Genomic DNA, 269,310 nt, shown 5'->3' with positions numbered 1-269,310 from the left:
GAGTGGTTCGGGGCAGCTGCAGTCCCATGGGAGCTAGAGCATTTGTGGGCACCATATCCTTGGTGATCCTCCTAACTTACTCTTTGTCATATAAAATGCAACATCGATAACCCAAGTCTGATGATCCCACAGGCAATGTGGACTTACTGTTTTCCTCTTTTCAACACTTTTGTAGGGACCCAGATCCTTCTGCCGTATATTTTGTCTCTGGCTAGTGGGAAACAGAAGAAATTCAACACATCCTCACCAAAATATTCTTTATTATCAACCACTTCGCCAGAGAATTCAGCAGAAATCCAGGACAACACGCGTGTGTGGTGGGTCTCTAGGTCTTTTCCTAGTGCATTAGAGACAAAACAATTAGGCAGCTCTCCTGCCCAAGACAAGCCTCAGACAAATGGGATTCCATCTTGCTTTAAAGACCTTTCAGAAAAGGTTTCGATCACTCTCAGTGGTGCCTGATTCATCACTGTGTAATGAGAATTTTCAAAAAAACAAAACAAAACAAATCTAGTCTTCAGTAAAGAGAGATTTTAATCAAAACAATTACAGCAACAAAGAGAATGCTGGGAGCACAAGATCTGCAAGTGTCTCAAAAGTCAGGAGAAAAGAATTTGCCTTTATAGGGGGGAGGACAGAGCCTAGAAAAGTCAGAGGAGAGGGACGGGATGAGCAGGTGGGATCAGACAGGTGAGCCAGAAATGTGTCTCCTTATGGTCAGCTGATTCCAGGAAGAGCTTCAAGGAAGGTTGTTCTACTTTCCCAAGATTCCTAAGCTCTCAGGTCTCGGGCAAATGGAACCTGTGTAAAGGAGGGTAGGTCACCTAGATTAGGTAAAGTCAATTTACTGGCATTTCCTTCTGATTGATGTACAGGAGAAGCAGTTCCGCTAATCATTGATTAGAAGAAACTGAGATTTTGGAGGGAAAGTGTCTGATTTGTTTTAGGTTACATGTGTTATATTTGTATACATACAGATGTATATGGAGAATATATATAATATATAGCTTGTAGAGTGTAGAGTATGTTCACTACACATTTTGAATAAGTACACTAGAAAATACCAAGGAGATTATAAGAAGAATAATAAGAAGGAAAAGATGACAGGTGCATTTTTGAGAGATTCCCTATAGTGTCTCCCTAAGATCTTGGCATGCAGAAATGCTGGGATAGAATTTGTGTATGTTTCTGGGCAGCATCATTGGGTCACACTGCTTCCTCCTCACCCACTGACAATCCAGTAGCCTTTGGCCCAACCTTATTTCAACAGGCCACAAGCATCCTCATGCCCACCATGACACATAGCCAAGATTGGACTGGGGAAGAAACATCAGCACATTCCTTACCCAATTCTACTTACCACTGGGTCACCCTCGTAATATATGTCAAAGGGAGAACCCCCAAAGGGAGTTTCTTTTTCATATATTATCATTATGATGTTGGCTGAAGATTGAAAATGGAAATTTAAAGCTTCACACATCATCCCATATCTGATATTTCCTGGAAGCCCATCGGTTATTTCCAAAGTCTCTGAATAACAAGTGAGGCCGTTGGGACCGAAGGAAAGGCATACATCAGCTCTTGGAAGCACTGGCCCTCCAGCAAGCAGACTCAGCGGGGATGAGACCCCAACATGAGCTTTGCTCACGGGAGGTGCCAGACCTGACGGGGACAAGGGAAGGAAGGTCATTCATTCTTCTGAACTGAGGACAGCCCCCCAGGACGCTCCCAGCTCTACAAAAGAACCTCCCTGCCGCCTGAGCTGCAGGTGACTTCAAAATCACCTAGCAGACTTACTTGTGATCTGGGGTGCCAACATAAAAATTTGGGGTCAGGAGCCACTAGTCCATGGGGCCCCAGAAGCGTCAAAATACAGCCAACACTGTGGTATGTTTCCCTCAATAATGCCCACTGTGGCAGGCCACGGGGCCCAGACATGAGTGTATGCTCGCCATCCTGGTTTCTAGGTTTGACTGTTTGGCAGGTGGACCCAAGCACCACAAGCCGACCTCCACAAGAAGCAGAGGTGAGGGGCAGCCATCTCTGTCTCCCATGAGGCAACTTGGACTCCTGCTCACACTCCTGCTCAGTTCACCCGCCTCCATCTTCTCTTCAGGATCTGATTTCCCACCCGTCATCCTCACATGGCCACCAGCATACCTCACACAGGAGTGAGGCTAGAGCCTCTCTGGTCTAGAACAAGACAAGGAGGCATACTCTACCCCTTAGCTAGTTTGCTCTTGGTCAGCCTGAGTCCTTCTTTGGAGGCAGGAAAGTCAGATCCAAAATCAGTCTTTAAAAGGTTGAAAAGACGAGGCACCTGGGTGGCTCAGTCAGTTAAGCGTCTCCCTATGGCTCAGGTCATGATCCCGGGGTCCTGGGATGGAGCCCCGAGTCAGGCTCCCTGCTCAGTGGGGAGTCTGCTTGTTCTTCTCCCTCTACCTCTTCCACCCACTTGTGCTCTCTCTCACTCTCTCTCAAATAAATAAAAAAAATCTTTAAAAAGAAATAAATAATATAAAATAAAAGGATGAAAGGACGATAAGGGGGAAATTTAAAAATAATGCATCCCTCTGACCCTTAGAGAAATGCCTTCCGCCTTCATCCCTGGGACATGGTTCCGGTAGGTGGGCAAAACCCTAATTTTGAGGCAGCCATTGCTAAGTTATGCTTCATCCCATAGAACACATATATAACCTAGTGGGAGTCCTGACCCCACAGCAGGTCATGGGGGAAAGGGCCCTTAGTCACACAGAGTACATCATCGGTCTCAGCCACCAAGCAGCATCATGATACAATGTGAAGACCCTATGCAGCAGGCACAAGAGTCTGGAAGGAGTGGAAGATGCATCCAGGCAGAGGGGATTGGGTGAGCAAAGGCATGGAGGTGCTGAATGGTCTGTCGTGCCCAAACTCAGTGGGGGTGACTCTGCCAAACAGGGGACAAAGGGCAGAAGTGGGTAGAAGGGAAGAGGGACAGCGCAGTGATCAGGGGGCAGATGAAAGTCATGCCAGGACAGCAAACTTTATCCTGAAGGCAGAGGGCCATGGGAGGGTCTTTAGCCAGGGGTGAGAATGGAGTCAGAACATGTTTCAGATGTGTGGCACGAGGTGCAAGGTGCACTGGAAGAAGACAAGTCAGACTACTTCCCATGAAACTATATCAACATCAGCAAAGGAATCTCATATCCTGAGCACTCACTTGAGGACAGGAAATTCCAGAGAAATTCTGTAACCAGCTGGCAATTCCATGAACCAGGAATAGGAATTTTCCAACCAGAAAAAGTTGGAGATCCTGCTGGAGATACTGATGAAATTGCACAGTCAAGATAATCTACAAGAGAGGAAAAGGAACTGGGTCCCCAGAAGCAGCATCAGGCCAATGAAGGGCCAGACCCAGCAATGTTGTTGACCTTGATGATTTCCTGGTTCCCCCAACCACAGCCCAACAGGCATGACCCAAGTGGATGACCCCCAAACAAGGTGCCTTTTTGTTAACTCTGTTCGGTATTTATCTGGACCAGGGTCCATGACTACAGTTTGATTTGGAAGCCTGTAAAGAAGTCATTATATATCTCTTCACCAAAACAGTCTTTGTCAAAAACACCATGGCCAAGTTGCAGAGCAGAGAGGCAGCTCAAACACATCACTCATGCCTCCCTGAACCCCTCTTCCTGGTGCAGGCCCAGGGCAGCGCTCATGGGACAGACGGCCCAGTGCTCAGGTGCACGGGAACCCGCTCATTGTAAAGACCTGCAGGCAAGCGTTACAGGGCCTTGGACAGAGGTGCCTCAGGCTCGAAATCTGTGAGTGAGAAGAAAAATGTCACCTTCCCCTGGGGTGTTAGGATCAAAGGTGTTCATGGTGGTAATCCGTCCTGCCAGTACCTGGACCGGGAAATCATTAGGAAATGAGTCCATCCACAAGTAGCCTCCATCAGTAGGAAACGCTTCTTCCCTCTGACTTGCACCCCTCATGCTCCAGTCCTTCCCCTGCCAACAATGCCCTCATTTCTGACATGGAAGGTGGGGAAGCCCTCCAGGCTCCAGGCCTCTGGAAGAGGCTCCATTCTCCGGTGACAGGTGCTCAGAGAGGCAGCTCCTTCAGGAGCCCTGTGAGTCTGTGCAGAGGGCGGGCCAAGGAGGCTTCCTGGACTGTGAGGCACATGCCGCAGCTGGCGACAGGGACCATGGAGGGAGCCTGACAGGTCAGGGGAGGGGAAGTCAGGGATGGAGAAAACTGAAGCAGACTGGCAGGTTCAGCCGTGCCAGAGCTTTTGGACAAGAATGGGTTCCTGAAACAGAGACCCCAGCCCATCTTTGTGGGCGGAGGGAAAGGGGAAAAGCACGCTGTCTGCACTTACCTTCTGGCTGGGCAGCTGAATGCAGAGTGGCTGAGAGACACCAAAACAGAGAAACAGATGAAAACTGGAAGGTACCGGGAGTCAAGGCTCGAGAAGGGGAAATGTGCCCCCCTGGGAAGAGGAGCCAGGTGCCAAGGGACGGTGCTGAGCCCAGACAGGAGAGACGGTCACCTCCTTGTCCCTGGGGCGAGCCTGGCCCCACCCAGCAAGGGCAGAAAGAAGGACTGGCATTAGCATTCAACCCAGAGCGCATTCTGAAGATTTCTGCCCGATTGGCAATTCCACTCCATTCCAGTGAATGTTCCCACTGGGGCCACAAGAGAGAAGTGGGTCCTGAGGAGGGCAACCACCTCTGCTGGTTAATCCACGAGAGTCCGGGGCAACTGGGTGGCTCAGTCAGTTAAGCATCTGTCTCTGGCTCAGACACAATCCCAGAGTCCTCGGATCGAGTTCCGCGTCAGGATCCCTGCTCACAGGGGCGTCTAATTCTCCCTCTCCCTCTGCCCCTCCCCCCACTCATGTTCTCGCTCTCTCTCTCAAAAAAAAAAAAAAAATCTAAAAAAGAAAAAAATCCATGAGTTTCCAGCTTCAGACTGAAATCCCCTTCTCCTAGGAACCCCTCAGGCCTGGACAAAGCACGACAATTGGTCACCCTAGGGTGACCTATTTTCTGTTAATCCTGTAATGTGACCATGGTCACTTTGATGTTGGAGCAAACCAATTGAATAACATTTATGACCTAGAAGAAATGAACCATTTGACTGATGGGAGTTCCCCTGTATCAGGTGGCTGGGTTAGGTGCTTGGATCCAGGAGACCCAACAGCAATCACTTGGCCTCCCACGCGTGGCCTGCACCGGGGCTTCTCATCACGATGTGACATGGGGGGCCCAGCACAGCCTAGGAAGCAGACAGCCTGGGTGACAGTCCTGTGGGAACAAGACCTGATGGCGCTGGGCAACTTGGTTACTCTCCATCAGCCTCAGTCCACTCATCTGTAAAATGGGGATGTCCACAGGAACTGCCTAAAAGGGTCTGGAGGACAATCCACACATAGCATGGCTCAGGGCCCAGCACAGCCAAGCACTCCACAAAGGTACCTGTCACTCTCAACATTGTATGACATTCATTTCACTTCCTAAACTCCATTTTATTGCTTTCTTCTGTACACTGGATACCAAGACAATGCTCTAGAGCCTCTCACACACAGTACACTGTGAGTCCATCTCCAGCTGTCACTCCCGGGGGAGGCAACATTGCCAGTGGGGGTCCATGGGTCAGGGAGGACACAGGACACTAGGGTGCCCTCCAACTCTGCCTGGGAAGATCTAAGCCATGGTTTGCCAGAAAGCAGACCTCAAGTGCAGAACCCGAAAACCTCCCTGTCATTTCGAGTGACATCTCTGGACTGGACCCACATCTCCCATGAGCTTCTCTGCTCTAGATTCTTAGGTCCAGGCCTTGCAACACGCCCCTGTAAGAGTCCAGAACTTGTCACCCTAACGTTGCCAATTTGGCCTATTGATGAATCTGAGCTGAAGGCACTTGAGAAACAGCAGAGACAGGAAGGGCTCTGATCCACGCCCTTCTACCTAAAAACTGTCCATGGAATTTCCCATGGGAATGGCAGCCTCCCTGTCCCAGGGTCAGAGGCACCTACCTGCTCATCACCACTTGTGGGGGCCACAGATCCGTAACTGTGCACATGTGACTGAACTCAGCTCTTGCACCATTCCCTAGACAGCTCAGGCCCAGGGCCACTAATCCCCAACCCCTACCAATACCCTTTATCTGGTCATTTCTTGAGGCAGGTGTCCTTTTATGCCCAAACTACAGGAACATGCTGCTCTGGCCACTGCGTGGGGTCTTCATTTGTATGAGAAGGCCCTCATGGACAGGTACAAAGATTTAAGAAAAACGTCTATGCTTCTCTCCCACTAATGCCTTAGGTCAGGGTAGAGAGGGTAGAGAGGGTAGAGAAAATAAGTTTCTCCCCTATTCCTCAAACATACCTAATCAAATAACACCTCTGGCTCTAAGATGAATAATCACCAGAGTGGCTCTGTGTTTTCAGAAGGAGTTGCCTTTTACTGATAAAAGCTTTACTTTGAAAAGACCTGCATGATTCTGTCTCTTCAGGACAGCCCTGTTGAGTGCAACTCCTCTACAGCTGAGGATCAGACAGGTTGGACCCCTCAGGCAAGGTCTCACAGCACTGAGTAGTTTTTGCCTTTAAGCCTGGACACCTGCCTCTTTTCCTGGGAGCTGCCTTTTTGTGTGCTGCTGACACTGGGGAGGAAAAAAAAAAAAAAGCAAGGGTATCAGATCAACCCCTCAAGCCAGATTTACTAGTTTCTCATGATCTGTGTTGAAGGCCCTGTAGATAGTGTTGAAGGGCTGAGACTTTACCCGTTATCTCTGTATGGACCTGTGACAGGCCTCCCCAACTGGACCAATAATCTTTAGGCAGAAGAGGGCAGGCAGAGGTGCAGAGTGGTGTCTGCAGAAATCTTGGAAGGAGAGCAGAAGAGAGTGCCTCATGACAGGGCAGCCCTTCAAATGATATGGACTAGAGGCAGGGGAGCAGAGGGAGAACTAGCCCAGGTAGGAGTGGCTGGGTGAGGGCAAGGGAGAGCAGAAGGAACAGGCAGAGTATGGAAGGAGGAGCTGCAGAGAAAGGGGACAGACGGGGAGAGACAGAGAGAGACAGACAGAACCAGGGAGAGACAGGGGTTTCCCTGTGAAATGGATGCCCCTCTTCTTCTCCTGGCATCCAGAATCAGAGTAGGTCTCTCTGGGCGTGGAGTGCAGCCCATGGCCAGGCCTTTGTAGGGCTGGTGACCGTGCCCCCTCAGGGCTTGGGCCCCTGCTGGGAGCTGGTGTTTTCTGCCCTTTATTCATGAAGGTGCTGTTGCTGCCATGCCCGCCAATCTGGGGCAGATGCAGACACACCCACATGCTTGGGCCTCTCCAGGGCCCCCTGATAACCTGATGGATGCCCACTCTGACTCAGGTCAAGCCAGGGTCCCCCCTCCAGCACCCGCCCATAGTCACATACCTGAAAACACTATCAACCCAAGCCAGCTCTGAATCACTGCTGGTAAGTCCGGGGGGAGCTCACAGCTGGCCCCCAGAAGATCCCATGGTCAGTTTGCTTCAGATAGGAGAGGGGCAAGGAGGCCTGTCGGAGAGGGGCACAAGAGCCCAGAATTGTGTAAGAAGCAGGATGGCATCAAGCCAGGGTCATGGCCAGTTTTGCTTCCCTCCTCCTCCTCTAGCCTAAGGCCGAAGGCTGGCATTTTGTTGGAGAGCGTCTGGCAGACTGTCACCCATGGGGCTTCCAAGATGTCAACAAGAAAAGGGCTCAGAACCTCTCAGCTGAGAAGGAGAGCAAAGAGAGGCCCAGGGGAAAGGGGCTGCTTGGCCGTAGTTACCTGCGCTGAGCAGCAAGACCCAAGGGAAGAGCCTCATCTCAGCAGGCCTGGCAGCAACCTCAGGAGTGAGGGTGGCTCTGAAGGCCTGAGGTTATATAGACACAGCTCCTGAAATCCGATCCCCTGCCCTCCCTCTGCTGCCAAGGCCAGCAGTGCCCCAGGAGCCCAGGGGGCCCTGAGATTTCCTCGCTTCAGGGTTAAGCGTGGGGACCTGCTCACCACCCCTTATCTTCCTTAGCCAGGTTCACTGTCTATTGTCCACTGTCTATTGCTCTAGTTCCATAAAAATATTGCAACAAAGAACCACAATACCATTGGTGTACTAGGTATCGATGCATCCATACATTATGGAATAACCTGTCACTGCTTTGTAAGTTTAGGTCATGGTTTTACCCTGAAAATGTTTGGGGTTTCTTTTCTCAATATTACATAGTTTTTTAAATATTATCCAAGTTGATAGAAATAGCTTTAGGTCCTTCATTTGAACGCTGAAAGTATTTCGTTACACAACACATCTAAATTCACTTATCCACATTCCTGTTGAGGAACAATTATGTTGTCACTGATTATTTGTGAATGGTAGAAGGGAAGATACTAATTTCATTAGCTCTATGTGGACTTCCAGTTGTCTGTCCTTCTGCCACTGGTCTAGCTGTCTCTCCTTGTGCCAATAATTTGATAGGCTAATGACCACGCTGTGTAACTGTCCTTAAAGAGCAGCAGGTGCATTTTCCCTTCTGTTGTGTGATTTGTGTTCCTTCTCAAAATCGTCTTGGCTATTCTTGACCCTTTGTCCTTCCATATGAGCTTTGGATTATCTTGTCAAACTCTAGGAAATTTGGAATTGTTTGGAAGTGCATTAAGTCAGTAGATTTCTTGGAAAGAAGCTGACATGTTTATAGGATCAAAGCTGTTGACCCATTAACACTTATGTCTCCCCATTTCATCACATTTTCTTTTCTTTCAAGACTTCTTTCCATAGAAACCTGATACAGTAATTAGTTATTACAATCAGAAGCATTATTTCCTTTCACACATGGACCCATCAACCCTAATCTAAATATTCATATAATTTCTTAAATATTGTGACACAATTCTATACATGTCTCAGTGCTCATCAAGTTCAGTGTACTCTTAATTCCCTTTATCTATGTCCCCCGTCCCCTCGGGCAACCACCACTTTTTCTCTGTAGTTAAAAGTCTGGTTCTTTCTGTTTATCTCCTTTTTTGTTTGTCTGTAGTTTGATGTAGATGATCTTAGATTTTCCATGTTTACCATATTGGCTGAAAATAAGAATAGTTTCCATTCTTCCTTGTCAATTCCTCAAAGCCCTTTGTCTTTTTCTTGTGCGGAAAAAAAAACTACAGTGACTACAGCCTCCGATATAATGTTGACTAAAGGTCATGCAGGATATTCCATCCACTCTTAATTTTAATGGAATTGCTTCCATAGTTTCACCCATAAATTCGGTGTTTGCCGGAGGTTTTTTATAGTTGGACTTTGTGACACCGAGCTCATTCCTTTTAACGACTAGTCTCTAAGAAGTTTTTTTGTCACCATCAGAGCTATTGAATATTGTTGAATTATCTTTCTAATCCATTGAAGTGTCAATATGAGTTTTAGTGTTTATCCTGTTAACCTGAGAAATGACATTGGTCGATGTTCTGATTTGAAATATATTTGCATCCTTACGATAAATCCTCAGTTTTTAATGTTTTTTTTTACACTACAAAATTCAATTTCTGAAAATTCTCTCTAATCAATATTATTTATCCTATGTTTACATCTATGTTCATAAATTAGATTGCTTACAATTTCCTCCCCTGTACTGCCCTTGTCCTTTACTCACATGAGATTAGAATTGTATCAGATTGTTCTACATTTGTAAAATGAGTTGGGTAGCCTTTGGGTTGCGGTAAGAGATTTCAAATACGATGAAGATGATGAAACACTGTGATAGTTCCTTGTAAAACTATCTGGAACTACGGTTTTTTGGAGCAGAAAACTTTTGCTAACTAATTCCATTTTGTTAAGGCACTCAAGAAATACTTATTGAATCAAAGAATTGATGCATGGCTGAAAAAAGTGTTTTTAAGGAAACCTTTGGCATTACCTGTGTTTTCTTAAGAACATTTTCTTTTTTAAAAGATTTTATTTATTTATTTGTCAGCGCGCACAAGCAGCGGAGCGGCAGGCAGAGGGAGAAGAAGTTTCCCCACCAAGCAAGGAGCCCGTTGCAGGACTCGATCCCAGAACCCTGGGATCACGACCTGAGTCAAAGGCAGATGTTTAACCGACTGAGCCACTCCTGAGAACTTACCTGTTGTGACTTATTTCTCCCTTCTGACTTTGTGTTTCTTGTTACTCTTTCTCTTAAGGTCCTTATTGCAAGGGTGTCCCGTGAAGAGTATTTCCTTAAAGTAGTTTTAGGTTTACCCCCTGCTGCTTCACGAGCACCAACCCACCCCCTATATCATAATGACTCCACAGAGAGGCCCATTTGCCACAAATGCTGAATTTATGCAGAAACACTATAATCAGCTGAAGTCCATAGTTCACATTAGCCTTCACTCTGGGTGGTGTACATTCTATGGGTTTGGACAAAAGTACAATGACATATATCCATCATTAGAGCATCATACAGAGAGAGTATTTTCCTTGACCTAAATATTCTCTGTGCTCTATTCATCCCTCCTCCCCAACCCATGGCAACCACTGTCTCCATCATTTTACCCTTTCTAGAAAATCCCACAGCTGGAATTGTACAATCTGGGTAACCTTTTCCAATTGGCCTCTTTCACTTAGCAATGTGCACTGAGGTTTCCTCCATATGTCTTTTCATGGCTCGATAGCTCACTTCTTTTGAGCGCTGAATAATATTCCATTGTCCTGATGAGCACAGCCTATTTATCCATTCACCTGCCCAGGACATCTTGGTTCCTTCTGAGTTTTGACAGTTATGAATAATAGCTATTATACCATCTGTGTGCAGGTTTTGGTGTGAACTTAAGCTTTCAACTCCTTTGGGTGAGTATTGGTTATATTACCATGGCTTTCACGGAAACATCATAATTCAGAAATCATGGCCACACAGTTTTAGGAACTACAATGGTTGTTTTGGAGCTCATGCTTATAAAATCCTCATTGAAAACCCAGCTTGTTACTTGCTTTACTGGGTGAGTAAGAGAGGTTAGTTCCTGGTAAGATATCTGGGAGACCATAAAAAAGAGAAAAATCCACCCAAATCTATGGCTATGACAAGAGAAGTCTGATGGCAAATCCCTGGCTTGGCTTGGTTTTCCCTTTCGTGCTCTTAGTATTGACTTGGCACGTTGTGTCATTAGGTAGGCAATTTATGATAGTTAAACCTTTTTGATGTATTACTATTTTCATTATTTTAGTATTCTATATAATTTATTTGTGTATTAATACCATATTATTGATATTAATATTTCAAATTCATCACATTTCAGGGGCAGAGCGATGGGTTGTTATTTTCGTCACTTAAGTTTCAACCTTCTATGCTTTTGTTTTAGGCAAATAAGGAGGAGAGTAGAATGTAGCTAGGGTTTTACAAATTCCTATACAATAAATCATGCTTTAACCGTTTTTATTGCAGTAGAATGCACAGGCAAAAATGCATTAAAATGTGTAAATATCTTAAGTGAGCAGCTTATTTCCAGCATTCGAGAATTCGCATAATGACCACTTGCAGTCCCTGCACCACCTCCCCCGTGGGGAGCCATTATTCTGGCGATCAACAGAGTAGACTTGCCTGGTTTGTACTTTCTGTCCATGGGATGTGTCAGTAGGTACTCCTCTACGTCTGGTTTCTTTCATCCAGTATTATGTTTCTGAGATTCATTCATGCTCTTCCATTAGCTGTACACCATTTATTCTCCTTGGTGCACAGCATTTCATTGTGTGAACGTAACACAAGTTTTTCGCCATTTTCCTCTGCATAGCAATTTGCGTAGGTCCAGTATTCTGCAAAATAATGCTGTCGTAAATATTCTGACCCATATCTTGGTGTGACCAGAAGAAAGCATGTCATGGGGTAGATGGCTGGGGGTATTTAGGGGGTATGCCCTATTTCATGTGTACAGACACTGCCACACAGCTCCCAAGTCCCTATACCAGTTCCTGCTCTTAACAGCCTATATAATAATGTGTTTTTTAAGAGATTAATATAATCCACTGACTTTCACTAGGAGAACTTACCTGTTGTGACTCATTTCTCCCTTCTGACTTTGTGTTTCTTGTTACTCTTTCTCTTAAGGTCCTTACTGCACTGTTCTCTGCTGTCCTCTCTAAGCAGCAGCCCAGGGCTGAGCACTCCCATTGCCCGGGGACAGGGACACACACCCCCCCCAGGACTCCCTCACTCACTCTTGGACCTTCGGCCTCTGGAACATTCTGTGACTCAAATGTTTGTCTATTTAGCAGGCATGCTGGTCCTCATTTCAGAGCATGGACAGCATAGGATCCTGACCGCACAAAAACGTAGGGTCCCAGAGAAATGGAACCGTGACCTGGAGGTGGTCTCAGGCCAGAGAGCCTAAGCTGGGGCTAAGAGGCTTCAGACTTCCCCTTGGCAAAGAGGGGCAGGAGAGGGACTGGGGAGCGGGGCTCAGGCACGGGGACATGTGCTGTGACTCTCTGTCTTCTGGGCCACAACCCCCCACCTCCTGCCTCACTGTCCCTGACCTGTCCCGATCAGCATGTGGGCTCCTTCCCCATCCCAGGGGCCCAGAGCAGGCCTGGTCCCACCACCATGGCCCATCTGGGCTTCACGTGGGCCCTGTTTTCGTCAGAGCCTGTGCAAGCTCCGAGGGCTCTCCTCGCCCAGTAGCTTCCGATGCCAACCCTCCTGAAGTGCAGGTGCTTCTCCCAGGATGTGATGCTGATGGAGGAATCTCAACACAGTGGAGAACCCTGGAGGGGTTTCCAAGCTCCAGGAGTCCCTTTCCTGGTTAATGTGGGCATGGTGGGTTCGGAAATATTTACTCTCCGCCGATGGGCATAGTCCTGAAACGTAGCCTGATTTCTGCCTTAAGGCCTTTTGATGTCAGACCTCCCACTCTGGCCAATGTCCCCGATTAGCGTGACATCACTGAGCACCGAGTTGGGAAGGGACTTGCGGCCTCTCTCCTGTACGTACAATTTCCACCAGATACAATCATAGAAAACCCCTCAGGGAAAGATAACAATAGAATGGAGTCAAATAACTATGAAATGATGAGTTTGAGTATAATTACCTTTGTTTTGGATGCAACGGATTTAACTGTATTAATGTATTAAGTTCCTACCATTTAATTTTTCCTAATGGCTGTGATTGACTGCAGACTTGCAAATTTCTGAAAAGGCAGCACCCCACTGTAAGCCAGCTGCCCTGAGCTGACTGCCTCTCTCAGGGGGCATGCAGCAAGGCTACCTCTCCCCTGCACACACACCGGTAACCATGTCCCAGCAAACACAGTAATCAAGAGGAACCTCGGGTCCAACCCATGGTCCCCTGGAGCAACTATGAGCTGAGACTGTCCCTGGGTGGCACACACTGGAAGCTCCCCTGATCAAACCTGTCTGGAAGTGAGCCTCCACCTTGGGCAGAACCCTGTGCTGGTCATTCTGAGGAGCCTTGAGCCAGGGACAGGACTGAGGTGTGGACTCCAGGGGGCTGCTTGTTAGCAGGGAATCCGGGTAAATCGGGACATACCCACCGCTCTGTTGCTTGAGATCCAGATCGGATTCTGTTTTCTTACAGATAGGGAGAGGAGGCAGAGACAGCCCTTCCCTGGGGTATTTGTTAGAGCAAAAATATGGAAGCGCTTCCTCTAATGGACAACCACTGGCATCCAGAGGGAACAAAGTAACAAGGTCCCTAGAAGCAAAAGGCCTTAAGGCATCACTGTGTCACTGTGTCGCCCTCTCGTGTTCACAGGAGGAATGAATGGCAAGAGTGTGAGCCCGGAGAGGCGGCTCCTCTGGGAGGGGCTGGGAGGCAGGCTCTGTTCCCCGAAGGGGAAGGAGACAAACCCAGGACAGGTGACGTTGCCTTGCTGTTCTCATGGCCACTGGGGCCTAGAGGTCTGGGGTGTCAGCATTCTGCTGAGGATGGAGCTGAGGGTCAGTGAGTGGGCTCTGAGCAAGTCCTGAAGGTGCATGGAGCTTGGAGGAGCTGTACCCCCAGGTAGAGCGAGTGGTCCCAGGGGGCCCAGCCGGGGTGTTAATGGGGTGTGGACATCACAATAATCCATGAACGTGATGAAACATAATATCCCATCCCTCTCACACTGTGCTGAACTTGGTTATGTCCAGATATACGAAATAAAACTAAAAAATCTTCAATAATCTTTATTTCAAGTATCTTAGAGAAGGTGAAAGGCTACCCAATGCATTTTACCAACTTATAATAATATAATATCATTTGAGTAGTGGCAAGAACAGCACAGGCAGAAGACCTTATGCAATCTAATTTTTAGCATAGATGCAAACATAGGAAAAAGCAAAATAGAATAGAATTTCAGGAAATTGTTCCTAGCCATATATAAAATATCCATCAAAACCAGGATTTATTTCAGGATGCAAGGATAATCCAAAATCAGAAAACGTATTGAAGGAGAAGGGAATAATGCCATCCCAAAATATGCCTCCTTGGCATAAGCATTATTTTGAACTGATACATTTTTTAATTTTTTATTTAAATTCAATTTAGTTGACATATGGTGTATTATTAGTTTCACAGGTAGACTTTAATGGTTCATCAGTTGCATATAACACCCAGTGCTCATTCCATCACGTGCCCTCCTTAATGCCCATCACCCAGGGACCCCATTCCCCCACCTACCTCCAGTCCAGCAACCCTCTGTTTGTTTCCTAGAGTTAAGAGTCTCTTATGGTTTTCCATCCCTCTCTGTTTTTATCTTATTTTGAACTGATTATTTTTGAGAAAGTGCAGGTGCAGGAGAACCTCTGAAAACAGGAGTTACCTGCCTATAAGGGAAAATCTATATTCATAAAGGAAATGTCTATTAGAAAGGATACCTGTAACAGGAAGAGAACTACTCCCAGAGATCACTGTTTTTTTCCACTCGAGAGACTTATCTGCATGGTAAGGCAAACTTCATTTTCCGTAATTACCTCCTCTCACTTCCCCCTGAATTGCTTCCCCCTCATCCTGAAGCCCCAAACTCCTATCCCTTTCCTTGGCTAAGGACTGTATATAAGTCTCAATCATCTGGCTGTCTTTCAAGTCTCGTACATTTGTGGGCCTTCATAAGTATGTACATGATTAAATGTTTTCCCCTTGTTGATCTGTCTTATGTCAGTTTAATTCTTGGAGCAGCCATAGCACCTAGAAGAGGAAAGGGGCAAAGCTTCCTTCCCCCACGCTACGGGCACAGACAGCCGGGATGTTGGGGCAATGTGGAGAACAGGTTTGTGTTGCCGTTTCTTCCTGCAGCTATTGGAGGAATGGTTTCTAAGGTTATAATGTTTACCTTGGGCGGTTGTGAACCAGGTATTCATTAGGAGGAAAATAAAATCAGCCAACATTTTCTCCCCTCACATTATAGGTCCTTCAATGCTACCATGGTTTTGAAACCAGAACTGCTTTATAAATCATTAAAAGATTTGAATGTGTTTCACGTTTAAGTGGAAGAAATTCTCCTCTAAGCAGAAAAGAATGTCCTATACACTCCTTTTCAGAAAGGACTGGAACATCCCTGACATGGGGGATGAGTTGAGTTGTCAGAAGCTGTGATTGAACGGATCTCAGGGCAATGGCTGGCCTGAGATGTGAAAAGCTATACAAGTCACCAGACGGAGCGTTTGCCAAATGGTAAGTGATGAGTCTCACTGGAATGGAGTGACCACCCACTGATGCATTGGGGTACTTTTGTGGAAATTAAATCTTTTGTGCTTAATCTCTCAGGTGGCAATTAGCACAGAATACAAAAGAAAAAGAGACGCAGTCAGATAATTATTGAATCTATATAGGAATTTAGATATTTTCACCGAAAATGAAGTCTTTTGAATGGTCTGGATCTGTTTCACATGAAGAATTCTGAGGTTGTACCAAAGATGAGTGATACTTGCTCAAACTGAGGGTGAGGTTCTTTTTTGCAAAGTGAATACAAAGTAGCAGCTGGAAATAGCAAAGCACAGGCCGTCATTCTAGTGTGGGTCGGGGTTTCTATGATTCGATTTTTGAAAGTCCAGTCAATAAAGCTTAAGGTTACATAAGTCAGTAAGAATCATTTCATGTAAACCCTTAGGATCAGTGTTTTCCAAGAGTTGTATTTACCAGATGTTCCTCCGGTTGTTCTTGGTATTTATCAGGTTGTTTTTTTCTGAGAGCTTTGAGGGTCTTTGGAGACTCTGATGAAACAGAAAGTGAAAGCATCGATCATGCATGTTATAGGCAAGAAAATTTCTCCAACCCCCCCTAGGATACCTGGGTGGGTCTAAAAACTGAACTGACCGAGACAGGTTAACAGGAGAAAAGCAGACAAATTTTGCTAAATTTTTACATGTACCTGGGAGCTTTCACAAGAGGATGAAGACCCAGAGTTACCAGAAGTTACCAGAGCAGGAAGTTTTTATGCCTTTTAGACAGACCGTAAATTTGTGAAGATTTGACAAGACAAAGGGGTTTGTGTGAGGAGCGGTAAAAGGTGAAGAAGCAAGTAGGAAGATAAGGGTGAGTTTCATGAGTTCTGTTTATACAGATTCGTTGGCCCCAAGTTCCTTATCTCTGGTGATAAAGGTATTTCCTTTCTTCTGGTACAGGGAGGGTACCTTTCACGTGGGAGTTTGATGACCAGTTTCAGAGAAGGAGGGCAAGGAAAACACGTCATCAGGCGTTCTGGTGAACTCCCTGAGTGGTCCTCACAGAAAGAGATGTAAAATTTGTCTAAACACGAGCCACGGTGGCATTTCTCTGAAGTTTATGTCACGTCGTCGAGCTGTAGCTTGCGTGTCTTCAGAAAAAGAGCAGTTTTAGTTCTGAATGATTCCAAGTCAGAAGGGTCAGAGAATAATTGGAAACATCAATTTGGGGAGGTGTAGCAGATAGCAGAAGAAACTAAAAGAATTCAGGACTGAGTCCAGCTTACAGATACATAACAAAATCTTAAATGCAATGAATGAGACTGGGATCTACCACCTATATGGGTGTGCTACAGATTCCCATTAAAATATAATTTTCCCTCTATAGTTACCCCCATTTCTCTCAGAGATAATCAAAATACGATTTGCAAAATAAGTCTAGTCTCATTAAACATGGCCTGATTGGGCGCCTGGGTGGCTCAGCTGGTTAAGCGACTGCCTTCGGCTCAGGTCATGATCCTGGAGTCCCGGGATCGAGTCCCGCATCGGGCTCCCTGCTCAGCGGGGAGTCTGCTTCTCCCTCTGACCCTCTTCCCTCTCGTGCTCTCTCTCTATCTCATTCTCTCTCTCAAATAAATAAAATAAAATCATTAAAAAAAATAAAAAATAAAAAAATAAACGCGGCCTGATTATTTACATAAGTGCAGCAAGAATAGTGACGACCATATAAGCTCTTTTTAATCTGTTTTGCTGGAACTTTTTATGAAGAATCTCAGACTAGATTTTTTTTTAAGATTTTATTTATTTATTCGAGAGAGAGAGAATGAGAGATAGAGAGCACGAGAGGGAAGAGGGTCAGAGGGAGAAGCAGACTCCCTGCCAAGCAGGGAGCCCGATGTGGGACTCAATCCAGGGACTCCAGGATCATGACCTGAGCCGAAGGCCGTCGCTTAACCAACTGAGCCACCCAGGCGCCCTCAGACTAGATTTTTAAAGCCTCTCAAGGCTAAGAAGCCAAGCCAAGGACTCGTCATCAGATTTCGTCTATGATACCTATAGATTTGGGTTAACCCCTCTCTTCTTGAGATCCCCAAGATACGCCGAGGGTCTTGGGCCTGCCTGGAGGTGACCTTCCTTAGAACCCTGTAAACGAGGTATCAGGCCAATTTTTTTTTAAGGGGCTTTATTGGCTCCATAGAGTCAACCTTAGTTTTTAAAGCTGTCTGGTCATATCTGATTCATGCATATTCTCAAATACGACATTCCAGTCAAAGCCTTGATGATGTACCAGTGTTTCCAATTGTGATCTTAATAAGGAGAAGAGATTTTTATTGAACTTACACAAATAACTATATTGCCACAAAAACAAGAATGCTCACTAAGAATTCCCAAATGCTGGAGGGATTAGGTAGGGAGAAAAAGTAATTGTTTCATTTTCGTTCACAAAGGTAAATTTTACCAAACTGCTGTAAGTCATGAGTAGCTTAAGAGAAGAGAGTGGGGGGAAAAGTCTTCTTAAATCTGGAAAACAAAATATTAAGAAACTAGTGATATTTTAAAGCAAAAGTCATAATAATCACCCTCAGGGCTTTATGCAGTCCCACGTAATTAATTCTTGTTGGTCTTGCCCTTTTGTTATCAGTTTTATGAATCCAGATTTTCCCTTAGGGTTCTGGAAATTCTCACCCAGTTCAGTGGTATGATCTTAAAGTTATCAGAAGCCTCTACTTGTCAGAGCCCCTTCCATGAGTCTTTTTGAAAGTGGAGCACTTTTGCAAGAGCATCAGAGTAAACCAAGAATGGTAAAGGACAAGATTTAAATGACAAGATTTAAAAATAGCCACAGTTGAAGATCTGATGAGAACTCATCACAATGCAATTGACAAGGAAATTTGATCATTTTTGCGACATACAACATTTTAAGTTAATAACTAGAATTATGACTAATATCATTATCCCAGGACAGATTTCTAGGAATGCCGTATAATTTTCTAGAAAACTTGTATTAACCACATATCCCCATCCCAAAGTAACCTAAAAAGGTCAGACATCACTTCTTATTTGACAATGTTTCCATGCAATTTAACATGTCAAATAAACCTAACTAGTTCAATATCTTCCTTTTCATAAAGAGAGAGAACAAACGCTTTTAAGTTTTTTCCAGGAGCTCTCTAGAAAAGTCCAAGTCAGTTCAAGTTCAGAAAGACTTCCCCAGGAGGGGAACAAGGAAACTGGCCTAGTCCACCAGATATTTTGCCTTTGGGGGGCGCACTGTGCTGACAAAATCACTGTAACCATCTTTTGCCACTTCCCCCGCAACACGCCAACCAAGGGTGGGGGAAGCTTAGGGAGGACTATTTGCTTCATCTTATCAGTAAAGCCCAGATACATTAAGCACTTGGTGACCTTTGTTTGCCTCTGGGGAGGTGACCTTTAGGCTGAGACAAGGATCCCGAGTAGAGAGCACGATAGAGTCACTCCCATCAAGCAGTGATGTAAGCCGCCAACAGCAGTGAGCGGAGGGATATGGCTAAAACAGAGTGTGCTGGTGATAAACTGATCATCAGCAAGGCCAAGAGAGCCAGGAAGGACCAGGAGCTGAGAGTCACTAGAACCAGAAGAGGTCTGGAAGGACTAAATATGGATTAAACTTTGAGCTGGGAGGACTTTTGCAGCAAACTGTCAACCTCTCAAGACGCCGACCCCCCTCACTGCATCAGAAGCGCCACTGACCCCCAAGGTCCTGCCCCACTGATCTGTGGACATAGAGACCTTCCGCTGCTTGAACACAATAAGCAGAGAATGCCAAGAGCCAGCCCGAACCAGACCGAGTCCTCATACCCAGGGCCACGTAGCAGGTGCATTAACTTCCCACCCTTGTTGCTTACGGGCTGATGTATGACTTGCGTTTGTTTTGGGTGACACGTATGAAGCCAAGGTACATGCGTGCTGAGATGTCCTTGAGTTTGGAACGTTAGCCTTGCTTTATGATTGCCTGAGGCTAACATCATGAAAAGACGCAGCTCGTGTGTGCACCTTCCTAGCATGTGCGCCACACCCTGGAATGTGAGCCGTAGAGTCTCCCGGTGATGCCTTTCTCTTCACCTGCCCCTGTGGCCGATGGAGTTATCCTGGAAAATGAGAGAGGGAGGAGCCTCCCGCCCAGGGCTCTCTCTCTGCTGGGAGAGCGGCTGTGGCTCTGAAAGAGCTGACATAAGCATCCCACCCCCACCCCCACCCAAGAGGAGGGGCCAGAAAGAAAGCTGGCCTTGTGCCAGGAAGCCGTGGGCCCACATGGACAAGTTCAGTGTCTTTCCAGCTGTGTGCAGATCGCTGAGGACAGAGTGCAATGAACTAAGGGATCCTTCTGTGCTTCAGATGCAGACAAGAAATGAATGCGTCCCTGTTTCTCAGATGCTGAATGTGTGGCCCCGGCTGCTGTCTGCTGGATCTGCAACCCGGAGGCACAGGCAGGCCTTCATTGGAGCTGCTGTAGCTAACCTCAGAGACCCTGCACCCCCCTCCAGACATGCCTGAAGGAGCTGTGCCCGTGACAGCCCTGCGTGCCCTGTACCTGCACTTGGCTTGATAGGGAAGGTGTGGGTCACCTGGCTGGACTCAAGAGCAGGGCCGCAAAGAGAGGAGACCAGGAATGGGTGGGCTCCACCTTCTGAGGTAGAAGCTGCATAGCTCAGCAAGACGTGGGAAGCATGGAGCCGACCTCCAGACTTCAGGTCTGGGCAGCCTTCTCCTTGAGGAGCATTCTCTCCCCCATCTGGGCTATCGGCTGGTCCCAGCTCCAGGGACCCTGTGGGAGATGGATTGCGATCAGGGTCCCAACCATACCTGCTTCCCTGTGTCCATGCACTTTGCAGTGTGATTTTGCAACTCTTGCTATCCAGAGATGAAGTCCATATGCCCACCCTTGCATCTGGACCGGCCGTGTGTCTCGCATTGGCCCACACCACGTGACACAGTGACGGTGTGCCAATTCTGAGTCTTGGCTCCAAGGGCCTAGCAAACATCCACTTACTCTCCTGGGTTCTGCAGTGGCCTGGGAACCAGCCTGGGCCAGCCTGCTGCATGCAGGAAACATGTGGCCAGTCCCTCGCACGGACCCCGCTGATGCTTGTCCACCCCCGGGAGAGTCGCCTAACTGACCTGCAGGTAACTGCAGACACAAGAGGAAGCCGACTGAACCCAACCTAAATTGCTGAGCCACAGAATTACAAGCTAAATGAATGAATGAGTGTTGTTTTAAGCCAGTACATTTGAGGGTGGTCTGTTTCACCGGCAGGGGCAAAAGACACAGGTCCTGTGGCAGTGGGTGCAAAGGAGGGGTCTGCATCCCGGAAAAGCCCAGGCTGCGGGTGAGGGGGGCAGCCGAGAGCCAAGGGATGTCTGAAACCAGGAAGCCTCTGCCGGTAGGTCTTACCTGGAGGAGACCTGGAGATCCAGGGACCGGGGCAGAGCCATGGGAGTAATTAGGACCGGGACACTTGGTTACCATGGGAATAAGTAAGACTTTAATCCTGATGAGCGGCTCTGTGCGTGTACTCCTTCCAGACGCTCTCTTCCCCCGGGAGGCTGACGTTCGTCCCCTCAGTGGGATGGGCTCCCCGGGATATGAAATCCTGATTCATCAGCATTAGGTCGCCAGGGAACTCAGCTACGGGGAGGAGATTCCGGTTGGTTAAGCCCGTGATGGAGCGTTCCACTTTCTTGGTGGGCAAGAATGGTTTCCGGTCGTTTGGCTGGTGGGTGAAACACTTTTTTGGTTCCTCTGACTTGAAAATTACATTCATGTTTATTTCTTGTCTTTTTGTGGCTGCGTTCTCTGCGTTGCTTCTCTCCTCTTGCTTGGTGTCACCGTAGAAATCAGCGCCCTCGTCTTCCCTCGTCTTGTCTTTCGCCTTTGGGCACAGGCCACCTCCGGACAGAAAGGAAGAGCCCTGAAACCTCTCGATGTAGGGCAAGAGTTGCCTGTTTCTCAGGGCTCGAGCAAGCTGCATCCGTTCTATGTGCTTGATGATGGTGAGCTTCTCGCGCTGTGGCATTCTTAACTCCTCTGGGGGCACGATCACCTTTGCGGTCCATGTTTTTTCGAGGGGCCTACAGGTGGCACAGGGAGGGGAATGCTGTGTTCTATAGTCCATCGCCCGCTTGTAGTCTGAAGACAGTGATTGGAGCTCCTTGAGCATCTTCCACTCTTCCTCTTGCTTGTGAGTCAGAAGCCGTTTTGCCGCCACGGTGTGAACACCACCCAGACGCTGACAACGTGAAGGGGACTGTTAAAATCGCAACGGGACAGGAGCAGGGGCACCCACAGAAAGAATTGCCTTGTGGCACCTCTCCCCCTGTGGCTGAGAGTCTGAGCCCCTGTGCAGTGGGAAACAGGGAGGAGCTGTGGGGTCAGATCCTGTCTCTTCTTCTGGGTTGGGTTCACATCCTGTCTCTTCTTCTCTACGGTGAATTTGGAAGAATAGTACCGACTTACCGGGCATGGCGAGGCCTTACATATGAAAGCAGCTCGCACAAGGGAAGGGCTCCAGAGATGGCAGCTCCCGTCTCTCATCAGCACTCACAGCTCTGTTCCTGACCAGGACTTTGGAACAAGAGAGGATTTGCTATGCAGGTGTGGGAGCCTCCAGCAGATGCAGCCAACTCGAGGCTACTAGGAGACTTGTGTCTCTGTGGCTGGTGGGTTTTGAACCTCCTGCTCCACCCCCCAGCTTACTGCCTTGCTTCAGCGGGGCCTCCCTGTGAATAAGCTTTAGGACACTTACTAGGATCTCTTTTTCCAAGGGGGAGTATTTCCCAAGGGCAATGCGTGGATCTGATTTGTAGAATTTGGTCCATATCCTGAAAGGCAGAGAGGCAGGTAAAGTAGGACTCCAGGAAGGGTCTTTCTACTTATAGTTTTGGAGGAGGGGGAACTTAGGGCGACTCTGCATTTGTCAGGCTAGGACCACTGTGACTGGGGTGGGCTCCTCCCCTTGGCTCGTTCTGGGGGGCGAGGTGGGGTGGGGTGGGAGAAAGGACCAGAAGCACAGCTACACTCACTCCAATGGTGAAGCAGAACACAGACCCCGTTGGCAGCATAGGGAGTCTTTATCCCGAAAGGAATCGCTCATGGTACGTATTCTGACTGGTGTTCCGTTCTTATTCCACATTCTGTCTGCAGCCTTCCTTTCTTGGGTCCTCTGTTTTCCCCCCTTCTGACAGCCATTCTCCCATTCTCTGATCATAGTCCCTCACTAGGCTAGGATAGGAGGTGTCAATGCCTGGAGTTGCTTTCTAGGACAGTGTAATGGGAACCAAGGGACAGTCACAAACTTCTCTTGCATCATAACTGACCTGCTTGGGGGCTATTGTGAGGTCTGAGTTTAGGCATCACAGGATGCCCTGGGGTGAAATGGACACTCAGTACCATGTTCCTGCTGTGCTGGAGTCCAGGGCAATAGAGCGGGCAGAGCTCGTGGCTGGAGGGACGATCTGACCACATCACTGCCACCTACAAGCCCACAGAGACTGCTCAGTCCCTTTAGGACGAAGGCTCAGTCTCTCTCTGGTTTTCGCTTGCCTCTCCAATCTTGGTTCCTCATGCTCCATCAAAGTCCGCTATCCATGGCTCTTGGAACCAGCTGTTGTTCATGCTGCCCCCAGGTGTCAGGAACCTCCCCTCCCCTTGGCAACTCGCTTGTCTCTCAAGCTCACCTGCGCCTCCCCTGAAGTTTTCCTTGCGGAATAAATCACCCCTTTGTCTGTGTTCTCATAGTCTTGGTATCATTATGCTATAGTGCCCTGTCACAAATTGCCTTAGTTGTCCAATAAGTCTGTCTCTCCCTCTGCTCAAAAGGAAGTACCAACAGCGTCTTATTCTTGTGTTGCTGTGGTCTAGCACGGGGCCTCGCGTAGAGCAGATGCTCAGCTTGCTGACTCAATAAGCAATTGTCCTGGGCCTCTGGCCAAAGGTGGGATCAAGAGTGTTCCTGGTGAGAATGGACATTGGCCCAACCCCTACAAAAAGTAATGTGACTATATATATATTATATATATAAAACATTACAAATGCATTTACCCTTGACCCAGCAATTATGTGTGTAAAATACAGTATGCACAAGGTTAGTCAACACAGCCTGTTTGGGATGACAAACCTAATGACAAACTCAAATGTCCATTACTAGGGATTGGTTAGAGAGTTATGGCCAACCATACAATGGAATACTCTGCCGCAGTAATAAAGATCAAGGGAGGAAGATCTTTATTTGTATGGAAATATCTCCAAGAAATATGGTTAAATATGGCTTTTGCATAAACGTACAAAGCAAGGTGCAAAAGAATATAAGTTGTAGACTACCTTCTAGAGTGGGAAAGGAACAAATAAGCATATATATTTGTATTTTGCATAAAGAAAATCTAGGATAATACGCACACAAAAACTATTAGTTCTTATTAAGAATGGCTACTGGAGGTGGGTACCTGGCAGATGAGAAAGTGGTGGAAATGAGCCTTTTCACTGTATACATTATTCTGTCTTGAATTTAGAACCATGGGAGTGTATTACCCCCTGGAAAAAATGAAAAGGAAACAGCAGCTCACGGAAGAGGACTTCCGTGTTGTCTCTGACAAGTATGGGTCCTAAAGCTTGCCTTTGACTCCACCAGGAAATTCAAAGTGGGGATGTTTAGGACGTGGTCCAGTGCTCATAGCCATGTGAGCCAACTAAAACACAATGGTGATCCTCCCGTTCACACAAGCCAGTTCAGTTACCTGGAACAGCTCCAAACCCAGGAATCTGCAAAGAGCCCCTCTTAGCAGTAAAGAAAACGTCTCCAGCTCTGTGTTCAGTGACTCAGCCGCCTGTGCTAATGAAGGGTGACCTTGCATGAACCGCACAACACCTGACACATCATATGCACTCAACACATAGTTGTGAAACAACCAGTGAATGATATATGATGGAATATTATGTACCTATCAAAAAGCCAGTCTGGGACAAATTTCCATAACGTATTTGTGGTGTTATTTGATATTTTAAAAAGGCAGAACACAAAACTTATATAGAGGAGGGGGCGCCTGGGTGGCTCAGTCGGTTAAGCGACTGCCTTCAGCTCAGGTCATGATCCTGGAGTCCTGGGATCGAGGCCCACGTCGGGCTCCCTGCTCGGCGGGGAGTCTGCTTCTCCCTCTGACCCTTCTCCCCTCTCATGTGCTCTTTCTCTATCTCATTCTCTCTCTCAAATAAATAAATAAAATCTTTTAAAAAAAAGTTTAAAAAAAAAACTTATATAGAGGAGGATCTGGATGTTGTAAATACACAAGTATGCAAGAGGGAAACAGACAAGCAGGAAATACACAGAGACGTCAGCACTGGTTACTCTGGGCCGTGGGCTGATGGGGGATCCTCTAGGTCTGGCTGTATTTCAGCAGGCTGGTCACCTCCAGATATTTAGGAGGAGGAGCTATGGTCCCATCCCAAAATATACGGACAGGAAAGGATGCCATGGTCAGGACCCAGCTTCTCCAGACATCAAGGAAAGGGGGCAAGAAAGGGGGCACACTGCCACTCTGCCTGGGAGGGTGTCACCACGGCAACAGGTCTTCACACTGTGGGGAAACTGATGCTTCCTGCACTCAGCGCCACTAACCTGCTTGGAGCTCACTTCCTTCTCTAGCTGTCTCATTGCCATCCCCAACCTTTTTGTTGTTGTTGTTGTTTTTTAAGATATTTCTCCCCGATCATTTTTACTTCAGTTCTTATTCCTGATTGTTACGTGATTCTGTGCTCATATTTATTCACAGTCATCAACCCCATGGGCTGGCTTGTTTTCTACACTTCCTCTTCTACTGCCTGTCATTTTAATCCTCTGTGTTTTACTTTCATGTTCATTTTATGTCTCTGCCTTGTAGCCTTTAACTTTTATATACATTTCTTCTATTTTTACCTACTGTATTAGTCAGGGTTGTTCAGAGAGACAGAGAAGAGAGCTTAAGGAAATGGCTTATATGATTATGGAGCTGGAAGACTGGCAGCCTGGAGACCCAGGGAAAAGCCCTGTTGCAGGTCAGGCCTGCTGCCAGAACTTCTTCTTCCTTGAGGTACGTCAGTCTTTCTTCTGTTCAGGCCTTCAGCTGACTGGGTGAGGCCCACCCATGGTATGAAGGTCAGTTTGCTTTACCCAAAGTCCACTGATTTAAACGTTAATCTCATCCAAAAACATCCTCACAGAAACATCCGGAGCTATTCATGGCCCAGCCAAGTTGACACATAAAATTAATCATCAAATCTCCTTATATTTACTAGGTTTTTAAAGATTAGTTTAAATTTTTTTTTGTAGTCTTTAAACAGCAGAGTGTTTTGCTGTTCTCCCACTTTGGAACTTTGTGGTAATAGATTCATATAGTATATACTCCCTTGTGTCTGCTTTTTTCCCTGAACATTATGTTTCTCAGACTCTCTTACCAATATGTTTGACTTTGGCTCATTTCGTTGTTGCTTAGCGCGATTATACTATGATTTCTTAGTCATACGCTTTCATAATCATAATGATTTGGGGGGCATTCTTGTACATGTCTCCTTGGGTTATGTGCATGCTTTTCCAGTGGGTGCAAACCTAGGGGCAGAAGTCCTGGGTTCTAGGGTATGTGTAGCTTCGATTTCCGACAAAATTCTCAGCTCTATTCCAAAGTTTCTACCAGTTCACAATCCCACCAGTAATTCCCCCTTGTCAACACTGGTGGGTATGTTGTGGTATCTCACAGTGGCTTTAATTTGCATTTTTCTGGGTACAAATGAGACTGAACGCTTTTTCTGTTGGCCATTGAGTTGACCCTTTGTGAAATGCCTGTTCTAGTCTTTTGTCCATTTTTTCTAATAAACTTTTGTTTTCTTGTTGATATGTGGGACATCCTTACGTATTCTTGATGGAAGCTCTTCACCGGTTCAATACATGGCAAACACCTGCTCCTACTGTGGACTTGGCCCTCTCCTGTCTTGAAGGTGTCTCTTATGCCAGGTGCACTCCCAACTTACCAGCCTTTCCTTGATTGGTTAGTGCTTCCTGAGCCTTGTTTAAGAAATCATTTCCTACCCTAGGTAGGGACAATACTCTCCTAGATTATGTTATATATATTTATGATATTCTACAGTCTCTAAAAACTTGGGTTTTTTCTTTTGAACTTTCCTAACTTCCTACTCTCAGTTTTTCAGCTATAATGCTCAATTATTTCCCACCTTTTTTAAAGTATTTTCCAGCTTAATTTTATATGGCTACCAAGAAATGCGTGCGTGTGTGTGCACTATGCGCACTCGCAAATCACCCACAAAAACTGGGAGGACTTTCTTCCTCCCTGCAGCCGGCCCTGCAGTCAGAGCCTGGGCTCTGGCTCCCTCTGGTGGGACCTGCGGCTCATTGCAAGTTGTCTCTCCAAAGACCCATCAGCCATCTCCCCTCTCCAGCGGTAAGATTTTCTATGTAGTAGCCCCCTCATTTATGGAAATGGTGCTCCTTTTTAACACTGCATAGGATACAGTCTTTATATGAGAAGCTGCGTGCTTTAAAATCATAGTTTCCTCTACAAAACCATTGGCCTTAGGCAGATCAGAGCCCTGGGAAGTTCTTCCAGACCAGCACTTCTCCAAAGTTAACGTGCAAATAAATCTCCTGGACATTTCTTTAAAATGCCAAGTCTTATTTGGTAGATCTGGGGTGGGACTTAAAATTCTGCACTGCAACAAGTTCCCAGGTGATGCCAATGCTGCTGGTCCAAGAAAAACAAAGTGGCGACTCAGTGTAGGACCACTCAACATGGGATGCTAGTCCAAGTGTGGTCTGTGGACCAGTAGCAGTGGTATCGATCGCTTAGGAGCATGTTAGAAATGCAGAATCTCAGGCCCTGCTCCAGATTTGCTGAGTCCCGATCTGCATTTCAAAAGTTCTCCAGGTGATTCACATGCACAGGTAAGTGCAAAAGGCAGCTGGTGGGTGCCTGGGAGGAATCAGATGGTAGGGTCAGCCCAGAGGGCTCGTGGCCGGGACTCACACTGCTATACACCAACCTGCTTCTCAAATCCCGTTCCCAGCTTCTCCAGGCCCCTTCTTCTGGCAGAAGGACTGGGGAGACGGCAGCTCAAGCAGAGTTGTTACAAACAGTTACTTAGGCATGGGGTCAGCTGTGGCCCTTCTGGATCCTCCTTGGGAGGTCCACCGGGAATATGGAGCCTCAAGGTGAGGGGAGGCCCGTTTCACATCTCGACCTCTGGGAAGTGTTTTGGACACACTGAGGTGTCAGAAGCAGGGTTGTTGATTCTTTTCCTGTCTGAGGGGTAACAGGTGATTATCTGGGGAATTTCAAGTGCCCGAGAGATAACTTAGTCAAACTTGAGAATCTAAGCCGGGGTGATGGTATTCCCACCTGTGTGAGTTTTCTAGTTTTCTCCACCAGAATTTCTGCTGGGTTCTTTGCAGGCCCATCTGTAGTTATGTTATTCGTGTCTCACCTCTCTTATTAGGATGTAAGCTCCAAGAGCCCGAGAACTTTACTTATTAATTGCTATTTTCCAAGCCCCCATCATGGTCCCTGACACATAGAAGGCACTCAATAAATATTTGTAGAATGAAAAAAAAAAAACCCCAAAACTTAGCTTAGATGCCACTTTACAGTGAACCAGAGGCTCTATGCCAGTAGTTCAAGATCCACCTCTGCTGGCCAGGGAGTAAAGGGAGGGGTTGTGGATGGTGAGCACAAACAGCCCTCAGCTCTCGACAGCATGTATCTCTAGGGCCGGTTTCTGCTCTGGTTGACTGGTTGAATCACTTAGGTGAGGCCGCACCACTGTGGGTAGGAGATGGAGGGGGCTCCCTGAAGGCATAAGGGAGAGGCCAGTCCTCAGGCAAGAAAAGGGCCCATGGAAGAAGAACTTTAACAGGAAAGAAAATTACTGCCACTCTCTGGGTCTCACTCTCTTGCATCTTAGCTCTTAGAAGGTCTAGCTCTTCCTGTAGGTGCCCTGGTGGTGAGGGAAAGTGGCTTCTGTCACAGGGAGAAGGCTGCAAGCAAAGTCAAGAACCAGGAGCCAGACCGAGAGCCCCTGGGGTAGTTCATAGCCAGAGATGAGCTGAATCTTGTTATTCCATGCTCCTTACTGATTGTGTCTACTTCCCTGAACAGTGAGCCCAAGCTTTGACTGCTCCAGTCTGGTCTTGGCCATAAGGTTACATTTAGGCTGAAGGGAAGGACAGGGGCAGGGAAGGTGGGTAGTGGCACCAAGGCCAGGACCCTGGGGTCAGCAGCAGATAGTGAGACCTCATTCCCAAAGACCCCATTCCCAAAGGAAACATGAGTCCCAGGAAAAAGAGCTTGGATGAAGTCCATGAGACCCAGCACTCCTAAGCCTGGGGAGTCCCACCCCTTCCCACCTTGAGGGTGGGGCTCGATTTGATTACTCTATAGAGGAAGGGACATCTGCACTAATTCATGAAGGACAAATTAGGTGGACAGGAGGGGTTGCCACACCGAGGAAACAGAAAAGGGGAGAGAGCTGGGAGAGGCTGGTGAGTCCAGGGAACTGAAAGCACCAGGTTTGCAGGAGCAGAGGGAGTATGGGGTTGTGATGGGTAAAAGGCCAGAAGAGGAGGCAGCAAAGATCAGGAGAGCCTGTTAGGGCCACGCTGAAGAGTTAGCACTTTCCCTGCAGGAGAGTGAGACATGCATCACAACGTCCTTTGAAGAAGGTGGCATGCTCAACAGTTTAATCTTTTTTTTTTTTTTAAGTAAGCTCTTCGCCCAACATGAGGCTTGAACTCATGATCCTGAAGTCAAGAGTCACATGCTCTACTGACTGAGCCAGCCAGGTGTCCCAACAGTTTAAATTTTTTTTTTTAAACAACCTTATCGGGGCACCTGAGTGGCTCAGTCGTTAAGCGTCTGCCTTCGGCTCAGGTCATGATCCCAGGGTCCTGGGATCGAGCCCCGCGTCAGGCTCCCTGCTCCGCGGGAGGCCTGCTTCTCCCTCTCCCACTCTCTTGTGTTCCCTCTCTCGCTGTGTGTCTCTCTCTCTCTCAAATAAATAAATAAAATCTTTAAAAAGAAAAAAATTCAAAAAATAAAACAAATCGAGGTAAACTTTACCCACCATGAAATTCCCTTGTTTTAGACGTGTAATTCAATGATTTGTAGTAACTTTACCAAGTTGTGCAACTGTCTCTACAATTCAGTTTGGAACACTTCCATCAACCTAAAATGATCCCTTGTGCCCATTTACAATTAATCCTGTGTCAACTACCAGTTTCAAGTCTCCTTTCTGTCTCTACAGATTTGCCTTCAAATGTTTTCATTTTAAACAGCTCCTTCCTTTCTCGCTTTAAATGACCCTCTCTTCCTTGGCTCTCTGCTGTGGAGTGAGTGGGTATTTTGTTGTCCCTCTGTCACAGCGGAGGCACCACTAGGTTCATGCTCATGAAACCTGCCCTCTTCCCATGAAGCCGGAAGCTTGTAGCTTCCTGAGCTTGTAGCGGGATAATGGCTGAGTTCACTCGGCTTAATGGCTTCCCTGACAAGTGAGGCTGGAAATCCGCTTAATTTTCCATAGACTAACCCAGAAATGACTTTGCAGTTCTGAGACTCCATCAGATTATGGAGGGAGGGTGTTAACTGTGGTTTCCCTTATCTCTAAATAACAACTTCCTGTGTTAGTCTGGCATGAAGATGGCGCCAGGAAAACCCAACCGTGATTCTGCTGGTCCCACTACAACCAGACAGGGGGTGGGCAAACTTCCCATATTTGGAATGCTCCTTTCTGTCTATCAGTCCTTGTGACGCCTGAACACAAATAAAATAGGAGAAAAGTTGGTTCTCCCTGGAGCCATCTCAAGGTGAGGGGATGACTCTCTCTTGAGTCATCTCAAGTTAAGATAGTGAGGATTAAGCAGGGTCCAGATTCTATTCTTGTCTTGTTGTGCCCCATGCCCCACCGGCCTCTGATCCAACTCTGTCCCCTATATGGGTTGCTACATGACGCATCTGAGAAGTAAACTATCAAAAAGAGAATATGGGAAGTAGGGAGCTGGCCATCTCTGGGAGGTACATCCCAGCTAGCTCACCAGATGGAGGGCTTACCCAGTGGCTTATTCACTTGTGGAAAGTTAAAGAGAAAGGGCTGGGGAGGAGTCACTCAAGGTCATGTGGTCTGGTGGCAGAGCAATACGGAGCCACAAATACAGAGGCAAGAACCTGGCACATTTAGGGTTGGGATGTAGGGATGGGATGAGACTAGCCTTTGACTGGTGTGTGGACAAAATTTTCACTTTCTCTCAGCTACAGAAGCACCCTATGGGATGGACTAACCATTAAACATTTTTTTGCATGTTTTGCAAGTATTGACATTACTGGCAAAAGCTGCCAGTATAGACGTTTGTTATATGGGGATTAGAGTAGGATGTTTTAGTCAACTTAAGTGTAGGGAGAACTCTGTAAGGAAGAACACTTTTCACATATTCATATATACATTCACATGGGCAGGGCATGCCTGCCATGACCTCAACTCTTTGCTAGATGGTGAGGTTACAGAGATGAACAGACAGGGTCCCTCTCTTGTGGGAGGTCTAATGAAGTGAGGTGAGACAGGCATACAGAAGGGCAGTGTGTAATACAATGCACATTGTAACAAGTGCAAGAAAGGGGGACACTCTTGACAATGCTGGGCAGAGACTCTTAACAGCCAGGGGCTCAGAGAACTTCCCACATGGCAAAACTATGGGTGTTCAGAGATAAGGTGTATGAGAATGTGAGGAAAGAATGTACAAGTTTATCCATCTCCCTGATTTTCTGTTAACTTTTAGCATGGAATAGACTCAACAGACAGCTGCTTTAGAGGAGATGGGTGAAGAGAAGCAGGTTGAAGGCATTTTCCAAGTGGGATGCCACTCTGCTTGGACTGATTACACACATACCCCTCTTACAGTGGAACAAAGGCAAGAATGAGATTTGCCAACAGGAGGAAGAAAGTAAAATCTGCCATTGTTCCATGAAAGTTTCCTTCAGAGACATTTGAAAATTGTTTTTGGCTTAAAGGCAAGGGTCCAGCAGAGCTGGGATATTAGGCAATGAAGGTGGGACAAGCCGTCAGCTCCTCTGAATGCAAACATCTCTATCATCTCTTTCTGGCAGGACTTTGTCCTGTGTTCTTTGTCCATGGGGCTCAAGATGATGGGTGGGTCCCTTATGTGGACATCACTCAGATGGTATCTTTCAAGACAGCACAGAAACAATATGACATGTGCAGAGAAATGGCAAGAGGAAACAGGCTTTTTTTTTTAATTTAATTTAATTTTATTATGTTCTGTTAGTCACCATGCAGTACATCATTAGTTTTTGATGTAGTGTTCCATGATTCATTGTTTTCATATAACAACAGGCTATTTAAAAATGTATACACACACACACCAGGCACATAATTTATGTGAATTCAGATTTTGACACTCAGTGAAAAGAGATAACAGTCATTTAAGTAGAGCAAGAGATTCTGCCTGGGTCTATCCCTATTTTACTCTTGTTTTGATCCATGATCCACCTCAAGTTAATTTTGGATGTGGTGGGTAAGGGTTGAGGTGTTTTTGTTTCTGTTTTTGGCACTTTGATGTCCAATTGTTTTAGCACCAGGTTTGGAAAAGACTGTCTTTTTTCCCAGTGAATTACCTTGGCACCTTTATCTAAAGTTCAGTGGCTGTATGTGCATGGATCTTTTTGGGGATCCTGCTCTATTCCATTGATCTGTGGGTCTTGTTTATGTCCATATCACACTGCCATGACTATATAGCTCTATATTAAGTCTTGAAATCAGATAGTATTAGTCCTCCAACTTTGTTCTTTTTCAGAAATGCTTTGGCTATTCTAGGTCCTTTGTTTTTCCATATTCACTTAAAATCAAATTGTCAATTTTACAAAAAAGCCTGAAAGGATTTTTTAAGGCATTGCTTTGAAACTATAGATCACTTTTGGGAAGAACTGGTATCTTAATAACCTTGAGTTGTCTCTTTGGTGAACATGGCATATCTCTCCATTTATTTAGATCATCTTGAGTTTCTTTCAGCAATATTTCATAGTTTTTGATGTGTAGTAATTTAAAATTAAATGTTAAATTTACCCATATGATTTTTATGGGCTCTCTACAGTATTTTTTAAAATTTTTTTAAAGATTTTATTTATTCATTTGAGACACAGAGATACAGAGAGAGAGAGAGAGAACGCATGAGCAGGGAAAGAGGCAGAGGGAGAGGGAGAAGCAGGCTCCTCGCTGAGCCAGGAGCCCGATGTTGGGCTCAATCCCAGGACCCTGGGATCATGACCTGAGCCAAAGGCAGATGCTTAACCATCTGAGCCACCCAGGCACCCCTCTACAGTATTTTAAATGGTAATTGTGTTTCATTTTCCAATTATTATTACTAGTAAGTAGATATACAACTGATTTTTTAAAATTTCCCATATTTCTTGCAACCTTTAAAAAATTACTTAATTCTCTGGGCTTTTTTTCACCATTTACAAAAGCTTTTTTTTTTTTTTTTTTAATAATTTTAGGCCAACAGAAAAAAACTGCAAAAATAACACAGAGAATTCCCATATGCCCTTCACCCTGCTTCCCCTAATGTTAACATCTTACATAACCACAGTAAGGTCAAAATCAGGAAATTAACACTGGGGCAGGCAATGCTATTAACTAATCTATGGAACTTGTTCCAGTTTCACCACTTCTGCAATTGGTCTGTCTTTCTAGTCCAACCCAGGATCCCCCATCACATTTACTTGAGTTTCTTTAGTAGCCTTACGTAGCTTGCTTTTTTTTTTAAGATTTCATAAGTTTCCCTTATATGATCATGTCATCAAAAATATAGTTTCCATTTTTCCTTTCCAATCTACGTACTTTTTATTTCTTTTTCTTACCTTACTGCACTGGCTAACACCTCCAGTAAAATGTTGACGAGCAGTGGTGAGAGCAGACATACTTGTTTTATTACCCATTTCAGAGGGGCAAAAAGCATTTAGTGTTTTGCTTTTATTAACTTGAAGTTCCCTTTATGCTAAATATGTGTTGAATTTTGACAAGCGTTTTTTTTTTTTTTTTCTGTGTCTGTTGAAATGATCTAAAATTGTTCTATACTTTGTTAACATGATGAATCACACTGAATGATTTTCAAATGTTAGACCAACCTTCCATTTCTGGAAGAATCTGCCTTTGGTCATGATGCATTACCCTTTTTATTTATTGATTTCAATATGTTTGTTTTATAGCATTTACTGCTCTTAGATATTTTTGCTTTTGTTTTGTTTCAGTCTTAAAAAAAAAAAACTTGCTTATTTTCTCTTTCCCCTCCTATTAAAGGAGGTAAGTTCCAAGGAGATAGGAGCCTTTTCCTCACATGCAAGTTTGTGTTGTTGGCACCTAGACAGCACACTGGTCTCGATGAACAATTGAATAGCATAATTTCTGGGTGGGTTGACACCTCCAAAGTGCAAATAATTCTCCAACTTTTTAAAAATAATAATGAATTAGAAACCAACATAGATCAGGGTTAAATGTTCTTATTTGGGTTGTGATTTACACTGAAGTCTTCCTTATTCCATGACTGCATAGTTTGTCTTCCTTTCTTTCTACTCTCACATTCCAAGTCATCCTAAGTTTTGATGACCATCCTTTCAGGCTGAATATGGGCACTTCTTCCTATAAAGAATTTCCTTGTGGGTGACTGACTCCACATATCTGTTAAACATGCCAAAGCTCTAACCTCCAATCAAGTCTTTCTTGTCCTTTCCCCAGAATCATTTAGGTATTGGACTCTCACTACAAACTACTGTGTACACATGACATTTGCTTAGAAGAGAGGAGACATAATTTAGAGAAGACTCATTGAAAAATAACTATACTTGTAACCATAGACCATGGTTTTAGGATATCCTAAGCCTAGGCAACCAGTATAATGATTAGGTATGAAAAAATAAAGTAAAATAAAATCATATCTTAGATGTAAAAGCCACCAAAATGTTTCTAGGACGTTCCTCCCTTAAGGAAGTTTGTATTTACAGTATTTTTTTTACAGGTTCTTCCAAGAATTATATACTTATCTGAATAATGATCTTATGTAGCAATTATTGGGGGAAAACATTCAACTATTTTAAAAGATAAGGACACAGAAAAGAATGTTTGTTCTCCATATGCCAAGAAATATACATAAGTGGTGTTCTCCAAACTTTCACAATTTGTACAAATTTTTGTTTTGTGAAGTTTAGCAAATTCCTTCTCAGATACAGAAAAGATCAGTTGTAGTTTTAAGGATATTGGTTTTAGGCAAGTTAAAGCAATACAAGTTTTTTAGGTACATGGCAAAACTAAACAGTAGCTTTACCTGACTCTGTCTTTTCTAGCTAGACTTGAAATATTTAATGTATAAGTTTTTATTCAGGTTCTCACATGCAGAGAAGTAGCACTAATCACAGCACTTTCATGGTTCCTAGGGGACATTATGATGCCATCAACAAAGATTAAGAAGCTTATTCATTCCACAGTGTCAGTTGATCTGATTCTGCAATTCTTCAGAAAGAGTTTCTACAACTCCAAGTAGTCTTTTTAATTCTTGATTTTTGAATGAAACTTAAAACACCAATATTGTAAGGTGATATAGAACATGTTTGCCAAATCTGAATGGAGTCAGCAAAGATAGAGGTCAGTCTTAGGGTAAGCCAATGTAAATTGTCACAAAAACACTTGGGATATAGATTTTTGTCCTATTCTACCATGCCTTGATACATTATGCTTCAGAATAAAGCACTCTTCTAATTCTCAAGACCTATAAACATTTCTCTCTAATGTCTAGTTGAAAGATAGTATTCCAGGAAGTGAGAATAAAAGATTACCTGTTTTACAGACAAAACCCAAAGATACAAACAAACCAGCTTTAAAAATAAATAAATAAAGGTGATTAACTCTAAGTGCAAATAAGAAGAACAAGCATTTTAGTCCCTTAACTAGGTGCTGTGCATATCAGCGGTGGGAACTCTGTGTTGCTGATGTGACCGCGACCCCTAACAAGTCAGCTCGGAGCCTTGGTCACACCAACAGTGATCCATACAAATGACACACAGTGAAGAAGAAGGAAGAGAAAGAGCCCACCCAGTTGTTTTTTGTTTTGTTTTGTTTAATTTATTTGACAGAGAGAGAGCACAAGCAGGGGGAGCGACAGGCAGAGTGAGAGGAGAAGCAGGCTCCCTGCTGAGCAGGGAGCCCAATGTGGGGCTCAGTCGCAGGACCCTGGGATCAAGACCTGAGCTGAAGGCAGAGACTTCACCGACTGAACCACCAAGGTGCCCCCGTTTTTGTTTTGAGAAGAAATATATCTATCGACTCTCAGTGCAGGAGTTTGTCCTGGGTTGCAGTCTCAGCTCTGCCATTCCTGATCTGTGGGAGCTTAGCCAAGGTCAAAGCGAGAAGGTAACTAAGATGCAACAGGAAATCAATGATGGGGGAGATTGTCCTGGAATCAGATTATAGGGGAGAGACACTGCCCCAAAAAAGAACAACTCCCACAACCTCCTCACACAGACCTTGCAAATAAGGGAGATTTTGCATTTACAAGGTCTTTGCTTCCAGGAAGCTCCATGTGTGAATCGCCAAAAGAAGATTATAGGGAAGGACCCGCAGAAGCCACCTTTCCCGGGGGGAACCTGTGTGAAGGGTCACAGCGGAGCCTCCAGTGGAGCCAGGGCTGCCCCCTCCACTAGGACCCCCTGCTGCCAGGGCAGGGGTCTCTCTGGGCAACTCCCACTCATTCTCCCTCAGGAGGTCCGTTTACAGAAGTTTTGCAGACAGAGAAGCCAGTGTAGGGAAGGCAAGTTTCAATGATTTGCCCAAGGCCACACTAGTTAAAATTAGAAAAAACAAAACCAAAAACCACCAATCTCAACATAATCTGAAGTTAGATTTCCCCAGGAAATGGTGTGGTGACTGATGATGCAAATCGGTCTGATAAGGAGATTGAAACTGAATATGGGGCTGGGGAAATTCACTCGGGAGAACACTGAGAGGCCAGGGTTCAGCCCTGTCTGCCGCCACTACCCTCAAGCCACAGGTTTGGTCTGAAAGAAAGAATGCCACCAAAATTAACAATAAAAATGGATAATCATTGAACATTTATTACGAGCAGACAGCAGTCGAGGAGTGATCCATGCCTCAACTCATTTAAATAGACATATATATTTAAAACCATACTACTAAAAGTTCTAGAAGGCATCTGCTTCCAAAGCAAACCAGACTAACAGCCTTAGTAATCTGCTGTGATAGGCAGATGATATTTGAAATACGGAAGCCCTAGTGCTGGACACATCACGGGGAGCTGACCAGACTTGGTGCTGATTATGTTTTATGTTGGAGATGTCCGGGCTCAGGAAAGAGGCTTGAGGTGCCACGTAGTTATAGGGGGCACTCGGGGGCTCCCTGACCACGGGGAGGAAAGACCTGCAGTTTTCTACAATTATACAATTGCAACCATCGGTACTGGTACCTGCCCCGCTAGCAGGTCTCAATCCAGAATCACTGTCAATGTCTCAGGGAACTTCACCAGGTATTATGAAGGAATCTCCCACATGTTGCATAAAATGTAAGTGGTACCCCCCCCCAGCAGCGATCTTTTCCTATCTGGGAATGTGATGTGTTCTCTATCAGGAAGCACCCCTCTTCTTGGGTTTGAAAATATCTGTATGAAACCCCATTCTTTTCCACAAATTGAAGAGGAGCTTCAGAGTTGTTTTTGAGGACTTGGGCTGCTCTTCATATCTTGAGAGGATAATGTAGAGAGCTGGTCTCTCTCTGAACTTCCCCTTTAGATCCCTTGCCCCACTTGGGACTCACCGGGGAGGAGTTACATTCCTTGACGAAGGCTGAACCTAATTGAGCATGCATAAAAAGATCTTGGGAGTTACGGTACACAAACATGAAACCATCTTATCTTAAAACCCTAGTTGGCAAAACATTTCCTACAGGTACTAGAACTCCATGGGGTAAGAGGGAGGAAGTTACAGTATATCTTATTCAGAATCTAACCCCAAGGAGAGTGTATTTTCATGATCTTTCAACTATGTGCCTTGGAACAGAGTCCTGGGAACAGACTTGAGTGACCATTGCTGAGAAAAGTCAAAATGGCAGGCTAAGCATAACTTGGTTGTGCAATGCTTTGCCTCTTGTTTGTGTAAGAGTCCATTGATTCTCTAAATGGGGAATCAATTGCAATACTTTTAATAGAAGTGCTCAAAACAAAAACAGCAATCTGTGGAAACTTCCAGTGGCTTCCAGTGGCTTCAAGGACAAGACACTCCTCGTCTGTACTTCCCACCCTCTCAGTCACAAGCAAAGCTTGTGGTTTTGGTAGCTACGTGACCTCAGCCACAACGGCCCATTATGGTCCCCCCCAAAGGCAGCATCCACCATGACCACCACCCTCATCTCAGCTCCATCTCCTTCGTCAGTTGTGGTCCCCTCAGCAGCAGTCACTGTTATGTTCAGTGTCTTTGCTGTCTCACATCCCAACGGCAGCCACTGTGGGTAGACAATGGAGGCATCAGGCACTCCTTCAATATGTCTGATGTGGTGTCAAGGAAGTGGACACGTTTGTCCAAGGAGGCCCACTATTTGTGAAGCATGAAGGAAGAGGAGAATAAAGGGGAGCTTTAAGAGTGGTGGTGTAGGGACATGTGTCGGTGTCAAAGCAGTTGTTAAGTGCACTCGTGATGCGGGTGATCCCAAGGAGGCCAAACATGCCTCTGGAGGAGGGATGAGGGGATGAGGTGGCAGAAGTGGGGATGAAGAGTCAGAACACGGTGGTGAGAAAGAGCATGACTCGGAGCTCTCCCTTTTGCCTGCGATGGTTTTCACTCTGGAACCGAGGATTTTGAGTTTGCAATCGTGTATGCTGACTTTGTTGACAGAGAGAAAGATTTCAGCCTTGCCTATAGTGGCTGAGCATCCAGTTAATGCCATAGGTTATGGGCTGAATGTGTCTCCCCCAAATTCACATGTTGAAGTCCTAACCCATAGTACCTCAGAATGTGACCTTATTTGGAGATAGAGTCTTTATGGAGGTAATTGAGTTAAAATGAGGTTATGAGGGTGGGTCTTAATCCGTTATAACCAGTGTCCTTATGAAAAGGGGACATTTGGAGATGGCACAGAGGACAAACACCAAGTAAGGATGAAGGCAGAGATTGGGGTTGTGTTTCTACGTGCCAAGGAACAACAAAGATGGCCAGCGAACCACCAAAATCTAGGGCAGAGGCATGGAATAGATTCTTCCTTAAGGTCTTCAGAAAGAAACAACCCCACCAACAACTTCATCTCAGACGTCTAGCCTACAGAACTGTGAAAGAATAAATTTCTGTGTTTCTACCACTTGGTTATAGCAGCCCTAACAAAATAACATCATCAAAATTCTTCGAGGAGGATGGATCCAGGTAAAATCCACATTCTAAAAGGCAACTACTGGGGCCCCTGGGTGGTTCAGTCTGTGAAGCGTCTGCCTTCGGCTCAGGTCATGATCCCAGGGTCCTGGGATCGAGCCCCGCGTCGGGCTCCCTGCTCCGCAGGGAGTCTTCTTCTCCCTCTCCCTCTGCCCTGCCCCCCGCCCCCTGCTGGTGCTCTCTCTCACTCTGTCTGTCAAATAAAAGGAAACTATTGATCTTGACAAAAGAGCATCCTTGTCTCTATGAACCTCTGTTAGATAATTCTTCATTGTGGCAGAAGACATGTTAAAAAGAAACCAAGAGTTGAAGAGAGAACAGTGTGAGGGAGTGAAAGAGAAGGCAAAGGTTGAGCAGCAATAATCCCCCACCTAGAGCTACAGATCTGAAATTGAAATGAATCCCAGCAATCAGAATTCTTATGCACCTTGTAGACAGAGAGTACTCACCTGTCTCATGGGGCATTTTAGGAACATGAAGACAGAGAACCTAAGAAGCAGCCTGACTTCCCTTCCCGCAGCTTCATTCTCTCACCAGCTGACCTTGGGCACGAGAGCCCTTTCTCCGTGTCTCAGTCTCCTCGTCTATAAAAGGGACATAAGACGATTTGTTGTGCTCACTCGTGGAACTACTAGAAGAATTAAGGTGAAATGAACATGAAACAGAGCGATAAATAAGTACTAGACAAGGAGAAGGAGTTCCATGAGCAGAGTTTGACTTTATTCACATAGCACAAATGCCCTTTGCAAACTCAGTCAGATTTCTTTAGTCGATTTTCCTGCTTCTGACACTGCTCTTGGCTTTGGTTTGTTTTTCCTACTCCTATTTTTATTTTATCCCAGCTTCCTCACTCTGTTACTTTGCTTGTTTTAATTTTATCTTTTTAGATTGTATGCATTTTTATAACTGCCTTGACTTCTTTTTCTGGAAGGAGGTGACACAAACATGAAAAATTAATGGTATAATAAGCTCAGCCCCAGCTACTTTAGGTTAAAGACGTGTTTACTCCATGTACAAATGTGTTAGCCCTGACCAGTCTCTTTGGGGTGCATATTTTTTCCAGATACAGGCTGCAGCTTGTGCTATTGCGACCAAACAATTCAGGACTCCTGAATTAAAATCTCGTCTGCACCTCTAGCTGGTGGTGTGAACTTCTACAAATTCACTAGTTTTTTTTTTTTTTTTTTTTTTAAATAAGCTTTAACTAGAAGCACTGGGGTGCATGTGCCCCTTCGAATTACTATGTTTGTATCCTTTGGATAAATACCTAGTAGTGCAGTTGCTGGGTTGAAGTGTAGCTCTATTTTTAAATTTTTGAGGACCCTCCATACTGCAGCAATGTCCACAATAGCCAAAACTCTGGAAAGAGCCTAGATGTCCATCAACAGATGAATGGATAAAGAAGATGTGGTGTATATACATCAGTATTTACTCAGCCATCAAAAAGAATGAGATCTTGCCATTTGCAATGATGTGGTTGGAACTAGAGGGTATTATATAAGCTAAGCTAAATAAGTCAGTCAGAGATAGAAAAATACCATATCATTTCACTCATATGTGGAATTTAAGAAACAAAACAGAGGAACATAGAGGAAGGGAAGGAAAAATAAAATAAGATGAAAACAGAGAGGGTGGCAAACCATAAGAGATGCTGAACTCTAGGAAACAAACTGAGGGTTGCTGGAGGGGAGGTGGATGGAGGGATGGGGTAACTGGGTGAGGGGCCTTAAGGAGGGCACGTGATGGAATGAGCACTGAGAGTTATACGCAACTGATGAATCACTAAATTCTACCTCTGAAACTAATAAAAAATAAGTAAGAAAAGCCTTAAGTGAGTCTTACTGATCCAAGCATCAGGGAGACAGTAACAAAAGGGTGATCCATAACATGTGGACAATATTAAACGTCCACCTCCTAGTGGGCTCCGAGGGTTCAGTGGTGGATGCATAAAACAGCATGGCATGGGGATGCCGGGAGCATTCAGCACATGTCAGCTGTTCCAGGCGAGTCCCTCAGGAGACTCCGGCCTCATCAGGCAACCTGAGACCCAGGAACCAAGAGGCTGGCCGGTCTCTGCAAGACTTCATTCATGACTTCAGCCTTTCCTTGGGTCTAACTTCCTGAAAGTACAGTGATGTTTGCAAGGTGGGCGCAAACTTAGTGGGATAAATGAAACTTTAGTCTGAAAGAGGAATGAGTGAACTAACGTTTTCCTTTGAATACCTATGAAAAACAGGAAGTCTCAATTTCTTTGAATGTCCACATAATGCAACCTGGCTGCATTTTATTCCAGTGAAGGAGTTTATTGCTTCTGTACACGACGAACATATCAGAATAGGAGTTTCTGTTAATTCTTACCACTTTTCAGGAGCAGCTTCTCTCCCAGTGACCCTTCCCCCTTTCCCACATCAGTACCTGATGCAACCCACTCCTTGGAACTGCAGGCGCCAGGAAGGACAGGTGGAAAAGAATTGCAAGGTCCAGGGAGAGGCCAGAGTGAGATGGGGGTGGGCAGCTGTCCAGGGTCCAGTGCAGGCTTGGGAATGGGGCAGGAGCTATCCGGACACAACTTGCTGACCTGAGACAAACAGCCTTATGCTTCAAATGCTTTAAAATGTATCTAGTTTAGTCAAATATTGGAAATAATGCCAGATGCCAACAGTAAAAGATGAGTGGGATAAACTGTGGGGCATTCTCTGAGTGAAATATTATATAGCTATTCAGAATCATGTTTTCAAAGAACATCTAGACAAGAAATTTCTCATGCTATAATGGGAGGATTGTTTTTTTTAAAGCAGTAGATAAAACCATACCACCATTTATAAAATGTGAACCTAAAACTGGTGATGAGAGAATTAACAAAAACAACACAACAAAAAGCTTATTATGTGCCCTAAAAAGCTTAGGAGGAATGTTCTAACACACTGACAACGTGTAGCTCAGTATGATGATTTTGTTTTCTTCTGAAAACTTCCATGTTGCTTTACACACTTCTCCTTTAGAGAACATGTATTACCTTCATCATGCTAACAAATGAAAGTTATAACATACACATCAGCCTTTTGATTGAATTCAACCCTGACTCAGCTCCTGTGTGTTCTTGCATAGCCTTACACAGATTGACAAAAAAACACAAGGTCCGGGTTCAGTCCTGGAGAGGTTCTCCAGGGTCCTTTACTTGGACTGCCCCGCCCCCAACAGGAAGGTACAACAGGACTATCCCTAATCTACAAAAGGAGCAAATGATAAGTGAGATTAAGTCACCTGCCCAAGGTCATATGGGTTATTAGTAGCACAAGAGGAGATTATTCTTATTATGAGAATACTATTATGTCAGTACTTCCCACAACTTATTAAAGCTAAAATTTATGGGGCGCCTGGGTGGTTCGGTCGGTTGAGCATCCAGCTCCTGACTTTGGCTCAAGTCCTAATCTCCAGGTCGTGAGATGGAGTCCCTTGTGGGGCTCCTCACTCAGCAGGGAGTCTGCTTCTCTCCCTATCCCTCTGACCCTCTCCCCACCACGGGCCCAAGCTTGAGTGCATGTATGCACTCACCTCTCTCTCTCTCTCTCTCTCTCTCAAATAAATAAATAAATCTTAAAAAAAAAAGCTAAAATTTATGTTTTCCCTGGGATAATGCAGTATCTCAAAGGAGACAATTGAAGTCTTCCATCATTTCATTAATATATTGGCAATTTTGTGTATATCCTGTCATTGTCAATATTGCAAAGAACACTGGAACTCTGCCCTTTCAGGCCATGGAGTCCTCCTGGGGCTTCAGTCCTCCTTGCCCCTTGTCATGTCCTGACCCCTGATCCGTGAGCCCAGGCTGGTTCAGCAGTGTCCTAGGCACCAACCTGACCTGGCCCCATGGGTGCCTTCAGAGCAGGGGCACCATGGTGGTCCAGATTCAGTCTGCCTGGATGCAAGGTCTCCCCCAGCATCAAGAAGGCTAATCATCTGCCTCATCCAGCTGTCCCTGCTCACATGTTAGCTTCTCAACCAGGCCTACCTACTCTGACCATCCTGCTTTCAGTGGCTCCCTCTTACCCCCACACTGCCTCCCCCTGCCCTGCTTTATTGTTCCCAAAGCACTTACCCAATGACACACTTTGTATCTTACTTGGTCTGCATTGTCCATCTTGCCCTAGAACCTGGGGCTCACAGCACAGGGGGTGTTGTCTGTTTTGTTGGCTGATGGAGTCTGGTTGTAGTTCAGTAAGTAGGTGCTCAGTTGGTATTTATTGCGAGGAAGGTGGAAAGAGGCAAAGAAGAGAGGGAGAAAGGAAGAAGAGAGGAGGGGAAGGGGGAGAAGAGGGAAAGAGGGGAGGTGGGCTAGGATTTTCCCCGTTTCCATAGCAGTAAATAACAGCATGCCTCCCCAGTCACCTGAAGATGGCCACCCTCCTAGAGCTATTTCCAGACCCTGCAGAGCCTTCCCCCTTGGCCCTGAGGGTGTGTCTTCCCTGCACTTCACTCAGTTGGTGCTTTTCCAGGTTCATTGGGTTCTGAGAAACCAGGCCCACCCAGCATGCAACAACACAGTGGCCATGTGAACAGGCAGATTTTCAGGCAGATGGACACTGAGGCCCCTGAGAGTTTCTGAAGGGAAGGCTGCATGCTCTCTATGGCAGCTTGGATGGAACCAGATCTTAAGTGATCAGATGACTCATCACAGTATGTGAATATGCAGCATGGTAGAGCACCACCTCTGGTCAACTTTTTAAAAATTTCCCCAGCTTTGAGGTATAAATGACTTATAACAGTGTGTAAAGTGTACAATGTGATGATTTTATGTATCCGTGTGTGACATATATGATTACCACGATAAGTTAGTTAACATGTGCGTCACTTCACATAGCTACCTTTTGTGTGTCTGTGTGTGGTGAGAACATTTAAGACCTATTCTCTTAGCAACTCTCAAGTATACAGTACATACTGTGAACTTAGTCACCATGCTGTACACTAGATCCCCAGAACTAATTCTTCCTACAAGCAAAAGTTTGTCCTAATAAACTTTTTGCTTTGTCCAATTTATCCAAATTTCTGTATTCATGGTTCAAATGTCAAAGACTCAGATCAGGTTTGTTATTTGTAAACTCAACTTCTCAACACTTATTGTAATACAAAGAGCTCAAATATCTTCCCTTCATGTCATTTCATGTAGTTTTATATCAACTCCATGGGTAGCGAGGAGCAATTGTTCTTAACAATAATGATTAGAAACAACAGCTACCACTTGTGTTCCAGACATTCTACTGGTGTTCTTCATACATATTCCTGATTATCTACAATGACCCTGTAAGATACATGTCATTATTCCTATATGAGAGAACAAAGATGCAGAGAGCTAAACAGCAACAGCTGGGAGGGCTGTAAGCAGATCCGGACTCTGGCACTGAAGTCTCACTCTGTTTCACCAGCAGGATGGTTTTCAGGTAGAAGATCCACCTATTTCACTGTATGATGAGTGATATTGTGAAGTATTCATCTATAGTCTTTCTCACATCTCACTTTTCCCTCCATCCAAGGCAATGGCACTAGAAAGTAAAAACACGTTATTGACTTTTTGTTCAAAAGATGTAAGATAGGAAATATTTCGAAGAAGACCGTCTGGTTAAAAACCCTTTGAAGTGTTAAGGGTACAGAAGAGAAAGGGAGGTTGATGCTGGTGGGTCCCTGATGACCACAGGATGAGATCCCCCAGATAATCTTGGAGACTGTGGGGTCTAAGAGACACAAGACTTCTGTGTCTCCCACCATCTGGAAACCTGAGTGATAAGACCCTTGTTGAAGTTCCCCAAGGTCCTACGGTATGAGGACAAGAGGAGAGAGAGCTGGGTGGTTGGCCAATGGCAAAATGGTTGGGGTGAACCCTGAAGTGGTTCATATCCCTGAGAGATCTGCAGAAGTTAGAGGAGGGAGAGAGACCACGTGTGTGAACAAAGGAACTGGGCACCCTGACAGGGTCATGGTCATGACCAGGGATGCTGAGGAGAGCAGTGAGGACCCTACAACCTGGGACCAGATAGGACATGGATATCTTATTGACCACCATTGTGGAGGGGCACAGTAGATGGAAGTATGGACAACAACCAACATCCAGGAAACAGGGATGCCCCACTGAAGGCCTGACCTAATGTAGAACCCCCGAGACTTAGGAAGAGGAGAGGGAAAATCCTGGATTTACTGAAAATAAACCTGAAATGGCAGAGCTTATTTAGGCTTATTTTAACTAAATTCTGTAGTCTACCTGAGATAGAATGGGGGTTCCAAAGAGAGGTTGGGTTATAGGAAAACAAAAAGATATTCACTTTTGGCCTGTGAAATATTATACAACTCCAGTTGCTTTCATTTATGTAACACATGCTCTTTCTACACCTATATTTTCTCTACTTGGTCAAATAAATTTGACCAAATTTATTCTATGATTTCATGGCATTGAGACTATCAGAAAAACTCAGTCTCTGATATGAGGACGTCTATTGAGGAAGAGTAATCTTGCTTGTAAAATGTAAAAATCTCTTATATACGCCTAATTTTATTGAATCCTCCCAATCATCCTCCAAAGTAAACAGGGCAGATAATAGTATCTCAGTTTCAGAGATGAGGAAGCTAAGTTCCTTACCTAAAATCACAATGGAGGGAACAAGGCTCAGAGCAGAGGATTCTTTGTGATTATGGGACAATTTGCTCCTATAAGCCAATGATCTAAGTTGAGAAAAAGTATCCATTAGGGAAACAATCACTTGAAGGGCATCAGACATCAGCAAGTACTTCAAAGTTCAATTCAACAAATACTTAAGTACAAGGCGCCATGCTAAGCATATTATAAATAAGCAATATTATAAGCACGACTATAAGTGATACAAAGAGAAGCCCTTCCTTCCATAAAGGGTTTCAAGCCAATGGGGAAATAGGACTAAGACTCATAGTTACAACTACAGCAGAATGTATGGAGTGTTATAAGAGGGGTACCAAATGGGTGCTGGAGGAATTAGAGGATGTGGTTGGGGAATAAAGAAAAACTTCAAGGAGGGAGGAAGGCGGGTGTGGGCATTGAAGGATGGGTAGATTTCAGCAGCTTCTTCCTCTAGGAAGTGCCCACACGAAGGGGAATGATGCCTTCAGTGAAGTCTAGGACTCCCAGTGGCCTCTCTTTCTCCCTAAGGAACTAGGGAGTCCCACCTGCCTAGCCAGGTACCAGTACACAATTTGTCCCTTTTCTCTGATTTCACCTTCCAACTATTCCCTGGGATGCTTCTAACAAGTAGACTCACCCTTTCACAAATATACACAAAATGCTGTAAAGCAAACAAGTTGTCCGCTGCTCTGAATGCCTGCCAATCCAAGCCTGAAAAGAGTATCAGGTTGCAGGGGCCCGCCCCCACAGGGGAGCCTGGAGAGCGTATAAAGCGGGAACCCCATGTATCCCAGGAGCTTGAAGCCTTCCCACCATGGGCTGCTCAGCCCTCCTCCTTTGGCTGCTGCTCTTCCACACCACTATTCCACATGAAACAGGTACTGCAGCTGGTGCCCCAGCACCATTTTGCTTGTGCTTATTCCAAGCGTCAAAGGGGAAGATGAATATTTGCACATAGTCCACCGGCACACTTTTGGAAAACTTAAGATTAAATCCAGACAAATAGAGCTTTCACTGTGTTTAATGCAATCCAACCACTGCCGAGATGTTGCTCTGATAATCACCGAATGCATAATCATGATTAATTTAGGGAAGTTGAGTCAAATATTTTTCTGTAAGATTTACTATCTGTGAACAAGGCCTTAGCTAGTTTATTGCTCTTTCAAAACATGCCTCTGTTTTTAGGATTCTGGAAGAGATGGAAAAGAATTAACATTTGCCTGTAGGATAATTAGAGTTTTGGAAAATATTCTTGGCTCATATATTGTTATTTAGCACTGGAGGTATTGATGTACTGACCTGATTTTTTTTACTAAGGCTGAACAGAGTTGTAAAATATACAGTAAAAGAATATCTTGAGGTGCCTGGGTGGCTCAGTCGGTTGAGCGTCCAACTCTTGGTTTTGGCTCAGGTCATGATCTCATGGCTTGCAAGGTTGAGCCCTGAGTTGGGCTTCATGCTCAGCAGTGAGTCTGCTTGAAGATTCTCTTCCTCTGCCCCTCCTCCTGCTTGTGAGGGTTCTCTCTCTCTCTCTCTCTGTCTCTCAAATAAAGATATAAATAAATCTTTAAAAAAAGAGAGTATCTTAGCCTGAAATATTTGCCATGACATAAAGTTATTGGGACTTGATTTCATGAAGTCTTTTAACCTGAAAATCTGAACCTTTCTATAAAAAATTTTCATCAGTTTGATATTTAGTCTTAATCTGTATTCCATGTTTAGTCCTTTTAAGGAAATCTCAATTTAATTTGGAACTAAACTAATTGAAACTATCTACATAGTTTCAATTATTTTTGTCATGATTTTGTGGCTTTGGAGGAAACTAGTAAAGTCCTTCGTTACTTGGTTTTCCCACTTATACTGACAAATGAAAATTTGGGAATACTCTTGACCAACAAATAACTTGAATATAATTTTTATTAACAACCAAGAAAAATATAACTCACCAACCACAGAATTGTGTTTGATCATAAATTTTATACCCAAATTCTTTTTTCATTCTCCAAGTAAGTGTGTAGATATGTTTATGTCAGTTACTCAACCATTACTTATTAAAACATAGTGGGGTGTTAAGAAGGGTTTAAATGACTTTTTGAATCCTTTGGGGTCTGGGCCTTGTTTCCCATCTATATGTCCAATGAGGTATGAGTTTGGTCCTAACTTTCTGGCCATGTGGGCCTGGGCAAGTGTTTGAATCTCTGCATGCTGCTGCTTCCTCTCACATAAAAGGGGAAAATTCATCGGATTGTTGGGGAGATTTAATGAAATAATGTTTGTGAATTACTTGAAAGAGTGCCTCAGGCATAGAAAATACTCAGTGTCAACTGTTGTTATAAATGTTGTAAATTCTCAACCGTGTATTTTCAACTGAGAAGAAATGAAAATACAGTCATCAGATTCAGATAACATCTTACCACAATGTTTCCATTCCCCAAGAAACCAAGATATTTTTCAATATTTCAGTAATAGGTTTCAAATAATAGATTTAATATTTTTAAAATGTGAACAGGGAAGTTTTCTTCTTCCAGCCAATTGATATTATGCCTGGAGATTTATGAATTATACCAAATGGATGTGGGAAATTGATGGGGTTTTCTGAAATGTAACATTTTTGGAAATTACCGAGATTATTCAAAATTGAAGTTAGTCATATTTGTTCCAGTTGTGGCAGAGATGTTACTGACTCTGATGGTACTGCAAGCCACCAGTAGCAAATGGGGTTTAAGTGTGATTGAAAGTGACCCCTGAACAATCTGGAAGGAATCTTAATGAGCTCTGCCCCCAGGCTTTATTTGAAGTGTATTGCTACTCTTTCAAGGTAGAAATGGTCTATGATTTCATCTGTTTGGAATTAGGTGTAGATGTGAAGGGAGAAAATGGAGACAAACATCATGGGATAAGTGAGTTTAATGATTTCTGGGAACTGAGACAAAAAGCCACCCTAAATTTCAGTGATTCTCCGACGACTACACTGTAATAACTACTTGCTAATGTGTTGGGGACCCTGGGAACAAAGATCAGCCCCAATTCTGAACCTATCCCCTCTTCTCATCATACTGAAAAACCAAGTCCCAATGAAGAAAATCTGTCAAAATAAGGGCTATTTATTGCACTGCTTATCCAGTTACACCAATATTCAACCCTCTTCTTCCTCTGCCTTATCCTGCTTTCCTTGAAATTTACAAAATTACTGCCAAACACCAGCACTACTTGCCCACCAAAGGCACACCTGTTTACACCTATGGACCCATTTTCTCAGCATAGTTCCTGGACCATTAGAGGGCACTTCGTAAATAAATGATTTTGAATAAATGAGTGAAAAATCAATGAGCAGGAATACCATAGCCTTGAGTAATGAGTGCTCACTGGATCCTCTCAAAATAAAGACAGCAGGATCCTGGGGTCATTTCCTCTGATTGCTTAAATCTAAGGATATTTGAAAGGCTCAGTAGTTATTACAGACATAATTTTCAAATATCAGTTATCACTGGGACCATTTTCCCCCTAATTCTCTGGGAATCTAAATCTCCTTTCCTTTGCCCTCTCCTCCAATTCTTTTGTCCAGGCTTTATACTGTCACCTCCCCTGACGGCCAAGATGAGTACGTCACCCTACAGTTTTTCAGGGAGCGCTCCCAAGCTTCCAGGAGCGCATGGATTGGTGGTACGATCTGGCCTGTTGGCTTTGTTAGGCTCCTCCTGCTGATTGCACAACAGTCTTACAACAGGGCCAGTGAGACCTCCTGCGAAGAGGCACCCAGAAAAGCAGCCGTAGTTCAGTGCAGGTCTCATGGGCATCAGCAGGGATTTGGGGAACTTGCAGGCCACTGGAGCTTAGTTGATATTAGGACAACTCACATGGAAAATGTGAGGACAAAGGACAATTTGTTGACCACCAAAGAAAGGAGGATATTGCTAAAAACACGATTGTTCCCTGGCGTTGAATTTATCTGATCAACACAATCCAAGTCGAATAGTTAAGAGTCTCTAAAGCCCCATTATGATCAAGTTACCATCGGTTCCGCTGTGGCCCTGGGCCTGTTCTGCCTGCACGTCTGACACCCTGACCACAACCTCCTCACCTTCCCTCATGCCACAGCCCTGCCCCATTCACTTCGCTCTGCCTCTGCCATCCCCGGGCCCCAAACTTCATCCCTACCACCAGAGTGGGTTCAAAATCCATGGTATCCTATCTCAACAGAGCCGCGCAACTGCCACAGCTGCCCTGTTGTCTCATTCACCCCTGGTCAAACCTTCAGCAGATACACCACCTGATGACGCTCACAAGGCTGACAGCTCTGAGGGCCAGCCTCCCCCTCCCCCACATACACGTGTGCTCACACACATGCTCTTTCACTCACACACACTTTGGTGCACACACAAACTCTCACACACATAAAAACACTCTCACACTCATCCACACAAATGGTCTTACACAAACACACATACTCTCACAAACTCTCATACAGTCATGCACACAAACCTTCACACATACTCTCGCACACATACACACTCACACACACACTCATGAACACAAATTCTCACACACGCTCACACACACAAACTCTCACACTTACACACACTCACACACTCTCATGCACACACACCCTCATACACACAAACACACACGCTCACACACAAACTCTCACACTCACACACAAACACACCCTGACACATATGGGCACGTACACACACACACACACACACTCGTTCTCAGGACCAACCCATTTCTGTCATCTTTCCCTCCTTGTTTTCAGCTGACCCTGTCAGTCCTCGTTGCTTTTCCCCAGTGCCCTGCTCTCACTCACGAGGCTGTCTGCTATGTCCTTGCTCTAGTCTTAAGTCTTCCCCTCATCCTGGCTTCTTATCTCACAAATACTCCCCCAAACACTCAGGCAACTCTGATGAAGGCAGCTAGGAGACCAATCTTAAGAAACATCATCTAACATTTTATTTCCTCCCTGCTGTATGCCCAGAGCTGCCATCACAGGCCAAGCACAGGGCATCTTCTGGCTTGTTCCCTAGAGTCGCCTGCACCCCAATTTCCTCCCTACATTTGATTCTTACTTCCAGCTGTGCCTGCACTGTGCTGTCATGTCTGTTCTCTGAGCAAAAAGTCCAAATGGCACCTCCACTATCACTTGAAAAGTCTAGTGTTCTCTTCTTAGCATTCAAAACCCTACAAAACCAATCTTTCCTGCTGATTGATCCATCTTTATAAACTCTTTCTCCAACACAGAGTCATAGTTTACGTGGCTCTCTTACGGATTCCTCTGTTAAAGGGGTTCATTCATATTTGTCCACTTCCTCTAAATTTAGCCCACCCATTCTTCAAGGTCTATCTGACACCCCACACCCTTGATTCATTTTCCTGTCATTTAGTGAGTGCCCAGCAAATTCCAGGCACTGTGTGGGGAACATTGTCCCTTCCATTCAGATCTTCCGGTCTGATGGGGGGAGGACAAGACATGAACAGGTAGCCCCAAACCAGTAAATACCCAATGAGTTACCAAGATACTATCATTTGCCATAGGATTCCCAGTGCCCAGCACATGGTAGGTGCTCACTGATATTTGTTAAACTTGAATGGACTGAACATGAAAACTTTGGGAGGTCAGGCTTTCAGTTGTAGGGAAAACTTCATAAAGTTTCCAATTGGGAATTGGTCTTGCCTGGATGGCTAGGACACCATGTTGATGTAAGTGGTTATGACATTCCAGGGAATTTCAAGAAAAGCTGATGGAGTCATGGGTGAGTCTGAGGTTTCCTTCTGAGAGAGGGAGAACAAGCTGCCCATAGGAGAGGAGCTGGAAAGTGATGTAATGTGTTGGGGTTCAGGAGCAAATGGTCGAGAAAGAATTCTCGAGACATCTTTGGTGCAAAAATAGTTGTTTTTATTAAAGCGTGGGGACAGGACCTGGGGCAGAAGGAGCTGCACTGGAGTTGTGTGGAGTGACTGATTATATACTTTCAAGTTGGGAGGGCGTTAGGGATAGGGTAAGTCTCTAAGGAATTTGGAAGCAATGTTTCCAGGACTTTGCAGGGTTATTTATACCGTCTAACAAACCTTATGAGACCCTTCAGATGGATATCAGTGGGCCGTATGTTTGGAGGATGATTGCTAACATATATCTTGGGGCAGGGGGGTAGAGATAAAGGAAGTTTCCAAAGCGATTTTCATATGTTAAAAAAGACTTATAGGATCCTGGAGGTTGGGCTAATGTCAAGCTAAGGTTGTCTTTTGCCCTTAGCAAAGTATTCCCATTGAGGCAATTTTGTTCTGGAGGAAGGTCACTCTGCCTATCTTAAGTACTTGTCAACTGGCTGTAATTTACAAGGAAATTTAATTTTTTTCTATATTTCTTTTGCCTTTGTTCTCCACATCAGAAAAGAAGCTGTGGCTCTGATTAAAGAGGGTTTTGAAATTCAAGCTAAGAACTTTGGCCTTCACCCAGGAGATGATGAAGAACCATAGTAGGCATGGGAATGACACCAAAGGGGCTTTTTCAGATGAGTGGACAGGTGACGTGGACTGAAGTAAGGAAAGACTGAGTTAGGAAAACTGACTTAAAAAAAAAAAGATCATGGTGGACCACACACAAAGTAAACAAAACACACAAACCTAATTCAGGGTGGTCACGGTGGATCTGGATGTCAGCAGTAGATATTCTGCACGTTGGCCACCCAGGCCACCTTGCTGGGCCTGAGCAGCACACATCACAGGGCTTCTCTGATAATCTGAGGGGCTGACGTCTGTGAGTGTGCTTGGAAAAGTATAAAGCTGGGTGTAGGCATCAGAGTTGTTCATGCAAAGGAATGGGCAGAAGTGGCATTAAAAATGGAAGGGTTTGGCCATGGGTTGGAGGATGTGGGAGGTGTGGGACAAAAAAGAAAGAAGTGGGAGTGAATGACTAAATGTCCAGACTCTGGAACCAAATCCCAGCATTACCGCTTATGAACTGTGGGGTCTGGGAAAGTTACTTGGCTTCTTTGTGCCTTGACTTCCTAATCCGTTAAAATGTGCATGGAAGCAATAATATAATCTTTTCAAGTCAACTATAGTTTTTTCAAGACAGTTAGACTCATGACAAGCACACAGCAGGTGCCAAACAAAGGTCAGTTGTTATTATTAACAACACCAACTTTGTTGACTTCTAGAAGCCGCCCCTCCCCACAGGGGAACCTCTCCTGGGTCTTGCAGCCCAGACCACACATCTGATTGCTGGGTTCCATTCTGACTGGTCTAGTCCTCAATCCGTGTAGTGAGCATGGATTTTTTTCCCCAGCCACAAGTACCAGGCTCTGTGTTATCTGATATGTCCTCAGGGCCTTCTCCTTCTTCCCGATGAGGAACAGCAGGTCCTCCCCAACACACCCAGATGTAAATGGTCTATTATAAATCCACTCAAGAGCTTCACAGCCTATGTCCTTGGACAGTTTGTCCATGGAGCGTGGCGTCACTTCATAATGGCTGAAAGAAGCAGGGAGCTGAAGGGCACAGGGGCTCACAGTGCACAATCTACCAAAGGGGCTGCTCTGGAGGATAGCACTTATTTGTTTGCTCGAAGACAATGCTTAGATCAAAGTTATCAAGCCCAGCCAGAAAGACTTGGGAGCCAGGAAATAATGGACTGCTAGGTTTTGTTGAGCAGCACCCAAACATCTCATTTCTTAGCAAAGCTACTTTAAAAGACAAAGCCAGGGGTGCCTGGGTGGCTCAGTTGTTAAGCGTCTGCCTTTGGCTCAGATCATGATCTTGGGGTCCTGGGATCAAGCCCCGCATTGGGCTCCCTGCTCAGTGGGGAGACTCCCTCTCCCTCTCCCAACCCCCTGCTTGTGTTCCCTCTCTCGCTGTCTCTCTCTGTCAAATAAATAAATAAAATCTTAAAAAAAAAGACAAAGCCAAACACATAAAATAATTAACTAATATTAATTAAATACCCTTCCAAAGGAAAAAGAAGTAAAAAAAATAAAAATAGAAAAATAAGTAAAAAGCAAAAAAATGAGGGGGGAATTGTTTTAAAGAGATGAACTCAGGAGATACTGGAAAACATCAATTTAAAACTAAAAAGCAGGAGCACATGGGTGACTCAGTTAAGTGTCTGCCTTCGGTTCAGGTCATGATCCTAGGGTCCTGGGATCAAGCCCCGTGTCGGGCTCCCTACTCAGCGGGGAGCCTGCTTTTCCCTATGCCCCTCCCCCTGCTCGAGACTTCTCTCTCTCAAATAAATAAATAAAATATTTTTTTAAAAAACTAAAAAGCATTTATGTGTATTTGAATTTATGTGTAAACTGTAGCTGAATTAAAGAAAATGCTTCAGGGCACCTGGGTGGCTCAGTCAGTTAAGGGTCTGCCTTCAGCTCAGGTCATGATCTCAGGGTCTGAGACTGAGCCCCATGTCAGGCTCCCTGCTCAACAGGGAGTCTGCTTCTCCCTCTCCTTCTCCCTTTGCCCCTCCCCCCTGCTCAAGCTCACTATCTTGCCTGGTCTCAAATAAACAAATAAAATCTTAAAAAAAAAAGAAAAGAAAATGCTTCAAGATTAGCTACAATAGCTGAGGATGTCTGATAACATACACTGGCTGACAAAAACTTGGAATTACCAGTATAAATACTTATCTGATTAAAAGGAAGTTATGAAACCCAATATACCCCAAAACAGGAGCTTAAGGAAAGTGATTCCAGAACAAAACTCAGCACAACAGAATCAGTTGGATTGGTAAGCATTTGGATTCTCAGGTTCTCAGATTCTCTCTGCTGAGCCTGTGAGTCAGTGGGTTTGGAGTGGGGCTGGGGAAGCTGCTGTCTGATGCTAGGCCCTGTTGGGTCTTCCTACTGGGGAAGCTGTTTTCTCTCTCCCTGGGCTGAACATCTGGATTCTAACCTGGCTGTACTTCTCAGGTTGCTCCAGGAGGGACATCAGAGGACCCACAGGAAGGCCGTGGAAGGGACATTCTAAGAGAAACACTGGGCAAGGCTCACTGGCGGGACCGCTAGATGGTGAGTCAGAGCTGGACCTCCCCTTGGCCTAGAGGAGGCAGGGCCGAGGGCAGGTGGTACCTCCAGGGCTGCAGGGATGTGGAGAAGCTGTGAATGCCCCTTGGGATGGATGAGTCACTCATCCCTGGAAATAAAGACACCCCATTTTTATTTCTGTTTAACAAGACAGGGGTCTTTATTTAATTTCGTGGTTCTTACACTTTAAAGACTGACTTAAAGGTTCCTATTTCAGGTGCCCTTAAATGTTGGGGTAGACCATAATCAACCCCAAGAGCTGTGGAATGTGCAAAATCCCAGGTCCCCTCCCAGACATGGGGTACACTCCAGGAATCTGATCTTTAGCATACCTCCCCAGAGATTCGAACAATGCAGGCTGTGTGAGGGCCAGGCTTTGGGAGAAGCACTGCTCTGTGGCTGCTGGGACACAGGGAGTAAGCAGGGGGAGCAGCCCGCTGTCAACAGCCAGCCCTGGGAATTCCCATAAGCCTCCTCAGGCCTCTAATTACAGAGGGTGAAGTGTAGAAAATGACCATTGCCAGCTCCTTCGTGCTCCCTCTGCACAGGGCACTTCAGATGCATTTGGTTCATTGATATCCCTTGAGGTGAGTGCTTTATCATGGTCCCCACTTTGCAGATGAGGAATGAGAGGTGGGGGACCTACACACATCGTGTAGCTAGTGAGTGATGAGACCAGCAACAAAGCCGGAGCCAGCTGTGCACCTCCCTATTCCAGTAAGCTCTTCCTGCCCCAAGCATTGGGAGAGCCAGTGAGCGATGCCCAGCAAATGCTCAGAGAGCTGAAGTGTGGGTGCACGCTGGTAGGGCCACAGTTTCCTGGGGAGTTGGCACAGTGTGTGTATTTCTTGCACACTTGCTTTCCTCCACCAAGCCCAACTCACGACTGACAATGGCAATTGCATGGTGGAAATGATCCAAGAATACTGGAGATACTTCTTAAGCTAAACTATCAAGGAGCTGGAGAGTTCCTATCTTAGATGTAGATGTTCTTGCCAGAGCAGAAGGGAGGATTGGGAATGAAGTGCTTTTGAAAAGAGCAAAGCAAAGCCAGATATCCTGCTACACAGCCAATGTAAACTCCCCTCCCATGGATGACACCCACCCCCTAAACAGGTGAGCCCTACAGAGATGTGCAGAGGACCCCTGGGAGCGTTCGGAATGAGCTAGGGTTCCCCTTCTGTCCCTCACTGGTGGGACCCTCAGGAAGCTGTACCTGGTTTCCTCCCTGGTAAGGTGGGGAAAATAATACCCTACAAGGTAGTTGTGCACCTTAAAAAGATGTCTGTTGTAAAGCAGTTAAGTCAGTGCCTGGAGCGCAGGTGGCACTTCATGAATAGTGCTTACTGTCACGATGATGACGCCGGTGAGGAACGTGGTGACTCCACCAACACTTTTGGGAGGGGGGAACTGCCTTTCTCTCAAAGGCTGGCTCACTGTGCAGCTCGTGGAAGGTTCCGGCAGGTGTTCAGGCCGTGTCGAAGTGTACTTTGAAGGCGTGTGGTACACGGTGTGTGGCGACTTTGGGGACGAGAAGGAAGCACAGGTGGTGTGTCGGCAGCTGGGCTGCGGTACAGCCGTCTCCGCCCCAGGAGAGGCCCACTACGGCCAGGGCTCCGGCCCCATCCTTCTGGACGATGTGCAGTGTTCAGGGACTGAGGCCTATCTGGAGCAGTGCTCCCACGCCGGCTGATTCACCCACAGCTGCGGGCATGGGGAAGATGCTGGTGTCACCTGCTTGGGTAAATGCTTTTCTCTCTTCTCTGGGACTTGAGTTTCCATTTCTTCCAGTCGTGTCCTCAATATCTCCCCAACACAGCCAGACTCCCTAAATCTCTCTCTTTTTTTTAAAGATTTATTTATTTTTTTGAGAGAGAGAGAGAGAGAGCACACAGAGGGAGAGGGAGAGGAAGAAGCAAACACCCACTGAGCAGGGGAGCCTGACGTGGGGCTCAATCTCAGGACCCTGGGATCATGACCTGAGCCAAAGGCAGACATTTAACTGACTGAGCCACCCAGGAGCCCCGAGGACACCCTAAATCTAACCCCAAACTTTTTGTGTCTATTTGAGAAGCCAAAAGTCAGCATATTGCAAAGAAATCTCGGTTTGAAGCAAAAGGCTTAGTCCAGTTACAGGATGGGCTACATCACTGCGAGTCCCAGTGCAAAATGAAAATGTGGGTCTCCTTTATTAGAAATTATTTAAGAATTTCAAGACAGCAACAGCAGAGCATTAGAGCTCTGAGTGGAGGGCCCTGACTGACGACAGGTGCACCTGGCATCCTTAATGTTTGTGCGCCCCCCAATGCCTCCCCTTCCTCTTAATGTGGTTTTTTGCACATTATTTCCCCTATAACACAATGGGAATAATAATACTAATAATATTAGCAACCAAAACAATGGCTTTCCTCCCCCACCCCTTCCTGCTATTTGGGGAGACACCTGTTAATTCTGATCCTTCACGTGCCATTTCATAACCAATGAGGCTGTGCCTGATGTTTCTGCCTTTTGAGAACATCTGTCTCCTAGAGACCAAGTAGCCATGTCTCTAAGAACCCATCTCTGGATGATGGGGCAAGTTTGGAAGTCAGGAGCCAGAGGCAGCCCCCTCCTTGTTCCTCAGCTGCCAGATATGCAGAGTGGGAGGACACTGCTCCTCCATTCCCCTGATCATTCCTCCCAAATCTGACATGCCAGGAAGCAAGATCTAAGCCATTATCAGCTAACGAAGAGCCAAGCACTCATTCATTCAGAAAATATTTTTGCAGAAAGCTTGGAGATCCAGCAGTGAACACAATGTCCCTGTCCCATGGGATTGAATTCCAGACTATTCCACGTGCCAGTTTCTGTCACAAAGCAGCAGACTCCCCTCTCTTGGTGATGGTGGGGACCAGACCCTGCCTTGCTGGGACCTTTCCCACTGCAGGCGACTTTGTTCTAGAGCTGGTTAAATGGGTCAAGAAGAATTCCAGTCCATTAAATCGTCATTCCCAAGACATCTCTCTGGCTTGCAGGGAAAGGCAGCCCCAGCCCCTCTGACTTCCTGAACCCCTGGAACGCACTTTGTGAGCTTCCTGTGAGTCCTCAGGACAGACAGCATTGGGCAGATGTCATCTTTGTCTCATCTGGGCACTTCAGGCAGCGTAGGAAGTTGGGAGGAGGACTCTGCCAGTCTCTTAGGCAGCAGGTCCTTGGGCACGGGATCTTGAGGGGGGGACAGGGGCTGAGAAGAGTCTAGTTAGCAAATGATTATAAGAATCGGACCTCAAGGGGCACCTGGGTGGCTCAGTTGGTTAAGCCTTTGCCTTCAGCTCAGGTCATGATCTCAGGGTCCTGGTATCGAGCCCCACGTCAGGCTCCCCTGCTCAGCGGAGAGCCTGCTTCTCCCTCTCTCTCTGTCCCTCCCCCCTGCTTGTGTTCTCTCTGTCTCAAATAAATAAGTAAAATCTTTAAAAAAAAGAATCTGACTTCAGGGAAATTTAAAAACGCTTTTTTTTTTTTTTTTTTGAGGATTTCAGAGGGGAGGGGGGTAGGGGGATGGGTTAGCCCAGTGATGGGTATTAAGGAGGGCATGTATTGCAACGAGCACTGGGTGTTATACACAAACAATGAATCATGGATCACTACATCAAAAACTAATGAAGTACTGTATGGTGACTAACATAACATAATAAAAATAAATGAATAAATAAATAAATAAATAAATAAATAAATAATAAAATAAAAATGCTTTTTAAGTATAGTTTTAAACAGTTGTTCTCAACTGGGGATGATTTTATCCTCCAGGGGACATTTGTCAATGTCTGGAGACATTTTTGTCACAATTAGGGGGTGCTACTGGCATCTTAGACGTCAGGGACAATACCAAACATCCTACAACACACAGGACAGCCCTCCACCACAAAGAATTTTCTAGCCCAAAATATCAATAGTGCTGAGTTTAAGAAACCCTACTTTGGAATCAAGCATGTGCAATTGATTTTGTTTGTTTTAATAAGTGTGTATTAATCAATAATTAATTGATGGTTAATTTATTAATTATTGCTTTACTAACGAAAGCAAAGTAGTCTATAGCTCCTTCCTTAAGTGTCAGCCTCAGTCCAGATTTTTTCCAATAATTTCCTCTGATTGTCCTATCTACTGATTAAAGTTGATTAAGTTTACTCTCATTTGGAGGGAAAGAAAATCTAATTTCTTTCAAATATGATATTTTGACACATTTACTGAATCTTTATTATAATCTTAGCATGTAAGGTATTCCAAATCTGGGTATACTGAATCACTTGATGGTTTGCCTGAGAGACTGCCTCAAAGTGTGAATCCTGTCAGGTCATGGAGCAATTCCCAGTTTTCCAAGTACCTTCCATCCGTTATCCCATTCGATCCTTGCACAATTCAAGCAGGCTTGTTTTATGATCCTTGTTTCATAAATAAATAAACTGAGGTTCAGTGACAAGTTTAAGTCAAGGTCAGGTACCTCGACCAAAGTCCTATGGCAAATATCCAGGCCTCTGGACTTCACCTCTGGTGCTATCTCCTCCACTAAATGTGCCCACATGCTGGAAAATCACCCCGACTCTAGGCAAAATTTGCAAATGTTCAAGGTTGTCTTGCTGCTCTGTGAGCAGCCTCAGCCTGCCCTCATATTTTAGGCTCCTCACCCACTCATGTGCCCCAAGCCCTGGCACAGCCCCAGATGCACAGTACCTCTTGAGTTGAACCACCCTAATTTATTTAAACCAGACCCATCTTCCAACATCATCAAAACAGAATGTCAACTGGGGAAATGAGTGATGGACCATAGGACAAGAGAATGAATGTCCATGTGTTAATCAGCTCCCATGTTCCTCAAACAAATGCCCCAAACAGCACAGCCCAGGGTGACCTGCCCTGAGCACAGAGTCTCTTTGGAAGACATTTATCTTCAACAGTCACATAGAGTTTTATTTCCAAGTTACAGTACAATCATATTTATCACAATATGAAAACAGGTGTTTAAAATACTCCACATAAGGTAATGTTGGTTACCTGAGATGCACCTTGGAAGATGCACCCTTCTGGCCTGCAGATGTTCCCAGCCCCAGGGGAGGACATCTAAACAAACCAACCCTAGTTGAGTGTATTGGGCTATTCCTGAGCATAGAGTTTAGACTAAGATGTCTGCATTTCAACGAATGTTGAAAACAGTAAAAGGTCTTTCCTTCCAAGCCTCCTTTTTGGAATAACCACATAGAGCCCAAATTCCAGGCTAAACTTTTTTATTGGGTTCATAGAAGTGGGACAACAGGTGATCCTTCCAGAAAGTGCAGGGCCCTCCAGAATGTTTGTCATCTTTGATAGACTCCAGTTATATTCAACTTTCTTTTCTTTCTCATAGAATATGAACATGAAACTTCAGGAGCTTTTGGTAAGAATCACACCGCAGTATATCTTTAAGGGAACCTCCCCAAAATGTTCCCAATCCTCTGATTTTATAACACAACCCATTGTGGAAGTGGGGAGGGGCAGAAGACAAATAATGAATTTAATCAAAAGAACTCTACAAAGGAAAGGGAAAAAAAAGTAGCTTCTCTGCTTTGACTATGGTACAGAGGAAACATTTTCCCCCAAACTGTTTGTTCTCATTGCCTAAATGTATTTCAGAAAATTATGGAGTGAGGATATGAATATAATTTAATAAATTGCCATCCAAAGACATAATTGAACTAAAATTGTACTAAAGAAAATCCTAACTTCAGACTTCTGGCAAATTCAGAAATGAGTGGAGAAAAGCTCACCATTTCTGGTTAACTTGGACCCTACAACACCTTTCTACCTTAGAAGTCTCTTAATGAGCCAGAGGAACACACTTCTATAAGCACCTGACCCTTCTGCCTTTCTGGCAGAAGACATGTTCCCACAAAGGATCCAGTTTAAAAGAACAATGTGTGAGTGACTCTGAGCTGCCCAAATACATTATCACTTCTCACATGCACTGATCAGAACCAACCTGTCAGATCCAGTCCCCAAATCATGCTCTTGGCCCAATGTCTACTCCATGAGGCTGCCCTTAGCTCAGTGTCTGCCCTGTGAGCTCACCACATACATGCGATACTCCCCAGTAAATTTGGGTGGACTCTTTGGGATGGCAATGACACCTCACTTCTTCCTCTCTGCTCTTAGATGCTGAGATCCTAACACCATTCCCTGGTGGTGAGTCAAGGTTTTCTACCTCTTCATTTCATGTGGTTTTGTAGGTCATGTGCTACCAAGCAGAATGATTCCATCTGGGGATCTACATGCATTCACCTCACTCATAAACCTCTGCTGTTTTTTTAATGAACTGGGGAAGCCTCTGCCTTCTCCCATCCTTTGTCTACTTAGCTCCTTCCTACTCTTTGTCCAAGACTCGGGTCTGTAATCACTCTTTTGAAAAGATATCCTGGGACCCCCACCCCCATATGCACTCTCAAAACATTATAAACATCTCTCCCTTTGCTTCTGAGCATTTAGCATAGTTGTAAATCTAAACTTAATTTGGCATTAATGCGATTACTCCCTCCACTCTCCGCAAATCAGACTCTAAATTCTGTGACAGCAAAACCAGGTCTGTTCTATGAACCGTAATACCTGCAGTGACCCAGTGCATGCTTCCAGAAATACGTATTGAACAGTTTAACAAATGGGTTAATGCAGAATGTGTTCCTTCTCCTAACATGTACTATTTTTATGTCTTTGAAAGATTGGCCACAATTGCAACTAGTGAATGGGTCAGGCAGATGTTCCGGACGTGTGGAAGTTTTCTACCACGGCCAGTGGGGCAGGGTTTGTGATGACCACTGGGACATGAATGAAGCTGATGTGGTGTGCTGGCAGCTGAACTGTGGCCGTGCCCTCGCAGCCCCTATCAAGGCTCAGTTTGGTGAAGGAGAGGGCCAGTTTCTGCTGGATGATGTGGACTATACCGGAAGAGAGAGTTTCTTGGGACAGTGTCCTCATACTCACTGGTCCCTCCATAACTGTGGTCCTAGAGAAGATGCCAGTGTCATCTAAAGTCTTTATTTCCTTGTTGATCTTTTGCTTAGATGATCCGTCCATTTCAATCAGGGGGGTGTTAAAGTCCCCCACTATTATTGTATTGTTGTCAATGTGTTTCTTTGCTTTTGTTATTAATTGCCTTATATAATTGGCTGCTCCCATGTTAGGGGCATAGATATTTACAATTGTTAGATCTTCTTGTTGGATAGACCCTTTAAGTAGGATATAGTGTCCTTCCTCATCTCTTATTACAGTCTTTGGTTTAAAATCTAATTTTTCTGCTATAAGGATTGCCACCCCAGCTTTCTTTTGGTGTCCATTAGCATGGTAAATGGGTTTCCACCCCTTCACTTTCAATGTGGGGGTGTCTTTGGGTCTAAAATGAATCTCTTGCAGACAGCATACCGATGGGTCTTGTTTTTTAATCCAAGCTGATAGCCTGTGTCTTTTGATTGGGGCATTGAGCCCATTTACATTCAGGGTAACTATTGAATGATATGAATTTAGTGCCATTGTATTGCCTGTAAGGTGACTGTTACTGTATATTGTCTGTATTCCTTTCTGGTCTATGCTGCTTTTAGGCTCTCTCTTTGCTTAGAGGATCCCTTTCAATATTTCTTGTAGGGCTGGTTTCGTGTTTGCAAATTCCTTTAGTTTTTGTTTGTCCTGGAAGATTTTTATCTCTCCTTCTATTTTCAATGACAGCCTAGCTGGATATAGTATTCTTGGCTGCATATTTTTCTCGTTTAATGCTCTGAATATATCATGCTAGTCCTTTCTGGCCTGCCAGGTCTCTGTGGATAGGTCTGTTGCCAATCTAATGTTTCTACCATTATAGGTGACATATCTCTTCTCCCGAGCTGCTTTCAGGATTTTCTCTTTGTCTCTGAGACTCGTAAGTTTTACTATTAGATGTCGGGGTGTTGACCTATTTTTATTGATTTTGAGAGGGGTTCTCTGTGCCTCCTGGATTTTGATGGCTGTTTCCTTCTCCACATTAGGCAAGTTCTCTGCTATAATTTGCTCCAATATACCTTCTGCCCCTCTCTCTCTTTCTTCTTCTTCTGGGATCCCAATTATTCTAATGTTGTTTCGTCTTATCGTATCGCTTATCTCTCGAATTCTGCCCTCGTGATCCTGTAGTTGTTTATCTCTCTTTTTCTCAGCTTCTTTATTTTCTATGATTTGGTCTTCTATATTGCTGATTCTCTCTTCTGCCTCATTTATCCTAGCAGTTAGTGCCTCCATTTTTTATTGCACCTCATTAATATCCTTTTTGATTTCGAGTTGGTTAGATTTTAGTTCTTTTATTTCTCCAGAAAGGGTTTCTCTAATAACTTCCATGCTTTTTTCAAGCCCAGCCAGTATCTTTAGAGTCATGATTCTGAACTCTAGGTCCGACGTCGCACTAATGTCCGTATTGAGTAGGTCCCTGGCAGACGGTACTACCTCTTGTTCTTTTTGTTGAGGTGATTTTTTTGTTTTGTTTTGTCATTTTGTCCAGAGGAGAATAGATGAATGAGAGAACAAAATGCTAACAGGTCAAAAACGTCCCCAGAAAATATACTCTAATCAAATCAGAAACGACCTGAAAAGAAAGGGAAAGAAAGAAAAAAGAAAGAAAAAAAAGATAAAAACTAACAAAAACAGAACAAAACAAAACAAAAAAACAAAATATGATCAAATATGATCAGGCTGGTGCATAGATCAGTGCCAAACACTAGATTTTGGGTGTATTTTGGTCTGTTAGAAGAAAGTGCCTTCTAAAATTTTAAAGAAAGAAAGACATATATGTACAAAATAAGGGTTGATACAATGAAGGGATGGAATATGACTGTAAAGATGAATATTATAAAAAATTTTAAAAAAGGAATTGATAAGAAGATTTGAAAATAGAAAGAAGAGGATTTAAAAAAAAAGGAAAGAAAGAAAGAAAAGGGGGGAGAGAATGTGATCAGGCACGAGACTAGAACAAAGCCATACACTAGAGATTTAGGGTGTATTTTGATATGTTAGAAGAAACTGTATCTCAAAATTTTAAAGAGAGAACAACTCATATATATATATGCCAAAAATAAGGGTAACTACTATGAAGGGATAGAATATGACTCTAAAAATGAAAAATAAAAATGTTTTTTTATTTTTATTTATTTTTTTAAAGATTTTATTTATTTTTTTGAGAATGAGAGATAGAGAGCACGAGAGGGAAGAGGGTCAGAGGGAGAAGCAGACCCCCCTCCGAGCAGGGAGCCCAATGCGGGACTCGATCCCGGGACTCCAGGATCATGACCTGAGCCGAAGGCAGTCGCTTAACCGACTGAGCCACCCAGGCGCCCTAAAAAAAAGGGATTGATAAGATGTTCGTTGAAAAAGGGAAAAAGAAAAATTCAAAAAAAAAAAACAGTTAAAAAAATTAACTTTGAAAGTCTAATGAATCATCTAAAAAAGCCATGAATTCTATGTGCAGTATTCCCCTGGCGCTGGAGTTCTCCCGTTCTCCTTGATCGGTAAACTTGGTCTTGGCTTGCTGGCTGTTCATGCTGATCTTCTGGGGGAGGGGCCTGTTGCCGTGGTTCCCAGATGTCTTTGCCGGAGGCGGAATTGCCCCGCCCTTGTCGGTCCGGGCTAAGCAAGCTGCTCGGGTTTGCTCTCAGGAGTTTTTGTTCCCTGCAAGCTCTCCGTACAGACTTGGAGGACCAGGGCGAAAACGGTGGCCTCCCAATCTCCACCCGGAGGAGCTGAGAACTCGGGGCCCCACTCCTCAGTGCGCCCCCAGAGAAAGGCAATCACTCCCGTGTCCCCGGTCTCTGGCCGCACTCCGTGCTCACCCGGCCTGTGACCGAGCGTTTCTATCTCTGGTACCCGACCCCTTGTGGAGTCTCCAAACCCAGCAGACCCCTGCGGTGCGCTCCCGCGCCGCTCCTCCCGGGGGGAGGAAGGGGAGTCTCCCCGGATCTGCCGCTTGTTGGGTCCCTGCTGGAGGAGCCGTGGCCCGACTGGGCCGTGGATCACGGTTTATGGCCACCCCGAGCTGAGAGCCCACGCCTTGGCTCCGTCTCTGCAGCCGGCTTCCCGGCTCCGATACCTGGGAGCTCTGGCGCACTCAGGCACCCCCCATCTTTCTGTGACCCCGAGGGTCCTGAGACCACACTGTCCCGCAAGGGTCCCACCCCCAGCTTAGCCACTGGAGCAACGTCCCTCAGCGGAGCCGACTTCTAAAAGTTCCGATTTTGTGCTCCGCGGCTCTGTCACTTGCCAGAAGCGGCCGACGGAGGCCCCCTCCCCCACCGTCTATCCTCCCGAAGATCGCCTCGGATTCACTTCTCCGCACGTCCTACCTTCCAGTGAGTGGTCGCTTCTCTGTTCAGAGAGTTGTTCCTATTCTTTTCTTCGATCTCCTGTTGAGTTAGTAGGTGTTCAGAATGGTTTGATCCCTATCCAGCTGAATTCCTGGGACCAGACCAAAATGGATTTTTTTTTTAATAGAGAAAAATAGTGGAAGATCTTAGATGGATCTAGATCCATTACAAGGACTAGATTTCAAAAATGACCGGTAAAAGACAACGTAAGTCAACAGTGAGATTAATCACTCACTGAATGCAATCTACCTTTCTTCAAGACACTGTGAGACTAAAAGGTAATTTTTCCCACTAAAAGTTCGCAGTCTAATGAAAGTGAAGAAAATGGGGGTTTATAAATCAGAATAGCACTGAGTTTTGTCCTGTTGATTGTTGAGTCCAGGCTATGTATTTCTAATCATAAGCCTTCAACCGGTTAGTAATGACTGTGATCATTCTAGACCAGGGTTTCTCAATCTCAGTACTATTGATGTTTGTGGAAGCATAATTCTTTGTGGAAGGGGCTGTCCCATGCATATAAGCTATTTTGCATTATCCTTCACCTGAACCTACTGAATGACCACCCCCCAGCTATGGCCACCAAAAATGTCTTTAGACATGGTCAAATGTCCCTTGGAGGGTGGGGGATTGCTCCTGATTGAGAACCACTGGTCTAGACATACAGATGAATTTCCACCAAATACATGACTAGTATAATGGGTATTATACTACCAATGTTAAAGACATAAATGCATATGCCAGTGGGAAATAAAGAAAAAAATGTAGTGGGTCTAAAGCAGTGAACTTAGTCACTTGCTAAAAATTCCAATCGTATTCAAGTAGAAAGACTGTATTCGTATTACACTAAGGTAATTAGTAAGTTAATTCAAACAGCAAAAATATTGGGGGGCGGTGTTTTGTTTTGTTTTCATCTATTTTTTGTTTCTCTTTTTTTCCCTTTGATTTGCCTTTGTTTTATTTTGGTTGTTCAGTTGGATTTTTGGTTTAGAATTCCATCAAAGCGTGTCTATTCTGTAAAGCAACTGGGTCCCACCTGTCTCACGTGTGTGTGTGTGATGAGTGTTTGCCTCTTACTTGGAGGTGTTATACAGTGTGCAGGTAGCAAACAGCACAGGCGCAGCTGGGTGAAGATGTGTTGTTAGACACACTGTATTAGCAAACGTTTGTATGTTCCATGGTTAATTAAAGTCATCTGAACTAAGGCAGGGAGAATCAAAATTTTTATATCTGAGAATCACATTCTTTCATTTCAAAATTCATTTTGAATTGAAGTATCTCTAGAAACAACTTCCCTTTTCCAACATAAGTGTTTCTTTTCTCACACATTCACAGAGACTGAGTATTTCAAGCCTGGATTGTGTAAGTGCATGCTTTTGTTTTATTGACATGACATTTTTCATTCTATGTGCTACCTGGGCAGGTATAGGTAGATCATAAAGGGGAAAAAAAGGGAATAATGGTGGGGGAGGGTTTGGATTGACATATTTTGACAATCATTATTTGCCATGTGCACATTCCTGGGCTATTAAAGATGATCTTAAAGTTGAAAATGTGGTTGGGCCACTTTCTCCCTTCCACAAGAGTTAGCCTTATTTTCATTTCAGTCGTGAGAGTTTTAAATTTTTCTCTGGTATCGATCTTTTCATCCAGTGGAATTGCTGTTAAAAGCATTGTGAAGGAAATACCTTGTTAAACTATTTGTATAGCTTGCACAACTGTTCAGCATCTGTTCCTTCCTACTGTGTGTTCAGCATCTGTTCCTTCCTACTGGCTGTAGAACGGAATGAATACCAGCCCCTTACTTAGTATGACCTTGGGCAAGCCACTTACTCTCTTTGTTTTAAAAGGAGGTAAAAACACTTCACAGAGCTCCATTTGGGTTAAAATAAGTTCATGTACATGGAATGAAAATAAGAGCCAATTTTTATTGAGTGTTAAGGATATTCTAGGCATTTTTCTAGACCTTTGCCTGCACAGTTATTATTTGATTCTCTAATTCAGGGATCAACAAAATTTTCCATAAGGGTCAGACAGTAAATCTTCTAGGCTTTGTGGCTAGATGGTCACTGCTATATTTCAGCTCTGCTGCTGTAGCATGAAAGCGGCAGCCATCACAATTTCTAAGCTGCTGGGCACACCTGTGTTCCTAAAAAATGTACTTACAAAAATAGACACTGGGCTGGATTTGAACCACAGGCTTCATTGTCCTGACTCCTGCTTTAATGAATTAATTCGAAGCACTTTGTATGCATGACTTATTTAATTTTCACAACAACCTTATGAAGTAGGAATGGTTGTAATTCCTGCTTCATCTTGATGAGAAAACTGAAGCATAGAGAAGTTAATCAACTCGCCCAAGGCCATGAAGTTAGCAAGAGGCAGCAAGGTTGCTGGTCTGTTAGATTATGATACCTTGATAAGCTTGGCTTTTATGGAGGGTTGATGTTAAAAATAGACATATTCTTCCTATTCAGTTAGTTTCTTGAACCAGAGTCCATCCCACCTGCTTCCTTTCCTTCATTCCATACAACCAATGCATCTGAAAATCCTCAGGCTCTACTTCCGAAATGTATGCTAGACCCATTAGCATCTCCCAACTCCACTGTTACTCTGTTCTCCAAACCTTCAGCATCTCAAATTATTGGAACAGTTTTCTAAGTAGTCTTCTGCATTGTCTCTCCCCTCCATCACACGTGGAATCTGTTCCTGGCACAGAAACTAGACCTGGCTGGTAAATCATAAATCAGACCATTCCTTGACCCTCTGGAGGGTCCAGGTTCCAATATTTGGAACAATGCCCAGATCTTTTATAGTGACCTGCAAGACTCCATGATCTAATCCTTGTCTATGTTTCTGACTGGGAAAATGACTCATCTTGTGCTGTGCTCCCTATTGGATTTTTTTTTGCCATCCCTTGAAACTGACAAGGTAGTATTCACCTTAGGGCCTTTGCCCTGGCTCTTCCCTCTGTCTGGGATGCTCTTCTCCCAGATTTTTCCTCAGCTGACTCCTTGTAATCAAGTCTCAACTAAGACATCATTCCTTCAGAGAGAATTCCCCTGAATATACAATCCAAAATAGACCCCCTCTTAGTCATGTTCTATTTTATCAACCTCTTGTTTATCTCTTTGTAGTACTTAGACCATCTGATATTGTCTTCAGAGTTTTCTTTTATTCACCTGCTCATCATGTGCCCTTTCCACTCTACTTTCCAGAATGTAAGTTTTGTGAGAGCAGGAATTTTGGCAAGTTTATGTCAGAGCCAAGGACAATTCCTGGTACATAATAGGTTCTAAACAAATATCTTTTTTTTTTTAAGATTTTATTTATTTGTTTGACAGAGAGAGTCACAGCGAGAGAGGAAACACAAGCAGGGGGAGTGGGAGAGGGAGAAGCAGGCTTCCTGCTGAGCAGGGAGCCTGATGCAGGGCTCTATCCCAGGACCGTGGGATCGTAACCTGAGCCGAAGGCAGACGCTTAATGACTGAGACACCCAGGTGCCCCCTAAACAAATACCTATTGAATGAAAAAACAATAGACACATGCTAGCACTCTGCCTCTCCTATAAAACTGGTGTTGAAGACAATGTATTAGTCAATAACATGCTCAGTGGTCCCCAAACAAAAGCAATAACTCCCTTTAGGAAGATACCACTTATCAAATAATTCTGCCTCCTACAAATTATTTATTAAATATAATCCCATTGTGCACCATGATTTCCATCTCCCTTCAAATTCCAGAAAGTTCAGAGCTTAGCTGAATAATCAGTCCTAATAATTAGCTAAGAGTTTTGTTGGTCGGTTATTCGTTGTATTAGCTGATTGTTTTTCGACTAATTTCTCTTTCGTGCCTATTGTCATTAAACTTGTATTCCTATTTCTCTGGTTTTGCTATGCAGATACATATGTTTTACTATCAGTCATTGGAAATCTATGGCAGGGTATATTTAACTCAGATTAATAGAAATGTTCACCAAAGGTGCAGGAAGAACATATCATGCAACTAGGTCTTGTGGGAAGCATGAGCTGGAAAGGCAGGTCAGAAGCAGATAGGCCATGGGAGTCCTCCTGCTTACTCTTTGTTGGGACCACTTCTGTGAACAGGCAGGGGACCCCAAATTCCAGGAATGCTGGCTTGTTCTCAATGTATGGGCGTCCTGAAGAGCTAGAATCACATGTTAAAGCTATCGCCTCTAGAGTCTCTTTAAAACAAGCAAATCAGCAAATACTTCTGAGATTCTATCATGTCCAAAGAACTGTATTTTGCCAGGAGTTCACTATATTTTACATTTTATGCTTTGGACCTGTCACATTAAAGATTTGTTGAATATCAATAAATAGGTAAAGTAAAATCTATTCAATTTAGTTGAATAAAAAACATGTCCATTTGTTTGTACCAATAGGTGATGGAAATTCAGCAACCATATCATCAGGTAAGAGAACATTTTTGTGCTGTTTTCTCCTGGAATATTTCTGAGTACCCAACCAAATTCAGAAAAGAAATAAGTGAGTCACTGTTGAGTTGTTTTGCTGAGTGAATCATTATAACCTGCCCCTTACTTGTGAGTATATGTGGAGCTGATTTTCAGGGTGTTGTCACCAACAGATTCACTAACTTCTTTTAAAAAAAAATGAGTTTACAATGCCATTGTTTTGAATAAGTACTAGAAACCATTTTGAACATAGTGTTTTTCTAATTGTCTTTAAGTTTCATTTTGGCCACCTGCTCTGAGAATATACAAACCCTTCTAACTTTTATAAATGCTATGTCTCAAATTTTCTTTGGAGGAAGCATCACTTGATCACATGTAATATTTGCTTATTGTATGAGTTTCAAATAGCTGCTGTAACAAATTGCTACTTAGTGGCATAAACAACACAAATATATTATCTTGTAGTTCTAGAGGTCAGAAGTACAAAATCTCACTGAATTACAATCAGGGTGTCAGCCAAGCTATGTTCATTCTGGAGAGTCTAGAGGAGGATCCATTTTCTTGCTTTTCCCAGCTTCTAGAGGCTGTCTGCTTTCTTTGGCTCATGGCCCCATTCCTCTATCTTCAAAGACAACAGTGTAGTGGCTTAAGATTTCCCTCTGACTCTCTTCTTCTGCCTTTGTTTCCACTTTTAAGAATTCTTGTGATTACATGCGGCTCACCTGGATAATCAGGACAATGTCCCTTATCTTAAGACAGCTGATTAGCAACCTTAATTCCATCTGCAGCCTTAATTCCCCTTGCCCTGTACATGACATAGGCATAGGTTCCAGGGATTAGGATGTGGACATTTTTGGAGGCCCAGTATCCTCCCTCCCACACTTAAATACAATTCTGTAGTTGCCACACTCAGTGGCACAGAGATGGACACATCTCTCAGGAAGTACGCTGAAATACGGTGACCCAAAAAGCAAGCAGAGAAGAAGCGTGTGATAAAAAAGGGGTAACATCTACCTGAGTCAATACAAAACGAAAAGCAATATTGTCATCCACTGTTGTTTCTTCTGTGAGTGTTCCTAAGGGATATTGCAAGTAATTCCCAGGGCTATGTAGGGTGCAGAGTCAGGTCTGGGGAAAGGAGAGAATGTGGGGTTGTGTGAATTTATGGAGAGTTCTCATGCTAGGGCAATACCTATGACAGCCACAGAGCCACACGTCGGTAATGAAACAGGCTGAGGAAGGAAATAAGCAGAGCAAGTGAATGCAAGTACCAGGGGGTCTTGATGGTCCAGACCACTGACCAACTCTTAAGGAGAATATTCAGATCCAACTCACATCATTTGTGTCACAAAACACCAAACACCTGCACCTGGACATTGAGGCTGGGAGAGAGGGGATGCAGTTGATTGAGCTGAGGATCCACAGGGCTGAGGGTCAGCAGCTGAGAGGTGACCTAGGCTCTCTATCACTTACACAGCGGTCACTTCAGAGTTGAAGCAAAATGACCTTTTGTGAGACCACAGGGAGCCCTTGGCCAGCCATATCTCCAGTCATTGTGAGCAGTTAGTTAACTGCTAACAGATGTTTCTTTATTACAGTTCTACCCGCTGCCAGCTCAGCTCAGCTCTCTCCCATGACTGTGGCACCTTCAACACCACCAGGTAGGACTCCCAGCCCCACCCAGTACCACTGCAATTACTGGATTTATGGCCCCTCTGGTCATGATAGTCAGCTGTTCTGCCATGACTGCTAGACACTGCTGATGTTCTATTTGAGATTGAACAATTTGAGAAGAAAGAGACAAGAGGACCCTGAGAGAGTTGGGATTTCATGTTGTCCAGCTTCACTTTATGTTTCTTACCTATAAGGCTCCTCATTTCCCATGTTTCACAAATGTAAAAAGTAAGAGGAAAAGATGTAAGGGTGTTTGTGTGTGTGTGTCAGAGTAAGAGAGTGATATTACTAAAAGCGTCACCTTTTACCTTTTGAATTTAAGAAATAAATTACAGCATCTGGCCTTATGTCTGGAAAGTGTCCAACCTGGAAAGACCTCATTATTTTCTGTTATCAGTGAGTCACATACAAAAGGAACACCTCTTCTTAGTTGCGGGGAGTAGTGTTCACGATTATTTTATCATTGTGCTCCTTGATGCTGACTCATCTGTAACTATCGACATTTCAATTATACCATCAAATAATCCATATTATGACAATGATAACGATAACCCTGAATAAGCCCTTATACCTACACTGTCCATGTGGCTACTGACTCCTTGAAATGTGGCTCAGCAGAACTGACACAGGCTGTGTGTGTCCAATACACACTGGGTCTTTCAAACATGATATGATAAAAAGAATGTAGAATTGCTCTTATTAACATCTTTATATTGATTAGATGTTGAAATGATAATATTTTGGATAAATTGGATTAAATAAGATATATTGCTGGGGCGCATGGGTGGCTCAGTCAGTTAAGCATCCAACTCTTGATTTCAGCTCAGGTCGTGATCTCAAGGTCATGAGATCGAGCCCTGCATCAGGCTCTGCACTGAGTGTGGAGCCTGTTTGAGATTCTCTCTCCCTCTCCTTCTGCCCCTCCCCCACCTCTCTCTCTCCCAAAAAAAAGAATATATTGCTGAAATTAATTTCACCTGTTTCTTTTAACTTTTTAAAATGTGGCTATCAGGGGTGCCTGGGTGGCTCAGTCTATAAGTGTCTGCCTTCGGCTCAGGTCATGATCCCAGGGGCCTGGGATCGAGCCCCACATTGGGCTCCCTGCTCCGCGGGAAGCCTGCTGCTCCCTCTCCCACTCTCCCTCCTTGTGTTCTCTCTCTCGCTGTCTCTCTCTGTCAAATAAATAAATAAAATCTTTTAAAAATAATAATAAAATAAAATGTGGCTATCAGAAAATTTTAAATTACATATGTGGCTTGCATTTTATTTCTACTAGATAGCACTGTCTCATGCAATGTCAATCCCCATGACAGCCTGACATGAATTTTCTTATCTAATCTTCCCAAGACCTGGAGAGGGAACTTCTTCTTTTTTTATTTTTTATTGTTATGTTAATCACCATACATTACATCATTAGTTTTGGATGTAGTGTTCCATGATTCATTGTTTGTGCATAACACCCAGTGCTCCACGCAGAACGTGCCCTCCTTAATACCCATCACCGGGCTAACCCATCCCCTCACCCCCCTCCCCTCTAGAACCCTCAGTTTGTTTTTCAGAGTCCATCATCTCTCTTGGTTCGTCTCCCCCTCCGACTTCCTCCCCTTCATTCTTCCCCTCCTGCTATCTTCTTCTTTTTCTTTTTTCTTAACATATGTTGCATTATTTGTTTCAGAAGTACAGATCTGTGATTCAACAGTCTTGCACAATTCACAGCGCTCACCATAGCACATACCCTACCCAATGTCTATCACCCAACCACCCCATCCCTTCCACCCCCCACCACTCCAGCAACCCTCAGTTTGTTTCCTGAGATTAAGAATTCCTCATATCCGTGAGGTCATATGATACATGTCTTTCTCTGACTGACTTATTTCACTCAGCATAACACCCTCCAGTTCCATCCACGTCGTTGCAAATGGCAAGATCTCATTCCTTTTGATGGCTGCATAATATTCCATTGTGTATATATACCACCTCTTCTTTATCCATTCATCTGTCGATGGACATCTTGGCTCTTTCCACAGTTTGGCTCTTGTGGACATTGCTGCTATAAACATTGGAGTGCACGTACCCCTTCGGATCCCTACATTTGTATCTTTGTGGTAAATACCCAGTAGTGCAATTGCTGGATCGTATGGTAGCTCTATTTTCAACTGTTTGAGGAACCTCCATACTGTTTTCCAGAATGGCTGCACCAGCTTGCATTCCCACCAACAGTGTAGGAGGGTTCCCCTTTCTCCGCATCCCTGCCAACATCTGTCGTTTCCTGATTGTTAATTTTAGCCATTCTGACGGGTGCGAGGTGGTATCTCATTGAGGTTTTGATTTGGATTTCCCTGATGCCGAGCGATGTTGAGCACTTTTTCATGTGTCTGTTGGCCATTTGGATGTCTTCTTTGGAAAATGTCTGTTCATGTCTTCTGCCCGTTTCTTGATTGGATTATTTGTTCTTTGGGTGTTGAGTTTGATAAGTTCTTTATAGATTTTGGATACTAGCCCTTTATCTGATATGTCATTTGCAAATATTTTTCTCCCATTCTGTCAGTTGTCTTTTGGTTTTGTGGACTGTTTCTTTTGCTGTGCAAAAGCTTTTTATCTTGATGAAATCCCAATAGTTCATTTTTGTCCTTTCTTCCCTTGCCTTTGGCGATGTTTCTAGGAAGAAGTTGCTGCGGCTGAGTTTGAAGAGGTTTCTGCCTGTGTTCTCCTTTAGGATTTTGATGGACTCCTGTCCACGTTTAGGTCTTTCAACCATTTGGAGTCTATTTTTGTGTGTGGTGTAAGGAAATGGTCCAGTGTCATTCTTCTGCACGTGGCTGTCCAATTTTCCCAACACCATTTGTTGAAGAGACTGCCTTTTTTCCATTGGACATTCTTTCCTGCTTTGTCAAAGATGAGTTGACCATAGAGTTGAGGGTCCATTTCTGGGCTCTCGATTCTGTTCCATTGATCTATGTGTCTGTTTTTGTGTCAGTACCATACTGTCTTGATGATGACAGCTTTGTAATAGAGCCGGAAGTCCGGAATTGTGATGCCGCCAGCTTTGCTTTTCTTTTTCAATATTCCTCTGGCTATTCGGGGTCTCTTCTGGTTCCATACAAATTTTAGGATTATTTGTTCCATTTCTTTGAAAAAAGTGTATGGTATTTTGATGGGGATTGCACTGAATGTGTAGATTGCTCTAGGTAGCATTGACATCTTCACAATGTTTGTTCTTCCAATCCATGAGCATGGAACGTTTTTCCATTTCTTTGTGTCTTCCTCAATTTCTTTCATGAGTATTTTATAGTTTTCTGAGTACAGATCCTTTGCCTCTTTGGTTAAATTTATTCCTAGGTATCTTATGGTTTTGGGTACAATTGTAAATGGGATCGACTCCTTGATTTGTCTCTCTTCTGTCTTGTTGTTGGTGTATAGGAATGCCACTGATTTCTGTGCATTGATTTTATATCCTGCCACTTTACTGAATTCCTGTATGAGTTCTAGCAGTTTTCGGGGGGAGTCTTTTGGGTTTTCCACATAAAGTATCATATCATCTGCAAAGAGTGAGAGTTTGACTTCCTCCTTGCCAATTTGGATGCCTTTGATTTCTTTTTGTTGTCTGATTGCTGTGGCTAGGACTTCTAATACTATGTTGAATAGCAGTGGTGAGAGTGGACATCCCTGCCGCATTCCTGACCTTAGGGGGAGAGCTCTCAGCTTTTCCCCACTGAGAATGATATTTGCTGTAGGTTTTTCATAGATGGCTTTTATGATATTGAGGTATGTCTCCTCTATCCCTATACTCTGAAGAGTTTTGATCAAGAAAGAATGCTGTACTTTGTCAAATGCCTTTTCTGCATCTATTGAGAGGATCATATGATTCTTGTTCTTTCTTTTGTTAATGTATTGTATCGCGTTGATTGATTTGCGGATGTTGAACCAACCTTGCAGCCCAGGGATAAATCCCACTTGGTCATGGTACATGGGTTTATTTCTAAACTCCCTCTTGTTCCTCTGATTTATGTGACTTTTCTCAAGCCTGTATCACATTGTCTCAATTTTGGCAGCTTTAGAGTAAATCGTGAAATCAGGTAGTGTGGGTGCTTCAACTTTACTCCTTTTTCTTCTTTTTTAAAAACTATTTTGGCTAACCTAGGTTTTTGGCCTTTCATATAAAGTTTTAGAGTCAATTTGTCAATCTCTACGAAAAATATCTGCTGGGATTTTTAGTTTGGATTGTATTGAGTCTATATGTAAATTTGGAGAAAATTGACATCTTAATAACCCTGAGTTTTCTGACCATCAACACCATGTATATCTCTTCATTTATTGAGGTCTTTCATTTATCTCAATATGTATTTTTCCATGTACAAATTTTGCCCATCGTTATCAGACTTATCCATAATAATTTCATGGTTTCTGATGCTATTGTAAAACATATTTTGAAAACTTTCTATTTTGATATTTATCTTTGTGGCTAGGGAGTTAGTTTTTTCCCCAAAACAGTGAAGTATTTATCATTGGAGATATTATGATAATTCTTGAATGTATTCATTTCTTAGTTTATAAACCTCTTTCCTATCCATTATCAGATTTGATTCCCAGTTTTACAGGTCAGAAAACAGATGTTCATTTGTAATATGTGGTGGAGTAATAATTAGATTCCAGATTAGAACACTCCTGTCTTTGGACTGGAAATTCACTAAAGCCCTTTAGAATTGGCTTTTCTATTTCACCAAGAGATACTAGGAATTTGTTTGGTGTGCCAGATAACTTTCCCTTTTCTGAGCTTTAGTTGTGCATCTAAGAGGGGCTGTTCATCACTAATCCATGTTTTCTTTTCATTGTAGCTGCTGAAATGACAATGACACCCATTACCTCTGAAGAAGAGCAAACACCAATAGGTACTTAAAAATGCAGCTTTTTTGAGTTTATACGGAAATCTTTTATCTTATAATTTATTCAGGTTTACAAGTTATTTTGTATTTCTAGAAATAAGAAGAAAATAAAAATACAAAAATAAAAATAAAATTACAGATTAAAAAAAAAAGGAAATTTAATACCAAACATTGCTAGGAGTCTCCAGTCCCTACCAGAATCCTTGAGGTAGTTAAATAAAGATATTTCTGAGAATATGTTCCCAGAACTACTAGATCAACATGTTAAGATGAATTGTACACACACACACACACACACACACAAACACACACACAGGTTCAAAGATCTGATGAATTTAGGAAACATTGCATTAAACAAATTAAACAGGATTCTTTACTACAGGATGTCTAGGAGCCTTTAATATACAATTAATCCTATAAAATCCCCACTAGAAGTCATCGCAGGCCATGCTCATGAAATATACTTGACCCAAATCCCTTTTCTTTATGTATCATCTCTTAGGAAGTTTTCTGCATATTATCAGTAACTAAAATGTAAAATCCAAGTATCTGGGATTAACACATATGTTACCACAATATTCTAATCAAATTAAAATGCGGGGCACCTGGCTGGCTCAGTCAGTGGGGCATGCGACTCTTGATCTTGGGGTTGAGAGTTTGAGCCCCACGTTGGATGTAAAGATTACTTAAAAATAAAAACTTTAAAAAAATGCCTATTCTTTCATGTCCCTGAATGTCTGAATTCAAGGTCACTGTCCTCCAATACCTGGAATGCATGAAAGGAACTCTCCCCCTTCCCCTTCCAAGCATTTCTGAAGGTAGCTTCCCCTGGTCTCCACAAGAAGACATTTCCTGTATATTTGTGTCCTTTCTGTTGACATCCCTCATAATCCACCTCATATTACAGTTACATGTATACATATTCTAGCTCCTGAGTGAGTTATAAGCCTTTTAAATGCAGGTACTCTGTCTCAGTTTCTTTGCATTGAGTAAGTATTTGTTATGAATGGTGATACACAGAATTATTAATTTGCAAAGCTGATTTTATTGCCTTTAGATCTCCTTAAGTATGATGTTCTTAAGTTTATCTTGTTTCTTAAGGACTTATTTCTACTGAGCCAAGGATTCAAGGATAAGTTTACTATGAATATCTAACACATGTCTAAAGAGCTAAACAATCTTATTTGATGGTGATGATGGTGACTTACTTAGATGAATCAAAAGAAAACACAAAGTTCCAGAAGAGTCTTATAATGGATCCTTCCAGCAGTGTGTTTGCTTTTTTTCTTCCCCTCGACTGACTGATGGTGACCTAGCTTTGTGGTTCCTCCTAGTTGAAAGCTTCTCAGAGCCCTCACTGATCGCAGCCCCCGAGGACTTGATACCTCCACTTAGAGGTATGGGATGTAGTTGCTGAGAAATTAAAGTATGATGGAAAGCGTGGAGAGAGGCATTTCTCCAAGCTGGAGAGAAACCACAGGCACAGTTAAAGTGGGAGATGGCCCACTTACAAATCATAGCATTTAGAGCAATTTTCTTCACTATTTTTCACCTTTTCTTGTGCCTCAACTTCTCCATCTGTAAAATGGAAGCCATGCCCACCACATGGGGTTGTAAAGATTAAGAGAAAAAAGTTTAAGTTAATGGCTTTCTAAGGTTCTGGCACTTCACTTACCAAAAACAAATGATAGTTCCTGTCTCAGTTTCTTTTACATAGTAAAGCCATAAAGAAATGATGGGACAAAAGGCACCAAGTTGCTATAAGACTAATATAGTCTGGCTAACAAGGGGTCTACTTAGCTATGACCTGCATATGGATAGTCTAGTTTCCTATTTCATCAATATATTGACATCTCATATTTCTACCCTATTCATGGCAGAGGAATAACATATAGGTAAAATGATCAGGAGAACTTAGGAATTCTGAAAATTTCTTAAAGAGAGTTTCATTGTTGAAAGGGGAATTTAGTAAAGACTCATGGAAGGGATTTGAAATTGAAGACTGTTCTGGCTATTACTGTGTGGATACATGAGGACTGTGTGATCTTGCATATTTATAAAGCGGGTATATGACCACCTAGGGATTCAAAAGGATGAAGGAAACCTTCCAGAGATGGGAAGGCCAGTCCCCCAGTGTTCCTCCTCCTTGTGCCTCCCCAGGAGCCTGGATGGCCATAAGGCTGGTGAATGGCACAGGGAGGTGCTCAGGCCGAGTGGAGGTTCTCATCCAGAGCACATGGGGAACTGTGTGTGATGGCCTCTGGGACCTGGCCAAGGCCACAGTGCTGTGCCACCAGTTGCAGTGTGGCCAGGCTATGGCGGCCCCCACAGGGGTCCACTTTGGGGCAGGCTCTGGGAAGATCCTGCTGGACGATGTGCAGTGTGCTGGCATGGAGAGCCGCCTGGGGGAGTGTGTGCACAGGGGTGAGGCTGAGCTCAACTGCGGGCACCTGGAGGATGCCAGTGTCGTATGTGCAGGTGAGGAGTGAGGGGCTGTCACCTTCCGTGATGTCACTGCTTTTATACCCCTTCAGGCATTCTCAGCCTGCATTCACACCAGCCATTAAGCAATGTATTGAATAAGCCCCATATTGTAAGCCTTATTATTAACAGCCGTGTCTATGTCTTTCATTCTTCAGGTTCGAATGCTCTACCAGCCCCCAACCCCACCCCAGGGCCTGAGGCTTCTTCCTCATTGTACACACTCTCAGGTAGGTCATCTTTGTTTGCTGTATTTGCTTTTGGTTCTGCTTACCCTCTAGAAGACGCTTCCTCAATCTACACTGTGCTAGAGGTACTTAGAGAGGGCAGAGCTGCCCAATTCCTCTTTACTGTGCAAACACTGTAGATAAGAATAAAAAGAGGCAAGACTTTTACAAGATGGGATGCTTATCCAACATCAGGAATTCTCAAAACTTTCATTCTCTGTCTCTACTACTGGGAAATCCAAATTGTATTCCACTGTTTCAGGAGCTCAATCCATTGCTATGTAATCAATTTTAAGAGGTCCCAAAAAGGTTAAAAGCATTATAAAAAGTAGATGATGCCCAGTACATCTGACTACCTATCAGATGCTGGCAGTGGGGTGAACTCACTCAAATTGGTGCCTGTGGAGCCTACAAGAATGGGGAAGGCTGCGGAGCTCCCAAGCTGAGGCACCGGCGTGGGCACTGTCCCTCCAGCATCCAACCTGTGCTGGGTCTCCATCTCCTCTAGCAGCAGCACCTGTGAGTTATTACTGAAAGTTAAAGCCGGCTCCACCACCACCACTTTGCCAAGGAAAAAATGACACCACAAATCTGCTTTCTGCATTAAATATCCAGTTGGCTGGGTTAATTGCTACTTGACATTTTAAACTCTGATTTGACTCAACTGACCCAGTAATCCCAAGTGGTTGAGTCACTCCAGGATGGAATAGTTATCAGCCATTCTACATAGTACCACATCATACAGAAGGGCACAGAGCAGAAGGGGAATCAGGTTTCTCATTTCATCACCTAGACCTCTTAAATAATTCCTAACCTTGCTAAAATGAGGCCTGGATGTTGACAATGTTTAGTTGTCTCCAAAGGGTTCAGAGGTTCAGTCTATTAAAATAAAATCAGTTAAGATTGAATTAATTTGTCCCAAGTGATGTTTATGGTGATCAAGACATATTTCAAAAACTACTTAAAGATTCACATATCAGTAGATATTTGTGTGATCATTATGTAGCATCCTTTTAATATCAAGAATCTGAAAAATACAGGAATAAATAGTGGTTAGAAGAGGACACCCCATATAAAAATGAATAGTTCTTCTCTCTGTAGATATTTGATAGGAGAGCAGTGAAGCCTGTTTCCTTAAGTACATGATACATGGGTGTCATAATAAAATGGTTGCTAGTGAAATTCTCACTGGCAGTAGCCACACACTCACAGGGTCCCCTTCTTTACTCTGAATGGAAATGAGTCTCAGTTGCTTTAACATTAGGAGTAAAGTTTCTGGTGTTCTTGACATACTAAGACTGATTCTACTTTATACCATGTACAATGAACCATATGTCCAACTAAAAAAAATAAATAGGTTTTGTGATTATTTTCCCTTCTCTATTCCAGCCCATTTTAAATAACATGTTTGATGGCTTAAGAATTTCTAGATAGTCTAGTTCCAAATTATTTAAACAGATCACAATAATGAAGTGGCTAGTCGATTGTTTACATATATAAAATAATATTATGAAAAGTATCAAACTCACTGACAAATGCTAAGAACAGTATCATGAAATCCTTGGTACCCACTACTGAGCTTTATCAAATCCTAATATTTTCCTGTAATTGTTTGAGATCTTTTTTAAAAGAAAACAATACAACAGCACATTAAAGGGTCATACATCGTGATCAAGTGTGATTTTTCCCTGAGATGCAAGGATGATTCAACATATACAAATCAATAAATGTGAAAAGCCACATTAACACAAAGATTTTAAAAATGGGTGAAATCAATGAAGGGGATTAAGAATATACTTATTGTGATAAGCACTGAGTAACACATAGAATTGTTGAATCACAATGTTGTACACTTGAAACTAATATATCACTGTATGTTAATTATACTGGAATTACAATTTTAAAAAATAATTAAATAATTTTTTAAAAGATTTTATTTATTTATTTGAGAGGGAGAATGAGAGAGAGAAAGCACATGAGAGGAGGGAGTGTCAGAGGGAGAAGCAGACTTCCTGCTGAGCAGGGAGCCTGATGCGGGACTTGATCCTGGAACTCCAGGATCATGACCTGAGCCAAAGGCAGTCGCTTAACCAACTGAGCCACCCAGGCGCCCAATAATTAAATAATTTTTTAAAAAAGAAAAAGAAATCACATGATGCAGAAAAAGCGTTTGACAAAATTTACCACCCTTTCATGATAAAAATGCTTAACAGACTAGGTGTAGAAGGAATGTACCTCGACATAATAAAGGCCATATATGACAAGACCATAGCTAACATCATGCTTTTAATGCATTTTAAAGTTTTTCCTTAAAGATTAGAAGAAAAGACAAGGATGCTCACTCTTGCCACTTCTATTCAATATAGTACTAGAAATCCTAGCTAGAGCAATTAGGCAAGAAAAAGAAATAAAAGAAATGAAATGGGAATGGAAAAGGTAAAATTCTGTTTCCAGATGACATGATCCTATATGTAGAAAACTCTAAGCACTCCCCAGAGGAAAAAAAAAAAGTTAGAACTAAAAAACAAAATCAGTAAAGTTACAAGATACAGAATCAACATACAAAAATCAATTGTGTTTCTCTACACTAACAATGAGCCATCCAAAAATAAAATTAAGAAGACAATCCCATTTGCAATAGCATCAACAAGAATAAAATACATAGGAATAAACTTAACCAAAGTGGTGAAAGATCTGTACACTGAAAACTACAAAACATTGGTGAAAGAAATTAAAAGAAATACAAATAAATGTAAAGACATCCCATGCTCATGGATTGGAAGACTTAATATTGTTAAAATGTCCATACTACCCAAAGAGATCTACAGACTCAAAGTTATTTCCACCAAAATCCCAATGGCAATTTTTATAGAAATAGAAAAAAGCAACCCTAAAATTCATATGAAACTACAAAGACCCAGAATAGCCAAAGTGATCTTGAGAAAGAACAAATCTAAAGGCATCACATTTCCTGATTTCAAAATTTATTATAAACCTACACTATGGTACTGGCATAAAAATAGGCATATAGACCAATGGAAGAGAATAGAGAAATAAACCCACACATATATAGTCAACTGATCTTTAACAAGGGTGCCAAAAACACACAATGGAAAAAGGATGGTCTCTTTGACAAATGATATTGGGAAAACTGAATATTCATATGCAAAAAAAAATGAAATTGGACCCCTACCTTATACCATACACAAAAATTAACTCAAAATAGATTAAAGACTTAAATATAACACTTGAAATTATTAAATTCCTAGAAGAAAATAGGGGATGTCTTTTTCACACTGGTCTTGGCAATAGCTTCTTTGGATACCCAAAACGCAGGCAACTAAAACAAAAATAGGTAAATGGGACTGTACCAACCTGAAAAGCTTCTGCACAGCAGAAGTAACAATCAACAGAATTAAAAGGTAACCTATGGAATGGGAGAAGATATTTGCAAACCATATATCTGCTAAGGGGTTAATTTCCAAAATCTATATGAAGCTCCTAAAACTTATAGAAAAAAAATCAAATAACCAGATTTTTTTAAATGGACAAAAGACTTGAACAGACATTTCTCCAAAGAGGACATAAAAATGTCCAACAGGTATATGAAAAGATTCTCAACATCATTAATTATTAGGGAAATGCAAATCAAAACTACAGTAAGATATCACCTCACACCTGTTAGATGGTACTAGGTTTTTTTAGATTTATTTCTTTGAGAGAGAGAGAGAGAGCACGTGTGAGCATGCATGCGGGAAGGGGCAAAGGGAGGGGAAGAGAGAATCTCATGCAGACTCTGCACTGAGCAGAGAGCCCGATGTGAGGATCAATCTCATGACCCTGAGATCACGACCTGAGCTAAAATCAAGAGTCAGACACTTAACTGACTAAGCTACCCAGGCACCTCAGGATGGCTACTATTTTTAAAAAGAGAGATAACAAATATTGGTGAGGTTGTGGAGAAATTGGAACCCTTGTACACTGTTAATAGAAATGTAAAATGGTTCAGCTGCTGTGGAAAGCATTTCAAAGGTTCCTCAAAAAATTAACAATAGAACTGCCATATGATCCAGCAATCCCACTTCTGGATAATATGTCCAAAGAATTGAAATCAGGATCTCAAAGAAATATCTGCACTGCCATGTTCATTGTAGCACCATTCACAATAGCCAAGATATAGAAAAAAACTATGTGTCCATCAACAGATGACCGGATAAAGAACATGTGGTATAAACATACAATGAAATATTATTCAGCCTTAAAAAAGAAGGAAATTCTGCCATTTGTAACAACATAGGTGAATCTAGAGGACATAATACTAAGTGAAATGAACTAGTCACAGAAGAATAAATGCTGCATGATTTCACTTATATGAAAAACCTAAAATAGTCAAACTCACAGAAGCAGAGAATAGAATAGTGGTTGTCAGGGCTTGAGGGGAGGCGGAAACAGGGAATTTACTGGGGAAGAAGTTTCAGTTAGGCTAGATGAATAAATGCTAGAGATTCCCCCATATACCATAATGCCTATAGTTAACAATACAGTATTGTGCACTTCAAAATTTGTAAAGAGGATACACATCATGTTAAGAGTTCACACCAAAAAAAAAAAAAAAAAAAAAAAGGAGGGGGAAAACACAGAGAAATTCTGGGAGGTGCTGGATGTGTCTTATTACCATGGCTGTGGTGATAGTATCACAAGTGTTTGCATATGTTCCAACCCAACAAGCCATACACATTGAATATGTGCAGCTCTCTGGGTATGTAGGATACCTTGATAAAGCTGTTTTTAAAAGGAAACAAAACAACACTTTATTGCTGTTTTATGAGTTAATAAGATGAAAACAGGGCTGCCTTAATGCCCTATGGAAGCCTCACATGGCTTAGGCTATTCAGAGCCCAGATAAAGCCCCCACAAATAAATGGAAAACGTTCAGCCATTTAATTGGTGGTGTGTCCCTGTGGTAGAACGCATCTGGATTGCTCCTCAAAGGAAAAGAGGAAAAACTCCATAATTGGTTCTATGGGCACTGAGCAAAATGGCACACTGTCCAAGTATGAGCATTTTCATCCCACAGTGAGTGTGAGATCCAGGGTTGGATGAGCGTGGCAGGAAAGGAGGTGGGAATGCAGACCAAAAACTCTTAACAGGACAGATTTGTGCCAGCCTTCTCTTTGGTCAGAAGTTCACTCTCCCGGTGTGAGGACGTGGGGGTGGTATCTAGCAGTGAACAAGGCGTCTCTTTGCATTACACATACTGACAGCAGCCGTGCCCACCGCAGAGCCTGCTACACTTCCTGTGACAACTACTCTGACAGCTTGGTTGGCATTTCTTCTACGGGAAATAGAGGGATGGCTCTGTGGACAAAACACTGGGCTGGCCCCTTCCCAGACCTGACGCCATGCTGAGTGCTGACCACAGCCTTGGGAGGACTCCTTGCCTGCATAGAAGCAGAGCCAGGAACTGACATTTATGTTTGACTGTGACCTTCAAGCTGGGGTGGTGTTTGAATCTTGGTCTTTCTGAAGTTGAGATTAGGAGATGTCCCAATTACTGGAGATGCTTCTGTTTGTCCCCATTGACAGGTGATGGATTATTTGCCACCATAGTCACATCAGAGCCTGCAGCCCCGCTATCCACACCTACACCCCTGGCAGGTGAGTCCTTGGGAAAATGGGTGAAAGAGCTAATGTTTGTGGAACAATCAAAATGTGATAAAACAGGGCGCCTGGGTGGCTCAGATGGTTAAGCGTCTGCCTTCGGCTCAGGTCATGATCCCAGAGTCCTGGGATCGAGTCCCGCATCGGGCTCCCTGCTCCTTGGGAGCCTGCTTCTCCCTCTGCCTCTCTCTCTCTCTCTCTCTCTCATGAATAAATAAATAAAATCTTTAAAAAAAAATAAAAAAAATAAAAAATAAAATGTGATAAAACAGAGAATCAGATGCATTCATAGAACAGACAGTTCATTGAGCACTCACAACAACCTACCAGCGTTATTCTCCCCACAAGTCCATCATTGTTTCATAAAGTGAGACACAGAAAGGATCACTTTCTAGTATCACCACTTACAATATGATGAAGCCAAGATTTGGGCATATATCAGTCTGAGCTTGACCTACAACCTCTTGTCAGTCTTCCTTACCTTCTTTTCTGAGCATAATCTCCTTGTGATTATACTAATGATGCACATTTCCACCTGCGATTTTACTCACATGTGTATGCTAACTGATCTCAAAAGAACCTGTATCTTAGAGAAATATTACTACTTATTTTTTTTTTGCAATTTATCATATTATATTGTATTATACTGTAATATATTTCTACTCCTATTTTGTAAGCTAGAGAACTTCATACAAAGAGACACAGACTTTAAACTCTTTGTTTAACTAAGAAATCCAGTGAGGCAGTGAGTTCTGCTTCTTCTCTCTTCCATGTAGGGAACTGAGACATGCTGAAGATCACTGTTGACTTAACAGGGAAACCCACCAGGTTGTTTTTTTTTAGAACATTCTAGAATGCAGAATGTCAGTATCATGGCCAAGGCAACAAATAAACAACCACCAAGTTGCAGACCCTTTCACTAGACAGACATAATTTCACAGATTATTTCTTCTTTATCAAAAATTTCATCTGCAAAGACACCTTGATAACTTGATAAAGCAAAATAGTATCTGTTTTTCTGTATCTAACTGAAAAGAAAGAAGCTTCTTCCTTTTTACCTTGCTGAGATCTTTCTCCCAGGTAGCAGTGAGGAGCTGTTAGAATCTCTCTGGTTAGCAGTGAGGGAAAAGAGCAAGTCTGAGTACATCTGCACTTACAATAAGGATCAGAAAACAAAAGAAAAAATATTTTGATAAAAGGAATGTGAGCATTTATGTTTTGCATCTACAGAAACAGATCTTTACCTCTAATAAATTAAAATTTATCATAAAAATTCTGTAGGATGAAAATCCATTACTGCTTAATAAATTCCTACATTACATGGGCAGCAGCCCTCTCCAGAAAAAAGGAATATCTTTCATTTAAGTATGAGACATCATTTTCTTTCCTTTTGACTCAGTTGTTTTTTGTTTGGTGTCTTTGTATTCCCATTTTTACCTTAGCTACTGAATTATTAGCTCTAGATTACCCTATATGAAGATGTACAGTAATATAACTTTTAAAATATAAATTGGTACCTTATATCCTGCATATGTTATCATGTTTAAATATTTCCAAATAAAATGCATCTTATTACTAAAGACAAGAACAGGAAAAAAAAGAGCATTAGTCATTATTTCTTTTTTTTATTGTTATGTTAGTCACCATACAGTACATCATTAGTTTTTGATGTAGTGATCCATGATTCATTATTTGTGTGTAACACCCAGTGCTCATTACAACACGTGCCCTCCTTAATACCCATCACCGGACTAACCCATCCCCCTACCCCCATCCCCTCCGAATCCCTCAGATTGTCTCCTGGAGTCCATAGTCTCTCATGGTTCATCTCCCCCTCCGACTTCCCCCCCTTCATTTTTCTCTTCCTTCTCCTAATGTCCTCCCTGCTATTCCTTATGTTCCACAAATAAGTGAAACCATATGATAATTGACTTTCTCTGCTTGACTTATTTCACTTAGCATCATCTCCTCCAGTCCCGTCCATGTTGATGTAAAAGTTGGGTATTCACCCTTTCTGATGGCTGAGTAATATTCCATTGTCTATATGCACCACATCCTCTTTATCCATTCGTCTTTTGAAAGGCATCTCAGCTCCTTCCACAGTTTGGCTATTGTGGACATTGCTGATAATGAACATTGGGGTGCAGGGGCCCCTTCTTTTCTTTGGCCCCTCTATCTTTGGGGTAAATACCTAGTAGTGCAATTGCTGGGTCATAGAGTAGCTCTATTTTTAACTTTTTGAGGAACCTCCACACTGTTTTCCAAAGTGGCTGTACCAATTTGCATTCCTACCAACAGTATAAGAGGGTTCCCCTTTCTCCACATCCTTTCCAACATTTGTTTCCTGCCTTGTTAATTTTTGCCATCTAACTGGTGTAAGGTGGTATCTCATTGTGGTTTTGACTTGAATTTCCCTGATGGCTAATAATGTTGAACATTTTATCATGTGTCTACTAGCCATTTGTAAGTCTTCTTTGGAGAAGTGTCTGTTCATGTCTTTTGCCCATTTTTTGACTTGATGATTTGTTTTTTGGGTGCTGAGTTTGAGAAGTTCTTTATAGATCTTGGATACCAGCCCTTTATCTATAGTGTCATTTGCAAATATCTTCTCCCATTCTGTGGGTTGTCTCTTTGTCTTGTTGACTGTTTCCTTTGCTGTGCAGAAGCTTTTTATCTTGATGAAGTCCCAAAAGTTCATTTTTGCTTTTGTTTCACTAGCCTTTGGAGATGAATCTTAAAAGAAGTTGCTGTGGCCAATGTTGACGAGGTTATTGCCTATGTTCTCCTCTAGGGTTTTGATGGATTCCTGTCTCCCATTGAGGTCTTTCATCCATTTTGAGTTTATCTTTGTATATGGTGTTAGAGAATGGTCGAGTTTCATTCTTCTGTATATAGCTGTCCAATTTTCCCAGCACCATTTATTGAAGAGACAGTGTTTTTTCCATTGCATATTTTTTCCTGCTTTGTCAAAGATTATTTGACCATAGAGTTGAGGGTCCATATCTGGGCTCTCTATTCTGTTCCATTGGTCTATATATCTGTTTTTGTGCCAGTACCATGCTGTCTTGGTGATCACTGCTTTGTAATATAGCTTGAAATCGGACAACGTGATGCCCCCAGCTTTGTTTTTCTTTTTCAACATTTCCTTGGCGATCCGGGGTCTTTTCTGATTCCATACAAATTTTAGGATTGTTTGTTCCAGCACTTTGAAAAATGTCATTGGAATTTTGATCGGGATGGCACCGAAGGTACAGATTGCTCTGGGTAGCATAGACATTTTAACAATGTTTATTCTTCCATGAGCATGGAAGGTTTTTCCATCTTTTTGTGTCTTCTTCAATTTCTTTCATGAGTGTTCTGTAGTTCCTAGAGTATAGATCCTTTACCTCTTTGGTTAGGTTTATTCTGAGGTAACTTATGGTTTTTGGTGCTATTGTAAATGGAGTCATTTCTCTAATTTCTCTTTCTACAGTTGCATTGTTAGTGTATAAGAAAGCAACTGATTTCTGTGCATTGATTTTGTATCCTGCCACATTACTGAATTGCTGTATGGGTTCTAGTAATTTGGGGGTGGAGTCTTTTGGATTTTCCACATAAAATATCCTGTCATCTGTGAAGAGAGAGAGTTTGACTTCTTCTTTGCCAATTTGAATACATTTTATTTCTTTTTGTTGTCTGATTGCTGTTGCTAGGACTTCTAGTACTATGTTGAACAACAGTGGCAAGAGTGGGCATCCTTGTCGTGTTCCTGATCTTAAGGGAAAGGCTCTCAGCTTTTCCCCATTGGGGATGATATTCACTGTGGGTTTTTCATAGATGGATTTTATGAACTTGAGGAATATTCCCTCTATCCCTATACTCTGAAGAGTTTTAATCAGGAAAGGATGCTGTATTTTGTCAAATGCTTTTTCTGCATCAATTGAGAGGACCATATGGTTCTTCTCGCTCCTCTTATTAATGTGTTCTATCACATTGATTGATTTGCAAATGTTGAACCACTCTTGCATCCCAGGGATAAATCCTACTTGGTCGTGGTGGATGATCCTTTTAATGTATTGTTGGATCCTATTAGCTAGAATTTTGCTGAGGATTTTGGAATCCGTATTCATCAGGGATATTGGTCTGAAATTCTCCTTTTTGTTGGGGTCTTTGCCTGGTTTGGGGATTAAGGTAATGCTGGCCTCATAGAATGAGACTGGAAGCTTTCCTTCTGTTTCTATTTTTTGAAACAGCTTCAGGAGAATAGGCATTATTTCTTTTTTGAATGTTTGGCAGAATTCCCCAGGGAATCCATCAGGCCCTGGACTCTTGTTTTTTGGGAGGTTTTTAATCACTGCTTCAATTTCGTTACTGGTTATTGGCCTATTCAGGTTGTCAATTTCTTCCTGTTTCAGTCTTGGGAGTTTATAGGTTTCCAGAAAGGCATCCGTTTCATCCAGGTTGCTCAATTTGTTGGCATATAGTTGTTGATAATAATTTCTAATAATTGTTTCTATTTCCTTGGTGTTAGTTGTGATCTCTCCCCTTTCATTCATAATTTTATTAATTTGGGTCCTTTCTCTTTTCTTTTGGATAAGTCTGGCGAGTGGTTTATCAATCTTATTAATTCTTTCCAAAAACCAGCTTCTAGTTTTGTTGATCTGATCTACTATGTTTCTGGTTTCTATTTCATTGATCTCTGTACTAATCTTAATTATTTCTCTTCTAATGCATGGCTTAGGCATCACTTGTTGGTTTTTCTCTAGTTCTTTAAGGTGTAAAGTTAGTTGGTGAATTCGGGATTTTTCTTTTCTTTTTTTTTTTTTTTGAGTGAGGCTTGGATGGCTATGTATTTCCCCCTTAGGACCGCCTTTGCAGTATCCTATAGGTTTTTGACCGATGTGTTTTCATTCTCATTGGCTTCCATGAATTGTTTAAGTTCTCCTTTGATTTCCTGGTTGACCCAAACATTCTTGAGCAGAGTGGTCTTTAGCTTCCAAGTGTTTGAATTTCTTCCAATTTTTTTTTTTTTTTTTTGTGACTGAGTTCCAGTTTTAAAGCATTATGGTCTCAGAATATGCTGGGAATAATCTCAATCTTTTGGTATCAGTTGAGACCTGATTTGTGACCCAGTACAGTGGTCTATTCTGGAGAAAGTTCCATGTGCGCTTGAGAAGAATGAGTATTCTGTTGTTTTAGGGTAGAATGTTGTGTATATATCTATGAGGTCCATCTGGTCCAGTGTGTCACTCAAAGCTCTTGTTTCTTTGTTGATTTTCTGCTTAGATGATCTGTCTATCACTGAGAGTAGAGTACTGAGGTCTCCTACAATTAACGTATTGTTATCAGTATTATGCTTTATTTTGGTTAACAGTTGGCTTATGTAGAAGGCTGCTCCCATGTTGGGGGTGTAGATATTTACAATTGCTGGATCTTCTTGTTGGATAGACCCTTTAAGGATGACAATAGTGTCCAGGTCTCAACTGGTACCAAAAGATTGGGATTATTCCCTGCATATTTTCAGACCACAATGCTTTGAAACCAGAAGTGAATCACAAGAGGAAAGTCGGAAAGAACTCAAATACATGGAGGCTAAAGAGCATCCTACTAAAGAATGAATGGGTCAACCAGGAAATTAAAGAAGAATTTTAAAAAATCATGGAAACAAATGAAAGTGAAAACACAACTGTTCAAAATCTTTGGGATGCAGCAAAGGCAGTCCTAAGAGGAAAGTATATAGCAATACAAGCCTTTCTCAAGAAACAAGAAAGGTCACCTAAAGGAGCTAGAGAAAAAACAGCAAATAAAGCCTAAACCCAGCAGGAGAAGAGAAATAATAAAGATCAGAGCAGAAATCAATGAAATAGAAACCAAAAGAACAGTAGAACAGAGCAATGAAACTAGGAACTGGTTCTTTGAAAGAATTAACAAGATTGATAAACCCCTGGCCAGACTGATCAAAAAGAAAAGAGAAAGGACCCAAATCAACAAAATCGTGAATGAAAGAGGAGAGATCACAACCAACACCAAAGACATACAAACAATTATAAGAACATATTATGAGCAACTCTATGCCAGCAAATTAGATAATCTGGAAGAAATGGATGCATTCCTAGAGATGTATCAACTACCAAAACTGAACCAGGAAGAAATAGAAAACCTGAACAGACCTATGACCACTAAGGAAATTGAAGCAGTCATCAAAAATCTCCCAACAAACAAAAACCCAGGGCCAGATGGCTTCCCAGGGGAATTCTACCAAACATTTAAAGAAGAATTAATACCTATTCTCCTGAAACTGTTCCAAAAAATAGAAATGGAAGGAAAACTTCCAAACTCATTTTATGAGGCCACCATTACCTTGATCCCCAAACCCAACAAAGACCCCATCAAAAAGGAGAATTACAGACCAATATCCTTGATGAACATGGATGGATGCAAAAATTCTCACCAAAATACTAGCCAATAGGATCCAACAGTATATTAAAAGGATTATTCACCACAACCAAGTGGGATTTATCCCTGGGCTGCAAGGTTGGTTCAACATCCGCAAATCAATCAACGTGATACAATACATTAACAAAAGAAAGAACAAGAATCCTATGATCCTCTCAATAGATGCAGAAAAAGCATTTGACAAAGTACAGCATCCTTTCTTGATCAAAACTCTTCAGAGTATAGGGATAGAGGGTACATACCTCAATATCATAAAGCCATCTATGAAAAACCCACAGTGAATATCATTCTCAATGGGGGAAAACTGAGAGCTTTCCCCCTAAGGTCCAGAACGCGGCAGGGATGTCCACTATCACCACTGCTATTCAACATAGTAACACAGCTGTTCAACATAGTAACACAGCAATCAGACAACAAAAAGAAATCAAAGGCATCCAAATCAGTAAAGAGGAAGTCAAACTCTCACTCTTTGCAGATGATATGATACTTTATGTGGAAAACCCAAAAGACTCCACCCCAAAACTGCTAGAACTCATACAGGAATTCAGTAAAGTGGCAGGATATAAAATCAATGCACAGAAATCAGTGGCATTCCTATACACCAACAACAAGACAGAAGAGAGACAAATTAAGGAGTCGATCCCATTTACAACTGCACCCAAAACCATAAAATACCTAGGAATAAATCCAACCAAAGAGGCAAAGGATCTGTACTCAGAAAACTATAAAATACTCATGAAAGAAATTGAGGAAGACACAAAGAAATGGAAAAACGTTCCATGCTCATGGATTGGAAGAACAAACATTGTGAAGATGTCAATGCTACCTAGAGCAATCTACACATTCAGTGCAATCCCCATCAAAATACCATCCACTTTTTTCAATGAAATGGAACAAATAATCCTAAAATTTGTATGGAACCAGAAAAGACCCCGAGTAGCCAGAGGAATGTTGAAAAAGAAAAGCAAAGCTGGCGGCATCACAATTCCGGACTTCCAGCTCTATTACAAAGCTGTCATCATCAAGACAGTATGATACTGGCACAAAAACAGACACATAGATCAATGGAACAGAATCGAGAGCCCAGAAATGGACCCTCAACTCTATGGTCAACTAATCTTCGACAAAGTAGGAAAGAATGTCCAATGGCAAAAAGACAGTCTCTTCCACAAATGGTGTTGGGAAAATTGGACAGCCACGTGCAGGAGAATGAAACTGGACCATTTCCTTACACCACACACAAAAATAGACTCCAAATGGTTGAAAGACCTAAACGTGGACAGGAGTCCATCAAAATCCTAAAGGAGAACACAGGCAGAAACCTCTTCGACCTCAGCCACAGCAACTTCTTCCTAGACACATCGCCAAAGGCAAGGGAAGCAAGGACAAAAATGAACTATTGGGATTTCATCAAGATAAAAAGCTTTTGCACAGCAAAGAAAACAGTCCACAAAACCAAAAGACAACCGACAGAATGGGAGAAAAATATTTGCAAATGACATATCAGATAAAGGGCTAGTCTCCAAAATCTACAAAGAACTTATCAAACTCAACACCCAAAGAACAAATAATCCAATCAAGAAACGGGCAGAAGACATGAACAGACATTTTTCCAAAGAAGACATCCAAATGGCCAACAGACACATGAAAAAGTGCTCAACATTGCTCGGCATCAGGGAAATCCAAATCAAAACCTCAATGAGATACCACCTCACACCCGTCAGAATGGCTAAAATTAACAATCAGGAAACGACAGATGTTGGCAAGGATGCGGAGAAAGGGGAACCCTCCTACACTGTTGGTGGGAATGCAAGCTGGTGCAGCCATTCTGGAAAACAGTATGGAGGTTCCTCAAACAGTTGAAAATAGAGCTACCATACGATCCAGCAATTGCACTACTGGGTATTTACCCCAAAGATACAAATGTAGGGATCCGAAGGGGTACGTGCACTCCAATGTTTATAGCAGCAATGTCCACAAGAGCCAAACTGTGGAAAGAGCCAAGATGTCCATCGACAGATGAATGGATAAAGAAGAGGTGGTATATATACACAATGGAATATTATGCAGCCATCAAAAGGAATGAGATCTTGCCATTTGCAATGACGTGGATGGAACTGGAGGGGTGTTATGCTGAGTGAAATAAGTCAATCAGAGAAAGACATGTATCATATGACCTCACGGATATGAGGAATTCTTAATCTCAGGAAACAAACTGAGGGTTGCTGGAGTGGTTGGGGGTGGGAGGGATGGGGTGGCTGGGTGATGGACATTGGGGAGGGTATGGGCTATGGTGAGCGCTGTGAATTGTACAAGACTGATGAATCACAGATCTGTACCTCTGAAACAAATAATGCAACATATGTTAAGAAAAAAAAGAAGATAGCAGGAGGGGAAGAATGAAGGGGAGTAAGTCAGAGGGGGAGATGAACCATGAGAGACGATGGACTCTGAAAAACAAACTGAGGGTTCTAGAGGGGAGGGGGGTGGGGGGATGGGTTAGCCTGGTGATGGGTATTAAAGAGGGCATGTGTTGCATGGAGCACTGGGTATTATGGCCAAACAATGAATCATGGAACACTACATCACAAACTAAAAAAAAAAAAAAAATGACACAGTGTCCTTGTGTCTCCAACTACAGTCTTTAGTTTAAAATCTAATTTGTCTGATATAAGAATTGCTACCCCAGCTTTCTTTTGATGTCCGCTGGCATGGAAGATGGATCTCCATCCCTTCACTTTTAGTCTGGATGTACATTTAGGTTCAAAATTAGTCTTGTAGACAGCATATGGATGGGTCCTGTCTTTTTATCCAGTCTGCAACCCTGTGCTGTTTTATGGGAGGATTTAGGCCATTCTCATTGAGAGTGATTATTGAAAGATATGAATTTATTGTCATCATGTTGCCTGTGAAGACCCTGTTTTTATAGATTGTCCCTGTAAATTGTGAAGCTATCGTCTTCACAATTGCTAGCCTGAATTCCATCTCCGACATCTTGTTTATATCTGAATTCATTTGTAAATCTGCAGCATAAGTCATAGTCTCTGAGTCTTTCCTATATCGGGGTTTCCTCCTCCTAGTCATTCTGTTGAGAGGTGGTTGAAGGAATGTATAGAGTCCAAATTATTGACCACAACCCAAGCAAGATGCACCTGTTTTATAGGGACCTTAGGGTTGCTGACCTCTTGTTTTCCCAGCCTGTCTTCTGGGGGAGGGGCCTGCCACGCTGTTACTCCAGCAACCGTTTGGGGGGAGTTGCCCTGCCCCCTGTGGCAGGGGATGGGCTCAGTGGAAACCGGTTTTGGTGGGCTTTTGTCCCCTGGTGGCTTTCCATGTCTCTTCTGAGAGTCAGAGCAGAAGAGACCATTTCCAGGGCGCCTGGGTGGCTCAGTCGTTGAGTGTCTGCCTTCTGCTCAGGTCATTATCCCAGGGGCCTGGGATCGAGTCCCACATTGGGCTCTTTGCTCAGCGGGAAGCCTGCTTCTTCCTCTCCCACTCCCCCTCTCTTGCTGTCTCTCTCTGTCAAATAAATAAATAAATAAATAAGTAATTTTTAAAAAGAGAGACCATTTCCAACCCTCTGCCTCAGAGCACAGAGATCGCAGTCTCTTCTTCAGTGAGCTCTCCAGGCAACACTATCTCCATTTCTATCTGTGCTGCTATAAACTGTAGTCCTGGGTTGTGCGCCCCTCAGCCTCCCTCCCAGTCCTCGCCAGCAGGTCGGAGCCCGTCTCTGCCCTTTGTGCTTCTAAAACAGCCAGCTGCCACCACATTGCACACATGGCCCTGCCACTCCAGTTTCAGTCCGGGGGGCTGCCCTAAAGTCCTTTCCCTCCGCTACCAGTCTGCGAGTCTGTGCCCAGTCCCCAGCGTGGGAGGCTATCGCTCACCGGAGGTGCAGGATCCTGATGGTTCCCTCCCCCTTCCGTTTATCCTCCGATATCTGCCTGTGGACTCACAGCTCCCCACTTCATACCTGGAAACCAACCACCTGCGATATTCTGTCTGTAGAGATCCAGATCTATCTTCTTACATCTCAGGCTGATTTCGTGGGTGTTCAGAGTGGTCTTGTAGATACCCAGCTCAATTCCAGGGACTGGTTGGAATAGGGTCCCCTACTCCTCCGCCATCTTTTCCCTCTCCCACAGAGGCACATTTGTAAAATTAGGCCCAGTTAATGTTGCAGTATAAAGGGCTCTTCCCCCTTCCCTCCTTCCCTCCTTCCTTCCTTCCTCCCTCCCTCCCTTCCTTCCTTCCTTCCTTCCTTCCTTCCTTCCTGTCTCCCCTTCCCTCCCTCCTTCCTTCCTTCCTTCCTTCCTTCCTTCCTTCCTTCCTTCCTTCCTTCCTCCTTCCCTCCCTCCCTACCTCCCTTCCTGTCTCCCCCCTTCCTTCCCTCCTTCTTTCCTTCCTTCCTCTCTCCCTGCCTTCTCTCCCTCCCTCCTTCCTTCCTCCCTCCCTTCCTTCCTTCCATCACGGTGTTCTATGCACATGTGCTAACAATTACACAGTGCTAACAGGCTTACTGTCATGCAGGCTTCCTTCTCCAACTTCACCCACTACCTTGGTTCTATACCCACAAAATATTTACCTGATTCTTTTGGGATTGCTCTCCAGTTTTTGTTTATTTTGTTTTCTACTAAATAAATCTTACTAAGATTTCTTGCATGGACCGTGCAACCAAAATTCCTAATTTCAAATACTGGTTCCTCAGGACTGTGTGATCTTGGGCATATTACTCAACTGCTTTGTGCCTTAATTCTCCTGTCCACAATATGGGTATAATAATAGAATATATTTGTATCTAATACATCTGTGAGTGTGTGTATATGCATGTATACACACTATTATTTATATAAACACATCTACACAGACATATATATACATATATGTGGTTTGAGGACCATGGTGGACGTTAAAGGAGCTGATGGTGTCAGTTACTTAGTGCTGGACACTAGGAAGTCTATATAAATGTTAGCCTTATCATAATTGTCGTCATCATTGTTGTGATCAAATATTTGCTTTTTGCTGAAGCGAGAGTACTGGCCCAGAGAAATTTAAACACATTGAGAAATAGCTTTCAGATGTCAGCATGAGGCCTGGCCCTTCTCCCAGGCTGGTGGCCAAGTCCCAGGCACGAGTCCCTGGAGGAAACAGGACACAAGTGCATGGCACTTCCCTCACCCTGGCTCAGAAAGGTTTAGTGTCACTCGCACCATACTCCATTGGTCAAGAAAGTCACAACCCGCCCAGGTTTGGAAGGATGATGCAGAAGCTCCTCCTTGGGACATGGGACAGTCAAGATTCCAGAAGGGCTTGAGGAATGGGAGATATTTTGTAGACATCTTTCAAAAATACAATTAACCACGATCCCCTTCTTTGCCAGCACCGCACTCCTACACTGGTTGGCATTCTCTTCCCCCAAACGCATCACCTGCAAGGTTTCTCTGGGGTGAGTCCGCTCACTTCTGGGGGGTAGCCACCCCCGCCTAGCCCACTACAGGCCAAATTAATGCTCTGCAAACATCCCCCCAACCCCACTCTGCCTGCTCTCTAGTTTCTAAAAAGAATGTGCTGAAATTTTCCATTAGCTCTTATTATCCTTCCCATTTTCTATGTCCTTGTAGATCACAACATTTGCATGCCTTTCTCGTGCTTGAGGAAGAAGAAATAAGCTCATTTATTCAAATCGTGTTGCAGTTGAAGCACCCACAAATTTCCCTCCTATGTGAACTTGCCCTTCCCTTCACTCTGTCAGGAGCGAGGCCCCTTCCCTTATGATCAACGTGCAGAAATCGTCTTCATGTTTCAAAGCCATTTCTTGGCTGATCTCCCAAAATAGACGAAGTATCCATCACTGATAGCACTATTAGACTCCTAGAGGTATCGCTTGTTATTTGCCCTGATAGTGCAGTGTGTGTGGTTTCTCCATCCTGTCACTGGTTATAAATCCTGAGGGGTGAACTCTGTCCAGTTTTGCACCTTAATAGACATTAAGTGAAAATTCTATGTTTAAAAGTACAGCCATGCTGGCAACAAAGAAATGTCTCTAGTGCTAAAAAGAGTGCTCTGTAATCTCCAGATTACACCACACTGGGGAACTTCTGTAGGAAGACTCTGGTCAGCTATCCACCAAGGCAAGGCTGTTACAGGGGCCCCATCCATGCGACCCTCAGGTCTAGGGTTCCCTGAAGTTCTTTTGCTGTAGGTGGGATGAGGGGACATGCGTAAGGCTGAGAACCCAGCCCTGGGTTCTCTAAGCCCTGAGAACTCTGGCTTTCCCCCTCTAGAAGTCAGATGCTGCTGCTTCCTGGGGTCTTCCAGCCCCTTCAGGCACTTCCAGGAAGAAGAAAGTCTAGCCTTGATGTTCCAAGACCATAGAGCTCTCTATCTGCCCAACCCAGAGGAATTATGACATCAGCAGTTTATCAGACCATTATAACAGGATCAAGGCAATATGCTGACACCAAGGCCAATCCCATAATTTCCCATTGCTCTGTATCTCCCCAGGGACCTGGTTGGCCCTGAGGCTGGTGAACGGCACAGGGAGTTGCTCAGGCCGAGTGGAGGTTCTCATCCAGGGCAGGTGGGGGACCGTGTGTGATGACCTCTGGGACCTGGCTGAGGCCACAGTGGTGTGCCGCCAGCTGCGGTGTGGCCAGGCCATGGCGGCCCCCACAGGGGCCCACTTCGAGGCAGGCTCCGGGAAGATCCTCTTGGATGATGTGCAGTGTGTGGGTGGTGAGAGCCACCTGGGGCAATGCATGCACAGAGCTGAGGCCGGGCACAACTGCAGGCACCTGGAGGATGTCGGCGTCATCCGCGCAGGTGAGGGGCTGGCTGGCAGTCCTCATTTGGAGGGTTACTCCTATCCCCTCACTTCTCATTCCTCCACACACACAATGTAGCACAGCCTAGAAATGTTAGTGGATCGAGACAGGCAACTGGTGTTATCTACATCCTTTCAAAGTTATGCATCAGCCTGACCATCCCCTTGACTGCAGAGGTTGTGGAGTATGCCTCATGATCACTGATCCAGGCTCAGAAGTGGCTTGTTTGGTTTGAAAATTCAGACTGAACTTGAATTCAGCCAAATCAGAGTATCTGGCATAAAAATCCAAATTCTTGCATTTGTGAAAAAAATAAAAACAGAAGTTCAGGCTCAAAACAACAAATTATTTTATTATATTAACTGGCTGGATCTGAGAAAGAGCTGACCCTTTGGTCGGGAAACAGCTTTCTAGTTCACAAAGTCCCCATCACTCAAATCCCTTATTTGTTTTATTCCCATGGCCCTCGGAAACTTTAGAGTTTGAGTGTGTAACCTCTGGGTGATGGGCCAAATTTGTCAGCTGTTGTTCCAGGCCCTCCACATCTAGACCAAGTGACCTTCCCAAACCTATGTGTCCTTCTAGTTGACTCTCTGTCGCAACAGAATCTTTCCTGATTCCATCCCACTGGCAGCTGGAGTAATGTCCCTACAAATGACAAGCTCTGCCAGGCTGCACCTGGCCCTTCCTGAGCCTCTCAACACCTAAGACGCCGGAGGCAGGAGGGAGGCACTGCCTTCTGAAGCTCTCCTGCGACACTCAGCATTTGCTGCCTGATCTCATGTCTCAAATCCCCAGGAAATGCTAAGACCCTCAAGAGCAGGGTCCCTGCCTCTCTCTGCTTCCCACAGCTCCCTAAATCTAGGACGTGCCCAATAAACAGTCACTGAATAAGACATGATAACATGCACAATCTCTCTTCATGTTTACAGGTGCTGATTCCACAGCTGCTCAGCCTACAGGTAGAACCTGTGTTACGTTTGGCATCATCTACTAGACCTAGCATGATGTAAGAAAGATCATGAGGTTTAAAGTCAGATCCTGGTTTGATTCCCAGCTTCATTTATTCACTCAACTGTTCATTCAGTGGATACTGAAAGAACTGTGTGCTACTCTGTGCCAATAAGCAGTGGGGCCACAGCAGTGATCAAACCACCACCCCCTCCCCAGCTCCCTTCTGTCACTGGGTCTGCACCCTAATGGGAGGGACAGACATGGCATAGGATCACCCTCAGTTATGTTACCTCAGCCAAGTTGTATCATCTCTTGATCCCATTTCAACTGGATTTCTTTTTGCAAGAGTAGGAAAAACATAGAGAATTGAATGATTGAGAATTGAATATGACAATGCCCAAAGACACCTAGCACCTGACAAGCACTCACGTAGTTCCTCCTTTTGGTCTAATGCTGACTAAAGGAGGTTGTGTGGGGAGTGCAAAGGGCCCTGAGCCGAAGGAATCTGATCCTGGCTGGTCTCTCTCTAGATGAACGACCTTGGCCATCACTCTCCATGTCATTAGAATAGGCACAGGGGATTCCCGGCTCCCTAAAATTCTATGCCTTTGACATTCAGTGACTACACAGAGAGGATAAGCAGCCATGTGGACTGGTTGAATGCAGTGTATGCCACCGTGGAAAGCAAGAGGTTGTCGTTGAAGGACAGAGATGTAGGTCTTGTACTAGAAATTGAGGAACACTTTCCCACCTAACGTTTTATTATGAGAATTTTCAAGTAGGCAGCAGTTTGAAGGATTTAACAATGAGCTCCTACCTACCTAGATCCCATGATAAATTTAGCAATCCCTCTATCATCTCTTTACTCATCCATCAACCCATCATATTTTTATTAATGTTTGATTTGTGTCCCATAAGACTCACCCATTTTCAGGTCCATTTTGATGGATTTTGGTAATTGTGTGCCACTGTATAATCACCACCGCAGTGAAAATATAACACAGTTCCCTTGCCCTGAAAGCTTTCCTCGCACATTTCAGGGTTAATGCTCTCCTCCTTCCCCTCACTCCACTTCCAGGAACTGCTGTGTGAAATTCCTTGCTTTGTTCAGGTGAAGTCATGACACACTTGGGGAAAAGGCAGCAAAGAAAGAGATGATGGCTAACTGATGGCCTCTCCTATGGCAGGCCACATGGGACAAATTGTCCATGAGCTTTGCTTTTCTGATGGCCATGTGGTGCATGTTCCTTTGTCAATGGGATCATGTTCTGTCCTAAATGAAGATCTTGGGGCTATGAGGTCACTGGCCTTAGAATGCAGTGTCATGGTTATCCCTGGTGAATCCTGGGAGGAGGCAGATGACCCCTTGAAGCAACTGTTATCTTCTCCCAATGTTCTGACTTCTCCTTGATGACCTTCCTTTTTACCCACCAACAGCCTATGAGAACCTGCTTCCCACATCATTGGTGATAGCAGCAGCTCAACACCCACCTTCTTCTGCACCTCCAGGTAAGGCTATTTCTTTTTATATTATGTCTTCTAGACAATTTTTTTCATCCAACAATGGAGGAGTGAATATGTGTCACTAAGAATATATAATGTCACTGGGATTATATACAGCAATAAACAGAGCTGACACTCAAGTAAACTAAGTTCATGGGGGAAGGGGGGGAGTAACCTGTTACAAAAAAAAGTGTGCTGAATACTCTGATGGGGGAGCACAGGGTGCCATGGGTAACCAGAAGAGGCTCTCCATCCAGAGCCGAGGGGTTTGCGCAGGACCTGAAGGGTGAGGGGGCAATGGGATTGTGCCAGGCAGGGAAGAAACCAGACTGACTCCCTGTGGGCTGCAAGGTGGGAGACATTAACATGTGTTCCAAATTCGAATATAGGGCTGGCCAATAACCATACAGAATTAGTGAACAGCGCAGTGGCTCTTTGAGATGATTTTCCACTGTGATCAGGGATGAGTAATATTTCAGGATATTTGGCCTTGAATTAAGTTTTGTTTTTTTCTTTTATAAATGACCTAGGTCTAGTCTGAGATCAGATGAGGCAGGAATAAAACATTGGACCCCTTAGTCTCTTAATCTAGCTGTACAGTCCAAAGATTCAGGGAGGAGAGAATGGAGACATTATCACTTCCAGGGGTCTGAGCATCCCTGATAGAATAGTGCCCAGCAGGTGCCATAGCTCCTAGCCATTGGCCAAGGTTTTGGGGGTGTGGCAATTACCAAAGGCACCGTTGTTGGCTCTGTGAGTTTCAATCACCTGAATTCACACTCCACATCTTCTTTATGTTTTTATGTTAACATTGTTTATATATCTGTCCAAGCTCTCTTCTTTGCATACAATTTTTTATTGAGGTATAATTGACATATAACTTTAATATTAGTTTCAGGACTACAACATAAGGATTCCACATTTGTACATATTGCAAAATGATTACCACAAAAGGTAACTTATCTAAGAAGGGAGTATGGATAAACAAGTCTATAAATTATCTCTTGCCATGTAAAACCATCCCAAAACACAGTGGCTTGAAATGACTACCATCTATCACTGCTCATGAGTCTGAGGGTCAGCTGGGTAGTTCTGCCACTCTGGGATAGGCTTGGCTGGTCGTGGCTGACTCAGTGGGGCTTGCTCATGCATCTGTGGCTAGCTGACAGGTCAGCTGAAGACTGCTGGCCTAGGATGGCCTCCCTCACACGTCTTACGGTTCCATAGCTGTTATCTGAGGGGACAGAGGTGATGAGGTCATGCACCCTTTGTCACCCATGGGCTAGCTCAAGCTTATTCACATGATCCCCTCAGTGTTTCCATGGAATGAACTGAAGCCCACCTGTCATGTCTCTTGAGGCCTCAGCTCCACATGAGTGCACTATTACTTCTGCCACATTCTACTGGCCAGAGCAAGTCACAGGCCGCAGCTTAAAATCAAGGAGTAGGAAAATAAGCTAACCTCTTGATAGGTAGAGCAGCAATGTCACATTGTAAAGAGTGAGGATATCAGGAAGAGAAGCATGGTGATCATTTTTGTAAACACTCTACCACAGGCAAGCATTCTTAAATGAGTGTGGATAAGGAAGACATTACAGTCTTCTTAAAGCAGACTTATCTAGAGAATAGCATGGGAGCTCACATGACCTCGTGAAGAGTGTGAATAGCAAAGTCATGGAAAATAAGAAAAGCTAGGTTGGGTAGCAGATAGTCCAGTCACTGAAAGGCAGAGTGAGTGACGATCACCCCGTGACCCACGGTTCTTCCCCAGGAGGCTGGGCCCCCGTGCGGCTGATAGGTGGCCATGGGAGATGCGCAGGCCGTGTGGAACTCTTCTACCAGGGAGTCTGGGGGACCGTGTGTGATGACCTCTGGGACCTGCCAGAAGCAAACATCATCTGCAGGCAGCTGGGGTGTGGCTGGGCCACTTCAGCCCCAGGTGAGGCCCACTTTGGGGAAGGCTCTGGGAAGATCCTCCTTGACAACGTGCACTGCGGGGGAGATGAACAGCACCTGGAGGAGTGCTCCCACATGGGCTGGTTTTCCCACAACTGTGGGCACGGAGAAGATGCTGGCGTGATCTGTTCAGGTAAACCCCTGCCCTCCCAGGCAAAGCCCAGCCTTGGCTCTTTCTGAGAGAATACCTTTCAAAAGACAATGTAAATCTAGCTATTGAAAAGGAACCAGTACTTTACTTGCTCACAGCAGATATTTTCATCCCTCATGCTTACAGATGCTGAATACTCAACAGTCCCAGCCCCAGGTAAGGAAGGCGATATTTACATGGGCAGTTTCCCAAAATCTTGGGGAAGAAGTTCTGCTGGAAGTTGGATGTGTCATCCTCCAGGCTGGTGGAGTAACTGGGACATGTGGTGTCACCTGACTGTCCAGTGGGAGAAATGGATAGTTCTTTAGAAATCATTTGATCCAACCTCACTTTCAACTTCTCCCTCATTTTAGACACAGGAAGCAGATTCTAAATTTCTCAGACTTGTATATAGCACTTTCAGTTTGCCAGCTCTGAGGGTTACAAGGCAACAGAAATGAGATATGGGTGGGGGGGTGGTTAAAACATAAGAGGTGGTTAAGGACATTTCCTGCCCAGGAGCAGATGGCTGGTGGGCTGGACCTGGCCAAAGTCGGGTGACCATTCCCACCTTCTCCCTGCTTCTGCTTTGTTCCTGGTGCCCACAGAACTTCTTTTGCTATTGGTTTTACCACATGCTCTTAATGCCAGCACCCAGAGTTTTCTATGCCAGAGCCCGCTCTCCTTCATCAAATCCCCAGGTTCCCTGATGACCTGCCCTCAGCTGGCTCTTGGTCAGAGAGTGAGTCATGAATAAAGCTGAGTAGAAAAGGTCTGATAAAACTTCAGGCATATTCCCTCCCGGGTTGTCAACTCTAGCAGGTGGGAATGGATTGGTCCCAGGAAAGGGTCTCTAGTGGGAGGTTCTTGGCCAGGTGTCACTGGTAGGAGATATGCAGGGAGCATGAAGGAGGATCCACAGCATCCTTAGATGTTGGCTCACCATCTCTGAGCAACACCAGGTCAAAGAAAGGGGTGAATTGGTACCTCTTCCTATTCTTACCTAGAAGCCTCATAACTCCCAGGCCTTGGGTCACTAGAATTGGCTACAGTTGGCAGAATTTCATGTCTTTAGTGTTCTTAAACCCCCAATTTTAAAATATCTCATTTGTGTGTATGACAAAAGGATAATTTATCAAAATCTGGAGAGGATCTAGATGAGTGCTTCTTCCATCCCACACATTAACATCCCCTACATGTTCTGGCCTTGCCCCCAGAGATGACTCAACAGTTCTGGGGGGGGTGGCCCACTGTATTTGATATGAGCTCCTCAGGGTATCATGTGCAGCTAGTGTTGAGCCAGCTGATGAGCCACATGTCCTTTGTGGGTTTGACAGATCGCCCACTGGCTGTCATAGCAGGAACAATGGCCACAGGTGAGACTTTGGTGTCCTTGGCTGCTCTGACCACCATCTTCTAGCTCAAGCCCTGAAGTGATTCTCCAGGGAAGTTGAGCAAAATACTACTGCCCTGGCTGGGTCACCCCTCTGAACCTGTGTTCTGAGTGAAGAGTCCAATAATGAAGGCAGATGAATTTATGGTTCCAATTCCATTTCTATGTAGCCAAAAAAGGCAGTCCAAATAATCAAGTGACACCAGCGTGCTTCGTCTCCAGCACGGACACTACATGTGAAGGACAGGCATGTGGCTCTTAACATGGCAGTGTTGCCAGGGCACTACCCAAGAACATCATTTCAGAGGGCTGCTGCCATAACGACCATGTTCTTCTTCTCCACCCTTTTCCCTTCTCTGACAATCTCTATCTTCCTTATTCATCCTTTCTTTGCATCTTCCATTTTTCCCCCTCTGTTTTTGTCTGTATCTTGGGCTTCCAGAAGCTCCACTAAACTTTTCTTAGCACCACTTGGAGATAAAGGACTGAAATAATACTGATGCCTGGAGAGCCTGGCTGGTCCTTCTACAGAAGAGCCACAGATAGATGACCAGAGCCAATCGAGTGTAGGTCCAATTCTCATATAGCCAGACAGTCTGATGGAGAAAGCCATTGCCACAGGTGTTACCTTTAATTTTGTACTGAATATTGGGCATATGGATACACAGACAAGCAGATGGAAAAACAAATGGACAAGTGATGAACAGGCAGACACAGAATGATGTCAGTGTTGGAGGGGTAGATGACTCAGGGCAAGTTCTCTCCATTTAGTAGTGGATTTTTAATAGTGTAATTTTAATAAATTATAACAGATGGCAGATGGAATGCTGACATCTTCATATACATAGAGGTTCCATGTAGACTCAGCTTTACTTGGGAAAACGAAGCCATTTACTCATTACTACTGGTGGCCTCACAAAAGTCAAACCTACAGAACCCACCACTAGGGAGTAACAACCAGAGGGAAAGATTCTGGTTGATACTGGTTAACTGCTCTGCCCAGCAAGGCCAGGTCAGTGGTAGAATTCTCTAAACAAGTGAGAGGTGTTTCAAAATTCAGACACTTTCATGCCCTAACCTAAATTTGTGAGTTTTTAGACTGGTGTATGCCTCTGATATGTCCTAAGACACACCCACAAGGTAATGACCAACGAGACCTTTTCGGTGGAAAAAAAAAAAAGGAAAGGAAAAGAAAGTGTGAATTATAAAATTAGTGAACTGAACAATGAAAAAAACTGAAATTCTAAAATATTTTTCTTCTTTTAGAAAAATCTAGGTGTGGCAGAGTAATTACCAACTCATCTGGAGCGATTAGGAATCCCCCACAGAACAAAATGCATGACAACATAACCTGTGTGTGGGAAATCAAGGCTAATGCATCTGATCACATACTGCTGGCATTTCCATATCTTAAGTAAGTCACAAGTACATGATTTAAGTACTCTGTGTAGTTTAAAATTCGAAGCATTTTTCTGTGCCATGAGTCCTTCATGCCCTTTTTAATTTTGAATTTTGAAATAATCGTAGACACACAGGAAGTTACAAAAATAATACATAGAGTCCGATGTACCCTTCACCCAGCTCCCCCCAGTGGTGGCATCATCTATAACTATAGGACAATATCAAACCAGGAAGTAATGCAATACTGCGCTAGGTCATAGACCTTATTCTGTTTTCACTACTTTCCACATCCACTTGTGTGTGTGTGTGTGTGTGTGTGTGTGAGAGAGAGAGAGAGAGAGAGAGAGAGAGAAAGAGAGAGAATGAGAATGTATGTTTCAGTCTCTGGTTAAAGATGCAGATTTCAGGGAAACCCCAGACCTCACAAATCAAGAAATTTTAGGTTTTAATATTGTAAAGAGTCAAGGTTGATATCATTCACAAATGAATGTCTTATGGAAATTAACTCCCAGGAGCAACCTGAATTATTTATTACTTTTGAATTTTGCTTTATCAAAAAATGACTTAGAATGGATGGCTCATCAGGCTGAGGCATGGAGATGGTCTCCTGACTCTAACCCTAGGGGCATCTGGACAAAACTTCCACAATGAAGAACAAGAGCTGACAGATCAGATGACTTGCATAAAGCAAGCAGGGCAGACTCCGTAGTGCACTTCCCTCTAGGCAGGTCGCCTGCAGAGTTTGTAAATGGGTTGTTTGGAGCCTGAAGCCATGTCTTAGAGGCAGGCCATTGCTGACATTGGCCCTGAGCTTCCAGCTACCTGCAGTCCCAGACCTCAGCAGGGGTCCACCTAGTGCTTCAGCCGCCTCTTCCCTCTTCCAGTTAAGATCCCATCCCCTCAAGAAAAAGTGGGATTAAAGGACTCTATACTATGTTTAAATGGCGGACAGGCTTTTAATCTGTCCCCAGTTTTATTGTCATGAAAGAAAGGGTCTGCCTCACAGCATACCTCTAAGATCTGCTAATGGGGAGGCTAAGAGGCAGCCATTGGTCTTTGCTTCCCCAGCCTAGATTGCACCAATGAATACTTTGAAATCCTGGACGGCCCTCCATCCTCAACAAAGTCCCTGGGGAAGACCTGCTCTGGGTCCTACCTCACCTACTCGTCCTGCTCCAGCTCAATGACCCTGGTGTACTTCCGAAGCTTCAACAACATAGGGAAAAACTTCGTTGCTTATTATTATTCTGCAGCCAAAGGTATGAATGGTGGTTAAAAGCAGGAGCTGTGGAACTGCAGCTGGAGTGCCTGCCTTGGGGCCAGTTAGAACCCCATCGCTTACTCTGTGACCCTGGACAAGAGACCCGACCTCTCTGTGCCTCAAGCCATTCCCTGTATAATGGGGATAAGAGAAGCTTCCCTCCTAGGCTTGTCGTGGGGCTTACCTGAAATGACACAAGCCCTTGCACAGTGATGGTATATCATGTGATCAGATTGGCAGATTCAACCCTGGGCCTGGTTCCCCATAAACGCCTCATTACAGTCTGCCCGTTAGGATGCCACTTCTGGAGTTACATGAATCTAGTACTAAGTGGGTGTTTTAGGACCTACAGAAGAAGAAGGTGTGGTCCAGCCTAAGAGGGGCTCATGTACAACCTGGAAGGAGTTCAAGACAAACCCATGTGACACAATTAGAGGACAAGTAGAATATACTAAATGAAGGCAAACAAATAGAATAGACTAGAATATACTAAATTGACACATGCATACATCTCAGCAAAAGACATTAGAAAAGGGAAAGAGCCATGCAGGCTATAAACATGAAGGAAACATAGAAGGAAACAGCCTTAGATTTGCCTTTAAGCCTGGCCAGGCTGTGAGTCAAGAAATAGGGAGGGGGCACACAGGTGAAGGAACAGTGTGAGCACAGAGATGGGAAGTACAGGACACATGGCGAGACAAGAAGGCAGACAGAAGCTAAGCCAAGGGTTTCTGGTTAAGCATAGGTACTCAAGGTTGGGTCATCACAGCAACAGTGATCAAAATAGCAACGAACATTTACTGAATGCCTATTTTATGCGAGGCAACCCTGTAAGCACTTTACACGTGTTACCTCCTTTCATCCTCACACAAACCCATGGTTCTTCCCTTTTTATAGATGGGGAAGCTGAGGCTAGAGAGGTTCCCTAACTGTTCCAAGATCACCCAGCCATGGGTCCTGCCCTATACCACTGAGAGAAAAGACGTTGCCTCATGGACCTCATGAGCAGTTCTAGCTTCCGCCTTGGCTGAGATGCTGTTCAGACTAGTCTCCCACCCTGTTAGCGAGCACCAGGGCAGCTCAGTGAGCACGCTTGGGAAGTATGCTATGAAACACGGAGGAGGCGCTCTGTGTCACAAAGTGGATCAGAAAAAGTCACTGTCACTGCGATTGAACAATTACTGACGAGGCTTCTTTGTCATTGCAGAGGCGAGTTCAAGGACCCCACATCTAATCAGTGAGTCGCATTTACTGTTGCTACTTTATCTTCATTCCTCATTTGTGTGTCTTCCTCTGTCCGCCCTCCTGGTGCTTGGAGTGTCATAGTTCGATCTCTGTCTTATACATTTCCTAATTTCCTGCATCAGTCCAACTAGCTGAGAGGTCTGTCTGCCCAGGTTTTGCCCAAGCATGATGACCACTCACCGTGGAACCAAGTTACATATACCAACAAATTGATAATTGCCAATTTGATTTCTTAATTCCTTGCTTTTATCAAAAACAGTGAGACACACCTCATCAAGCGCTGCACACTTAGGGAAAGTTAACAAAACAGAAGCATGTAGAAAAAATGGCTTTTTCCCTAAAAGGGCACCATGCATATTTGCATTTTGGCACAGGATGGCACAATTTAAGTGTCATTATGTCTCCGGTGACTGGACAGAAGGGAATATTTTTTCTGTTGGATCCTACACGTCTGAGGAACAACATAAATAGAGTTTGGCTTGGGAGGTCACTTATTATAAAGATGCTAGGGAGAATGAACCAACCAGAATCTTGGCGTTTAAGGGATGTAGCCATCTTGATGCTTTTTATCTGAAGGGTGTGATCTTGTACTGACAGCCATCCCAACAGCAACACCCAAGACAGTGACAGCAAGACCAGGTAAGCCCTGGGATGCATTCATTCATTTACCAACTATCCTTTCCTCTTGGTTACCTGCATTTGTACCTGCTGCATGGGCAGGAACTGGACCAACTGCAAGTAGTTCATCTGTTTGCAAAATGGGCTGGTTGACTCTATGCACATTTTTAGGACCATCCAAAACTCTTGGGATCTTTTGGCTCTAGCATCCCAGGGTGAGCAACGTTCATTTTTTCAGTGTTTTTCAGAGTCTTCAAAGCCTGAGCAGCTTCCAAGTGCCTTTAGTGGGGTTCTATCTTTTTTTTTATTTGGCCAGTCTTGCTCATAGTCAACCTATATCTGCATAACTAATAGGCTTTTTCAACGTGAGTGGAGCGTCAAAGCCATTCCAGAGGCAGTGAGATGGAATACCAGAGAAAAATACTGAACTTTGGAACCAGGAGGGCTGACTTTAGATCTGCTACTTCCCAGATGTGGGATCTGGGGTGAATCATTTCACTTCTCCAACTTTCAGTCTTCTTGTGGATAAAATTAGCATACTGGTGCTCTTCTGCTTGCCTTCTGAGTTATTACAAAGGTGAAGATGAACACATACACGCACACACACACACACACACACACACACAAAGGCATTCCACAAAGCCACAAATTACTGTGAATATTATCTACAATTTTTGTCTGCATTTAGCTAAAATAGATTGGCACATACCTCTGGCCCAATAGGTACTCGATTAATGAATGCTTTAGGCCAAATGTTATTTTGACAATCTTAATTGCATATTAACCCCCCAACTAGGAGGTTGACCAGTTGACTGGCTCTTTTATCAAGTTCCCCTTCCCTAATAGTAGTGTCAGGGTGGAGAGCTCAACCAGCTCATGGGCAATATGCGGTGTCCCTAGAAGACAATGATCACGAGGTCTCTATCTGCAGGGGACTGGCCAGAGCTGCGGCTGGTGGGCGGCTCAGGTCGGTGCTCAGGACGCGTGGAGGTCCTCCACCAGGGGGCGTGGGGCACCGTGTGTGATGACCTCTGGGACCTGAACGAAGCCGAGGTCGTGTGCCGACAGCTGGGGTGCGGACGGGCCATGTCTGCCCTGGGGAAGGCCCACTTCGGCCCGGGCTCTGGAAACATCTTCCTGGACAACCTGCAGTGCTCCGGGGTGGAGCGCTGCCTGGGCCAGTGTGCCCACTCGGGCTGGTCGGAGCACAACTGTGGCCACCATGAGGATGCCGGCGTCATCTGCTCAGGTAGCCCCTCCTCTTTCAGATGGTCATTGCCAGTCCCACCGTCTTCAAGACCACCCTGCTAGAATTCAGAGTTGGCCAGGGACAAAGACAGGGCCCTCAAACACGTGGCATTCAATTTTTGCTTTATCTCTTCTAACTTGGTCAAAAATATAAGATTTTAATTGCTAGCCTCCCAGAATAAAACCTTCTGATTTTCTAATTTGGTAGTAAGATTTGGTAAGTAAGGTAGGTGTGCTTTACTGAAAAGTGACATGTGCAAAGAACATATTTAACTATGGAAATGCTTAAGGAGTTTATCTAAAGGTCTTTCGATCAGAGGCAATGAGAAGATGTCAGAGCTGGACAGACTTGAGTCTGGATCCCAGAACCGGTGCTGACACTCAGACTGCATTTGGGCAACACTTAAACTCTTAGAGGCTCAGTTTCTCCATCTGTAAAGCCGGGGACTAATGACTGTCTTGCAGGAGTGCTGAAAGGATTCGAGCTGTCTTTTGTAAAGCACTTTCGGACACCTGACAAAGGGACTGCATATTCGGTCATTTTTCCTACCACCTCCCTCACTCAATACCCCAAGGAAATCAGTGGACTAAAATGGCTCATTTTAAAAGATCTTATTTATTTATTTGAGAGAGAGAGAGCACAAGCAGGGTGAGGGCCAGAGGGAGAAGCAGACTCCCCGCTGAGCAGGGAGCCTGATGTGGCGCTCCATCCCGAGACGCCGGGATCATGACCTGAGCAGAAGGCAGACACTTAAGGACTGGGCCACCCAGGTGCCCTAAAATGGCTCATTTTAATCACCTTATGACGTTACAATTTTTTCAGATACTTTGGATTTATCCATGTGCAAAAACTAGCGAGGAGTAAGGTAGTCACCTCACGAATGTCTACTAATAACCCTTTCCAATAATGAGAAGCCTTTTGATAAACTAGTACCTGGTGTGACTTGAAAATTAGTACCTATAACTCAAAGGGGTATCTGTGACATGGAGTCACCCCCATGAGAAGCAGTACCTGCTCTTTAATCTGAGGTGAGACTTAAAAGCATGTCTGTTGGTGCCTTCATCTATCCGTCTGTTTGCTTCGTGGCGTCTTGTTACATGTGGCATGTCTGACCTAGTTGCAGCCTCACAGGCCACATGTTATTCCTGTTTCCGTGTTCTGGAGGATGATTATCTACATCTGAACTGCCCCCAAAGACTCCCCAAAGTGAAACTCATCTGCCACAAAATCAGCAGTTCAAGTAGGACCCCACACATGCCCTTCATGGCTGATGGTTCCCTCACGGCAGGAGCCAGCCTGAGAGAAGCTCTCGTTTATGTCCATGGATGAATCTGGGTCTCCCAGCACTATGTTATGTAATGGGACTAATTCTTCCCAGATCAGATCAATAAACACTTGCAAAGATGTAGTTCAAACCTTTGCTTTCAGTCGTTGAAGGAAGGATTTCTGAAACATACTGACATATTTGTTCTTCCTATAAACAGATGCTGAAGAATTGCTCATTAATAGTCCAGGTAGGTCAGACTTTATCTTGATGGGACTCAAATATCAGCTCTCCCTGATTTTTCTGCAGGGTATTTATTTCCTTCCAGCTCTAAGTTCACTCTCTGTCTAAATTGCAGAAGTTTTCACACCATTGAGACACCAATGTAATTATTACTCTTGATTTTTTTACATGTGGTGATGGCTCTGTGTTGTGTGTGTGCGTGTGTGTGTGTTTGTGTGTGTGTGTGTATGTATGTATGTGAGTCCATATTTTTTAGAGATACATGAAGAGGAAATGGCATTTCAGTGTCTTTGCATATGCTTTTCCCTCTGGCTCAAAGGCCTTTCCCCACCTCCTCCCTGGCCCACTCCTCACACTTTGAAGAGGATTCTTCCCAGGTGCCCCCTTTAGCCTGTTTATAACCCAGCACTTGTTCTTCCCCTTGACTGTTTTTATCACACCGTGAATAGCACATTGTCCCACTGTCTTTTGATTAAAGGACTTTAGGCGCCCCAAGGGCAGGAACCACATCTCTTTGGCTTATAAGGTATTATCAATGCCTAACAGGAAAGGCAATCAATAAATTCCTTTGAAATGAGATTAAACTGGCTCAAGACCCCACAACCTGCAGCTTAGGAACACACCTCAGAAACGTGAGGAACAAGCCCCAGGGTTCATGACCCACCATGTCCCTCCACAAAGCCATAGTCCTGCTGTCCTCTGAGGCCTGGTGCTGGTGCACCCCAGGTGGGTCATTTGGGGACTCACACACTCACCCTATCTCTGTCTGCAGGGGACTGGCCAGAGCTGCAGCTGGTGGGCGGCTCAAGTCGGTGCTCAGGACGTGTGGAGGTCCTCCACCAGGGGGCGTGGGGCACCGTGTGTGATGACCTCTGGGACCTGAACGAAGCCGAGGTCGTGTGCCGACAGCTGGGGTGCGGACGGGCCGTGTCCGCCCTGGGGAAGGCCCACTTCGGCCCGGGCTCTGGAAACATCTTCCTGGACAACCTGCAGTGCTCCGGGATGGAACACTACCTGGGCCAGTGTGCCCACTCGGGCTGGTCGGAGCACAACTGTGGCCACCACGAGGATGCCGGCGTCATCTGCTCAGGTAGCCCCTCCCCTCTTGGGCAATAATTTCTAATGTTTTTATTGCAGACATTTTGAAACTATGCATCCCAGATGGAAATTATCCATCTGCCTATTTGCTCATTCTTTCATAAAACAATCCTTGAGCGTCTGCTCTGCACCAAGCCCTGGGTTCACACACACCCTTGGGCAGCGCCAGGTTGCACATGGGAGGTCTCGAATGTTTGCGTACACCAGCACCACCTGAGGCATTGCAATGCAGAATCCCAGGCCCCGGCCCCGGCCCCAGAGATGACGACTAACTAATTTGGGCAGGGGTGCTGGAATCTGCCTTTTCACAAGTGGTCTGGGTGATTCAGCATAAGAGGGGCCATGGGTAATGAGTCTTGTGCCCTGAAAGGCAAGGGTCCTCTCCCTTCATTCCCCATCTGCACCCTCTCCCCGCCCCCCGATCTGCCACCTGCACCTTCGTTACCCCACCCCCTCCATGCTTTGGATTCACTAAAGAGAGTGACCTGTTGCCTTTCTTTTTGCATTCAGATGCGGAAGAACTGCCTCCTCCCACACCTCCAGGTATGTCCATATTTTTTTCTAGTCCAGACAACTTTCCAGTAATAATAATATCAAATTTACTTGCAAATGCTAAGAAACAGGCACTGTTCTGAGCCCCTCACATATATAACTCATTTAATCCCCACAATAATGCACTGAAGCAAGTACTCTTCCAGATAGGTAAACTGAGGCAAAGAAAGTTAGTAATGTACCCAGGGCTAGCCAGTGGATTTGAGCCCTTGGCCACCAGTCTCATTGACCACATCCTTTCACTGACCTCAGCTCCACAAAGACAAGGTAAAATTAGCACAAAGACGGGGAGACATTTTGCTCAGACTATTGCTAATCCTGCAAAAAGGCATTTTATATTTTACAGAAGAGAAATTTGAGGCACAGAAAGGTTGAGTAACTTTCCTGAGATCACTCAGTAAGTTAATGGTGGAACCAAGTACTGACACTGATCAGTCTGCCCACAGAGTACATGCTCTTGGGGATCTTATGACTTTTGCCTATTTTCGGAGATTTTGTAACTGAAGGATTGAGTGATATTCATCTGTAATAAAAACCAAAGATTAGAAAAACCAGACCAACACGTGCAATGTGAATTCTGAAATGATACTAGAGGTAAACAAAAAGGCATTTTGTTTCATTACAATAGACATTTCTGAGCATCTGCACAGGAGCAGGCATGATGCTGGGGTTTCTGTATAAATAAATTTATCTCATCCTCAGAGCTGAGGATTAAGGAGATCCAAAAGCCTGCCCAAGATAACTCAATTAGAAAGTAGCAAAACTAGGGGTACCTGGGTGGTTCAGTCAGTTAAGCATCCAACTCTTGATTTCGGCTCAGGTCATGATCTGAAGGTCATGGAATTGAGCCCCATGTCAGGCTCTGCGCTCAGGGGGAGTCTGCTGGAGATTCTCCCTCCCTCTCCTTCTGCCCTCCCCTGACTCGTGCATGCGCTCCCTCTCTCTCTCAAGTAAATGAATAAATAAATCTTCAGAAAAGAGAGAGAGAGAGAGAAGAAAGAAAGTAGCGGAACTGGACTTTGCAGACCCCATCTCTTGCCCTTTGAATGAACCTGACTGCCTCCACATACACAAGTCAAAAGTCATTGGCAGAAGCATCTCTCTTGGACACTTGCATAGAGAAGTGGGGTCATGGGTGGGAGGGAGGACTGTCCAAATTTCAAAGGCCATGGATAGAGGTCAAGGGCAGTGGATATTCAAATGAAGGCCTACCTGTAGTTCTCATTTTATATAACTCAGCTATGCTGAAGATTGTATAGATGACAGGGAAATGAGGAAGACCATGTTGAGTGGAAGGAACCATCCTGGTTATGTGTTGCTACTCCAAAAACAGAGTGGTTTACCACCACAGCCATTTAATGACATGTTATGTTGTTGTGGGTCAGGAATTTGGGCAGGGCTGCGATAGGAGATTCTTCTGTTCCACGTAGCTCTGAGCAGGGTCACTCGGTGGAGCTCGCCTACAGGGTGGTCCTGAGACTTGAGGACAGCTGCATTCACATGCTCTGTGCGTGGAGGAGACTGCTGGAAGGGTGGGCTCAGCCAGGGCCCTCTTCCTCTCCGGGTGGTCTCGGGACTCCTCACACGGTCTCTCCAGCAGCAGGCTAATCAGACTCCTTACAAGGTGGCTCAGGGTGCCACAGGGAAGCCCGTGTTCCCAGAGACAAGAAGTGGAAGCTTCCGGTCTCTTAAAGCACAGTGTCACTTCCACCATATTCTGTTGGCCAAAACAGAGGCCACCCAGGTTCAAGCAAGGAGACCTAGATCCCACTTCGTGACAGGAGGCGTGTCCAAGAATGTGTGGCCTTCTCTAATCTGCCACAGGACAGTAGAAATATTCACTCAGCACCTTCAGACCTTTCTCAGTTGGCACTAAGTACCTTGACACTTCAGAGAAAACTCTTCACATTTCACTAATTTGTAGATAAAACGCAGTATTTTTCCCCTGGTTGTCAACATGACCTCCCTTTTTTTTTTTCCCCCTTCTAGGTCTTTCCACAGCTTCTCGGGATTATATAACAGGTAGCCACTTGTTTTAAATTGAGATGTAACTCCACACCGAGAGAAATGTCACAGCAGATGCTAGGCAGTGTGCCCAGGATGTGGCACAGAGAGGCTGGCACAACATGGGTGAGGGGCTGCTTATCCACCTCCCAGGCCAGTCCTGTCATGGCCCCTTCCATGAGAATGCCAGGGGAGTCAGGACCTCAGCCGACACAGCCCCTCAGTTGCTACTGTAGCTTCACCAAGGGGCATCCATTTGCACTGCTAAAGCCTGTAAATACTGACTTGCTAGCCAAAGGGGCAGGCTGGGAAGAGGGTATGTGGATCTGCCCAGGTCAGAGTAGGTGGGAGGGTGACAGAGACTGTAGCTGGTCATAACTGGTGGTACCCAGCCTGCCTTCTCCGGGTACGGTCCTGTAGGGGGCACCCATGATGGGTCCCAACTCATGTGGAGAGGTTTCAAGAAACCCAGTCCCAGGGTTTTCGTGTCTGTCTGACCTGGACCAGTTGTAACTACAACACAACTGACAGGATAGCTCCAAGATGACTGGGCGCGTCCCTATTTCCCGCCATCTGTCGCAGGAAAGACCAAGAATCTTGGAATTCTGGGAGCATTACCAGTTAGTTAGCCAAAAACAGGAAGGAGAAAATTAAGCAGCTTGGTAATTTAGGGGACAAGGTCAACAACTCATGTTTTCAAGTTTCCTCTAAAATAATTTGATGATTCTAAGATTTTTGTTTTTTTATGTGGCATGCTGCTTTAAGTGTATGGGCACGTGTATACATATGCGTGTGTATCGATCTATATGAATATGACGTAAAATACAATACGGAAGAAATTAGATTTCACTTGTGTAACTCTTATAAATCCAAAGACATGTAAGTTCCAGTTTCAGTGGATACTGAGTTAAAGGAAACACAATCTACCCAGAAAAGGTGGTGAAAAAGAACTTAAGGGGGTGGCCAGTCATAGTCCCCTTCAACGGGCCACATCGTCCCCTTCTCTCTGGCTCCTCAAACCCCAGAGTTGTTCCCAAACTCACACCATGCCCAGGCTCAATAGTCTCTGTCCCTTCGTCCCTCCTTCCCAACCCCCCATGTAGATCCTCTCTGCCTCTCTCCCCACAAGCAAGAATCCTTCTGCCTTAGAAGAAGGAGGAGATAGTGAACAGACCTGACAAATATAATATTTTCTTTGGCAGAGGGTAAGGGGAGAGGAAAAGGCAGAGAACTCCCATATTTTAATATTTTTGCCCCATCAGGATGAGATTGAATGGGCCCTCCTTCCCTGGAGACGTTTAGGCTAAAAGTCTGTACAGACATCTGGGTGTGCCCCCCGCCGCCCCCACCCCCGGTGGACCACTGCCTGACTCCACCAGACCACCAGGTGTGAGAGGGTCGTGACTGGGGTCCCATAGTTGGTGCCTCGGGGCACATGCTGACATCCTTTTTCCTCTGGCTTTAGGGAGAAGTAGCTCCTGCGGAGGGGTCTTGTCAAGTCTCTCTGGCTCCTTTTCCAGTCCGCTGTACCCGGAAAGCTACCCGACAGACATCGAGTGTGTTTGGGAGATTCATGTGGATAAAAAATTCCGCATAGAACTCATGATTCCAACTTTGAAGTAAGAAAACGACTTTTTCAGAGAAGATTCTTTCTAAATGTGAATTCAGAATAAATATATTTCTTTTAGTGGGAAACATTTGGTGGGGGGGAACAGAAGAACACAAATTTCTTCCCAATTTGAAGATCAAATTAATTTTGTAGCGCTATCCAACAAGTTACTTCTAGTTCGAAAAATTGAATAAGTGGTTTATTGACATATTTAACTCAACCTTATGATGATAGCTTTTCTTTTTACTTTTTTCTAAGAATGTCACCCAAATCCTCCTTACCAGCTTGGCCCTTGTTATACAATGGGTACCAATACTTATCCTCTTAGGTTTTCTTTTTCCTTTATTTAAATTTTAAACAAGCAGTAGAAGGCTTTCCATACACACCCACGAGCCACCTACTCCAGCCCCAGGCCCTGGATTTTCTCAATGCTGCCTCCAAGTGAAAGGAGCCGGGGGAGACATGGCCTTATCTCTGACACATAGAGGATACATTTCTCGAAGACACTGACATTTTTTTTATCTCCGTGGCATGAAATAAGAACTGACATTTTTAAACGCTGGCTGTGTATCCATGCTCTGTACTATGTGTTTTGTATGCTTTGTAATATTCCAGCATCACTACAGCCCGAAGGTATATGCCCCGTCATCTCCATTAGAGATGAGAACCTGAGGCTCAGAGATGTTAACTGACCTGCCCAAGGCTAACCAGCTAGGTCTGTCTGCTGTCAAAGCTCCAGCTTTTCTCCACCTTGTGATTCTGTGGGCGGAGTCTGCGCAGAGCCCTTCTTGTATATGACACTCATCTTGCTACAAACACAGCAACACTATGAGATGCTGTGAAAATCCACCTTTAGCATACACTGAATTGTTGATCGGTCCATGGAGTCAAGCACACCCTGTGCCAGAGAATATCCTAGAAACATATTGTCTTTGTTGACTAAAACCCTAAGGACACAGAGAGCCCACAAGGAAGTGAGAACCTTGAACGTACACTTCCAAAGTCCTTCTTATCATAGGTAATCTGTTCCTTCAAAATCAGCCTCACACACATCCCTCACGAGTGACTGCCAAAGTGCAGATACTCTCTACATGCTGACATTTTAATTTTAAAACCGAGCTTTTTCTCCCCAAGAGTTTGAGTGTGGAAAATGTTGTGAAATATAGAGATAGGAGAATCTGGGTGTGATGTTGATTACATGATGATCATCAGGGTGTTGGCCTGGTAAGGATTTATTTGCAATGTATACTAGCATTTCTAATGTTCCATGTAGATGGTGATTGGCCAGAGCCATTATAATTTTTGATTTTCTGTTCCTAAGTTGTAACCATAAGCCTCCCACAACCCTTGGACAGAATAAGACTTCTGTAATAAGACATCTGTAGAAGTTAACTGACACTTTATATGTCAATATGCAGTTTAAAGTAAATCCAAGTATTTAATCCTACGATTGTCATACTTTTTTAAGTTTTAAGATCTAGGAAGCTTGAACCTGCCACTGACCCTCCACTTCGATGCCCCCAGCCTGGAGGATATCCTTGGATGCCCCTACGACTCCGTTGAAATCTTTGATGGCCCCAGGATTGCCTCGCTGTCCATGGGGAAGTTCTGTGCCTCAGTAGCTGTGATATTTTTCTCCTCCTCGGATATCATGACCGTGGTGTTCCGAAGTGATTCTATGATCACCAACACTGGCTTTTATGCCCTGTTCAACGCAATTCCACAGGGCAAAGGAGAGTCAGGTAGGAAGCTTCAGGTCTTTAAAAGACAGAACAGTTTTCTATCTTGAGAGACTCCCCTGTTCACAAAGGCCTGGGACTCAGTTTTTAAAACACCCCACAATTGGCCCCATAAGCCCTGCTGTGTTGCTGTTAGATTTTCCCACTAAGAGCATCACGTGGGCAATTGAAATCAGGCAATGATGTGAGGCTGAAATGACAAGATGATTTGGGGGTAGTGGTAGTGCCTGGGAAGACAGCCTGGGGGACAGAAGAACATGCCCAGGTGGGGAGGGTGCTCCTACGGCTTGAGTGGGAATAGAAGACCTTGCTCGGGGACATGTGATGGGTGACAATGGAGGGGCATTCCAGGCAGAGAGAACAGCAAATACAAAGGCTCTCGGGGACATGCTAGAGAAACAGAAACCAAGGTGAGTGCGGCAGAACTTGTGAACTCAGTAAGGGAAGGTCTCCAGGAGACAGCACGCCATTCCAGGTGGCCACCGCCCATCGGCCCAGAAATAGCCATCTCCATTGGGCTTTAAGAAGTCATAGACACGCTGGTGTCCCAAGTCCTTCAGGGGATTAAATCTATACTTACCCAAGTCATGTTCAAAAACAGAGCTGTGGACCCCTTCCCCCAGGACCCCAGTGTTGTGTCAGAGACCCACACAGCAAGACCTGTTACTGAATCAAGACGGCCTTAGGCTTTGTTCTTGCCTTTGTTTACCTTAGACACAAATGCAGGAGCTTGAAATCCTTCCTACTTAAAACTTCGTAAGCTCAAAACTAAAACCCTGCTCTATTTAGAAGATGGACCCCAGCTGTAGCTGGTGGGCGGATCTAGACGGTGCTCAGGACGCGTGGAGGTCCTCCACCAGGGGACCTGGGGCACCGTGTGTGATGACCGCTGGGACCTGAATGAAGCCCAGGTGGTGTGCCAACAGCTGGGGGGTGGACGAGCCATTGCGGCCCCTAGAAAGGCTCACCTCGGCCCTGGCTCTGGAAACATCCTCCTGGATAACATTCAGTGTTCAGGAAGCAAGAACCACCTTGGCCAGTGCCCTAGCTCCGGCTGGTCGGACCACAATTGTGGCCACCATGAGGACGCAAGTGTCATCTGCTCAGGTAGCCTCTCCTCCCATGGCAGATTCTTTCTGACCTTTCGACCAGCAGAATTTGAGTGATGGATGGAGGGTGTGCACAGAGCAGGGCCAGGGGAGCTGAGAACAGTGGCCCCGCAAGAACGTCCCCTCAGCCAGGTTGACAAAGAATGCTGAGAGCCTGACTCCACTCTAAAGAAATGTACGCAGAGCCATGCGATTGCCAGGTCCTTCTCTCTGCAACCTTTCCTGGGTCCAAGCTCCTTTTCCAGAATCTAACATGCCCTTGTTCTTGTTTATGTCACATGAACCTTGCCTGCTTGAGACCTGCTCACACTAGGAAACCACCACTTGTCTTCATAAAATGTAACTTAGATTTCCTAAATTTACCTTTTTTTTTAATTCATGCAGATGCCGGGGCCTGGGCTCCAGATGTGACCCCTACATCCCCAGGTAGGCCCAATACTGTGAACTTCTAATATCTCTGCAAAGTGAATAAGAAATCTAATCTGTCTTAACCTAGACACTGGCAGACAGTGACCTAGGCACTGATCTCCCAAGGGAGCTTTGAAATTCCCAATCCCCACGCTGCACCCAGACCAGTCACATCAGGATCTCTGGGCTCACACCAACCGGTCATCAGTAATATTTAAAGCCTCCCATGTGATTCCAACATGCAGCAAGTTGAGAACCAGCCACGTTTCCCGAATGAGATGGCATCCAAAACTCCCCTCTGGACAGCAGAGCAAGGAAGGGCAAGAGGGAAAACGGGCAAGAAGGTCTGTCACTAGGGCTGAGAAGAGGGTCAAGATGGGGAGGAGAGGAGGTAGGAAGGTTTGCTTCCCAGGAACATGAGTTGGAAAATGAAAGTGTGGGAGAAAACACAGATGAGTCCATGCCACACTCTCCCAGTGGGTCAAGAACAGGCTGAGCGTGAGAAGTGAAGCCATTTGGAGCTACTCTGGGAGCCTTCGGACTTTGCCAACAACGCAGGCATAGAGAAAGGGTACATGTTGTTCTGGTAACCAACTCAGAGTCAGTGTGTGGCAGTGACCTCCAAACTCAAGACTCCAGCGATATCTGAGCACGTGTGGTCCTGCCTCCTGCAGCCGCCTACCTCTTCTGGACAGGCTCTCAGCTGCCCGCTTCCCTGCCTGCTGGCACCCTGGGCCCCACCTGGCCTCCTTCCCAACCCCGCGCAGTGATTACCTCCACCCTCTGCCTTCACTGGGGGCCTGGGTGTGGGGAAGGTCAAGGCTGAGGTGTACCCTGTAGTGTTTGGGGGCTGGGCAAGGTAGCTAGCAGCCTCTCCCTACCTGGGGCTGACACCACCTTGGCACATTTGGAGGGACACTTGGTGGGGGGGGCCTCTTACCCACTCTAGTCCAGATCCCAAGGGCTCCCAGGTTGAGGTCGCCATCCCCTGGCAGCTGCCCATCTCATGTAGAATGCAGAAGTGAACCTATGGGAAAGGGCGATTGACTTCCCCACCTCCAGCTGAGGCCCCACATTTTCATTTTGCATCGGGACCCACAAAACATGCAGCAGCCATGGAGGGGAGGCGGAGCTCACAGAACCATTTCTCGGGGACTGACAAGCAGCTAGCTCCCTTTGGTGCCCTCTGGCTTTTCTTTTCTTCCCCAGTGAGGAATCTCCCCTAGCCTAGAGCCGAAGAGGAGGAGGAAGAAGGGAGGACATGACTTTCAGTTCATCAGACAGCTCTGTGCCAAGTCCCCCTTGTGATCTAGGGTTGCAAACCTCAGAAGGCTTTTCTCTCTTTTCTCTCTGCTACAATATTCCTTTTCTGAGGCACAGATGCATAACTGAGTGAATAAGAGAATGCAAGATGGAATAAAAAACACTAGGGGGAAAAAATGAAACCTTTTATATCTAAAAACTATCCACCAGTAGGTGAACTACTTCTCGATAAAGCATTGTATATTTGCAGGGACACACACACAAAATAAGGCTTTTGCCATTTATTTCTCTCAGGGAAACACTGCATCTCAAACACTTTAACAAAAGGGAACTGCTTCTTTTTTAAAAAAGATTTATTTATTTATTTGGGAGGGAGAGAGGGAGAGAGATTACCAGCAGGTAGAGGGGCAGAGGGAGAGGGAGAGAGAATCATAAGCTGACCCCTCACTGAACATGGAGCCAGACGTGGGGCTCGATCTCACCACCCCGAGATCGCAACCCTGAGATCCCTACCTGAGCCAAAACCAAGGGTCAGCTGCTTAACCGAATGCACCACCCAGTGCCTCAAAAGGGAATTGCTTCTGAGACAACTTGAGGTCCAAAAAAACTTACTCTGCCACTGTCCAGCACCCTTCCTGGCGAAGGACTGAGTGGGGCAGGCGCCACAGGCTCTCACTGCTCAGCGGTTTGTGGCAATGCCGCCCAAGGAGAAGGACCATGGAGACAAAGGATTTCTCGAATGCATCTGACCCATTTGCTTCAAACTCCGTGCCCACGAATCCCTGGTGTGAAACTTTGACAAGCACCAGCTTTCCAATGGACAGGCTTTCAAAACCTGCCCTGCCCTTGACCTGCCAGGCAATAGTGCCTAAGGATACATCTAGAATATGGAAATATATGCCTCACAGAAATCGAAGCCAAAAGGACACAGAAAAGGAGGAAGCTCCCCACTGGGGCCCGTCGACCTCAATGGAATGTTTGTCCCGCATGCCTTTCCCACCCAGGCTCTCAGCTGTCTGGTTTTTGTCCCTTGTCCCTATGCCTTTTTGCATGTTCTGCAGTGGTGTGCGCCCATAAGCGCAGTGATGTTACTGTGGCTGATGCCTCGTGACTGATCGATCTCAGGACAGCCCTGGGGTTGGTGGATCCTAAGGCAGAAGAGAAAACAAGTCACGTAGCTGTGCGTTGTCTGTGATTTCTTGGTGAATCACTGAAAGAAGGGGAGAGACCACATCCCACATTAGGAGAGAAAAGAGAAATGAGGGAGCCCACACCACGTATCAAGACTCAAGGGTAGTAACAGGTTCATTCATTTGTATGTAACTATACGACGTTTTTGTGATGCGGAGCTCTTTCCTGATTTTCTTTGCTTTCGGTTTTTGCAGGTCCCATCCCTCAAGGGCCTACGCCTCAAGGTGGGCCTACGCCACGAGGTAACTCTCTTTCATTGAAAGTACAACCTGTAAAAGATGGAAACACTCGGTTAATTCATAAAAGCAGAATAGATGTCTGCCTGTCCTGGCTGCCTAAGGGGAAGGAATTGGTGGGCTGGAGCCCTCACAGATGGACGGATCGTCTACATCTGAATTGAGCTGGTCTGCGTGACAGGAAGCTGGGCAGAGCATTGATGAGATTTCAGCTAGACACCCCACACCTGTCACATACGTGTCCCATCCCATTTCCAGTCTTGCCTACAGTCTTAGGGTCCCATCCTGGTAGCAGTCACACATCTTTTCCTCCCCCTCATTCCCTCTCAGGGGTACAATCACACACCAGCCAAGGTACAATGATGCCTATACCACCATGATCCCTTCCCATTTTGTGATTCCCTGTTGAGCTTGATGGAATTCTGGATTCTACTCCTGGGAAAGACAAGGTACATGCCTGAAGAAGCCAACCAGTGGTCTCTTGTCTGCCCACAGGAAGGAGTAACTCTTGTGGGGGAGTGATTTCAGGCCTCTCGGGCTCGTTCTCCAGTCCTTCGTATCCAACGAACTACCCCACTGACGTGGAGTGTATCTGGGTACTACATGTGGCTGAGACATTCCACATAGAACTGGTGATCCCAAGCCTAAAGTAAGCAGCTTTGCCTTTTTCTACTTCAAAGGCCAGATTAGACTGGAATCCATGCTTTCCTCAAGGAGGTGGCCTTTCCACGTACCTAGTCAACTTGGCAGCTATAACAAAAATATCACAAACTGGGTAGCTTCATAAACAACAGAAATTTATTTCTCACAGTCCTGGGGGCTAGAAAGTCCAAGATCAAGATTCGGGGTCTGGTGAGGGCTCACCAGACTTCCTGGCTCACAGGTGGTCATATTTTCACAATAGTCTTACCTGATAGAAGAGACAAGGGAGCTTTTTGGCTGAATCGCAGTCAATCGAATTGACTCTGTAAGGCCGTTAATCCTGTGGTGAAGGTTCTGCCCTCATAGCCTAATCTCTTCCCAAAAGCCCCACCTTCTCATACCATCTTGTTGGGGGTTAGGTTTCAACATATGAATTTTGAGAAGACACAAACTTTCAGCCTTCAGCACCGAGTGACACATCCTTTCGCATTGTAGGTGAAAATTCGTCTGGTCACCTGAGCTTGGGAGATGTAGAATCATTGAGCTCAACTTCCTGTGCAGTTGGAGAATACCCCAGATACCCCATGAGCATCCCTGACACGAGGCCACCGAGGGGGCCTCAGCTAGGGTCACACACAAGAAAACCTCAGCCCCCTACTCTCAGCCAGCTACGTCGGGGACATTGCATCTTCCTTGGGCTGAACCCAAACGGGTTCTTCTTCATTCCCATTTTCTCAGCTTCATTCTTCCCTCTGATGCTGCACAAAATAAGTCTGCTTCCTCTTCCCTCCAAGAATGTCTCTCATGCCCCTACAAGAGTTTTCTTCCACAGATAAAACAGCCTCCATTCATTCATTCCTACTTCTTTCTCTGCCCATACTCATCTTTAAAGGAATTTATCCTATTTTAATGCACATTTATATGCATACATATTTACATATGCATGTACATATACCGGAGTCACTTTTTAATGAAAATAATTGCTTTTCCTGATAATGTTTACCCTGGTTTCATCTTTCTACACCGGGTCCCATCTGGGTCATTCTCTCTTCCTGACACTGTTCACAGTCTACGCCAGACCTCCACCACTGTTTCCACCTGCGTTCATCAGCCTCAGGAGTCAAGGAGCTGAATGGTTAAATGCTGCCTCAAAGGGGAAATGGGCCAGCAGTGGAGTGAGGGATGGATCTGATTAATATTACCTGATGGCCAAAATTCCTTTCAAATGGGGAGAAGAGAAACTACTATCAGGCAGCACTGTATGTTGTGAGCAAAATGTATTTTTCATTCATTCATTCATTCCACACCCATGCATTCATTGAGACCAAGGTAAGCAGATTTGGTACAATATATTCAAATCTATGAAAGTCACAGTTCTATGATTTGGGGGCACAGAGTGTCGTTTTATCACTTCTGGAAGATGGTTACTCCAAACAGCTGTACTGACCCACTCTCCCTGCAATCTCAAGGTGACTGTCCCAACATAAATTACCTACTATAATTTCAGAGTATACAAGTCAAGGAGCTGCTTCCTGTGTTGCCTACAGCCAGAGCTTAGTTCCTGACTTCCAGGTTTTGATGTTTTTAAGTCTAGATTTATTGATAATTTGCCTTTTGTGTCTCAGAACATGAAGTTAATTGTTTTGCCCCAGGGAGGCTCAGCTGGCAGTGACAGACCCCATAGGACATTTGGCTATGCCTGGAGGCACTTTTTATGTCCAGCTGGGGGCATGGAGTACCACTGTCCCATAGTGGGTGGAGGTCAGGGACATGGCTAAGTGTCCTACAGGTCCTAGGACAGCCCCCCACAGCAAAGAATTCTCCAGCCCCAAATGTAAATAGCGCTGAGACTGAGAACCCCTGCTTGAAGCTTGCTTCTTTTAGGGGGTTTTCTTTCTATTTCAGCTTCTTTGGAAACTCCCTTCACACTTGATCTGCAAAAATTATATCCATATTTGAAATATGCCATTTCATTCTTGCTAAGTCAAGTGTGTCCTGTTTTCCGGTGAAATGATTCCTCAGATGGCAGTGTCCCCTGTTACAGTCACACTATAGTTGCCTTACACATAAATGTAATCTTTTTTTCTTACTTTAAAAATGGGTTGTGGGACACCTGGGGGGCTCAGTCAGTTGAGCATCTGACTCTTGATTTCAGCTCAGGTCGTGATCTCAGGGTCCGGGGATCAAGCCCTGCATTGGGCTCCATGCTCAGTGGGGAGTCTGCTTGGAATTCTCTCTCCCCCTCTGCCTTTGCCCCTTCCCCCCACTAGCGCGCTCTCTCTCTCTCTCTCTCTCTCAAAAAAAAAAACAGGTTGTTTTGAGGTACTTGGCTCTTACTTCATTGGAACAGATGTGTTCTGCAATAAACAGGTTTTCAAATTCTGTAAATTTGTATACATGCACAAGAGTAATTATGTCCGTTGTGTACGTATGACACAACGAGCGCTTACAACGCATTCCTTCAAGGGCCACTTACTATTGTTTAAATGCCAAAGTGCATACCTCCTATTTTTATCATGTTAGATTAATGCTGATAATTCTTTTTTTTTAATTTTTTATTAACATATAGTGTATTATTAGTTTCAGGGGTACAGGTCTGTGATTCATCAGTCTTACACAATTCACAGCACTCACCATAGTACGTACCCTCCCCAATGTCCATCACCCAGCCACCCCATCCCTCCCACCCCCCACCACTCCAGCAACCCTCAGTTTTTCTCTTGAGATTAAGAGTCTCTTATGGTTTGTCTCCCTCTCTGGTTTTGTCTTGTTCCATTTTTCCCTCCCTTCACCTATGATCCTCTATCTTGTTTCTCAAAAATCCTCATATCAGTGAGATCATATGATACTTATCTTTCTTTGATTGACTTATTTTGCTTGGCATAATACCCTCTAGTTCCATCCACGTTGTTGCAAATGACAAGATTTCATTTTTTGATGGCTGCGTAATAGTCCATTGTATATACACACCACATCTTCTTTATCCATTCCTCTGTTGATGGACATCGAGGCTCTTTCCATAGTTTGGCTATTGCTACTATAAACATCGGGGTGCATGTGTCCCTTCGGATCACTACGTTTGTATCTTTGGGGTAAATACCCAGTAGTGCCATTGCTGGGAAGTAGGGTAGCTCTATTTTCAACTTTTTGAGGAAACTCCGTACTGTTTTCCAGAGTGGCTGCATCAGCTTGCATTCCCACAGCCCCAATAATGTTGATATTCTTTAAAGTATATTTATTGAGCCCACTTTCTGTGCAGGCCCTGGTCTGGGAACAGACTTCTAGTGCCAAACAAGACAGACAGATCTCTGTCCTCGTGGAGTTTACATTCTAGATGGAGAGGCAAATAGTACTTGAGTAAACCGGTAACTCAATGGATATTTTTCATTAGTGATAAGTTGAAATGTGCTATGAAGAAAAATATTTATACACATATGGTAATAGGATAGAGAACAGAGGGGGTGAGGACAGCGTTTGGTAGGATGGTCAGGGACAGCTTGTCTGATCACCCAGGTTGGAACCAGGCAGTTTGGGGCATGGGAGGGAAGAGTCCTACGCAGCAGGCCCTGGGAGTTTTGACAGAAGGCACCATTTCTCCCTGCTCCAGATCCCATTGAGTGTTTTACTCAGTGAGACCTTAATGGATGCCTGCCCCCACCCCAGGGAGTAGCAGAGTTTGAATGAAGAGTCAGGGGACATTCCAGATACACTCAGGGTAGAGAGGAAGATGGTGGGAAAGACCAAAAGCCAAGATACCAGAAGGCGGCCGCTGAAATAGAGCAGGTGAGGCACAGAGAAAGGCTGACTGACCTGGGCCAGTGCCCGGAGGGAAGGACAGAAGGGCAAATTCAAGCAATATGTAAGGGGTCAAGTCCATGAGCAGGACGTGTGATTGGAAGGAGTCAACAGCGATGATTGCAGTTTCTGGCTGGATTCGAGGCAAATGATGATTTTATTTAAGGCATTTCTGCAGATTTCCTTGGGGAGATTTACTGTGCCTTTACCTCCTCAGATTAGAGGACATCTATGAGTGCCCTTATGACTTTATTGAAGTGTTCGATGGACAGCAAGTTGCCTCACTCTCCATGGGCAGATTTTGTGCTGGGACAGAGCTCACGTTCCTCTCCTCTTTAAACATCATGACTGTGGTGTTCAGAAGTGATGCCGTGATCACCAACACAGGGTTTTACGCTCTGTACAATGCCATTCGGCAAGATGGAAGGGAGAATGGTGGGTATCCTGATATGTACCTGGGAGGGAAGTTAGATCCAATTTGTGTCACTTCCCTTTATGAGAGGAGGTGCTTTCTAAATCTGACCTGCAGAGTCCACCATCATTAATGACATCCTGAGTGACGTCCACTCTGACACTAACAGCCCCCAGCTGACCCCTCACCCTGCTCTGCCACCTGCTGTCATTTTCTACCATCAAAATATCCTGGCTAAAGAAACAGATGGCTGAATCGCATACCTTGCATTGACTGTGTGTGTAGATGGAGGACCTGAATGAGGGTCTCCCTTTTCCAAAGAAAGGGAAGATGCAGTAGGGCAAATCCTTCTGCAACAAACCTACCTCAAACTACAGTTACCATCCCACCTGACTCCAGCTGAATTCCATACAAAAACCATCCAGAACGGACCTCTTATATTCTGCAGCAGGACATGGGGAACATTCTAGAGCTCTCAGTGGATTATGCTTGGGTGATCATGCAATTTATTCTCTATTCAGGATACTTCTGAGGGTTTAAAAGGGACTCTAAAATAATCAAGAGGCATTACTTGATCTTCAACAGTTGTAAATCAGTATTATCCTAAGCAAATCAGGACATAAGGCCACCCTACCTAGAGCCCGATGGCCTAACGTGGAAAAAAATGTGCCCAGGTGCTGGGCATTCTGTTAACTGCAGAAGGTCCTAGAGTTTTGGAGACAGCGCCACGGCTCAGAAACCTCTGTCTTCCTGTCCCACAGGTGCATCGCTGAGACTGGTGAACGGCAGTCACAGGTGTGAGGGCCGGGTGGAGGTCTTCTACAACGGCACCTGGGGCACTCTGTGTGATGACAGCTGGGACATGACAGACGCCAGGGTGGTGTGCCAGCAGCTTGGCTGTGGCGAGGCCTTGTCAGCCCCAGCTCAGAGCTACTTTGATGGAGGCACTGGCCACATCATGCTGGATGATGTTCAGTGCAAAGGGAACGAAGCCAAGGTGTGGCAATGCATGCACAACGGCTGGTTCTCCCACAACTGCGGGCACCACGAGGATGCCAGTGCCATCTGCTCAGGTGAGCCCCCACGGGGCGCGGCACACCTCATAGAGAGTCTTGCCTATCAGCAGCCTCTGGGGAGGGAGAAGTCAATGCCAGCAGGTAATTACTCAGAAAGGAATCCGGGGCTTCAAGCCAACTTTTTAAGTCAGTTCGTTTAAGAGTTGGTTTTCCTTCCCTTAAATTATTGTGTCTGTAAAATGTTCAAGGTCCCCCCCACCCACTTAAAAGTTGTGATAATTAGATGGAGGGTTTGTATAATCAGACATCCCATTCCTGGATAGACATGCCACGGTGTTGGTGACGGTCCACTCTCCCCTGAGTAGGAGTAGTAGCTGGTGTCCCAAGAGGGCTTAGCATGTGCCAGGCTCCATGCTGAAACCAGTGCATTCACACTCTCATTTGACCTTCACAGTCTTTAATAAAAGAAACTATTACATTCTCATCTTATTGATAAGGCAACAGAAGCATATCCAAGATCACACACTGGCCCATACTCTGCTCGGTATCACCCCCAAGGTACTGTATGAAAGACTGAGCTTGGCTCAGTTACTAAAGCTCCTCCAGGCCCATAACTGAGCAAAAGTAAATAAATGCCATATTTTTATTTGCTTTCAATTTTACTATTTCCAGCAATTAGATGAAATATCATGAGGCTGAAAAGCAGATTGTGGCCCCACACCCAATGGGCCCTGACGTAGGCTGCCAATCTTTAACCAGCATTGATAGGTTTTGCTACTACACTCCCAACTACCCACAAAAAATATGTTTGCTCCTTAAAAAAAAAAAAAAAAAAGATTTTCTTTTGTGAATCATGTGACTGTCTTACTCATTCTTTCTTTTGCTGTTTGAGTAGGTGTTGATGGCAGTCCGAAAGTAGGACCAACAGGTACTGTTGCTCTTCAGTACATTTCAGTGGCTGCCAGGCCTCGGAGTGATTATCTCTGGTCCTGGCTACTCGTTAATCCTATAATCGGGGCATAGTTGGCAGCATAAACCTTCTGTTGCTGAAGAACCAGAGCGACACAGCCCATTAGTGTTGACATATTGGTGGGGCTGGGGGTCTGCAGAGGGTGGGGAGAGGGCGGGGTGGGGGGCGAGTAGCGTTCAGGTTCACCAGCGATGAACCCAGTCGTGTCTGGGCCCCAGTGTTGCCATGAGTTGGCACCTGCCGTGATAGAGGGCTAGCTGCTTGCAGGGATGATCATGCCACAGATGCTGTGGAAAGCAAGGAAATGGGAACCGCAGGTCAGCCCTCAGCAAGCTCTATCAAAGCACTCCTATCCGCACATTTAGTATGCAGGCGTCCCAACTCTTAAAGGGCCAGTCATCTCTGTCCAGAGAAGTCACAGCTTTGAGTGTCAGTACTTTTGAGTGTTTTAGAAGAGTATGTGGATAAAAGTCCTTGCTCACAGTATCATTTTTTCCTCTGCATATTTTCACAGACCCCACTGGTGACAGCCCTGCTACAGGTGCGTCAGCTTTACTTAAACCCTTCTCGTGGTTTTAGATTTGCCTTATCTTCAGTGTTAGCGCTTCCAGCAGCTAGATGATGCTCTCTTCTACTTACACGTAAGAAGCTGCAGCACAGAGGAGACTTTAACTTAAATTCCACACCAAATCCAATATTTCAGCCATAAAACGGATGCTTTACGGGACGTTGGTGCTGACTTCAGCTGGGATTTGTGTATAATACGAGGGATCTTCCAACACAACCGGCCGGTGACGTGTCCTGAGAAAGGACGCTTAGGCTTGCTTTGTCCTTGTATCTTTCCGTGAAAACACGTGCTCAGCCCTGTCTATGCATCTGGGTCCAGAAAGCCCTGTCAACTGTATGGCATGGTCATTTCTTCTCACGAAGCCCTGTAAGCTCCACAGGACAGGTGTAATGCTCTTATCTGACAGAGAACGGCATCAAAAACTCAGAGGGGTCCCCAAAGCCAACTTTTTTGTTATCAGGCAAAGCAGCCCTGGAGCAAACACCCCTCATTCCTGCTCCCCATGCCCTCTAACCCTTCAGAAAACACCAGCACGGGTCAGCGCCTCCTTCTGATGGGGTTTCTTCACCCTTTCTTGCAGATGAAAACTTCCCCTGTGGCGGTTTGCTCACAAATAATTCGGGCTCCTTCTCCAGCCCTTGGTATCCTAAAAAATACCCTGTAAATGTGGTGTGTACCTGGGACATACACGTGGACGCCAGGGCTCGTGTCAAGCTCACATTTGAAGTGGTGAAGTGAGTAACTATCTCCCACTTTGCTCAGTTTTATAAACACAGTTATCCTACCCACCGCCCCTACCCCCACCAATAAACAAACAAAGAAATAAAAGCCACCTTCCATAGTTAATTCTCCAAAGTGAGGAAGGCCTTGGAGGCCCGTTGGGTAACACTGATCAAAATTTTAAAGGCACAAGTCTTTTAATGTAGCAATTCTAGTTCCAGAAGATGAGTCTACTGACAAAGTCTCATGCACTGAGGATAATCATGGCAGCCTTCTTGTAGGAGCACTAGATTGGAAACAGTGTAATTGCCCATCAGTAGAGGATTCATCACACACCTAGGGGTATGGCCATGGAATGGTCTGCAGGAAAGTCTTGGACAACAGGGCAGCAGCTGACATCTGTGCCAGATGCCTAGAAGGAAACAAAAGGAAACTGTTTATAGTAGCTGCTTCTAAGAAGTAGAGTGAAGCCAGAGGGACTGGTCAGTGGTGGGAGAAAATTTTACTTTTCACCAAAAACCTGTCCATACCACTTAAATTCTGTTCTCTGTGCTTATAATGCATGTCCAGGAAATGCAATTACATGGAAACTTTACAAATTGGAAGGTTTTTATAAACAGGAAGTTACATACTGCCTGTTAGCAGGGTCATATTTACCTCCAATCTGTGTGAAAAGATGTAGGGTTCAGGTGGCTCTTCCAGAACCCTCCCTTCCTGAACCCATCTGTGCAGTGCTTAATGAAGGAAAAGTCCCAGCAGACGGAGTCTGAGTGATATCGTTACTTCACAGGCTGGAAAACTTCTACGGCTGTCCGTACGACTTCATCGAAGTCTTTGACGGCCCGCAAAACGAGTCTTTTTCTCTGGGAAGGTTCTGTTCTGGTACAATCCCAATATTCACCTCCTCCTCAAATCGCCTGATGGTGGTCTTCCACAGCGATGCTATCCTCACCAACATGGGCTTTTATGCATCCTATGAGTCTGTTGTGCAAGACGAGAACAATACCGGTAGGTCCTTTGGTCGTTTTGGTTCTGGCCCTGCCTGGTGATGAAAGCGAGGGCGGGTGGCCGACTCTGACCGGGCACCAGGGATGGGCAGGGGTGCCCCCCTCCCTCGTTTACCCCCGAGATCTGATTGGGGGAAATGGCTGAACACCCACTTGTGGGCCGCGGAGCAACATGCACATCTTCCGATACTAAAGCTCATCACACGGCACCAAGGAAGGGTCTCGCCTGGTGCTGCCTCTGAGCCTGTTTCGTTCAACACACGCGTGTAGTCTCTTTACACCTGCTTCAAGATGTTGCCCACCAAGACCGGCCACAACCAGGGTCAGCATGCCTGGTGCTGCCCACCCCACACCGGGCTTTCTGGGGCCTCCTTTTGCCTCTGCCAAATAGACAATCCTGTCTGGGGGAAAAGCTTTTAAAAAGACCCCTCAGAAAATCACACAGATGTGAGAGATGGAACCCAAAGTACCCTTTACGGCCGACTTTCACCCTCCCTCAGTGGCTCCCTCCGCACGTCGGAGGAGAGCCCTCGAAAGCTGGTCAACTCCCAGGAGAGGCCCAGGCCCTTCCTCGAAGGCAGGGGCAAAGCGGCAGCGCCCAGAGCGTGACCCGGCCGTGTCTGCCTTCCCCAGATGTGGCCCTCAGGCTGGCTGGTGGCAGCCACCAGTGCGAGGGCCGCGTGGAGCTGCACTACAACGGCACCTGGGGGACAGTGTGTGATGACAGCTGGGACCTGCGTGACGCCCAGGTGGTGTGCGGGCAGCTGTCGTGTGGCAGGGCCGTGTCGGCCCCCGGCAGGGCGCATTTCCACCGAGGCCTGGGCCCCATTGCCCTGGACGACATGGAGTGTGTGGGGACGGAAGCCAGGCTGTGGCAGTGCCTGCACGGTGGCTGGTTCTCCCACAACTGTGGCCACCATGAAGATGCTGGCGTCATCTGCTCAGGTGGGTCTGATTCCGACCCAAGCGAGTGGGCAAAATGGCATTCCCAACTGAACTCAGAGCAGGGGGGGAACCTAATGTCACCGTTTCCCCAGCTTCAGCCATCCGGATGCTCCTGCAGGGTTTCCACCCACCTACCACCCACACTCTACTTTCCCCGATACTTTCTTTTACGTGGACTCTTCTTTCATTTTCATGAAATCATTTTACAAGGAAGTTCTATATCCCCACCATACATGGACAGCCAGGATCACTTACCAAAAATAGACAATACATACCACTAGACACAGTGGCAATAAAGCAATGTTAAAATGTTAAAAAATTAAACAATGAACTGTCTAATCTGAACAATTCGTGCCCATGCATATCTGAAAATATCCTTAATCAGAATGTAACTCAATTTAAAATTTTAAATTGTAGTGCTTTATAAATATGTAACTCTTAAAATAGAAGAGGCACCATCTCAAATTATCTCACGTCCCACCAGCGATGAGCCATGCCTCTGGGAAACATCTCTTTGGTTCATCCCTCTTGTTGCCCAGGTGACACAGAGATGGCTCTTAAAGTCACAGAGCTGGGAACCCAGGCTCCAGCCCAGGGCTGTTATTCCTCAGTTTTATCCCAGTTGCGTTTCTGCAAATGAATTCAAAAGCCCCCATTTCTCTGCATCCTTCTGGGTTTGGCTGGGAAGAGGCAAAGTTGTTTATCAGCTAGACCTGGCCAATAAATGACCAGAGGTTGGAAGAGCAAGCAGGGGTGGGGGTACTAGAAGCTTCTGAGAGGATAAGATAGAAGTCAAAGGACAGAGTCAGTGTTGAAGGAAAGCAGAAGTGGAAGCCACGTGCTGAATATGACATCTGAGGACGTGGCTGGGGCCCGAAGGAGCAGGGAGGTGTGGAACCAGAACCCTGGACAGAGCCACCCGAGGTGGGTGGGAGGCGATGGGGACAGAGTTCACCTTCACCCTGGCCCTTCAGCTTCCTCCAGGTGCTGACGCTGCCAGTGTGTGTCCTTGACACAAACATAGTTCTGCACTTTGCAAGCTGACACTTGCTCTGGGAGGCAAGATCCACACACCCAGGAAGAAGTACAAAACCAAACCAACTGGAAAGATAGGCACTCTACAGAAGGCAACCATTACTGTGGCCAGTTTGGGGTGGGGGGGACAATGCCGATGTCCAGCAACTGGACAAAAATGAACCCAGCGACCCAGGACACCTAGTGGTTGTAATCATGGCAACTCGGGGCCATTCTCACATGCCCAGATTGGGTGCAATTTCTCCCCAGAACAAGACAGGGACCTTTCTGTTTCAAATAAGCAGATCAACCTCTCGGGTTTGGGAAGAATGAAAGGACATGACATATGATCACCTTTTGATCTACGTCTCTCCTAGGCTCTCTGCCTTACTCCACACCATCAGCTGCTATGAGTTACCCAGCTTCAGGTAATTTCGATTATTCTCTATTGAGTAAATGTAACTTATCTTGGCAAAGTCACTCTGGGAAGTAGGGCACTGGTTTGGGGGCCAAATGCCCTGGATCTGTCATCCTGGCTTCATCAGTTAGGAACTGTGGGATCTCGAATAAATCTCTGAACCTCCTCCTATAGATAAGGAGGAGGAGGAGGGTGATAGCATTTGCCTCCTAAAGCCATGCTGCGACTCAGTGCTCTCTCTGTGTAGAGGGGGTAGAGCAGTGCCTGCCGTGTGGGGCACATGATTTAGAGGCAGCCAGCTCCTTCCAAGCACTGCAAGGATTCATCTCTGTTTGTACTACTTTCTACCTGACACAATTACAAAGAATGAAGAAGCTGAACATGTAACTTGGTCTTCCCCCGATTCTGTGACCGGCTCAATAGTTGTCACATTTTAAGTTAGGTCAGCGGCCTGTTTGTGGCAGAGTCTGTAAGAGTAAATACAATATGCAGGGGAGTTAGAAAAAAAGGAATGACCCCAGACCCTCAAAGGAAGCACCAAAGTAGGTTATACCAAACAACAGGGATGCCCAAAGAATACTTTCTTTAAAATCTATCTGCTTAAAAACAATCTATCAACCACCATGCTCTGATTTTCTGGAATGTGCATCAGTTGCGTCCTCCCGGGGCATGCACCAGCTAGCTGGGCGATGCGAGGAGCACCCCCGCCAAGCAAGGACCGGGGAAGGGAATCGATCTAGAATCAGAAACTATACATAACCCACAAGGCGGAGGGCCCACCAACAGTTAACTGAGAGTTAAATATGTTTGACGCTTAAGATGTTGTAACCTGTTCTTTTGTGTTTCACTCTGTCCTTAGCATCTTTCCCGAAGCCGACAGAGGTGCCCGCATCAGCAGGTAAGCCGTTCCTCTCCCCTCAGCTGCCTTCCCTGACTCGAGTTTTAGCTCAGAAACGCTGCAGCATGACTGCTGTGGGAGGAAGTGTCCCCGCTGCAAACACTCCTCCGCAGCCTCAGGTGGGCACACAGGGGCTGCTGTTGGGGGCAGGGCTCAGGATGCTTGGGCTCGCCTGGAAAATCTGCGGTTGGAAGGTGAGCAGCAAGAAGCTATGAGATGCACGAATGGCTTCTGGGGACTGGTCTGGAGGGCTGACGGTGGCCCGCTCACCCCAAATCTTCTCCCCCCCCCAACTCCCACCATGAGCTGTCCTTGGCTGTGTTCTGAGCATACCCGGTTTCTGTTCCCTTCTGCAACCCTGCCCTTTGAACATGAGGGGCGGCCAGGAATAGACCACCCTGTATGCTCCCAGGAGCATCCACATATATGTGGTGGCACCTGAGCCTGAGAACAACATTGATGGAAGCTACACTGTTGTCAGTTGACCAATGTGTGCAAGGGCACAGAGAATATTACACACACACACACACACACACACACACACACACCCCGAAGTGGTATGTGCATGTTAGCTTCTCAGGAAAAATCCAACAAACCCTGTAAGCAGCGTCTCCACACTTTAAAGCTTCCCCATGTCCAGGACAGATCTCCATTCTCATTCTGGAAAAGTTGCCTGCTGGCTTAAGATATGGGAGGACCCCATTCAACTTGAGTGACTCTAAAGGTCTAGAAAATAATCAGTAATGGTGGGGCGACTGGGTGGCTCAGTCGTTAAGCGTCTGCCTTCGACTCCGGTCATGATCCCAGGGTCCTGGGATCGAGCCCCACATCGGGCTCCCTGCTCTGCGGGAAGCCTGCTTCTCCCTCTCCCACTCCCCCTGCTTGTGTTCCCTCTCTCGCTGTGTCTCTCTCTGTCAAATAAATAAATAAAATCTTTAAAAAAAAATAGAAAATAATCAGTAATGGTACTTACAAAGTTGTCCGGAGGATGAAACGACACATCCCACATGAACCCTTAGTCAAGCATATGACACAGTATAAATGAACAACACGTTAACTATTTTGTTGGTGGTGGTATTTTAGTTCCTAAGGCAAATTCTTTCAGAATCACTGTCTCAGAGGTTTCGGCCGGGCTGTAAAAATCCAGGTGGGTCAGTCCTAGAGGCATAAGAACAACTGTTTATACGGGCTTGCTGAGTCGAGTTTAAATTGAGACAATGATCTTCGAACCACTCAACCACCCTCATTTCTATTATTTTTTTAAAGATTTAATTACTTTATTTATTTATTTACTTATTTACTTATTTATTTATTTGGGAGGGGGCAGAGGGAGAAAGAATCTCAAGCAGACTCCACCGTCAGCACGAAGCCTGTTGCGGGGCTCAATCCTACGACCCTGAGATCATGACCTGAGCCAAAACCAAAGTTAGACGCTTATCAGGCTGCACCCGCAGGTGCCCCACTCTGTTTCTATTATTAAACCACCCTCGGGGGGCCTGGGTGGCTCAGTCGGTTAAGCGTCTGCCTTTGGCTCAGGTCATGATCCCGGGGTCCTGGGATCGAGTCCCGCATGGGGCTCCCCACTCCGCGGGAAGCCTGCTTCTCCCACTGCCTCTGCCGCTCCCCCTGCTTGTGCTTGCTCTCTGTCAAATAAATAAATAAAATCTTAAAAAAAAAAAAAAACACAACCACCCTCGTGTTTTCCTTTATCTCAGCAGATTCTGCAGCTAGTGGGCATCCAGGGATCTGTGAGTTCACCTCCATTTTATCTGCTGATTGGTGACGAGCCATCTAGTGCTGGGGCCCGCACACCGGGTCTCCCTCAGCACCCTTCACTTTCCCTGACAATGCTCTTAACTCCAGACCTTTCCCAGAAGGTGGAGGCCCGGAGCTGTTTCCCATACCCATGGAGCTCTACTCTGCCCCCAGGGAAAAAGCCGTTTGGGGTGTTAGCAGGTTTGAAGTCATCCTTTCCGTATAGGAGATCGGCGAGTCAGCAGGACTGAGACCCTGGCTCCTGACCCGAAGTGGTGGCTGGTGTCACAGAGGTGGTGGCAGGCCAGAGAAGACAGGAGGCTCTGGGGGCAGGCAGGCCTGGTGGCAGACATTTCCAGACTCCACCTGCAACCCCACCTGGGCCCCTGGATGCTGAAGCTGAAGTCGGTGGTTCTGAGAAGCTCTCTGGGCTGATGGGGCCATACCTTCACAAACCCAACATCCACTTCCTTTCTTTTATTGTCTTACTCTTCACCAGAATAATATGTACACCATCACATTTTAAATGCTAACTATTCGATTAGAGATTGGATGGGGTTGTTTAAAGGCAAACTCATGCAAGTGAGGCAGATGGTATTGAGAAGATTATGCAATTGCGCTATTGATTTGGAATGTCCTTATGATGACTGTTTTCTTTTTCACATGTACAGTTTCTTCGGCTCCTGGGGAACAGCCACCTGTTTTCCATCCAATAGGTATCTTTTCCATTCTTACATTTTAAAACTTCTTTTCCTAGGCTGGCATTTGGGGCCGACAGAAATGTAGCCAACGTAATTTTCCTGGCCCTGGTGCTGTAGGGAATAAAAGCTGTGCTCATCAGAGGCAAGCTGGTGAGATGGTGGGTTGTCCCCGCACGGGGACCTTTTCAAGGACAGCCAGCCACCCACCCATCCTCAGTGGCATCACAAAAGGCCCGTAGGAAGGCCCTGGCCCACACAGTGCTCTTGGGGGCCCTTCTCTAAGGAGACCCCATGAACCAGCCCAATCTCTGGGGCTCAGAATCTGAGAACCAACATCATCTGCTTTTGGTTCAAGGGCAAATTTCACTCAGTCGGCACCTTACCTTCTTGTAGGAGCGACACCCCCTCTTCCTCTCTTTCCCAGCCCCAACCTTCTCCCTCATCCTCCAATAAATACTTCATCCTTTTTAAATTCAAGTAAGATGAAATTAATTTTGTTCTGAGAACTCCATAACATTCTTCAAGAGACTTGGATAAGAAATGTAAAGTCTGAACTTCAAGCATTCTGCTGAATGGCTTTGAATTTTTGGAGAAAGACAAAATGACACCCCAGACAGGGAAGAAAGCAGAAAAGTTGTTTTCAAGTGTGTCTTCTACAAAGTCACCACATGGCCCGGATTCCCATAAAGAAACGGCCCCGGTGCAGGTAAAACGCTGTAGAGTTTGCGCTAAATTTCAGAAACCAAAAGCAGTCCTATGGTCTCCTCTGCAGCTATCACTTGCCGGTGGACACAGGCTGCCCGGAGCGCGGGCAGCGGGCTGCAGGCTGGGGTAGACTTCTCTAGCTGGAAATGCTGGAGAGTCGTGGGAACCTTCTCAAGCCTCTCTGCCCTTGGCTCCTGCAGATCTGCCCGTGGTGCGGCTGGCGGCCGGGAGGAGCAGGTGCGAGGGCCGCGTGGAGATCCTCTACGACGGCACCTGGGGGGCGGTGTGTGACCACCTCTGGGGCCTGCCCGCCGCGCAGGTGGTGTGCCGGCAGCTGAGCTGCGGACTGGCCCTGGCGGCCCCGAGGGGCAGTCTGTTTGGTGGCGGCTCGGGCCCCATCTTCCTGGACAACGTGCGCTGCGCGGGCAACGAGACCAGCCTGGGGCAATGCCACCACCTCGGCCTGTCGGTCCATAACTGTGGACACCACGAGGATGCCGGGGCCGTCTGCTCAGGTACCTGAACTCTCCCCGAGCCCGGGTTCCCTCCCCAAGCAACAGAGCCGGACCTGCCAGGCAGGCCAACCCTGAAAGCCTTGGGCTTCCAGGTCATGAAAACAGCTGGTCCCGTTTGCCTGGAATTTTCCCAGTTGTAGCGCTGGAAGTTCCCTGTCCCGGGAACCCACTCAGATTCAGCTAACCCAGGACACTGGTCACACTAGCCTCAGGTGTGCCTGATATCACAGCCTCTTCCCCTGCTCCTAAGAAGAGCAGAGAAACGAAGAGCAAAAACGTGCCCGGAGAACAGGAAGTTGTGCCCCTGCTCGGGATGGTTTTTAATTTCCAGGAATGATTTTCCGATGTGTGTCAATCCCACAAATTTCTCATGAAGGTATTTCTCAGAGAGAGCTACATATGAATGCTCTCCTGATTCGCTGATTGCCCAAGTGGGGATTTTCTTGCCATTAGGGACAGTTTTATGCAACCGTTCAAAAAAGCTGAATGAACATTTAAAAACCCTGCTTGGTTACCTTTTGCTAGTAGTTGATGTATGCAACAAACATCTGTGACCCCCCCCACCCCACGGCCCAGAGCCACCCTCTCCTCAGAGGGTTCCGGGAGACAAGGGCCCCAGATGGGTAAAGATGCAGATGAGGTGAGGATAGCTCTATCCCACCCTGTTGTTTTGGTAGTTTTGTTTTTACTTTTATTTGAGAGAGAGAGTGCGTGCACAAGCAAGGGGGAGGGGAAGAGGGAGAAGCCGACTCCCCCCTGAGCAGGGAGCCCAGCACGGGACTCGATCCCAGGACCCTGGGATCATGACCTAAGCCGAAGGCAGACGCTCAACTGACTGAGCCACCCAGGCGCCCCGTTGGGTAGTTTTATAAATCCACAGAGTGAGCCTTTGGTGCTACAAACAAGTCCTGATATCTCTCCATGAGATTCTGAATCAAAATGGCATCAGATGCCCATCTGACCTATTTTGTAGCTTCAGGTCTGAGTGGCTATCAATGGCTCCTCCCTGGAAGAGCTCAGATAGATGTTTCCAATTAGTGTTCATAAGCCAGGGTCTCACCAGCTGGGGGAAAGTTGGTCTTAGAAATACAGTTGCCTCTGCCAGGCCGTCCTGAACCAGCACACTGGCACAGATGTGGGTTCACACACCACTCAGCCGGTGTGTCTGCGAGCGTGTTGCAAATGTGCACCTGCGCTAACGTGAGGGCCTTGGGTTATCTCTTTCAGCTACGGAAGCTGTCCCAGAACCAACAGAAACAGATCCTACAGTCGGTAACCTTTTTACTGCTTCTTTCAGGGCTTGCTAGCTATTGACTCTTTCTAGTGGATTCCCTGAGGCTGCAGCCAGGAATGTCAGTGCCCGAGGGTTATTTGGGCCGGAAGATGAGGTTGCAAGCAGGGCTGGCTCCTGGTCTGGTCTCTGCTTCTAAAATTTATCCAACTGTGAATCTGGGCCAGTGTACGAGTTTGGCCTAAAGAAAATAATGCCAGGTTGAATTTGACCCATTTCCATGCTGTTGCTTAGCAATTTAATGGCCCAGTTCTAAAATCAGTATCTATCCTTACCTTTGCAATTATCCTATTCCAAATGCAAAGATAAGGAATGAAGGAATGAAGTATCTGAAATCAGAGCTAGCCTGGAAAAACCAGTCACTACATTTGTAAGCACTAATTTAACTTTTCCCTATGGGGCTTGGAAAGAGGAAGTGAGAGATGGTAGAGTACTGGACTTCAGGGCTGGCTATGGTAAAAACTGCAGAAAAGTCCTATTAGGAATTACTTGCCAGAAGAGCTAATCCTGTTCCGGTAGCAACCCCGAGTCTTCCCCAGACTTGCCCGTCATCAAGTTGGCGCGAAGGTATACCACAACGGCAGGTGGGGGACCGTGTGGGATGACCTCTGGGCCACCAGTGTGGCCCACGTCGTGTGCCGGCAGCTGGACTGCGGGGAGGGCATCAGAGCCCTAGGGAATGGCCGCTTTGGGGAGGGTGTGGGGAGCATCCTCCTGGACAATGTGCAGTGCCGGGGCAATGATGCCCTGCTAGGCACCTGGGCTTGCCTATCCACAACTGTGGCCGCCATGAGGATGCCGGGGTCATTGGCTCAAGGACTCACTCTTTTGACTTTCTCCTGACGTTGCCAGAGCCATGGCTCTGGGGGTAGGCGAGGGGGACCTGGAAATGAATGTGAGGAAGCTCAGGTCCCCTCGGGGTCCTCCAAACACCTGCTTACTGTCTGTTCGAAGCCTCCGGCTCCTTCTTAGCCCCTCTTTATTTGCTGACCTACCCAATGCTTGAACCTACACCCACGAGTTCACTTTGGAGCCCTCAGTCTCTGCCCTCTTCAAGAATTTACCAGATTCCCTCTTATCCACCCACTGGCGTAATTGCTCTTCCTAATCTTTGGCTTAAAATTATGTTTTGAGCCTTAAAACCGCCTTTCTGGTGCTGATGTGGAGAGTTCCATGAACAAAACCCAGTCCCTCTCACCTGGACCCTTTGTGAAACCATCAGTACTATTTCCTTGGGGCCTCAGTGGTTTAAGATGGTTTCCCTTTCTCCTTTTTTTAATTCAGCCCACATACACGTTATCTCGGGCTGCCAAACAAGTAGGATTACAAAAGCAAGTCAGATGAAATGAAAATACCCACTGCCCGGCTTATCTTAATTTTATAGAGCAAAGACAAGAATGATAGGATTCAGTGAATGCATCCATTCATTTAACAGTTCTTGAGCTCTTTCCCTGCACCAGGCACAACTCTACATGGAGACATAGAAGTAAGCACAGCAGATGACAATCCAGCCCTCATCGGGGTTCTTTACCAGGGCGAGGGGTCAGGATCATTTGTGCATTTGAACCACAGTAGGTCATTCACAAAAGTAACATTGAATCAGGAATCATAATATGCTTGATTATGTTGAGGAGTCACCCTCCTTTCGTAGTCAGACCTTGGTGCTATGGTATAAACTAGTTGTTAGGTTGGTGGAAATGAGCAATCAGTGTTGGAAACCTAAGGTCAGAATTAGAAAGGTTTCTATACTTTGCAACCCTAGGAAATATTTGCCCTGCACGGCATCAGAGAAACAACCTTTCTGACTCACGCGGGGAGATTATACTGTCCTCACAACCAATGATGATTCTCACCTCCACCTTCATGAAGCCCTAGCTCCAGTTCAATCTCATCCAAGAGGCCTTTCTTACTTGTAATTCCACATTTCAGAAGTCATTTTTGTGTCTAATTTTAGTACATCTGGGGCATAAATGTTTTAAGTAAAAAGGTATCTTCTAAATTTTCTGTTCATGGGTGGGATTTTTGTTTGGATTTTCTCTTATTTTGGTTTTGTTTTTGTTTTACAATTTCAGCATCAGCCACAGAAATGACCACTTCACCTGGTAATTTTATTTTCGTTCTTATTTTATATAAATCATAGATGGCCGGATGGTCTTGCATATGGTTAGGGTTAAAGTTTATACATCACTAGAAACTAAATATCAAGCTCATATCAAACTAATATAAGGTGCTTGCATATTCATTGGATGCTTAGTAACTTGGGCATATAGGGCTTACATCCCTTCGGTACGGAGGACATCATTTGCCCAGTGTGCACCCTTGGCCCTTGGTGTACCTGCAGGTCTCTGAGATCAAGTTATAGTGACATGAGCCTCCTTCAGATTCACACATTTGGGAATTCAATGAGTTCATTTTTTTAACAGCACAGGACTTTGGGCATCATGGGCAAAGTTACCCCTGTAATCTGCATTTTCAGAAAATAATAGAGTACCACATCTCCCATGTGTGTTTCACAACACAGTACATCAACCCAGTCAAATACAAATTTTTAGATCTAATTTACATGACTAAATAAGTTGGGGAAATACCAATACCTTGTCTTGAAGATTCGTCATCTGTTAGCCCATTAAAGTCTTGGACAAGACCTGTGGTAAAGGATCTTTTTTAACACTTGGCTTGACCCAGTGTTTCTCAAATTTCTTTGACCACTGAAACTTTTTGAGTAGAAATGCAGCATCACAGAATTTGGAGCCCAAGAATCTTGGCTTATGTTCTGGCTCTAGCCTTAACCAATTGCATGACAGTGGGCAAGTTCCCTTACCTCCCAGAGCCTCCTTTCTTCATCTGTAGAACAGGATAAGGAAGCTTGTCCTGGAGATTAGGTGGCACACACCAGTGCAAGCACAGGGTGATGGGAGCTTGGTAGTCACACCACTAAGGGACATGTGCGCTAACATCTGCTGAGTCCAACCTGGCTCTGATTTAAGCCACATGACACATGTGTCTTTTTGTAAACTTCCCTTTTGAGGACTTTGGGGACCATCCTAGGGCTTGAGTTGATCAATATGTGGCTAAGTAAGTTGGAGAAATACCATCTCAAAACAAATCAATTCAAGTCATGTTTTCTCCGACAGTAAACACTCATGAAAGTAGTTCTTGGTCCATATTTCCAAAATCTCAGAGCCCTCTGCCAGGCTTGGGAGAAACTGACCTCTAAGAAAATCGGACAATGAAATCAATTTGTCTCTTCGTGGTTGGATTTGTGAGAATCAGCTGCTAGCTCTCTCGGGCAAGGTCAAGTTCAGTATGTCACCATCACCATATAACATTTTTTTCAAGATTTGGAAGACACTTTAGAGACTGTTCAGACCCAAAATCACAAACAGGCAGCCCATTGGGCCAGTTTTGACGCAGGGAGAGGTTTTGATTCAGACAATAGAGTTTTGCCTGTGCAATGTTTAATTTTCTTTTAATACCACATTTTACAAATGAGCGATTTCATATAGAAGTCCAGATTTCAAGCTCTTTTGGAGAACCCAGAGGATAGGAAGTGCTCGCATGAATTTTGTCAAGGCACCAATTGTCTGGGGTTGAGCAGTAAAGGGACCCTTTACATGGGCAGTGCTGTCTCGTTTCTTCCTGGTCTGCGCCAATTATTTCTGGGGCTAGAGACATCTCCATTTGGATGTTTGGTGCCTCCCAAACGCCAATGTTCAAATAAATCACCTGGGGATCTTTTTTTTTTTAAGATTTATTTATTTATTTATTTATTTTAGAGGAAGAGAGAAAGAGCAGACAGCATGAGTGGGAGGGGCAGAGGGAGAGGGAGAGAGAATCTCAAGCAGACTCCCCACTGAGTGGGCAGAGCCCGACTCACGGCTGGATCTCACGACGCTGAGATCATGACCTGAACCGAAACCAAGAGTCAAAGGTTTAATAGACTGAGCTACCTAGGTGCCCCACCTGGAGATCTTTTGAGATGCAGACTCTGATTCGGTAGTTCTGGGGTAGGTCCTGAGGGTTTGCATTTCTAACAAGGTGATGCAGATGCTGCTAGCCCATGGATTAGCCCTTCAGATACTTCAGAGGAAGCTGAGAGATGCAAAGGGACTTGTCCAAAGTCATATACTTGGTTACACAAAGAGCAGAGACTAGGACCCAGATCTCTTGGGTCCCAAACCCAAATACCACTTTCCTCATTATTTATTTCCCTTAGCTCAATGATACAGAGAATAGGAAAATCAAAGAGGAACAGAGCATAATCAAATATGAACACAGTTGGGGCAGAATTTGTAAACAGGGTGATTTTTAAAAAAAAAATATTATTTACCAATGAACTTGATGGACAAGGATGGTATTTAATTAAAATTTCCTTGAATTGTGCCTGTGTTGACAGTTCCTGACTCCACTGCAGCCACAGATTTGGTCCTTGGAACTGGTAACAACTTTTCTGCTGATTTGCCCTCTTCCTGTCTTTAGGGGGTATTGCTGTGTTGAAGTTCTACCTAGGTGGGACACTTGTACTCTTGGTCCAGGGGTCGCTTGGCTGCATCAATCCCTTGGAAAATAGACTCGAATCCAGAAATAGACACCGAGCGCCTTTACACAGCCAAATTTGGGTCCCAACATTCAAGTTCACATGAAAGTATCCACAGAGCCTGTTGTTTTTACTTCTTACACACGAGTAACAACTGGCTATCCGGTCTCCCCACTGGCTGTATATTATGAAAGACAACAAACTGGGGAAGGAGAAGAGCTGCTCATATGACAGCCACAGTGGCAACTGCAGGAAATGCTAACAGATCATCTGATAGCCAGGGAAGTGTTCAGAAACCAAGTAAATGTCACCAGACTTTCTAAATATTCCGATATGGACCCCAAATGCCCACTAACCTCAACATCCTCTGAGGTACCCCTGTATGACAGCCCTGAGCCACAGTGGTTTCTTCCACATGAGCCTGAATCAAGCAGGGTGGACTATGTCTTCTGTTTAAAAAGAGGGCAGCCCCGCATCGGGCTCCCTGCTCCGCGGGAAGCCTGCTTCTCCCTCTCCCACTCCCCCTGCTTGTGTTCCCTCTCTCGCTGTCTCTCTCTCTCTGTCGAATAAATAAATAAAATCTTTAAAAAAAAATAAAAATAAAAGGACAGGGCAGGGAAACGTGCTCCATTTCAGGAAAGTTTTTATTTATAATGCTTCATGTTTTGCTTTGGGTGCCTTAACTTTTATTCAGGAGGTTGGGAAATGACTAGTCCTCACACTTGAATTTTTCCAACAACAAAATCAGGTAGAAGAGATCTTAGGAAAGGCAGAATTGTGTAGAACTAGAAAATGCACAAAAACTTTCTCATCGATTGACTGGTTTTCCTGTTTGTGTTTCCTATTTAGGCATAATTTCTACTTCAGCAGAAGTGACTTCTTCACCTGGTAATGCCCTCTGCCCTCTGCAAATGTAGGCAGATGGGTCAACAAGACTGCCTGCGCCATGTCACCAGGGCCAAAGCCAAGACAGCTTTTGGGAGGGGGGTGCGGAGGGAAGGAGTGTCAGGTTGTCACAGTCTTTGAGGGGAGTGCCTAGTCTGGGCCAGACCCTGTGCCAGGCACAAGGTGGTGGTGGTGCCTCTCGGGAAGACAGAGAGGGGAACTCACTGGCCAGGTGAGATCACCTGTGATAGGTTCTCAGAGCATCACATATCTCTCCTTCATAGCGCTGGTCACAGCTGCACTTTGACAGAACAGGAGCCCTGTCTCACTTTCTTTATTGTTTGACTCCAGCATCTAGCACAGTGTCTGCCATAGAGGAGATTGATGGATCAAAATCTGTTGATTAAATAAATGAAGTCTTTGATTTCTATGCTCCAGGGACGGAGAGAAGAAAATGAGTTAACTATAAAACAAGTATTTTTGCCATTTAGGAGGTTTTGACCAATTGCCTTTCCTCATTTCCAGAATCTTTTAGTATTACTGTAACCACCTCAACAGGTAATTTTTATGGTATTGTGGGCTCTATCCATCTTACTTGCTATAAATTATCTTATTTGATATTCCAGGGAGCTCATTATGCAATTGCTTATGTCCTGATCAAGTTATTTTATTCTTTAGAGTTGTTAAATATGTTTATACTGACCTGACTCACATAGGCCACCTCTGTACCCCCTGATGGTGAATGAATTCTGGGCAGCCCAGCTAAATGCATGGGCCAAGGGAAAATAGTTCAGCCAATTCCCAAACTCAAAAATAAGTCACTCACTGGACTGACTGGTGGTCTATCGTCAACTGCCCATGGTGGGAGTTTCTCCTGGAGACCAACCACAGCGTGGGTGTTGGCAAGATGGCAGGGAGTCAAGCCATGGCTTTGATTGATCCTCCTCAGACATTCACCCAGCATTCGGCAAGGATGATCATGTGCCAGGCTCTGTGCCAAGGTATTGAGGGATACAGGGTCAACCACAGTTAACAAGTAACTTTAGTCTTGAACGATAATCTTGAGTGATGCTGGCTGCAATTATCTGAGGAGTTCCTGATGTGACTTTGGGGTGAACAGTTTTACAAATAGAGTGTTAGAGGTTTATTTATGAGGAGGACAATAAAGAGGGTGCTCTTCCCTACTCTTCAGTGCTAAAGCAATGAAATAAAACACCAGAGTCAATACCAAAATATGGCCTTTATTACCGAGAAGTTTTGGTTGGAGGGCAACTCTTAGTACAAGAGGCAAATGGACCTGCCACCCCCTCCTTACCCGCAGTCTGGGTCTTGGGACAGCCCACCTAGAGAAAGCTCCAGTCTATAGAGCTCGCCCTTTCCTCTGTCACTGTCTTCCAACCATTTGAGGAGAGGAGAGAGGACCAGGCAAAGGAATCCTTCCAATTACAGAATCTTTGTGAGACTAGCCCATATTGGGAGAAACTTCGACCAATGGTTGTTGCCCTCTGAGTTGGTAATGTCCTCCTTCTCCAAGGGGAGAAGTAAAGGGTGGGCAAGAGGAATGGAGACCCAAGGAGTGGAGGGGTGGCCTAGAGGCAATGGAGGATCTAGGGATGCCCTGCCATAGGCCCTGTCTGGAAAGCAAGAAGACAAGACAGGCCAGTCATACTGATCTAGGACGGCCACCTTTACGTCTCCTGTATCTTACGAACACGTAAGCCTGATATGGGTGTCTTATTGCTGCCTTGTTATTTTTGTTCACCTGCAGCTTCAGTAGCAACCGCTGTGACCTCCACACCAGGTAAGACACTGTCTCCTGCCCCATTAAGTGCCTCTTCTTGGAGTTCCATTCATCAGACTAGGCTGTTCTATGGAAAGCTTATCCCCAGCACAGCCTCAGTAAGAACAGACCCCAGGAGTCCTCTTCTCTCTGTTGGTATTTAGGTCTTTTCTTCTCTTTTTCTACAGATAGCGCTTCAACCTCAGCAGAAGTGACCTCTCCCACCGGTAAATGCTCTCTTGTTGTGTGGTTTAAATCAATGAGACTAGCTTCTCACTTGCCATGTTCTATTTAGAAAATGAGCCCACGTGATGACCATGTTGACCACAAAGTAGACTGAATGAAAAGACACACTGAAGTGTCCTTTCTCCCATTTTTAAGTGCCCTATTTCTCTGTCCCTAAACAGATACATCTTCAACTTCAGCAGAAGGAGACACACCCCCTGGTAATGTTCTCTGCCTGTCACATTTCTTAAGTTAAATATGATCAACTCTCCCTCTTTCTTTGGGCAAATGAACATAGGTACTGAATATTTTGTCTGTCGCAGAAGCCCTGATGGAAACAGAAGTCCCAGCGTCCTTTTCACAGAAATGAAGCTTCGTGTTCTCTTCATGCATCCATAGTCACAGGAGTGGTCCCTCCGCTAGGAAACACCCCCTGCTTGTTGCGCTGGTCTTAATCAGATGTGCCCATGGGAGGCAAGGGCAGGGGCTCCACACGTCCACTCGCTTGGTGGTCTGTGTTATGTTACAGGTGATGTTTTGATCCATCCTGCACACCCAAATGCAAGAGAACTCGATTGTGATAGTGTTGGTTCTACCCATTTGCAATTCCATCTTCTACCACACTGTCGTTCAACCCAAAACATTCCCTTGTCTTTTCACTGATATTTGAGTTTGATTCTTCTTTGTTCGCAGATACAACCCCCACTCCAGGAGAAGAGGCGCCTTCACCAGGTACGCACTCTGCTCTTTGCGGTGCCCCCTGGTGAGTGACTGAGAAACCGCAGCCCAGCAGGAGCGGACACACCCAGAGAAAAGACTTCCTATCTCCCCAAGCGAGGTCAGGAGAGAGGAGAGGGAGGTCTGGTTGGTTCCAGGCCCCTGGAGCCAACGGTGGTTATGATTCCGAACACGGTGGAGGCAGATGAGAGGACAGGATGAGTAGGGCTAAAGCGTCAACCCTGGACGATACCTTAGAGACGACCCACAGCAGCGATTCTCAAACGTTAATGTACAAGCGGTCGGCCTGGAGAACTTGTTAAAATGCAGTTTCGGATTTCGTGGCTCCAGGTGGAGGCTGGATTCTGCATTTCTCACAGGCTCCTGGGAGATGCCCATGTTGCTGGTCATGCCCACATTCGAGGAGGAAAATGCTGAACCACTACCTTCGTTTTGGAGGAAAATGAGGCCACTGTCTTAACTCAGGCAGCCATAACTAAATATCCCAAACCATGTGGCTTAAACAACAGAAATTTATTTTCCACAGTGCCAGCAGGGTTGGCGTCTAGTGAGGGTCTTCTCTTGGGTTGAAGATGGCCACCTTCTCACTGAGTGCTTTCCTCAGTGAATGCTCTCTGAAGGAGGGTGGGGAGAGGCACTCTGGTATGTCTTCTTATAAGGACACTAGTGCCATCAGATGGGGGCCCCCCTTATGACCTCATTTGAGCATGATTACTTCCTCAGAGACCCCATCTCCAAATACATCCACGCTGGGGGTTAGGGCTTTGACATGTGAACTTTGAGGGGACATAATTCAGTCCACAACAGTCACAGGGCAGGGCAAGCTAGGTCCCCCAGCTCCCATGCAACATCCTCCCTGCTCCCAGGCTTTGCTGATGAACCTGTCTATGTGACTCCATCCGATGGAGCAGATACTGAGCTCTTCAGTAGCGAGACCTATTGCTTTCTTATATTTTATTTCTTTCCTTTCTTTTCAAGTCCTCGTTACTTTGAAGACACAATGGTATAAAAAGCAGTGAAACCAAGTTTAGAACCTTCCTCTTACTTATATTTAAGGATTGTTTGCCTCCCTCCCTCCTTCCATCCCTCCCTCCCTTCCTTCTTTCCCTGGCCCCACCACGACCTCACTTTTGGCAGAAGAGCCCTTCTCTTGTCATTCTCACTGGCTCTTGACATCACATGAGGTGAGCTTTTCTTTGCAGATCTGGTTGATGGTAACTGGGTTGATTGTCACATAGATCAGGAGGCACTCACACACTTTACTTCCTTTATGAAATCATGACAGCAAAATCACTTCCTGCCTCGTGGAGTGTAGGGCAGATGTGGTGGCCGTTATTAGCCCATTACCTTCCTTCCCCCTTATCCTTATTCCCCTCACAGTGTGCAGAATGAATGCAACACCCACATTTTACACTCCTGAAAGGCAGAGCGCTGTAGAAAGGCTGTATGCTTTGGGGCCTTCCAGGTCAGAGCTGAAGATGTCCCAGGCATGTTTACAAGCTCTCTGAGTCTCGACTTCCTTATCTCTAAAACACTGACAATATTTCCCTGGAACAGCTGTTGTAGGGATTTGAGATGTAAATTATAGGACATAGCATGGATGCTCCAAATGGGAGTTGTTCGTCTATCTGGCAAAATGCCAATTCATTTGCCATTTTACTCCTGGATGTAGAAGTCCACGAGATAAACAAGCAGGGTGGATTCTATTCTATGCAACTTATGGATCAGGCTTATTTTCATAAACTTGTAGTGTACAGCAGTAAAATTTCAATGACATGCAATATTAATGCTTTCTTTTTTACTGGAAACGATTTTTTTCTCTCTTTTTTTTTTGGCAGCCATAAATCTGATTTCAACAAAAGTGACATCATCACCTGGTAAAGATCATATGCCTGTTGCTACACTAACCCTTAGCTGTATAGTAATGTATACAACCGTATTCTATCATAAAATCCATTGTTACTTTTCCTACCTTGTTTCCTTCTGTATATTTCACATGGAATTATAGCTCTCAGATATGATCTTCTTATCTAAAAATGTTTCTGAGAAATCTAATTGGTTTTCTTCATTTAATTGTCCTGATCAAATTATTTTATTCCTTAGAGTTTTTAAATATGTTTATATTGACCTGACTCACATAGGCCACCTCAATAAACATTTTTCCTACAAAATCTAATGCTTTTATATTCTTCCTATAAAAATTCTGTATATTTATAAGGCTTCTTTTCTGACCATTTATCGAATTATTTTCTTTTTGGAGAATAAACAGGACACACCACTTGCTACGTTTTGATAAGAAAATAAAACTTAGTGGACAGTATTTCTGCACCTAAACCTAAGCAGAAACTCAAACAAACCAACTAGTGTCTAAACCTCGAGAAAATGTGTGGTTCTTTTTCAGGTTTGAATATAAATATGTGACTTTGAGGATACGCATTTTTTTTTAAGCTCAGTTTTTCTTTTTACAGTTACAATTTCAATTGGTGAGGACATGACCCCTTTACCTGGTAAGTTGTGTTTGTTCTAAGCACTTAAATTATCAAATCATTATTAATACCATTAAAGCCCTATTTTTTCTTCAAAGTTGCTTCTCTTTACAGAAAACTTTTATGAGCTAATAAGTAGATATGTGCACACAGATGTGTGTACACACACACACACACACACACACACACACACACACACACCTTTGTGGGTCGGAAGCCCCACATTCACCTCCTGGGACCTCACCGTAAAGACATTTGCCTTTATTCATAGTTCCCACAAACATGGTTATCTTGGTCCAATATCACAGCAACAAATTAGATGAGGAGTAAACAGCTATCCTAAACCAGGATACTGTAGCCACAGAGAAACCACAGCCAGTGGTATTTATTAGCATTCACTAAACATCTTCTATGGACCAAAGAGAGCAGGAAGTTGGAAACAGTCACCGGCAACCACTTTATATGAAGACAAATCGCTTCACACACATCTATGGGTGTGGCACCACCAACATAATACAGATTTTTAAAATAATTTTTACTTTTTAAATCCCCTGAAGTATAATTATATACAATGAATTGCACACATCTATGAGATTTTTCTAATGTAGCCAACTGTGCAACCACCAGCACAATCAAGCCATGGAGTGTTCCCATCACCCAGAAAAGTTCCTTCATATCCTTTCGCAGTAAATCCCCCAGGCAACCACAGGTCTGCTTTCTGTCCCTGTAGATTAGATTTGTTTTTCTAGAATCTCATATAAATGCAATCAAATATGTGCTCTTTTGCGTCTGACTTCTTTTGCTTAACAAATTGTTTTTGAGATTTGTCCAGATGGTTCCTTATATTGGTACTTTGTTCCTTTTTATTGCTTACTAATATTCCGGTGGGTGGGTCTTCTGCAATTTATCCCCTCTCCTGCGGGGGTACATAAGGGTGCTACCCGGTTTTTGTCTCCAGTGGAGAATTCTGCTACATACAAATCTTTCAGTGCACATCTGTTCTCAGTTACCCCGAGTAAACACCTGGAAGTGGAAGAGCGAGGTCACAGAAGACACTTTTTACAGTTCAGATGTTGGTTTTTATTCATCAGGAGTAAAAGAAATTTTATAGGATGGATTTGTTCACTAAGTCAAGCCAGTGCCTCAACAATTCTCCCAAGATTGGAGTTTTTTGCCATTTTGTTTTCTTTTGGTGTTTAGTGTTTTTGTTTAAGGATGAAATTCTTAGGTATCTGGGCAACTAGGCTGACAATATCCGATGTTCTTTGAGGGCTTTGGTTAATGCAGGTTTGACTTTTTATGAGAGAGGGAGTGCCACGGTGGGGGGTGGAGGGGGAGGAAAGGAAGGAGAGAGAGAGACAGAGAGAGAGGGCAGCACCACCAGGCATGGTGGATCTCACTGTGGTGTCGTTTCTTCCGTGGCAAATGACGCATGACCCGGAGATGCGGGGCAGTGGAGGACGGCGGTCGCGCCTGTCACCGCTGTCCCCTGACTCACTTTCTGTCCTCCTGCAGACCTGCCCCTGCGCCTGGCCAACGGGCGCAGCCGCTGTGAGGGCCGGGTTGAGGTCCGCCACCAGGGCGTGTGGGGCACGGTGTGCGACGACCACTGGGACATCAGGGGTGCCCGCGTCGTGTGCCGCCTGCTGGGCTGTGGCCGCGCGCTCGCTGCCCCAGGGCGCTGCCACTTTGGCCCGGGCTCGGGGCCCATCCTGCTGGACAACGTGCGCTGCGTGGGCACCGAGGACACACTGGACCGCTGCGGCCACTCGGGCTGGGCCCAGCACAACTGCCGGCACTGGGAGGACGCGGGCGTGATCTGTGCAGGTGTGTCCCCAGGCTCCGTGCCTCGTCCCCTGCCAGCGCTCCTAAGGCCAGGGGACAGCACGTTGGCCATGGCGCCCTCTGCTAGGATAGCAAGGGCATATTTGCCACACAACCACTGTGCTGAATATTTTCATGGCACAGCTTTGTGGTTTTATTCATCGATTTTGTCCAATTCCAATTCAGGGCAATATTTGTTCTGAAATAGGGCTACAAGATGATGAGGTCGAAGGAAGAAGGAACAGTATAATGCAGTGATTAAGGATGTAGAACTTGAGGCTACCAGTCAGACCAAAAGACCCTTTTTCAATTTCTGACAAGGTCATCAAGGGCACAATCCTAGGTGGACACCCTTGACCCAGCCCTCAGGAGTCCGAACCCTACAATATCCTGGGCTCCCTTTGTGTTCCTTTCATCCAAGATTTGGCCTATCCCTTTCCTGGAGTACTTTTTGTTACCACCCGGTACCCATCTTGGCATTCTGACCTCCAGAGGTTGCCCCTCTTCTGTGTGGAGTAGTACTTTCTTAGGTTTGTCTTAAATTTACCCAGGTAAATCTCAAAAAGTGACGGAATTGTAAGATCTGGTGAACAAGTCCGAGCTTCTTTGTCTGTTCCATATTTAGTTTTTTACAGGTAAACAAAGGAATCACTCCCAGTGCTTTTATCTTTACGTGGGAGGTACTCTTGTTCTAAGTAGAAATGGATCGTACGTAGAAAAACCACCAGAGTCCCCCAGAGACAAAGCGTCCCGCAGAGAGCCTTATGAGTAAGAGTTGGCCTGGGGCCTTGGGCTCTTATCTCCAGGATCCTCGCTTTCGCTGTGTCTGTTCACAGTTCCAGCCATCCCTTCTGCTGTCAGCAGGCCCACTAGAAAGAGTCATTCATTTTCCACTCTTGGATTATACACCAAGGGGGTTCCTTTCCATTGGGTATAGTGACAGAAGGACCAGAGGTCTGGGGCCAAGAGCATCTGAAGGGGTTGAGTGAATGTGGCCAGCCATGCTCCCTGGGCTGGGCCCTGGCCCTGGGTTACTGTCCTGCCTTGCTTCTGGGCTAGGGAGGCCTTTGAGGGCCACAGGCTGCCTATGTCCCAGCCTGAGATCCCAAGCATGCCACGTGCATGGGAAGGGACATCAGCCAGATTCATACAGACGACGGTGTTTAGAACCTGCAAAGTCTGCATTGATTCTTCCCTTGTTCTAACAAATCTTGGCGTTGATGACACCAGTATTCTCAACACTACTTGATACATGCAGAAATCCCTCCCCCACAGCTCCATCAGGAGGCCCTGGGCCCTCTTTCCCTCCCCATTGCCCTGCAGTATTTTCAAGCCATTGTATTCCAGCTGTAAGAGCTAAACCGAATGAGCCCATTTCTCTGCGCTGCCTGTCTACTGCCGGCTAGAGCCTCCTCCTCCGCTGTGTCTGCCCAGCTGACACTCGCTTCTCACCCTTCTCCCCTCACCAGGTCCAGCTGCCTCTGCTATACCCAAGGACAAGGGTAAGCCCGCCCCTCCAGGCTGCGGGAAGGGGGAGCTGAGAGAGCAGTTGTCTCGGGAGAAAGTATGGGCTTTTCTGTGTCTCTGCTGAGAAATCTGGCATCTCCATCTACTTGTGGGCTTTAGGAGGTTGGGGAAGAAGCCCCTTAGTACCCATGCTCCCTCCCGCTTTGCTTCCACTCTCTTTTCCCAAACTACCTCTCATACAAAACCTCAGATAGATGTACATTCAACCTCGGGTGTCCTCAACATGGGAAGTGGGCTGTCCTTTAAATCTTTAGACAAGGCTCACTCAGACCGTGGGACATGTGCCGTGGGTAGGATTCCCATGATATGGTGTGACTTTTGGAAAAGGAGGGACATAAATAAAGTCAGTGAAAGTTAAGTCAAGGGTAGAGGGTGATGAGAGCTGAGCCAGCCCCCCCCCCCCCGCCGCCGAGGCACCGCCCACGCTTTATAAAGTAAGCACACACCCACCTATACGTCCAGTGTGCCAAATTCTTCGTGAGTTTCTCCCCATGCTCCTCCTCCTGTAGCCCAGCTCTCCTGCTTGCCTCACCTCTTCCGAGTCACCATTGACCGAGGCTATCTCCGGAGGCTGGGCTACTCCTCTTGGGACATCCGCTTAAATGATGCGCTGTGCCGCCCCCAAGTCACCGGGCGCTACCTGATCTTCAGCATCCCCTATGGTCGCTGTGGCACCATCAGACAGGTGAGAAACGGCTGCCGAGGTGGTGGTAACCTTCTGTGGATGGAGGCCAAGGAGAGCTATTTGGAAAATTCAACCATCTGTTCAAAACCTGGTAGGGACATTGGAAAGGCACCACCCTGATTTTGTTCCTGAGTTCAGTGAGACCTGGAGCACTCACTCATTTGTCTGAAATCTTCCTTCCTTTTTGGGAATTTGGAATACATACTGAATTTGTAATACACAGTATTAAGTGCTGAGTGCTGATGGACTGATGGATGGGTAAACACCCGACGGATGGATGGATGATGCATGCTGTTCTCTTAGCTCCAAAGCCAAGCATTTTCCACCACATGCTTCTTTATTCACCTTCCGTGCACACGTCGTCCTCTGGGCAGGCCACAGTGCTGGGCATGGGGGAGGACAGATGATCTATCTGACTGCTGTGTTCTCACCAGGCAACTAGCTGTATTTCCCAATCTAGAAAGCACATATCCAGGACAGGTGGGGATAATGAAATGCATATGTTTATTTCCTGTTCCTTAACCAGCAGCTTATTTCACAGAACAATGTCATTGAAGTTAAAGAAACAAGTAGACCAGGGACATAGGAAGAGTGTCTAACTACAAAATCCTTTTTTTCAGTATATCTAACAGTGTAACCTGTTCCACAACAGGATCTCCATGTTGTTCCTCTCTTCTTTTGTATCCGTATTTAGACACACACACACAAAAACAGCAAACCTTCGGCATGGTTGGAGGTTAATTCATTCAAACAGTCTGCGTGATGCCAAGTGACCACTTTGATTCCCTACTTCACATTTTGTCTATTTGGTTATGCAGATCACGGTCATTCTTACCCTTTTTGCTCTGAAACGTCTAGTTTTTAACTCAGAGGTTTCCGCCGCCAGGGCCATGCCGGAAGCCCCCCAGTGTCTGGGGGGGGGCAGGCACCACGGAAGCTTCTAGGCCGTCAGAGAGGACCCTGCCGCTGTCCTCTGTGGCCCTGGCTGGCCCAGCTCTCACCTCATGGGGGAGAGAGGACACAGCAGGTCGGGAACCCCTCAGGGTGACGGCCAGTCCCGGGCCACCCACGGCAAACACACCGCCACAGAACGCGTGATTTCAGTCAGTGGCTGAGCAACCTTCCAGGTGCTGAGGACACAGTGGCCAACCAGACTGACAGGGGTCCTGCTCCACAGCTCTCACTTCGAGAAAAGGGAGACAGGCACTGAACAAGTGCACATTGGAGAATCGTTTTACAGATGCTCAGAAGACAGCAAAACGAGGAAGGGAACGGGAAATGATGTGCGGTGGAAGGAAGGCCGCTTGGAATCGGGTGGCCAGGGAGCCAAGACCTGAAGGAGGACACGGAGCTCGGTAGAGTGGAGCAGGAGCAGTGCTCCAGGCAGGGGGCAGCTAGCACCCAGGCCCCGCAGCAGCAAGTTTGGAGGGCTCAGGAAGAGACCAGAGGCAGTCAGCACCGGGACGTGCTGGGCCCCGGGAAGGGGCAGGGCTGTGTGGTCAATGAGTTCACTTTTCCTCTACGCCATGCATCAGGGTGAGATCTGCTTCAAGGGGCAGGGGAGATATTTGTTCTTAGGGGCAAAAAAAAAAAAAAAAAAAATCTGTTTTTATGGATAAAGCACAGTTATTCATGCGGAACATAAAGGGTGTCTTTGTTGTATTAAAATTTCATAATGGGGACTGGGAAAGGGCAGGGGGGATGAGTGGGAAAGGAAAAGCCTAGAAAGGCAGACCTGGTTTGAGCTGACGGGGCGGTCCTCGGAGGTTCCAAGGCAGAACGTCAAGGATCTGAGTCACACAAACAGAGGCTTCCTTGAACCAGCGTCACGGGGCAGGCTGAGTCTCTGGACAGCACACAGGGCTGTGGGCACCGGGCTGCCAGAGACTATGGCCGCTCTGCATGGTGGCCTTCAGCACCCCCTTAGCCCTTCAAGTCGTGCTGGATTTGAAGGAGCACGGCTGAGACTGAAGCTGAGCAGGGCCAGGCCCACAGCTCACAAGGAGCCAGAACGGGTCTGGGGCCAAGCAGAGGAAGGAGCCGAAGAGAGGAGAAGAGCACCGGTGGACCATGGCCAGTGCTTGCCTGAGACCACCACAGGATGACGGGATGGGATGGGGGGGGACTTGGGCCGAGGGAGCACCAAGTAGCTAGCATGGAGCCCCTGCCCCGCCCCACACCGGTGCAGCTTTAGCCCTCACAGAGGGAGGAAGGGAGTCCAGGCTCACACACCGGGGGCTCCTTGCATGCACCTGGACTCCAGGCAGCAAGGGCATTACATCACCCCATCAGGGCATGAGGGGCCACAGACGGCGGGCCCGAGGCCTCCGGCTCCCAGCCCATCGGCGAGCTAGGACCAAGCAGGGGTGGGAGAGAGGGGCCTCTGCCCACGCAGAAGGGTGTTTGTAAAGGAGCTGGGAGCACTGGCCAGAAACTCCCCTCTTGTCCTCCCAGGAAGGGCTCGGCTCCCTCAGCTACGCCAACTCCATCAGAGGCCGGATCCAGGACCACCCCGGCCAAATTTTCATGCGGCATAGGGTGCCTCAGCTCAAGCTCACCTGCAGGGTGGATGGCCCGTCTGAAGTTGAAATCATCCCAGGGGCTGACATCCCCAGGGACAGCGTTGGCTATGACGTGTCCGTATCCTTCCTTGAGTTGCCCACGTCCCAGTATGTGAGGAAAATGGGGCCATACTATGCCAGTCAGAAGAAAGCAGTCTTCCTCCAGGCCACGCTCCATAGCCCCAGCCCCAGCCTGCGGCTCTTCGTGGATACCTGTGTGGCTTCTCCAGATCCCCACGACTTTGCGACTGTCAAGTACGATTTGATCCGGCATGGGTAAGGAAAATAGAAAGCCCTCTAGCACTGGCTGTTATATTCACGGGACATGGCTTTGGGGACCTGTGGCTTCTCAGCGGGGCAGAGCCCTTGTTGTCTGGGGCCCTGCTGTCCTGCCTTACCCTTTCTTGCCCGTGCCTCCCTTCCCTTTGTGTTTTATGACTTTATTACGCTCCCCATTCATGGTTCAGGCTCTCAGGGCGTCTGTCCTACCTCAATGGGCTGGCGGGTTTTCTCAGCCTAAACTCTTAGAGTGGTGAGATGTATTCTTGCTCCCTTGGTTAAACAAAGGATTCACCAAATGAGAATTTGAGGATATTGTTTGCCTTTGTAGCTCCTTTGCCCCCTCCCAGGAGCAAAACACTTATTATGGATGGGCAACTGGCAACCAGTGCAAAAGGACAAAAATCCCATCACTTACGGATGGTAGCTTTAAAGTGGTGAGAGCCACGTGGGAAGCATCATCGTGGTACCTGTTTCCAAAAGCCAGGAGATGGGCAAGACACAGCACCGTGCAGAGGTGGCATGAGCCATAGCATGGGAGGTGCACAGATGAGGCATTAAACTGCACTGAGTCTCTGAACGAGAGAGCTCTTCCCTTTCAATTCTCCTTACAAATAGATCAAGGAGGGAGGCACGGTTTGATGCCAGAATGTAACAGCCAACACTCTACTCTTCTGCTTGCTTTAGGTTTAAATTGCTCTTTTTTTCTCTCATTTCCTCGGGTGGTGTCTTAGATTATTGATTATAGATCTTTCTTCTTTTCCAATTCATGCCTTTGATTTTGGTAAATTGTATATTCATTTTCACTCAGTTTGAAATATTTCTTAAATTCCTCTTGAGACTTTTTCTTTTACCTCTGGCTCACTTAGAAGTGTGTTGTTTCATTTCCGAGTAAGAATTTTCCAGCAACATTTCTGTGACTGATTTCCAGTTCAATTCCATGGTGATCAGAGGATGTGTTTGGTGTGGTTGCTTTTCTGTAAATTTGCTAAGGTGTAGTTTATGGTCCAGAAGGTGTCCATCTCAGTGAACGTTCCACATGGGCTTGAGAAGGATTGTATCCTGCTGTTGTTGGATGGAGTACTCCTTAGATGTCTGTAAGTCTAGCTGATCAGCGGTGCTTTTCAGATCAACAGCATCCTTCCTGATTTTCTGGTGGATCTGTCCGTTACAGGCAGAGGGGTGCTGGAGTCTCCAGCCAACACAGTGGGCTTGTAGATTTCTTTGCAGTTCTATTACTTTTTGTCTCACGCATTTTGACACTCTGTTGTTACCTGTGTATACATTAAGGCTTGTTCTGTCTTTTTGGAGGGCTGATCCCTTTATTATTATGCAGTACCCCTCTTCATTCCTGATAACTGTCCTGGCCCTGAACTCTGCTTTGTCTCAAATTCATGTAGCGACTCCAGCTTTCTTTTGATTAGTATTAGCATGGCAAATCTTTCTCCATCCCTTTTCTAGGTCTTTATATTTAAAGTGGATGTCTTATAGACAACAGTAGTTGGATCTTGGGTTTTCTTGTTGTTGTTTTCATTTTATCTACTCTGGCAGTCTGTATCTTTAAATTGGCATATTTAGAACACTCACACTTAAAATGATTATTGAGGGGCACCTGGGTGGCTCAGTGGGTTAAGCATCAAACTCTTGATTTCAGCTCAGGCCATGATCTCAGGGTCATAAAATTGAGCCTCACATTGGGCTCCACACTGAGCATGGAATCTGCTTAAGATTCTCTCTCCCTCTCCCTCTTCTCCCAGCTCACACTCTCATTCTCTCTCTCTCTCTCTCAAATAAGTAAATAAACTTTTTAAAAAATAAAGTGATTATGGATATAGTTGGATGAAAATCTACCATCTTGGTAACTGTTTTCTATTTGTTGAATTTGTTCTTTGTTTCTACCCCCACTCTCCTTTTGCTGCCTTCTCTGATTTTAATGGAACATTTTATATTATTCCATTTTATCTCCTCTCTTGATGGATCATTTATACTTCTTTCCTTAACTTTTTCCATAGTTGTGTTAGGGTTGACAAAACACATATTTTAAACAGATTTTATTTATTTATTAGAGAGAGAGAGAGAGAGAGTACAAGCAGGGGGAGCAGCAGAGGGAGAGGGAGAAGCAAGCTCCCCGCTGAGCAGAGAGCCTGATTTGGGGCTCAATCCCAGGACCCCGGGATCATGACCTGAGCCAAAGGCAGATGCTTAACTGACTGAGCCACCCAGGCACCCCAACAAACACATTTTAAAATAATCTAAGTTTCACCTTCAAATAATACAACCACTACCTTTAATCTCCCCTTTGGGCAAAATAGAGTAGGCCTTCAGAAGGCAATAGCTCTAGCTAGAATTTAATTACCTTGTTTGTTTTTTATTATGTTTATTTTACTGTTACCTTCTATTTCTGCTCAGGAACGGTGGTTTTTCTACTCATGGTAGTGTTTTAAGTTTCTTTATAAAAGAAAGAGTGGGTAGTGGGAAGAACTTTGTTTGGAATTCATCAGTCTGATGATTCGAGTCAAAGTGAATTCCCACCATACTTCAAGTTAATCCTTGTGGCTGAGGGTTTTTCTTTTATCAGGTGCATCAAAGACTATACTTATGTCAACCTGCACTCCCAGCAGAAGAACACGGCCAAGTTCAAGTTCAACGCCTTCAACTTTCTCAGGAACTATGATGTTGTCTACCTGCAGTGTGAGGTCGCTGTGTGCAAAGTGGGGGACCGCTCCTCCCGCTGCTCCCAGGGCTGTGTAGAGCGGAGTAAGAGGGATGCGGGTCCTGTGGAGACCCCAGAAGAGCAGACTGAGCATTTCCAAGTGGTGGGGCCACTGGAAATCCACAGAGGGACTGGTCGGAGTAAGACCCTTGTGTGATTTCTCCACTTCTCACACGAATCCGTTATTAGAAAGCAAAGCCTATTTCCCTGCAGCAAAGTCATAAGTTTGACAAATCAGAAATTGTCCTCAGAGTGACAGGTAGAAGAAACAGCTAAGGAGGTTCTCACTGAGGTTTGTTGCTACATAAACCTTCTCTGATTATTAAAGTTGTAAGGCAGTCACTTTGCAGGCTGGAGATGCTGTGTTTTCTAATTCTTCACTTTCAAGAACTTGATCATTGTCTTCAACTGTACATGTTCTAAAGAACAGAGTTATCTCTATATACCAGACTGATAATTTAAAGATTTTGTTTAATTGACTCCTTAACATTCATATGCTAGTAGATGGATCTTTTTGTTTCTGTCCCTTGGGTGGTGTGAGAATTTCTTTTCAGATCTTGCAAAGAGTCTTTTGAAAAATAAATAAGTGTTGGGAAGTCACTGCTCTTTTTTCTTTTAAACCCTAATAACTGGTTAGTTGAATTGAACATGTCATTTGCTCATTTACTCATTGTCACTTACTCAAAACAAGCTCTTCTTGCCTGTTTCAGAGGGAACACATCGCGCCTCTGCTTTGTTGGGTTTGGGTGACAGTTTTGACATTGACCGCAAATGAGAGTTGGATACACAATCGTGTGACTGTTTTCTGAGCTACCACACAATCAGTCTGTGTCCCAGATCCTCCAAGCTTTATAGGAAGCCTGAGAAGTACAGAAGAAACCTGAGGAACACAGAAAGGAAGGTTCGCATATCCAACACCCTCATGGAAAAGGCAGGCAGCACCCACTTTATCCAAGTTCTCTTTGTACTTAACAGAAAGAGGCCTGGGCTGCACTCGGTTCTCTCAAAGCTGTCTTTAAAGAAACTGTCTTGGGGTGCCTGGGTGGCTCAGTTGGTTAAGCTCCCAACTTTTGATTTCAGCTCAGGTCATGATCTCAGGGTCGTGTAAGTCCTCTGTGCTGGGCATGGGACCTGCTTAAGATTCTCTCTCTCCCTCTCGAAAGAAAGAAAGAAACAAACAAACAAACGAACAGTCTTGGACATAGTCAGTTTTTTTTTTTTTTGCTTGTCAAGAAATATTCAATAGCAATATTTAAAATATGAGTCCTCAAGTCCAAGAAATTGTTCCCATTTCTGTCATTCATGAGCATGTATGAGATGAGAATACAGTATGGTCAAGTCTCCCAGGGAGGAGAACGGGGTTTGGGGGAGTGTGGGAGCTAACCCTGAAGTCCTAAGAGATGAAAACCTGACACGTGACCCAAGGGCGGGCACTGCCTCTAAAGGGGAACATCTCCGTCTCATGTCAAACATGACCTTCATCGATAGCCATCTTGATAAAAATAGGACGCTGGTGGGTATTTTGATGGTGTTCTCTTCTTATACCTGGTAGAAGTTGATGAAACATAGTTGCTGGTCAATCTGGTGAAGACAGCATCTGTAAATCAAAAGTTAATCATTTGTCACCAAGTACCTTCATCTTCAGTCACATGATTTGAGCATCAGGCATCTATTTCACAGGAGTGCCTCAGATGAATTAAGGAGTTTTCCAAGGAGCTCTGAGCTGCTAGAGCTTCTCCTTTCCGAAGCTTATCTACCCATTAACTGCATCTATCCCATATGTGTTGAGGAAGTGGAAGGCTAACAGCTTCCAAAGTTAGAATCTTATGGCTTTTAACAAATGCCTAACGTGAAAAGTGTTGACAATGAAAGGACTGACCTTTTACGAATAAATAAAAAAGTGTCCAGTGAACTTCCAGGTGAGCTTCTCCAGGTGCGGTTCAGCAGATTGAAGCCAGGAAGCTGCCCTTTCCAATAGCACTCCAGGTGATTCTGAGGAACGTTGAAGTGCGAACGCCACGGCCGCTGCTGAGCATTCCATGCTTTATAGGTCAAAACGCACTCAACAGGGAGAAACCTACAACCCAGAAACAGCAATGGGTGGAGACAAAAAAAGCCCCAAGAGAAGCCTGCCCTCTCTAGCCAAAGGACGAGTAAAGTGGTAGCCAGGCAAGACCGTGAGCCATGGGTAAAACTGTGGCCCTACCTCCAGCCCAGCCAACAAAGGTGAAGTGGGAGCCTAGACTTCCACCTGCCCCCAGGTTCCCTTCCATCTTCCTTCCCCTCCCCAGGGTGCTATCACCTCTGCGCAGTAACCAGGGCCTCCCCAACACGCCCCACGTCAGGTGGAGACCAGGTAGGGAGCCTGGGCTTCCAACCCCAGCAGGCAGGTATAAGCCACCCCCTTGAGACTACTCTGGGGTGGTGTCAGAGGAGACCTCATAGAGCCAGGACCTCTCCCCCCCCCACCAACCCAGAGGTAAGGAGGTGACTCCACCTTCCTGTGGGGAGGGACAGCAGAGGCCACGAGGGGAGCCTGGCCTCCACCCTGCTCAGTAGAAATGAGGTGGCCCTCCCATCTTGTTCGAACATGCTGGTACTCCATTGCCCATTTTGCTTTTAGCCTTGCTGAAATGCTTTGTTAAACATGTCTCTTCAGGGGTGCCTGGGTGGCTCAGTCGGTTAAGCGTCTGCCTTCAGCTCAGGTTGTGATCTCAGGGTCCTGGGATCGAGCCTGCATCAGGCTCTCTACTCGGCGGGGAATCTGCTTCTCCCTCTCCCTCCCCCTCCCCCTCATGCTCTTTTCTCTCTTTCTCTCAAATAAATAAAGAAATAAATAAAATCTTAAAAAAAAAAAAAGTATGTCTCTTGAATACTACATAGAGTCAGAGTTGAACACTGTGAGACATTCCGAAAATCCTGCTCTTTTAGGAGGTGAGCATGGTGACCGCTCTGGTGTGACGCCCACATCTCCCTCCGGTGGAATCAGTCGTTCTTCAGGCTGCCGCAGGGTCGGTGGCTGATGGCTCTCAGCCCCACTGCTCTGCAGGGATTCCCTCAGCTCAACACAGCTGCCTTGTGCACGTTCGCAGCCTTTAACCAATGACTGGTCGGTAGAGGCACTTCATGTGGCCAGGACACCAAGCCCCGGTGTGGGGGCATCTCTGAAGGGCCGGCCCAGCCCAGGACTCCCAGGGGTTGGCCGGGCTTCTTGCTGCGGCCGCTTCACTGTTCAGTCCCCCGCCCCCGCCCAGGCCTGCTTCCCTCCCCGCTTCCAGGGCTTGAGTCTAGGCACACGCCCCAGGAATCCTTCCACACACAAACCTCTCTACCAGAGGTTTTCTCCTGGGACCCAACCCATGACAGTCAGTACCAGGTATGGTCTGAGGAAGCAGATTCTAAAACAGGACTTGGGGGCTGCCCGTGGGGACTCATCACCAGCAGCGAGTGGAACACACATAGCCCCTGACCGCAGCTCATTTCCTCATTTAATCCTCGCAACCTCAACACCTGGTTTGGGGGGGGGGGGCAGCTGCTACCTTCCCTGTTTTAAATTGTGGAGATCAAGGCTGAAGGTGACCTGGCCAAGGTAACCCACCAGGTCTAAGTGGAAGGACTAAAACCCAGGCCACCAACTCCAGACCTTTACTTACTTTACTGCAGTTTCTCCTGAAGAAAAAAACCTTTCTGCTATGTATTATTTTATAGCTCTAATGCATTGGTATAGCTCAATAGCTCCACTGCGAAGGGTTTTTTTGACTCATGGTGATAGTTTTACACTGTCTCCTGAGTCACACTATGTGACAGTCTTCTTGGTATTACGCTGTTGTGCCTGGCGTGCCTCTGAGCAGCCCCCATGCCCGGCCGCCCGCACAGGCTCAGTTAGTTCCTGACAGAAAGATGGCGGGTGGGCCAGGGATCAGGCAGTTTTTAAATGCTGTCTTGACTGAATTTGATTTGCCCATTCTAATTATGTTCTTAAGTGCTTTCACGTTAGGTTAGAGGAAAACTTTGCAGTAGCTCTCTTTAGTCACACAGATGAATACAGAGGGGACTCAACTGCATGGTCACTTGGGGCAAGTGCTTGGAAGATCCACATGGAAATATTGAAAAGAAAATGGGTAAGATCTGTTTTCATTCGGAGCTGGAAACCCAGCAGGCCCCTAACAACTTGTCTGATGAGGATAGAGATGTTGTCTTACTCATGGCGTACTCCCTGGGCATACCGTGTAGCCAGTCCATGTGTCTGGGAGTGTCCTTGGGCATTCAGAAATGTGGTTGCCTCTTAGGATGTGTATCAGAACGTGATACACATCCGTGGTGGTGTTGGGTGATGGGGTAGAGTTGTATTGTCCATCTAAGACAAAGAATTCAATATGACGTTTGGGATGAGTAAGATTAGTGCCCATCGAGGCCCTTGATACTGTAGGTAGGAAAGTGGCAGTCAGAACGGACTACTCCTTGTTAGGATTACATTTGGCTTTGGTGTTTGATGGCAAATGGGAGGAGAATTGTTGTTTTCATTCATTAACCTAGAAACTATACAGAAGGTTCTTCTTTCCTGTTCTTAGATCATGAAATAGCTTTCTTCTTTCCAAAGCCCTTTCTGAGATGTGATTAAGTTGTAAAATGCTGAAGCTCTGCATTATAGTGAGGCATGTGAATAAACAAGATGGCAATTCTCTCCATCACACTTAGTTTCAGAAACTATAACCCTCGTATATGTTTCAAAAGGTAGCATATTTGCATCTAGGAAACAAATACATCTAATGTTGAAGATTTAAGTAAAAACAACTTCCTTCTTTTCACCTAATGTTTACTGAGAATGTTTCACGCACAAAGGACATTTCTAATTCATTTAATATGTTGGTGGCTTCAGTTCTTTAGCATGGACATAATGTTTGTTCATTTCAATCACCCCTGCAAGACAGCACACTCTGAACATGGTGACAGCAGGACATGTGTGTCATTTTTATGGGGTTATCCCCAATTTATTCATAATGTGTAGCCATGAAGCAGCATTTCCTTTGGCATTTGGGAGAAATGTGTCTGAAGGCTGAACTGGTTAGTTCATATTCTGAAGCTTCTGGTATTCGTAGTCTGTTCTCTGATTCACAAAATGCCTCGCTATGATCGCCACCACAATCACGACATTCAGAGCAAGGACCATGAATGAAAACAGATGCAGACTGTCGGAAGGTTGATTCTGAGTTTCTTCTCTGTGTATTTGATCCTGAAATCCTGTAATTGGAAACCAGACAAAAATCATTTAAAGAAAAGTATTACTTGGCATTACAAAATTTTCATTAATGTGTATCTCTCTATAGCCTACGAATCTTAGGCATCAATGAGTATATGCTATTTAATGCCAAAACAACATACAGGAACTGCTAGCAACTATCTCAATTAGTTTATGTTTCTGTTTAATTTAAAAGACAAGATGTCCTTACATTTGTTTGTTTAAATAGTTAATTTGTTTCCCTGACATAAGGTGAGAAACTTGTGGGATTCAAGTATCAAAATCAAACAAGTGCAGGTTCATCTATTGATAGTCACTATCTCCCACAGTCACCAAAATATATTTGATCGATGGAGAAACAACTAGTTTCTTTTCTTCAAACAGGAAAAGGGTACTCTTCTAATGGGCATGATATTTCTATAACTTTCGTTCACAAATTTTCAACTAATTTAGACTAATATCCATAGATGCATCATCTTTTTAGTGACTATGTAAAATTACTGGATTTAATTTTTGTTTTTGTCATAGAAATATTTTGCTACAAACTAGACTCCTACTCCTTCCCAAACCATTCAAATAATAATAAAGACAGAGGTCATAAGGTTCTCTTATGCCAGGATCATTTTCATATGAGATAAATTCTTATAAACAGTTTTCATGTAATTATGGTCTATCGAAGCCATTCAGCCGTGGCTTGTCCTTGGGCATTCACTATCACTCTGCTATGGGACCTGGCAGGGCTCATTTTTTCCATCCTTTAAAAAAGAAGCAGGGCTGTGTTGAAAATATAGTATTTTCTCTATTTTAGAAAAAATTGCTTTTTTTTTTCCCAAAAGGTGATTTGTGTGAGACGCTGGTTCATCTGATTTTACTCATTTAGGAATTAAAATACATTGCTTTTGATTCTGTTATCTGCCATGGTGTGTCTATAATAAGTCAGGAAGCTAAGAGAAACTATTGTTTTTAGAAGTGAGGACATTACATTTATACTCAAAACCATGTGAATAATGGTGAATTATTAGTGCATCATATGCTTAAAAGATACATGGTTTTCATTTTATCAACTAATAGAAAGAAAAATTAATCTTGTGTGCTTACCTTATTTAGGGCTTTGTTACAAATATCATAAATCTCTAAACTGTACATGCTTAAGAAGGAATACATTTGGGCAGAATTTAATGAACCATGAGGTGTTCTCAGATCATGAAATAGATTTTTTTCTTACCTGGATTTCCACTTGCACTTCGATCCCTTTTCAGACGAATAGGTCCTATGACAGAATCAGTCTTCCATTTGTATGAAGAAATGTCTCGTTTCCTTCGAGAGACACAGCCCTGGTTGCAGCGAGACTGATGGTCACTATGATCACATATCAAGATCTTACACTGCAGATATACGGAGCCCAGACGTCTCAAGAATTTAAAGGCATTAAATTGGAATCTTCCATAGTGTCCAGATAAGGGATACACCTTACAAGTCTCATCTTGACTACATCTGGAACAGAATTTATGGCACATTTAGAAAATTCACAGTTCGGTCTTTTCAATATTGAAAAGAGAGGATATAAAGTTTTCTTTGAGCAGTGTGATTCATGGGTCACAACTTTCTCTAGACAAAAATGTCTTCCATCCACATATAAACCAGGCCTGACCCTGCTTAGCTTCTGAGATGAGATGAGATCAGGCGCATTGTATGTAAGTGATGAATCGCTAATTCTACTCCTGAAACCAATATTACACTATATGTTAACTAACTAGAATTTAAATAAAAATTTAGAGAGAAAAAAATTAATTAAAAAAAAAGAAAGAAAGACAATGTCTTTAGCTCAGACTACAGTGAACTAAAGCTATGAATCTGATTCCTGGATAAAATAAAATTCCCTCCAGCACTAAAATTTCTAGTTCATGTGAATTAATTAGAAAATCAATTCAGATATAGTAGAGCTCATACACCTTACTTTATACACTTGCTATGAATGTGTCAGTATGGCTGATGTAGTTAAAGTCCATCAGCTTATAGAAAAAAAAGAAAAACTTTCCTTTCAAAAAAAACTACTTTTTTTAATTTTTTTTTTTTTAAGTAGGCTCCATACCCAATGTGGGGTTTGAACTCATGACCCTAAGATTAAAAGTCATATCCTCTACCCACTGAATCAGCCAGGCGCCCCTTTCCTGTTTTTGGTTTTTTTTTAAAGAATGCCATAGAGACTTTACAAATTCCATTATGTTTGTGTTCTGGAGCTGGAACAAGTGAAATAATCTTTGGGGATTCTGTTGAAAATAACCAAACTGTGGAGAAAAAAAGCAAAAACAAAAACATAAAGCCTTCTTGACAAAAAATAAATTCGTTTCTACCAGCAAATATTTTGGGAATAGACTAACAATTCTAGTGGATATGGGCTGTGACTGTAGAAATGCTTTAACTTAAATTATTTGTAATTAGTACACAGTAACTCTATTTCATAAAATGATTACATTTACTAAATTCCATGGTAACAGTACTAGAAAAAAATTATACAGGATGCATACATGAATCATGTATCCATGCACCAAAAATACTACCTCATTCAAGTCACTATTAATCCTCAGAAGAGTATGTCACCCAGCAGTACGTACCCCCTCTTGATTAGGTCATAGGTTGGAGATGCGAAGTCAGGCGTGGGAGAGGCACTGCAGGTGTCCAGAAACACCACCAAATTTGGATCTGAGGTACGCAGACTGACTTGCACAAAAAGTGTTTGGTTCAAATCCACATAATACGGTGACTCCAGTATAGGCTGTTCAAATGAATCGGATTCAAAAAGAGCCATGCTTGTGTTATATTTGCCCAGTGCGCTTTGATTTTGTATTACGTCATCTTCTGTTATGTACATCATCTCCACGGTAGAATTAGATTCCATTTCACACTTCAGAACAATCTGGAGATGTTTCTGACGGGTGATCACTTGAGACGTGGGGGATGGAATAAGAGTGATTATATTGGTGTAAGTAACTGAATGATCTTCTACCTGTAGAATGAGATGGAATTCAAATGTTGTATGTTAAGTCCAGTAATAGTTTAGATCACAGATATGAATACCATCTGTGGATAGAGACACAATTTTCTTAAATCACAAGATAGCAGCTTTCATGTTAGGATACTACAGGCTCCAATATGCTTTATTTAAGAAACATTCTGGGTAGGAAGAAAACATGTGAGATGAGAGATAAGAGCTTGGCTTAGAAAGACTTGAAGACAGAATTAGGCAGAACTTTTTTCAGTTACGTTAAAAACAATTCTGAACGCAAACTTCGATCCCTAGAGAGACTTGAGACCCTGTAAGGTGAGGCTTCCTTCCGTAAGTAGCATTAAGTTAGTGTGGCTCACTGGGCGGTTTCCCAAGTGTATGCAGACAGAAGTCTTGCAATAGGTTTTCCCCAGGCTGCCTTCCCTAGGATGCACAGATAATAGGTGTTCATTTGGAGCAGAAAATAATGATTTACTCTATCCTTACCGATTCTCTGGAGTAAGCTGCCATTCTTCTCAACAAGATTGTTGTTTAATGACATGAGTGGAAAGTTTAGGGTATACAACCTAAAGGGACCTACAGGTTGCAAATGTTTGAGATCTTGAAATTCTAGAAAATGGAAAACAAATCACAAACTTACGTCCTTCGTCTTTAAAACAAGGATCATGTTTTGACCTTCTCCTGTTGCAGGGGAAAGAAGAAAATCCTAACAGTACAACTAGGTTTTTGCTAAATGTGAGATCTAATCATTTTCTATAACAGTATTCCTGGTAGGCTGCTACACCTGCAGCATCTAGATGTTCAAATGTTCTTCAGTGAGTTTTCAGAGTTCTTCACCTTTTGGGAAAGAGAACCACCTCTAGTTACCCTGAAAATAAGTGTGGTGATTTGGCACTTGTGCTTAAATGAGTGAGTGCATGTAAATGTTCACACAGGCTTACCATGTATCAAGCCATAAAGATTTGGGAGTTGCCCATTAAAGCCACCAGCAAGTATTCTGCTGCCAGCATTATCCAGCACACCATTGGCATTTGGCAAAACCCAGCTCAGTGTCTCACTTTACCTTTTTGATTGTCCCACATCCATCAAGAGGGATAGAAAATTCCACCACGTTTGATATTTTTGGTCTGCAAGTTGGGTCATTCAGTTGTATGTTATTCTCACTGTATGTAAATGATTCCAGGTAGGATTTACTTATGATGGCTCTCATCTTGTCAGAGGAGCAAGTTAAAGATGCTGTTCAGGACAAAAAAAAAAAAAAAAAAAAGAGGATGATTATGTTTATGTCAGCTAGGAACTTTGGATCTTAAAAAGCTATGTGTAGAGAAGACTATATAAAAACTCAAAACCCTTTTTGCTTTGAACTGTAGTCAGAAGCCTGAGACAGCAGAGCACTTGATCCACCCTCTACAATGTTTACTGTGACCTTGTCTGCAACTTGAATCTGTAAATCTATCATTTTTAATAGAGACTTTACAGGTGGCATTACAGAAAACGGTCCCTATTTTCTACAGAAATCTTTTTCCAGTTGATAAAACCATTAATTTCCTCTCATACTAAGCAATGCGCAGAACTGATTCTCCAGCTTCAGATTATGAATATATGTTCCAAAGTATATATGACAGGCTTGCAAATAGCAATAGCCACAGGTAGGCTAAGAATCAAGGAGCAGTTTCTATGGACACAATCTTCAGAGAGCTCAAAATAGCTAAGGAACATGACTTACTAGTGTTGATATTTTCTGCATAAATTGAAGTGTAGGAAGCAGAAAAGCCCCGGTAGGAGTTGGCGTAATCTGTCGATAGCACCACGGTCAATGAGTCTGACGAGGATTCGAAGGTGGGCCTCACATAGCCACACACTTGTCCAATCAGGCCGGTGGTGGTGGAGGGACCATCATAGACAGCAATGAAATCAAATCTGCAGTGTTCGTCCCCTTCTAAGCTAGAGATGTAGGGCCTCTGGTGAAAAAGCTTTCCAAACCAATTCAATTCTCAGCAGTCCCAGTCTTAAGTGATTAAAGATTTTTCCCCACAATGGTATCTCAGGATTGGGACAAACCTGGGGCTTTGCCAGTCCCTAATGTGACCTCAGAATCTTCAGAAAAGTAGACAACTTAGTTCAATGCAATAGTGTTGGTGTTTTCTCTATTCTGTGAAAAGTGGCCATCTATGAGAGGGTGCACATCATTTCTCTTCCCCAGGTTTCCCCATTTCCAGGTGGGCTCCCTGCATTTCTCCCAGCAGAAATGGACCACAGTACTTACAAAACGTCTCCGAAGTTTAATTTTATCTTGTAACCTTTCTGCACTTGTATGTGCCATACGCAGTAAGCCAGCTCAGGGTGTGGGTTTGGGTAATTGGGGCTGGTAAAAGATCCTTCTAAGGAGTCCAAGTAACCACCACAGTTTGGAATAGCTGAAAGGGATGTGAGGGTGACCAAGAATGTAAATCAAGAGAGAGACTTCATTTAGTTTCCGTGCTGTGCACTGAGCTTAATACAGCAATCCCCCACACCCACCCAAATTTTCTTCCATTGCCCTCTTCCGAATTGGTAGCATATTGAGATTTTTACCCTTCTTTATCACTGGATTTCCTGACCACTGGTGCAGGGCAGTGACCCTGTAAGATCTGTCCCAGTTTTAGAGACCCTCTGTCACCTGGACTAAGCCACAGAAAAAGACATCATTTAGGACTGTCACGGGAGGCTCTTCCTCACTTGGCCCCAGCCCAGCTTTCCAGCCTCATCGGCCACCTCCACGTGCCCTGCTGTTCTAACGTGTCCTTTCTTCCCGCAGCTCCTCAGGCTGTTGGTTCCAGCAGACAGGAGTCGTCCTCCTGTGGGTCTCACCTCTCCCTACCCTACGCTGTCGGTCCAGGTCAGCGCAGATGCAGCCAACATGAAGCCATCCTTGGTCCCTCCCTCCCCAGTCGGGAAGCAAGCAGCTGGATGAGAGAAACAGGCAACGCTGAAGGCTCTCTCTCGGGGCACGTAAAACAATCGAGGTCGGCTAAAGCATAGGAGGCATGTCAGGTAGCGGCCAGAGGTAAGGCCTGAAAAGGTGGCCTGGGTCTGGCTTTGGAAAACCGTGACTGCTCCACTCTGGAGATCTGTGTGGTTTAAGAGGAGACTGACACGGTCAGCTCTGGGCCTCAGAAAGCAAGCCAGTGCGGGGCTTTGCTCATGAGCCCACTTGCAGAATTTCTCGGCATTCTGCTTTGCGCTGCAGTGGAATCTGGGTGCTGGGAAAGCAGAACCAGGGTAACATCTGATTGCCTGACAAGTTAGGTCAGCATTTCTCATCATCTGCCCTCCAGTCTTTGTCAGAGTCACTTGGGGAACTTGTCAGATGTGAAGGTTTCTCGAGCCCCAACGCAGATCTTCTGAATCAGACCAGAGGGAGGAGCGGCCCCTGAGTGGGCATTTCAGAGGATCTCAGGGTTATTCTAAAACAGGCCGAACTCGGAGAGTCTGCTTTGGTCTGTAACACGATACACCCCAACATGTAGCCATCTGATCAGCCCCTTCTATCTACCTCACCAGGAGCTGGTTAGAAAGGCAAATTGTGGGCTCCATCCCAGAACCAGTGAAGCGGAGTCTCGGGTGGTGGGGCAGGAATCTGATTTCACAAGCTCTCCAGGCAATTCTTGCACACACGAGCTAGAGAACCTCTGCTCTCACAACAGAGAGCTCAGACTCGAGGTTATAACAACCCATGCAGGAGAGTGTGTAACCTTCCATGCTCGTAAGTGGTATGTGCGTAGGATGTATAAATGAGAACTCACAGGTGCCAGAAGGGAATGAGTAGTAGAAGATGAACACAGTTCTTTGAAGTCTTACAGAGTCGGTGATGATTTGAACCGTTAATGAACTGGATGATTCAAAAACAGGAATGTAGTCATGTTTACTGCAGATTTGCCCTAGCAGAGACCCGTTGGTAGAGTTTCCATCAAAAACTTTAATGTATTCACTTTCACAGCTTCCATCAGGATCAAGCCTGCAAACAGAACACACTGTGGTTAGAGATGAGCCACCAGGCAAGGGGGGTTGAGTGTCAACTGTTCACACTGGCATCCGTTTCCAATGCAGTGGCATATCTGTTTTCATTTCAACCTCTCCAAGACCAGCCACCCACACCTTCCTCAACATCAAACCACACACCATCGATCTATAAATGCCTCAGGGGACTGAACTGCTTTGCCAATGTGTCTATAAAGTCGGGGGGGAGTGGGCCTGGAATCCAAGACCCCTTTCCTTCCATTTCCATCTCTCCTGTTCCTCATACTCATGTGGAAATTGTCAGGTGAGATCTTCTTATTTAGAATTCATTCCCCTTGAGGTTTGAAATCCAAGGCTGTTGAAAGTGGAAGCAACTCTTCTTCCCTGGCCCCCTCTCTCAGGGTAAAGCAGATTTAACATCTTCCCAGATGCCCCTTCCTTCCCTCCCATCCCCATGTCCTCATTCGTAAGGACGGTCCCAGGCCCTGCCGTTGGACAGGGCAGACCAGAATGACTGTTTTCTGCCCATTCTGACAGGGTCTCTCCACACGCCCTCAGAATCCCAACAGAGGGCCAAGATACCCTAGAGGGAAAACACGAGGGTGGACAAACCCCAGTTCTCCTTGCACCTTAGTCCCTTACCTGCTGTGTAACTTTGGACAAGTGAGGGACACCTGGGTGGCTCAGTTGGTTAAGCGACTGCCTTCGGCTCAGGTCACGATCTCGGAGTCCTAGGATCGAGTCCCGCATCGGGCTCCCTGCTTGGCAGGGAGTCTGCTTCTCCCTCTGACCCTCCTCCCACTCATGCTCTCTCTCTCTCTCTCTCATTCTCTCTCAAATAAATAAATAAAAATCTTAAAAAAAAACACTTTGGAAAAGTGATTTACTATTTCCTTTGCTCACTCTCTCTTCTGTAAATGGGGATGTCACAGCCTTTGTCTGGTGTGTGTGTGGGGGGAAGCGTCTAAGAAATGTGAACTGCTCATCTCCCCTCCCTCACTCTGCCACAGTGCCATTCTCTCTTTCTCGACGAACCAAGAATAATGTATAGGATTCTTAGTAGCCCTAAAAGTCTAGGAAATATGAAGTCCCCCTTCTCCTTTGTTTCTGTGGGGGCCAAAGAGAAGTCTGTTCTAACTTCCGGGGCGTAGGGCCACGCATCTCCCAGTGTGGCGCCTTGAGCAGCAGAGGCAGCAGGAACCACCCCTGGGAGGTTGTTACCTCTGCACATATATTCTCAGGCCCCAGCCGCCCCCACCTGGATTGTAATCTGGGCCCAGGGCCCAGCAATTGTGCTTTTGCAAAACCCTCCCTCCAGGTGCTCTGAGACTCTCCAGCTTTAGAACCACGGGGATTGGGTAAGACTTTGGGCCCTGGAACCAGGTGGCTTAGATTCTAGTCCTCTCCCACCTGTATTAGTCTGTAACTTTGGGCACATTAAGTGATTTCCCTGGGATTTCTTACCCACTGAGTGGGGATTAGATTGCATCTACCCCAGAGGGCTGTTGAGAGGTTTTGACTGAGGCAGTTCTCCTGGAGCCCTGAGGGAGGCCCCTGGTGTGGGGCCCTGTGCTCAGCTTGGCCTCACGCTGCCATGACCTGGGCACTCAGGGAAAACACTGGTGAGTCGGTACTGATTTCAAGTTAAAGAAAAAACACCAAATCGCCTGGTTCCCACCCCCAGGGATTCTGATCTAATTCTATGGTGTTTAGCCTGGGAATCTGGGTTTTGGGAAGCTCCCCTGCTGATTAGAACGCATAGCAAAGTCTGGGACTATAAGTTTAGTGTTTTAGGGTCTGTTCCAGATGGAACTAGACTAGCTGGGTACTAATGCTGGTCATTCCACTTACAATGTGACCTGAGACAAGTTCTCCACTTCCCTGTGCCTATGATAACTATACCGACCTCCAGGACCTCTGGGACCAGAGCCAGGGGCCCAGTCATCAGTCAGTGACTATTAACCATTATCGTCATCATCATCGTGGTCATGGGAGTTACCACTACCTCTAGGACCAGCTGATTTTTTCCGACACAGACTCCCTAGTGTGGCCAGAGTTCAACCACCCTTATTAGAAAGTAAAGCCTCTACTTACTGGAAATGGGAAAAGATGATTCTGATGTTTTTATTTTCTGGTCTTTCTACTGTCCAGGTACAGTCCTCATTGGGATTGAGTTGCAGGATTAGGGCCCTGTGGGCATCTGATTGGCTGGAGCCTCCCAAGCTGGACTGGCAGCTTGATTTGCCTGGGAGAGACCACAGTTGACATTGAGGAAAGTCAGCTGCCCCTGGCCTTCTCCTCCAGGGATTAGGCATCTACCTCCCACATACAAGCATGCTCATAATTGTGATGGTATTTAGCTCATTCCAAAATAAGCCACCAGCCATTGATTTCCCCCTCTTAGAGCCCTTGGGGAGAAAATATTTATGATTTCTCTATATATGGTTCATAAAAAATAAAGACTATGGGGCACCTAGATGGCTCATTTGGTTAAGCATCTGCCTTCGGCTCAGGTCATGATCCTGGGGTCCTGGGATTGAGTCCCACATCAGGGCTCCTTGTTCAATGGGGACCCTGCTTCTCCCTCTCCCTCTGCCTGCCACTCCCCCTACTTGTGCTCTCTCTCTCTCTCTGTGTGTGTCAAATGAATAAATGGAATCTTTTTTTAAAAAATTAAATACATAAATAAAGACTGTATTAGGGCTTAAAGAAAGATGGTTTTACAAAGAAGCTTTATACCTACAATATATAAAGAACTCTTACAACTCAACAATTAAAAGACAACCCAATAAAAAATAGACAAACAACAAAAGTAGATATTTCTCCAAAGAACACATAAAGGTCATTAAACACATGAAGAGATACTCAACATCATTAGCCATTGGGGAAATGCAATTCAAAACTACAGTGAGATATGACTTCACACCGTTTGGGATGTGAAGCAAAACTAGAGTCAGAAACAGGAAATAGATGAGTGTTGACAAGGATGTGGAGAAACTGGAACCTTCCTGCAATGCTCGAGGGAAGGTAAAATGGGACAGCTGCTAGGAAAATCATCTGGCAATTCCTCAAAAGATTCAACTGGGAGTTACCATAACCCAGCAGGTCCACTTCTAGGCATATCTCTAAAGGGAAGGAAAACATATGTTCCCACAAAGACATGTACACTAATGTTTATTTACAGCAGCATTAGCCAAATAACAAACAAGGGGAAACAACCCAAATGGGCACCAACTAATGAATGCATATAAAATGGGGTCTGTCCATACAATGCAGGAGGATCCAGTAATGAAAAGGAATGGGGTACTGATGTATGGTACAGCGTGGATGAACTTTGTAAATACTGTGCTGAGTGAAAGACCGCAGGTTATAGGATTTCATTTGTATGAAATGTCCACATTAGGGACATCTATAGAGACAGAAAGTAGATTAGTAGTTGCCTTGGGCTGAGAGCATTGGGAAAAATGGGGAGTAACTGCTAATGGGTATGGAGTTTCTCTTGGGGGGGGTGATAAAAATGTTCTCAAATTAAATAACGGTGTACTAAAAACCAGTAAATTTTACATTTTAGAAGAGTGGATTTTATGGTATGTGAATTATATCCTAATAAAGCTGTTACTAAAAGAAAAGGAGGAGGGGGGAGGAGAAGCAGCAGCAGCTGTAACGGAATGTGAACAAGAAAATCAAATACTTTACAATGGAACCCAACAAATGGTTAACTCCACTTAGAAACAAAAAGCTTTTCATTTTCCTTTTTATCTGTGATGGGTGACATCCTTATAACAATAGTCTCTTGTTTTCCCCTAACAATAACTACTATTATGTTTATTAGTAAAAAAATATCAGAAAGCAAAGACAATTAAAGAAAAAAGTATAATCCCACCCATCCAGGGAAAAAAATCACCATTAAAAACTTCTTGTAAAAACTTCCAGAACCTTTCTTTTTCTCGTCTACTTCCAGATTTTTTTAAAGATGCTCCAATGTATGTATTTTAAACATAAATAAATTTCAGGTAGTTGTTTTTTCTCTTAAAGTAGATCCTGGGTACCTTTCTTATGATTTGTAAGAAATCGCCAAAGTATATACCTTTGTATGTCTTTACAACTTACAGAATAAATGAGGGAAATTTACATTGCTTCTTATAATTATGTAAATGCAGTGTGTTTGTGTGCACTTTTATAATTATCTCCTAAATATTTAATTCTCAGTAGTAAAATTACTAGGTAAAATTCTTTATCCTTTTACATTTTTATGTATATCGTCATATAGGCCTGAAAAAAACCTTGGTACTAATTCAAAATCACATGAAGAGCATAGAAATAAATGTTCCCTTATTAAGGCCATTAGCAGATATTAAAACTTTAAAAAACTTTCGGCAGAGGCCTCTTGAAAGGAGGTCTCCCGATTTTGATAGGAAACAATGGGTTCAGTGTTCTTACCTTCAGACTTGGTCCAGTTCAACTCCGCCAAACATGGCACAATGAAGACGGCCAAGAGGACAAGCCTTCTCATGGCCTCCATCGTTGTCAAGGGAAGAACAGCCTGAAGGGAGGGCAGGCTTTATACTTCCCGGGGCTCCGTATCTGGCTTCAGAGCTTTCTGGAGACCTTCAGGGAATGTGTCAGTTTGACCATGCGAGGGCCAGACAGACGTACGTGAGAACAGAGCAGCTGTCTGGCTGATTTATTATCAGCAATCCCGAACAGTGAGTGTTCGGCTCTCCCCAACTCATTCCTGGGACATTCACAGGAAGTTCCCAAGTAAAGCTCTTCCTAGGGGAGCTCCAACACGTGGCGCACAGTAAGCACCGAGTAATTCTTCCGGGCACCGACCTGGAGTTGAGCCGTGGCCCTCTTGTTTGTGCAGATCACGAAGCGGGTAGTGCTACTGCTGTCTTAAGCCTTCCCTGCTCTTCTCTAAAAATTAGAGTCAAAGGATCAGCTGGGGAGAGAGTTGGCACCTGGGCACACTGTGGGTCAGCCTGCCAGGGTGCTGAGACTGAGGGAAAGAAGGAGGTGGCCCAGGATGGCGAGGAAAAATAAAGTACAAGTGTGAGTTCAGCTTCCAGGAACTCAAACCACTATGCCCAGAGAGCCTGGAGCAGGTGAATTAAAGTCCCCTAGGCACTGTGTTTTACAGATGACAGAAAGGAATCCTGGTGTCCAAGGTGAGACTGGTGCTGCAGTGGCAAGGCCAGCACCTGTGACATCAGGAAATCATACTCACAAGAAGCTTTTATATGGGACTGCCCTCTTTTCACTCATTCATTTATTCAAAAATATTTGTTAGGGGCGCCTGGGTGGTTCAGTCATTAAGCGTCTGCCTTCGGCTCAGGTCATGATCCCAGTCAGTTTGACCATGCGAGGGCCAGACGTACGTGAGAACAGAGCAGATCCTGGGATCAAGTCCTGCATCCAGCTCCCTGCTCAGCAGGAAGCCTGCTTCTCCCTCTCCCACTCCCTCTGCTTGTGTTCCCTCTCTCACTGTCTCTGTCAAATAAATCTTTAAAAAAATTTTTTTTGTTAGTTACTGTTATACAGTCTGGGGATTTGGAATTGAACATGAGAGAAACAGTCCCTGTCCCCATGGAACTTACTCACTAAGTGGAGACAGACAGCAAACAAACTGAAATAAATTACAAATAGTGATAGGTACTGTGAATATAAGGGAACAGGGTGATGGGATAGATTTCAGGGGGGATGCAATATTAGGGTGAAACTGAGAAAGATGAAATTTGAGCAAACAGAAAAAGAGAGGCATTCATTTGTGATCTGGGCTTAGGAGATACATTTTAGGCAAAAGAATGGGCAAGTGCAAAGGCCCTGAGGCAGGAATCAGTTGGGCATGTCTACAAAATAAGGGCAGGCACGCCAGTGTGGTGGGTGTGAGTAAAGGGGAGGGAGTGGGATGTAAGGTGAGGAGAGGCAGGTAATGGTCCAACTGTGAAGTACTTGTAGGTCAGATGAGGCATTTGGATTTGATTCTAAGTTTGATGGAACTTTTTAAGCAGGAAAATGATGGCCAATATTTAAGGACCTTCCCAGCAGCTCTGTGGAGGTAATAATGGTAGCTATAGACTGAACTTCTACCTTAAAACCCTTCCTGGGTGCCCTCAACTTTCCATGTCTTTCTGTCCTGCAGCCCAGAAGCCCTTACTTGGCTCTAGGACACTTGGGCTCCCCGGCAGGGCTGTGACCCAGGAAGGCTGTTCCCAGTCAGGCCCCTGGATCAGGCATTTGGCTTCATACCCGCACCACAGTGGCAAGGCCAGCACCTGTGACATTGGGAAGTTGTGCTCACAAGGAGCTTGGACACTCACCAAGGTACCTGGCACCGCTCCACTTGGTTCCTATCGGCTCAGAGACTCCTGGGGCTGGCCATGTACCAGGTGGGACTGGGTGTCCTGGTGTGAGAGTGAGCAGGGGCTAGAAGTATAGGGTAGGGACCCTTCTGATTACTAAGGGCCGCTCACCCTCAGCTGTTTCCACAGATCCCCATCCTACCCCACTTTCTCACTAAAGCCTCTCCCTGTCTCCTATGGATGTGATCTCCTACTTCCCTGAACCACCACCACTGGTGTAAGAGCTCCGTGATTACTCTCCTGGGAGGGGGGTTAACAGAGGGCAAAGAACCCTGGGTTAGAAATCAGGAGACAAGCAGTTTAGGCCAGTGACAACTTACCATGAGATCACAGGATGCCAGGGCCTGTGCGGCCAGTATATTTTATCTTGCTTAATCCTCACCATCACCTATGCAAGCCCCCAGCTTACATCAAGAAAAATGAGGCTCAGGGAGGTTAAGAAACTCCCCCCAATGGCACATAGCTAATGAAAAGCAGAGTTGGATTGGAACCGAGTTTATCTGGCTCTGAAAGCCATGTTACACACTGTCCCTACTGCCTATGAGAGGGATGTCTCTAAGAGCCCTTGCCCCATCCTGCCCCCTTCATGGACCCTGGGATGCCTGAACTTCAGGCATAGTCCCCGTGAAATTCCCGTACAGAACTTGCTTGCACAGGGCCTCCAGGGTCCTGGGCACTGTGCTGCCCACTGGGTGAGGGCCAGAGGGAAATGGGAGCTCGCTGGCAAGGAGAAAATCGAAGCGCACGTGAACACCGAAGACCAGGCCAGAGGAGGGGATGGCAGAGAGGCAGACAAAATGCTTCAGGAACTCAAGAGGGACAGGTCACTTCCAGGTGGAAGGTCTCAGGGCAGGATCCGGGGAAGATGCAGCCTTGAATTTGCCTCCTGAAACTCATGCTGGGGCTGGAGGGCACTCCGCTGCCATGGATTTTCTCGGCCGTTCCAAGGGCTGCTCTGTGAGAGCAGCTCCAGCTCCCACACTCCTTCTGGCAAATTTCTCCACCACTCAAGTGCTAAAAATGCCCTCATCGGCCAAGCCCTCTGCTGAGAGAACTGAAACTGCTTATTGCATCGCTCTTCACTCCCCACAGCCTAGAGGTAAAAGCTGTTTCCTTCATTCATTCCTGTTGTCCTTTTCCTCCCCTTCTAGTGGCTAAGCACCTGTTACGAGTTAACTCTTTCTATTAAGTACAATATGCGATGCTCACAAAGCAAGGGTTTTGTTAACAAGACAAACTGTGGTCGCAGATGGGGAGTCTGTGAATAGAAGGGGGTCCAGAAGGCTCAGTAGAAAGAGCAGGAACAGAAGGGGGCTGATGAGCAGAAGTGGAGAGAAGTACATCCTACTGCCTACTGCTCAGATCAAGAGAATCCTGGGCTTTGGCTTTCAGCTGGAGATTCCTGTTAGCACTTAAAGGCATTGGCCGCTGAATCAGCAAAATCCATGTTAAAATGATCTAAAGAGGAGGAAGTCTGCTTCTGAAGACTTGAAGAAGGGCAGAAAGAAGAATCTCAGGTTTTTCAAAATATCTTTTAGACACCATCGGGTTCAACCCCATCATCTAAGGTCACACGTTAAACCCAGAGATGTCCCATTTGTCTGTTCTCGCTCTAAGATGACAGGAGTTCGCCTTCAGGACAGTGTGACATAATTGTCTGCAGTAGAGTAGCTAAAGGCCAGTGAATGAAGCCCTCACAAGAAGAGCCAAATGAACTCGTCCAGCTTGGGAATTTTTGATGAGTCTGAAACTGGAAATGCTCCAAGATCAATACATATTCTTCTTCTGGGGTTGGAGACGTACTGGATGCTTTTATTTTCTACTCTAACTCTCCCCATATTGCAATATAATATTACAAGATAGATGCCCCAAGTCCCAAAGTGACTAGTACACAAATTTAAGTGCATTTATAACTAACATCAACAAACACTGGAGGCAGAAGATTATTTTCAGTATTGCATTTATTCAAAAGTACATAAATATGTTCTATAATAGAGCATGTAAACACTATAAAACTTGGCTTGAATAATTCTACAAAAAAGAAATACTGCGCATGAAGATATTTGTGCCCACCCAAGTCAGAGTCCCTCATTTACGTCACAGAAGCACGGTGGCAGGCGGTCATAGTCAGCATACAAGCTACATTCGTCACAGCACTGGACGTTGGGATAGGACCCAGTGGTGAGGGCTGCAGCCGCGGCGACCTTGTCCTGAGTGAGCATGGCTGGATTACTCTTTAAGGCCAAACAAAGAGGTGCCTTTGAAGGTCTTAAGAAAAGACATACACAAAGCATGGGATTAGAATTTTTCTTCTCAGTCCACTGGTCACAATTATCAGGGGTATCTGTGAAGTTTAGGCCTAGAGCCAATCAAATACATAACAGCAGCCCGAAACTAGAGCTCTCTGCCCCTGTCCCAAACTCCTGTCTAATCGCTTCCTCTCCTAGGATGCTAGAAATGTAGAATCAGGTTACAGCAAACAAGGGAGAGCAAACTGCAAGTGTGGATCACCCAGCTGATTGCTGCAGGCCCATCCAAGTGCAGAGCGTGACCGGGAAGGGGCCGCACTTGGCTGTCCCCCCAACATTCTGGGATTCATCTTCTAGCTCCCAGGCTTAACTTCCCTAGCATGGGAACAGCACTGCTTCTAACGACCCATCTCTCCCAGATTTGAAGGTTCCTCTCCCCCCAAGTTAATTATCTTTTGTCTATACTCCCTTGTCAGGTGTCCCCCAGGATCTTCACACAGCTCAGCTTCCCCACAGTCCCACAGGCCCGCCTCCCTGTCCCCAAGGCCATGCACAGTGAATGAGAGAACACCGTGAGAGCTCCCCAACTCAGCTAAGAGGAGATCCAGTCAGCCTGTCCTCTGAGTGAATCCGAGGCACAGACTCATTCACAGCCTCCCCCACGGTCTGCAGTGCTTGGGACGGAGGGAGGGCCCAGCCAGTGTGCTGAGTAAACCAGCTGGGGGTCCACTCTGGGAGGGTAAGTGGAGCAAAGCAGCACGGAGCCACCCAGCTGAGAACATTCTACTCATGAGCTCACAGCCCTAAGCCAGAAGGGGAAAAAAACAAGATTCTACACTCACCTGCTTTTATCTTTTCAAACCTACCTGCTGTTCCTGACCTCACTCTGGGTGCAGGCACAGGGCAAGGAATGACCTTGCTCAAGCAGAGAGCCCCAGGTATCCTATTTGAGGGGGTATTTTTCACCCTTACCCACATCACTCACTTCACTGCGTCGGATATTTTGTAGTAAAGACAGATGACAACACCCATCAGCACAAGAATGGCCACCAGGATACTGCCACCAATGCAGAACGTAATTATCGTGTTGACTTTAGAAGACTGAGCTTTATCTAGGCAGAGAAGTGCAGGCAATGAATGGGCTCCCCTTCCCCACCCAGCCACCTTGCCACCTCAACAGCTTCCTCTAGTGGAAAAAGAATTGAATCCCAAACCACAGCTCCTTGTGCGTGTAAAATACAAATGAATCTTCCCAGGAAGGCACAGGACCCTAAACTGGCCCAGAGAGGGGGAAAGGGTTTATTTATGAATGAGACGAGACTGAAATGCAAAACCCAGAGAGAAAGAAACAGGAGAATCTTTTACTTCCTTTCAAAGGCAGTACTGTGCAGCTGTAAGTAACAAAACAGGTCTCACTAAAATAAATGGTTTTCCTCCTGAATACCTGGGCATCCTGAAATACATTCACTTTCAGAATCAGAATTAACTCCTCACTCTACCTCAGGCTTAACAATCTCCTATGGGGATGATTGAGGGGACAACTTTTTAAAAATGTTATGTTCAACAGTGCTGAGAATATACAAATCTATTTTGTAAATGATACGTGTTTCCGGAAAAGTCTTCTATTCTCCCACTGACAACTGCCATTTTTCCTCCTCAATCCTCCCAGGAAATCCAGTTTTTGTGGAATAAGCAATTCATTTGATCTCACGCCCTGAAACCGGGAAAAGTGAGCAAGGATTGAAAAACAATCCACTGCCAAAACATACTTACTAGTGTCTAAGTCTTCCATGCTTGATGAAGGCCGGCAGTAAAAAAAAATTGTAATTAATATAAACTTCAGGGAATAGTACATCCTATCAGGAATTTCTCAAACTTTTAATTTGAGAAAGAAAATTCTAATTATCCCTGTTAGGAGTAATTAAGATGTAAGTCTGAAGAGCTTGCTTTTAGATGCATAGTCTCCATGAGAGCTACCAAAATGTACAGCCACTGTCCAGCTCCAACTTCTATGCCTGTCAGGCCAGAGGCTGTGTGACATCAACACCCTGGACACCAACTCCTTATCATGGAGTTCTGAATTCCATTCCATGTTCAGATATATTTTAGGACCAGTAGAAATATGAGTGTCCAAATACTACTCTACATCATTTACTCTCAGTCTCACCTTTTCAAGTTTTGTTCTCTCAGAGAACCTTTTAAGGTTTGACTATTAATCAAAAGTCAATCTGGGATTTCAATTAAATAAAAGGACAGTAATATGGGGAGGCTAATATCTTAAAAATACTCATATATCTAAAAATACTCATATATCTTCAATCATGGAAGACTGGTTAGACTTTATGTTGTAGCAACACAACAGAATAATATATAGCTGTAGTCATTTAACAGGAGTCAGATGTAGGTTCACTGACTTCAGAATACTATCAGATTTTATGTCTAAGACAAAAGGATTTCAAACAGCAATATGAATAGGATGTCTGTTATAAATCAGGTTTCTATTATCTTAAGGTATTCACACTCAGCAAAGTTGGTTCAATTAAATGAGGAAATCATTTTAACTATGAAGGGTTATTCCTTGTTGCTCTGGCTAAACCCTGGGTGAAGTCACAAACAGCAGGGGACTTATCAACAAAACTAGTGGCATAAGACCTCTGAAAATTCTTTCCTCTATAAAAGCAATGAAAAATCGGACAGAAAAACTGTCTTTTTCAGACTCTGGAAATTAAAAGCTTACTGCAGCTCAGGAAACACTTATTTTTAAGAACAACTGAATCTCAGTATGAATAGCAGGCTTGCGGCATTGTTCCATCATTCACTGTCCGGCTCCATGGCAACCTTGAAAATAAAACCCAACCTGCAATGCAGCCACCAAAGGGAAAATAGAGGTAGAGCTCTTTCAAAGCCTCATTCCCAAAGAACTGTCATTATTTGAACTGTCTTCTGGTTACCTGGAAATCCTCTCTTGCAAAGCTATCTGTATTTGACTAACTTGGAGTTCTCCTAATGCAAAAAGTCCTCCTCTAAGGGGATTTTGGCAAAAACAATTACAACTGTTTCAACTTCTTGGCTGCCGGAGGTAGTGGATAACATTTGGGGCAAATCACAGAGTAGCCAAAAAGCTTAAAGGAAAAGCTGGTAAATTAGCTGTCCATAGGAGTTTTGAAAAGCTCTGACACATTCCTGAGACTCTAGGCCATGCACATGTGCTGTGTGCATGTCTAAGGCTGTGAGTATCCTCAAGAAAGACACAAGATGGTCCTAAGCATTCACCTCTGACTGACCTAAGGCTTTTGCCCAAGCAAAAAGTGAAGGCTATGGCAGAGTCTTTAACTTCGTAGCTGATTGTTAAAGGCATGCCCCAACATGCACATGGAGCCCCTCATGAAAGACTGGGAGATTTACTGGTTCCAGGCATTTAAGGTAATCTTTGTTTGATCATTAGCTGATCACTAAGCTAATCAACAGAGACTTCAGTGTCAACATACAACAAAGAACACAGACTTTATAGAATTTGTTGAGAAAAGTCACTAAACAACAACAAACCTTGGAGAGCAGGGAGAAACGGATTTCCAGAGTTGCCATATTATATTAAATGTCTAGTTTTCAACAAGACTATAAGACGAAAGAAAGAAGAAAGAAAGAAAGAAAGAAAGAAAGAAAGAAAGAAAGAAAGAAAGAAAGAAAGAAAGAAAAGCAAAGAGAAGTATGAATGATAAAAGGTAAAGGAAAGCAATTAATACACTTTCCCTAGGAAGCCCAGACATTGGCCCTACTAGACAGTCTTTAAATCAACTATTTAAAATATTTTCAAAGGAATCCATGTCTAAAGAACTAAGGTATGAGAATAATGTCTCCAATAGAGAACATCAATGAAGAGAAATGATTTTTTTAAAGAGACAAATAGAAATTTTGGAGTTGGAAAGTATAACTGAAAAAAATTCATTAGAGGAGCTTAACAGCAGATCTGAGCAAGCAGAAGAACTAATCAGTGAACTCAAAGATAGATCAATCGAGATTATCCAGTCTGAGGAACAGAAAGAAAAAAGAATGAATAAAAATGAGCACAGAAATTCCAGTTCCACTACAACATATGAAGAGCTTGGGAGCTGCCACCCTCAAAACAAGAAAAAAGCTGAACAAACTTGATAATCAACATGTCTTCCCAGGTTGACCAGAGAACTGAAGTCACAGAGCAAACAGATACCCCAAAAGTGAAGAGACAGATGAATATAAAGAATCACAGCTTCTCAGGATCAGAAGCCACTGCTGGAGCCAGCAACTGGTAAGAATAAAATGGTAAGTGATAAACTGTTGGAGGCGGAAGAAAGACCAGCATGAGAAGAAAAAAAAATCCTGGGGGCCCAGGTTTTTCAGGGTTGGGGGGGAGAGCCACTTTTCATGAATTTTACGTCAAGGAGCTCAATGAGGTTCTTACAGTGAAGACTGCAGAAAAATCTCCTCATTCTTTGGTCTCCACTGATACCACAGTAGAGGTGACCCTGTTGCTGCTGTTGATGGTGAAAGTCCTGAATTTCCAGTAAGCCTTCTCTGATGCCAGCCCAGCAGTTAGGTGAATTGTACCTCATTACCACTGGGTCAGGGTGAAAGCTCAGACTTCCCAAGATCTCCACTGATTGGGGAGGTGGGGTGTTATCACCCAGTCTTCTCTGATACTACTCTGGCAGGAAGGGGCCATTTGGGACAACTCCATAGCCTGGTGAGAGTGAAAGTCTAGGCTCTCCACTTAGTCTTGGCTGGGGGAAAGGCTGGCCTGGGGGTGGTTTTATCCCAGTTTTTTTCTGGGATATTTGACTAGAATATAGGCTCCCTGACTTGTGAGGCTCCCCTTTTCTTGGTCCTTTGGTTAGAGACAGCAGGATTTTCTTGGGAGCTTTTTTGTCTGCACCCATTGGTGTTTCCCGGTTGCTGGCTTCTTCATCTCCAAGTCTGGAAATATGAGGCAAAACAAAACCCAGGGAGTTCACCACCATGTTCCTTGGATTTCAAGTTTCCAACTTGTCTGTTTTCTTCCCTCCACCTGTCAGGGTCTTGTGTTTGTTTTCCATATAATGTCCAGGATTTTTAGTTGCACTTGATAGAAAGCATAACAAAAACATATATCTACTCCATCTTCCCAGAAGCAGAAGTTCCTCATATGGGAGATTCTGAAATCAATCCTCTACTTGATGACCATAGCCACCGTGCTGACCCTGCACTTGTCTGACCCTAAGAGTGAATGCCTCCTTAAATTTTGTGTCCCAGGCGCCTCACGTGTGTCATACTAGACTGGGTCGTCCACATTTCAACATAATTTATCTTTCCAGCTTCATCTCCCCCTGCATTTCCCCATACCCCATGTATTTTCATGCCTCTGAGCCTTGACTAGATGGTTCTCCCAGCCCCTCTCCTCCTCTATCTGCTGTAATACTAATCCTACAAGGCTTCACTCAGTGCCAACTCCTCTGTAAAATCTTCACTGATTCCCATCTGTCCCCCATGTTAACTACTGCTTTTCCTCTGTAACTATGCCATTTGCTTGTACCTCTCTAAAAATTTGAATTTCATTTGTCATAAGGATTTCTGATTCCTGTTTTAACTCTGAAGAGATATTTGTCTTGACTACAGGAACCTACGATGCTCACCCTCACTGAAGCCAGTACTCTGGAGTTGAATTAACTATGGGTTTTTTTCCTGTTTTACCTCACTCAAAAATGGTTTATTTTTCCAAGTTTCTTTTCTATGCCCTCCATCAAGGCAGCAACTATTCTGAGGGACATGGCCTCGAATGAGCTTAGTCATAATTAAGGAGACAGGTTATGTAGTCCTTCCCTACAAAGATGACCACTTCATTTCTTGGTTTCCTTTTATTCTTGTGGTTACTTGACTGCTCCATCTGATGAGTCTATACATTGAAAATTTGTTTTCTTCAAGGTATGAGTTTCATGAGGCAGAAACTCTGGATCCTCAGTATCAAACAGAGGGCCTAGCACCCATTAGATGCTGACACATTTCATGGGCAATGACCCAAATATGAATTTTGTCAGTCTGATAACAACTTTCCTGATCTAAGCCTCTAAATTCAGACAGAGCAACAAATTCAGACATAACAGGGGCACCTGGGTGGCTGTTAGTTAAGCGTCTGCCTTCAGTTCAGGTCATGATCCCAGGGTCCTGGGATCAGGTCCCACATCGGACTCCCTGCTCAGCAGGGAGTCTGCTCCTCCCTCTCCCTCTGTCCTACCCCTGGCTTGTGCTCTCATTCACTCTCCCTCTCTCAAATAAATAAAATCTTAAAAAAAAAAAATCAGACCATAACAGTAAACCAAGAGCATTATTACTTCCTTTACTGATAAAAATATTTTGCACATTTCTTTTAAGTCAGCAACATTAACCTACTCACCTTATTACTCCTGTGTTTTAGCAATTTCTGAGTTTCACTGCAGATGGCCAGAAGACAATGCAAAGACTAAAACTCTGTTTGACAGATGAGGAAACGGAAGCTCAGAGAGCAGAAGTGATTCCCTAGGGTCCCCTAGCAAGTCACTACAGGGCAGGAACTAACTCCCGGTTCTGTGACCTATTCCTCCAGCCCCTTCCTCCCAGGTCCAGTGCCTTTCCACCCCCACCCCCAACCTTTCTGCAAACCTCTGAAATGAAGTGTTGTTCCCCATTCCCAGTGCCCACTAACTCTATTATACAGAGGCTCTGATTTTGGCTCCGAGCAGAAAGATATGCAAAGAAATCCAGTTGCATTTCATTTAGGGCAGGGCCTGATGATTGACAGTGTTTCCATCCTAAGTGTTCACTGGCAACTCACATGTAGTGATTAGGCAAGAGCACAGAGAGTAATGGGAAGGCCCTGTGTTCCAGATGGCAAAGAGTGGGCAGCAGCTGTGTACAGAATCCATGAGTTGAACTGTGTGGTGTAATCCAGGTTCCAGGGGCGTTTTCCCTGTGGCAAATGTTTAGTAATTCACATACACAAGGATTTTCACCCAGATCACTTATTTTGCCAACTGCCCATCCTGTGACTAACACTGGGGCAGGTGGCTACAAATACCCTCCTACTGGGTGCCTGGGTGGCTCAGTTGGTTAAGCGACTGCCTTCAGCTCAGGTTATGATCCTGGAGTCCCGGGATCGAGTCCCGCATCGGGCTCCCTGCTCAGCAGGGAGTCTGTTTCTCCCTCTGACCCTCTTCCGTCTCGTGCTATCTCTCATTCTCTCTCTCTCAAATAAAAATAAATAAAATCTTTAAAAAAAAAATTAAAAAAAAAAATACCCTCCTACTTGTAAACTGCATATCTAGTGGCAGAAAGCAGCCCAGAGCCCAGGTTACTGGGAGTAACCCTGTGAGCCCCCCTTACTTGACCCAAGTTCCATCTCTGTGCCTCTTCCACAGCAACTGCTCTGCTCCCAGGATTTTCATCTTTACCTTCAGACTCCTGCTCAGCTGAGGGCTTTGTTGTGGTCCTGGCAACTGCCATGAGGAGGGCCCTGTTTTGCCCTAGAGAGGATCTTCCAAACTGAAATCCTATTGTAGCAATACATGCTACTACAGTATGGCATAGAATCTATACATGTTAGTTATTTTAAATTCCCTGATATTTCCAAAATCCATGTCATACGTTAAGACTGGTTCTAATGCTTGCTTTGTCTCTTCGGCATAAGTTTTTGTTGCCTTTTAGCGTGCACTGTAATGTTTTGTTGAAAGCCAGACATAATGGAAATGGAGAAATGCATAAGAATCAAGGTAATCACATTGTTAGTGTGGAGTTTTAGGTTAATCTGATTAGGAGTTAGGCTATGTTTAATGTTTGCTGTAACTATAGGTGTCAGAGGCTTCAATTTCCTCTAGTATTCTTGCTTTTGTCCCCCCTATTGTCTTTTGGTTTCCCTAGAAACTCCTTTTAAAATAGTCTGCATCCTACTCTCTTGATGGCAATCTACTGTTTTTATTTGTACCAGAGCCCTGTTGATGTGGTGGCAAGGCACTGGGGAAGGAAAGCATTCCATGATCTTTTTTTTTTTCCTTAATCTTAAGACTAAATCGGTTTTTAGCAGACCGAGTCCCTTGCTTGTCACCTTCAAAAGTGTTTGTCTTTGTTTTCCTTTTTTTCCCCCTCTCCCTACACGTGGCAGGAAGGCTGGAGTTGTCTAACTGCTCACCTCCCCCCCCACCGCCAGGTCACAAAAGACTGGTAGTGTTCCCTGACAGTACACCCTGGTTCAGGAGAACACTGTGGACTGTATTTCAAAATGGCTACTTTTCCCTCCCCCTGCAGAGAGGATGAGGAAATTCTTCTCCAATCTTCACTGTGCAAATCTGGTGGGATTCCTGGAAGTCAAACCCACAGAAGTATGGGGCCTCCTAAAAGTGGGCTCCTAGGAGTATCTAGCTCTCAAGCTAGTCCACACTCAGCCTCCAGCAATTCAGTTACTCCCTCCAAAGGGTTCTGTTCCCAGTAAGTGGATCTCCACTGGGATTTTCTGCATTTACCTGTCTCTCCAGTGGTCAGAATGGCTGTTTGCCCTGTGACATCAATTATCTGGTGGATTTTTAAGAAGTCGTTGATTTTCAGTTTGTTCAGCGTTTTTGTTGTTGTTGTAAAGATGGTTGTGATAAATTCCAAACTCTTTTCATGTCAGAGCTGAAGCCAGAAGTGTTGATTTTTAAATTAGTAATATAAACCCACATAAACAAAAGCTCTTTGAAGTATTCAACATACGAGCATGTAAAGGGTCCTAGACCAAAAGAGTCTGTGAACTACTGTGTTACAATACACCGTCAGTCATGATCCACACTATAAATCCTAAATTAACAATAAACTGCTCCTTAAAATAGGCAAGCCAAAAACTTATATTGTGATCCTAGTGGGAAGTTTTCAAAAACATGTTCTATTCTTTATTTAAAGTGAAAAAAAAAGGCAAGAAGAAACATTTGAAATTCATGGTAAGAATAATTTAGCACATTAAAATCACAATGACCTCTGTACTACCACAAGTATTCTGGCTTTGAAAAAAGCATAAGATTGAATCTACTGATTTTTCCTTTTTCTGCTCCTCTTACATTGTAATAAAGTTCTGAACCCATACTGCTTTCCTTATCAATTCCATTCAACAAACCTATTCTGAACATGTCCACCAGGTATAAAATAATTCCTCATCTCAATAATCATTCAGATGGTAGGGAACACAAATGTGAGAATTATTTTATACAGTCCTGAACCACAAGAGAATTATACATTATAGTACCTGAAGATTCTAAGTGTAGTACAGAAAAAGTAGTAATTGATTCTGTAACAAAGTGGAGTTCTATACTTGGTTTTCAATGATAAACAGATTTTCCTTGCTATCCAAAAGAAAAGACAGGTAGGTAGAGAAGAAAGGTAGAGAGGAAACCTCGTGCAAAAGTAGAGGAGCCTGGGATGTAGGCAAGAGTCGTGAGTACCAGAGGCTTTATACACTGTGCTAATGGGCAAAGATGATGGTGGCTAAGGAGCAGGAAAATCAGAGGACAGTCCACAGAATGAAAAGAAGATGAAAACGGGAACTAATGACCAGTTGAAGAAACTCCTGAAACTATCCGAATGAAAGTTAGCGCTTGGAGGGCGCCTAGGTGGCTCAGATGGTTAAGCGTCTGTCTTCTGCTCAGGTCATGATGCCGGGGTCCCGGGATCGAGCCCCGCATCGGGCTCCCTGCTAGGCGGGGAGCCTGCCTCTCCCAATGCCTCTGCGCCTCTCTCTCTCTCTGACTCTCACGAATAAATAAAACATTAAAAAAAAAGAAAGAAAGAAAGTGCTTGGAAACAGAAGAGGCAGAGATGGAAAAAGATAGGAAGCTTTGCCTTAAAATATATATATATAATATAAAATTATATGTGAAATTATATATAACACATACTTATAACTATATATAATTATATATGTAATATATACCATATATAAAATATATATATATCTCAAGGCTTGGTGTGATTTACTGGATATATGGGAATGAAAGAAACGGAAAGACTATAGCAGTCTTTAGTTTTCTGGCCTGTGGCTTTCAGCATTATGTAAGGAAGTCAAAACCCAGTTCATGGTATTCATCTTGTTCATTAACTTGCAGGTTGGTAAAAAAGAGTCTATTTTCCTTTGGAGACTGTCCAATAGATTAACATGGATCTAAGTTAAGTTATGACCATAGAGGCAGGACATACAGAGGAAAAAGCAAAACAAAACACTGCTGCAGACAACTTAGAATCAATACTAATCTCTGAAAACATTAAAACTAGGATACATACAACCAAAGACTTCTAACTTGCTGAATACTCTACATATCTGATCCTTTGGTGGGGTTTCTCTTTCAAACTTGGTGAATCCATCTAATACACACTCTGGATAACAGATTACTTACAAAAATTTACATTCCAATTTTTCTAACAGCGCTCCACAGATAAAAAACAATGAAACAAGTATTGTCGAAGGAACTCCTGCTTTCCCAAAGGTCGCACTTAGCTTTTAATAAAAGGACTACATTAAAACTGAGGTTTTATGTTCAGAAAAACGAAATCCTGTTCACCTTTCTTTTGGTTATCGAAAACAGGCACTAATGTAGGTCTTTGTAAAAAGCAAAGTGGAAACACTGGAACTTTGGGAAGCAGAGGATACTCTTCCCTTTAGGCCATTTCAGCTTTGAAAAGGTTTTACATGAATGCTCTACTTTCGGCTATGAGGGAAATCTGTAGACTCACTAGGTACATATCCTAACAAAACTCTTTAGACCTTAAGGAAAATAAAAATTACTTGACATTGAAAACAGTATGGAGGTTCCACAAACAGTTGAAAATAGAGCTACCATATTATCCAGCAAATGCACTACTGGGTATTTACCACAAAGATACAAATGTAGGGATCCGAAGGAGTACGTGCACCCCGATGTTTATAGCAGCAATGTCCACAATAGCCAAACTGTGGAAAGAGCCAAGATGTCCATCGACAGATGAATGGATAAAGAAGATGTGGTATATATACACAATGGAATATTATGCAGCCATCGAAAGGAATGAGATCTTGCCATTTGCAACGACATGGATGGAACTGGAGGGTGTTATGCTGAGTGAAATAAGTCAATCAGAGAAAGACAAGTATCATATGACCTCACTGATATGAGGAATTCTTAATCTCAGGAAACAAATTGAGGGTTGCTGGAGTGGTGGGGGGGTGAGAGGGATGGGGTGGCTGGGTGATAGACATTGGGGAGGGTATGTGCTATGGTGAGCGCTGTGAATTGTACAAGACTGATGAATCACAGATCTGTACTTCTGAAACAAATAATGCAACATATGTTTAGAAAAAAGAAAAAGAAGATAGCAGGAGGGGAAGAATGAAGGGGAGTAAGTCAGAGGGGGAGACGAACCATGAGAGACGATGGACTCTGAAAAACAAACTGAGGGTTCTAGAGGGGAGGGGGGTGGGGAGATGGGTTGGCCTGGTGATGTATTAAAGAGGGCACATTCTGCGTGGAGCACTGGGTGTTATGCACAAACAATGAATCATGGAACACTACATCGAAAACTAATGAGGTCATGTATGGTGATTAACATAACAATAAAAAATTTTTAAAAATTACTTGACATTGAAACAAAAAGACAGAAAAGGAAGTCCTAAAACAAAATGAACATGAGACAGAGTAAAATTTCTATTTTCTAAAGAGAATACCACCATAAATACATGGCATTCAGCCCAAATTTGAAGAAGGCTGACATTCCAGTTTTATTTAAATCTAATCATCCAGGTTTTTCAAGATGAGGTTAACAGGAAGGAGCAGAGAGACACCAGTTACGCTCCTCTACCCCGAGGGGCAACTAGAAAGTTCCATCTGCCCCACTTTCCGGAACCCAAACCTTAGAAATCCTTCAAGTCGCCGCTCAGAGGCTACTCCACCAGAGCCCCAAGGCCACTCTCCTGCTCGCTCCTGCCCGCTCCTGCCCGCTCCTGCCCGCTCCTGCCCACTCCTGCCCGCTCCTGCCAGGGCCAGGGGTGCGGACCACGGCTGCGGGGGCCGGCCCTGGGGCCCCGGTCTCCACCTCCCCTCCAGCGCTGAGGCCACAGGGCGCGAGGTCAGCCCCGTCGCCGTCCCGCCCAAGCGCCAGCGGGTCACTGGCTCGGCCACGTCCGGCCGGCGCCGCGGTCCCACTGCCATTCGGGGACGCCGTGCAAACCTCCGCCTGCTACAGCCAAGCTGCCGGCAGGCACGCACCCAAACCGCACGCTCGCTGCGCCGCTGTCGGCGGCCAGGCCGCGGCGTCCACTGCAGACACAGCGACGGTCGGCAGCAGGTCCTCCGGGGCGCGTGCAGCGACCGCACCACTCCTACCTGAACACCGACTCGCCTCACTGGGCCGACCTCCGAGGCGGCCGGCAACCATCGTCCACAAAGCCGGCTAGGTCCGCGGGCCCACGTGCCCAAACCGCCCTGTTCCCGCGCGCCCGCGCTGCGCCGGCGCACAGTTCAGCGGTAGGCCCAGGTGCCGTCGGGGCGCATGCTCCATCCTGCAGTTAGGCCCCTCCACTTCCCCGCCCGCCCCCGTTTTGGAAGCGCGTTGCGGCCCCCGGCTGGCTCGCGCATGCGTGTCTCCGTAACCTGGGTTTCTTCCCGACTGGGCGAGGAGCCCCGGGTCTTGGGTTTGAAGCCAGCCGAGCCGGAAGTCGGTCGGCTTCTTCGCCTCCCCTCCGTCCCTGGCGGAAACGCAAGCCCTGGAGGAGAGGTTCCGGGCTCAGCCTGAGCTGGAGGCCGCAGAATGGAGACCGGGGCCGAGGACGTGGGACTGACCCGCCGCCCGATGCTGGCCTCTTCCTGGGATGCCGCCTGCGGAGCCCTGGGCCACAGCCTCCGTCTCACCCGGGCTGACCTCGGCGCCCGGGACTTGGATTGGGAGGAGCCGCTGGCTCCGCCTGCCCCGGGGTGCGCCGGGCCGGCGGGGACTGGGGCCGCCGGTGCGGGACGGTGGCGCTCCTGGGGAAGCCAGGAAGGCAGGTGGGGGCCGTGCGGGGAGAGGGTGTGGGCCGGAGATCCGGGAGGGGAGCGGGCGGCAGGCGGAGGCCGGGAGCGGGGGCCGGGGGGCGGGGCCGGGGGCGTGAATGTCGGGCGCCGGGCTGACCCTCCGCCGGGTCGGAACCGGGCTCCGCCTCCCCCTCCCCGCGCAAAACCCGCAAAGGCCTCCTGTGGACCCGCGTCGGCGTTAGTAAATGTGACTGTCCAGAGCCCCCATCAGCTTCGTTATGGAAAAGATAGGCGTTTGCCTCGTAGTGTCTTCTGTTTCCCACTCTGGTGCACGCAGTAGGTCCCAGCGAACTTTTTCTGTTGAAATGGGAAGTAACTACCGGGGGTCGCGTCGGCAATCGAGGAAAGTGCAGAGGGCGAAGCCCTGGTGTCCGGAGTGTGCATTTCCTTGGGAATCTGTACCGAGCGTCCGTTGGGTGCTTGGGAAGGTGGGGGGACCTCAGTGGTAAATGAAGAAGTGAGTCAGGAGGAGGACCGTGGCCTAATAAGAGGGTTGTGAGCGGTGTTCGGACAAGTAGACTGAGGAAAATGTTGGACGCTTTTCTTTTCAGCCGAGATCTGGTGGTTTTGAAGAGCAGCCTGAACAGCCCCGATGAAAAGCCCTGCTTCCTTTACCTGAGATGTGACCCTAACGGAGGCGAAGAAATCGTTTCTGTTGGCATTTTGAGCTCAGCAAGAAATATGGAAGTATACTTAGGAGAGGAGTACTGTGGAACCAGTAGGGGCAAGACTGTTTGTAGTGATCTGGATGACAGGTTTGTAACTCGTTGACGCAGGAGTGTTCTCGCGCAGCGGTGTGACTTTGCTCAGCCCTTGTGGTGTTTGTTGATTGCCTGACATAGATGCCAGACGCCGGGGGAGAGAAGAGAAACACGTACCAGCAGGAGTAGCAGTTTCTCCGTTTCTCCCTCTACGGGCTCTTCGAGATAGTCTAAGCTTTCTCGTTGTTGTAAATGTGGAAATTTCGAGCTGACTGGGGGAGGTGACTGGGTAGCGGGTGGTCCCAGTTAGTCAGACTGTATAGACTAGAGTCAGTCCTTACTCCTGCTTCTTGGCTTTCTCCGTGAACACACAGTGGTCTGTTTCCCAAAAGCAATTTGGCAGTTAGTCTGGAACGTTGAACACGTTTTTCTGAAAGGAAGTCCGTTACAAATGGTGCACAGGCCCAAGACTGTGCCAGACGCCAGTGTGTGTAACCCACAAGTCCGCCCGTTAGCGTGTGATTTTCCTCTAGGTTCTGATACAAGGATTCTACCCGAATTCAATCTCAGGATTTAAGTAATGGCTTAGAAACACAATTAGAAAAAGTGTTGTTGTTTTTTTTTTTTATTTGAGTATAGTTGACAGAACATTACATTAGTTTCAGGTGTACGACACAGTGATTCGACATCTTTATAGGTTATGCAGGGCTCACCACGAGTGTAACTACCATCTGTTACTGTACAATATCATTGACATACTGCTATTACAATATCATCTGTTACCGTACAAGTCTGCTACAGTATCAGGGACTGTATTTCCTGTACTGTACCTTTTATTCCCACTCTTTATTGAGTCCATAACCAGAAGCCTGTATCTCCTCGCACTCCCCTTCATCCATTTTGCCCATCCCTCCGACAACCGTCAGTTTGTTTTCTCTATTTATCGCTGATTCGGGTACTTCTTTGTTTATTCATTTGGAACAGTTCATTTTTAAATGTAACTATTAAAACTAATAGAAGTAAAATTGATTTAAATTCTATTTTATTTTTAGTGAGCACAAAATTATTTTCTACAAAAAGTACTTAAAATTGGAGTCCTCCAGTCATGCTTGTAAAGTAAAGGTAAGTCATCACTAGATTTTAACTAGTTTGACAACTGCAAATGTTTGTGTGTAATTTGTACTTGTTTTCTGTTGGTTCAGTAATATGGTTAGTCCAGCTTTGTTCCTTATTATCTTGGTATAAAAATATGGTGTCATGAAAATAGAAGCAGTTTTGGCTTTATTGTATCAAGAAAGATAGAGGGAGGTATATCAAGAAAGAAGGGAATTGGGGAAGTTTTAGAGAAGAGCATCCAAAAGTTAAAGGGCTTTGGACTGATGTCTTGAATGTGAAAAATATCATAGAGGTGAACTTTAGTGTTCTCACTGGAGCCCAGAGAAAAGTTACTGAGCTGGAAGGCATAGGCCCAGAATATTCCTCCTGTTTTGTTGCCTAGTCAGGTGACCTTGGGCAAATCTCTGTATTTCTTTCGAACTACTTCATGGATAAATTAGAGGACCAAAAACAAAACAAAACAAAACAAAAACTTGGTACGTACATGAATGTTCATCATCATTCCTAACAGCCAAAAGGTTGCAAAGAAAACAACCCCACGGTCCATCACTAAATGTGTAAACAAAACATGGTATACCCACACAATGGAAAAGTATTCGGTCATGGAAAGCATATAGAAACACAGATGAAAAGATAAAAAGCTTTTGCACAGCAAAAGAAACAGTCCACAAAACCAAAAGACAAGCGACAGAATGGGAGAAAATATTTGCAAATGACATATGAGATAAAGGGCTAGTATCCAAAATCTATAAAGAACTTATCAAACTCAACACCCAAAGAGCAAATAATCCAATCAAGAAATGGGCAGAAGACATGAACAGACATTTTTCCAAAGAAGACATCCAAATGGCCAACAGGCACATGAAAAAGTGCTCAACATCGCTCGGCATCAGGGAAATCCAAACCAAAACCTCCATGAGATACCACCTCACACCAGTCAGAATGGCTAAAATTAACAAGTCAGGGAACGACAGATGTTGGCGGGGATGTGGAGAAAGGGGAACCCTCCTACACTGTTGGTGGGAATGCAAGCTGGTGCAACCACTCTGAAAAACAGTATGGAGGTTCCTCAAACAGTTGAAATTAGAGCTACCATTCGATCCAGCAATTGCACTACTGGGTATTTACCCCAAAGATACAAATGTAGGGACCCGAGGGTACGTGCACCCCAATGTTTATAGCAGCAATGTCCACAATAGCCAAACTGTGGAAAGAGCCAAGATGTCCATCGATAGATGAATGGCTAAAGAAGATGTGGTATATGTACACAATGGAATATTATGCAGCCATCAAAAGGAATGAGATCTTGCCATTTGCAACGACGTGGATGGAACTGGAGGGTGTTATGCTGAGTGAAATAAGTCAATCAGAGAAAGACATGTATCAAATGACCTCACCGATAGGAATTCTTAATCTCAGGAACAAACTGAGTGTTACTGGAGTGGTTTGGGGTGGGAGGGATGGGGTGGCTGGGTGATAGACATTGGGGAGGGTATGTGCTACGGTGAGCGCTGTGAATTGTGCAAGACTGTTGAATCACAGATCTGTACTTCTGAAACAAATAACGCAACATATTTTAAGAAAAAAGAAAAAGAAGAAGATAGCAGGAGAGGAAGAATGAAGGGGAGTAAGTCAGAGGGGGAGACGAACCATGAGAGATGATGGACTCTGAAAAACAAACAGGGTTCTAGAGGGGAGGAGGGTAGGGGGATGGGTTATCCTGGTGACGGGTATTAAAGAGGGCACATTCTGCATGGAGCACTGGGTGTTATGAACAAACAATGAATCATGGAACACTACACCAAAACAAATGATGTAATATATGGTGATTAACATAACAATAAAAAATTAAAAAAAAAAGAAACACAGATGAACCTTGAAACATACTGTGGGAAAGAAGCTGGGATCATATATTGTATGGTTCTGTGTGTATGTATATGTAAGGTCCAGAATAGGCAAATCCACAGAGACTGAAAGTAGATTACTTACTATCTGGGGCTGGGGGAGGTGGGTATTGGTGGGATGGGGAGTGACTGCCAGTGGGAACATGGCTACTTTTTGGGTGATGTTCTAAAAGTGCGATGGCTCGCACCAAAACCCATAAGATACCTAGGAATAAACCTAGCCAAAGAGGTAAAAGATCTGTTTTCTGAAAACTATAGAAAACTTACGAATGAAATTGAAGAGGACGCGAAGAAATGGAAAAATAGTCCATGCTCATGGACTAGGAGAACAAACATTGTTAAAATGTCTGTACTACCCAAAGCAATCTATACGTTTAATGCAATCCCTATCAAAATACCATGAGCATTTTTCACAGAGCTAGAACAAACAACCCTAAAATTTGTACGGAACCACAAAAGACCCCATGTAGCAAAAACAATCCTGAAAAAGAAAAGCAAAGCTGGAGGCGTTAACGATTCTGGACGTCGAGCTATACTACAAAGCTGTAGTCATCAAGGTAGTATGGTACTGGCACCAAAACAGATACGTAGATCAATGGAACAGAATAGAAAACCCAGAAACGGACCCACGACTATGTGGTCAACTAATCGTCAACAAAGTGGGAAAGAATATCCAACGGAAAAAAGAGTCTCTTCAACAAATGCTGTTGGGAAAATTGGACAGCAACGTGCAGAAGAATGAAACTGGACCACTGTTTTACACCATATACAAAAATAAATTTAAAATGGATGAAAGGCCTAAATGTGAGACAGGAAACCATCCAAATCCTAGAGGAGAACACAGGCAGCAACCTCTTTGATCTTGGCCACGGCAGCTTCTTGCCAGAGGCAAGGGAAACAAAACCCAAAATGAACTATTGGGACTTCATCAAGATGAAAACTTTCTGCTCAGTGAAGGCCACAACAAAACTAAAAGGCAGCCTACGGAATGGGAGAAGATATTTGCAAATGACATCTGATAAAGCATTAGTATCCAAAGTCTTTAAAGAACTTATCAAACTCAACACCCAAAACACAAATAATCCAGTTAAGAAATGGGCTGAAGACATAAATAGACATTTTCCAAAAAAGACATACAAATGGCTAACAGACGTAGAAAAGATGCTCAACATCACTCATCATCAGGGAAATGCAAACCAAAACCGTGATGAGATAGCACCTGACAGGTGTCAGGATGGCGAAAATTCACAACCCAAGAAACAACGGGTGTTGGTGAGGATGTGGAGAAAGGGGAACCCTCTTGCCCTGTTGGTGGGAATGCAAACTGGTGCGGCCACTCTGGAAAACAGTGTGGAGGTTCCTCAAAAAGTTAAAAATAGAAGTACCCTTCGACCCAGCAGTTGCACTACCAGGTAATAACCCAAAAGATACAAAAATACAATTGGAAGGGGTACGTGCACCCCAGTGTTTATAGCAGCATTATCAACAATGATGTTTCTAGCAGCCAGACTATGGAGAGGGCCCAAATGTCCATCAGCTGATGAATGGTTAAGGATGTGGTGTATGTATATGATGGGATATTACTCAGTCATCAAAATGAATGAAATCTTGCCATTTGCAACAACATGGAGGGAGCTAGAGCGTATTCCGCTAAGCGATGTAAGTTAGAGAAAGACAAATACATGATTTCACTCATGTGGAATTTAGGAAAGAAAACAGATGAACATATGGGGTAGGGGGAGAAAAAAGAAACCATAAGAGACTCTTAAAGATAGAGAACAAACAGGGTTGCTGGAGGGGGGGGTGGGGGGATGTGCTAAATGCATGATGGGTATCAAGGAGGGCACTTGTTACGAGGAGCACTGAGTGTTCTGTGTAAGTAGTGAATCATTGAATTCTGCTCCTGAAAGCAGCATTGCACTGTATGTGAACTAACTAGAACTTAAAAAACATCTGAAAAGAAAAAAAATAGAATAAAATAAAACTATAATGGCTACGCAACTCTGTGAATGTACTAAAATCCACTGAATTGTACACTTGAAATCATTTGGTTGTTTGGCACTTTCATTATATCTCAATAAAGCTGTTTTTAAATTTAAGTTTTTTAAAGAGGAAATAAATCCTTGCTATCTTTTTATCTCCACGTGACTTTTTATACAAGCTTACGAGACTTTAGAATAAGAAACAGTAAGTAATTTCATAGCCTGCTGGTAGCAAATTTACAGAACTGATTATTCCGAGATACTGGTTTATATAGTACATATCAATAGCTTCCAGATTTATTTAAATGAAGTGTTTCATGCATTCAACAGAATTTGAATGCCTACTGATGCTAGATACTGTAACTAGGCATGTAGGAATTAGCAGTAACATAATGAATGACTGCCCTCATGTTGCTGACATTCTAGTGTGATGAAATAGATTCTAAGCTGACTCAATGAGTAAAATATGTCCCATATTCAGTGGTGGAGCAATGGGGATGAAAAAGCAGAGGGGGGGTAGCAGGGAGGTTAGAAGGTAGGTGTGTAAATTTAATGCGGAGGTTCCTTAATTGCTGAGGACAGTCACCTTTTTGGTGCCACGCTCAGAGTTCTTGGATTATGGGTTCTTGACCTGTGTTGTCACGTTACATATGGTTTTGTATGTGTCTCTGCAGGTAAGTGTTTTTTGTTACCTATTCTGTGGAAGTTCTATGGGACTGCTAAGAGTAATCTCATTAGAGAAATCCTAGGCCTACTAAAGGTTGTTCTGGGGCAGTGGTATATGAAAGTTGAAAGTCACGGACCCATCTTTTTGAGCACTTACTCCCAGTGGTAGGTACTGGGAATTTGAACACCTAATCCTCCTAACAACCATGTAAAATCATTGTTTTTAGCCTCCCTCATTTTATTCCTGACTCAGGTTTTTGCCTTTTTCCCGGGGTCACACAGGCTCTAAGTGGAGTCATCACTGACTCTGTCTGATTCTAAATCGTGGTCCCTTCCTACTTTGCTACTTTGTTGTCCATATCACACAAGAAATGTCTTTTGGTTCAGAAATAAGGCAGCCTAAAGCAGTGGGCAGGACGCTGCTATAGAAGCCAGAGGGCTAGGTTCCAAGCTTGACTTTTACCAATTTGGTAATCCTCTGACAAGTCGGAAAATCACCCCTGACCTCATCTTTTTGTGTGTGAACCAGTAGGTTATGTTAGACCATATCTAACTTTCTCTTAAAATTCTCAATTCTAAAGGACTGACTTAGTTTTCGTATTTCAGTAAAGACTTTTGTGAAGCCTTCTTTTGTATTAAATACTATTACAGCTGTGCTGTGTTAAGTTCTCAGATGGGTATAGTTTATTTTTATTCATTAGTTTAAGTGAATGAAATCTTATCGTAGCCCCTTTGTATATTCTGTGTATGTATTCAGTTTGACATGGTATTCTTTTTGTAAATCGTTCCTACGAGCCTTGTGGTAAATTACAAGTGCGGATCGTTACAGTTTTCAGGAAAGCTTAAAAATGAACGTGTATTTAAAGTTTATTTTCCTAAGTACATTATTGCTAGCTTATAGAGAAAAGTGACCTTAAATAGTGATTACTGTTTAATATTATTGTTTTCCGGAACTTCTTTGTTTTATAATAGTTGCTCTCCTTTGGTGAAAAGCAGTGTGTGTTCATCAGTAAAATTGTGGTACAATTGAGGCGGGTTTCAACAAATTCTTCAACCAGCCCTCCTGCTCTAGGATCAAGGATAGACCTGCAGAGGGTCCAAACTCTCATGGAGGCCATGGGGTCAAAGTTGTCACCTGGCGCTCAGCAACTGATGAATATGGTTAAATTTCAGCAGCAGGTACGTAGACATGGAGTCTGTCCAGGTACCATTAAAAATTTCAGAATGGGGCGCCTGGGTGGCTCAGATGGTTAAGCGTCTGCCTTCGGCTCAGGTCATGATCCCAGAGTCCTGGGATCGAGTCCCGCATCGGGCTCCCTGCTCCTTGGGAGCCTGCTTCTCCCTCTGCCTCTCTCTCGCTCTCTGTCTCTCTGTGTCTCTCATGAATAAATAAATAAAATCTTAAAAAAAAAACAAAAAAAACCTCCAGAACACCTTTAAAAAAAAAAAAAATTTCAGGATGACGGATTTTTATAAGGACACGTATTAACTTAAGTTTTTTCTTTGAACTTTTACTGTTGATCTGACCGTTACCTTTATTTGCTTTGTAAAATAACATTTTGTAGACGTTCTCTTCTACAAAATATCTTACTACAGATCTTTACAATTTTCTATGAATTTACTCATTCATTCAGCAAATATTTATTAAGCACCTTCTCAGTGAATAAGGCAATGTTTTGAGCACGTTAGGAAGTTCAAAGGTCAGTTAGTTTGTAGCCTGTCTTTAAGGATCTTTATATAGTCTCATTTTATCTAGGTCTTTAAGGAAGAAGGATGGGACCGAGCGAGTAAATTTGGAGGGATGCAATTCGAGAGAGAGAAAATAGCATGGATTAACTCTTCAGTGCTAGAAGGAACAGGCTATAGCTAGGAAATGAATAGAAGTTCACTTCTCTGGGGTGAAGAAGTGGTTGGGGGAGTTTAGCTTGGGGTTGGATCGTAGAGGGTTTTGAACGTTACTTTTAAAAGTACATGCCTGGTTTTGCCCACATTTTGAGAAACTCTAACCCAGTGCTATGCGTGAGAGGAGTGAGAAGGAACAGTGAATCAGTAGGATGTGAGACTCCAGGGGGAGCACTTCCATGTTCCTTTCCTCATCCAGAGGAGAGTCCAGGAGGGTCTAAAATTGGACGTATGACCTGATGCTGGATTGTGAGATGTTGCCATGATGGTGCCATCAGCTCTAGATAACTTGATGTTGCTATTGCCTGAGAAAAATAGAATTAAAGGGGACGTTGAGGTTTGGAAGATGGTGATACCTACGATATAAATGGAACCCAAGGTAGGAGACCACTTGGGAAAAAGGGAGCTTGATTTTGGGAATATTAAGTTGTAGATGTGAATCAAACAGTGCCTCGGATGATGCTGCGAGCTCTTGGAAGCACCAGAGGGTGTACGGGTGGAGGTGGAGGAGCGGAAGGGAGGTTTGAGAGATGTACCCAGTAGAGGACAGGGAAAGTGCCGAAGGGAGAGCCGGAGCAAGGAAGAAAGGCCCATGGGGAGTAGCTAGGTTTGGTAAGGATAATAGGGAGGAGGAAAGGAGGAGAACAGCGGCAGACCAGCGGTGTGACCGAGGGGCGCGAGGGAAGAGCTGATGTCAGGAGACCTGATTTCAGGTTGTGGTGCTGACATAAGTAGTTGCGTAATTTGGCATTGCTTTGTCTTTTTTTTTTTTTTTTTTTAAGACTTTATTTATCTTTTTGACAGAGAGAGAGTCAGCGAGAGAGGGAACACAAGCAGGGGGAGTGGGAGAGGGAGAAGCAGGCTCCCCGCTAAGCAGGTAGCTGGATGCGGGGCTCGATCCCAGAACCCTGGGAGCACGATCTGAGCTGAAGGCAGACGCTTAACGACTGGGCCACCCAGGCGCCCCTGCTTCCTGTTTTTTGACGTAAATTTTGTCACGTTCTAAATCTAAACGGTAATACTGCTAGGATAAAGGAGTCATGGGAGAGTTTAAAAGAAATAGTCTAAATAAACAACTTGTGTACCTTTTGTGAGCTTTACCAATAGTAATTTAGTACAGGTGTCACTGACACAATGGGCAAGATAGGGAAAATGGGAGAGTTGATGGTTATCATGGGAACCCTGGAAAGAAGGGTTTCAAAAAAGTACCAGTTCCATACTTTTCTTTCTCTCGTACCATCACCGCACCTCGATCCTCAGGAAGTCCCTGACTGGTCCTCCTGCTCGACTGCAGTCCATTCTCCACAGGGTGACCAGAATAATCTCAAAGGGTAAATCAGACTCATCCTTCCCTGTGTGAAGCCCTCTGACTTCTTCTCATCACACTCAGAATTAACCCAGCTTCCTTACCCTGGCGTCTAAGATCTGGGCCTTCTTTGATTCCTTAACCCCATCTCCTGCCAAATCTCCTGGGACACCTGGCTTCCAGATATGTTGATGTGTGTAGTCCTCAGATATTCAAGTGTGTTCAGGACCTTTGCACTCTTAATTTTTCTCTTTCTCCAGAAGCCTCTTCCCCAGACTGGGGCAGGGCTGGCTTTTCCTTTTTATTAAGATTTCAACTTAAATGTTACATCCTTAGTGAGACCTTCCCCAACCACCGGTTTAAAATAGCCTTTCCCTCCAAATCTGCATCATATTTTCATCAGAGCCTTCTTGACTATTTTGTTGTTGTTTATATGTTGGTCTGTTTATCTCATTAGAATATCAGCTTCATGCAAACGGGGAGCTGGTCTGTCCTGTTTGTGGCTCCAAATAAGAATATGATATATGTGCCTTTTGGGTTATCAACTAAGTGCTTCTTGGAGATCTTCAGGGTTCAGATTGAATGATCGTGATATGGAAACCAGATCTTGAGGGATTGGGCAGTAAATGGGGGTAGTTGGAATGTGGAGGTACCCGGGTTAAATGGGTTTGTTTCAAGAATGATAGAGATAAGGAGCTTCCCTGTATCGGAATCCCCTGGAATGTTTATAAGGTGCCGATTTCTGGCTGTCACCAATGACCTGAAACCCAGAAGGTGGGATCCAGGCATTGTATCAAACAGGCATCCCCAGATGATTCTTAACGCATAGTTAAGAATCCTAAGAACAAGTGATCGAGGAGAAGGATCCCATGGAGATAGAAAATGTGAAACAAGACGAAATTATTTTTTGTGTGCAAGACTTTGGAAACATCAGAGAGGGTTAATGAGGTACAGTCAGCTCGTGGACTGATCTTTATGTTCTAAACACTTAACTTTGGAAAAAGATAACATGGATAGATTTTTTTTGTGTGTGTGTCATGGTTTTAAGTTTGTTGGTTGAATTCCAAAAATAACCTGTTTTCCCTGCTATTAATTTCAGTCCATTCAGAAGTGCCTTAAATAAATCATAAAAGTGCTCTCCCAGCTTTCATTCTCTTCCCCAGCTTGGTGTGTATCCTAGAGTTTCCTGCGTCTGTAGAAATACCTGCAAGTCCTTCCATCCAGTGTACGTGTTGTGACGTGCCCCCCTCCCCCCACTAACTCATTGTATACGGGGCCATTTGGGGAACCCTGCGGAAGAAGGAAGGTGATTCAGTTAAATGTTCTTTTAAACATGCTAATAAAAGACCTCTTCCAAGTGGGGAGGCTCTCTTTATGGGATGATTCTTACGGGGCATACCTGGTTTTCTAGGATTGCGTGTTACTAACAAGCAGGAATCTACGGACTGTCTCCCTGGAAAATGTCATGTAAGCTATGTAACCGTTTGTTAAGTCTAAAGTAGGGATGTTTTGGGGCACCTGGCTGGCTGAGATGGTGGAGTGTGCGACTCTCGGTCTCGGGCTTATAAGTTTGAGCCCCACGTTAGGTGTAGAGATTACTTAAAAATAAAATCTTAAATAAATATAGTAGGGATGTTTCATGACCAAAATGTTCCTTCGGCGGAAGCTGTGTAACCGCGTACACTGTTTAGAACCTTCCTACGTTAATTTGGGCAGGGCCTGTCCTGAAGGGGAAAGAAGTGACCTGGGAAGCTTCGTTAGAAGCCCTCTACCTTTCCCGGCTTCACCTGTGCTTTGGGGTTGCTTGTGTTCTTGAAAGTTTTGTTAAAGTTTTTTCTTATTTCATTATATTTGAAGTTAACATTTGCTGGCTTTGATTTGTTTTTGCTTCACAACTTAGCAAAATTGAATAGGAATTCTATATCAAAGTGCCTAGCCTATAGTTTTCATGTAATGTTGCCTGAATGAAAGGATGCACCCCATTTTTCTCGAAGAAAACATACTTATGCAGGATTTACAGTTTGCTTTTTTCACCTTTGAAATACAAATGTCTTTTTTTCTTGCTTTTTCAAGGTGATACCTGTTTACATTTTTTATAATAAAAGTTGGTCCTTTCAGATATCTGACGAGATGTTCAGAAATAGACCCTTAAGTTTTCACGAGTCTGGGGGTAAATATGCGCACATATAAAATGATGTGTATGCACAGATACACATACATACATCTAAATCTTTACATATTCACGTATAGGTATATGGACATAATTTCGCATGAATGCTTTTATGTCCTTTTCAGCTACTCTTGTCAGTGTTTCCCATACAACATATGACATGGATCCTAAGCAATAAATATGTATAAATTATTTCATACATATTCCCCTGCCTGCTTTGAAAAGGGTTTGGTGGACCTTGCATGGCAACATGTGTCAGACAGCACAAGAAAATTAAAAGAATTGAATTAAATGAAACAAAAGGAAACAGAAGAATAGCCACCAGCCCCTAAAGTTGGCTTATTCACTGCACTGCCATATAGACTTACCTGTGAATTCCGTGATATTTAATATGAAAAGGAAAAGGAAATTACCTTAAAAGCTCTCATCTGAGAAAAATATGACTGATTTTTATAATCAGTGGATTTCTTCTAATCCAGATTTGGTATATCAGAAAAGAAAAACCTCACATACCAAATACCTTATTTGCGTTTACATTTTCTTAATTAAAATTTCTGCCAAATTAGTTGCCATACACAATTTTGACATTGATTTCACTGCTGTTTATACCAAATTTTTGATTTCCTGGGGTGCTTCAGTGGCTTAGTCTGTTAAGCGCCCGACTCTTGATTTTGGCTCAGGTCACGATCTCAGGGTCACGAGATCAGGCCCCGAGTCGGGTTCCATACTGGGCATGGAGCCTGCTTGGGATTCTCTCTCTCTCTCTCTCTCTCTCTCTCTCTCTCTCTGTCTCTGCCTCTCCCCAACCCCCTCAATCATGCTCTCTCTCTCTCTCTCTCTATAAAAAAAATTCAATTAAAAGAATTTTCATTTTTCTGTCATGAAGGTTTTTGTGGACTGTTTACCACTACCAAAAATAATTTAGCTTTGTCATCATGATTGAGTAAGGCTCCTTTCTATCAAAGGAGAGTTGTTGAATTTTAAAATTTTGTATATAATTGTATGTATTGTATATATAATGTACAATACATGTAATTTATATAATTATATACAGTCCGTCTTCTAGGAATAATTTAAGGTTTATCCAAACCTTGCATTCGGTAGAAGATAACATTTCTTTATAGAGAGTATTCCTCCAAAGTACAGATCAGTAAAAGAAGTCTCATGGAGACCCTCCTGCTGCCCGCCCCCCCGCCCCCACACCACCGACTTCCCTGGCTCTCATTATTCCCCTTGCCTCCTTTATTTTTCCCTAAAGCATTTATCACCATCTCCGTCCACATGATCTATTGCCTGCCTGCCTACTTTCCTTCCTTCCTGCCTACTTTCCTTCCTTCCCTGCTTCTTTCCATTGTTCCCTGCTCCCGTATTGGTTCCACATATCAGTGATTTTCATTTGTTTTGTTCAGCCACTTATTTTCTGTGCCGGAAGCACAGAGTAGATTTCTGGTAAATACTTGTTGACCAAATGCGTTTTGGTTTGGTTCAGTCCAGGGATCATTTTTTAGAGTGTCTAGACAATGTACATACCGAGTTTCTTTAGCTAAGCTGTATAGTATTTGTCTCAGTCTCTTTCAGTAGGTGTTGAGCAGGAGTACGGATGTGTTGATATCTCCCGAATAAGAATAGAGTTTTGTGTTTCCAATTTAGGATACAGCCCTATAACTAAACAGTTTAGTAGGCTAGAGGTAGTTTTGCTTTGCTCTTGTAGAAAAACTGAAGAGCATAGCAAGGAGCGTAGGAAGAACATGCCCCTGTATGGGAGAGCCTGTAACCTCATCTCAGAAGTGAGCCAGAACCCTGTCATGAAATAATATAGCATGGCCAGTTCAGTTGAGGCCGTAAAACATAATCTGTTATCCTACAAATCATTAAGGCAGACATAGCCAAAAGTTGGCTCATTTTAGTCATTGCAGATGTCGCAACTGTACTGATGAAACATCGGACTTCTTTCAAAGATTTTATTTATTTATTTGACACAGAGAGACACAGCGAGAGAGGGGAACAGAAGCGGGGCGGGGGGGGGTGGGAGAGGGAGAAGCAGGCTTCCCGCCGAGCAGGGAGCCCGATGCGGGGCTCGATCCCAGGACCCCGGGGTCATGACCTGAGCCGAAGGCAGACGCTGAATGACTGAGCCACCCGGGTGCCCTGAAACATCAACCTTCTAGTGTATAAGCTACTGGTGTATCTTCCATGATAAGCTAGTTATAAAAGATTTCCTTAGGCTAGCTTATTATATGGGAAACTCGATGGGTGATATTTAAATCTAAGAATATTATTAATTATTGTGCCTCAGTTGAGAGTACTGTGTTTTATTACCGTAAATTAAGGAGGCCTTCGTAGTGGAGGCATTAATGCTAATGCAGTTTTACTAAGCATTTAATATTTCCTTTAGCAAAAACTACAGTGAAACCATTAAAAGCCTTGACTCTGGAGTTAGGTGGTCTGGGTTCATGTCCCAGTTCTGCCACTTACTAGGTGTGTTACACTAGTTGTGTTACCTTAGCCAGGTTACCTTTAGCCTTGGTTTCACCTTCGCTGTGGTCTCCTCAACTTAAGACTGTAGCCTACATCCTATGGATGTTTAGAGGATCACATGAACGAATGCACGTTGCTTGACTTACAGTAATTACCCCAAAAGTTAGCTGTCGCTACTACCAATAGTAACATGTATTTATTTACCTTGCTTAGAATTGTGTTCCCATCGGAGAGCAGCTTCAGTCGGTTTTGGGAAATACTGGCTACAAACGTATGATCGACCTGCAGTCGTCAGTTGCTTCAGGAGCCTCAGACAAGTCCCCCTCCACGCCTTTCCCTTTTAGAACCGGATTGACATCTGGAACCCTGACTGAAGACTTAAATGCTTACGTTGATAAAAGTCCACAGCCACCGGGTGGAGGAAACACTACAAACCTCAAAGAGTATAACCTTGTGCCACAAAACCGTTCTCTTCTTGAGAGTGACCTCAGAAACGCAGTTTCTTCTTTCCTGCCGAAAAAAGCGAGTGACAACTCAAATGTACCTAACTCTGAGTTGCTACCGTTTCTCCAGAATTTATGTAGTCAGGTTAACCATCTCCGTGTGGGACGTAACACCAAGTGGCAGGAAGGCATCACGAAGGCTGGGGAAGGCGTGGTTGGTGTCGCGTAAGTATTTCAGACAAATGTGGTTTAGGTTTCGTAGATAGAAGAATCAGTTGGAGGAAAACAGATTTGTTTCACTAACTGCTGCCTGTAGCTGTTTCCAGTAATTTTAGGAGCTATAACTCAACATGGATCATGGACTTAAACATAAAACGTAAAACTAGAGGGGCTTCTGGCTGGCTCAGTCGGCACAGTGTGCAAGTCTTTTTTTTTTTTTTTAATTTTTAATTTAATTTTTTTAATTTATTTTTTGCAGAGCGTGCAATTCTTGATCTTGTGGTTGTGAGTTTGATACTCACCTTGGGTGTAGAGATTACTTAAAATCTTTAAAAACAAACAAGCATAAAGCTATCAAACTTTTCCAGTAATATGTAGGAGAACATTTGGGGACCTGAGAGTAGGAAAAGACCCTTAGATGATGCCAGAATCGCGGTAATGGAGACATTGATCCATTGGATCCCATCAAAATGTAAAACTTCTGCCTTGTGAAAGACCCCGTTAAGAGGATTAAGATACAGATACAAAGTGAGAGAAACTATTTGCAAGTCACAAATTTAACAAATGGCCTGCATTTCTGTAGCTCCCAAAATTCACGTTGGAAAAAATTTCAATCAGAAGATGGGCAACAGACATGGAGGCATGTTACTAGAAGGGGTTCACATATCAAATAAGCAAGTGCAAAGATGATCATCGTTGACCTCATGGCTATCAGGGAAATGAATATCAAAACCACAAGATACTACTGCACAGTTACTTGAAGATTAAAATAAAAACAAAAAATGGTGACAATACCCAATGCTGATGAGGATGTGGAGAAACTGGGTCTTTTCTACATTGGCAGTGGGGGTGTAGAATGCTGTGGCCACTCTAAAAAACCCTTTGGCAGTTTCTTGAGAAGTAAACATTTACCGTGTGACCCAGCAGTCCTACCCCTGAGCACTTACCCTGGAGAAATGAAAACTTAGGTCCACACAGGAAACTATGCCCAGTTCTTCATGCAAAGAAAGCTTTATTTCTATGTGACAGCCGAAAACTGGACGCAACCAAAATGTCTTAAAGTAGATGAACACTTAAACTGTGGTATATCCACATCACAGGGTGGTGGTCAATAAAAGGAACGGACCACTGACACCCGCAGTAACCTGGATGGCTCCTGAGGACATTGTGCTGAGGAACAAAAGAGCATCTCGGGAGGTCACATTCTGTGTGATTGTATTTGCATAACATCCTCAAAGTTGTAGAGATGGAGACCATATTGGTGCTTGCCAGGTGTTAGGGGTGGAGGGCGTTAGGGGAGTGGGTGTGAGTGTAGGGGGTGGCAGGAGGGAGATCTTCGTCATGAGGGAAGAGTTGTGCAGCTCAGTTGTGATGTTCACGTGAATGTGTGTACGTGTGATAGAACGGCATCCACGCACAGCGTGCCAACATCAGTTTTCTGCTTTTGTACTCTGCCAGAGTTAGGTGAGATGTGACCACTGGGTAAAGGGTACTGGGGAACTCTAGTATCTTTACAACTTCCTGTGAATCTGGAGTTATTTGGAAAAAAAAATAACCGTTTTAAAAACCCCTCATATATTCTAGAGGGTTCTCAAACGTTTTGGTCTTTATATTCTGAAAAATGATTGAGGACTCTAAAGGCCCTTTATTTATGTAGAGTATATGAAAGGATTCATTTGTTTAATATATGTGCTGCCGAAGCGAGCACAGGATTCATTGGTTTAAAAATAACAAACCCATTGGGTGCCTGGGTGGCTCAGTCGGTTAAGCGGCTGCCTTCGGCTCGGGTCGTGATCCCAGGGTCCTGGGATCGAGTCCAGCAAGGAGCCAGCTTCTCCCTCTCCCCGTGCTGCTCCCCCTGCTTGTGCTCTCTCTCTGTCAAATAAATAAATAAAGTCTTTAAAGAAAAGATAACAAACCCATTATACAGTAACATAACAATTTTTATGAGAAATATGTTTTCTAAGCAACCTTAGAATGGTATTATGTGAAAAGTATAGAATCGATACTAGCTTCTGGTTGCATTCTCATCTATGTGGCCCTCCAGCTTATAGCATCAGTAGCTAGTAAGACCACAGAAGTACTGAGAATAAATGAATAAACGGGGTTGATCTCTGAAGAAAATATTTATACCTTCAACTGACTACCTTCAGAAAGTCTAAGAAAGAGAAAAATACTCAACCACAACTTCTTTTGATCACCTGAGCAGTGACATTACACCTCGTGTAGCCTCTGGGAAATGTCACTGTATGTTGGTGAGGATCCGAGGATGAAGAGTTCGGACCTCGTCTTAGTAGTAGTGTAAGAACACTTGGCACTTACGGAAGCTGAAGAAGTCATGGCGACCCCGGGGGTTTGTGGACCACGCCCTGAAAGTCACTGTCCTGGTGTTCATTGGTTGTGAGCTTGAGAAACGAGCGCTTTTTATTTATTTATTTTTTAAAAAGATTTTATTTATTTGAGAGAGAGCGAGCATGGGCGGGGGGAGGGGCAGAGGGGGAAGCAGACTCCTCCCTGAGCAGGGACCTTGGGCTCATGACCCCAGCTGAAGTCAGACACTTAACTGACTCGAGCTACCCAGCCGCCCCTTTTTACTATTTTTATTCCTATCTGCCCATTCCAGTTACATTCATTTTTAAATGTTTTCATATTAGGTTAGAAAAGAACCTTCCATTATTTAGTGAGGTGGTGTGGGTGACGAGGACAAAACTTGAAATTGTAGGGTTGTTTGGGGAAGTTCTTGGAAGACATACGTGGAGACCTTAAAAAAAAATGGGCCAGATCAGTTTTGACTTGGGGCTCAAAATCAAAAGACCCTTTGTAAGAGACTTGTTCTGTGAGGGTAGACGTTCTGTCTTCGTTGTTCTATCCTCATTTCACTTGTATGTTGAAATGTTGAAAGAATCAGATACAGAATGCTTTGGGCATTCGGGGTTGTGGTTGGCTGTTGGTAGGTGTATTTTGGCACCCGGAAATACCTTGTACCCAGACGGCGCCGTTGCGGAGACAGATTTCCGCAGTGTACGTTGGCTGCTTGTTTCAGTACAGTTCGGTGGTTTCTGTTACGATACCAGGGATAATTGTTTTACTGGTTTTTTAACATTTGTTTTTAGAATGGAAGAGCAACCTGTGTGCACCTACTTGGAAAAGATTCTTACTAAAAATATGGAACTGCTGGAAAAGAAACTTGTGGACTACATCGATCAGCGAATATATCGACTCCAGGAACACATGGATACGAAGATGGCTCTGTTGATGGACCTGCTGCAGCATCCCTACTCCCCACCCCCTGGGACGGCCCTTAGACAGTGTGACTCTGGAGAAAGACTTTCAAATGGAGAAAGATAAGTGCTCAACATGTAGGATGTACTGCAGATATTTATTACATATTTATTGCAAAGCCTAAACCCCCAGAGTTCAAAGCAAGTATTTAATGTCATTTGAGGAGCATCAGCTTACTTACATCACGTGACCTCAGTGTTCATTTTAACTGTACTTGTTAACTGTCAATCCAGGACTGTGCACTAAGATTAACATGATAGGGTCATCAATTATTTTTGTTTGCAATGTTGTTTACTCTTACAGAAATTTATGTGTATTTCTGGGTTTAGTGTTTAAAATGTTAAGGATTTTTAAGCAATTCATGAGTCTGTGTTGTATAACGTGTTTGATAGAAGTACATTTTTTATTTATAAAGGGGTTTATTTTATAGTCTTAGGAGTATGAAAAATAATGCTTAGAGTATTTGATAATTTTTCTTTTTCTAATTGATTTTTCATGGAAAATTGGATACTTACACTCAGATCGCTAATTTACATTTTGTAGTGTTTAATTCAGATAATGAGTAAGATGGCAATGTTTGACGATATACAGAGACACTGGGGCCACTCCTGGGGCTGCTATTTTGTGTTTCAATACACTGTAGTGGGAAGTTGGAAAGTAAAAATCAGAACTGGCTTATTCCTTGTTGGGATGAATACTTTAGTTTCAGTGTTTGATGTAAAATGGGAGAATTCATCCTGTTTTAGCTCAATAAACAGAAAGTATAAGGAACTCTCCCTTTTCTGAGCTTATGCAGGTGCTTCCCAGAGCCCTCCTCTGGTATGTTGAAAGTATGACGTGCCGTGGTTGTGCATGGAACGATTGAGGCGTGTGAATCAAGAAGATTGTGCTTCTCTCCAGCAGATGTCATTTTCGGGAATTAGAACTGTTGTATATGTGTTGAAGAGTGATCTGTTTGCACTTAAAAATAAATTTAACCACTTTGGAAACTATTTGTCTTAAGTAATGCTTTATTTTCAATGAATCTTTGCTTAAAATGTTTTATTTTTATGAAAGTGGGGCATTCCACACTCATTTTTTTTTATTTTTTTATTGTTATGTTAATCACCATATATTACATCATTAGTTTTTGGTGCAGTGTTCCATGATTCATTGTTTGTTCATAACACCCAGTGCTCCATGCAGAATGTGCCCTCCTCAATACCCATCACCAGGCTAACCCATCCCCCACCCCCTCCCCTCTAGAACCCTCAGTTTGTTTTTCAGAGTCCATTATCTCTCATGATTCGTCTCCCCCTCTGACATACTCCCCTTTTCTTCCTCTCCTGTTATCATCTTCTTTTTCTTTTTTCTTAAAATATGTTGTGTTATTTGTTTCAGAAGTACAGATCTGTGATTCATCAGTCTTGCACAATTCACAGCGCTCACCGTAGCACATAACCTCCCCAATGTCTATCACCCAGCCACCCCATCCCTCCCACCCCCAACCACTCCAGTAACACTCAGTTTGTTTCCTGAGATTAAGAATTCCTCATATCAGTGAGGTCATGTGATACATGTCTTTCTCTGATTGACTTATTTCACTCAGCATAACACCCCCCAGTTCCATCCACGTCGTTGCAAATGGCAAGAGCTCATTCCTTTTGATGGCTGCATAATATTCCATTGTGTATATATACCACCTCTTCTTTATCCATTCATCTGTCGATGGGCATCTTGGCTCTTTCCACAGTTTGGCTATTGTGGACATTGCTGCTATAAACATTGGGGTACACGTACCCCTTCGGGTCCCTACATTTGTATCTTTGTCCACACTCATTTTATGTTTTGGTGAATTTATTCTTTAAAATAAGTGCTCGTTTAGATCCTCTGTTCATGTTGCCATAGCACAGCAGGACTGCCCTCCAGGGACCAGGCTGTGACCACAGTCACTGGGAGGATTTGCATTTCACCTTTTCTAGTCTTTTCTAACTCAGGGGACATTCACAGCATATATTACAATAGCATCATATTTCCTTTGTCATTCAGGAGAAATGTGTCTCACCAGGAGGAGTGCTCCAGGGCTCACATTAGCCTCACAATTTACAAAGTAGTAAAACATCTGTTCTCATCAAAACCCCTCAAACGTTAATAGCTGCCATCACTACCACCCTCATCAACCATGCAGCATCCAGGATCTCTTCCCTTTCCAGAAGAAGCAGGGCTCAGGGGACTGAACTGCTTTGCCAAGGATTCTATAAAGTCGGGGAGGGGGAGTGGGCCTGGAATCCAAGCCCCTTTCCTTCCATTTCCATCTCTCCTGTTCCTCATACTCATGTGGAAATTGTCAGGTGAGATCTTATTTAGAATTCATTCCCCTTGAGGTTTGAAATCCAAGGCTGTTGAAAGTGGAAGCAACTCTTCTTCCCTGGCCCCCTCTCTCAGGGTAAAGCAGATTTAGCATCTTCCCAGATGCCCCTTCCTTCCCTCCCCTCCCCACGTCCTCATTCGTAAGGACGGTCCCAGGCCCTGCCGTTGGACAGGGCAGACCAGGATGACTGTTTTCTGCCCATTCTGACAGGGTCTCTCCACACGCCCTCAGAATCCCGACAGAGGGCCAAGATGCCCTAGAGGGAAAACACGAGGGTGGACAATCCGCAGTTCTCCTTGCACCTTAGTCCCTTACCTGCTGTGTAACTTTGGAAAAGTGATCTATTTCCTTTGCTCACTCTCTCTTCTGTAAATGGGGCTGTCACAGCCTTTGTCTGGTGGGGTGGGGGAGCATCTAAGAAATGTGAACTGCTCATCTCCCTTCCCTCACTCTGCCACGCTGCTGTCCTGTCTTTCTCGACAAACCAAGAATAATGTATAGGATTCTTAGCCCTAGCAGTCTAGGAAATATGGAAGTCCCCCTTCTCCTTTGTTTCTGTGGGGGCCAAAGAGAAGTACGTTCCACCTTCCAGGGCATAGAGCCCCGACCTGGATTGGAATCTGGGCCCAGGGCCCAGCAATTGTGCTTTCACAAAACCCTCCCTCCAGGTGCTCTGAGACTCTCCAGCTTCAGAACCACGGGGATTGGGTAAGACTTTGGGCCCTGGAACCAGGTGGCTTAGATTCCAGTCCTCTCCCACCTGTATTAGTCTGTGACTTTGGGCACATTGAGTGATTTCCCTGGGATTTCTTACCCACTGAGTGGGGATTAGATTGCATCTACCCCAGAGGGCTGTTGAGAGGTTTGACAGGGAGTTCTCCTGGAGCCCTGAGGGAGGCTCCTGGTGCAGGGCCCTGTGCTCAGCTTGGCCTCACGCTGCCATGACTGGGCACTCAGGGAAAACACTGGTGAGTGGATATTGATTTCAAAATGAAAAGTTAAAGAAAAAACACCCGATGGCCTGGTTCCCACCCCCAGGGATTCTGATCTAATTCTATGGTGTTCAGCCTGGGAATCTGGGTTTTGGGAAGCTCCCCTGCTGATTAGAACGCATAGCAAAGTCTGGGACTACAAGTTTAGTGTTTTAGGGCCTGGAATCCAGAACTAGACTAGCTGGGTATTAATGCTGGTCATTCCATTTACAACGTGACCTGAGACAAGTTCTCCACCTCCCTGTGAGCCAAAGCTGGGAGCACAGTCTTTGGGCAGGCACTTGTCAGCCATTCCCTCACCAGGGGTTTGGGATTTACTACCACAACTTCTAAGAGCACCTGACATCTTTCCACAGAGATTTGCCAGGATGGCCAGAGACTTCAGCCATCCTCTTTAGAAGCCCAAACCCTCTACTTGAAGCAGGAAAGGTGATTCTGATGCTTTTGTGTTCTGATCTTTCTGGTAGCCAGGTGCAGTCCTCGTTGGGATTGAATTGAAGGATTAGGGCTTTGTAGGTCTTACTTCCTACCTGGGATCCCCATACAGCCCCCATACAACTATGGAGCTAAAAGTAAACTGTATTTGGCTCATCACAGCGTAAGCTACCAGAAATGGATTTCCCCTCCATGAAGTTCTGAGGAGAAAAGCATTTATGATTTCTCTGTGTAGAGACCATAAAGAGTAAAGTATATTAGGGCCTGAAGAAAGATCATTTTAGAAAGAAGCTTTAATTGAATGGGAATAAACACATACCTCCTAAAAGGACCTAAGGGTAATATTCCACTTTTAGAGGAACAAAGCTTTTAGGTTTTTTTTTGTTTTTTTTTTTCTGGACCGGTGAGTGATATTCTTACAAAAATAGTCTTTTACACTAAACATTAGTCTTTTTACTAAAATATAAAACTTATTGTTTTGTAGGTATTATTTTATTTTTGAGATGTGATTGACAAATAAAAATCCTATGTTTTTAAGGTTGTACACCATGATGTTTTGATATATGTGTATATTGTGAAATGATTACCCAAATCAAGCATATTTACATATCACCCCAAATTGTTCCCATTTTGTGCGTATGTGTGGTGAGAACACTTGATATCTACACACTCAGCAAATTTCAAGTATACATCATAGCCATCTGTAGCTATCATGCTGTACATTAGGGATGCAGAATTTACTCATCCTGTAACTGCAAATTAGTACCTTTAACCAACATCTCCCACTTCCCCCACACCTGGTCCCTGGTAACCACCATTCTACTTTCTGTTACAATAAGTTCAACTTTTTTAGATTCCACATATAAGTGAGATCACGCAGTATTTGTCATTCTGTGTCTGGCTTATTTCACCTGGCATAATGTCATCCAGGTTCACCCATGTTACTGCAAATGGCAGGGTTTCCTTCTTTTTTTTTTTTTAATAGTTCATATACAGTATTACATTAGTTTTAGGTTTAATATAGTGATTCAGTTCTATATACTACTTAGTGCTCATCAAAGGATTTCCTTTTTAAGGCTGAACAGTAAACTCAAAATGGATTATGGACCTAAAGGTGAGACGTGAAACCATAATAATCCTATAAGAGAGCACAAGCAATAATTTCTCTGACATCAGGCACTGCAACATTTTTCTAGGAATGTCTCCTAAAAGGAAATAAAAGCACAAATAAATTATTGGGAATACATCAAAATGAAAAGTTTTTGCACAGCAAATGAAACAACAAAACTAAAAGGCAACCTACAGAATGGGAAAAGATATTTGCAAATAACATACCGATAAGGGTTATATATCCAAAATATATAAAGAATTTATGCAACTCAATGCCAAAAAACCCAAACAATCCAACTAAAAAATGGGCTAAAGACATGAACAGACATTTCTTCAAAGAAATGAAGAGACCAACAGAAACATGAAAAGATGCACAGCATCACTCATCCTCAGGGAAATGCAAATGAAACCCACAATGAGATACCACCTCACACCTGTCAGAATGGCTAAAATCAAATTGACCAGAAATAACAAGTGTTGGCGAGGATGTGGAGAAAAAGGAACCCTTGTGCACTGCTGATGGGAATGCAACTGGTGCAGCCACTGTGGAAAACAGTATGGAGGTTCCTCAAAGAATTAAAAATAGAACTACCATATGATCCAACAATTGCACTTCTGGGAATATATCTGAAGGGAGCAAAAACACTATGTTGAAGAGATATCTGCCCTCCCATGTTCATAGCAGTACTATTTACGATAGTCAAGACATGGAAACAACCTAAGAGTCCATCGATGAATGAATAAAGATGTGGACACACACACACACACACACATACACAGAGGAATATTGTTGAACCATAAAAAGAATGAAATCCTGCTGTTTGTGACAACATGGATGAACCTTGAGGCCATTATAGTAAGTGAAATAAGACAGAGAAAGACAAATACTGTATAATCCCACTCATATGTGAAATCTAAAAGAAAAAGAAAAAAACAAACTCCTAGAAATAGAGATCAGATTCGTGGGTACCAGTCGGAGTGGTGAAGGAGGGGTAATTGAAGGGAGGTGGTCCAAAGGTACAAACTTGCAGTTATAAGATAAGCATTAGGTCTCTAATATATTCAACATGATGACTCTAGTTAACACTGCTGTATGGTGTGTGGTGTATGTGAAAGTTACTAAGAGGGTAAATTTAAGAGTTCTCATTTACCAGGAAAAAAAATCTTTTTTTTTTTTGCATCTATATGAGATGATGGATATTAACCTTTTTGTAATTTCACAATATATGTAATTGAAATCATTATGCTGCACATCTTAAACTTATATACAGTGCTGTATGTCAATTATATCAGTAAAACTGGGAAAAACCCCAACGGTTACTGTTTTTCATTAATCTTTTCTATAGTTTTTCTGATCTCTTTTATTATTTCTTCTCCGATCTTTGTTATTTCCTTCCTTCTGCTCTCTTTGGGTTTAGCTTGGTTATCTCTTTCCAGTTCCTTAAGGTGTTTAAAGTTAAGCTATTTATTTGAGAACTTTTTTCATAATGTAGCCATTTATCACTATAAGCCTCCCTACTAGGATTGCTTTTGCAGCATCCCATAAGGCTTGATATATTTTGTTTCCATTTTTATTGGTTTCAAGATATTCTATTTGCCATTTGGATTTCTTCTTTGACCTATGGGTTGTTCAGGAGCATGTTATTTAATTTCCATATTTTTGTGAAATTTTCAGTTTTCCTTTATTATAGATTTCTAATTTCATATCATCATGGCCAGAAACTCAATATGACTTTATTCTTTTTAAGTTTGTTAAGACTTGTTTTGTAACCTAGCATATGGTATGTCCTGGAGAATGTTTCATGTGTGGTTGAGAATAAGTGTATCCTGATGCTCTTGGATGGAATGTTATGTGTATGTTTGTAAGGTCCATCTGGTCTAAAGTGTAATTCAGTTCTAATGTCTCAGTATTAATTTTCTGTCTGAATGATTAATCCATTGTTAAAAGTGAGGCATTAAATTCCCCTACTATTATTGTATTGTAGTCTATTTCTCTCTTCAGATCTGTTAATATTTGCTTTATAAGTTTGGTGCTTTGATGTTGGGTGCATATATATTTACAATTCTTCTATCCTCTTGAAGAATTAACTCATTTTTCATTAAAATGACCTTCTTATCTCCTGTTACAATTTTTGACTTAAACTTTATTTTGTCTGATATAATTAAAGTTACCCCTACTCTCTTCTTGAATGTCCTTGTCATGCTGTTGTATCAGGGTAATGCTGGCCTCCTCAAATGAATTTGGAAGTGTTCTTTCCTCTTCTGTTTTTTGGAAGTGTTTGGGAAGGATTGATATTAATTCTTGAAATATAAATTTTTAGAAGTAAAACACCTGGTAGAATTCTTTGTGCTTTTTATATTTTTACATATATTTACATATATTGTCACATTATCTTGAATAAACCTGGGACCCATTTAATGTCCTACTAAATACATATGAGTACTTTTTTTACATATTGAGAGTAGCAGAAGGCTTAAAACTAAAGATCTCTGGCAGGTGCCTCTCGAATATCCCTGTGTTGATTCTTACTTTCAGGATGTTCAGTGTTCTTACCTTCAGACTTGGTCCAGTTCAACTCCGCCAAACATGGCACAATGAAGACGGCCAAGAGGACAAGCCTTCTCATGGCCTCCATCGTTGTCAAGGGAAGAACAGCCTGAAGGGTGGGCAGGCTTTATACTTCCCGGGGCTCCGTATCTGGCTTCAGAGCTTTCTGGAGACCTTCAGGGAATGTGTCAGTTTGACCATGCGAGGGCCAGACAGACGTACGTGAGAACAGAGCAGCTGTCTGGCTGATTTATTATCAGCAATCCCGAACAGTGAGTGTTCGCTCTCCCCAACTCATTCCTGGGACATTCACAGGAAGTTCCCAAGTAAAGCTCTTCCTAGGGGAGCTCCAACACGTGGCGCACAGTAAGCACCGAGTAATTCTTCCGGGCACCGACCTGGAGTTGAGCCGTGGCCCTCTTGTTTGTGCAGATCATGAAGCGGGTAGCGCTACTGCTGTCTTAAGCCTTCCCTGCTCTTCTCTAAAAATTAAAGACTTTGGGTTCTAAAGGCAGGTAGTATGGCACCTGGGCAAACCCTGGGTCCAGCAGGGTTGCTCAGATATCCAGCCAGGGTGCTAACACTGAGGAGGGGGTGGCACAGGATGGGGAGGAAAAAGAAAGTGCAGGTCCAGATTCAGTTGCCAGGAATTTCAAACCATTACGTCCACAGAGCCCGAAGCGGGTGGATTAAGCACTACGCTTTGCAGATGATAGAAAGGAATCCTGGTGTCCAAGGTGAGACCGGGAAGAACAAGTAGGTGAGTACGTGGTGTTGCCCTCTCCTTTCTCCTCCCTCCCCCGCTCCTTTCTTTTTTTCTCTCAACAGATATTCATTAGTTAATGTTTTAGGGTTTGAGAATACTTGAACATGAGAGACACAGTCTTGCCTTTATGGAACTCATATTCTAAGTGGGAGAGACAGACAACAAAAATAAACAAAAAATTCCAATAGGGAGAGGTGCTATGGTGTAGGTATAATACGTATACCATAAATAAGGTATAATACAGCAGGTGAGGGGATAGAGAGTGACTGCCTCAGCGGTGGGCGGCGGGGGAGGGGGGCAATGCAATATTACAGTGGCCAAGGAAAGCATCTTGAAGATGAAATCTCAGCAAACAGGGAGTTAAGGGGGAGGCTCTCATGTATGATCGGGGCTAGAGGGGTGCATTAAGGCAAAAGAAAGAGCAAGTGCAAAAGCCCTGAGGAAGCAGCAAGTTGCTTACTTAACACATGCATAAAATACGGGCAGTGTGGCCAGTGTGGTGGAGGTCAATGAAGGGAAGGGAGATGGGAGGGAAGGTAAGGAAAGGCAGATAATGAGCAAATGGTGAAGGATCTGTAGGTCAGATGAGGAATTTGGATTTTATTCTAAATTCGATTGGAACTTCGAATAAGGAGGAAGCAGTAGGTACAGACGGGATATTCTAGGTTGAAACCCTTTCTGGTTGCCCTCAACCCTTCTGTGATAGACTGACCATCCTGCAGCCGAGAACCCATCACTGGGCTCTAAGGCTACTGGGGTTCTTGGGGAGGACACAACTCTATGCAGTGACTCGGGGGATACCATTCCTAGTTAGGGCCCCAGATAAAGTATTTGGCTTCATACCCGCACCACAGCGGCAAGGCCAGCACCTGTGACATTGGGAAGTTGTGCTCACAAGGAGCTTGGACACTCACCAAGGTACCTGGCACCGCTCCACTTGGTTCCTATCGGCTCGGAGACTCCTGGGGCTGGCCACGTACCAGGTGGGACTGGGTGTCCTGGTGTGAGAGTGAGCAGGGGCAGAAGTATAGGGTAGGGACCCTTCTGATTACTAAGGGCCGCTCACCCTCAGCTGTTTCCACAGACCCCCATCCTACCCCCACTTTCTTACTAAAGCCTCTCCCTGTCTCCTATATGGATGTGATCTGCTAGCTCCCTGAGCCACCCTCACTGAGTGTGGGAGCCTGTGGTCACTCTCCTGGGAGGGGGAGGGGGACTGGCAGAGGGAAAACACTGATTCCTTCCCCAGAAGAGGAGGTGAACAGTTCACTGATGTTTACTCTTTTTCTGGTATCCCGTAACTTAAATACTACGATACAAAATTAAATAGTACTTAAATACTGATATAAAGTCAATACCCGTTATGTTACGTGATCTGGGAGTAAAAGAAAGAAAACAAAGATATTTCCTTAATATATGTATTATGTATATGTATACATAAATACATATGTGTGTGTATATATACACCAGCATGTTCATAATAAATGAGGAAATACTCATGTTAATTAGTCCTTGTTTCTGTAATTGATCCCGTGGCAGGAGGTGGGATTGTAACTACCTTCTCCTGCTCATTCTGCATTCCCTTTGCATTCATCAGCAGGATTACACAAACCTGCGTTCCCCAAGGGTCTAGGCCATGAGTAGTCCTGCCTGGATTGCGTCGTTGTAGTTTTCCATTGACTTTAATCCTAGAGTGTGGTATTACGAAGGGATACCCTTTCAGACCTACTCCTCACCTCCATTGTAGCATCTAGTTTCTCCTTGGGAAGTCTGGATCAGTCACCCCTGCCAGTACCGTAACTCCCCTTCTTGGCCCGTTGACTCCCAAGGCTGGGTGGCCCAGAGTGGCCGGGGGGCAGTCCTAACTTACAGTTCAATGGAATCGTTGTATCTCCTAGCAGAAGCGTTCCTCCTTTGGAGCTAAGACCTCTAGCCTGGCCAGCAGAGCAAAAAGTTGCCGGAACAGGAAACAAAGCTTTTGCTGGGAGTGATGGTGCTAGAGGTAAGGGGGAGTGGGGCCACGCCCATGTCCTCCCCTTGATTCCTGCAACTGTGACTCCTGGACGCAGATTCAGAGCACACACCTCCTCCTGGAGAACCCTGCCCCCAGATCTGTGAGCTACTGCCACCCAGCTACTGTGGGGTCTTCGAAAGGCCATTCCACCATTCTGTGAAGCCGGCGGCTTCAGGGTGGTAGAGAAAAAGCCCCATCTAAGCTGCAGGATGTGGCCTGAATGAGCACGGTCCCTGGGAGGGAACCAGGCTGTGGGCATGCTTCCTTTAGACCTGACCACCTCATCTCTTGGGCCCCACAAGGCCCAAGGTGACTTGATCACTCTGTTTGATAAGTCCTAGAGGGTATGGTGCTTTGTGGGCTCTTTTCAAGGTGTTTATGAGCACCTGAGAGCAGCAGATTCTTATCTCTGGAATAAGTGCCTAACAGAAAGCCTGGAACCCATTAGGTGTCATGGGCAATGACCCCAAAATGAACTTTGTCAACATGGTAATAGCTTTGCTCACCCAAACCTCTAAATTCAAACACAGCAGTAAACTCAAAACACAGGAATAAACCCTGTTAAATTCTTTCCATTACTATTTTTTAAAAAAATATTTTATTTATTTGAGAGAGAGCATGAGCAGGGGGGAGGGAGAAGCAGACTCAAGGAGCCCAATGCAGGGCTCGATCCCAGGACCCTGAGATCATGACCTGAGCTGAAGGCAGATGCTTAACCGACTGAGCCACCCAGGTGCCCCTCCGATCACCCACATTCAGCTATTGACCTCACTATCATCCAGTGTGTTCCCAATTATCCTTTTGAGTTCCAATGGAGATACAGTGGCTCAAGGCTCTTTTAAACAGAAGCGGACACCAAGCTCAGAGAGCAGATGTGACTTCCATGCTCCACTGCAAGTCAGGGCAGATCAGGACCCAGGGCCTGGCTCTGTGATCTTGCTCACCTTGCCCCCCACCCCAGTCCCATTCTCTGCACCACCTGACCTTTGTGGGCCTTCAGAAATGTTCTCCTTTCCCATCCCTGTCCCTCTGATTCTGTGAGCTAGAATGCTCTGGCTCTGAGCTGGAACGTCTGTAAAGAAATTCAGTTGCAGGCAATTTAGAGAGAGGAAGGTTTTTTTTTTGTTTGTTTTTCATTTTATGCCCTAAATACTACCTTCCTGGCAATGCACATTGAATGACATCTAGGAGTGGTGATGAACTCCGGAGGTGTAACAGAGGTGGTGGGGAGTGGCTCGTGTTCCGAATTAGGCAGTTGGAACTTGGTGTTGTGATCCAGGTGACAGGGGCGTGTTTTCTCTGTGGCAAATTCCTTAGAAGTCACACCCACAGGGACTTGCAGCCACATCACTTTTCTTGCCAAGTGTCCATCCTGTGACTAACCCGATGCCTACAAAATTGCATCTCTGACGCCAGAAAGGGGCCTGGGTCCCAGGCTCCTAGGAGTAACCCTGTGAACCCCCTTACTTGGCTCAGATTCCATCCCTGTGCCTCTTCCACAGCTCCTACTCTGCTCCCAGGAGTCTCCTCTTTACCCTCAGACTCCTGCACCCCCTCCTGAGGCCGTGGCACGGGTCGGGAGAAGAGTCCAATTCTGCCCACGGGAGGGGATCTCCCTACGGAAACCCTACATCTGCAGAGCCAACTTTGTGCCCAAGGCCCTGGAAGAAATAAGTGTCTGGTTTGACAGTGGGCCCTCAGATGTTAGCACCTCCTGGGGTTGAAAACTGGTTGAGTCTTTGTAAAACCCAAAGGAAGAGGGTTCAGAGTCTCAAAGAGAGGGATCCAGGTAATAAAATCCAAGCAGAATGAATCACCAATAGTAATCAGGAAAAAGTTTGTCTCGTTCAGAAATGCCGTGTTTCCCTTTTGGCCCTGTCTGCTGTGAAGCTTAGTCTAAACTTAGTTTTCAAAGGCTTTGATTTTTCTATCCCAAGCACCTAACACAGTACCCCTTCCTGTGAAGTTGTTTACGTGCCCTTTTTCTTTTCTACTCTAACTCTCCTTATCCTGCAATATGATATTACAAGCTAGTTGCCCCAAGACTCAATGTGGGTAGTACAAAAATTTAAGTAATTTAAGTACATAACCATCATCACCAACAAAAATACTGCAGGCAGAGAGGATTATTTTCAGTATTGCACATTTATTCAAAAATACATAATGTTATAGAGTATATAATATGATGTAAACACTATTTGAACCTGACTTGAATAATAAATTCTACCGGGAAAGAAATACTGCGCATGAAGATACCTGTGCCCACCCAAGTCAGAGTCCCTCATTTACGTCACAGAAGCACGGTGGCAGGCGGTCATAGTCAGCATACAAGCTACATTCGTCACAGCACTGGACGTTGGGATAGGACCCAGTGGTGAGGGCTGCAGCCGCGGCGACCTTGTCCTGAGTGAGCATGGCTGGATTACTCTTTAAGGCCAAACAAAGAGGTGCCTTTGAAGGTCTTAAGAAAAGACATACACAAAGCATGGGATTAGAATTTTTCTTCTCAGTCCACTGGTCACAATTATCAGGGGTATCTGTGAAGTTTAGGCCTAGAGCCAATCAAATACATAACAGCAGCCCGAAACTAGAGCTCTCTGCCCCTGTCCCAAGCTCCTGTCTAATCGCTTCCTCTCCTAGGATGCTAGAAATGTAGAATCAGGTTACAGCAAACAAGGGAGAGCAAACTGCAAGTGTGGATCACCCAGCTGATCGCTGCAGGCCCATCCAAGTGCAGAGCGTGACCGGGAAGGGGCCGCACTTGGCTGTCCCCCCAACATTCTGGGATTCATCTTCTAGCTCCCAGGCTTAACTTCCCTAGCATGGGAACAGCACTGCTTCTAACGACCCATCTCTCCCAGATTTGAAGGTTCCTCTCCCCCCAAGTTAATTATCTTTTGTCTATACTCCCTTGTCAGGTGTCCCCCAGGATCTTCACACAGCTCAGCTTCCCCACAGTCCCACAGGCCCGCCTCCCTGTCCCCAAGGCCATGCACAGTGAATGAGAGAACACCGTGAGAGCTCCCCAACTCAGCTAAGAGGAGATCCAGTCAGCCTGTCCTCTGAGTGAATCCGAGGCACAGACTCATTCACAGCCTCCCCCACGGTCTGCAGTGCTTGGGACGGAGGGAGGGCCCAGCCAGTGTGCTGAGTAAACCAGCTGGGGGTCCACTCTGGGAGGGTAAGTGGAGCAAAGCAGCACGGAGCCACCCAGCTGAGAACATTCTACTCATGAGCTCACAGCCCTAAGCCAGAAGGGGAAAAAAACAAGATTCTACACTCACCTGCTTTTATCTTTTCAAACCTACCTGCTGTTCCTGACCTCACTCTGGGTGCAGGCACAGGGCAAGGAATGACCTTGCTCAAGCAGAGAGCCCCAGGTATCCTATTTGAGGGGGTATTTTTCACCCTTACCCACATCACTCACTTCACTGCGTCGGATATTTTGTAGTAAAGACAGATGACAACACCCATCAGCACAAGAATGGCCACCAGGATACCGCCACCAATGGCAATTATAATCTTGAGGTCAAGCATGTCACACACACCTGGGCAGAGAAGTGCCACTTGGCAAGGAGTGAGTGTGGCCTCCCTCCCCACCCAGCCGCCTCGCCGCCTCAGTGCACTTCCGTCAGCGGGGGATCCAGGAGCCCCAAACCACAGAGCCTTCCACGTGTAAGCGTGTGTGAATGCTCCTAGGCAGCTGGCCGTGGCGGGGAAAGGGTTTCTTTGTGGATGGAAAGCGACTGAATGCACAGTCTAGAGAAAAGGAAATCAGGAGAGAAATTGGGAAGAATCTTTTTCCTTTTCACAGGCAGCGGTGTGTAGCTACAATTAAGACCTCGTGCAGGTAGCTTTATTCCCAAACACCTGGGCCTCCCGACATATAGTCACTGAGAGAGTCAGGAATGACCCCTTGCTGTTCATCAAGTTTAAAATATTTTCTGGGAATGACTAAGTAAATGTCTTTTTTTCAAAATGTCCTGCTGTGCAATGCTGTGAATCTGCAAACCCACATCGTAAGTGATGTGGGTTAAGGGAAAACCGTGTTTCATTCTCCCACCGACACCTGTCATGCCATATTACGGTTTAAGGAGATTCTAGGAGCCCTTGACCTTCATTCTGTCTCTCCAGGAGACCACAGGCCCTTTGGACATTTTTCCTCCTCAATCCTCCCAGGAAAATTTGTCTGGACTCAGCAAACTGTTTAACACTCAAATTAGGGAACAGTGAGCCAGGAAGGAAGAAGCATAAACAAGGTAACATACTTACTCTAGTTAAACTGTCCAGATCTGAAGGCCAACTATTAAAAAAAAATTTTTTTTAATTGAGGGAACAGGATATTTTATGAAACCTGTAATTTGAGAAGGAAGGATCGAATCATCCTTGCTAGAAGGAATTAAGATCCAAGGTCGAAGAACTCGCTTTCGAAGTGCAGCCACCGTCCAGCCCCATGTTCTATGTCATGGGCATGTGACATCAACTCTCGGGACAGCAGCTCTTCCACAGGGTTCTGAATTCTGTCCCATGCGTAGGTGGACTTCAGCCCCCAGGGAATAGATATGCTATGTTGAACCATTTCTTTCTAAGTCTTTCTCTTTTCAGATCTTCTTTCCCTCACACTGATTCTTAGGATTTGACTGCTCCTCAAAAGCAGGTTTAAGATCAATGGAAAAAAAATAAAAAGATAGAAATATGGGGAGGCTAAAAATCCCCTTACACTTAAAAGTTCAGTTAGAGAAAACCAACTGGATTTTATGCTTTAGCTACACAGTGCAATGCCATTTACAAGGATTCGTTGATCTTGGAAGATTTTCACACTTAATTGGGAAGACACAAGGGTTATAAGCTAGTAGGTGTGTACGATACAGGCAGGCCCCAGCCAGCCAATCCAGTAACATTAAATAAGGAGACTCCAGGTACAGACGACATGGCCTAGACCTGTTTCTCCTTGCCTCTCCCTCCAAAGTACAACTGTAATCCCTAGAAAAAATACAAGAGTCAAATAAAGAAATACTCTGGAAGTTGGAAAGAGGAAAGCAAACAGGTTAGAGACCCCGAGCCTGGATGAGCAACTCCGCAGCAGAACAGAAAGAGGCAGCCCAGGCTGACTCTAGCAGCCGCAGGCGGTACGAGTGGGTTTACTGCCCTGGGATGCCGTGCACGTCTTGCCCACAGCACCACGCCAGCACAGCGACAGTGGCAAAGGTGTGTGGTGTAGGAGCCGCACTGACAGTAAAAGGCCTCACTGGTGCCAAGACGCCTCTGCGCTGGGAGACAGTGGGGTGGCTAGCTGATAGCCGGAGGGGGATCCACCGTAAGAAGCACCTCTGTTCCTATGAGCCAGATTCCCTTCTCCCACTTAGATGTACCAGACGGCTCTGGCCCGAGGAATCTCCTGCTCCTCCTGGCCGCACTGTCAGGGCCCTGAGAGCGCCAGTGGCACCACAGAAACCGAGCAGATCAGAACAGCACCACAAAGCCTCTGGACATTAAATTGCCATTAGAACCTAATTCCACAATCGTAGACCAGGACCTGCATGCTAAACCTAAGCAGGTGACTATATGATAAACTTAAAGATTTACATAGGACTTAGCCAAAATATCCAAGATTCAAGGGAAAATCACCTGCCGGACCAAGAACCAGAGAAGTAACACCTGAATGAGAAAAGACCATGAACTGATGCTAACAGCAAGATGAAGCAAATGTTGGAATTATTCAAAAAAGGATTTAAAGCAGCCATCATAAAAAAGCTTCAACAATCAGTAACAAATCTTCCCACAACAATCAAAATATAGGGATCTCAATAAAGAAATGGAAGTCATACCAAAAGAACCAAATGGAAATTACAGAATTGGAAAAAAAAAAAAAAGCCTCACTGGATGGGCTCCATGGCAGACGGAGATGCCAGGACCAAATCAGCGAACTTGAGGACGGAGCAAGAGTATTTACCCAATCTGAACGAAACTTTAACATAACCTCAAGGACCTGTGGGACTATGACGAAAGACCCAACATTTACATCATCAGTGTCTTAGAAGGAGAAAAAGGATGGGGCTGAGCTTCTGATGAAATAAGACAGATTCAAGAAGTGAAGAAAACTCCAAACAGGAGAAACCCAAGAAAATCCATGGCAAGACACATAATTACATTTCTGAAAACTAAAGACAAAGAAACAAGCTTGAAAGCAGCCAGAGAGAAATAAGACACTACCTACAGGGGCACCGGTCAAACCAGACTTCTCATCTGTAACTGCGGCAGCCAGACAGAAGTAGCACGCGACATCTCTCGAGCGCTGAATGAAAAGAACTCCAAATTCTATATCCAGCAAAACTATCCTTCAGGAACGGAGGGGGAGAGAGACATTCTCGGATGAAGAAAAAGAATTTGTTCTAAATATATCTACCCCTTAAAGAATGGTTAAAAGAAAACTAAAGTGAAAATAGCTAACCCAAGTGATGGGGATGGGGAGGAGGAATTTAGGGATCATAGTCAAGAAAGGCCTTTCTGAGGAGGGGACGTTCCAGCAGACGCCTGGAGAAAGGGAGAAATCAAAGTCAGGAGGCGCATTCCAGGCAAAGCAAATAGTAATGACAGACATCTTGATGCTGCAATGGGTTTGGTGTGCTCAAGGAACAAGAAAAAGGCTGTTGGGGCTACAGTGGGACGCGTAAAGGGGAGTGGGAGCAGGACACCAGTTGGAAAATTAGCCAGATATCCAATTTTGTGGAGATTTAAAGCCTTAGTAAAAAGCCTAGATTTTCTCCCTACCAGTTGTAGAACACCTTTGCGGTATAGCAACAGGAGTTTTAGGAAGGAACTCATGCACCTGGCTGCAGAGTGAGTGCTTTTAGACAAACCAATAAAGTGAGTGGGTACCTGTGTCAGCTGGTGGCCTTCAGGAAATGCAAGGCCTGGCCCCACCCTCAGAGTCTGATTCAGTAGGTCTGAAGTGGTCTGCATTTCGAGTAACTTCCAAGGTGATGCTGATGCTGCTGGTTCCTGAACTAGACTCGAGGACCACTGATCAATAGAATTGATTCTGAGTCCCTCCCACACCTAAGGTAGGATATAGAAGGGGGACTTCAAAATTGCTGGAAAAGTAATGATATTAAGAAACACGTGTGTCATTCTTGCCATTTAAGAAGACAGCACAGTAGAAAAAGGGAGAGAAAAATTTAATATTTGCCATTTAACATCTACTGTGTATCAGAGGTATCATGCTCAGAATATCATAAGCCTCATGCCATAGCATGAGGCAGGCTGTGATTGCCCCCATTTTACAGAAGAGAAAACTGAGGTCAAGAAAAAGGTAGAATCCCTCATCCAAAACTACACTCACTACAGGTGAATGGCTAAGGTGGAAGGAGAGTTCAGGTTCGTTCACCCTTGTGTATTTTCCTCTACGCCATCTTGGAAATATGGCATTTGGAGGGACAATGTCAAAACAGTAGAAAACATGTAGAAGATGCTAAATTTGCTTTACCTTGAGAGAGGGGACCCACAAGAGTTGCTTCCCCTTTCAAAAGCCTTGAATTTCAAATGTCAAAGGGGATCAATTCTAAGTAGGAAGGTCCCACCCCACAATCCACATGAGCCTAGAGAACAAGAGAGGTGAATTCCAGGCCTACCTTCCCCCCATGACTTGTCAGAATCATTGGCAAAGCCATTCAGCTCCCTCAGCCCATTTCAAGATAGTGGGTGCTGTGTGGTTTGACAGGCTCAGGGTGGTGGCGGCTGTAGGTCTTTGAGAGGTTTCAACCTAAACAGACATGTCACACTTTGGAAATTGAGACACACTAATGTAAGAAATTGGCCCCTCTGCTGGTGGCTCATCTCCAGCCATACGTGTGTGGTCCCCAGGCTTGAACCCAGTGGAAAGTGTAAAAGTAAAAACATGAACATTTCTGATGGAAATTCTACCAAGGGCTCTCTGCTAAGGCAAGTCTGCAGTAAAAACAACTATGTTCCACTTGAGTCATTTCATGGTTCAGTCTGACTCTCAAGAAGTCAGAGTTGCCTTAATCTTCCACTACTCTTCTGGAACCCCTGGTTCTCATTTAAACATAAACTTCCAGGGGCATTTCCTACACACACAAGTTTACACAGATACCTGTCCTGGGTGTTTGAAATCATGGGTCTATTTCTTCAGAGACATCCATTCATTAAAGCAGAGGTTCTCTAACTCGTGTGCGCGAGAATTGCCTGGAGAAATCAGATTCCTGCCCCCCCACCCAAGACTCCGCTTCACTGGTTCTGGGATGGAGCCCACGAATTTGCCTTTCTAACCAGCTCCTGGTGAGGTGGATGGAAGGGGCTGATCAGATGGCTACATGTTGGGGTGTATCGTGTTACAGAATTGCCTTGTGAAATCAGATTCCTGCCCCCCCACCCCCAGACTCCGCTTCACTGGTTCTGGGATGGAGCCCACGAATTTGCCTTTCTAACCAGCTCCTGGTGAGGTAGATAGAAGGGGCTGATCAGATGGCTACATGTTGGGGTGTATCGTGTTACAGACCAAAGCAGACTCTCCGAGTTCGGCCTGTTTTAGAATAACCCTGAGATCCTCTGAAATGCCCACTCAGGGGCCGCTCCTCCCTCTGGTCTGATTCAGAAGATCTGCGTTGGGGCTCGAGAAACCTTCACATCTGACAAGTTCCCCAAGTGACTCTGACAAAGACTGGAGGGCAGATGATGAGAAATGCTGACCTAACTTGTCAGGCAATCAGATGTTACCCTGGTTCTGCTTTCCCAGCACCCAGATTCCACTGCAGCGCAAAGCAGAATGCCGAGAAATTCTGCAAGTGGGCTCATGAGCAAAGCCCCGCACTGGCTTGCTTTCTGAGGCCCAGAGCTGACCGTGTCAGTCTCCTCTTAAACCACACAGATCTCCAGAGTGGAGCAGTCACGGTTTTCCAAAGCCAGACCCAGGCCACCTTTTCAGGCCTTACCTCTGGCCGCTACCTGACATGCCTCCTATGCTTTAGCCGACCTCGATTGTTTTACGTGCCCCGAGAGAGAGCCTTCAGCGTTGCCTGTTTCTCTCATCCAGCTGCTTGCTTCCCGACTGGGGAGGGAGGGACCAAGGATGGCTTCATGTTGGCTGCATCTGCGCTGACCCGGACCGACAGCGTAGGGTAGGGAGAGGTGAGACCCACAGGAGGACGACTCCTGTCTGCTGGAACCAACAGCCTGAGGAGCTGCGGGAAGAAAGGACACGTTAGAACAGCAGGGCACGTGGAGGTGGCCGATGAGGCTGGAAAGCTGGGCTGGGGCCAAGTGAGGAAGAGCCTCCCGTGACAGTCTCTGCGGCCACACTTTCAGGGGAGTCCTAGGGCAGCAGCATGCAAACTCACTCTCTGCCCCGCACCCAGAACACCGACAATCCACTGATGAAAAGTGGGAGGGAAACCTCAGCATGCCCCCACGGGAAAGAGGGAGATGAAGTAACACTCAAAGTGGTAAAAACGTGGAAATTAAAATACATAACCTGGATCTTGATTCAACTTCTTGATCATCACACATCCCTTGCAGCTACTTCAAACTGCGGTGGTTACCCGTGAAGGTGCATTTGCTAGCCCTTACTCTGCAGACCCGGCTTATTATATGTGGAGAAAACTTACAGGAGAAAAAAAGACTTAATAGAGAGTTTGTAAGTACTATAGTCTGCTGCTTCTGCTGAGCGAATTCGGGCAGTATTTTCTTAGAAAATAATAATATAGCAATAAACAGATTTATGCACAGCAGTTTATAAATACAAGAAAATCAGTACCTCTGAATTTCTGATACATACAAAATATAAGTTAGGTCTTCATTAACATGGAAAAATTAAGAAATGGAAAATCAGGAATTAAAGCTCATCTGAATTATTTCTAGTACTATAGTCATGAATATTGTATTATTTTCATCATTTTATAACATACCTTGTGTGTTCTAGTTTTAACTATTTCAAGGCAATTTCTGAACCAAAGAACAGAGCACAACTAACAGAAACTGTACAGCTTTTAAACAGGAGGGTTGTGCTTTAAGTGCAACAAGCTTCCCCTGAGTGTAGGAAGAAATGCTACTTACTGGCTACATAGGTTGTGAATAAATTAGGAAAACCTTGATAAAAGTGATATATAGACCTCCCGTCACTGAGTGCAGAGTGATTCATAAATGAACACTGTTATGAGCTTTCACTTTCAAGAACTAAATTCACCAAAACATGAAATGAATGTAAAACATCTTTTTCATGTTAAACAAATACTAGGTGAAAGGAAAATATTTCTGGGCTGCCTGGCTGGCTCAGTTGGTCAAGTGTCTGCTTTTGACTCAGGTCATGATCCTGGGATCCTGGAATAGAGGCCCTGAGTCAGGCTCCCTGCTCGGCGGGGAGTCTGCTTCTCCCTTTGCCCTACACCACCCCCACCCCAGCTCGTGCTCTCTCTCTCTCTCTCAAATAAAAAAATAAAATCTTTATATAAAAAAGAAAATCTATTTACTTAAGACAGTTTCCAGAATAGATGATTTTTTAGAGGCAAATACACCACAACTCAACACATATAAAATAGTCATAATTTCTGAAAATTACGTCTGCCAGAGAGAAGTGCAATCTCCTTGATTCATATGCCTCTATCCTCGAGCGCAGAGGTTCAGCACTTCACATGTTAAACATACCAGAGCAGGGCTCTGGAAAGAAGAACCAATATCAGAAGAGAAGAGTTTCTTACACTTTCTGTGTTTACTGAAATGAAACAAGATGACTTCTCTTGTTTTACATCAAATGCAAAATCTAAAGTAATAATCTCAACAAAAAAGGCCAGTTCTGATGTTTCTTTCCTACCCACAGTAGAGCTCCAATGTGACAGAACATAAAACTAATGGCCCCAATGTATACTAATGTTGCAGAAATATCACATCTAATTTTTTATCTGAAATAAACAACATAAAATGTAAATTGGTGACTGGAAATTAAAGGTTGCAAGGCTTAAGTACTCTAAGGTTTCCAAGAACAATCAATAAGGAAAAGAAAAATACATCAAATACTGTATTTTTTTCATATCCCTAAAATATAAGGCCTTTGTATAAATTAAAACAGTACTTAAACACATAAAATACAGACTCATTAAAATAGAAATCCTTAAGAAGTTTAAACACTTAAACAAAAATAAAAGTAAATACAAGTAAAAAATAAAAGTAAACAACATTGCAAACAAAAATAATTGATGACCCTATCATGTTAATCTTAGTGCACAGTCCTGGATTGACAGTAACAAGTACAGTTAAAATGAACACTGAGGTCACGTGATGTAAGTAAGCTGATGCTCCTCAAATGACATTAAATACTTGCTTTGAACTCTGGGGGTTTAGGCTTTGCAATAAATATGTAATAAATATCTGCAGTACATCCTACATGTTGAGCACTTATCTTTCTCCATTTGAAAGTCTTTCTCCAGAGTCACACTGTCTAAGGGCCGTCCCAGGGGGTGGGGAGTAGGGATTCTGCAGCAGGTCCATCAACAGAGCCATCTTCGTATCCATGTGTTCCTGGAGTCGATATATTCGCTGATCGATGTAGTCCACAAGTTTCTTTTCCAGCAGTTCCATATTTTTAGTAAGAATCTTTTCCAAGTAGGTGCACACAGGTTGCTCTTCCATTCTAAAAACAAATGTTAAAAAACCAGTAAAACAATTATCCCTGGTATCGTAACAGAAACCACCGAACTGTACTGAAACAAGCAGCCAACGTACACTGCGGAAATCTGTCTCCGCAACGGCGCCGTCTGGGTACAAGGTATTTCCGGGTGCCAAAATACACCTACCAACAGCCAACCACAACCCCGAATGCCCAAAGCATTCTGTATCTGATTCTTTCAACATTTCAACATACAAGTGAAATGAGGATAGAACAACGAAGACAGAACGACTACCCTCACAGAACAAGTCTCTTACAAAGGGTCTTTTGATTTTGAGCCCCAAGTCAAAACTGATCTGGCCCATTTTTTTTTAAGGTCTCCACGTATGTCTTCCAAGAACTTCCCCAAACAACCCTACAATTTCAAGTTTTGTCCTCGTCACCCACACCACCTCACTAAATAATGGAAGGTTCTTTTCTAACCTAATATGAAAACATTTAAAAATGAATGTAACTGGAATGGGCAGATAGGAATAAAAATAGTAAAAAGGGGCGGCTGGGTAGCTCGAGTCAGTTAAGTGTCTGACTTCAGCTGGGGTCATGAGCCCAAGGTCCCTGCTCAGGGAGGAGTCTGCTTCCCCCTCTGCCCCTCCCCCCGCCCATGCTCGCTCTCTCTCAAATAAATAAAATCTTTTTAAAAAATAAATAAATAAAAAGCGCTCGTTTCTCAAGCTCACAACCAATGAACACCAGGACAGTGACTTTCAGGGCGTGGTCCACAAACCCCCGGGGTCGCCATGACTTCTTCAGCTTCCGTAAGTGCCAAGTGTTCTTACACTACTACTAAGACGAGGTCCGAACTCTTCATCCTCGGATCCTCACCAACATACAGTGACATTTCCCAGAGGCTACACGAGGTGTAATGTCACTGCTCAGGTGATCAAAAGAAGTTGTGGTTGAGTATTTTTCTCTTTCTTAGACTTTCTGAAGGTAGTCAGTTGAAGGTATAAATATTTTCTTCAGAGATCAACCCCGTTTATTCATTTATTCTCAGTACTTCTGTGGTCTTACTAGCTACTGATGCTATAAGCTGGAGGGCCACATAGATGAGAATGCAACCAGAAGCTAGTATCGATTCTATACTTTTCACATAATACCATTCTAAGGTTGCTTAGAAAACATATTTCTCATAAAAATTGTTATGTTACTGTATAATGGGTTTGTTATCTTTTCTTTAAAGACTTTATTTATTTATTTGACAGAGAGAGAGCACAAGCAGGGGGAGCAGCACGGGGAGAGGGAGAAGCTGGCTCCTTGCTGGACTCGATCCCAGGACCCTGGGATCACGACCCGAGCCGAAGGCAGCCGCTTAACCGACTGAGCCACCCAGGCACCCAATGGGTTTGTTATTTTTAAACCAATGAATCCTGTGCTCGCTTCGGCAGCACATATATTAAACAAATGAATCCTTTCATATACTCTACATAAATAAAGGGCCTTTAGAGTCCTCAATCATTTTTCAGAATATAAAGACCAAAACGTTTGAGAACCCTCTAGAATATATGAGGGGTTTTTAAAACGGTTATTTTTTTTTCCAAATAACTCCAGATTCACAGGAAGTTGTAAAGATACTAGAGTTCCCCAGTACCCTTTACCCAGTGGTCACATCTCACCTAACTCTGGCAGAGTACAAAAGCAGAAAACTGATGTTGGCACGCTGTGCGTGGATGCCGTTCTATCACACGTACACACATTCACGTGAACATCACAACTGAGCTGCACAACTCTTCCCTCATGACGAAGATCTCCCTCCTGCCACCCCCTACACTCACACCCACTCCCCTAACGCCCTCCACCCCTAACACCTGGCAAGCACCAATATGGTCTCCATCTCTACAACTTTGAGGATGTTATGCAAATACAATCACACAGAATGTGACCTCCCGAGATGCTCTTTTGTTCCTCAGCACAATGTCCTCAGGAGCCATCCAGGTTACTGCGGGTGTCAGTGGTCCGTTCCTTTTATTGACCACCACCCTGTGATGTGGATATACCACAGTTTAAGTGTTCATCTACTTTAAGACATTTTGGTTGCGTCCAGTTTTCGGCTGTCACATAGAAATAAAGCTTTCTTTGCATGAAGAACTGGGCATAGTTTCCTGTGTGGACCTAAGTTTTCATTTCTCCAGGGTAAGTGCTCAGGGGTAGGACTGCTGGGTCACACGGTAAATGTTTACTTCTCAAGAAACTGCCAAAGGGTTTTTTAGAGTGGCCACAGCATTCTACACCCCCACTGCCAATGTAGAAAAGACCCAGTTTCTCCACATCCTCATCAGCATTGGGTATTGTCACCATTTTTTGTTTTTATTTTAATCTTCAAGTAACTGTGCAGTAGTATCTTGTGGTTTTGATATTCATTTCCCTGATAGCCATGAGGTCAACGATGATCATCTTTGCACTTGCTTATTTGATATGTGAACCCCTTCTAGTAACATGCCTCCATGTCTGTTGCCCATCTTCTGATTGAAATTTTTTCCAACGTGAATTTTGGGAGCTACAGAAATGCAGGCCATTTGTTAAATTTGTGACTTGCAAATAGTTTCTCTCACTTTGTATCTGTATCTTAATCCTCTTAACGGGGTCTTTCACAAGGCAGAAGTTTTACATTTTGATGGGATCCAATGGATCAATGTCTCCATTACCGCGATTCTGGCATCATCTAAGGGTCTTTTCCTACTCTCAGGTCCCCAAATGTTCTCCTACATATTACTGGAAAAGTTTGATAGCTTTATGCTTGTTTGTTTTTAAAGATTTTAAGTAATCTCTACACCCAAGGTGAGTATCAAACTCACAACCACAAGATCAAGAATTGCACGCTCTGCAAAAAATAAATTAAAAAAATTAAATTAAAAATTAAAAAAAAAAAAAAAGACTTGCACACTGTGCCGACTGAGCCAGCCAGAAGCCCCTCTAGTTTTACGTTTTATGTTTAAGTCCATGATCCATGTTGAGTTATAGCTCCTAAAATTACTGGAAACAGCTACAGGCAGCAGTTAGTGAAACAAATCTGTTTTCCTCCAACTGATTCTTCTATCTACGAAACCTAAACCACATTTGTCTGAAATACTTACGCGACACCAACCACGCCTTCCCCAGCCTTCGTGATGCCTTCCTGCCACTTGGTGTTACGTCCCACACGGAGATGGTTAACCTGACTACATAAATTCTGGAGAAACGGTAGCAACTCAGAGTTAGGTACATTTGAGTTGTCACTCGCTTTTTTCGGCAGGAAAGAAGAAACTGCGTTTCTGAGGTCACTCTCAAGAAGAGAACGGTTTTGTGGCACAAGGTTATACTCTTTGAGGTTTGTAGTGTTTCCTCCACCCGGTGGCTGTGGACTTTTATCAACGTAAGCATTTAAGTCTTCAGTCAGGGTTCCAGATGTCAATCCGGTTCTAAAAGGGAAAGGCGTGGAGGGGGACTTGTCTGAGGCTCCTGAAGCAACTGACGACTGCAGGTCGATCATACGTTTGTAGCCAGTATTTCCCAAAACCGACTGAAGCTGCTCTCCGATGGGAACACAATTCTAAGCAAGGTAAATAAATACATGTTACTATTGGTAGTAGCGACAGCTAACTTTTGGGGTAATTACTGTAAGTCAAGCAACGTGCATTCGTTCATGTGATCCTCTAAACATCCATAGGATGTAGGCTACAGTCTTAAGTTGAGGAGACCACAGCGAAGGTGAAACCAAGGCTAAAGGTAACCTGGCTAAGGTAACACAACTAGTGTAACACACCTAGTAAGTGGCAGAACTGGGACATGAACCCAGACCACCTAACTCCAGAGTCAAGGCTTTTAATGGTTTCACTGTAGTTTTTGCTAAAGGAAATATTAAATGCTTAGTAAAACTGCATTAGCATTAATGCCTCCACTACGAAGGCCTCCTTAATTTACGGTAATAAAACACAGTACTCTCAACTGAGGCACAATAATTAATAATATTCTTAGATTTAAATATCACCCATCGAGTTTCCCATATAATAAGCTAGCCTAAGGAAATCTTTTATAACTAGCTTATCATGGAAGATACACCAGTAGCTTATACACTAGAAGGTTGATGTTTCAGGGCACCCGGGTGGCTCAGTCATTCAGCGTCTGCCTTCGGCTCAGGTCATGACCCCGGGGTCCTGGGATCGAGCCCCGCATCGGGCTCCCTGCTCGGCGGGAAGCCTGCTTCTCCCTCTCCCACCCCCCCCCGCCCCGCTTCTGTTCCCCTCTCTCGCTGTGTCTCTCTGTGTCAAATAAATAAATAAAATCTTTGAAAGAAGTCCGATGTTTCATCAGTACAGTTGCGACATCTGCAATGACTAAAATGAGCCAACTTTTGGCTATGTCTGCCTTAATGATTTGTAGGATAACAGATTATGTTTTACGGCCTCAACTGAACTGGCCATGCTATATTATTTCATGACAGGGTTCTGGCTCACTTCTGAGATGAGGTTACAGGCTCTCCCATACAGGGGCATGTTCTTCCTATGCTCCTTGCTATGCTCTTCAGTTTTTCTACAAGAGCAAAGCAAAACTACCTCTAGCCTACTAAACTGTTTAGTTATAGGGCTGTATCCTAAATTGGAAACACAAAACTCTATTCTTATTCGGGAGATATCAACACATCCGTACTCCTGCTCAACACCTACTGAAAGAGACTGAGACAAATACTATACAGCTTAGCTAAAGAAACTCGGTATGTACATTGTCTAGACACTCTAAAAAATGATCCCTGGACTGAACCAAACCAAAACGCATTTGGTCAACAAGTATTTACCAGAAATCTACTCTGTGCTTCCGGCACAGAAAATAAGTGGCTGAACAAAACAAATGAAAATCACTGATATGTGGAACCAATACGGGAGCAGGGAACAATGGAAAGAAGCAGGGAAGGAAGGAAAGTAGGCAGGAAGGAAGGAAAGTAGGCAGGCAGGCAATAGATCATGTGGACGGAGATGGTGATAAATGCTTTAGGGAAAAATAAAGGAGGCAAGGGGAATAATGAGAGCCAGGGAAGTCGGTGGTGTGGGGGCGGGGGGGCGGGCAGCAGGAGGGTCTCCATGAGACTTCTTTTACTGATCTGTACTTTGGAGGAATACTCTCTATAAAGAAATGTTATCTTCTACCGAATGCAAGGTTTGGATAAACCTTAAATTATTCCTAGAAGACGGACTGTATATAATTATATAAATTACATGTATTGTACATTATATATACAATACATACAATTATATACAAAATTTTAAAATTCAACAACTCTCCTTTGATAGAAAGGAGCCTTACTCAATCATGATGACAAAGCTAAATTATTTTTGGTAGTGGTAAACAGTCCACAAAAACCTTCATGACAGAAAAATGAAAATTCTTTTAATTGAATTTTTTTTATAGAGAGAGAGAGAGAGAGCATGATTGAGGGGGTTGGGGAGAGGCAGAGACAGAGAGAGAGAGAGAGAGAGAGAGAGAGAGAGAATCCCAAGCAGGCTCCATGCCCAGTATGGAACCCGACTCGGGGCCTGATCTCGTGACCCTGAGATCGTGACCTGAGCCAAAATCAAGAGTCGGACGCTTAACAGACTAAGCCACTGAAGCACCCCAGGAAATCAAAAATTTGGTATAAACAGCAGTGAAATCAATGTCAAAATTGTGTATGGCAACTAATTTGGCAGAAATTTTAATTAAGAAAATGTAAACGCAAATAAGGTATTTGGTATGTGAGGTTTTTCTTTTCTGATATACCAAATCTGGATTAGAAGAAATCCACTGATTATAAAAATCAGTCATATTTTTCTCAGATGAGAGCTTTTAAGGTAATTTCCTTTTCCTTTTCATATTAAATATCACGGAATTCACAGGTAAGTCTATATGGCAGTGCAGTGAATAAGCCAACTTTAGGGGCTGGTGGCTATTCTTCTGTTTCCTTTTGTTTCATTTAATTCAATTCTTTTAATTTTCTTGTGCTGTCTGACACATGTTGCCATGCAAGGTCCACCAAACCCTTTTCAAAGCAGGCAGGGGAATATGTATGAAATAATTTATACATATTTATTGCTTAGGATCCATGTCATATGTTGTATGGGAAACACTGACAAGAGTAGCTGAAAAGGACATAAAAGCATTCATGCGAAATTATGTCCATATACCTATACGTGAATATGTAAAGATTTAGATGTATGTATGTGTATCTGTGCATACACATCATTTTATATGTGCGCATATTTACCCCCAGACTCGTGAAAACTTAAGGGTCTATTTCTGAACATCTCGTCAGATATCTGAAAGGACCAACTTTTATTATAAAAAATGTAAACAGGTATCACCTTGAAAAAGCAAGAAAAAAAGACATTTGTATTTCAAAGGTGAAAAAAGCAAACTGTAAATCCTGCATAAGTATGTTTTCTTCGAGAAAAATGGGGTGCATCCTTTCATTCAGGCAACATTACATGAAAACTATAGGCTAGGCACTTTGATATAGAATTCCTATTCAATTTTGCTAAGTTGTGAAGCAAAAACAAATCAAAGCCAGCAAATGTTAACTTCAAATATAATGAAATAAGAAAAAACTTTAACAAAACTTTCAAGAACACAAGCAACCCCAAAGCACAGGTGAAGCCGGGAAAGGTAGAGGGCTTCTAACGAAGCTTCCCAGGTCACTTCTTTCCCCTTCAGGACAGGCCCTGCCCAAATTAACGTAGGAAGGTTCTAAACAGTGTACGCGGTTACACAGCTTCCGCCGAAGGAACATTTTGGTCATGAAACATCCCTACTATATTTATTTAAGATTTTATTTTTAAGTAATCTCTACACCTAACGTGGGGCTCAAACTTATAAGCCCGAGACCGAGAGTCGCACACTCCACCATCTCAGCCAGCCAGGTGCCCCAAAACATCCCTACTTTAGACTTAACAAACGGTTACATAGCTTACATGACATTTTCCAGGGAGACAGTCCGTAGATTCCTGCTTGTTAGTAACACGCAATCCTAGAAAACCAGGTATGCCCCGTAAGAATCATCCCATAAAGAGAGCCTCCCCACTTGGAAGAGGTCTTTTATTAGCATGTTTAAAAGAACATTTAACTGAATCACCTTCCTTCTTCCGCAGGGTTCCCCAAATGGCCCCGTATACAATGAGTTAGTGGGGGGAGGGGGGCACGTCACAACACGTACACTGGATGGAAGGACTTGCAGGTATTTCTACAGACGCAGGAAACTCTAGGATACACACCAAGCTGGGGAAGAGAATGAAAGCTGGGAGAGCACTTTTATGATTTATTTAAGGCACTTCTGAATGGACTGAAATTAATAGCAGGGAAAACAGGTTATTTTTGGAATTCAACCAACAAACTTAAAACCATGACACACACACAAAAAAAATCTATCCATGTTATCTTTTTCCAAAGTTAAGTGTTTAGAACATAAAGATCAGTCCACGAGCTGACTGTACCTCATTAACCCTCTCTGATGTTTCCAAAGTCTTGCACACAAAAAATAATTTCGTCTTGTTTCACATTTTCTATCTCCATGGGATCCTTCTCCTCGATCACTTGTTCTTAGGATTCTTAACTATGCGTTAAGAATCATCTGGGGATGCCTGTTTGATACAATGCCTGGATCCCACCTTCTGGGTTTCAGGTCATTGGTGACAGCCAGAAATCGGCACCTTATAAACATTCCAGGGGATTCCGATACAGGGAAGCTCCTTATCTCTATCATTCTTGAAACAAACCCATTTAACCCGGGTACCTCCACATTCCAACTACCCCCATTTACTGCCCAATCCCTCAAGATCTGGTTTCCATATCACGATCATTCAATCTGAACCCTGAAGATCTCCAAGAAGCACTTAGTTGATAACCCAAAAGGCACATATATCATATTCTTATTTGGAGCCACAAACAGGACAGACCAGCTCCCCGTTTGCATGAAGCTGATATTCTAATGAGATGAACAGACCAACATATAAACAACAACAAAATAGTCAAGAAGGCTCTGATGAAAATATGATGCAGATTTGGAGGGAAAGGCTATTTTAAACCGGTGGTTGGGGAAGGTCTCACTAAGGATGTAACATTTAAGTTGAAATCTTAATAAAAAGGAAAAGCCAGCCCTGCCCCAGTCTGGGGAAGAGGCTTCTGGAGAAAGAGAAAAATTAAGAGTGCAAAGGTCCTGAACACACTTGAATATCTGAGGACTACACACATCAACATATCTGGAAGCCAGGTGTCCCAGGAGATTTGGCAGGAGATGGGGTTAAGGAATCAAAGAAGGCCCAGATCTTAGACGCCAGGGTAAGGAAGCTGGGTTAATTCTGAGTGTGATGAGAAGAAGTCAGAGGGCTTCACACAGGGAAGGATGAGTCTGATTTACCCTTTGAGATTATTCTGGTCACCCTGTGGAGAATGGACTGCAGTCGAGCAGGAGGACCAGTCAGGGACTTCCTGAGGATCGAGGTGTGGTGATGGTACGAGAGAAAGAAAAGTATGGAACTGGTACTTTTTTGAAACCCTTCTTTCCAGGGTTCCCATGATAACCATCAACTCTCCCATTTTCCCTATCTTGCCCATTGTGTCAGTGACACCTGTACTAAATTACTATTGGTAAAGCTCACAAAAGGTACACAAGTTGTTTATTTAGACTATTTCTTTTAAACTCTCCCATGACTCCTTTATCCTAGCAGTATTACCGTTTAGATTTAGAACGTGACAAAATTTACGTCAAAAAACAGGAAGCAGGGGCGCCTGGGTGGCCCAGTCGTTAAGCGTCTGCCTTCAGCTCAGATCGTGCTCCCAGGGTTCTGGGATCGAGCCCCGCATCCAGCTACCTGCTTAGCGGGGAGCCTGCTTCTCCCTCTCCCACTCCCCCTGCTTGTGTTCCCTCTCTCGCTGACTCTCTCTCTGTCAAAAAGATAAATAAAGTCTTAAAAAAAAAAAAAAAAAAAGACAAAGCAATGCCAAATTACGCAACTACTTATGTCAGCACCACAACCTGAAATCAGGTCTCCTGACATCAGCTCTTCCCTCGCGCCCCTCGGTCACACCGCTGGTCTGCCGCTGTTCTCCTCCTTTCCTCCTCCCTATTATCCTTACCAAACCTAGCTACTCCCCATGGGCCTTTCTTCCTTGCTCCGGCTCTCCCTTCGGCACTTTCCCTGTCCTCTACTGGGTACATCTCTCAAACCTCCCTTCCGCTCCTCCACCTCCACCCGTACACCCTCTGGTGCTTCCAAGAGCTCGCAGCATCATCCGAGGCACTGTTTGATTCACATCTACAACTTAATATTCCCAAAATCAAGCTCCCTTTTTCCCAAGTGGTCTCCTACCTTGGGTTCCATTTATATCGTAGGTATCACCATCTTCCAAACCTCAACGTCCCCTTTAATTCTATTTTTCTCAGGCAATAGCAACATCAAGTTATCTAGAGCTGATGGCACCATCATGGCAACATCTCACAATCCAGCATCAGGTCATACGTCCAATTTTAGACCCTCCTGGACTCTCCTCTGGATGAGGAAAGGAACATGGAAGTGCTCCCCCTGGAGTCTCACATCCTACTGATTCACTGTTCCTTCTCACTCCTCTCACGCATAGCACTGGGTTAGAGTTTCTCAAAATGTGGGCAAAACCAGGCATGTACTTTTAAAAGTAACGTTCAAAACCCTCTACGATCCAACCCCAAGCTAAACTCCCCCAACCACTTCTTCACCCCAGAGAAGTGAACTTCTATTCATTTCCTAGCTATAGCCTGTTCCTTCTAGCACTGAAGAGTTAATCCATGCTATTTTCTCTCTCTCGAATTGCATCCCTCCAAATTTACTCGCTCGGTCCCATCCTTCTTCCTTAAAGACCTAGATAAAATGAGACTATATAAAGATCCTTAAAGACAGGCTACAAACTAACTGACCTTTGAACTTCCTAACGTGCTCAAAACATTGCCTTATTCACTGAGAAGGTGCTTAATAAATATTTGCTGAATGAATGAGTAAATTCATAGAAAATTGTAAAGATCTGTAGTAAGATATTTTGTAGAAGAGAACGTCTACAAAATGTTATTTTACAAAGCAAATAAAGGTAACGGTCAGATCAACAGTAAAAGTTCAAAGAAAAAACTTAAGTTAATACGTGTCCTTATAAAAATCCGTCATCCTGAAATTTTTTTTTTTTTAAAGGTGTTCTGGAGGTTTTTTTTGTTTTTTTTTTAAGATTTTATTTATTTATTCATGAGAGACACAGAGAGACAGAGAGCGAGAGAGAGGCAGAGGGAGAAGCAGGCTCCCAAGGAGCAGGGAGCCCGATGCGGGACTCGATCCCAGGACTCTGGGATCATGACCTGAGCCGAAGGCAGACGCTTAACCATCTGAGCCACCCAGGCGCCCCATTCTGAAATTTTTAATGGTACCTGGACAGACTCCATGTCTACGTACCTGCTGCTGAAATTTAACCATATTCATCAGTTGCTGAGCGCCAGGTGACAACTTTGACCCCATGGCCTCCATGAGAGTTTGGACCCTCTGCAGGTCTATCCTTGATCCTAGAGCAGGAGGGCTGGTTGAAGAATTTGTTGAAACCCGCCTCAATTGTACCACAATTTTACTGATGAACACACACTGCTTTTCACCAAAGGAGAGCAACTATTATAAAACAAAGAAGTTCCGGAAAACAATAATATTAAACAGTAATCACTATTTAAGGTCACTTTTCTCTATAAGCTAGCAATAATGTACTTAGGAAAATAAACTTTAAATACACGTTCATTTTTAAGCTTTCCTGAAAACTGTAACGATCCGCACTTGTAATTTACCACAAGGCTCGTAGGAACGATTTACAAAAAGAATACCATGTCAAACTGAATACATACACAGAATATACAAAGGGGCTACGATAAGATTTCATTCACTTAAACTAATGAATAAAAATAAACTATACCCATCTGAGAACTTAACACAGCACAGCTGTAATAGTATTTAATACAAAAGAAGGCTTCACAAAAGTCTTTACTGAAATACGAAAACTAAGTCAGTCCTTTAGAATTGAGAATTTTAAGAGAAAGTTAGATATGGTCTAACATAACCTACTGGTTCACACACAAAAAGATGAGGTCAGGGGTGATTTTCCGACTTGTCAGAGGATTACCAAATTGGTAAAAGTCAAGCTTGGAACCTAGCCCTCTGGCTTCTATAGCAGCGTCCTGCCCACTGCTTTAGGCTGCCTTATTTCTGAACCAAAAGACATTTCTTGTGTGATATGGACAACAAAGTAGCAAAGTAGGAAGGGACCACGATTTAGAATCAGACAGAGTCAGTGATGACTCCACTTAGAGCCTGTGTGACCCCGGGAAAAAGGCAAAAACCTGAGTCAGGAATAAAATGAGGGAGGCTAAAAACAATGATTTTACATGGTTGTTAGGAGGATTAGGTGTTCAAATTCCCAGTACCTACCACTGGGAGTAAGTGCTCAAAAAGATGGGTCCGTGACTTTCAACTTTCATATACCACTGCCCCAGAACAACCTTTAGTAGGCCTAGGATTTCTCTAATGAGATTACTCTTAGCAGTCCCATAGAACTTCCACAGAATAGGTAACAAAAAACACTTACCTGCAGAGACACATACAAAACCATATGTAACGTGACAACACAGGTCAAGAACCCATAATCCAAGAACTCTGAGCGTGGCACCAAAAAGGTGACTGTCCTCAGCAATTAAGGAACCTCCGCATTAAATTTACACACCTACCTTCTAACCTCCCTGCTACCCCCCCTCTGCTTTTTCATCCCCATTGCTCCACCACTGAATATGGGACATATTTTACTCATTGAGTCAGCTTAGAATCTATTTCATCACACTAGAATGTCAGCAACATGAGGGCAGTCATTCATTATGTTACTGCTAATTCCTACATGCCTAGTTACAGTATCTAGCATCAGTAGGCATTCAAATTCTGTTGAATGCATGAAACACTTCATTTAAATAAATCTGGAAGCTATTGATATGTACTATATAAACCAGTATCTCGGAATAATCAGTTCTGTAAATTTGCTACCAGCAGGCTATGAAATTACTTACTGTTTCTTATTCTAAAGTCTCGTAAGCTTGTATAAAAAGTCACGTGGAGATAAAAAGATAGCAAGGATTTATTTCCTCTTTAAAAAACTTAAATTTAAAAACAGCTTTATTGAGATATAATGAAAGTGCCAAACAACCAAATGATTTCAAGTGTACAATTCAGTGGATTTTAGTACATTCACAGAGTTGCGTAGCCATTATAGTTTTATTTTATTCTATTTTTTTTCTTTTCAGATGTTTTTTAAGTTCTAGTTAGTTCACATACAGTGCAATGCTGCTTTCAGGAGCAGAATTCAATGATTCACTACTTACACAGAACACTCAGTGCTCCTCGTAACAAGTGCCCTCCTTGATACCCATCATGCATTTAGCACATCCCCCCACCCCCCCCTCCAGCAACCCTGTTTGTTCTCTATCTTTAAGAGTCTCTTATGGTTTCTTTTTTCTCCCCCTACCCCATATGTTCATCTGTTTTCTTTCCTAAATTCCACATGAGTGAAATCATGTATTTGTCTTTCTCTAACTTACATCGCTTAGCGGAATACGCTCTAGCTCCCTCCATGTTGTTGCAAATGGCAAGATTTCATTCATTTTGATGACTGAGTAATATCCCATCATATACATACACCACATCCTTAACCATTCATCAGCTGATGGACATTTGGGCCCTCTCCATAGTCTGGCTGCTAGAAACATCATTGTTGATAATGCTGCTATAAACACTGGGGTGCACGTACCCCTTCCAATTGTATTTTTGTATCTTTTGGGTTATTACCTGGTAGTGCAACTGCTGGGTCGAAGGGTACTTCTATTTTTAACTTTTTGAGGAACCTCCACACTGTTTTCCAGAGTGGCCGCACCAGTTTGCATTCCCACCAACAGGGCAAGAGGGTTCCCCTTTCTCCACATCCTCACCAACACCCGTTGTTTCTTGGGTTGTGAATTTTCGCCATCCTGACACCTGTCAGGTGCTATCTCATCACGGTTTTGGTTTGCATTTCCCTGATGATGAGTGATGTTGAGCATCTTTTCTACGTCTGTTAGCCATTTGTATGTCTTTTTTGGAAAATGTCTATTTATGTCTTCAGCCCATTTCTTAACTGGATTATTTGTGTTTTGGGTGTTGAGTTTGATAAGTTCTTTAAAGACTTTGGATACTAATGCTTTATCAGATGTCATTTGCAAATATCTTCTCCCATTCCGTAGGCTGCCTTTTAGTTTTGTTGTGGCCTTCACTGAGCAGAAAGTTTTCATCTTGATGAAGTCCCAATAGTTCATTTTGGGTTTTGTTTCCCTTGCCTCTGGCAAGAAGCTGCCGTGGCCAAGATCAAAGAGGTTGCTGCCTGTGTTCTCCTCTAGGATTTGGATGGTTTCCTGTCTCACATTTAGGCCTTTCATCCATTTTAAATTTATTTTTGTATATGGTGTAAAACAGTGGTCCAGTTTCATTCTTCTGCACGTTGCTGTCCAATTTTCCCAACAGCATTTGTTGAAGAGACTCTTTTTTCCGTTGGATATTCTTTCCCACTTTGTTGACGATTAGTTGACCACATAGTCGTGGGTCCGTTTCTGGGTTTTCTATTCTGTTCCATTGATCTACGTATCTGTTTTGGTGCCAGTACCATACTACCTTGATGACTACAGCTTTGTAGTATAGCTCGACGTCCAGAATCGTTAACGCCTCCAGCTTTGCTTTTCTTTTTCAGGATTGTTTTTGCTACATGGGGTCTTTTGTGGTTCCGTACAAATTTTAGGGTTGTTTGTTCTAGCTCTGTGAAAAATGCTCATGGTATTTTGATAGGGATTGCATTAAACGTATAGATTGCTTTGGGTAGTACAGACATTTTAACAATGTTTGTTCTCCTAGTCCATGAGCATGGACTATTTTTCCATTTCTTCGCGTCCTCTTCAATTTCATTCGTAAGTTTTCTATAGTTTTCAGAAAACAGATCTTTTACCTCTTTGGCTAGGTTTATTCCTAGGTATCTTATGGGTTTTGGTGCGAGCCATCGCACTTTTAGAACATCACCCAAAAAGTAGCCATGTTCCCACTGGCAGTCACTCCCCATCCCACCAATACCCACCTCCCCCAGCCCCAGATAGTAAGTAATCTACTTTCAGTCTCTGTGGATTTGCCTATTCTGGACCTTACATATACATACACACAGAACCATACAATATATGATCCCAGCTTCTTTCCCACAGTATGTTTCAAGGTTCATCTGTGTTTCTTTTTTTTTTAATTTTTTATTGTTATGTTAATCACCATATATTACATCATTTGTTTTGGTGTAGTGTTCCATGATTCATTGTTTGTTCATAACACCCAGTGCTCCATGCAGAATGTGCCCTCTTTAATACCCGTCACCAGGATAACCCATCCCCCTACCCTCCTCCCCTCTAGAACCCTGTTTGTTTTTCAGAGTCCATCATCTCTCATGGTTCGTCTCCCCCTCTGACTTACTCCCCTTCATTCTTCCTCTCCTGCTATCTTCTTCTTTTTCTTTTTTCTTAAAATATGTTGCGTTATTTGTTTCAGAAGTACAGATCTGTGATTCAACAGTCTTGCACAATTCACAGCGCTCACCGTAGCACATACCCTCCCCAATGTCTATCACCCAGCCACCCCATCCCTCCCACCCCAAACCACTCCAGTAACACTCAGTTTGTTCCTGAGATTAAGAATTCCTATCGGTGAGGTCATTTGATACATGTCTTTCTCTGATTGACTTATTTCACTCAGCATAACACCCTCCAGTTCCATCCACGTCGTTGCAAATGGCAAGATCTCATTCCTTTTGATGGCTGCATAATATTCCATTGTGTACATATACCACATCTTCTTTAGCCATTCATCTATCGATGGACATCTTGGCTCTTTCCACAGTTTGGCTATTGTGGACATTGCTGCTATAAACATTGGGGTGCACGTACCCTCGGGTCCCTACATTTGTATCTTTGGGGTAAATACCCAGTAGTGCAATTGCTGGATCGAATGGTAGCTCTAATTTCAACTGTTTGAGGAACCTCCATACTGTTTTTCAGAGTGGTTGCACCAGCTTGCATTCCCACCAACAGTGTAGGAGGGTTCCCCTTTCTCCACATCCCCGCCAACATCTGTCGTTCCCTGACTTGTTAATTTTAGCCATTCTGACTGGTGTGAGGTGGTATCTCATGGAGGTTTTGGTTTGGATTTCCCTGATGCCGAGCGATGTTGAGCACTTTTTCATGTGCCTGTTGGCCATTTGGATGTCTTCTTTGGAAAAATGTCTGTTCATGTCTTCTGCCCATTTCTTGATTGGATTATTTGCTCTTTGGGTGTTGAGTTTGATAAGTTCTTTATAGATTTTGGATACTAGCCCTTTATCTCATATGTCATTTGCAAATATTTTCTCCCATTCTGTCGCTTGTCTTTTGGTTTTGTGGACTGTTTCTTTTGCTGTGCAAAAGCTTTTTATCTTTTCATCTGTGTTTCTATATGCTTTCCATGACCGAATACTTTTCCATTGTGTGGGTATACCATGTTTTGTTTACACATTTAGTGATGGACCGTGGGGTTGTTTTCTTTGCAACCTTTTGGCTGTTAGGAATGATGATGAACATTCATGTACGTACCAAGTTTTTGTTTTGTTTTGTTTTGTTTTTGGTCCTCTAATTTATCCATGAAGTAGTTCGAAAGAAATACAGAGATTTGCCCAAGGTCACCTGACTAGGCAACAAAACAGGAGGAATATTCTGGGCCTATGCCTTCCAGCTCAGTAACTTTTCTCTGGGCTCCAGTGAGAACACTAAAGTTCACCTCTATGATATTTTTCACATTCAAGACATCAGTCCAAAGCCCTTTAACTTTTGGATGCTCTTCTCTAAAACTTCCCCAATTCCCTTCTTTCTTGATATACCTCCCTCTATCTTTCTTGATACAATAAAGCCAAAACTGCTTCTATTTTCATGACACCATATTTTTATACCAAGATAATAAGGAACAAAGCTGGACTAACCATATTACTGAACCAACAGAAAACAAGTACAAATTACACACAAACATTTGCAGTTGTCAAACTAGTTAAAATCTAGTGATGACTTACCTTTACTTTACAAGCATGACTGGAGGACTCCAATTTTAAGTACTTTTTGTAGAAAATAATTTTGTGCTCACTAAAAATAAAATAGAATTTAAATCAATTTTACTTCTATTAGTTTTAATAGTTACATTTAAAAATGAACTGTTCCAAATGAATAAACAAAGAAGTACCCGAATCAGCGATAAATAGAGAAAACAAACTGACGGTTGTCGGAGGGATGGGCAAAATGGATGAAGGGGAGTGCGAGGAGATACAGGCTTCTGGTTATGGACTCAATAAAGAGTGGGAATAAAAGGTACAGTACAGGAAATACAGTCCCTGATACTGTAGCAGACTTGTACGGTAACAGATGATATTGTAATAGCAGTATGTCAATGATATTGTACAGTAACAGATGGTAGTTACACTCGTGGTGAGCCCTGCATAACCTATAAAGATGTCGAATCACTGTGTCGTACACCTGAAACTAATGTAATGTTCTGTCAACTATACTCAAATAAAAAAAAAAAACAACAACACTTTTTCTAATTGTGTTTCTAAGCCATTACTTAAATCCTGAGATTGAATTCGGGTAGAATCCTTGTATCAGAACCTAGAGGAAAATCACACGCTAACGGGCGGACTTGTGGGTTACACACACTGGCGTCTGGCACAGTCTTGGGCCTGTGCACCATTTGTAACGGACTTCCTTTCAGAAAAACGTGTTCAACGTTCCAGACTAACTGCCAAATTGCTTTTGGGAAACAGACCACTGTGTGTTCACGGAGAAAGCCAAGAAGCAGGAGTAAGGACTGACTCTAGTCTATACAGTCTGACTAACTGGGACCACCCGCTACCCAGTCACCTCCCCCAGTCAGCTCGAAATTTCCACATTTACAACAACGAGAAAGCTTAGACTATCTCGAAGAGCCCGTAGAGGGAGAAACGGAGAAACTGCTACTCCTGCTGGTACGTGTTTCTCTTCTCTCCCCCGGCGTCTGGCATCTATGTCAGGCAATCAACAAACACCACAAGGGCTGAGCAAAGTCACACCGCTGCGCGAGAACACTCCTGCGTCAACGAGTTACAAACCTGTCATCCAGATCACTACAAACAGTCTTGCCCCTACTGGTTCCACAGTACTCCTCTCCTAAGTATACTTCCATATTTCTTGCTGAGCTCAAAATGCCAACAGAAACGATTTCTTCGCCTCCGTTAGGGTCACATCTCAGGTAAAGGAAGCAGGGCTTTTCATCGGGGCTGTTCAGGCTGCTCTTCAAAACCACCAGATCTCGGCTGAAAAGAAAAGCGTCCAACATTTTCCTCAGTCTACTTGTCCGAACACCGCTCACAACCCTCTTATTAGGCCACGGTCCTCCTCCTGACTCACTTCTTCATTTACCACTGAGGTCCCCCCACCTTCCCAAGCACCCAACGGACGCTCGGTACAGATTCCCAAGGAAATGCACACTCCGGACACCAGGGCTTCGCCCTCTGCACTTTCCTCGATTGCCGACGCGACCCCCGGTAGTTACTTCCCATTTCAACAGAAAAAGTTCGCTGGGACCTACTGCGTGCACCAGAGTGGGAAACAGAAGACACTACGAGGCAAACGCCTATCTTTTCCATAACGAAGCTGATGGGGGCTCTGGACAGTCACATTTACTAACGCCGACGCGGGCCCACAGGAGGCCTTTGCGGGTTTTGCGCGGGGAGGGGGAGGCGGAGCCCGGTTCCGACCCGGCGGAGGGTCAGCCCGGCGCCCGACACTCACGCCCCCGGCCCCGCCCCCCGGCCCCCGCTCCCGGCCCCCGCCTGCCGCCCGCTCCCCTCCCGGATCCCCGGCCCACACCCTCTCCCCGCACGGCCCCCACCTGCCTTCCTGGCTTCCCCAGGAGCGCCACCGTCCCGCACCGGCGGCCCCAGTCCCCGCCGGCCCGGCGCACCCCGGGGCAGGCGGAGCCAGCGGCTCCTCCCAATCCAAGTCCCGGGCGCCGAGGTCAGCCCGGGTGAGACGGAGGCTGTGGCCCAGGGCTCCGCAGGCGGCATCCCAGGAAGAGGCCAGCATCGGGCGGCGGGTCAGTCCCACGTCCTCGGCCCCGGTCTCCATTCTGCGGCCTCCAGCTCAGGCTGAGCCCGGAACCTCTCCTCCAGGGCTTGCGTTTCCGCCAGGGACGGAGGGGAGGCGAAGAAGCCGACCGACTTCCGGCTCGGCTGGCTTCAAACCCAAGACCCGGGGCTCCTCGCCCAGTCGGGAAGAAACCCAGGTTACGGAGACACGCATGCGCGAGCCAGCCGGGGGCCGCAACGCGCTTCCAAAACGGGGGCGGGCGGGGAAGTGGAGGGGCCTAACTGCAGGATGGAGCATGCGCCCCGACGGCACCTGGGCCTACCGCTGAACTGTGCGCCGGCGCAGCGCGGGCGCGCGGGAACAGGGCGGTTTGGGCACGTGGGCCCGCGGACCTAGCCGGCTTTGTGGACGATGGTTGCCGGCCGCCTCGGAGGTCGGCCCAGTGAGGCGAGTCGGTGTTCAGGTAGGAGTGGTGCGGTCGCTGCACGCGCCCCGGAGGACCTGCTGCCGACCGTCGCTGTGTCTGCAGTGGACGCCGCGGCCTGGCCGCCGACAGCGGCGCAGCGAGCGTGCGGTTTGGGTGCGTGCCTGCCGGCAGCTTGGCTGTAGCAGGCGGAGGTTTGCACGGCGTCCCCGAATGGCAGTGGGACCGCGGCGCCGGCCGGACGTGGCCGAGCCAGTGACCCGCTGGCGCTTGGGCGGGACGGCGACGGCGACGGGGCTGACCTCGCGCCCTGTGGCCTCAGCGCTGGAGGGGAGGTGGAGACCGGGGCCCCAGGGCCGGCCCCCGCAGCCGTGGTCCGCACCCCTGGCCCTGGCAGGAGCGGGCAGGAGCGGGCAGGAGCGGGCAGGAGCGGGCAGGAGCGAGCAGGAGAGTGGCCTTGGGGCTCTGGTGGAGTAGCCTCTGAGCGGCGACTTGAAGGATTTCTAAGGTTTGGGTTCCGGAAAGTGGGGCAGATGGAACTTTCTAGGTGCCCCTCAGGAGAGGAGGCTAACTGGTGCCTCCCCACCGCCTCCACCCACCCTTTTCAGTAAAGGCTTGTGCAGATGAGTTTCTCATCTTTTGGGAAAAAAAATGGAAATTAGATCACAGATCTAAGTTCCAGAGCCCTTAAATGTAAAGGTTCTTGGACTTTTACGAAGATTTTCAGTTCTCCAGATTCATTCTACGTCGTCTACATCAGTATTTCTATTCTATATATCCTCCTTCCTGTGGTCATAAATTTTCATTCATTAACATTTTGGGAAGTCCAAAGGAAAATATGCTTTTCTTCAAAAACACCAATCTTCAACTTAAGGAGGGAGATCAGTGTTTTCAACTGAGTCTTCTGTTTTCAAGCACTAGCTTTCATCCGAAACAATTCCTGGAGTTTCTTAACTGTCGTAAGTCTTCATTTTCATAACCTCCATTCTATCCTCTGCACTGCCCTCTGCCGCTTCTAGTGCTTGATGTCCTCGTCACCCTTACTGGTTAGCATGACATACAAAGCCCTTTGTACTGTGACTCTTGCCTGCCTCTTCACACCTACTGCCTCCCCACCTTGCACATATTTTCCCCCTACATTGAATGCCCCTTTTGTGGGCAGGTAGGGAATATCCTGTTTATCATTCAAAAGCAAGCTGATATCCCCTTTCCCATAGAATTAAACTAATTCCTCTGTACTATACTTGCCTTTTTTAAGTATGTCAAGAAAAACCAGAGCTGGGTGGTAAAAACAGATTTTATTTAGAACTATTGCAATAGGAGAAAGTGGTCCATATAGAACCAGGCTCCATTCTGAATATAGTGTGGACCAGTGGGAATTTATGCCCAAGGAGCAGGGTTGGGAGTCTGGTGGAAAATTACTAAGAGAAATCATCAGGGATCAAGGGAGTTCTGGCTAAACCAGCCTAACAGAATTTTTGATGATGAGACGCCAGGATGATCAGACATCAACCTGGGGGTGGTGGAGGATGAGGAACCTGGAGTATACTCCCCATCAAGGTGGTTATAGGGACTTAACTTTCCTCCCAGCAAGTACCACTTGGGTTGTATTTCCTCTTCTTCCTTCTGCTGGTTTTTGCAAGGCCCCACAGTTGCCAGGGATTCCTCTTTCTCACCCTGCCTCCAGCTGGGCCTGTAATTAGGGAAGGAATGGGAAAGAAAGAGTGACTTCCCTTTTTCCCCAGCCCTCATTTATAGGTGCTCTCCACCCATCTCATTTATAATCTCTGTTCTGGTTAGCAACATTGCTCTACTCTGTACAGTTTTCAAAACAGCCTGGCATCAAGCTTTCTGAGGAAATGTAGAAATGATGGGGAAGCTCTTGATCTAGAGCTGAATCTGTGCCCACATCCATGACATCAACTATGTGACATCTTCTTATTCTGAAGTTGTTTTGTCCAGTAAAAGCATTAACTTGTTCGAAACTTGCACATTCCCAAAAAAGACCTGGCGCTTGCCCAGGTCCTGGAAATATCCTCTAAGCTGTTAGAATATCCTGCTTGATAAAATTGTCTTTTGACTAGGGGCCTTGGGCCCTCCCATATCTAGGTCATGCTAAACAACAGGATTTATGATGAAGGATCACGTTCTATTAATTTGGCTTCTGAAAGGGTGGAAGACTGAGTAACTAACATCAGCACCTGGGTGCTCTGTGCCTATATGACTCATCCCAATAAAAACATTGGATACCAAGACTCGGAGGAGCTTCCCTGGTTGGCAATATTCTGCACACGTTGTCACACATCATCGCTGGGAGAATTAAGTCCTGTCATTACAACTCCCCTGGGAGGAGTCAACTGGAAGCTTGCATCTGGTCTGCCCTGGTTTATGTCCTATGTGCCTTTGCTTTTCTAGTTTTAATCTGCATCCTTTCATGTTTAAGAATCTGTTATAAGGCACACAGAGCACCAACACATGGTTATATCTCGTAACCATGAATATAACAGCTTTTCTGAGTCATCCGAGAGGGTGAACTTAGGGACCACAACACAGCTGTGGTCATCAGTATATGTCAAGAATTAGTCTTCCGTTAGTAACAGCATTTAAATTCTGAGTGGGTAAAGTTGTAGGGGTTTTGTGTTTTTTTGTTTTTTTAAGATTTTATGTACTTATTTTAGAGAGCATGAGCCTGGGTTTGAGGGTGGGGGTGGAGCAGAGGGAGAGGGACCAGCAGGCTCTGTGCTCAGCGGGCGTCAGTCCACGACCCTGACATCACGACCTGAGCCAAAATCAAGAGTTGGATGCTTAACTGACTGAGCCACCCAGGAGCCCCTGTAGAGTTTTGTTAGGGGATAGTGTACATGGCTTTAAAAAAGAACCCCATGCTATTGTTACATGCTTTTCTTGCTTCCCTACCTCTGCCCACCATCACTATCCTAGAGTCTTAGTAAAGAGAATAATTTAAAAATAAAACTAAGGGAAGAGATTTCTTTAAAAATACAAATAGAAGGGGGCACCTGGGTGGCTCAGTCATTAAGCGTCTGCCTTCGGCTCAGGTCATGGTCCCGGGGTCCTGGGATCGAGCCCCGTATCGGGCTCCCTGCTCGGTGGGAAGCCTGCTTCTCCCTCTCCCACTCCCCCTGCTTGTGTTCCCTCTCTTGCTGTCTCTCTCTGTCAAATAAATAAAATCTTTAAAAAAAAAAAGTCCAAATAGAGGTATTAGGGATGAGGTAGGTAGGAATCACATAACTGTTTTGTTGCTCTGTGTGCCTTACAACAGATTCTTAAACACTTTCATTTTAAGACCCCTTTATTCCCTTAAATTATTGAAAACTGCAAAGAGATTTTGTATGTTTTATCTTCATAATTTAAAAAAAAATTAACTTGTTCTGCTGGGATCTACAGTAGTGTACACTAATGTGAATGAATCCAGTAAAAAGTAGATTGAAAAGGTAACCAGCATGAGTAGAATGGTATCTATGGAAAAATCCACTCCAGCTTCAAAATACCTGGTAATGGACCTATTTCATGGGATTGTTTTATCCCACATTCTTGGGAACTCAGCAGTGACTTCTGGGTGAACCAGCTCTTCTTTTGGTAAATTTATAATGAAGGAAAGTAGCATCCAAACTAAGTAAACCGTAAGATGTATTTTGCTATTTTCTGTTGTTTTTGTGACACTTGCATGTTCTGAAGAAGTAACCTAATAAAAATCCTACATAATATGCTCATAACTCATTTTGAATACTGCATTCTTCCTATAAAAAGTACCCATCTTTATGCAAAATTACAGAATTTTGGGATATGTTTGCTGTTCCTCCAGGGATATGTTATAATGCTGGATTTCAGGATAAGGGGAAACTTTAAAACTCTTATACCAGTTTTACCTCAGATGGCTGTACTTTTATATATGATAGAACATGAACAGCCAAGGTAAATTTTCTTAATTGGTAGTTATATTGTTCTCCAAATGCTGTGGACATCTTACTTTTCTCACTTTCCTCAAATAAACTATGAGCTTTTTTTTAAACAGCAGGAGATGTCTTTATGTGTGGATACCCAGGATTTAACACGGTATCTGGTACACAGGACCAAACATAGAGTAATTTTCACAGTGTTAAAGCTCATTTATTAGACTGTTGAGTTTGTTTTAAACATCTTTATAAGTATTTAAAACATGTAACAATCGTAGGAAGTAAGGAAGTAGTGAGAAAGCTCATTGGAATTGTTTTCTTCCAAGAGAGTTGTTCTGAAAGCTTAAGAAACCAGGACATTGAAATCTGTTCCATCATTGTTACTGTGAATCAAAGGTTGCCCCAGATCCTCCTTTATCTTAGCTGAACTTACACCTGTGGTCTTTCCTCAGCCACTTTGGTGGTTCTTAGGGTTAATGAAATTAATGATTATTCTGGGTTTAAGTACCCACTTTCAGTACAGTAAGTCATTTACTCACTTTCACAATACCGTATTTACTCACCTCACAATACCAGGGGCAGAGTGGTCTTTGAGAAATCAGAAAAACACTACATATTATAAGATTAGTTCATTGTAAGATTAGTTCAAGGTCTGGTAACATTTCAGTATCTGGCTCACATTTTAGGCTACCTTTGTTAGGTCTTTTAAAAAATCAGTAGGAAGATAAGATTGGTGACTTGAAGATGATTCAACTGGAAATGATACTGATAGTATAGAAAAGGAGCCAGTAAGCGCACAAGTTTTACACTGGCCTGAAATTTACAGGAGTTTTTGAAATGGGTATGAACAAATACCTCACTGGAGAGCAAAGAAAGGCAGTTCATTTTCAATAGGCCCATGAGGAGGTGGCAGCTGAGGGGACACGCACTTAATAAATGTCTATTTATTATGTATGGGTTATGGAATAACATGTCTTAGTTAATTATTTCAGTAATGAAAAGTGAGAGTTTGGAGAGGTTGTGAATGCCATGCTTGCAATGCCATGTTTGGGTTAAGGTAAAGCAGGTCAAGATATTTTTTTTAAGATTTATTTATTTGAGAGGGGAGAGGGGCAGAGGGAGAAAGAAAATCTTCAAGCACACTCCCCACTCAGCGAGGAGCCCAGTGGGGCTCAATCCCACAACCCTGAGATCATGACCTGAGCCAAAATCAAGTCTGACACTTAACAGAGTGAGCCAGCCACCCAGGTGCCCCAGGTCAAGCTATTTTTAAAAATCTGACTAGAAAGGGCTTAGCTCTAGGAATTAGTAAAGAAAAAAGAAATTGGCAAAAAAGGTAAGGAGTGAGGTTTTAACTACCATTGCTGTGATTAAGGAAATCTGGGCTTTGGCAGGCTAGATTGTTAGCAGTTTCTGTTAGCAACTGAAGAACCTGAGTGCTGAGTTGGCAGAAAACAGTGTTAACCAGAGAAGGAAACCTGCTTCTGAAGATACTGGGGACGTCAGAAGGTGGCATCTCAGATTTTCTAAGTGCCCTTTTGAAGACTTCACTCATTATACAGATCAGGAAACTTAAACCCAGAGGAGTCAACACATTCCTTTGTGTTCACTTGCTCTCAGATGAATATAGTTCCTCTTAAGGACATTTAACATTTTTGGAACAGGCAGCTGAGTCAAAGTGAATCGAAAGCTCTTGTGAGAAGAAACAAGTTAACAGCCTCCAACATGGGGCAATTAGCTGAGGCAAAAATTGGAATTGGGTGCTGAGCACCTCCTATGATCTATGTGGTAGTCAAAGCAAAGGTTCCGGGCAATGCCTAGGGCTCTGAAGGGCAGAACTGACAGAAGAGAACTAGGAAGGTGAGGTCTGACAAGCAGTCTCACCCCAAGTTCAAAGCGGAGTGACAGTTCCAGCATGAAGGTTACTGACCAGCCTCCTTGTTTCTGAGGATCGGAAGGGACAGAATGAGGACAATTGAGGCTGCACTTACAGTGCCATGTGACAACCAATCTAAGAGCAATTTAAATCAAGTTTAACATCCTAAATAGGAATGATCTGTCCCCCTTCAAATTATGTGTTTGTATGTGAGGTAAAATGGGCCACAAATGTCTCTTGAGGATGAGGTTGCTTTTTGGTCCCATCTGTTGCCCCCTGTAACTACTACAATGACACCAAAGATTAGATAAGTCTGAATATGGGTACTAGAATCTAACAGCAATGAAAGTTCCCTCCCCAGAGTTCTTGGGATACTCAGATATTTCCTTAAATCAACTGAGGTTGGAGGCAAAGGAGGTAGAGACATTGTCAGTAAGCAAGGCTTTTAAGTTCCAAACAGCTACCTGTTCAGGCTCAATAAATGAACGAGATTTCTGCCCAAAGTTCCGTATTTTCATTGCTGATGCCATTTGAGCTTTGGGCACTCTGACTCAGCAGCCACCCCCATACTCGCTTTCAGCTGGGGACCTTGGGCTTGCTCTCCCATTGGCATGATAACATTCCTTTCTCGTTCTTGCACTGGACCAATGACCAAATGTCATGAAATGAAGAGTATGCTTAACTCATGGCTCACCTTCAAGAGAAAATGTATGTGTACATGCTCTGTAGTCAAATTATATCAGATTTAACGTTGCGTTACTGATTGTATTTTGCCCCCTTTTACTGATTCTAACCTCATTTGCACACATTTTGAACACACCACTTTATGACTAGGAAGAAATCCCCTTTAAAATAAGGTGAAAGTTAGAATCTGAATTCAACTTCTCCACATCACAACCCCATACAAGGAATTTTATACCTCCCCACAGCCTAGTATTTCTCATTTTAACACTAAAATATCTACTCTCCTCTGCATGAGTACATTGGAACGGAGGTCTAGGGATGTTCCTATCCTGCCTCCACTTCCTCACACTTGCTGCAGCTCAGGGCGCAGTACCTAATATTTACTTTGCCTTACACCTGTCACATTTAGGAGGGGCAGCGGAGCGTGGGCGTCGGACTGTCAACTTCGCCTTATGTTCTAACAGCAATTGACCTTTCAAAGACTGCTGGGGGAAGACGCTCAAAGCCTCTTCCGGGATTTCCCAAGGACCTCGCCTTAACGAAGTGCAATTCCCAGTGGCTTGCAAGTTTCCAGCAGGGAGGATAAATCTGACCACCTAAGTCCAGCTCTCTGACACTTTGGGAAATGTCCAGGAGTTAGGAAACGCATCGCCGTGGTCTCTCCAGCCTAGAGGACTCGCCCCACAAAGAGCTCGGCACCAGCGGTTCCGGTGACCACGGGGAGCTCTCGGAGACCGCCGGGCCGCGCACCGTGTTGGGATTGGAAGACGCGCCCGCCGTTCCCTCCCGACCCTAGGCGGCGGAGCTGCTGCGGGAGACTGCGCGTGCGCGCTGGGCGGACGGTTCCGGAGACGGCGTTCTCAGCCGCCTTCCGTCTCCGGAGACAGCATGAAGACCGCGGAGGACGCCAGAGGGGCGCGCAGCGAGGGACCGCGGGAGCTAGGCCTCTGCCTTCTCTGCGGCCTTCCGGCAGCAGGAAAATCGACCTTGGCGCGGGCCCTCAGCCACCGGCTACGGGAGGAGCGGGGCTGGGCCGTCGGCGTCGTCACCTATGATGACGTCATGCCGGACGCGTTCCTGGAGGAGGCGAGCGCGCGGCCATTGGTCAGTACGGAAGGGGCGGGGCCTAGACCCCGATTTTCGAAGGAAATGGAGGGGCTCCCACTAAATGCTGGGCTACACCCAGTGTGGGAGGTGCGTCCCTGACAGAGGGAGAGACCGGGATTCGAGAAGAGTGGAGTTGGTTTAATACTGAATATGTTGATTCCATCTTAAAGTAATTCATTGTAGAGATTTATATGTCTATTTGGGGCATGTATGTATTGTATCTTCTATAGAGTGAGGCTTAAGACAGCGGTAGGTTTTGTCAGCGTGTAACATGGAAACCCCCCCCCCCCATGGTCAGGAATGCTCTTGAAAAATCCTTTAGGAAGAATATTCCTAGGAAGGGGCGGAATCTCTTAAAAATTTCAACACAGCCAGTTTAGCATCAGCCATGGGCGAATCTTTGTGGATCTTTAAGTTTATGTAATTTGCGGAAATTTTTTTAAGTAAAAGCATACAGAATTATAAATAACAAAATTCCTAGGGTCCCTCCCATGGTAATAGAGAGTGGCTGTACAAATGAAGGGCCTGGCCTCTGAAGCTCACTCTTCATTTTCATTTCAGGGTAAATCTTCCTCTGCCAGCATAGGAAAAGATGGTTGTTTCTCAGTTGATCACCAGATGAAGTAATGGGCTTCTGTTTAGTGACCAGCTCGTATGTTCCAAGTACACACTTCCCTTTAAGCCTTCAAGTCACACTCAGTGCAGCGACATGCATCCCCGTGGAGAAGCATATGAAAACAGATCTCTGAGGGGAGAGTAGATTCATGTCACCCATCTCATTCTCACTCTAGAGCAAATCCTCTTTGACATGACAGATTCTGAAAAATTAAAATACATTTGTCGTTTAATACCCTAGTGTAGATGGATGCACCTAAATAACATGCAGGTATGATGTGATTCCACTCTGTAAATATGTATGTACAAATACAGTACATTTGGTGGATGGAAACATTTTGGACTGCTCCAGCAAAATTATATATACTTTCTTATTCCTGTTTAATTGTGAGGTAAGTGCAGTCTCAAGTCCCCGGTAGCACTAGATTTAGTTGGATGATAGTATTTTCACCACTTGAGTGAAAGCTGGAAGTTGTTGATAGGAATCGTTACTTGCTGGGCTTTTTCCTCACTTTTATTATATTTTTTCCACTCCTCCCTACAGACGAAGGTCACGGGACTCACCTAGTCACCATGGGTAGGCAATCTCACCTTCTAGGAAGTGATCTTGTTTCCTTTTTAGTAGGTTTGGGTGATGTATTTGTTATATGTGTTGTAATCTCAGTGGTGGGGCAGGGCCTGGACGGGAGAGGAATCCTTATCTCGTGTTCCTATGTGTGCTCTCCAGCCTGGACCTCGTAACTCTGTTCCTGCTGTCCACAGTGCTTGAGCAGCACAAGATTACCTGTATTCTCAAGTTACTTATTCTCTTCCCTTCAGTCTACCATCTCTGTCGTTCCCCATCCCATTTCAACCCTGTTGTTAGCCCGAAGTCTTCTCATCTTGACCCAGGCATCTTTCAGCTGATCCTTTCTGTCCACAACTTTTCTCATTTCGAGGGCAAACCAGCATAGGTATATCTAAGCCAGACTATTTTATTTCGGCAGGATATTGATTATGGCTCATTTCTTCTGGAGGGTAACAGTGGACGGACGATTGATCTAGCAGAGAAATAGAGATGTGCAAACAGACGCCTACACCCTCTGCCAGAGCGGAGACCCGCCTTATGCAGAGCAAGATGTCAGTAGGCAAGGGAGGGTCTGAGCTGTCTCCTGCGTGGTTGAGTCTGAGGAGACTTCAGAGGACTAACGTCAGTGAGTAGGAGTTTCTGGGCAGAGAAAACCATATATACATGGAGATACGGAGGCATGACAGAAGAAGTTGTGCTCAGAGAATTCCAGATGGTTTAGCGCTGTGAGCCGAAATGGCCCTGTAGGGATGCCTAGGGCAATCAGTCGTGACCACCCTACTGACCAGAGCCTAATGTAAATTGTTAATTCTTCCGTCTTTTGTAGCCACCCCAATGGAAATTGCTTCGACAGGAACTGGTGAAGTACCTAGAATACTTCTTGATGGCTGTCATCAATGGGTGTCAGATGTCTGCCCCACCCAACAGGACTGCAGCCCTGTGGGAGGATTTTATAAGGTGCTTAAAGGATCAAGATCTGATATCTTCTGCTGCGCTGGAGACCCAGTCTTGCCACCTCTTAACGAAGATTGCTGTTTCTAGACCTTTGTTTTTGATCTTAGATGACAACTTTTATTATCAAAGTATGAGATACGAAGTCTACCAACTGGCTCGGAAATGTAATTCAAACATTTTTTTTTTTCTTACACACAGACATTTGTTTGCATATCAAAATCACTGCCGTTCTTAGAATTTAATTGGATCGGGAAGTTAGTATTGATTTCCTTAATTCTCAAAGCTAGATGTTCAGCATTGCAAATGCTTTTTCTTGCTGCAGCCAGGATAATTTGTCTAATTTGTTTATGTCACATTTTGGAAAAAAACAGTGCACCAGTAATTCTGTGGTTTAACATTGTTTTCAGATTCATTAGGCTTTTGCCAGCTTTTTTTAGATTGTCCTCTCGAGACCTGTTTACAGAGGAATGGCCAGAGATGCCGGGCACTGCCTGCCGAGACCATTCACCTGATGGCAAGAAAGATAGAGAAGCCCAACCCGGGGAAAAATGCTTGGGAACACAACAGCCTCACAATTCAGAGTACGCCGTGCTCTTCTGAGGCCAGGTAACCCACACAAAGCTGACCTTCACCGGGTGCCTCCCTGAGCCGGGCACAGTGCTCCTTGCTTGACTCATGTCCACTTGGTTAATCCTTACACAAGCCTTAGAGAGAGATTGTTACCTTCCCTTTACGGAGAAGAGGCCACAGAGTGAGAAAGTTTGTTTGCCCAGAGCCCTCAAGCTTGTGGCGGTGGAGATGTGTGCGTGCAAACGTGTACTCTCGTGAAGACTGTGTTGTCACGGAGATCCGCGCAGGGAATGCAGAGTGGGGTGCATCTTTGAAACTCGCTAAAGTAGCACAGTCTAAACAGGTTGCCCAGTAATTTTCTTCTAGAAAGAAAAAGGGTGGAAGTAGCCGAGTCGGAATTTTGCCTTCAACCTCCCTATTGTTACACGGCCGCATGTGTGTGAGGCTTGTGGGCTGCTAATGCTTCCGTTCATGGTCTGTGTCTTGAGAGTTCTGCAGCAGCACATTTGTAATGGAATTTTCACGGATGACGGAAATGTTCTCTATCTGTACTGTCCCGTGTAGCGGCTGCTGGCCACGTGACTGTTGAGCTCTTGCAACAGCCAGCGCCTCTGATGGCCTGAATTTTGAATTTTATTTTAATTGCTTTAAACTTAAATAGCCTCCTGTGGCTAGTGGTTATTGTATCATAGCAGAGTTCTAGAGCTGTCTTGCCTACATTTCCATTGCCCCTGCCTGGCCGTTGTTCACAGGGGGTCAGGAGTTTTTATTTTTTAATTTTTTTTAAAGACTTGAGAGAGAGAGAAAGAGCATGAGCAGTGGGAGCCGCAGGCAGAGGGAGAGGGAGAAGCAGACTCCCCACTGAGCAGGGGGCTCAACGGGGGCTCGATCCCAGGACCCTGGGATCATGACCTGAGCAGAAGGCAGATGCTTAACCGACTGAGCCACCCAGGCGCCCTGGATCAGCAAACGCTAATTTTTAAAATTCATTCCTCAAAATGTTCGGTTCCCAAGATACAGTTTTCCATCCATTTCATAATATATACTTGAATATACTAAAAAAAAAAATGGATTTAAGAGACTGTTGTTTATTAGGGTTTATGAAATGAGCTACGGCTGAGGTTTCTAATTTTAACTTTTAATATCCTGAAACTTTGAGCAGGCCCGTAACCAGCTGATTGCTACTCATTCTGGAATACTTAAGATTTTTTCCTTTGGAAGTTGAATGGCTGGTTGAGGCATCGAGATATCTATCCCGTGAGAATGGCCTAATGTTATCAATGCTTTGAGACGAGTGAGGGCCAGTTCTTGCTAAAAGCAAGGAAGAGTGTTGAGTTTCTCCCATGCTGTTGCCAACACTTAGCATAATCTGTTTTGTCGTGGGTCTTCAGAACCTGGCCACCTGCTCTCACAGGTCCAAAATAGTTACAGCATCAGTGAAGGGGTTGTTTGAAACCTGGTGGCCCTGTATCGGAAGTTGAAAGATGATCTGACAAATGTACCTTCTCCAGGCTTCCGTAAGGTACTACTGTGTAACCACCACTACCGCTAATGGTGTTACTACTCAGAGCAACAGCAGATACTATGTATCGGGCATGTTCTGAACTCGTCATATGTTTAATCTCATTCAATCCTCACAAACAACTCTTGAGGATAAGTAGAATTATCCCCATTTTATAGATGCGGTAACTGGCCCAGTAAGTGGCAGACCCAAGGTTTGGACCCAGTGCAGTCTCACTCACTCCAGAACCTGGCTCTTTCCAGCATGAGAAGGATCATCTTGAGGTTGAGATTTAACTCACACTAGCCTAAATTGTTTCAGTGCCACGCTCTGCACTCTGAGTAGAATTCAAACTCCTCACCATAAATTACGTGTTCTAACCCCAGTTAACTTTGCAACCTCATATCCTACCTACTACTTTCCCCCGTTGCTGCTTGTCAACCAAACTGGCCTTTGTTCCATGAACAGGAGGAGCTTGTTCTTGCCTCAGGGCCTTTGTACTTGCTGTCCCCTCTACCCTCCCCACTTATTTATGCTTGATTGACTTTCCTGACCATCCTAACTAATGTGAGGAGTGTTCATTGGACTCACCAGTCACTCTTTTAACACCATCACTTTGTTTATGGTCTTTACTCAAACACTTGTCACTATCTAAAATTATAATTTTTTGCTCAATTATTGAGACAGACAATGGAATCATTACCAGGCTTGGAGAGGATAGGGATTTCGCTGTACCCGCCCCCTGCCTCACATACATGGTTGTATATTTTTCATATAAGAAGATACTCAATAAAATCTTGTTAAATGAATGAATTCTGCCTCAGCCCTCTGTGGCCCCTTGACCAGTGAATAACTTCGCTAACCTACATCCAGTAAACAAGCAGAAGCCAGAAAGTACAGACCAAGTATCCCTCTTTAGAGAATAAAATAGAGCTGTAGTAGCCTAAAGTTTAGCACTTAATGAGGGACAAGAAAGGATGTCTTTCGAAAGCTTATTGAAATGTTTTAGGAAATTAATATTTTTTTAAATAAGGAGATTCTTTTGCTTTATAATTTGTTTTGGGCTTCTACTTTTAGATTTTGCAAGTAGAAGGTAGCTTCCAAATCATTTCACTTTTCCACTTTGGCTTAGGATCTTGGGGTTATAGCACATTTATTCCTCTAGAATTCAATTTAGTATTCATGAACACCAGTTCTTTTAAAAAAAGATGTTTGATATAAGGATTTATTTTATCTCCCCTTCTCTCATAGCCTGAAGTTGACTGATTTATTGCTTACCGCTTTGGAAAATCCAGTAAAATATATTGAGGACAATGTGGAACAAAAGGTAAATCTTCCAGTATAGATTTAGTATACATGGGAAGGCACCGCTTTCTGAAGGAATGAATGTCTTTTTTGAGCTGAGTGTAAACTCTGGGTAAAATGTGGAAAATGCTGTCACTGCCGTGGCGTCCCGGCAGCTCTCAGCTTCTGACTCCTGGCTGCGGTGGTGTGTCAGCTGGTCGCAGCCAGTTGTCAAACTCTCAGAAATGTTGGAGCCTGTCGCCATTATATTGGCGTTGGTAACTTGAAACGGGCAAGGACAGGAATACGTGCACCAGAGACATTGACAAACACTAGAAACAGGTTGTGTCGCTCTTGTTTCTGGAGAGCCTGTTGTTAGACATTTACCAGCAGCCACTATCTAGATGGGACCCATCTTCTAGGGAAGGACAGCCGGAACAGAAAAGCCATCTTCACTTTCCTTTCCGTCTTATCAAATACGTGTCACACTTTAGCTGTCCTTTTCTAAAACTTCCAATAACGATGTCTGTGTCACATAGGAAACAGACAGAATTATTTGTTCAACTAACGTTCTGCATCAAGCTGACCAGACGCTCCGAAGGATTGTCTCCCAGACGATGAAGGAAGCAAAAGGTATGTTGGGTAGTTGAATGGGGTTTAGCTGATACGACTTTGCTGCTATTCCTGTCTCCTTGACACTTTGGGTAGTTTATTAGATTTCAGTCCTAATGTTTACATCATGTTTTCAGTTTCAGTATGCAACTTGGTTATATAAAAACTAAAAATTCTACCCCTAGAACAGGGTATTCATCCATCCAATACATTTTTATTGAGTGGCAGCTCTGTACTAGGCTTTATTCTGAATACCGGGGCATCAGAAGGGAGTAGAATGTTATACTGAGCGGACAGACAGACAAGCACATGAGTATCTGCTGGTGCCCTGAAGAAAAATAAAGTAGGGGAAGGCAATGTAGAGTGCTGGGAGAGCTTCTTTTTAAAGGGTAGTCTGGAAGGCTTCTCAGCGATGACATTTAAGCCGAGATATGAATGAACCAGAAAGAGGGAACACGCAGTCATCTGATAGTAGATCGTTCCAGGCAGTGGCCACAAATGCAGAAACCCAGAAGTGAAGTTGTCTGGTAAGTTCTGGAGCAGAAAAGTGGCCATTGAGTCGGGTGAAGTAAGGAACGGGGAGAGGTGGTCAGGGGCCACATGTCAAATCGCCAAGCTCAGTGTGTTGTCTGTCTGAACTTGGAGTATGTGCTAGTTCTAGAAAATAACTCCTTCAGGTTTTAAATATTGAACTCCTTATTTAAATTTTGATTTAAAAATTATCGTTAGCTTAACATTTCTTGAGCGTTTATGTGCTCAATGTTGCCAGTCTTTACAGCCCCGTGAGGTGAGTGTAGTTTTACAGATAGGGACATGAAGGTTCTCGGAGGATCAAGTAACTTGCACAAGGCTGAACGGCTCCTAGATGCTTGGACGGCCTGGGTTCAGAGTCAAGTCTGACTTCAGTGTGTGCTTTCTCTTAGGCTCCCCACATCACCAGCATTGATCATTAATACCTTTACAAAAGCTTAGAACTGTTGGGAAAGCAAACAGTACACTAACCATATGGTGTTTTTCATATGATCCATAAGCAGATTTTATCTTGTACCCTAGGGTGTAGCCCAGTACACGAACACATGCCTGTGTGGCAGCAGGTTTCACAAAACCCTCATATGTGTAGTGGGCTCTACTATGTTCTATTTGATGTCATTTTAGAAAAACGCTGCTTGCAACTTGCATCTCACCGGTAGGTTACAGTCCAGAGTTTGAAAACCAAAGGCCTGGAACAAACAGCAGCATAATTAGAATAGAGACAAAGGTAGTTGCAGGAGTTCTCTCTCACCCATCTGCCTTTCTTGCCTTCTATGTAAAATGAAGAGAAGGGCGAAGGGGGAATAGGGTTATGTCCAAATCACTCTTGACTCAGTTCCCACCCATTACAATACACATTTATTTATTTAGGTGAGGGAGGTGCTACTAGCTTCTAGATCCATACTTGAATGAAATGAGAAATTCCTTTCTCCTACCATCAAGAAAGTGGAAAGACAGCCCACATATCAGGAGAAAACACTTGCAGATCATAAGAGACTTGTATCCTAAAGAGGTAAAGGACTGGTACCACTCAGCAATAAAGACAATCCAACTTTAAAAATGGCCAAAGGGTCTGAAGAGACCTTTCTCCGTTTCAGTGGCCAAGCCATAAGAAAACTCACTTCTCAGTAGTCCTCAGGGAAGTGCAAACCAAAACCACGAGATCCCACTGCACACCCACCAGGCCAGCCAGAATCAGTAAGTGCAAGTGGTGGTGAGGATGTGGAGAAATGCAAACCCTCATCCACGGCTGATGGGAATGGTGCAGCTGCTCTGGCAAACAGCCGAGCAGTTCCTCAAACAAGTGAACGGAGTTACCGTGGGACCCAGCCATTCCACTCCTAAGTATCTGCTCAAGAGAATTGAGAACATAGGTTCGTATAAATATGTGTACACAAATACTTGTTGTCAGCATCATTCCTAGTAGCTAGGATGAACCTTGAAAACAGTATGCAAAGTGAAAGAAGCCATCGCAAAAAGCCGCATTGCTTGAGTCCCCCCCGTGAAATGCCCAGAAGGGGAAATCTAGAGCCCCGTTAGTACATTAGTCGTTGCTCAGGGATTTGGGGTGGGGTGGAGGCTGGGGTAGGAGGGTGGGAGCTAATGGACGCAGGTTTCTGAGACGATGAGATGTTCCCAAATGGACCGCGGGGATAGTTGCACATATCTGCAGGTATACTGAATCGTAGTTTAAATGAATAAAGTGTATGGTATGCCAGTTTTCTGTAAAGCTGTTTAATAACAAAGCAGTTTTGTTTCAGTCACATTACCCACGTGGCTGGTGGCTGCTGAGTTGAGTAGGACAGAACATTTTCATCGTTGTAGGAGGTTATAGATTAGACAGCTGCTCTAGAGATTTATCACAGTTTCAAACCAAATTGTCATTTCCTAGTTCTGCTTTTTTGCCTTGCTACCTGTTAGTTCAAGAAGATTCTAAATCAACTACCTTGTCAACAACAAAAATCCTTTTCAGGCTTATCGTTTATGCTCACGCATTTCATAGCCAGGTATTGAAAAGATTTGTTTGCTATCACATGAATGGGACCTTTGTTTCTATAGTACACCTACTCGACTGTGATTATTAACAGAATAATCTGATTGGTTTGTCTGAAGTATTCAAATTCATTTCCTGATGTTAATCAGGCAGCCCAACTTGATTTAGTTTACACAATTTTGAGAGTATCTTTTCATTCTAGATGAACAAGTGCTTCCTTGCAACTTGAAGCTTCTAGCAGAAGAACTCAACAAGCTCAAAGCAGAGTTTTTGGAGGACCTAAGGCATGGAAACAAAAAATACCTGTGCTCTCAACAAACCATCCACATATCTGATGTTATTTCTTGTTTTCATTATGAGAAAGACAACATTGTCCAGAAATATTTTTCAAAGCCACATTAAAACTTCTGAACTTCCGATCAAATGTCTGATTTTGGCTAAGATTTTGCAAACTAAAACAATTTTGTGTTACTGGATGTTTTCTCGCCCAGTGGTGGGAATTGCCAAAGACTTATTCAAAAAAAAGCAACAGTCCATTCTAAAGATCCATTTGTCATAACAGAAATAACTTCAGTCACTTGTCAGACATGACATGGATAATTAGGCATCAGAGGCAGGCCCGCGTCCTCATTTATGTGCCAAACCCTGAGGGTGGGGGTGGTGGGGGCAGGGGTCTTATTGAATGGCTCCTCAGGAAAGCAGAAAGACTAGGA

At 44.5% G+C, this 269,310-nt stretch overlaps 8 protein-coding genes across 9 annotated transcripts; 3 read left to right on the top strand and 5 right to left on the bottom strand.

Annotated features, from left to right (window-relative positions):
• Positions 1 to 21,152: 21,152 nt before the first annotated feature.
• On the bottom strand, positions 21,153 to 22,895 carry CUNH10orf120 (chromosome unknown C10orf120 homolog). Its single transcript, XM_028095964.2, has 3 exons — positions 22,690 to 22,895; positions 22,413 to 22,488; positions 21,153 to 21,896 (listed from the first exon to the last, which is right to left on the bottom strand). The coding sequence occupies exons 1-3, from the start codon at positions 22,872 to 22,874 to the stop codon at positions 21,153 to 21,155; spliced, it is 1,005 nt and encodes a 334-aa protein (XP_027951765.1). The 5' UTR covers positions 22,875 to 22,895.
• A 4,949-nt stretch (positions 22,896 to 27,844) lies between these two features.
• On the top strand, positions 27,845 to 159,974 carry LOC114202668 (scavenger receptor cysteine-rich domain-containing protein DMBT1-like). The gene is given in 57 exon segments (XM_088020109.1): positions 27,845 to 27,857; positions 54,670 to 54,768; positions 60,161 to 60,190; positions 60,946 to 60,975; positions 61,505 to 61,806; positions 69,525 to 69,591; positions 71,190 to 71,252; positions 77,483 to 77,545; positions 78,309 to 78,626; positions 78,788 to 78,859; positions 79,331 to 79,340; positions 84,092 to 84,165; positions 84,434 to 84,514; positions 98,712 to 98,741; positions 100,171 to 100,242; positions 102,470 to 102,499; positions 103,660 to 103,698; positions 104,982 to 105,129; positions 106,185 to 106,375; positions 107,585 to 107,614; positions 108,220 to 108,261; positions 109,172 to 109,489; positions 110,974 to 111,003; positions 111,769 to 112,086; positions 112,605 to 112,637; positions 114,636 to 114,668; positions 116,116 to 116,269; positions 117,784 to 118,001; positions 118,788 to 119,105; positions 119,492 to 119,533; positions 122,164 to 122,197; positions 122,705 to 122,854; positions 126,860 to 127,077; positions 127,816 to 128,127; positions 128,966 to 128,998; positions 129,555 to 129,581; positions 130,189 to 130,342; positions 131,119 to 131,336; positions 131,969 to 132,301; positions 133,672 to 133,722; positions 134,572 to 134,610; positions 136,329 to 136,358; positions 137,972 to 138,286; positions 141,650 to 141,679; positions 144,964 to 145,002; positions 145,525 to 145,557; positions 146,768 to 146,800; positions 146,968 to 147,006; positions 147,187 to 147,225; positions 147,698 to 147,736; positions 149,581 to 149,619; positions 150,211 to 150,249; positions 151,744 to 152,055; positions 153,522 to 153,554; positions 154,089 to 154,264; positions 156,719 to 157,101; positions 159,683 to 159,974. Coding segments are annotated over 57 exon segments (6,708 nt in total).
• Positions 159,975 to 164,882: 4,908 nt separating this feature from the next.
• CUZD1 (CUB and zona pellucida like domains 1) lies at positions 164,883 to 176,584 on the bottom strand. Its single transcript, XM_028095968.2, has 9 exons — positions 176,503 to 176,584; positions 174,157 to 174,307; positions 171,849 to 172,060; positions 170,330 to 170,480; positions 169,790 to 170,007; positions 169,127 to 169,299; positions 167,672 to 168,063; positions 166,282 to 166,550; positions 164,883 to 165,058 (listed from the first exon to the last, which is right to left on the bottom strand). The coding sequence occupies exons 1-9, from the start codon at positions 176,582 to 176,584 to the stop codon at positions 164,883 to 164,885; spliced, it is 1,824 nt and encodes a 607-aa protein (XP_027951769.1).
• A 3,842-nt stretch (positions 176,585 to 180,426) lies between these two features.
• Positions 180,427 to 184,258, bottom strand: LOC114202669 (protein FAM24B-like). The gene is made up of 3 exons (XM_088020003.1): positions 182,447 to 184,258; positions 181,659 to 181,779; positions 180,427 to 180,692 (listed from the first exon to the last, which is right to left on the bottom strand). The coding sequence occupies exons 1-3, from the start codon at positions 182,526 to 182,528 to the stop codon at positions 180,503 to 180,505; spliced, it is 393 nt and encodes a 130-aa protein (XP_087876129.1). The 5' UTR covers positions 182,529 to 184,258; the 3' UTR covers positions 180,427 to 180,502.
• Positions 184,259 to 193,282: 9,024 nt separating this feature from the next.
• Positions 193,283 to 212,869, top strand: LOC114221849 (ATPase PAAT). The gene is made up of 6 exons (XM_028120015.2): positions 193,283 to 193,695; positions 194,274 to 194,477; positions 195,476 to 195,545; positions 201,064 to 201,270; positions 208,161 to 208,615; positions 211,723 to 212,869. The coding sequence occupies exons 1-6, from the start codon at positions 193,460 to 193,462 to the stop codon at positions 211,955 to 211,957; spliced, it is 1,407 nt and encodes a 468-aa protein (XP_027975816.2). The 5' UTR covers positions 193,283 to 193,459; the 3' UTR covers positions 211,958 to 212,869.
• Positions 212,870 to 224,232: 11,363 nt separating this feature from the next.
• Positions 224,233 to 231,046, bottom strand: FAM24A (family with sequence similarity 24 member A). Its single transcript, XM_028120006.2, has 2 exons — positions 225,534 to 231,046; positions 224,233 to 224,567 (listed from the first exon to the last, which is right to left on the bottom strand). The coding sequence occupies exons 1-2, from the start codon at positions 225,641 to 225,643 to the stop codon at positions 224,378 to 224,380; spliced, it is 300 nt and encodes a 99-aa protein (XP_027975807.1). The 5' UTR covers positions 225,644 to 231,046; the 3' UTR covers positions 224,233 to 224,377.
• A 39-nt stretch (positions 231,047 to 231,085) lies between these two features.
• LOC148162133 (ATPase PAAT-like) lies at positions 231,086 to 252,178 on the bottom strand. 2 transcript variants are annotated; one of them, XR_015767120.1, is made up of 7 exons: positions 251,768 to 252,178; positions 250,986 to 251,189; positions 249,918 to 249,987; positions 244,193 to 244,399; positions 236,855 to 237,309; positions 231,597 to 233,747; positions 231,086 to 231,306 (listed from the first exon to the last, which is right to left on the bottom strand). XR_015767120.1 is itself a non-coding variant. In XM_088020002.1 (6 exons), the coding sequence occupies exons 1-6, from the start codon at positions 252,001 to 252,003 to the stop codon at positions 233,513 to 233,515; spliced, it is 1,407 nt and encodes a 468-aa protein (XP_087876128.1). In that variant the 5' UTR covers positions 252,004 to 252,178; the 3' UTR covers positions 231,086 to 233,512. The 2 variants fall into 2 exon arrangements, 1 of the variants encoding a protein (XP_087876128.1); XM_088020002.1 differs by having other exon boundaries at positions 231,086 to 233,747.
• Positions 252,179 to 258,477: 6,299 nt separating this feature from the next.
• On the top strand, positions 258,478 to 269,031 carry PSTK (phosphoseryl-tRNA kinase). The gene is made up of 6 exons (XM_028120025.2): positions 258,478 to 259,966; positions 261,979 to 262,270; positions 262,514 to 262,712; positions 265,429 to 265,504; positions 266,001 to 266,094; positions 268,800 to 269,031. The coding sequence occupies exons 1-6, from the start codon at positions 259,751 to 259,753 to the stop codon at positions 268,997 to 268,999; spliced, it is 1,077 nt and encodes a 358-aa protein (XP_027975826.1). The 5' UTR covers positions 258,478 to 259,750; the 3' UTR covers positions 269,000 to 269,031.
• The last annotated feature ends 279 nt before the right edge of the window (positions 269,032 to 269,310 follow it).

Source organism: Eumetopias jubatus, unplaced genomic scaffold (genome assembly GCF_037043125.1).
Source record: "Eumetopias jubatus isolate StellerSeaLion01/CBP00866 unplaced genomic scaffold, mEumJub1_p1.0 scaffold_17, whole genome shotgun sequence".
Classification (NCBI taxonomy): Eukaryota; Metazoa; Chordata; class Mammalia; order Carnivora; family Otariidae; genus Eumetopias; species Eumetopias jubatus.
Note: the sequence above shows the minus strand (reverse complement) of the source record. Positions and strands in the feature narration are given on the sequence as shown.

What these genes read in the sequence shown, in the direction of transcription:
- CUNH10orf120 (XM_028095964.2), bottom strand. Translation starts at nt 22,874, where the DNA reads ATGATCAGAGAATGGGAGAATGGCTGTCAGAAGGGGGGAAAACAGAGG. An exon ending in TGTTCTGCTTCACCATTGGA is followed by an intron (nt 22,489 to 22,689) that starts GTGAGTGTAGCT and finishes TCTGCCTTTCAG; the next exon opens with GATATGGACCAAATTCTACA. An exon ending in CCTTGGAAAAAGAGATCCTA is followed by an intron (nt 21,897 to 22,412) that starts GTAAGTGTCCTA and finishes TCACGTTGTCAG; the next exon opens with CGTCTGGGTGGTGTTCACAC.
- CUZD1 (XM_028095968.2), bottom strand. Translation starts at nt 176,584, where the DNA reads ATGGAGGCCATGAGAAGGCTTGTCCTCTTGGCCGTCTTCATTGTGCCA. An exon ending in CTCATTCCCTTCTGGCACCT is followed by an intron (nt 170,481 to 171,848) that starts GTGAGTTCTCAT and finishes CATCCCTTTCAG; the next exon opens with CTATTCCAAACTGTGGTGGT. An exon ending in TGCAGAAAATATCAACACTA is followed by an intron (nt 169,300 to 169,789) that starts GTAAGTCATGTT and finishes TGTCCTGAACAG; the next exon opens with CATCTTTAACTTGCTCCTCT.
- LOC114202669 (XM_088020003.1), bottom strand. Translation starts at nt 182,528, where the DNA reads ATGTACTATTCCCTGAAGTTTATATTAATTACAATTTTTTTTTACTGC. An exon ending in CATGGAAGACTTAGACACTA is followed by an intron (nt 181,780 to 182,446) that starts GTAAGTATGTTT and finishes GCCTAGATAAAG; the next exon opens with CTCAGTCTTCTAAAGTCAAC. An exon ending in AAAATATCCGACGCAGTGAA is followed by an intron (nt 180,693 to 181,658) that starts GTGAGTGATGTG and finishes TCTTTTCTTAAG; the next exon opens with ACCTTCAAAGGCACCTCTTT.
- LOC114221849 (XM_028120015.2), top strand. Translation starts at nt 193,460, where the DNA reads ATGGAGACCGGGGCCGAGGACGTGGGACTGACCCGCCGCCCGATGCTG. An exon ending in TGTAGTGATCTGGATGACAG is followed by an intron (nt 194,478 to 195,475) that starts GTTTGTAACTCG and finishes TTTTATTTTTAG; the next exon opens with TGAGCACAAAATTATTTTCT. An exon ending in GAAGGCGTGGTTGGTGTCGC is followed by an intron (nt 208,616 to 211,722) that starts GTAAGTATTTCA and finishes ATTTGTTTTTAG; the next exon opens with AATGGAAGAGCAACCTGTGT.
- FAM24A (XM_028120006.2), bottom strand. Translation starts at nt 225,643, where the DNA reads ATGCTTGACCTCAAGATTATAATTGCCATTGGTGGCGGTATCCTGGTG. An exon ending in AAAATATCCGACGCAGTGAA is followed by an intron (nt 224,568 to 225,533) that starts GTGAGTGATGTG and finishes TCTTTTCTTAAG; the next exon opens with ACCTTCAAAGGCACCTCTTT.
- LOC148162133 (XM_088020002.1), bottom strand. Translation starts at nt 252,003, where the DNA reads ATGGAGACCGGGGCCGAGGACGTGGGACTGACCCGCCGCCCGATGCTG. An exon ending in GTCATGCTTGTAAAGTAAAG is followed by an intron (nt 244,400 to 249,917) that starts GTAAGTCATCAC and finishes GTTTTATAATAG; the next exon opens with TTGCTCTCCTTTGGTGAAAA. An exon ending in TGGTTAAATTTCAGCAGCAG is followed by an intron (nt 237,310 to 244,192) that starts GTACGTAGACAT and finishes TACCTTGCTTAG; the next exon opens with AATTGTGTTCCCATCGGAGA.
- PSTK (XM_028120025.2), top strand. Translation starts at nt 259,751, where the DNA reads ATGAAGACCGCGGAGGACGCCAGAGGGGCGCGCAGCGAGGGACCGCGG. An exon ending in CTACCAACTGGCTCGGAAAT is followed by an intron (nt 262,271 to 262,513) that starts GTAATTCAAACA and finishes CATTGTTTTCAG; the next exon opens with ATTCATTAGGCTTTTGCCAG. An exon ending in AGGACAATGTGGAACAAAAG is followed by an intron (nt 265,505 to 266,000) that starts GTAAATCTTCCA and finishes TGTGTCACATAG; the next exon opens with GAAACAGACAGAATTATTTG.